The sequence below is a fragment of the Saccopteryx bilineata genome, chromosome 3 (genome assembly GCF_036850765.1).
Source record: "Saccopteryx bilineata isolate mSacBil1 chromosome 3, mSacBil1_pri_phased_curated, whole genome shotgun sequence".
Lineage (NCBI taxonomy): Eukaryota > Metazoa > Chordata > Mammalia > Chiroptera > Emballonuridae > Saccopteryx > Saccopteryx bilineata.
The window spans coordinates 160501937-160759532 of record NC_089492.1 but is presented as its reverse complement, the minus strand read 5'-3'; the positions used below and the strand labels follow the sequence as shown (position 1 = coordinate 160759532).

The following is a 257596-nucleotide window of genomic DNA, read 5'->3' as shown; positions in this document are numbered from 1 at the left end:
CATTTCCCTATTAAACTGTTGGTTTACTACTTTTCATAGGGTGGGGAGGAGGGAGGAAGTGATTTCCACCCCCTCCCCCTTCCCTCAGCAGAAACGGCTGGAGGAGGTGGAGCCTGGTCTGGCTCTAGGCAGAACTGGATGTCCTGCCAAAGACATTCTTCTGAAATGTCTCACCCTAGTCTTCTCCCTTCTGCTTCCCCCGCCCATTTCATCTCTCAAGGTAAATAGCTTGCTGGAGGTGGAGTGAGAGCAGACAGCCTTTTCCGAAACACACACTCTCTCCCTGACCCCAACCAATCTAAGAGCTGAGTCCAGGTCTCCAATCCTGGAAGCCAGGCTTCCCAGGAGTCGCTGTGCTTAGGAATGGGTAACTGCTACCAAATCAGACTGCTCTGCCCATTGGAAGCATCCCTCCCTGCCTACACACCCCTCTGCAGCTCTACAAGTCTGGCCAAGGAATACCATTAATAAAGGCCTGCAGAAACAATTGAGCTCAGTGACTACTATTTTCTGGGCACACCCAGACCCTGTGAAGGACAAGGACTTGTCTACTTTAGCTGCTCCTCATCATACTGTTGCCTTGGGACTTGGGCTCTCCCTGGGCTGGAAATGACTCAGAAGTAAGACTTTGGACTATATCTTGAGAGTGGGTGAGGAAGGAGGCAAAGGGCAATGGAGGAAAAGGGAAATGGAACTGACTTTAGCCCAGGGCGAGGAATGAGTGAGGAAAGGGGGTCTGAGGAAAACCCAGTCTAGATGGTTCTGCTCAGCCTAAACAGGAACACTAGTCATGTTCCTGTCTCTGTTGAACCTGTAAGGAGATCAAAGATGTGAGGAACCCAGGAAGTGAGACATGAGCCAGCCCTGCAGATACTGAGGGAGGCGGTATGCTTAGATGAGGGAGGAGTGGTGGTGAGTAGCTGGGGCCTCCCAGCGATTCCTGGAAGCTGTGGGCTGGGCCATGGGCGATGGCTCCAACTCAGCTGACTTCCCTGAAGTTCCTCTCCCTCCTAGGGCCTCTCAAGGCTGTTGCTGGGCAGGTTTAGAGTTTGGCCTGAGTGTGAGAACCAATCACAGGTGGGTAAGGCAGCCACAGTCTATCTTAAGGCTCCCCTACCAGCTTGAGCACCTCCTCTCAGCAGCTTCCTCATGGCCTCCAGTCCCTGACTTCTCAGGAGTAGGCTTTCATCTGGGATTGCCCCCTTCCCCCTCTCATTTCAAAACTAGGATTCTGTGAGGTTCCTAAGGAATATATATACATATATATATATATATATATATATATATATATATATATATGTATATATATAAATTTTTTTTTTTTTTTTTTTTACGGGGACAGAGAAAGAGAGAGGATAGGCAGGGACAGACAGACAGGAACAGAGATGAGAAGTATCAATCATTAGTTTTTCGTTGTGACACCTTAGTTGTTCATTGATGCTTTCTCATGTGCCTTGACTGCGGGCCTTCAACAGATGGAGTAACCCCTTGCTCGAGCCAGCGACCTTGGGTCCAAACTAGTGAGCTTTTGCTCAAACCAGACGAGCCCGCGCTCGAGCTGGCGACCTCGGGGTCTCGAACCTGGGTCCTCTGCATCCCAGTCCGACGCTCTACCCACTGCGCCACCGCCTGGTCAGACCTAAGGAGTCTTTCCTCTGGTCAGAGATAAGTATGGATCAGTGTAGAAGGTTTTAGTAAGGGGAATCTGACCCCATAGAGGGGAGTAGTGTGGGCAGACACCATGGTGTTGACCTCTGAAGCCCTTTGGAAGGACTTGGGAGAGAGGAAGCTACAACCCAAAGCTAGGGAGGTGTGGTGGAGGAGCCAGAGGTCTGGTGCTCTGGGGGGAATTTAGGAAAGGACTCAGAGGAAGTACACCCCTGAGAACTGAGGTGGGGGTGGGGTGGTGATAGGAACAACATTGATATGCACAGTAGAGATGAAGCATGTAGAAGGCTAGCAAAGTGCTGAGGGCTCCTCCTTTCTGAGTATCTGCAAGGGGGCTGTGGTTCTGTGTTCAGCTAGGTCAGAATTATCCTCCCCTCCCCCTCCCAGCTTCCCCAGGGTGACTACCCACTCCATTTAAGCTGTGGCTTTCAGAGTAAATTTAGCTCCTAGACTTCCCCAACCCTGGGGCCTTTCTGCAAGCAGGTGCTCACAGCTGCATGGTTGGGTTTGTAGAGACCATTTTTTATCACCGTCACCTCCATAGTCCAGATTCAACCCCTCTGATAACCAGGAGTGAAGAAGAGCCCAGGAACTCAGTTGTTGGCCCAGGAATGAGTGTCTGTGCCGTAAGGCACCTCTTTCAGGAGCTCGTTGGAGAACTGTGGTTGAAGAATCTAGTAGACCTTGAGGGTTGTGTGAGGGCAAAGGGATCGAGAATGAAAGACCAAGTGAAGCACTCCAGATTCTCTCCATTTTAACTTAACAGCCCCCACTGGAATAAAACAATCAGGGAGATTTCTCCTCTCCTTGAACCGTGGAGAATCATGCTAGACTAGATTGAGATTGTAGTTTGGGCTGTGTGGATGGGAGCAGGGGTTCCCACCCTCTCTCCAATAAACATGCCTCAATTCCACCATCTCCAGTGCTGGGGGTCTGTCGGTACGGACTAGAGCAGAGGGGGCTTATTTGTCACAAGCAAATGATAAAGAGGTATCAGCTTTAAAGGGTGGGAGGCACCTTTTACAGGAAGTAGAAAGCCTCAGGAAAGTACCTAAGTTTGTCAACAAGATTGGTATTTGTGTTAACCTCAAACTAGACAGCACACATCATATATCTGATTTTGAGCTGATAGACCCAGGAGACCGGGTAAAACTCTAGAGTAGGTGTTTCAGGGCTGAGGTCTGAAGTTAGAGAGAGAAATGTACAAGACTAGTCCAAACAAGGTATGCATGAGCCATGGCCATCAGATTTTAGGGAACCAATCAGCCACATCAGCTGAAGAGGAAGTGCAGCAATGACTAGGAACAAGACAAACAGGGCATTTTCTCAGGGAGTACCAGTGAACTATGAGTGGCCTGGGAAAGAACCTCAAATTACAGAAAGGATGGGTTCCATTTCAGGAAGGTCCCGGGTTGGGGTTAGAATGCATGTGTTGGACTTTCTGAGCCTTACATGAATCTCTTGACAACACAACTCCACAGAACTCTGAGAAGAAAAAGAACTAGTTAAAGAGTGTGGTGTTACTTATAAAAAGGAGCAAACTGTCCCTGGGACCCCTAGGCTAAACAGCAAGGGGCCAAAGCCCTGCCCTTGATGGGGGGGGAGGGGGCAGAGTTTATCTGCCCCTGAAACCAGAACACCCTTTCTTTCTTTCATTCCACCCCCATTGATTCTTGGTTGCCTGCCTGTATTTTATCACATTGTAAGGCTCCTTTTTAGCTCTAGTAGAGAACTGGGCAGCCTTTCTCTCTAAAGGACCAGTAAGTAAATATTTTTGGCTTTGCAGGCCACAAAATTTGTGCTGCCAACTCCTCACCTCTCCTGTTGCAGCACAAAAACAGCCATGAATTAAAAAACAAAAAAGAACCCCAGTCGCAGACAAAATGTAAACAAACAGGTGTGGTAGCTGAGTTCCAATCAATACTTTAATTTTTATTTATTTATTTATTTGGTGACAGAGACAGAGAGAGGGGCAGAGAGGGACAGACAGGAAGGGAGAGAGATGAGAAACATCAATTCTTTACTGCAGCACCTTAGTTGTTCATTGATTGCTTTCTCATATGTGCCTTGACTGGGGGGCTACAGCAGACCGAGTGACCCCTTGCTCAAGCCAGCGACCTTGTGCTCAAGCTGGTGAGCCTTGCTCAAACCAGGTGAGCCCGCGCTCAAGCCGGTGACCTTGGGGTCTCGAACCTGGATCCTCCACATCCCAGTACAATGCTCTATCCACTGCGCCACTGCCTGGTCAGGCCCAATCAATATTTTTACAATGAAATTTTAGTTTCACATAATTTTAACCTGTCTCAAAATATTGATTTTTCAGCTATTTAAATATGCAAAACCTTTCTTAGCTTTCAGGCTGGACAAAGATGAATGATAGGGCCAATTTGGCAGGCAGGTACTATACTGACCTCTGGGGTTTTTTCCATCTGGCTGAACTGCTCTCTCCAGCCACAGAAAGTCTTGTTTGTGTCCTCTCTGGGTTCCAAAATCACTGAGTAAACCCTTAAGGAATATTTCCTGAAATTTCTTACGTTTGTGTAGTGCTTTAAGGTAAAATGTATATATTATCTTTAAATCTTTGTAATAATAAAACTAGCCTGACCTGTGGTGGCCTTGACCTGAAATGCTGATGTTGGGGTTTGAAGTTCCAGGCTTGCCTGGTCAAGGCACACAAAAGAAGCAAGTTGATGCTTCCTGCAACCCCCTTCCCCTTTCTCTAAAATCAATCAATACATTTTTTTTTAAAAAAAAAAAAAAGAAGAAAGACTGTTAAATCCACTTTACAAGGGAGAAAATTAAGGCCTGAGACCTAGTCTAGTCTTTTTACTTTTTAAATTGGGAAAACTTTCCCTGTACTCTTTAGCTCTTCTGGCTGGGTGAATGATTCAAATGACATACAGCAGATTAACAGGAGAAAATCAAATTGAATAACATGCAAGGTGAATTCACATAAGCATAAATATTCCAAAGACACTGAGCAAAATGAGGTATGTCATTCTGGACTAAGGAGAGGGAGATTGGAGGGGGGAACCAATTGTTACCACCCCATAATATGCCTTTTGGGATATTGACTTTAAGCTGGTTTTTAAGAAACAAAAGACTTGAGAAAAACCTTTGACCTTTCAATATCTGTAATTTTGGACATTTTCTCTTGTTAATCTGTTAACTGGATTATTAACCTAGCCAGAATAATTTAGAAGGATGGAAGGAAAATTATTTTTCGCTCCCCTATATAGGCAATTCACAGGTAGATGATAAAAGAGCAAACATTTGGTAAACAAATCCTTGCCAGGCCGCCCAGAAGCAATGGGACACAGGGGAAACCTAGCACACAGATTTTTGCTGGGACCTTCCCAGTCTGCCACACTTAATTCATAATTCATCTGGAATAAAGTGATTTATGCTAAGGTTCCCTTCCTGAAGGATTTTCTATCTTAATCTCTTTAGGCAAGTAAGGGAGAGGTAAAAAACTCTTCCTGAGTTTGTTAGGCTTTGTTTACAGCTCAAAATAATCTGCATCCAGGGTAGCACATTCTGGGGAGACTTGCTTCAGAACCCCCCAAATTCTACCTAATTCCTTTATTCTGTTTTCACTTAGATATAGCATCCTTTATCAAAACATTTAGTAATTTGAGCCACAGTAGTCCAGAACCTGAGTGGTTTTAAGTGTTTTTGTTGTTTTCAAGTATCTTTCATGACTTTTCAGAATCTTAGAAAAATTCTATCTAAATTATTTTTCTTTTAAATTTTTTTATTTTAGAGAGACCGAAAGGAGAGAGAAGAAAACATCAATTTGTTGTTCTACTTGGTATACATTTATTGCATGATTCTTTTTTTTTTTTTTTTACAGAGACAGAAAGAGAGTCAGAGAGAGGGATAGACAGGGACAGAGAGATGAGAAGCATCAATCATTAGTTTTTCCTTGCACAAAGCTTAGTTGTTCATTGATTGCTTCTCATATGTGCCTCGACCGCGGGCCTTCAGCAGACCGAGTAACCCCTTGCTCGAGCCACCAACCTTGGGTCCAAGCTGGTGAGCTTTTGCTCAAACCAGATGAGCCTGCGCTCAAGCTGGTGACCTCGGGGTCTCGAACCTCGGTCCTCGGAATCCCAGTCCCATACTCTATCCACTGCGCCAATGCCTGGTTGGCAAACCTTGAGTGTGGCTCTTCCACAAAATACCACGTGTGGGTGCTTCCTCGATGAGGAATATACCTCCTTATAGTTTAAGTTTTAAAAATTTGGCTCTCAAAAGAAATTTCAATCGTTGCACTGTTGATACTTGGCTCTGTTGACTAATGAGTTTACCAACCACTGGTAGGAGGACAATGCTTTAACCAATTGAGCTACCCAACTGGGCTAAATTTTATTTTTTCAACCCAAGGTTGCAAAGAACTGAAAATCCTTTCAAATGTATTCAGTATTTGGGTCCCAAGAAATAACTAAAACAAATACACTTGGTCTTGATAAAGATCCACTGTCATGCAAACACACACAGGGTTATGTACTACTAATTGAGTCACAGTGTTTCTTCCCCTCTGACACACTTTATCACTCAGTGTTGTTCTAATATTTTCAGTACTTAAAAGCATTTTTTTTTTGTATTTTTCTGAGGTTGGAAACGGGGAGGCAGTCAGACTCCCTCATGTGCCCAACCGGGATCCACCCGGCATGCCCACCAGGGGGCAATGCTCTGCCCATCCAGGGCGTCGCTCTGTTGCAACCAGAGTCATTCAAACGCCTGAGGCAGAGGCCACAGAGCCATCTTCAGCGCCCCGGCCAACTTTGCTCCAGTGGAGCCTTGGCTGTGGGAGGGGAAGAGAGAGACAGAGAGGAAGGAGAGGGGGAGGGGTGGAGAAGCAGATGGTTGCTTCTCCCGTGTGCCCTGGCCGGGAATTGAACCCGGGACTCTTGCATGCCAGGCCGACGCTCTGATACTGAGCCAACCAGCCAGGGCAAAAGCACTTCTTTTAAAAATAACTTCTATCAGGGTTTGCTTCCAAATCCTTCTATTCGAAGTATTTCTTTCATTCACTAGCATTGATAATATCCCTGGTTCACAGGGAAAAGGAAGACTCAAATGTCCCTCTCGGATCTCACCTGACTACCAAACTTGGAAATAAGGGGAAGGGGCAAGGAAGCAGGTAACCAACCCACCACTCTTCCCCACCAATACCAAGCTCCAAAAACAAGACCATATTTCAAAACACAAAAACGCAGAAAAACCTCATTTCATTTCAACACGAAGTTGTTTCCCTCTTTCTGTTTCTCTACTTGCCTCATGAGGGATTTCTGAGAAATGAAAAATGTTACCTCCCACAGCCTCAGTCAAGTATTTTTTTTAAATGATGAAAAGGAAATGGTTGGTGGAAAGAAGCTGCTTAAGCATATATTATTAATCTAAAACTTAAAAGTAAGAGAAATGCCCTCCCCATCAGTGGATGTGGGTCCCACCTTCTCTTAGATCTGGGCTTTCAGGGTCTTAAGGAAATAAACAACCTATCCTCCCAGGAAATTTTAGTAACAAGCAGTGAAACCTAACAGCTGCTGCTTGCAGGAGCCCAGCTGTCTCTCCTTCCCCCACCTCACCCCTTTACCAGTGAGGACAAGGAGAGGGGTAGGAACTGCTGGCCAACCTTAGTAATGGAGGTGTGAGCTGAGCATGGAATGCATGAGATCTGAGCATGCAGACTGAGGAATAAAATGTATAAGCAAGTTCTGCTTCCTAAGGAAAATCCCTATCTCCCCCCAAAATCTGGACACCTGACAGTTGTAGCAGTCTGGTAAGAGACTATGAAATGTGTAGGAAAATTTTGGAAATCAGCTCCTTTAAAAATTTTACTTTTTTTAGGGTCACAGAGTTGAGGCATTTCTAAGTGGCACATCTAAGACAGGATGATACCCAACAGTTAAAACCTTTTTTTCCGTGTCCTTGGCTCTTTCCCAGCACACCTTGTCCCAGGCTAACTTGAATAAACGTACACATGTGACCACATGAGGGCAGGATGAAAACCAAGTGGGGGTGGTGAAATTCTGAATGGAATGCAGCCCCAGCTAGTTAGGGACCCGGCTGAGACCTCTGGCACTGGCTGTGGATTTATACTGGCAGAGAAGCCAAAACAATGAGCTCATGGGCAAGAATGCAGCCTGTGGGGAAGTCTGGGCAGTTAGAGCAAACTGGTTTTTGAACCAGGATGGGAATAGCTGTGAGAGAGACTCCCACGGGAACAAGATTAGGGAGTATAGAGTCACCATTCAGTATCTGGGGGGGTCTGGTTAAATAACTGTGTGTGTGTGTGGGGGGGGCTGTTCCTTATTAAAATACTGTTCTGCAGAGCATAGCACTCTCAGTCCTATAGTAAAAAACTTGGTTCCTTTCTATGGTTCTATCATCAAAAACCTGGGTGAGAGATGACCCCTACCTGGGGAGATGTGAGTGAGCGATCATAGGCGATGCTCTTAAGACAACTCTATTCAAAGCAGGTACGCCAGTGCCAACTCCTGCACTCATGATCCAGTGATGGCTGTGATTCTGAAATTGTGTCCGGGGCCACCATTTTAACATGATAGAGAAAACAATGAAGTCTATAGTTACTTCTCAAATAAACATAATGCACCCAAGCTGTGTAATTTACAACAAATTCAGACCTCTAAAACCAAAAAGACATCTTTTTTCTTCTACCAGTGTTTTCCAGTATTTTTAAATATAAGGCCCCAAATGGAAGACACTGAAGAGATTATATTAATAAATATATATTCACTTGGTCATGCATGGTGAAGGGGAAGGGAGGCAGAGAGGAAAGATAATAGAAGAAAATTATCTATAAATCTCCCTTCCCCCTTTGGCCACAGAGGTTCTTTTCCAACTCCATGTTTTTGCACATTTTCTATTCGTTCTTTAAGGCACAACCTTAAATGTTTCTTCTGAAGCTTTCTTAACCACCGTCTGCTTCCAAAAGTTGTCATCCCATCTTATTCTTTTTTTTTTTGTATTTCTTTTTTCTGAAGCTGGAAACGGGGAGGCAGTCAGACTCCCGCATGCGCCCGACCGGGATCCACCCGGCACGCCCACCAGGGGGCGATGCTCTGCCCATACTGGGTGTAGCTCTGTCGCGACCAGAGCCACTCTAGCGCCTGGGGCAGAGGCCAAGGAGCCATCCCCAGCGCCCGGGCCATCTTTTGCTCCAATGGAGCCTCGGCTATGGGAGGGGAAGAGAGAGGCAGAGAGGAAGGAGAGGGGGCAGGGTGGAGAAGCAGATGGGCGCCTCTCCTGTATGCCCTGGCCGGGAATTGAACCCGGGTCTTCCGCACGCCAGGCCAACGCTCTACCACTGAGCCAACCGGCCAGGGCCCCATCTTATTCTTATAATACCTATACTACAGCATTTTGTGCACTGTACTCTTTAATTATTTTTGTCCATGGCTATCCTACTAGATTATGTTTTAATATTCTGCCAGTTGCTTTCTCATTCTATGAATTCATTATGCACAAATTCTTCAGGATGTATCTCCTAAGAACAGGACATTTTCTTACATAACCCCAATATAGTATACTCCAAAAACTTAACACTTATACAGTACTAACACATTGCCCATATTATAATTTCCACAACTGCCTCAATGTCCTTTATAGCTTTTTTCTCATTCAGGGTCCAGAGATCACCCTGCACTGTTGTCATGTTTCTTTTGATTGTCCCCTAGTCTGTTTTGACTTTTTTTTTTTTTTTTAATGTTTATTGTATTGATTTGAGAGAGGTAGAGACTGGAACATTGATCTGCTCCTGTATGTGCCCTGACCGGGGATCAAACCAGCAACCTCTATACTTTGCGATGATGCTCTAACCCACTGAGCTATCCAGTCAGGGCTGTTTCTTTTTTTTAGATTTTTAAAATTGATTTTAGAGGAGAGAGAGAAAGGTGTGTGTGTGGGGGGGGCTTCTCAGAAAGCATCACCTTCTAGTTGCTTCTGTAAGTTCCTTGACTAAGCAAGCTTAGGGGTCCAATCTGGTGACCTCAGAATTCCAGGTCGATGCTTTAACCACTGAGCCACCACAGGTCAGGCATTGAGTCTCTTTTTATTTATTTGAGAGAGAGAGAGAGAGATAGGGACAGATGGATGGAGATGAGAAGCATCAATCATTAGTTTTTCATTGTGACACCTTAATTGTTCATTGATTGCTTTCTCATATGTGCCTTGACCACGGGCCTTCAGCAGACCAAGTGACCCCTTGCTCTAGCCAGTGACCTTGGGTCCAAGCTGGTGAGCTTTTTTTTCTTTTTTTAAAATTTATTTATTTATTTATTCATTTTTTAGAAAGGAGAGAGAGAGGGGGAGAGAGAAAGAGAGAAGAGGAGGAGGAGCAGGAAGCATCAACTCCCAAATGTGCCTTGACCAGGCAAGCCTAGGGTTTTGAACCGGCAACCTCAGCATTTCCAGGTCGACGCTTTATCCACTGCACCACCACAGGTCAGGCCCAAGCTGGTGAGCTTTTACTCAAACCAGATGAGCCCGCCCTCAAGCTGGCGACCTCAGGGTCTCGAACCTTGGCCCTCTGCATCCCAGTCCGACGCTCTATCCACTGCACCACCGCCTGGTCAGGCTTGACGGAGTCTCTTGAGGGGAAGAATTATTCCCTTTATAATTCCTGCATCCAACAGTGTATACATGGTACATGGTACCTAGTAAGCAGTTCCCTGCCAAGTAATGGATTGAGTCAACATCTGGCTGCCTAGAGCTCATTAAATGTCCCAGCTTATTGCAAAGTTGAAGAATTACTAAAGTAATCCTTGAACAGAAGATGAGGAGAAAAGGCAAAGTAAGAATACAAAAACCAGTGGCAGAAACACGCTATGGAAATGGTTATTGGAAACGGGTAATATCCAGAGTAGTATTCTCAGCCCTAATACACTTCCTTCCTAATATTCAAAAAATCACTCTTCTGTGCAGGTAAGGCCTGAATTGTAACAGAAACCAGGTATAGTGTGGGAACAAAGCTTGCTACTTTTTTTTGTTTTAAACTTCACAAGAACCGAATTCTCAGAAAGGTCTGTTACATCTGCTTGGAGGCAGATCTCAACCCTCAGTTTTCCCACATGCTTCACATAACTAACACTGTAACTTTGAATCAAAAGGACAGGTTTTCAAATCTTGAAATCCAAAAGCCTTTGAACAGTACAGAAGGGTTCAAGAAGTACCCCAGGAATTAATGGCCCATGCTCTGGGAGTCTGGTGGGAGCCATGCAGCACACCAGCTGTACAAGTTAGTCCACATTAATTTTTGTAAAATTCTCCAGCTGTCACAATTTCTTTTAAAGGTTTTTTGAAACTGTGAGGGCAAGAGCTGATGGCCTGACCTGTGGTGGTGCAGTAGATAAAGTGTTGACCTGAAATGCTGAGGTTACTGGTTCAAAACCCTGGGCTTGCCTGGTCAAGGCACATATGGGAGTTGATGCTTCCTGCTTCTCCTCCCCTTCTCTCTCTCTCTCTCTCCTCTCTCTAGAATGAATAAATTAAAAAAAAAGAGCTGACTCTAAAGTTGCAAAACAGGAACTGAGTCTGGTTGTGTCAAATGAAGGGAAGTATTGATTTGACTCGTTACCTGGTTACCCAAGTTTTTGAGGTGTGCCACTAAATATTACCACAGAAACAACTTCACATCAGAATTTATCAGTGGGAGCAATAGTATCACTTAGAACTTGGGCCAAGGTTTGGGGCCTTGTGTCCTGTTACCCTCCCTTCAACTCTGCTTGGGTATATACACTTGTACAAAACCCCTTTCTTTGTAATAAAATGTTGCTGTCTGGTAGTTATGGGGCAAAGCACAGAACCTTATTTGCAGATTAGCTTTTGGTGCTCAGGGCTTGAAACAAATATGCAAATCTTGCATTTGCATGTTCCATGGTGATTCTAAGGTAGCAGAAAATACAGGGTATGTTTCTGAAATTGCCTTTATTCTCACCACCTTTTTGGCAAAGGAAAGGGGAAAAGTACTGAAACATTAGTACCAAGGACCTTATTGAACCTTTAACTTCAGGTGTTAATTCTAGCTCTTTCAACTCAAAAAGCTGATGGGGAAGATTGAATCCTCTGAAGTCAAAATTATATCAACACTTGATAACTAAAAGAAAAATCAGGACAGATTTTGGTTTCTGCATTAAAATGTACAGGAACGCCTGACCAGGCAGTGGCGCAGTGGAAAGAGCGTTGGACTGGGATGTGGAGGACACAGGTTCAAGACCCCGAGGTTGCCAGCTTGAGCTCAGACTCATCTGGTCTGAGCAAGGCTCACCGGCTTGGACTCAAGGTCTCTGGCTCGAGCAAGGGGTTCCTCACTATGCTGTAGCCCCTGGGTCAAGGCACATATGAGAAAGCAATCAATAAACAACTAAGAAGCCACAACGATGTTTCTCATCTCCCTCCCTGTCTGTCCCTCTCTGACTCTGCCACAAAAAAAAAAAAAAAAAAAAAAAAAAAGGTACAGTTACTACTCTAAAGTATAGCAGTAAGACATTTAATTAAAAACTCAACAACTCAGCCCTGGCCGGTTGGCTCAGTGGTAGAGCATAGGCCTGGCGTGCAGGGGTCCCAGGTTCGAATCCCGGCCAGGGCACACAGGAGAAGCGCCCATCTGCTTCTCCACCCCTCCCCCTCTCCTTCCTCTCTGTCTCTCTCTTCCCCTCCGGCAGCCGAGGCTCCATTGGAGCAAGGATGGCCCGGACGCTGGGGATGGCTCCTTGGCCTCTGCCCCAGGCGCTAGAGTGGCTCTGGTCACAAAAGAGCAACGCCCCTGCTAGGCAGAACATCGCCCCCCTGGTGGCCGTGCCGGGTGGATCCCGGTCGGGCACATGCGGGAGTCTGTCTGACTGTCTCTCCCCATTTCCAGCTTCAGAAAAATACAAAAAAAACACAAAAACAAAAAAAACCCTCAGCAACTCTACTTTAAATGACGTTCTTCTGAAGGAAACTATCCTTTGCTCTAAGGCAAATCAACTTTATGGAGCTGCTTTTACTTGTAAATTAACCTATACTTATTTGCTCAGCTGACTTCCCTAAAAGGCTTGCCTAAGACAGAGGAGGGAAGACAGGCAACAATTAGAAAACACCCATACCACACCTTGTATTTGAATAAAAGATTTATTATTTTCTTCTCAGGAAAAACAGAAAGTTAGGGAAACACACTACATTTTACAACCCACATTAATCCGTAGTTGGTCCTAACCCTAACTGGTACAACTGTCAACAGTATTAGCTGTTTAACCAGAACCAAGGTGTTCACCCCCGACAGAATGGATAGAATGTTACACGGACACTAGAGGACTGAAGATTTTTCCCTGAGAGAAGCCTAAGACAGAAGTTGCTGAGATAGCCATCTTCCCCAAGTCCCTCCTTTTCTATTTAGGAGAATTTCCCTGATGCAGCTAGTCAGCACTTAGAACAAGTGCCTCCTCTCCCTATAAAACCACCCACCCACCCTTTCCAAAAACACCTGGGATCCCTAAGCCCTCAAAGCCCCTGACCCAAAATATTAACTAAGATCCTATCACTTCACAGCAGTCACATCTAGTATATTGGGAAGCGGGGGCCCAAAACACCACCAACTTATATCTATGCATTTATTTCCACAACTGGATATGGGGAGACAGGCCTTTAAGTCACCTTAACCAAATCTTATGATTAAAAACTATATAAAGTGCTTTTAGATCCTTAGAGATAAACATGATATAAATAAGTGGTTTATGATCAAAGAACGATAAATACATAAGGTAAAAATAGCTCTAGCTATATGACCTTAAGGCTCGGAGGTGGGTAGGCAGGGCATTCTTCCCTATTAGATTCTTAGTCATTTAATTCATGACTATTTTTCTCTGGAGTCCACAGACTAAAGGTCATGTTCTGAGGCTGAAGCTTTCAAATGACCCTTGTTCCAAAACAGCTTTCTTCAGTTTAACCAGTAGCCTTTATAGCATTTTGTACCTAGCTCTATCATTTTTAAGTGACCATATTCAAATACAAAGGAACCTAGAGAGTCATGTAAGATCTTCTTCCCTCCTCTGAATATTCTTTTTTAACTTTTTTTTTAATTTTAATTTTTATTTATTTTTTAATTCATTTTAGAGAAGAGAGAGAAAGGGAGAGAGAGACAGAGAGGGAGAGGAGAGAGAGAGAGAGAGAGAAGGTGGGGAGGAGCTGGAAGCATCAACTCCCATATGTGCCTTGACCAGGCAAGCCCAGGGTTTCGAACCGGCGACCTCAGCATTTCCAGGTCGACGCTTTATCCACTGCGCCACCACAGGTCAGGCCTCCTCTGAATATTCTTAAGGGGACTTTTGCAACTTTCCCCCCAAAAGGTAGGGAAGGCATCAAAAAAAAAGGTACCAGTGCAAGGAAAAGGGACTCCTCCCATCTCATGACTATGACTGTTACTGTCATAGAACCCATTGTGCTACCAAGGATAAAATTCATTAAAGGTGAAGGTCTGTGGAATCCTACAGGGTGGGGTGGTTACTTAGGTTTCTAGGGCCCAACACTAAAACGGGCTAGAGTTCAGGGATGGCAAAGTAAAGATGTAGGAATTGATCTAAATATCTGTAGAGAAAGCAGATCAAGCAGCATATATTTCAAAGGAAAAATAGGAAACAAATGGTAAGTTCAATAGACGTCTGAAATCAAAGAAATGCCAATGCAAAAATTTAAAACAAGTTTGGGAATCATTAATAGAAACAATTAAGTATTTCTTTTATTAACATACTAGGCTTAGACCTGCCTTTCACAAGCTAGCCTAAAATAGCACCATGGTTAGACTCTATAGCCTGCTTTTCCAAGCCATCATTTTACAACTTTTTAAGCAAACGAGATTAAATGTCTCTCACCCACCCGATGTGATCTTTTTATATACATACTTCTAGTAAGTCCCATTTGGAACAGCTGAAAATCTTTTTAAAAGCTTTACAGATGAGCTTGGAAACAGAAATTTCACCAGTTAAGTTAGGTCTAACTGAAGGAACTCAAGGTGTTGCACGATCAGAGCTCATTATTTATCAATCATTGGCCTGCCCCCCCCCCCAACTCTTACAAGGACACCTTGACTCAGTTTTTGAAAATCTACATATATTGAAGTGAAAGGATTTTCATTTGTCAATTTCTCAATGCAGGTTAAAATGTTTTTAAAAAGTCCTATAAAGAATACTTACCAAAATCAGATAGAATTAAAGCTTTTATAGTTATGAATCAGAATTGTTCCACTACAACCAGGATGCACACAATTACATCAACTGGTTCTGTAATACAATCTAGAATTGACCAGGACAAAGTTTAGAATAGAAAAGCTGTAAGAAATAGGCTTCTAACTACAGAAGTTGTAAATTTCAAGAATATGAAAAAACTAATGAAATTCGAGACTCCTCCCTTTCCATTTCAAATAGACTTTCTGTAAAAATATATACAATTTTTACAGACAAATACATTTACAAGTTGTTTTTATCTTAAAAAACTGAGGACATTCCATACTTGTAACTGTAATTACTAAGCCTTAAGTCAAGTATTCTTGGCCATTACAAGGCTTATAAACTAAATCCCTCAAACCAAGCCAAAGCAGAACAGGCATAAAAGTCCTGAGCACTTGGACTTCCTATTCAAGAAGCATACTTGGGAAAGCTAATTATTCAGAAGAAAAGGCTTCCCTTCACACTCTGTTATACAATACTGAGGCTTCTTCGTCATAGTTCTATTGTAGCTTAAATCCACTTTACACAGTTCACTGGCATTGTTAGTGCTTCTTAACACTACAGGAAGTTAATAAATTCAGTGGGCACTGTTTAATGAACTCTGTATGACTGGCCTGGCTACTGGCCACTCTCCTGTTCTAGACAACGATATCACATCTCTCCATCCTCCCATCTTCACTAAATCTAAAAGTCCCTCTTCATGGCCTCCCAAAGTTTGCCTCTTGCTGAAACCAAATTTTGCTTCACATTCAGACAGTGACTCTTCAAGGGGGACTACTTTTCCCATGTTATTTATTTCTGTTAGCCACAATCCTCTTGCCACTTGCTTTTTCTACGTTGCTTGGGAGGTTACAGGCTGGACAGCTTGAAGTCCACTGATTTCACAGCAGATGGATGTGGATTTGGTGCCTGGAGTTGGTTAAGAGTCAGTTATTTCACTTAAAAGGCTATCTTATTAGGTATGCCAAACCAGCTCCTACTCCAGCAACACCCGCAAAAGCCAGCAGCACATTTCTGATGCCGCCTTCTAGGTCCTCTACATGGAAGAACTCCACAAACCCATCCTAGAAAACAAAACAGAAAAGCACATTTTCAAGTAGAGGATTCCCACTGACTTACAAAGAAAGGATAAACCGAAATACCTAAGCCCCGCCTCCATGCAACGATGAACCAATTATTTACCCCCGCTGCAAAAAAGACATATTGTACTCCCTTAGAATAGGGGGTGGGAGATCTGCGCTGAAGAATGTATATTTAACTACTATTCCCAGGTAATTCTTACTGCTTCATAATTTGAATCCACTGGTGTGAAGAGTATCCAGCTAAATAAATTACAATTAAGTACCAAAAGCAAAAAACTCAACCAGTAAAATAGCCTACAGAAAACCAGGACTTTGATGCAATAAATCAAGACAATCATAACACTACCTCTATGGACTCACTACTTACATCAACATCAAGCAACCAGAGGTCCGTAAGTAAGAGCTTGAAAACTGAATTGTGCATCGTAAAAACCTTCAGGTATCCCCACTTCCTCTACAAAATCCTCCATTTCATTTCCACTCAAGCCCCTCTTCGACCTTAAAACAAACTTACCCAGCCTCTTTGTTTGACTAGCCAGTCTCGTTTTGTCCTTACGAGAACATCTGTGATGCTTTCTGCTAAGGGTTCAATGCAGCTTTCTTGGTTTATATTCTTCAAGTGTTTGGCCACAAAGGCACCAAAAGAAATAAGGGTCACAATCCTGCCCCAGTTTGTTACGCCGTCACTAAAAACATGAACCATCACTCGGGACAAAGATTTGACGTCATCTTCGTTTTTGATATCCAGTTTCCGAAGCATACCTGAGAGGAAGAAAAGCATGCAGGTTCTCACGACCTCCTTTGTCTAAGCCGGGAGCGACCGCCTGCCCACCCACGGCGGGGGAAGTCGCTCTGTGGGCTCCATAGACTCAGGCCGACCCCACTTGAACATTGACATCCCACCCTTTCCGGCCTTTGAACAGAGCTATTTCCAAAAGAATCGAGTGACAGAAACAATGACTCATGGCCAGAACATTCTGGTTTCAGAAATAGGATCAGAGTCGTTTTAATAACCTGAATCGTTTCGGTTTCCACCAACCCTGAGCCAAGCGAGGGATGACAAAAGAGCGCGGCCTCCGTGCTCAGCCCTCACCTTGGAACGCCGTCTCGTGGTTGCGCTGCACGCCGTCCCCGACCCGCCGGAGGGTCTCTAGCGCCTTCCGGCTGGGGGCCGCGGGCTTCGCGTCCTTGGCGCCGGTCGCCTGCTCCCTAAGGTATCGAGAGATGATCTCCAGCGACTGCCGGTACAGCTCGTCGTCCTCCTCCTCCTCCGCCGGGGGCGGCGTCGAGGGCAGCGAGCCGCCCGTGCCGGGGCCGCTACTGGCCTCCCCGAGCAACTCCCGCAAGGGCAGGACCGCCGGCCGCTTCCCGAGAGGCTCCGGCTCATACCCATCCAGCTCCTCCTCGGGCGACATGATGGCGTCGGCGGCCGGGGCGTCCATCTCTTCAGGGGGAGCCGCACAGCGTGCGGCCGTGAACAGCCGCCTGACGGGGGTCGCGGTGACGTCGGGGCCCTCGGCGCCAATGGGCGAGGGCCGCGCGACCCTCCGGGCGTCCGGCGCCAGAGCGGCCGGGGAGACGGCGCCAGCGACCCCGCCAATCGCCGCGCCCGGCTCCCCTCCCCCCGCCTCCAGCCGGGCCGCGGCCTCCTTCCCCGCAGCCGGGGCCCGCTCTACCGGAGGGGAGGCGCCGGCGCCGCCAGCCCCCAGCCTGGCCCCCCCACAGTAGAGGTTCAGTCCGATGACTGCGTTTCGTTTCAGGCCAAACATCTCAAGCCTACGCCGCCGTCGCCTGGTTGAAAAAGATGGAGGCACGGACTCCTCACTTGAAGGAAACGGAAGTAAGGAGTGAAAGAGGAGCTTCCACTTCAAGGTTTTAGGACCGCTGTTAGCTGTGCGGTCAACTTAAAAAAAAAAAAAAAAAAAAAAAACAAAAAAAACCCTTCCTATAAAAGGCGAAAGGGGCGGAAGCTTCCGGAGCGTTGTGCGCCAAGTAACTGGCCGGTTGAGAGGGGTGGGGCCTGGGGCGGGGCCTTCCGGCTCGCGACCAGTTACGTAACAGCGCCTGGGGCTCGGGTCTTGCGCACTTTAGTGAACCTAGCCATACAGCTGCCGGGGCTCCCCGAGTCGTGCTTTGCTACCCACTGTCGTTATTTTGTGCAGGAGTTTTCCCCCCATACCAAAGTCTTAAACACAGAATCACTTAGATTCAGGAAAGGCCACAAGGCAGTTCTGCCTTGGATAGGGCACAACGGTCTTAGATAATATGGATAATTGAGGGCACTGTGGGACACCTGTAGTTATTTTGCGTATCAGCAGCTCTCTACTCTCATCCCAACAATGTTTGGAAATGGGGAAGCTACAAGGACTGCTTTATAGAATCATTTACATGTAAGTTGCCTAAATGAAATTGTCTGCCCTAGCTAAATTTTATTCATCTCCCTACTAACTTTTGCCCATCCCCCACCCTACACAGTATTTGGTGCTATTTACATATAGACCTTACTCTATTAGCACCACTTCTGAAACTTTGATGCCATTTTTTTTTATTGATAATAAGGCACATTTGACTCTAGGGGTAATACTCTTGAGGACAAGTGTACAGTTATATACCATATATGGGAGTTAACATTAATTGAAGCAATATCTTTGTTAATATGTCTGTAAAAATAACAGTTAAAATTCAAGAGCAAAGTATTTGAGGGACATAAGCAGGAAAGATGAGCAAGTTTCCTATTACCCAAAATATCAGTTTAATAAGGAGATGGGGCCCTCACACCACACAATTATGTATTTGGGCAAGACCTAGAGTAGGAGTCGGGAACCTATGGCTCACGAACAAATCTTTAATAAAAAGAATAATAACGTTAAAAATATAAAACATTTTCATGTATTACAATCCATTCATTTCCTACCGCTCATGTTCATGGTTGCGGGTGGCTGAAGTCAATCACAGCTGTCCTCCGGGACAACACCAAATTTTTTTTTTTTTTTTTTTGCATTTTTCTGAAGCTGGAAACAGGGAGAGACAGTCAGACAGACTCCCGCATGCGCCCGACCGGAATCCACCCGGCACGCCCACCAGGGGGGACGCTCTGCCCACCAGGGGGCGATGCTCTGCCCATCCAGGGCGTCGCCATGTTGTGACCAGAGCCACTCTAGCGCCTGGGGCAGAGGCCAAGGAGCCATCCCCAGCGCCCGGGCCATCCTTGCTCCAATGGAGCCTTGGCTGCGGGAGGGGAAGAGAGAGACAGAGAGGAAGGCTCGGCGGAGGGGTGGAGAAGCAAATGGGCGCTTCTCCTGTGTGCCCTGGCCGGGAATCGAACCCGGGTCCTCCGCACGCTAGGCCAACGCTCTACCGCTGAGCCAACCGGCCAGGGCAACACCAAATTTTTATTGGGTAATGTGTAACGTACATGGGTCCTTGTATGGCTCTCACGGAATTACATTTTAAAATATGTGGTGTTCATAGCTCTCTCAGCCAAAAAGGTTCCCAACCCCTGACCTAGAGACATGGTGATTTATATATAATATGTGACTGAGAGGATGGAGAGAAACACCCCGTAGTTGTGGTAAATAAGAAATGGTTTCTCTATTTAAGGAACTTGTAATCTTGCGCAAACTAACCATAATGTGAAATGGAATATATGCACTGTAGGAGGCAATAAAAAGTTAATGTTGGAGTTAAGAGACTGAAAAATTCACTTTGGACTAGAAGAGCTACAAGAAGACCTTGTGGAAGAAGTAGCTTTTCTGCTGGGCTTTCTAGAATACAGCCTTTATCAGACAGTGAAGGGGAGAGAGATTGAGGAAATACCAAATGCAAAAGCTTTTTTCCTTTTCAGAGGCTGAAAAAGGAACTGCACTGCAAATTTCACTTGAAATTCATGGCTTAAATGCTCAGCAATCCCATTGCATTTTCTTAATCAATTCACTCTTCTGTGGTCCAAGAAGACTACTGCAACACCATCTTTGTCCTTAAACCTCCAGTTTTCCCTCCACCCTTCCTCAATCTCAGCTGTTAATTTCTTTTATTGAAAAAAATTGAAGCAATAGAGAAAAACATAATTTCTCACCACCAAATCTAATAATTTACTCCTATCCCATTCTGTCTGCCTTTCCTATGGTCCTATGGTTAGAATGAACGAGCCTTCCCTGCTATTTCAGATCAACCTCTTGTGCATTGGATCCCATTTCCTTTGCCTATGCAAGTACTTGCAGTTATCCTTTTCTTTTTTTTTTTTTTTTTTGCAAGAGAGACAGAGACAGACAGGAAGAGAGAGAGATGAGAAGCATCAACTCGTAGTTGCATCACTTTAGTTGTTCATTGCTTCTCATATGTGCCTTGATGGGGGTTGGGGGTGGGCTCCAGCCAAGCCAGTGACTTCTTGCTCAAGGCAGCGACCTTTGGGCTCAACCCAGTGACCATGGGATCATGATCCTATGCTTAAGCCAGCAACCTGCGCTCAAGCTAGTGAGCCTGCGCTCAAGCTAAATAAACCTGTGGTCAAGCCGGCAACCTCAGGGTTTAGAACCTGGGTCCTCAGTGTTCCAGGTTGCCATTCTATCCACTGAGCCACCACTGGTCAAGCTAAAGATTATTATTATTATTATTTTTTTTTTTTGTATTTTTCTGAAGCTGGAAACGGGGAGAGACAGTCAGACAGACCCCCGCATGCGCCCGACCGGGATCCACCCGGCAAGCCCACTAGGGGGCGACGCTCTGCCCACCAGGGGGCGATGCTCTGCCCCTCCGGGGCGTCACTCTGTTGCGACCAGAGCCACTCCAGCTCCTGGGGCAGAGGCCAAGGAGCCATCCCCAGCGCTCGGGGAAGAAAGAGAGAGGAAGGAGAGGGGGAGAGGTGGAGAAGCAGATGGGTGCTTCTCCTGTGTGCCCTGGCCGGAAATCGAACCCGGGACTTCCGCACGCCAGGCCGACGCTCTACCACTGAGCCAACCGGCCAGGGCCCTAAAGATTATTCTTGATGACATACTGAAAAGGTTGACTTCATGTTTTTGTGTCAAAATCATTAATTGAACTTCTTGCAGTTTGCCATTTTCTACACTTCTCACTGCATGCCATATTCTTTCACACTGTGCCTCCACCATTAGTATCTTCCTGCCCTACTATCACAACACTATAATTATCGTCTTGGTTTACAAGATCATAATTTCAGGCCCTAATCTCTATAAGTAACACTAGCATATAACTAGGGTTCAGTAACCTCTCAAGGTGTTGACAGACATTGCTACCTGCTTTATCCAATATTGCTTCTTCTTCCCTTCTGACAAAACCCAAACTTGGCATGGTAGTTCCATAATGATTAGGAACTCATATTCCTTCTGTTATGTTGTTCTGCTATACTCACTCATACTACATGCTTTTCTACCTTTTGTCCAAGATGGCTAGCTTCACCCATGTTATCTGTGTTCCAACCAGCAAGGAGAAAAGGAAAGGGAAAAGGAACCTTACTTTTTTTAAAAAATTTTAATTTATTCATTTTACAGAGAGAGAAGGGGGGAGGAGCAGGAAACATCAACTCCCATATGTGCCTTGACCAGGGAAGTCAGGGTTTCGAACTGGCAACCTCAGTGTTACAGGTCAACGCTTTATCCTCTGCGCCACCACAGGTCAAGCTACCTAACTTCCTTTAATGACACTTTCCATAAGTTGTATACCTTTTTTTTTTTTTTTCTGAATTGAGAACTGAGGAGGCAGTAGGACAGACTCCTGCACGCGCCAACCAGGATCCACCTGGCATACCCACCAGGGGGCGATGCTGCCCATCTGAGTCGTTGCTCTGCTGCAAACAGAGCCATTCTAGCGCCTGAGGCAGAGGCCATGGAGCCGTCCTCAGCACCCCGGCCAACTTTACTCCAATGGAGTCTTGCCTGTGGGAGGGGAAGAGAAAGAGAGGAAGGAGAGGGGGAAGGGTGGAGAAGCAGATGGGTGCTTCTCCTGTGTGCCCTGGCTGGGAACTGAACCCGGACTTCCATACGCTGGGCCGACACTCTACCGCTGAGCCAACCAGCCAGGGCCTGTATTGTTTTTTTTTGTTGTTGTTTTTTAATTTATGATTTTAATTTGTGTTTACATAGATTCAAGTGTCCCACCAAATATATCTCCCCCCTGTATTTTTTTTTTTACAGAGAGTCAGAGAGAGGGATAGATAAGGACAGACAGGAACGAAGAGAGATGAGAAGCATCAATCATCAGTTTTTGTTGCGACACTTTAGTTGTTCATTGATTGCTTTCTCATATGTGCCTTGACCGTGGGCCTTCAGCAGACTGAGTAACCCCTTGCTTGAGCCAGCGACCTTGAGTCCAAGGTGGTGAGCTTTTGCTCAAACCAGATGAGCCCGCGCTCAAATTGGCGACCTCGGGGTCTCGAACCTGGGTCCTCCGCATCCCAGTCTGATGCTCTATCCACTGCGCCAGCGCCTGGTCGGGCCCCCCTGTATTGTTTTCTAACATTTAAAAAATAGGACAGTAATAGCTATTCTGTGAGATAGAGCAGAGGTGAAAGTGCAAGGTGCATGTTTTCTTCTTTTTCCTCATTGTGCTGGAAGGCACTGAGATCTCCTGCAGGAACATAGCTCTACACTAAATTCTAGCTGAAGAAGAGAAATCTTACCTATTTCCAGGGGTTGAACTACCTGTTCTCTAGTATTAGAAGAAACCATCTTTTGTTTATATTTCCCAAAAAAGTCAACAGACATCACGCATATAATCTATACTGGTCAGTGGGAAGTGGCATCTGGTAGCAGGCAAGAGAAGAAAATCCAGACAATAGAAGAGGTAGGGTAATAGGAAATTAAGAAGAAAAATGCATGTCCTTGCAAGAACTACCTACCATTCATCCCTACCACTCAGCCTGGGCCATGCCCTAGGAAGAAGCCCAGCCTGTTAACATGGACACAAGTCAAATGCCCAGAGAGCATTCTGCCTCCTTTGTACTCTTCCATTTTAGCCAGGCAGGGATGATTTTATGTCTTATGTCTTCTCTTCCTGTGCTTATCATTTTAAGTTGCAGAAAGAGATCATATGCCCAGACTTTTACCTCAAAACAGCTTTTCAGCTGAGTATAACAAAGACAAAAAAAATCAAGCAACCTCCCTCCTCCCACAATTCTGTTCTCTGTCACTCCACAGGACAAGGGACACTCCCATTATAGCTTTTTCCTACTATCAGAGAGGAAGCACAAGATTTCCAAAGGAACTAGTGTTTGGTTCTCAGGTGACCCAGGGCAAGATTTCATTTTAGCATAAGAACAAATTACATTTATTGAGCATCTACTTTCCAGCCTTGATACGAGTTTCTTGACAGATCTTTAATTCTAACAAAAGCCATATAATGTTTGTTTTATAATTATTCTCAATAGTACAGGTGAACAGACTGAGGCTCAAAAAAGTTAAGTAATTCAGTTCATAAACTGTAACTTTCTGAAGCAAAAGAACTGTTTAGGAGCAATACTGTTCAGTGGGAAGTGGCATCTGGCAGGAGGTAAGAGAATCAAGAAAATGAAGACCATGGAAGAGGTAGGGTAATAGAAAATTAAGAAGAAAAATGCATGTCCCAGCAAGAACTGCCATTAACCCTACCACTCAGCCTGAGCCATGCCCTAGGGCAGCGGTTCTCAACCTGTGGGACGCAACCGGGTGGAGGGTTGAACGACCAAAACACAGGGGTCGCCTAAAGCCATCAGAGATACATACTTTATTTAAAAATGTATTGTATAATAAATATACAGGTTGAGAACCGCTGCCCTAGGGTGTATGTGCGTATGTGTGTGTTTAAACAAATCTCCATAGTAACCATCTGGTTTCTGTCTATGACAACACAACCTTGTGGTGTCTAAATATGGGCACTGGAGAGAATGAGTGCGGACTGGGAGGGGAAATGGGGAAACTATGCAGACGAGGCAGACTGCTTTAGTATATCCTCAATTATCCCTCCCAGTCCATCCTCAAGGTAGGAAAGGGGCTTAAGGCCCTGATCTCTTCTGGTTTCACAGCAGTCACAGTTCAAAGCTGAGCTCTGCATACCATTTGTCTTATTTTAACTAATTATGTAAATTCCTATCCAGTTAGGGGGATCCCCCTGAGGCAAGAGGGGAGAGATAGAAACTTTTGCTTCCCATTTTCACCCCAGGTGCCACTTTCAGTAAGAGAGGTCAGAGGATCCCCTTTAAGGAAGACATGGTAGCCCCAGATGGAAATAAACCAGTACCAGGATGTAGGAGTAAGGATAAATACTGCGAGACTAAATGGTTCCAGGCCAGAGTATGAGAGCCCCTTCAGATAGTGGTTCTCTACCTGGGAACCCCAGGGGAAATTTGGTAATGTCCAAGGACTTTCTGATTATCCTGAGTATCTAATGGGTAGAGGACAGAGATGAATTAACACCCTAAAAAACACAGGACAAAAACAAACAAACAAACAAAAAACACAGGACAGCCCCACAACAAAGATGTATCTGGTCCAAAATGTCAATAGTCCTAAGGTTGAAACCCCGAGTTAGAAGATGAGGATCTTGGTCTACTTGCAGGAGCAACAATGATAGGTCAAATTATTTGAGGGGATACCATGGATGCCAACTTGTTCCCTGAGTTCCTTTCAAACTTCCAACCCAAGTATTTATTGTTTACTTCTAACAATAATAAATCCAAACGAAGTGCCAAATTTGCTGTGAAATGAGCTCCTTCTAGAGAGGAGGGCCTTGGGTATAACAGGACAGAGGCTGTGTAACTGGGCAAAAGGCACAATCCCTTGACCTCAGTTTCACCATTTGTAAGACGAGTATAGCGAATTCAGTGATCTCTAATGTCCCTTTAGTTCCAAAACTTTTTGTACTTTAGGATATTCCCAGTCTGAGTCAATGGAAAAGGAAATGAGTCAGAAATGTAATGGAGGAAAGTCTGAGGGCGACTCAGACTTAAGACACTTCAGACATGTACCTAATATCAAAGCAGAACTCATGACCACTGAATGATGCCAGGACTTTCCTTTGTATAGTTCTCGTCTTCTTCTTCTTTTTTTTTTTTTTTAGAGAGAGAGAGAGACAGGGAGACAGAAAGGGAGAGAGGGAGAGAGGGGGGAGAGAGATGAGAAGTACCAACTCATAGTTGCTTCATTTAGTTCTTCATTGATTGCTTCTCCTACATGACTTGATGGGGAAAAGGACTCAAGCCTAGTGAACCTGAGTTCAAGCCAGCAACCTTGGAATCATGTCGATGATCCCATGCTATAGCCAGTGACCCTGTGCTCAGGCTGATAAGCCCGTGGTTCAAGCAGGCAAACTCACGGTTTCAAACCAAGGACCTCAGTGTCCCAGGCTGATGCTTTATCCACTGCACCACCACCAGTTAAGCTCTGTGTATTGAAGGAGATGGTATCTACATGGGGTGATTTTATCAACAGTAAGTTGCTTATACCAAAACAATAAATAAATTCCTCATAGGTCTTGAGTGTTTGAATTACTACCAAGAAAGTTTTCTCTCCAGTGAAAAATATACATCTTCTAGCATAGATATCAGTTTGATGTTAGTAATTGAGTTTGGAACTCTAAGGTAAGGAGGTGGCACTAAATCAAGAATGATACTTGTTGGTGGGTTTGTAGACTTAGCTGCTAATATAATGAGAAAAGTTCATGTACTGTGTAAATTCTATTCAACCTTTTCTTTTTTTCTTTTTGTATTTTTTCTAAAGTTGGAAACAGGGAGGCAGTCAGACAGACTCCCACATGCGCCCGACAGGGATCCACCCGGCTTGCCCACCAGGGGCGATGCCCCACCCATCTGGGGCACCGCTCTGCCGCAATCAGAGCCACTCCAGTGCCTGAGGCAGAGGCCACAGAGCCATCCTCAGCGCCCCGGCAAACTTTTGCTCCAATGGAGCCTTGGCTGCGGGAGGGGAAGAGAGAGACAGAGAGCAAGGAGAGGGGGAGGGGTGGAGAAACAAATGGGCGCTTCTCCTGTGTGCCCTGGCCGGGAATCGAACCCGGGACTCCTGCACGCCAGGCCGATGCTCTGCCACTGAACTAACCGGCCAGGGCCCTATTCAACCTTTTCAATCTAAATATATTACTGATGAAACACTCTAAGCCAATAATTCTTTGTTGTTTCCTAAGCTAGACACTTTTATTTTCCTTTTATATAAGAAAACACATTTGGGTTTAACAAGAGATAACAGAAGAAAACCCCAAGTACATGAGCTCCCTAAATCAACACTGGATATGTGAACTCCCTGTTCCTCAACACGCCAATGACCTTTATCTTCACTCCACTTTGAATATCCATTTCTAAGGCCTTTGTCATTACATGGAAGAGTAATGTAAAATCTTGAACTCTAAACTCTTAAACTCGAACATCATTTTAACGACCAAGCTGAATTTACAGCTTAATCATCTACTCTTTGACCTTATCAAAACTTTTTATTTTTTTAAATTTATTGATTTTAGCGTGAGAGAGAAATAGGAACATCAACCCGTTCCTGTATGTGCCCTGACCAGGGATCGAACTGGCAACCTCGGTGCTTCCGGATGACGCTCTAACCAACAGAGCTATCTGGCCAGGGCTATCAAAACTTTTTAAAACTTTTTTTATTTTTTAGAGAGAAGGGGGAGAGAGAAATGTCAGTTTGTTGCTCCACTTATTTGTGCATTCATTGGTTGATTCTTGTATGTACCCTGACTGAAGATGACGCTCTAACCAACTAAGCTCCCCAGCCAGGGCTCAAAACTTCTCTTGACCAGGGTTTATCATGCCTTTCTCAGCCAGTATGAATCAGTCAGAATCCTTGAGCTCTTTTACCAGCACCTTCCATCCCTTTGCTCCCTTGTGTCCACTTCATGTCTACAAATTATAGTCCAGGATCTACACAGTAATCTATCTTCTCTGCTCCTGTACAGCTGGTGTGGCTGGGGGGGGGGGGGGAATGAATATATACATTTCAATCCAGAAATATATGGATTGAATCTAAAGCCATACCACCAGAAATATATGGATTGGTACCATGCCAGTGGATCTCATATTCCAAGGATTACGGATTCATGGTTCCCAATCTGTTAGGCCCTCAACACTGTTCCTTAACCTTTTACTTACTGTTTTTTGTCAGCCCTCTTCCATTCCCTTCCCTTTCATCCCTTTAAACTATGACCACTCTTCTTAAGTCTCCTGTCTAAATTCCCACCTCCCTAAGTCTCAACTAGCAACATTACATCCTATTCCACAAAGAACAATGAAGCTGTTGAAAGACTCCCAACAATTACCTACCCCAGTCACAAATAGCTGAGTTTACCTACTAATACATCTTTACCTTGAGTTTTAAGCGGGATGAATTATGCATCCTCTTGGTTGCAATCCGTTTCTCACTCAAGTGACTTCCCAACTATATTTACCCCATTACCTCACCTTGTACAGTGGCTGGCACATAGTAAGTGCTCAATAAATGTTTATTAAACTGTTGTTTAAATAACCACATCAACCTGAGCTTTTTCTATCCCCTCTTTCATCAGAAGAACTGTTTTTGGTTATCATCATTCTCTACTGAGCTTCAACTTTTATCTATTGCTTTCACTCAATGAATAAATGTGCCTAAATCATGCCTATTCTAAGCAACAAAACCTTCCCCTACCACTCAGTTCTACAAGCGAGATTTTAATTTTTTTTTCTTTACAGAGACAGAGTCAGAGAGAGGGATAGACAGGGACAGACAGACAGGAACAGAGAGATAAGAAGCATCAATCATTAGTTTTTCGTTGCGCATTGCAACACCTTAATTGTTCATTGATTGCTTTCTCATATGTGCCTTGACCGCGGGCCTACAGCAGACAGAGTAACCCTTTGCTTGAGCGAGCGACCTTGGGTCCAAGCTGGTGAGCTTTTGCTTAAACCAGATGAGCCCACACTCAAGCTGGCGACCTCAGGGTCTCGAACCTGGGTCCTCTGCATCCCAGTCCGATGCTCTATCTACTGCACCACTGCCTGGTCAGGCTAAAAGCGAGATTTTAGCTCTACCAACCCATTGAAACTTGTCTCAAAAATGTAACTAATTGCTGAATCATGTGGACACCCTTTAGTCCATTTTAAAAAACACTGTAATTTTATTATTCAAAATTAAAATTACCTCTAATTATCAAGTACATATTCATTGCCAAAACTTGAAAAGTACAAAAAAGTAGATATACACACACCCTAAATCATAATTCTGACAAATAGAGTTATCCACTATTTTGCCATGGTTCTTTCCTGAAAGCTTTGGGTACTTTTTACCACATACATGAGATAGTCTCATTTCTTACTTCATATAACCTCCAATAGCACTTTACACTTAGGACTGATTCAGTTCCTCCATCTTCCTGATGCTCCTATTTTGTGGGGCTCTTATCTCTGTACCCTTCAGATGTTAGCTTTTATCAAGGTCAGCTCTCCAATTTTTCTGTTCTAAATGCTTTTTCATGGCTTTATGGATATATCTTGAAGGCCACAGAATCTACCTTTTCTTCTCCTCCATCCTTGACTTATAAATACAGTAACTTATCAGTTACCTCCTCCTGCATGTCATATAGGCACCTCAAATTAACCCTTTTGCAAAACTTGCCTTCCTTGCTAAATTTCTTCTATTTGCATTCTCAGTCTCAGTTATGGAATCATCATTTACCCAGAAACCAGGGAATTTAAACAATAAATCCCATATCCCAGACCTTGCCAAATAGTCCCATGCTTAGAGCATCATCCCGAAATGCAGTGGTTGCTGGTTCTATTCCCTGGCCAGGGAACATACAGGAACAGACCTATGTTTCTCTCTCTTTCTCTCTCTCCCTTCCTCTTTCTCTAGAATCAATAAACATTTTTTTTTAAATTCCATATCCCACATCAATTTCTGTTGATTGTACTTCCATGTACTCTTACATCTGCACACTCTTCTTCATCCCCACTGTCATTGCCTTCCTTAGGTCCTAATCTATCTAACCTACAGTACTGCAGCAACACGACTCTTGTTCATAACTCTACCCCATAGTAAGAATTTATAAGCAGAGCATAGTACAGAATTCTTCACTTAGGTGTTTCATTGTTACTTCCAACTTACTATGCCACAGTTCATCATTTTCCTCTTCACAATAGCCAGACCCCTTCTCAACCTTCCCATCCCATTAAAAGCAACTCTAATACATCAAGTTTACCCTCTCCAATATCTTCCCCACACTGCAGTCAGATTTTTGTAAAGAGCCAATTTGATCATGTTATTCCCTTGGTCAGTTGCTTCCAGAATAAAATCCAAAGGGCCCTTTCTGATCTGGCTCTCACTTCTCTGCCAATCTCTGGCTGCATCCCTTGCAATTACTTTTAAGTTTCCAGATTGTAGTAACTCTGAATCCTTTTACCTACTGTTCTTTCCCCTTGAACAACTCCTTTTTTCTTATTTTTTAAATGTTTATTTTATTGATTTTAGAGAGAAGGGTGAGAGCAGGAAAAGAGACAGGAATATCTGTTCCTGTCTGCGCCCTGACTGGGATTGAACTGGCAACCTCTGTGCGCTTCAGGAGGATGCTCTAACCAGTGGTTGGCAAACTCATTAGTCAACAGATCCAAATATCAACAGTACAATGATTGAAATTTCTTTTGAGAGCCAAATATTTTAAACTATACAGGTAGGTACATTCCTTATCGAGGTAGCGCCCGCACGTGGTATTTTGTGGAAGAGCCACACTCAAGGGGCCAAAGAGCCCCATATGGCTCGCAAGCCGCGGTTTGCCAACCACTGCTCAAACCAACTGAGCTATCTGGCCAGGGCAACTCCTTTTTTCAACTTAACCTTTTTACATAAGTCCTAGAAGCTATTTTCTGTGAAAGGGTTTTCCTGACCTTCTCCTACCTCCCTAAGTTAGGTGAATGCCCCTATTCTGCGCTTCCAGAGCATTTTGTGCTGATCCCCATCTTAGTACTGATCCCTGTATTTTAATTGTTTATCCATCTTTATTATACTCGCCTGTAGTATGTAAGCTCCTCGAGGGCAAGAACTGTATCTTATGCACTTATCCTGTGTAATCATCACAACCCTTATGGTAGGTACCATCTCATTCCTATTTTACAAATAAGTAAACTGAAACGAAGTTTAAGAAACTTGTTCTGAATTATCAATATATATCAAAATCAGGACTTAAAACCAGGAAGCTTGACACTACAACCAGTCCATCACTAAATCCATTTCCTCTAAACCCCTTCTGCACATGACTTGGCAGTGGCCTATCTAAAACACAGATCTGCCAGGTCTCCTCTTTGTAATCCCTTCAGTAGTTCCTAGGCCTGCCTGCAGGCCACATCCTCACTCTGGCTCCTGCCTACCTTTCTGGCCTGGTCTCCAGCCACTGCCCAGGACCCACTTGACACTGGTACTGCAGAAACACCAGATTCCACACTGTCCCACCCTTTTCTAAATGTTGGTCCCCTTACCAACATGCCCCTTGTTCGCTTACCTTTCTGGAGAAATCCTGTTTATCCTTCAGAACTTACTTCATGAAACCTTTCCTGATCACTCTTTCCCAAAACCCTTTGCAGGTAGTGGAGTGAATCCTGCCTGGCTTCACTCTCAGAAGCTGACTGACGTGGGCAAGTTACTGTTTTAGTTTGCTCATTTGTTATAATGCAATAGTAAGACTACTTCATAGAATTGTTGAGGGGATTAAATTAGATGATGTAAATTAAATCCTTAGCACAGGGCTAGACACTTGGTAAGCACTCAAAACATTTAGCAATTACTAATTCCATATCCCTTTGCTCTATGTAGCTAGGTCTTTACTGCTGCAAGTTAAACACTGCAATATGATTTCTTCGTGTGCAGTTTCTCCACCAGAGTATAATCGCCTCGAAAGAAGCACCCACATATCACATACCTTATATTTTAGCCCAGTACCTGGCATATCGTGGGGTCTTATTCAATGATAATTGAACTGGACTATTTAAATACTACCTGTCTTTCAAGGCCCGGATCAATGTCCATTTCCATTTTCTCCACTAATATTTACCTAATGATTCCAGCCCTCAGGGTTTCCCCTTTTCAGAAATATTTGACCACTGCTTGAATAATCATATGCTATCGGTTTATATGTAGAAGTGCTATCTCAATGAGGCTTCCATTTCCTCCAGGGCAGACCCATCCATTACACTGTTTACTGCTCAATGACAGCTAGTGTTTCCAATCGCAGAATGAGTGTTCAACAATAACTCGGCCTGACCAGGTGGTGGCACAGTGGATAGGGTATCAGACTGGGATGCAGAGGACCCAGGTTTGGGACACTTGGTCTGCTATAGCCCCAGTCAAGGCACATATGAGAAATCAATGAACAACTAAGATGCTGCAACGAAAAATTGATGCTTCTCATCTCTCTCCCTTCCTGTCTATCCCTCTCTCTGACTCTGTCACAAAAACAAACAAACAAAAAAAACCTCATGAATTAAAATATTCTACTCAAGCATGGGAGGCCTCACTGTATCTTTATTAGTAAGTCACCTACCTCTAAGAAAATTCAGCTAACAACCCATCTCCTGACTCTCCTTCCTTTAGATCTTGAATTTCTGCTTGGAACTAAATTAATCTGCTTTATTTGTATGCCATTGTCATGTCTTAGCTTCCCAAGGAAAAAAAATCTTCCTTTTCCTCCTGCTATTTTTCTTTTGCTCACATTTTCTGGGCCCAGGCCACACAAGCTTAAACTAAATGCTGCTGGACAGTCATGCCTTTATCTCTGACACCCTGCATATCAGATGGCTGAGAGGTTTGTCAGCACAACCATCACTCAACCAAATTGGAGGAGTGGAAGAACCCTTGATCCACAATTTGGAATAAAGATTTTAGAAGGTGTCTACCTAAGACATCGGCAGGAATAGCTATCTGAAGCACTGCAGAATTGGTCTGTTCTGGCTACCTAGCCCTACAGTCAGGGAGTGAAAATGAAGAAATGGCAAGTTTTAAACTAAAATAGAGATGGCCACAAACATTTATTGGCACTCCAGGATTCCTAAGGCTACGGCTTAAAACTAAGGACCAGGGAAGCCAGGAATAATGGAAAAATCATACAGAAGCCTAAATACTAACTTGAGCTCTTCAGTAAACTAGCTTTGCCACCTTATAAGTAACTTATTTCTTTAACTGTATTAAAATGAAATTGCACTAACTGAATGATCCTACAGTTAACCTCCTGATCTCATTCCCCAGCTGTATCCACCAAGTTAACATAAACCAGGGACATGCTCAGAGATGTGTTGGGAGTGGTTTAGGATATATGTATGCTGGCTTTGATATTTGAGTTTACACTTTTTGCAGTGTGTGAACTTTTTCATATATTTTCTTCCAGTTAGACAATAATCCCCACAAAGGTAGAGAATGCCTCCTCTCTTTAATATATCTCCCTACCACATGGCTCATTCAGTGTCTAGCGTGCTGTTCAGAAAGGCTAACGGTTAGGAAGCAACAGTCCCCTGGCTAAAGCTGGAAAGAGCAAGTCAGGAACACCGTGAGTAGCTGAAAACATAGTATTTAGGAAGCAACTGATTAAGAACAATGAGTTAGATACCAAGAACAACATTTCTTCTTCAGTTTACAAGTACCCCTCTCTGTCAATAAGATGAAGATTTCTCTAAAATATCTGTCTCCTGGATTGTTTGTATTTCCTGATACTCATTTGAAAGCCAATCACATTTGGGAAAATACAACTCTCCTTCCTAATCAAACTTGGCCAAATGGGCAAGTAGTTTCAGTTTACCACACGTGAATGTTGGTGGGGCCAGGGAAAGACAGGTTTGAATTTGTTTCTCTGGTGGTAAGGTTTCTTCTGTATAATATATTCACAAGTCTTTTCAACTTCTTTAAGTGTTAGGATTCCAGATATGAATGAAGAAGTCACTCTGCCTCCTGCTGGCCACAGCCAGAAAGGCTTGAGTTCCTTTTGGTTTATTATTAGAGAACTTGTGAGGGAATGCAAGACTGAAAGGGAAAAGAGTGGGCTTCCTTTTTTGCTTAGTCTGAACAACACGTTAAGTGTCAATAAATCATTTAGATTAAACACCCTCAAATCCCTCATTCTGTGAGCCAAAATCTGAGGTTGATAGATCTACATTAGCTACAGGAACAAAGGGATAGACAAGAGTCAGGAAAAGAAAGCCCTGGCCCGTGTGCTAAACATCCTTGCTCCCTCTGCCTGAGGGACGAAGTGGAGAGCCTAGCCACATGCCATATTAAGGGCCCATGTTCCTTAAAAACTTAGGGCCCTACACCAGCTTCTCCTCTGAATGGTGTCTTCAGTATTTTCTTCCTTTCCCCAAACCCCAATAAAACACACCAACTGCTTCAGAGTATTTCTGGGTTGGGTTTCATCTTGGATCTTTTTTTTTCTCTTTTATTTCAAATACTGAAAAAGCCCCCTGGGCTCTGTGGGGCTCCCATGCTCATGACCCCTTTTCCCATACTCACTGCCCTCCTCCCCACAGTAAATCTGTTAAGAGGACAATTTTTTTTTTATGAACAATTAACATTAATTGCATTCTCAGCTTGCTCTGCGAAACAGAGGAGCTATTTGCATCTATCACATTTAGATGGAGTTTCTTTTATCTGACACCAGGTCCCTAGCTACATCTAAGCAAACATGGCATTTTTCTACAGAGCTAAATTGGAGCCCTACATCTTTAGTTTACTCCACTTCCTTCCCCCCTCACACCCACCTCACACCAGCCACATAGTTAATAAGGTCAAGAATGTTATCGACTCCAAGCCCTAATTCAAATTCCCCATATCTCCCACCCACCCTTTTAAACAACCCTCCCAGCTCCCGCCCCTATCCCCCAAGATTTCACTGAGATTTCTTCCAACAATTATTCAGAAAAAAGGTAAAACAAAAAAGGTTCAAGGTCTTGGTGCTCAGCCCAAGGGGCTCCATGCACTCACTGGGACACCGAGGGGCAGGGGCTTCTGCCTCTCCAGCCCGCCCCGAGCCACCTCCTGACCCCTGGCTGTAAAAGCAGGGAGGGGCAGGAGCCAGCACAGGACCTAGGGGGGGGGGCAGCGTCTCAGGATCTGGCGGAGCCCCAGGCAGCATCATTCAACATGGCCACTGCAGACGAACACAGAAAAAAACACTGTCAAGTCATAAGGGAAAACCCCTTATATTTCATACCAGTCTCTATCCCACGACTCTTCTACACTTAACAATCATTAGGCTACCTAGCATATACCTCAATTCTATTCATAGAAAATTATTTAAATAAAAGAGACAGAATTTCAGTCTAATCCATAAAACAAAATGTTCTTTGCCTTTTTGGAGATATCCATTAAAACAAAGAGAAAAATAATTTGTTAGACAAGATCAAAATAACTGGAGGCCTGCAGGGGTGTAAGCTGTCTCCTAGCTGGGTCATACACATAGCCAAACCTCGTGAAGCAGCGAAGACTTACAGTGGGTGACCGGATGGAGGCCAGGGCTAGACACACACATGTTGTTTTAAATGGACTTAATAATCCAGGTTTAATCAAAGCAGTTGGGATTTTGATTTTGATATGACCCTCCTTTGCCATGGGAGTTATGTACTTCATGCTGTGGAAACACATGGCAAATAGAGAATGTAGTCTGATTCTTTGTTTTCTTAGCCAGTTAGAGAGTGAGACCAAGAGTTTTCTGATTTCCCTATTTCTTCTATTCTTTCTTAAAACCAGACTCATTGTGACCTCAGTTTTGAGTATTCAAACTGACCAATACAGAAAGTGGATCAGACAGAAACAAAAAAGTACAAAATTCGAGAAAATCGGAGATGAAGAAAATGTACAAAATTATATATATATTTATATATATAAGAACACAACATATCTATGTACAACATGGCTGGGACAATAGAGGAAACTATACAAGGATGTTTGGCATTTCCCCCTTCCCACACAGACTTTAGACTAAGAAAGACAGCATGAGGAAAAATGGAGCAAGAAACACAAAAATTATATACAATTACAAGTGATAGTCAAGGGGTCTAGGGGCCAAAGAATCCAGGGATCCTTCTCTCTTCATTCCTTCCTCACCATTTTTTTCCTATTCAATCAGAACGACAGCCTGAAAAGTGACTGGCTGGTCAGGAGAGAAGTACTATATACACACCCCATCCCCCATATGCACATCAAGTTCATCAGTCATTTTCATTTGGCCAAATGTTTGGCCAATCAGAATTTGTGAGGGGGCAAGAAAGGATTATAGAACCTTCCTCTCTTGAACAGTTCTCACCCTGATCCTCTCTCTCATAGCTAGCAGGTTGTATTCAGTAAGATTCAAGCCAAGCTAGTGATAACCAGATTACAGCCACTGCTGGCCACCTGCAACCCCTTTCCTCCACCTGTCCACGAGTCATCACTGCTTCTTCCCATCACACAGGAGCTGAGTTACTGAGCTTGAGGAAGGTAGAGATTTCTGTGTTCCTTCTCTCTCTCCTTAACCACCTTCCCCAGCTTTCTCCAAATGTGATTATTTCCTCAGAACCTGCTACTCCAGCCCTGCCAAAGTACTAAGTCCAGTACTAAGTCCCAGGAGGTAGCTCAAGTTCATCCCTTTTTTTTCTCGCCTCCCTAACAATACCCGGCATCTGATGACATCGGAAACGTGGGACTCCACGTGTGCATGACTGAGCATGTTTCCTCAGGCCCACAGCTCAGCTGCCAGAACAGCCACTTCAGCAGTGAAGGCGCAGACTGTAGGCCAGGAAAGCAGGGTGAAGCAGAAGCAAGAGCTTTTATGGCTAGCTTCTTAGCATTTGACCCTAAGACCATGATACTTATGAGGCTCTCTTGCCTGAGTTCATAAACCCACAAATCTCCACTTCTTCTCTCCCCACGTCTTCAAATTGTTGCCCTGTGCAGAATATGGGCCTTTCTCACTTATAGTTTCACAAATAGCAGAGTTTTTCAGCTGGAAGTTACAGAATTTTAAAAACAGAATCAATCTTACCTATATTCAACTCTATTTTACAGATGAGGAAGTAAGAAATCCAGAGAGGTTAAATGACTCAAGCAAAGTTACATCTCACTTCTGCTGAGACCACGTGGAGCTAGATCTAAACCCAGATATCTTGACTCCCAAACCAATGCTCCTTCCACTATCCCATGATACTTTCAAAAGCTACATACTGAGAGAGAGAGAAGGCAACCATTTTATGTGAAGAATGTTTTCCAATCTTTACATGAAGAGCCAGGGCAAACTGTAAGAGACACTGACTAAAGGAGGTTAAGAGCGCATTATAGTTTTAGGCAAGTAAATCAGTTTTTCTTTTTGAGGATTCTCTAAACCTGCCATAATGGAAACATGAAGCAATAGCAGCCTAAGGGACAAAACACTGAGAAGCAAAGAAAACAGGTCTCATTCAATCTACCTTTCCCAACAATGTCAGGTTAGCCTTGGATGTTAACTCTGCCACATTATTCCAAGGCTTAGCCTAACCAATTTTCATTCAAAAGGAGAAATCACGTCTCCCCAGTTTCTCACACAGAATAAAAAGAGTTTGCAATATTATCCAATCCTAGTCTCCTACTTCTGGGCCCCTATCTGGGCTACAGTAAGGGTATGGAAATCTCAATTTAACCCAAGAAATGAACTCGGAGCCCCTCTTCAACACACATTACATTCTCAGCAGCTCCCAGCTAAATCAGTCATCACTGGCTAGCAAGCTAAGTTCTCTAACTAAGTGCCCATTCCATCCCTGCCTAAAATATATAAAAGTCCAGAAGGTGAGGAAGGGGAGAAGAATGGGGGGACAGATTACCCCGCAAGCTTGCTGGTGACGAGCGAGGACTTTCTCTGGGGCAGATCCTGTGGGGTGGGGATGTGGTCACCAGTCACCAGGTTCTTGTCTGGTCCTGCACTTGGCAGCTGCTTATTCTTCATCTTGGCTTTGGCCATGTTGTAGTCTCCTGAGTCAAAGTATTTTTGCTAAGAGACAAGAGGGAGGTTTGGGTGAGTGAGGAGTGCTGGCCGCCCTTAAAAGCAAGGAGACCCATATTTATTACAAACCCTCATCCACTTTTCAAGTCTTCCATGATTAACCTCAGGCATATATAGCTTAGCATTAGTTATATGAACTTACATTTTCTCCCTAAATGTGTTCTGACTTTTTCAGGCATGGAAGCAGTTTCCCAGCTAAAGTATAGATTTTTGGAGTTAAAAGATAGCCCCTACATCATTTATAGCCTCATCAGTACAGGACAATTAACAAAATTTGATTTTATATATGAGGCTTACCGAGGGCCTGTTAGTCACCAATGCATCTGGTGCTGGGCAAACAGAAAGGAACAAGACATCTAGAAGGGTCAGCCTGGGGCTACCCTAGCAACCAGCAGGAAGTCAACCTCTAGCCAACAACCTCAAAATTGAAAAGTGTTCTCTCAGACCATGAATAGAAACTGGTCTTGTTCATGGGGATAATATACTTTCCCTCTGACTCCCATTCCCACACATGCACTGTGGCTGTGATAGCTTGCCCACGCCTGCCTTGCCTACAGCAAGGTAAAATGCAAATCAGCATCACATCATCATCTGTGACTAAGACTCAACAACTAGGATTCTCCATAGGGTCTGTTTCATCCATTTCAGCCACACAGAGGAATACACTCTGGCATAATGACTTTATAATGCCTTAGTCAGCATCAGGTGCCTCTGGAGACTAAGAAACCTGATCAGGAGCTAGATGGCCATGAAGGCAGACTCTCCCTTGGTGAGGAAATAAAAGTCTCTTGAAGGAGTAAATGGTTAGTGCTAACTTCAAGGGTCTGAGGAAATCTATTCAAGTTGAGGAAATCTATTAATTTCAAGTTGAGGAAATCTATAGGACAGACGGTTTGATCTTTTTCTAAAATGATGCACCCCTAAAATTTAGCTCTAATTCTAAAAAGTACAATCCTAAAATTCCCACCACCCAAAAAAGCAAATGCCTAGAGCAGTCAGTGTTCTAGTCTCTAACATCCTTCCCTCATCCCCCCTCCCCCTACTCAAATGCCCTACATTAAGCCTTAATATCCTGTATGGGAAGTCAGAAGATAACTGACACCATATCAGAGATTTACAACACTGTCATTTGCCTTGCTCATTACAAGTTTTTAATCCCTCTCCACTGCACCCAACTACAAAGCTTCCAGGTTGGCATCTGGCAGAACCTGTGCAGACCTCACCCCTTTGGCTACACAGGAAGAATGTAAGAAACTGAGGCCCATACCCCTTTCTGCAGTCTCTTCATGAGGAAGTCGGAGCCTCCAGGCTTTTGTCCTAGGCTTGGATATTTGGCCTTTAGCTTTGCCTCCTCAGCTCTCTCTGGGAGAATACCTTCTTTCTCCTGCGTGTCCTAGAAGGAACAAATGGGCCAAGAAAAAGAATTAAAGCAACTGCTTCTAATATCTGATTACCTTTATACTATTTTTCCTGCAGATCCATCTACTTGTAAAGATGCTATTTGCATTCTACTCTTAAATAAAGCTAGACTTTCATTCAAATTCCTAAAGCTCAAGGAGACCATATTGTGAGAGAAAAAAAGAAAAGGTACTTCTCACACTGCGCCCAGGGAACCACCCCAATGACCTTTGACTATTGGGGTTAAAGGTAATACCTAAACACAATCCTTCAGTCACAGAGCAAGCCACAGCTCACTCAGCACAGAAGCCAGGAAAGACAAAGAGAGAAAAGAGCCAGCCAAGGTTGTTAGTGATGCATGATGAGTAGCAAAGTACCCTGGCTGTTCTTAACACACAGTGCAGGTCAAATGAGAATGCAAAGGGGATAGATAATTTTGCTGCAGTATTCCCTCCTTATTCAGAGTCTAAGATAGTCATCTGAGAAGTCTCTCTTTATGGAGGAGGCTAGAGCTATGTAGCCTTCTCCAAAGATCTCTACCTTAGTAAATGGGATGACATTGCTTCAGCATTTCCATAAACACGTCGTAGGAAGGTCGTAGATAAACAGAGATGAAAACAACACTATTTTTAATCTCAAGAAAACTAACATACAGTAGGTTCACTGTACTTATCCAATTTTTGCCAAAACGTCAATATCATCCCTACTGGGGCAAGTGATGACAGTTTGGGGAACGTGCCAAGAGTTCAACTGGTTTGCAACAGCTCTCACTGTTGTTAATCTCTTCTTGCTTTTTGTGGGCCCTCTGCCCTTTTCTTTAGTGATTTTTTTAAAAGAATCTAAGCCAATCTGTGGCTCCCCCCCTCAAATTTACTTACTGATTTTAGAGAGAAAAGGAGGATGCGGGTGAGAGGAGTGAGAAGGGGAGGGAGAGTGTGAGAGAGGGTGAAAGGGGGGGGAGAGAGAGTAAGGAAGGGAGGAAAAAGGAAGAGGGAAGAAGGCAGGGAGAGAGAAACATCAATTGGCTGTTCTGCTTATTTATGCATTCATTGGTTGATTCTTGTATGTGCTCTGACCAGGGATGGAAATCACAACCTTGCTGTATCAGTATGATACCCAGCCTGGGCTATGGCTCTTTTCAGTGGCATTATTTTCCCTTCCCTTGGAAATCCCACACAGATATAACAACAGGTGTACTTCATGAATCCTCGAACTCAGTACTAAATGTTGTAAGTCAAATACAACCCCCCAAGAAAAGGTTTATTTGGCGTGTTTCATCACAGAATTGCAGGGGTACTACTAAGTCCTCTGCCTTGTAAATCTGGGGGGAATAGGGTGGCATCTTTCTGGTCACGACTCTCTTGGTGTCTTTTCTAAGTTAAACCTCTACTATTCTGTACGTAACTCTAGTCTTCTTCAATCTTGGTCCGTCCTCATTGAAGGTGGGCAACAGACGAGTCTCAATCGTCAAAATAGGTCTCGAGAAAGTTGCCGCCTTAAACTAGCCATGATAATAATTATTCTTCTCCCTTCCCCCAATGCTGGTTCTTTTTAAACGTTTTTACCTCGACCTATATCGTTCGGAGAATTTAGGATACAGGTACCAGGGCGGTTGTTGGGTTATTTATCCCTAATAACTAACAAATCACATTACATCCAGTAATATGATTCAGTCAGTCTTTCCAAACACCCGCCCCGCGCCCAAGCTCGGCCAATTAAAGCACAATTTAAACGAGTTGAGCGGCAGGTTTGTTGGCCAATCAAAAAGAGTACGGAACTGACTGACAGTCGACCCAACCAACTAACACCAAAGCAGCAAGCCGCGTTGAAGCTCACCCTGTAGGACGCCAATAAATGGCCAACCTCTGAAGAGTCCAGGACTATGACGACCAATCCGCACTAGTGAGAGACCGTCTCCCGCCTCATCACGGTCGTCCCTGACTCGTCCACCCACACCCCCTCATTTCACCTGCTTCTCCTCGCCGGTTTCCTCCGCAGGGTTCTCCTCTTCTTGTTTCTGGGACATGGTGGGACTGGGACTGTGGAGTGTAGGGGGCCCGGGAAGTCAACCGGAGAAGGGAAGGGGGAGGGGAAATGGGGACAACCTTCGCTGCTCCTTCGGCTCCTGTCACTAGGGTTGCTCACTCAAAATGGCGGCCCTGCCCGTGACGTTATGGCCGCCCCTTCTTATGGGAACCAATAGAAGTGAGGTAGATGGGTCAGTGACGTAAGGATCTACCAATAGTCCTTGGCTAAAGGTGGATTCTGTGGAGGCGAAGGGCAAGCTGGAACACCAATCTGGAAAGAGAATGAGCCACAAGGACCAATTGGAAGCTCGTGGAGGATGTTAGGGGGCAGTGCTGCTAGCCTTGGTATATTTGCTCTTTTGGTGGGATCTGACATCCTTTTTTTTTTTAATAAATTTTTTTATTTATTCATTTTAGAGAGGAGAGGGAGAGACAGAGAGAGAGAGAGAAGGAGGAGGAGCTAGAAGCATCAACTTCCATATGTGCCTTGACCAGGCAAGCCCAGGGTTTTGAACTGGCCACCTCAGCATTTCCAGGTTGACGCTTTATCCACTGCGCCACCACAGGTCAGGCCGGGATCTGACATCCTTAACCTTTGACATCCTTAACCTTCGGTGCTCCGCGCCCGGAAGCTATTGCTGAACTTAATTTAAACTTGGAGAGCGAAAGGATGCAAACCTTTAATTTACAAGTGGAGAGGATTAAGCTTTGTGCGGTGTTGGCAGGAAATTATCGAGCCCCAGAAAGTAATTTATAGGTCAGTGGATATTAAAGTGGTAACATGATTCCCATGTGTCTGTGTGTGGAACGGAGAGTCTGAGTGAGTCCCCAGCCTCGAGTCTTTTGCAGAACACAAATGGCTTAGGTTTGATGATTTAACTTTTATGTACAGTTTTATACTTGTTTAAGGCCATCTCAAAGACTATGCTCTTGAAACAGTACTGTTGACCGAGGACGCACCGACAGAATTCTAGACTCAGGGTAAAACAAAGGAAAAGTTTATTACACTTGCGAGCAGGCCCAAGGCAAGGAGATGGCCAAGAGCCCTGAGCAACTTCAGCAGGCAAGTTTTATACTTAATTTCAGGGAGGGGAGTTGTAACAGTTCTCAGGGTGATTGATTGCCTCAGATGCTTGCGGCCTTGCCTTTCCGATAAGCCCCTAATCAAACACCGGATGCCTGCGGCTTCTTCAAGGAGCCTGGGCAAACATCTAGGGGCCAGGTGGGCCAGTTATTGTTTTACAAGCCAAGATGAGTTAAGCAAAGATCAGACGGAATCCACTGTTACTCAGATGGAATCCACTGTTACATTCCCCCCTTTCTTTGTTACATATCTCTAATCCTAGAGATCTGAGTTCTGTTCTAACTTCTCATAATGTTGTCTCATAATCATGAGTTTTACTGCTCCTATTTGCCCCTGCAGGAAGGTGGTGAGTCTATTCAGGACACACGGTCCAATGGTGATAACTAGCAATAGCACTATAAGGGGTCCTGCTAAGGTGGAGATGAGGGTAGTCAACCAGGGTGATTTGGCATACCACCCTTCAAACCATCCCTGCTGATCTTGTAGTCTTTTTTCCCTAGCCTTTAGCCTTTCTTTCAGCTTATTCATGGAGTCCCTAACTATTCCAGTGTGGTCGGCATAGAAACAGCATTCTTCTTTTAAAGCAGCACATAAACCACCCTCTTTTAAAAATAACAAGTCTAAGCCTCGTCGGTTTTGCAACACGACCTCAGAGAGGGAGGTCAGTGACTTTTCTAAAGCTTCTATTGATTGCTCTACGGCCCTTAAATCCTGGGTAATAGCAGACTCTAGCGAGGCCATTTGTCTGGGTCCTTCAACTAGGGCAGCAGCTCCTGTTCCTACTCCTGCCAATACCCTGGCTCCCAGCAGTACTGCTAGGGTGAGTGTGACAGGCTCTTTTCTATACCTGGTCCGCCCTTCAATCGCTTCTTCAAAGTCCTCAATTCCATGATATATAAGGCGGGGGAAAACCCTAACCATTACACAAAAATCTTGAGAGTTGTTAAAGGCCTGAGTGGACACACAGGGAGTCAGGCCCGTTCTGCATGCCCACCGAGTTCCTTTCTCAGGGATCAAATAGGAACTGTTAGGGGAAATTGAAATAGTCTGCAGGCATCGGGCCTTGTCTGAGGCAGACGGGGTCCCCAGGCATATCCCCTGTCCAGTCACTTCTGGGAGGGTAAGCATGTGACGCCTGCCCCAATTACACTGGGAAGGGCTTTTGTTCTCATAGTAGCTCCCATTGACTGCGACCCCTTCGTAATAGGGAGGCCCTGCCTGCAAGCATATCCAGCAGGAGTCAGTAAGGTTGGGATGGGTGCTATTTAAAGCTTCAAAACCTCCTTTTATTAGATCTAATAATCGCTGCCCCGTGGTTGGACCCGACGGGGTTTGTGACAGGGGTGTACTGCTGGCACTGGCTGGGCTGCTAGCTGTATCTCTCGGGGATGGAGTAGCTTGCACCGGGGCTGAAAGGGGCTTGCTAGGCCTTGGGGCCCCTTGGTCAGCCAGTACTTTGTTAGGTCCTAATGGGCTGCCTCCAGCGGTGCCTATCTGGAGTTTAATTTTAAACGTTAATCCAGCATCAGATCCTGACGCATACATTCTTAAGCCCCACTGCCTGCCCTTTAGCCATGTATTATCTTGCCTTTTTCCATAGTGGGTAAAGGTAATATTCAGTGTGTTACAGGTGAAATTGGTACATAGTCCTTCACCAACCCAAACTCCCGATCGCCTATGGCTTATTCCCGGTCTTTGACTAGGAATTCCTCTTCCTAGACACCGGGAGTTTTTAGTCCCTGCTTCTTTTTTTGAGTTACTCGCGCAACCCTGATCCAGTCCCAGGAGGATGTGGGCTTCCAGTGAGTCGTCCTGGTAGTCTCACAACCCCAAGCCTTACAGTAGAAGACTTCCAGTCCTCCGCATCTCCAAGCTGTGTCCCTATCACGACCGTCCCGGGGACAGACATAAAAGTCAGTCGTTCTGAGAGTCGAGCTGAATTCTGGGTTAAAGCACCCAAAGCCTACAGTCCCTATACCACTAGTTGGACATTCACATTTCCTGGACTCACAAGGAGGAGGGTTACCCGGGTCTGTGGTCGGGATATCCCAAGTTTCTAGCCCCGCTGCGAGCTGACAAAGGTCTGGATACAGGGACGGCCACCAAGTCCAGGGGGGATGGTCATTGGAAGTCACTTCCCATACTATGTCACTGGTCCCCGATATCACCTGCCATGTCTGTCGCGTTGGTTGGTAGGGATTTGTTGCGGTGGCGGACACGCAGCTTGAGGGGATTATCTGTTTTCTCCACTGTCCACTGGTCATCAGGAGCAGGAGCAGGCTTGAGGTGTGAAATATGGATCCAAGCAGCGATGCCATTGACCTTTACAGCAGTGGGTGTGATGAGGAGGACTTGGTAGGGTCCTTTCCAGCGGGGTTCGAGGGTCCGGTGTTGGTGTCTCCGGATGTAGACGAAGTCCCCGACTTGGTAGTGGTGTGGGGTCCCGTCTCCTGCCGGCTGGTAAAGGTCAGACAACTGCTTCCATAGGCAATGTTGTACTCTGGTCAGGGCCTGTAACCTAATGGACAAAGGGGTATTTGGGATATTTAAGTCAGAGGGGGATAAATCCCGAATAGGCGGAGGGGTTCCAAAAAGTATTTCAAAGGGGGTTAGGTTAGTTTTAGCGGAAGGGGTATTCTGAGCCCAGAAAAGAGCATATGGTAGGAGCATTACCCAATCTCTATGGCCAGTCTCTATGACTAATTTAGTTAAGGTCTCTTTAATTGTTCTATTCATTCTCTCTACTTGTCCTGAACTTTGGGGTCTATAAGCACAATGTAGTTTCCAATCAATCCCCAATATTTTGGCTACCCCCTGGCTTACCTGGGCTACAAACGCCGGTCCGTTATCAGACCCTATTACCTTTGGAAGGCCAAATCTAGGAAAGATTTCTTCCATAATTTTCTTAATTACTACCGCTGCCGTCTCATGTTTGGTAGGGAAGGCTTCTACCCATCCTGAAAAAGTGTCTACAAAAACTAAGAGATACCTTAGTCCATACTTGGCAGGTTTTACCTCAGTGAAGTCTACTTCCCAATATTGGCCTGGTCTGGTGCCTCGGAGACGGGTTCCACTGGTTCCTTTGGCTGGGTAGGCATTTACCATCTGGCAGGCCTTACAAGCTTTGACTATTTCCTTTGCTATTTGCCTCTTCTCGGGGGTGGTCAATGTTTTATCATCCTGAAGCAGTTGTACCAGTTTGTCAGTCCCAAGGTGGGTGAGATGGTGGGCCATCTGGAGGAACGTCCGAGCATCCTCAGGTTCCTTTAAGTGGGTCAGGGTGGGGGATGGCTCTGCTTCTATAGTGAGGATGTTGGAGGCAGTCCTCATGGCTACTGCTCGAGCCTCTTCATCCGCCTTCCTGTTGCCTTTGGCTACTGGGTCTTGCCCTTTCTGGTGCCCAGGGCAATGGACAATGGCTAGCTCCCGTGGGAGCATGATAGCATCTAAGAGGGCTAGGATTTCTTGTTTGTGTTTAATGTCTTTACCTGCTGATGTAAGCAGGCCCCTTTCTTTGTAAATTGCCCCATGCACATGTGCAGTAGCAAATGCGTACCTGCTGTCCGTGTAGACGGTGGCCCGTTTACCACTAGCTAGTTCCAAGGCCTTTGTTAGAGCTATTAGTTCTGCCTTTTGAGCTGAGGTTCCTGGGGCAAGTCTCTCTGACCAGATTACTTTTTCCTTGTCTACCACCGCAGCCCCAGCTCGGCGTTCTCCTTCATACAGAAAACTGCTTCCATCAGTATACCAAATTAAGTCAGATTGTGGCAATGGTGTGTCCCGCAAGTCTTGCCGGATCCCAGCTTCCTCGGCTAGGATATCCCTGCACTGATGGTGGACAGTTCCCCCCTCCTCCCTGGGTAGCAGGGTGGCTGGGTTCAAAACAGTTGGAGAGCCAAAGGTGATCCTGTCTTTATCTAACAGGAGGCTTTGGTAATGAGTAATGCGGGCATTGGTTAGCCAGCGGTCTGGAGGTTGTCTTATTATGCTTTCCAGGGCATGGGGGGCGACAACAGTCAATTTCTGGCCCAGAGTCAGTTTGTCAGCGTCTTTGACTAGGAGGGCCACAGCGGCAATCACCCGTAGGCACCCCGGCCACCCTTTTGCGACTGCATCTAACCTCTTAGAAAGATAGGCTACTGGCCGTTTCCAGGGTCCCAGAGACTGAGTCAATACTCCTTTAGCTATCCCTTCCTTCTCGTCTACATAGAGAGTGAAAGGCTTCTCTATGTTGGGGAGTGCCAAGGCCGGGGCTGACAACAGTGCCCTCTTGATTTGGTCAAAGGCCTTTTGCTGTTCATCTCCCCAGGTATATTCAGTTCCATCCTTTAACAAGGGGTATAGAGGGGCGGCTAGTGCGGCAAAGCCAGGTATCCATAGTCTGCAAAAACCTGCTGTGCCTAAGAATTCCCTGAGGCCCTTCCGATTTTTCGGAGGCGGGATTTGAGTAACAGTCTTTTTCCTGGCCTCAGTTAGCCATCTCTTACCGTCTCGGAGAGAGTAGCCCAGGAAGGTGACTTCGGGTTGGCAGATCTGGGCCTTTTTGGCGGATGCCCGATATCCCAGTTTGGCCAGTTCGGCAAGCAGTTTTTCAGTTCCCTGTTTGCACTGCTCTCTGGTGGCGGCTGCAAGTAACAGATCATCAACATACTGCAACAGAGTTACCTCAGGGGTGGAGGCTTGGTAGGCACTCAAGTCCTGGTGCAGCGCTTCGTCAAAGATGGTGGGAGAGTTCTTGAAGCCCTGGGGTAGCCACGTCCAGGTGAGCTGTCCACTGAGTCCATTCTCAGGGTCCGTCCATTCGAAAGCAAACAGGGGTTGGCTGTCCTCATGCAGGCTCAAGCAGAAGAAGGCATCTTTCAGGTCCAGTACTGTATACCACTTCCTGTCAGGACTGAGGGTACTGAGGAGGTTGTAAGGGTTTGGGACCGTTGGATGTATGTCCATTACTTGACTGTTAACCTCTCTCAAATCCTGCACTGGTCTATAGTCCCCTGTCCCTGGTTTCTTTACTGGTAGCAGGGGGGTGTTCCATTCTGATTGACAAGGCCTCAGGATCCCCTGTCCTAGTAGCCTCTGGATGTGAGGCCTAATGCCTTCTCGGGCCTCTTTACTCATGTAGTATTGTTTGACCCTTATGGGGGTGGCGGAGGGCTTTAGGTATACTACCACCGGAGGCCTTTGTACTGCTAATCCTGGCCCTGCCGTTTCTGCCCAGGCCTCTGGGAAGCTCTGAAGCCACCTGTCTTCTGTTGAATGGGGTCTGGGGGCAGGGGTCTCATACAGTTTATACTCATCTTCAGCAGACAAGGTCAGCATGGTCACAATAGGCTGACTGACAAGAGGGTTACTGAATCTTACTTCTGGTCCCTGGGGCTTGAAGTCAATACTCGCCCCCAACTTGGTAAGCAAATCCCTCCTCAGCAGCGGGGCAGGGCATTCTGGTATGACCAGAAAGGAGTGCTGTACTTTTCCCCTCCCCAGGTCCATTGCCCTTTTAGTTGTCCATGACCTATGCTGGCATCCATTTGCCCCCTGAACCAAGGATTTTTTGTTTGAGAGGGGGCCCAGCGGGTTCTGCAAGGCGGAGTAAACCACTCCTGTATCCACCTCAAAGTCGATTGGTGTCCCCTCCACATTGAATGTTACCCTGAGTTCGGGGAGGGGGTCCGAACTCCGACGCCCCTAATCTCCTAGGGCAAGGATTTCCTCAGTCTTCTTATTCTTCTTCTTAGGGCAATCCCTGACCCAGTGTCCTTCTTCTTTACAGTAGGCACACTGGTTAGGTCCTAATTTTGGTTTTTGGTTTGGGCCCAAGGTACTATGCTTTCCTCTTCTATCTTGTTTCTCTACTACGGTAGCCAAAATCTTTGTTAACTCTTTATTTCTCCATTTATCTCGCTTATTTTCCTATTCCTCACGTTCTTTTTCTAATCTTTGCTCCTTTTCCTCTGCTGTCTCTCTTTTATAGTATACTTTATCAGCTTCTTTGACTAAATCTCTCAGAGCCATGTCCTGTAACCCATCCATCCTCTGGAGTTTCCTCCGAATATCAGTAGCTGACTGTCCTATAAAAGCCATAGCCAGTGCCCCTCTCTGTTCTTCAGACTCAGGGTCGAAAGGGGTATACCTCCTATAGGCTTCTATTAGTCTCTCTAGGAATCTGGATGGGGATTCCTCTGACCCTTGAATTACTTCTCTTACCTTAGCCAAATTAGTGGGGTGTCTCGCCGCCACTCGGAGACCCATCATCAGAGTCTGGCGAAAGAGTAAGAGTCGCGGCCTACCTTCAGGTGTATTAGGGTCCCAGTTAGGCCGCCTCAGGGGAAAAGCCTCATCTATAAGGTTGGGGAGTTGAGTAGGACGACCATCAGGTCCAGGAACCAATTTCCTGGCCTCAAGGAGAATTCGGTCTCTTTCTTCGGAGGTGAAGAGGATACCTAAGAGCTGCTGGCAGTCATCCCAAGTGGGCTGATGGGAAAACATAAGAGACTCGAGAAGGTCAGTAAGTTTGACAGGGTCCTCTGAAAAAGGTGGATTATTGTTTTTCCAATTATATAGGTCTGAGGAGGAGAAGGGCCAATACTGAAGCGCCAGCATGTTTCCCCCTTGACCGTCAGGGACAGGGGGTCCGAAAGGCCGAAGGGGCAGGGTGACGGCCACGTCATCTGGGGTTTGTGCTCTCCGGCTCCAGGTACCTTGGGCTGGACCCTCTCCTGATGGTCCCCGTTCATTCTGATGTGGGGCCCCAAGCTGGGAACCAGCAGCACCGGCAGGGACATCCCTGGGATAGGGAGGCGGGAGTCCCGAATCAAAAAGAATAAGGTCAGTTTGAGATTCAGGGAGAACAGAGGAGGGAAGGGGAGGATACAGGGATGAAGTAGGCACACGGTTGGCTCCGAAGGTTTGAGTGGAAGCATAGAGCAGAGGTCTGGATGAGTTGGAGCAGGTCTGGGAGTGCCCGGAGTGGTGGAGAGGGTTGTTGGGAGGGAGGGTGCAGGGGGAGGAAGGAAAGGTTGGATCCAAGGAGGAGGATCGTCGGCCAGGTCTTCCCAAACCCAAATATAAGGCTGTTGATCCGGACGGCCATGAGGTCCTGGACTGAAGACAACTGCTTTAACCGCCTTTATGGTGTCTTTGTGGAAGGTTCCAGTGGTCGGCCAACCTACTCCAAAGGTGGGCCACTCGGAGGTACAGAAAGTTTGCCACTTGCGCTTCTTAACAAGAAGAGACAGATTATGAGCTCGGGCATTAACCTCAGACCAATGAGACAGAGTCAGGGACAGTGGGGTGGAAGCTCCTTGTCCCATTTTAATTTCAAAGAGATAAAAAGACAGAAAGAAGGCAACAAATAAGACACTGACAAAAACAAACAGACAAAGCCGGCTGTGCTGCGAACGGCAAAATAATACTAAAAATAAATCTAACGGTCCGGACCTACGAGCTCGATTGGAAACTGGCAACAAATTTACAGATTCTGTCTGAGACAGCAGATGGACTTCCAAGCGTCCTTGGTTGCCCTCACACTCCAGGGCGTCCCCCAGAGTCGTGGCCTGCGACCCCCTGACACGTCTGTCGGTCGCAGCCAGGAGGGACTCACGTCCCGTCCTGACAGCCACCACCAGTTTCACTCACCAGACGTCAGGCGTCCCGTGGTCTATGAAGATACTGAATCTCGGTGGAACCTCCAAATGTTGACCGAGGACGCACCGACAGAATTCTAGACTCAGGGTAAAACAAAGGAAAAGTTTATTACACTCGCGAGCGGGCCCAAGGCAAGGAGATGGCCAAGAGCCCTGAGCAACTTCAGCAGGCAAGTTTTATACTTGATTTCAGGGAGGGGAGTTGTAACGGTTCTCAGGGTGATTGATTGCCTCCGATGCTTGCGGCCTTGCCTTTCCGACAAGCCCCTAATCAAACACCGGATGCCTGCGGCTTCTTCAGGGAGCCTGGGCAAACATCTAGGGGCCAGGTGGGCCAGTTATTGTTTTACAAGCCAAGATGAGTTAAGCAAAGATCAGACGGAAAAGATCAGACGGAATCCACTGTTACAGTACAGTCCTAGGTACATGGTAAACATTTAGTAAGTATAGTTAACAGTAGTTAGTCTATAGTGAGTCACAGTTCAACAGTATTTCTTTTTTTTTTTTTTCTTTACAGAGAGAGAGAGTCAGAGAGAGGGATAGACAGGGACAGACAGACAGGAATGGAGAGATGAGAAGCATCAATCATTAGTTTTTTTTTTAATTTATTCATTTTTTTTAGAGAGGAGAGGAAGAGACAGAGAGAGAGAGAGAGAGAGAGAGAGAGAAGGGGGGGAGGAGCTGGAAGCATCAACTCCCATATGTGCCTTGACCAGGCAAGCCCAGGGTTACGAACCGGCGACCTCAGCATTTCCAGGTCGACGCTTTATCCACTGCGCCATCACAGGTCAGGCCAATCAGTTTTTTGTTGCGTGTTACAACACCTTAGTTGTTCATTGATTGCTTTCTCATAGGTGCCTTAACCGTGGGCCTTCAGCAGGCTGAGTTACCCCTTGCTTGAGCCAGCAACCTTGGGCTCAAGCTGGTGAGCTTTTTGCTCAAACCAGATGAGCCCGCACTCAAGCTGGCGACCTTGGGGTCTCGAACCTGGGTCTTCCACATCCCAGTCCAATGCTCTATCCACTGCGCCACTGCCTGGTCAAGCTCAACAGTATTTCTTGAGCATTTGTAGATGGTAGTATTAGTTTTACAAGGATTTTATATATAATTATGCGTTTGCTGTCCTCGGTTTAGTGGGCATGTGGGGAGAGGGTTTTCACAGTATGTCAGGTGTACCCTGAATCCCCCCAATTACATTGATCATCCCGGAGTGTTAGTCACATCATTTTTGTTTTATTTATTTTTTTATTATGTATGTATTGATTTTAGAAAGGAAGGGAGAGAGAGAGAGAAAAATAATATTCATTTGTTGGTCCACTTAGTTGTGCATTCATTGGTTGCTTCCGGTATATGCCCGCCAGAGATGGAACATGCAACCTTGGCATTTTCTGACGGTGCTCTAACCAACTGAGCTAATGGCCAGGGCCAGTCACGTCCTTTTTATACTAAAAACAAACAGTCTAATACTAATACGACTGCAAAATTTATTTAAAATTTAATTTTCATGGCAGCTTTTTGTGACACATAGTCTAGGCTATCTGTTCATTTTTCTGTATAATCAGGTGCACTTCTAATGGAAAAGTTTATGAAGCACTGGAATACACAAATTATCATACAAGGCAAAATTGGTAACCATTAAAATAAAACATTTAGCCTGACCAGGTGGTGGCGCAGTGGATAGAGCATCGGACTGGGATGCAGACGACCCAGGTTCGAGACCCTGAGATTGCCAGCTTGAGCGCGGGCTCATCTGGTTTGAGCAAAAGCTCACTAGCTTGGACCCAAGGTCGGTGGCTCCAGCAAGGTGTTACTTGGTCTGCTGCAGCCCCATGGTCAAGGCACATATGAGAAAGCAATCAATGAACAACTAAGGTGTCGCAACAAAAAACTAATGATTGATGCTTCTCATCTCTCTCTGTTCCTGTCTCTCTCTGTCACTGTTAAAATAAATAAGTAGCCTGACCTGTGGTGGCGCAGTGGATAAAACGTAGACCTGGAAATGCTGAGGTCGCCGGTTCGAAACCCTGGGCTTGCCTGGTCAAGGCACATATGGGAGTTGATGCTTCCAGCTCCTCCCCCCTTCTCTCTCTCTCTGTCTCTCTCTCTCTCCCTCTCTCTGTCCTCTCTAAAAATGAATTAAAAAAAATTAAAAAAAAATAAATAAGTAAATAAAACTTTTAGTAATGTGATATGGGGTTCAAGGGAAGGCTCACAGTGGCGGGTAAAAAATAAGACTGTGATGGAAGTGGTATTTATTTCAAATACCTTTATTTCAAATAGCTTTAAAGAATTTAGGAGTTTGCCAGGTGAAGATAAAGGAAGGATGAATATTTCCGGTGATGGGCACAGCATGAAGGTTGGAAAAATAGAATTGAGTTCAGAACATGGAGGACTTTGAATGCTAAGATAAGAAACTTGTGAATAATTTAGTAATCTATGAGAGACATCTAAGGTTTTTAGGCCATAGAGTGGCAGGTCAGACTGCTCTTTAGGAAGATTAATTTGGTAGTAATGACCAAAAATAATTCAGAATTCATAGTAGAAAGATACTAGACTAGAGATGGGTAGACTAGAGATGGGTGAGTGTAATTGAGAGTCTGTGGCAATGGAATCTACTAGAATAGTAGCTGACTGAATACAGGGAATAAGGAGGCTGTGTGCCTCAAGATGACTATTGTAGAAACAATAATTTGTTGTTGTTGTTGTTGCGCAGTGGATAGAGCAAGAGGAGGAGAGATAGCAAGGCAGACTCTCACATGCGCCCTAACCAGGATCCAGCTGGCAACCTCATCTTGGGTTGATGCTTGAGTGCTGAGCTATTTTTAGCACCTGAGGCTGGTGTGCTTAGACCAACTGAGCTATCCTCAGTACCCAGGGCCAAGCTTGAACCAATCGAGCCACTGGCTGCAAGAGGGGAAGAGGAAGAGAAGGGGGAGAGGGAGTAAGAGAGAAGAAGCAGATGGTCGTTTCTCTTGTGTGCTCTGACTGGGAGTTGAACCTGGGATGTACATATACTGGGCAGGTGCTCTACCCATTGAGCAATTGGCCAGGGAAAAACAATAAATTCAAGAAGAGGAGTTGTGCCTGACCTGTGGTGGCACAGTGGATAAAGCATTGACCTGGAATGCTGAGGTCGCTGGCGCCAAACCCCGGGCTTGCCCGTCAAAGCACATACAAGAAACAACTATGAAATCATGCTTCCTGATTCTTCCCCTCGCCTTTCTCTCTCTCTCTCAAAATAAATAAAAATCTTTTTTAAAAAAGAAGGAGAGTTTTAGGAACGGAATTGGAAGCAGACAGAAAAGGAGATGTTCAATTTTGGTAATGCTGCCTATTTAAAAGTTAGTGAGTCATTTGGTAGAGATACCCAGACAATGAAGACTTTGATTAAATGACCTCTGAGGACTCCTCCATATCTAAAATTTTAGTGTTCTAGAAAATGTTGACCCTGGCTGGTTGCCTCGGTGGATAGGGCATCAGCCCATAGTGTGGACATCCCAGGCTCAATCCCTGGTTAGGGCACACAGGAGAAGCGACCATCTGCTTCTCTTTCCCTCCCTCTCCCTCTCCCCTTTCTCTCTCTCTCTTTCCCTCTTGCAGCCAGTGGCTTGGTTGGTCCAAGCATTGGCATCAGGATACCTTGATTGATTAGAGCATCAGCCCCTGATGGGGTTGCTGGGTGGATACCGGTTGGGGCACATGTCTCACTAAATCCCCTCCTCTCACTAAAAAAATGTAAATCTACAGTTTGGGAGAAAAGTAGAAGCTAAATATGAATAAAATTTGGACCTTTTCATATAAATATTAGTAAAGTTGTGGAAGGAGAGGGAATCATCAAAGGAGAAAGTAGATAAAGAGGTCCAAAAACAGAAACTTGGAGAAACATTGACAAGGGACACAAACAAATAGAGCGGTAAGGAGAAGAACCCAGAGAGAAGTGAGAAGTGACAGAGAAGTTAAAGATGGAGGGGACAGAATCTAACTGCAAGTAGTTAAGAGTGCATAGGTGGTAGCAATATTTAACAGTAAAGCAAATAAACTGGGGCAATGAAGAGGAAACAGCTGGGGATTTAGGCAACACAAGCTTATTTTCAGAAAAGGGGAAGAGGCTAATTGATAGAGAAACTAAAATGTAATTATTTACTTTGAAGTGATGAAAGAAAGTCTCAGAGGAAATATTAGATCAAGAGGTAGACATACAGCCCTGGCTTGCTCAGTGGTTGAGTGTTGGTCTGGCATATGGAAGTCCCAGGAACCTGGCCAGGGCACACAGGAGAAGCGCCCATCTGCTTCTCCACCCTTCCCCCTCTCCTTTCTCTCTCTCTCTCTCTCCCTTCCTGCAGCCAGGGCTCCATTGGAGCAGAGTTGGCCCGGGCACTGAGGATGGCTCCATGGCCTCCGCCTCAGGCGCTAGAATGGCTCCGGTTGTAACGGAGCATCGCCCCCTGGTGGGCATGCTGGGTGGATCCCAGTCGGACGTATGTGGGACTCTGTCTCTCTCTGCCTCCCTGCTTCTCACTTCAAAAATATACAAAAAAAAAGAAAAGAAAAGAAAAAGAAAAAGAGGTAGGCATAGAAGTTGCTTTGGCAACCGGAAAGGTAGAATTGGGAGGGAAATGTACAGAGATTTAAAATGGCTAAACATTTAAGGAAGTCACATTAAATGCCCTTGTGGTCTACCTTTCTTTATGTGTGTGAATTTTTTTTAAGTGAGAGTAGGGGTGCAGACTCCTGCACACCCAACCGAGATCCACCCAGCACCCCTTCTGTGATTCTCTGCCCATCTGGGCTTCTCGCAACTAAGCCATTTCTAGCAGCAGAGGCTCCAGGAAGCCATCTTCAGTGCCTGGGGCCAAAGCACTTGAATCAATCAAGCCATGGCTGCAGGAGGAGGAAGAAGAGAAAGAGAGAGAGAGAGATGGAGGAGGGAGAGGGGTGGAGAAGTAGATGGTCACCTCTCCTTTGTTCCTTGATCAGGAATCAAACCCAGGCCTTCCACATGGCAAATTGATGCTCTACTGCTGAGTCATTGGCCAGGGCATGAGTTGTTGTTTTTTTTCCATGATTTTATTTATTGATTTTTAGAGAGAGGAGAGAGAGAGAGAAAGGGGAGGTGGAGGAACAGGAAGCATCAATCATTGTAGTTGCTTCTTGTATGTGCCTTGACTGAGCAAGCCCAGGGATTTGAACCGGCAACAACATTCCAGGTCGATGCTTTATCCACTTCACCATCACAGGTTAGGTGTGGTCTACCTTTTGCGAATATAAAGGATAACTGGGTGGATAGAAGATCTAGGAGAAATGGGGGGTAGAAACAGCACTACAGAAAATAGCAATGATTCAAGACAGCAAGAAAGATCTACCTGATTAGATAAGTATTAGTTTGTGGTAAGAAGCCCCAACCAGCATGACTTTGTGATTTCAGTCAATAATTCTTGGCTGCCTTGGAATGAAGAAAACAGACAGCCAGAGTTAACTGGGACAAAAGGACTGGTAAAGAAGGAACAGAGGAGAGAGGACAATGAGGAAGTCTGGATTGGTTTGCTGGTTTGTTGAAATAGCTGACCTCTTTAGGAAAGACACAGTAAGATTGGGGAAGTGATAGGAATGACTTAGAGAGGCAGAAAAGCAGGAGGTTGCAGTGAGAGGCAGATTTGAGTTTGTGTCTAGGAAGGTGAGGAAATTATAGGTTATCATGAGCTCTAGCCTATGATAGTAGTAATTGGTGGCAAATATGACATCACTATAATAGCCACTGACTATGTAATCAAGTAAATGTGAAGTCAAATGCTGAGGTCTCAGAGCATAATGATAGGGAAGGAGGTTAGGACTGGATGACTGTCCTATATATGTATTAGGAATGAGCTGTAGGTCTCACCGATGTATTTAAGTATGTAAGGCGCCACACTGTGTGCCTTAGTTTTGTAGGAACAACTATAATACTAGGTAACGTATGACACCAAATGAGTTGTATGTATGTGTTTAAAAGATCATTTCTGGCTGAGTTGGTAGAGGCATGTTTCAGACTAGGTAGTACTTAAGGTGAGACTAGGAGGATAAATAGGAAGGTTAGAGATTGGCTTTGGGAAGGAGGAAAGGAAGTCAATTTAGAGGACCATACTATCTTATAAAACGTTAGAGGGTGGCTGACACATGACTGGAGACATGAAAAAGGGAAAGAGAAATTATAGCAAGAGTGACAAGTGCCCAGAGGGAGTGAGACCCTGCTAGCCTAGCAAGACTCCTCTTTCATCCAGCAAATTTAATTAAGTAGCCATTATATGCTAGGTCAGGGGTCCCCAAACTACGGATGTGGGCCCGCATGCGGCCCCCTGAGGCCATTTATCCAGCCCCCGCTGCACTTCCGGAAGGGGCACCTCTTTCATTGGTGGTCAGCGAGAGGAGCACATTGACCATCTCATTAGCCAAAAGCAGGCCCATAGTTCCCATTGAAATACTGGTCAGTTTGTTGATTTAAATTTACTCGTTCTTTACTTTAAATATTGTATTTGTTCCTGTTTTGTTTTTTTACTTTAAAATAAGATATGTGCAGTGTACATAGGAAATTGTTCATAGTTTTTTTATAGTCCAGCCCTCCAACGGTCTGAGGTTACAGTGAACTGGCCCCCTGTGTAAAAAGTTTGGGGACCCCTGTGCTAGGTAGTGTGCTAGGCACTGTGGAAGCAAAGATAAAGACAGCCTTTGTTTTCAAGTTTTCAGAGATGAGTGAAGAGTTAAGAGATAAAGACAGTTTACACTGGAGCATGGTATTAAAGGCAGCTTCCTGGAGGAAATGATATTTGAAGGAACTGTAGGAATATCCAAGGGGGAAGTCCCGGGTTCGATTTCCGGCAAGGGCACACAGGAGAAGCACCCATCTGCTTCTCCACCTCCCCCTTCTCTCTCTTCCCCTCCCACAGCCAAAGCTCCATTGGAGCAAAGTTGGCCAGGGTGCTGATGGCTCCATGGCTTCCGCCTCAGGCACTAGAGTGGCTCTGGTTGCAACAGAGCAACGCCCCACATGGGCAGAGCATCACCCCCTTGTGGGCTTGCTGGATAGATTCTGGTCGGGCGCATGCAGGAGTCTGTCTCTCTGCCTCCTCGCTTCTCACTTCAGAAAAATACAAAAAAAAGTTGGAGAAGCCCTTTTCAGGGAGCCTCATGTTAAAAGACACGGAACCTCAAACTCTATGAAATAAATCCTTGGTTCTCAAATTTACGTGATTAGAACAGAAGTTCCCAGGAAACTTTATAGAAATACAGATTTACTTAGCCCTATTTCACCCCAGTTGAATCAGTATATCTGGTTGCAGTATGGAAATTAAAAAAAAATATTTTTACTTTTTTTTTTTTTTTTTTGTATTTTTCTGAAGCTAGAAACCGGGAGAGACAGTCAGACAGACTCCCTCATGCGCCCGACTGGGATCCACCCGGCACGCCCACCAGGGGGCGATGCTCTGCCCTTCCGGGGCGTCACTCCGTTGCAACCAGAGCCACTCCAGCGCCTGGGGCAGAGGCCAAGGAGCCATCCCCAGCGCTCGGGCCATTTTTGCTCCAATGGAGCCTCAGCTGCGGGAGGGGAAGAGAGAGACAGAGAGGAAGGAGAGAGGGAGGGGTGGAGAAGCAGATGGGCGGGCGCTTCTCCTGTGTGCCCTGGTCGGGAATCGAACCTGGGACTTCTGCACGCCAGGCTGATGCTGTACCACTGAGCCAACCGGCCAGGGCCTACTTTTTTTTTTTAAGTGAGAAAAGGGGAGATAGTGAGACGGACTCCTACATGCACCCCAAGGATCTACCTGGAAGCCCCCATCAAGGACTGATGCTCGATGCTGAGCTATTTTTAGCACCTGAGGTAGATGCTCAGAGCAACTGAGCTATCCTCAGTGCCTGGGGCCTGTGTTGACACCAGTCGAGCCACTGGCTGCAAGAGGAAAGAGAGAGAGAAGGGGGAGAGGGAGCGAAGCAGATAGTCACTTCTTCTGTGTTTCCTGACTGGGGATCGAACCTGGCATGTTTATATGCCAGGTTGACACTCTATTCACTGAGCCAACCAGCCAGGGCCTGGAAATCTATTTTTGAAAACTTTCTAAGTAAAGACTGAAATAAGGCTGATTGAGGAACCTGTGTGGAGGTGCAACACATGACACTGTTCAGGTTGCCGGGGTCTTGAGGAGACTTGTAAGTCTTGCTAAAGCACTGGGGTTTAATAAAGATGAATGGGAACCTCTGATTTCAAGCAGGAAAATGGTATTGTTAGGGTTGGTGTTTGGAAAGATTTTCCTGTGGTAGCCACGTAGAGATAGAACTGGAGTGGGTAGGGAGGCCAGCCAGATCTGTGTGATTGTGAGAATCTAGGCAGAGGTCATCTGAATGGAGAAGAGACGAATGATACTGATGTGGTGAACAAAGTTGAGGGGAGAACCAAGGATGAATCCCAAATTCCTGAGTGAAGGGTGGTGCCATTTGCAGAAAAGCAAGGAGAAGAGCAGATTGCTGGATAAAGTAAGGCGAGAAGAGGACCTGAACTTTTCATATGTTTATTTTCTGTCTTTTGGTCTTTTCTCTTGATTATGTCTGAATTTTGGGGGCAGGACCTAACTCTTTTGAGTATGAGACAAAATATCTGGAAATAACAATGTATAATTCGTCAGGGTTTAAGTAACATTTTACAGATGGATGGCCATAAAAAAAAAGTGAGACTGGAGAAATATGTGGGTTTAAGACACAGGCCATTAGCACCCTCTGATGGACCAGAATGAGAATACCAGGAAATTAAACTCTCTGCCTCCATTACAAATTTATACTCTTAGGACTGGTCTTAAGTGTAGCCCAGGGAAAGTAGTATTAAGTGACGGTGACAGTGTTCAGAAGAATTCTCAAAAAAGTAAAATCATGCCCTGGCCGGTTGGCTCAGTGGTAGAGCGTTGGCCTGGTGTGCAGAAGTCCGGGTTCGATTCCCGGCCAGGGCACACAGGAGAAGCGCCCATCTGCTTCTCCACCCCTCCCCCTCTCCTTCCTCTCTGTCTCTTCCCCTCCTGCAGCCGAGGCTCCATTGGAGCAAAGATGGCCCGGGCGCTGGGGATGGCTCCTTGGCCTCTGCTCCAGGCGCTAGAGTGGCTCTGGTCGCGACAGAGTGACACCCCGGAGGGGCAGAGCGTGGCTCCTGGTGGGCGTGCCGGGTGGATCCCGGTCGGGCGCATGTGGGAGTCTGACTGTCTCTACCCGTTTCCAGCTTCAGAAAAATACCAAAAAAAAAAGAAAAAAAAAAAAAAAAAAAAGGAAAATCATAACTCATACAAATGAGGGAACTAGAAGACGTTAAAGGTAGAGCGTCGGCCTGGCGTGCGGAAGTCCTGGGTTCGATTCCTGGCCAGAGCACACAGGAGAGCCACCCGTCTGCTTCTCCACCACTCCCCCTCTCCTTTCTCTCTGTCTCTCTCTTCCCCTCCCGCAGCCAAGGCTCCATTGGAGCAGAGATGGCCTGGGCACTGAGGATGGCTCCATGGCCTCTGCCTCAGGCGCTAGACTGGCTCTGGTTGCAACAGAGCAACGCCCCCTGGTGGGTGTGCCGGGTGGATCCTGGTCAGGAGCATGCGGGAGTCTGACTGCCTCCCTGTTTCCAACTTCAGAAAAGAAAGAAAGAAAAAAAAAAACAGAGAATCTGAAGACAGACACATATATGAGCATTTACAACTGCTGAAATGGATTTGCTAATAGATGTAAAGTTGATCAATATCTATAGGGCCTAAAATACATTTAGAAGTATTTTTTTCTTTAAAAATTAAAAAAAAATTAATTGATTTTAGAGAGTGAAAAAGGGAGCTAGAGAGACAGGAATTGATCTGTTCCTCTATGTATCTTCACTGAGGATTGAACTGGCCACCTCTGATCTTCGGGTCAAAGCTCTAACCAACTGAGCTATCTTGCCAGGGCTGAATTATTTTTTTCACAGGGTGGGAATCAATTGTATCTCGCTGGACAAAATTTATTTATTTATTTATTTATTTATTTATTTATTTTTTATTTTTATTTTTTTCTGAAGCTGGAAACAGGGAGAGACAGTCAGACAGACTCCCGCATGCGCCCGACCGGGATCCACCGGCACGCCCACCAGGGGCGATGCTCTGCCCACCAGGGGGCGATGCTCTGCCCCTCTGGGGCGTCGCCATGTTGTGACCAGAGCCACTCTAGAGCCTGGGGCAGAGGCCACAGAGCCATCCCCAGCGCCCGGGCCATCTTTGCTCCAATGGAGCCTTGGCTGCGGGAGGGGAAGAGAGAGACAGAGAGGAAAGCGCGGCGGAGGGGTGGAGAAGCAGATGGTTGCTTCTCCTGTGTGCCCTGGCCGGGAATCGAACCCGGGTCCTCCGCACGCTAGGCCGACGCTCTACCGCTGAGCCAACCGGCCAGGGCCTATTTATTTTTTTATGTGTAAGAATCATTTGCAAGGCCATCAGTTTTCTCAACTTACAAATTGTAAAATAGTTCAAAGACGATGAAAGGCATTGGTCAGATTAACTTCAAAGACTCCCCAGTCATGTTTTTGCCTATTGTAAAGTCTTTTATAATTTCCCCCCTGAGAGTAGGGGGAGAGCCTTTCCATACATATCTCACCTCTGCCTTCTGTTGCGTTGAGGTTTTGGTTAAAGTGCAAATATATTACCCCGTGGATACCAAATCAACATTATCAGTTACCATTTTAAACTTGGATTAAATTGATCAGGTTAAGTTTAACAGCTATACTGTGAAATATTGGCTTAGGGAAGGTCTTGGAGAAAATGACACAAAGAAAATTTACATAGTATCTATTATGTCTCAGTCATTGATTAGCAGTTTACTCCTTGGTGTAGTATTTTTATTTTAAAGTTTGTATTTTAAAAGATTTCAGCAAAAGGGAGCAATTTTAACTGAAAAGAATGGGTTACTAATGAAATTTAATGTGCCACCTAAAGACTTGTGAGAGAGAATTGAGGCAGAGCGCTTTCTTTGTGTGTGTGTGTGTGTGTGTGTGTGTGTGTGTGGCAAAAACAGAGAGAGCCAGAGAGAGGGACAGATAGGGACAGACAGACAGAAACGAAAAGAGATGAGAAGCATCAATCATCAGTTTTTCGTTGCGACACCTTAGTTGTTCATTGATTGCTTTCTCATATGTGCCTTGACTGTGGGGCTGCAGCAGACTGAGTGACCCCTTGCTCAAGCCAGCGACCTTGGGCTCAAGCTGGTGAGCTTTGTTCAAACCAGATGAGCCCGCGCTCGAGCTGGCTACCTCTGGGTCGCGAACCTGGGTCCTCCACATCCCAGTCCAACGCTCTATCCACTGCGCCACCACCTAGTCAGGTGAGGCTGAGTGCTTTCAATCTTAAAATCAGGTCAATGGGGTGGGGGGAAGAGTGGGAGGCTGAAACAAGGGGAAAACAAGAAGACAAGCTTAAGAAGAGTATCACAGGCCCTGGCCTGTTGGCTCAGTGCTAGAGCATTGGCCCAGGTTCGATTCCCAGTCAGGGCACACAGGAGAAGTGAACACCTGCTTCTCCACCCCTCCCTTTCCTCATTCTCTCTCTCTCTTTCTTTCTCTTTCTTCCTCTCCCACAGTCATGGCTCAATTGGTTCGAGCACATTGGCCCCAGGCACTAAGGATGGCTCTGTGGAGCTTCTGCCTCGGGTACTAAAAATATTGAATAATTTAATTGCGAGAATCAGCCCCAGACAGGGGTAGCCAGGTGGATCCCAGCCAGGGCTCATGTGGGATCTATCTCCCCGCCTCTCACTTGGAAAAAGAATAAGAAGAGTATCACAGTTGGGTTTCTCTGGTAGCCAACCAGGTAGCACAATTCTCTCCAAACTTCTACTTTCTCCCCCTAGTTCCCTCTTCCTTCCTCTTGCTCCTTTCTCCTCCTTTCTTCTCTTTTTGTTTTTGTATTGTCTTTTTTTTAATTTAAATTTTATTTATTCACTTTTAGAGAGGAGAGAGAGAGAGGGAGAGAGAAAGACAGAGAGGGAGAGAGAGGAGAGACAGAGAGAGGGAAGGGGGAGGAGCTGGAAGCATCAACTCCCATATATGCCAAACCGGCGACCTCAGCATTTCCAGGTCCACGCTTTATTCACTGTGCCACCACAGGTCAGGCCAGGAATGTTCTCTTTCTTAATCTTGGTGCTGGTTACATGGGTGTGTTCAGTTTGTGAAATCAGAGCTGTGCACTTTTCTATATGTATATTATATTTGAATAAAAGGCTTAAGCTAAAACAAACAAAAACTGAAATAAGTTAAAACAAACAAACCCCCTTCTGTTTAAGTTTCACCTCCTTCAGGGAAATGAGTAGACGATTAAAAGGGGGCATAAAGGAGTGTAGAAAGTGGTCTTCGTATTTTTGCCCAGAATCATGGATCACTGCTAATTTTCCAATGTCTCATGACTCCAGTTTGGGTTGACTGACAAAGGGCAATAGGAATGGAAGGATACAGAAGAATGAAACATTAAAAACTTAGACTGACAACCCTGGCCGGTTGGCTCAGTGGTAGAGCGTTGGCCTGGCATGCAGGAGTCCCGGGTTCAATTCCCGGCCAGGGCACACAGGAGAAGCAACCATCTGCTTCTCCACCCCTCCCCCTCTCCTTCCTCTCTGTCTCTCTCTTCCCCTTCCGCAGCCAAGGCTCCACTGGAGCAAAGTTGGCCCAGGCACTGAGGATGGCTCCATGGCCTCTGCCTCAGGTGCTAGAATGGCCCTGGTCGCAACAGAGCAACACCCCGGATGGGCAGAGCATCACCCCCTGGCGGGCATGCTGGGTGGATCCCGGTTGGGGGCATGAGGGAGTCTGTCTGACTGCCTCCCCGTTTCCAACTTCAGAAAAATACAAAAAAACACCCCCCCCAAAAAAAAAAAAAACTTTGACAAAACTTAGTAATCAGTTGAATGTATGGCTCAATTGAATAGAGGAAAGGAATAAAAGAAGGTAGGCTAAGTTTAAACCAGATTATGTGGGGAAACAAAATGGAAACTATTAGTCAAATCAGGTTTGAGCAATTATGGTAGCAATATATTATGAATGTGTTTAGGAGATTAAATATCTAAAACATTAAGAAATTCTTTTGGGCCTGACCGGGTGGTGGTGCAGTGGACAGAGCATCAGACTGGGATGCGGAAAACCCAGGTTCGAGGCTCCAAGTTTGCCAGCTTGAGCGAGGGCTCATCTGGTTTGAGCAAAAAGCTCACCAGCTTGAGCTTAAGCTCACTGGCTCCAGCAAGGGGTTACTCGGTCTGCTGAAGGCCCGCGGTCAAGGCATGTTTGAGAAAGCCATCAATGAACAATTAAGATGTTGCAATGTGCAACGAAAAACTAATGATTGATGCTCTCATCTCTCCGTTCCTGTCTATCCCTGTCTATCCCTCTCTCTGACTCTCTCTGTAAAAAAAAAAAAAAGAAAAAGAAAAAGAAATTCTTTTGGTAAACACTTTCTGATACAAGCTAAGATTGTTCTAAGCCTAAACTCTGCTTAAGAGTAATGTATAAAAATGATAATTGCTAAGGGAATGATTTAATTTACACTTTCATCCTTGACATGCTAAATTGTTGAGCAGCAGGAATGAAAGTAAAGCAAAAAAAAAACAACCAAAAACAAAACCCACAAAAATAAAACCAAATAAAAAAGTGGAATTTCACTAAAACTAGCACAATGTCTGGGGTCTAGGATGTGCTCAGTAGTTATTCTACTTGTGACTGAGTGGGGGGAGATGATACTTTAGATTGAGTGTCTGGGAAGGACCTGAGACATGTGAGCAGAGAGCTGAAGGAGGTGGGAAGTGAGCCAAGCAGATGTCTGGAGGAAAACTGACACAGGCCGAGGGAGGAACACGTGCAAAACTGCCAAAGCAGAAACGTGTTTTTAGTGTATTTGAGAAACAGCAAGAAGTCAGTGTAGCTAGAGTCAAAGAGATCAGATTGCCATTGGCTTTTAAGACCATAGTAAATAGACTTTGGATTTTGCCAGACCACGTGGTAGTACAGTGGAAGGAGCATCAATCTGGGACTCTGAGGATCCACTTTTGAAACCCTGAGGTCGCTGGCTTGTGCTGCAGCTATGAGTTAATGCTTCCCATTTCTTTCCCTTCCTGTCTGTCTCTCCCCTCTTTCTCTCACTAAAAAACAAAAATAACACTTCAGATTTTTTTTGGTGTGTGTGATGGGCATTAGATCATTAGATCATGTTGAGCAGGGAAGGCAGTATAGATTTTGTTTTGGACACATTATATTCTATGTAGATATCATTTAAAATAGTTACCAAGTCCATCGACCGGTGGATAAGAAAATGTGGTAAATCCATTCAGTGGAATCATTCTTTGGCACTAAAAATAAACGAAGCACTGATACATACAACATGATGAACCTTGAAAACATCATGCTAAGTGTAAGAAGGAGCCACAAAAGACATGTATTGTTTGATTCCATTTATATGAAATGTCCAGAATAGGAAAAGCTATAGAGACTGAAATGAGGAAGATAGTGACTGGGAGAGAGTATAAAGAGAGCTTTGGGGAGCTGGTAATGTTCTGTTTCTTGACCTGGATGCTGGTTACCTGGGAAGGCCCAGTATTCATTATTGAGTTGTACATTTTAATTCATTTTTGATTCATGTACTTTCTCTAGTTATGGTATGGTTCCATAAAAACTTTAAAAGGAATCTAATTTGAAGAATAAGATGAAGCAGAGAAGTAAAAGATTGAATGAAAAGGAATCAAGGAATCATCTAATTATTATTATTTTTTAGCTAGAGAAAGGGGTGGGGAGGGAGGGACAAGACAGGAAGGGAGAAGGCCCTGGCTGGCTGGCTCAGTGGTAGAGCGTTGGCCCGGGGTGTGGAAGTCCCGGGTTCAGTTCTTGGCCAGGGCACACAGGAGAAGCACCCATCTGCTTCTCCACCCTTCCCCCTCTCCTTTCTCTCTATCTCTCTCTTCCTCTCCTGCAGCCAAGGCACCACTGGAGCAAAGTCGGCCCAGGCGCTGAGGACGGCTCCATGGCCTCCACCTCAGGCACTAGAATGGCTCTGGTTGCAACAGAGCGACACCCCAGATGGGCAGAGCATTGCCCCCGGTGGGCATGCTGGGTGAATCCCAGTCGGGCACACGTGGGAGTCTGTCTCTCTGCCTCCCTGCTTCTCACTTCAGAAAAATAACAACAACAACAACAAAAAAAGACAGGAAGGGAGAGAGAAGCATCAACTTATTAACTTATAGCTGTGTGTTATGATTTCTTTTACAGTTTGGACTTGCAAGGAATAAGACACATCAGATGAAAGTAGTATAAGCAGAGACTGAAACTCAGAAGCAGAATCAGCCCAGAGAAACTGTGCCACTGCTTATTTATTGAGTTCCAAAAGCCACAGCTCAGGAGATAAAACTAGAAAGCTATAAAAGCCTTTATTCCCGACCATCCCATCCCCAATCCTGCACGTCTACTGTTTCCTTTGTGATCAAGGACTCAAGAAGAGTCATAGTCTCAGTTTATCCATCATAAAGGACATCTGATTCTTGGAGGCATTCCTTCAAGAATCCTGTGTACTTGCATTCAAGTAACCCAGGCCAGTCTCCTGGTATGGCTAATACACTCCAAGATCTCTTGTCTCCAAGTAACCCCTGCTCTGCAGTTAACTGCCGTTTATATTTGTGCAGGGTCTTTCCCTTCAGCTGTGGCCGTTAGTTGTTCATTGATTGCCTTCTCATACATGCCTTGACCAAGAGGTTCCAGCTGAGCCAGTGACCCCTTGCTCAAGCCAGTGACCTTGGGCACAAGCCAGAGACCATGGGTCATATCTATGACCCCACACTCAAGCTGGCGACCCTGCGCCCAAGCTGGTGATGCCGCGCTCAAGCTGTTGACCTTGGAGTTTAGAACCTGGGTCCTCAGCTCTATCCACTGCACCACCACCTGGTCAGCCTCCCAACCCCAAGAAATCTTTAAAGAACTTATTAAGGAAGAAGGAAAATGATGCTAGAAACTTGGTTTTATTTTTTATTTTATTTATTTTTAATCATTTTAGAGGGGGGAGAGAGGGGGGGGAGAGAGAGAGAGAGAGAGAAGGGGGGAGGGGCAGGAAGCTTCAACTCCTATAAGTGCCTTGCCCGGGCAAGCCCAGAGTTTTGAACCAGCAACCTCAGCATTCCAGGTCGACGCTTTATTCACTGTGCCACCACAGGTCAGGCCAGAAACTTGGTTTTATATAAAGACAATCATCAGAAGGAATAAATCAAAAGGTTAAAAAAAAAGAGAATTTGCCTGGCCTGTGGTGACAATGTTGATAGAATGTCAAACCCAGAATGCTGAGGTCGCTGGTTCAAAACCCTGGGCTTGCCTGGTCAAAGCACATACAAGAAACAATCAATGAACAACGAAATTGTCGCAACTACCAGTTGATACTTCTCCCTCAGCCCTGCCCCTTTCCTCTCTGTAAAATCGATTATCTTTTTGTCAAAAAAGATTTTATTTATTGATCTTAGTTAGAGTGAGGAGAAAGAGAGGGAGGGAGGGATAGACAGGGACAGACAGGATGGGAGATAAGCATCAACTTGTAGTTGTGGCACTTTAGTTGTCCATTTATTGCTTTCTCATATGTGCCTTGATGAGGGGCTCCAGCTGAGCCAATGAACCCTTGCTCAAGCCAGCGATCTTGGGCTTCAAGCCAGCGATCTTGGGCTTCAAGCCAAAGACCATGAGGCTATGTCTATGATCCTATGCTCAAGCCGGTGACCCTGCGCTTAAGCTGGTGAACTCATTCTCAGGTGAGCTGGGGGTTTCAACCCTGGGTCCTCAGTGTTCCAGGCCAACTCTCTATCCATTTCTTTTTTTAGGTGAGAGGGGGACAGGTAGTGAGGCAGACTCCTGCATGCGCCCTGACTAGGATCCACTCGTCAACCCTGTCTGGGGCTGATGCTCAAGTACCAAGCTATATTTAGCACCTGAGGCTGAACTGCTCAGACCAACTAAGCCATCCTTAGCACTCAGAGCCACACTCGAACCAACTGAGCTGGCTGCAGAAGGGGAAGAGGGAGAGAAGGGGGGTGGGGGTGAGAAGCAGCAGATAGTCGCTTCTTCCGTGTGCCCTGACCGGGAATTGAACCCGGGACATCCATACGCCAGGCTGACACTCTATCCAATGAGCCATTGGCCAAGGCCTTAATATTTTTTTTTTTTGTATTTTTCTGAAGCTGGAAACGGGGAGGCAGTCAGACTCCCACATGTGCCCGACCGGGATCCACCCGGCACGCCCAGCAGGGCGTGATGCTCTGCCCATCCGGGGCGTTGCTCTGTCACGACCAGAGCCACTCTAGCGCCTGGGGCAGAGGCCAAGGAGCCATCCCCAGCGCCCGGGCCATCTTTTGCTCCAATGGAGCCTCCACTGTGGGAGGGGAAGAGAGAGACAGAGAGGAAGAAGGGGAAGGGTGGAGAAGCAGATGGGTGCCTCTCCTGTGTGCCCTGGCTGGGAATCGAACCCGGGACTTCCGCACACCAGGCCGATGCTCTACCACTGAGCCAACCGGCCAGGGCCCCTTAATATTTTTTTGATGAATTATAGGCAATAAAATGTTTAGCGGCATTTTATCAAGGTACCCATTCTTTTCCCACCACCCTCAAGGTTATTTTGATGCAATGATCCTTGCACTTTTTTTTTCCCCTGTATTTTTCTGAAGCCGGAAACGGGGAGAGACAGTCAGACAGATTCCCACATGCGCCCGACCGGGATCCTCCCGGCACGCCCACCAGGGGGCGATGCTCTGCCCCTCCGGGGCATCACTCTGTTGCGACCAGAGCCACTCTTGCACCTGGGGCAGAGGCCAAGGAGCCATCCCCAGCGCCCGGGCCATCTTTGCTCCAATGAAGCCTCGCTGCGGGAGGGGAAGAGAGAGACAGAGAGGAAGGAGAGGGGGAGGAGTGGAGAAGCAGCTGGGCGCTTCTCCTGTGTGCCCTGGCCAGAAATCGAACCCGGGACTTCTGCACGCCAGGCCGACGCTTTACCACTGAGCCAACCGGCCAGAGCCTGATCCTTGCACTTTTTAAAGAAACATTTTATAAAGAATTATGGGCCTGACTAGGTGATGGCATAGTGGGTAGAGCGTGGACCTGGGATGCTGAGGACCCAGGTTCAAAACCCGGAGGTTGCCAGCTTGAGTGCAGGCTCACCAGCTTGAGCACTGGGTTATTGGCTTGAGCGTGGGATCATAGACATGACCCCATGGTTGCTGGCTTGAACCCAAAGGTTACTGGCTTGAAGTCTAAGGTCACTTGGCTTGAGCCCAAAATCACTGGCTTGAGCAAAGGGTCACTAGCTCAATTGGAGTCCCCTGGTCAAGGCATGTATGAGAAGCAACCAATGAATAACTAAAGTGCTGCAAATGAGTTGATGCTTCTCATCTCTCTCCCTTCCTGTCTGTCTCTTTCCTTCTCTCACTAAAAAAGGGAAAAAGGTATGAACTATGGGAATAATGTTCTATCTGAAGTAAAAATAACAAGGAAGTATAAACAATCCTAGGAAATACATTTCTTATTGTCCCTGATCCTGCAGACTTATAAAGGAAAGAATAACCTAATTAGAAGCACGTTAATTCTATCATACTTATATATGTTATCTACATTTGGAACTTAAGACTTCCAGCTCTTAAGATAAATTCAGGTGTCATTTACAAGTAGATATTAATAGGAGAACATACACATTTTCTTCATAGTAATAATGGTATATAATGGGGTAACTTATTTTGGTAACTTATTTTGATTAGGATGGAGACATTATATGGATTTTATAACATTGGTCAGTATTCAGGTTAGCCTTGATATGCCCTGACCCCCAGTCTATGTTACAATTATAATATTTGTGTATTCCAATTTTTTACACAGAGTAAAATAGTGTAAAGGCCTTGTGTGCAAAGTTCTTATTTCCAGTTAAAATAACTGAACTTGTGGCCCTGGCTGGTTGGCTCAGTGGACAGAGTATTGGCCTGGTGTGTGGAAGTCCCAGGTTCAATCCCCAGTAAGGGCAAACATGAGAAGTGACCATCTGCTTATCTTCCTGTCCCTCTCCCCCTCCTCCTTCTCTTCCCCTCCCATAGCCACTGGCTCCATTGATTTGAGGGTCGCCCCGGGTGCTGAGGATAGCTTGGTTGATTGGAGCATCAACCCAGATGGGGATTGCTGAGTGGATCCTGGTTGAGGCCCATGTCTGTCTGTCACCCCTCCTCTCACTTAAAAAAATAAGTAGATAACTGAAGTTGTAAAACTGCACAGAGAGACCAGAGAGCCTATACTTATCTTTATATGAAACTATATGTTTTAAATAAGGTGTTTTGCAGTGAACATTCTGCAGCTTCAAAATGAAGACATCCTCATGTTATTGAGATACAATATAAAAATAAACATGACCAAGAGTTGCAAGAAAGAACTCAACTTCCACATCCCCCAATCAAGCTGAAACTTTCCACTGGAAAACCTGGTTTCAATTCATGCCGAATTGTTCAAATGCAAAGAAAAACTAAGTCAGGTAGAGACAAACACATGGACTGATTTTTGATTTTTTTTTTTTTGTATTTTTCTGAAGCCGGAAACGGGGAGAGACAGTCAGACAGACTCCCGCATGTGCCTGACCAGGATCCACCCAGCACACCCACCAGGGGCAACACTCTGCCCACCAGGGGGCGATGCTCTGCCCCTCTGGGGCATCGCTCTGCCGCGACCAGAGCCACTCTAGCGCCTGGGGCAGAGGCCAAGGAGCTGTCCCCAGCGCCCGGGCCATCTTTGCTCCAATGGAGCCTTGGCTGCGGGAGGGGAAGAGAGAGACAGAGAGGAAGGAGGGGGGGGGATGGAGAAGCAAATGGGCGCTTCTCCTATGTGCCCTGGCCGGGAATCGAACCTGGGTCCCCTGCACGCCAGGCCGACGCTCTACTGCTGAGCCAACCGGCCAGGGCTAGAATTTTTCTTAATAAGCTTCTCTTTGCACTCACTACTAAACTGAACAACATTTTAGAGACTTGGCTACAAATATGGTTGTATCGAGACAAGACTAACGACTAGGACAGTATCTGTGGGTTAAATATAGACAAAATTACTTCCAGAACACTTAACTATAGATAGAATCTATTACATTTATGTAGGAAGCCAAAAATAGGGAACAAGACCTGGAGTTTAGATATATTATCTGATTCAGGAAGCTGTTATTCAGCAACTGAAATTTATAACATTCAATGCAATCAGAGTAGAAAGGTTTAAAGTTGTCTGGAGGAATCAGGATAGTCACGTGCTAAAGGGTGGACATTCTGGTACCACCTCGTTCTCTTACAAACTAACGCTGACTGTATAAAGGAGGTGGTTGGGAGATATATATCTTTTTCATTTAGACTTCTGTCCTAATGATGGAGTAGGATAATGCTAAGAAAGAGGATGAGCATGACTAGGCGGTGGCGCAGTGGATAGAGCGTCGGACTGGGACGCGGAGGACCCATGTTCGAGACCCCGAGGTCGCCAGCTTGAGCACGGGCTTATCGAGTTTGAGCAAAGCTCACCAACTTGGACCCAAGGTTGCTGGCTCGCGCAAGAGGTCACTCGGTCTGCTGTACCCTCCCCCCCCCGACAAGGCACATATGAGAAAGCAATCAATGAACTAAGGAACCGCAACAAAGAATTGATGTTTCTCATCTCTCTCCTTTCCTGTCTGTCTGTTTCTAACTGTCCCTCTCTCTGACTCTCTCTGTCTCTGCCACAACAACAACATTAAAAAAAAAAAAAAAAAAAAAAAAAGAAAGAGGATAAAATGTATTTCTGGTTCCAGGGTAATCAAATTTGGAATATTTTCATTAGGTTAGAACAGACAGGAAAGTGAGAAAATCATTAGTGGGACATACATCCCCAGAGACTACCTGATCCAAAAATTAGTTTCCATTGACCCTTTTTCAAAGAGGCAGTTATTTCAGTAAGCTACATCACCTAGGAGAGTCTGAGAAAGACTGAAAATGTGTATTTAAGATAGAAAAAAATAGACTTTAAAAAATGTAATTAAATGGTTTGCTCTACGTTTCATTCACATTCTGTGGCTGAAACAGCAAATCTCACTTAGATAATCCTACTTATCCAAAAGCATACTACACAGAAGTAAACTAAGAGACAAGAGAAATGTTTTTTGGGTGTGTGTGGGCTCACTCAGTTTATTCCCTCTGGAAGGGAAGTAGAGAGAGAAATAAAGTCTGCTTATAAAGGTCAACGTTTCTGGAGAAGCCCTGAAGTTGCTTTCCCCAAATCGCAAGTCTGATTCAAGAGAAGGAAAAGAAAATGATGAAAAATATTTCATCACACAAAACTCAGTGATAGTGTCTCTGAAGGTCACCAGGCCAGCAGGAGGAAAGGAGAAATCCACCTGCTGGCTTTAGGATTTATTGAAGGCTGCCAACACAGCCCAAATCATCTCTGTGGCACTGTGCTTCGTCCCTTCCACTTCAGGGTCAAGTTCTAGTAGGTCCTTGGCTCGATTCATTGCCACATCGTACTTGTCATCTGTCAGAGAGGAGAAAACATTCTCTAGCACATCGGAGGAGTGCGCTAGCACCAGGAGTGCTAATGTTCGCTTGTCCATGCGTTGAGGATCATTTACCCACCGCTCTAGGACACTATCTTGAAGTTTTTTCACTAGTCGCTGTTTCTCTGTTGTATTGGTCACCGGATGAGTAGTCATGTCAAATAGAAGGAAATTCTGTTTCTCAGTTGTTAGAATGCCCTTCTCTACTAGGTTCTTTGCAATTCGCTCTCTTACATTTCTCAGCTGGTACTGTAATTTGAAGGGGTTCCAGGTTTCACCTATGGGGAAAAGAAACAGAAAACTTGGACCAACACCATAAACTCACCACACCCAACAAGACAACTTAAAGAACATTCCACCACCCTATAATAGCTTCTCAAGTGCACATGGAACATTCTCCAGGAGAAACCATATGCTAGGCCTTAATAAAAATTTTAAAAACCTTAAGAAATTAAAAAGGATCAGAAACATATATACTATGCTATCTAATCACAATGGAATTAAATAAAAATTAGTGGCCCTGGCTGGGTAGCTCAGTTAGTTTGAGCACCATCCCCACATGCCAAGGTTGTGGGTTCAATCCCCAGTCAAAGCACATAAAAGAATCAACCAATGATGCATTAGTAAGTAAGTGGAACAACAAATCGATCTCTCTCTCTCAAATAAAAAAATAATATTATTAACAGAAGGAAATTTGGAAAATTCAAAAATATATGGAAATTAAACAACATACTCAATGGGTCAAAGAAGAAATCACAAGGGGAATTCAGAAAATACTTTGAGTTAAATGAAAACGAAAACACAACATATCAAAACATGGAATGCAGTTTAAAGTAGTGTCCAGAGGAGATTTACAACTCTAAGTGCTAGTCTAGAAAAGATGTCCAATCAAAAAACTAATCTACTTTTAAAAACTAGAAAAAAAAAAAAAAAACAGCACACCAAACCCAAAGCAAGCAGAAGAAATAAAATAATAAAGATTAGAGTGGAAATAAATAGGGAAAATCAATATATCAAAAGTTGGACCTCAGTAGGTGGTGGTGCAGTGGATAGAACACTGGCCTGGAACATAGAGGACTGAGGTTCAAAACCCTGAGGTTGCTGGCTTGAGCAAAGGCTCATCCAGTTTGAGCATGGGCTCACCAGCTCGAGTGTGGGATTATAGACATGTCCCAAAGGTTGCTGGCTTGAGCAAGGGGTCATTGGCTCAGCTGGAGCCTCCTGGTCAAGTCACATATGAGAACACAATCAATGAACAGCTAAGGTGTCATAACTATGAGTTGATGTTTCTCATCTCTCTCCCTTCCTGTCTCTCTCACTCTCTCTCTTTCCCTCCCCCCTTCTCTCTCTCTAAAAAAAAAAAAAGGTTGGTTCATTGAAAGGATAAATAAAACTGACAAGTCTAGACTGACCCAGGAAAAAAGAGAGAAGACTCAAATTACTAAAATTAGGAATGAAAAGAAGAGTTATCACTACTGACATTTAGAAAGTAAAAGGGGTAATAAGGGGATACTATAGAGAACAGTACACCAACAAATTAGACTAAAGAAAATGGAGAAATTCCTTAAAACACACAAATTACCTAAACTGACTCAAGAAGAAAGAGAAAATCTGAATAGATCTACAAGTAAATAGATTAAATAAGTAATTTTAAAACTTCCCACAGGCCCTGGCCAGTTGGCTCAGAGGTAGAGTGTCAGCCTGGCATATGGAAGTACTGAATTTGATCCCTGGTCAGGGCACACAGGAGAAGTGACCATCTGCTTCTCTATCCCCTCATCTCTCTCTCTCTCTCTCTCTCTCTCTCTCTCCCTCCCTCCCTCCCTACTGCCGCCATGGAGAATGATTCAAGCAAAGTTGGCTGAGGATGGTTCCATGGCCTTGGCCTCAGGCACTGAAATAGCTCAGCTGCCAAGCAACGCAGCTATAGCCCAGCTGGGAAGAACATCACCTGGTGGGAGCTTGCCAGGCAGATCTTGGTTGGGGCGTATGCAGGAGTCTGTCTCTGCCTCCCCACCTCTGTTACTTTTTCTAAAAGATTTTATTTTATTCATTTTAGAGAGGAGTGAGAGAAGGGGGTAGGAGCAGGAAGCATCAACTCCCATATTTGCCTTGACCAGGCAAGCCCAAGGTTTCGAACCGGAGATGTCAGCATTCCAGGTCGATGCTTTATGCACTGCACCACCACAGGTCAGGCCTCTGTTACTTCCATCCCCAGCGCCCGGGCCATCTTTGCTCCAGTGGAGCCTCGGCTGCGGGAGGGGAAGAGAGAGACAGAGAGGAAGGAGAGGGGGAGGGGTGGAGAAGCAGATGGGCGCTTCTCCTGTGTGCCCTGGCCGGGAATCGAACCCGGGACCTCTGCACGCCCGGCCGACGCTCTACCACTGAGCCAACCGGCCAGGGCCTCTCTGTTACTTTTTAAGAAAACAAAAACTTCCCATAGAGAAAAGTGTGGTCAAGGTGGCTTTACTGGTAATTCTATTAAACATTTAAAGAAGAATTAGTACCAATCCTTCACAAACCCTTTCAAAGAAACAGAAGAGGCTGGGACACTTCCTTAATCTATATATTCTGATACCAAAACCAGACAAAGACATCAGTAGAAGGCTATATACCAATATCACTTATGAATATAGGTTTAAAATACTCAACAAAATACTAGCAAAGCAAATCCAGCAACATATAATAAAGACTATATAATATGACCAGTTAAGACTTATACCAGAAATGCAAGGTTGTTTAACATCTAAAAATCCAATTATGTAAAATCAATAGCATAAAAAGTAAAAAACAAATGATCAACTCAATATATACAGAAAAACATTTGACGAAATCCAATATTCTTAAGTGATAATAACACTCAATAAACTATGAATAGGTGGGAACTTCCTCAGCCTGATAGAAGGCATTTATGAAAAACCCACAGCTCATACTTAATGGTAAAAGACTGAATGAATGTTGTTCTGCTAAGATCAGGAACAAGACAAGCATGTCCATTCTCATCATTTCCGTTCAGAACTATTCTGGAGGCTCTAACCAGAGCAGTCAGGAAAGAATAAGTTACAAAGATAACGAGATTAGACAGGAAAAAGTTAAACTATTTTTAGTTTTAGATGACATGATCTTGTACATAGAAAAATCTAAAGAATACACTTAAAAACTGTTACAACTAATACAGAAGTTCAACAAGATTACAGGATACAAAATTAATATATAAAAATCAATTGAGGCTGGACCCGTGGTGGCACAGTGAATAGAGCATTGGTTGCAGGTTCAATCCCTCATCAGGGCACAAGCAGGAAGGAACCAATGAATGTGCAAGGCAGAGGAACAACAAATGGATGACTCTCTCTCTCTCTCTCCCTTCCTCTATCCTTCTAAAATCAATCAATAAAAAAACCCAATGCAATACAAAATAAAGGAAAAAAAAAACATATAAGCATCTGGACTCAGAAAAGACATTTTACAAAAATGAGCATGCTTTCATGATGAAAACTCCCAGAAAACTAGGATTAAAAAGAAAATTCCTCAACATGACATAGGGTATTTATGAAAAACCCATAGCTAACATCATATTTATAAAACATTACTGAAAGAAATTAAAAGACTACCTAAATGAAAAGACATTACATTAAAAAATTTATTGATTGATTTTAGAGAGAAAGACAAACATCAATTTGTTGTTTCACTAATTTATGCATTCACTTTTTTTTTCTTGTGACAGAAACAGAGAGAGACAGAGAGAGGAACAGACAGACTGAAAGGGAAAGAGATGAGAAACATCAATTCTTTGTTGCGGCACCTTAGTTTCTCAGTGACTGCTTTCTCATATGTGCCTTGATGGGGGGAAGGGGGGCTACAGCAGACCGAGTGATCCCTTGCTCAAGCTAGCGACCTTGAGTTTAAGCTGGTTAGCCTTGCTCAAACCTGAGCCCGTGTTCAAACTGGCAACCTCGAGGTCTCGAACCTGGGTCCTCCGTGTCCCAGTCCGACGCTCTATCCACTGCGCCACAACCTGGTCAGCCTGTTGTTTTTTTAAGTGAGAGAGAGAGAGAAAGAGAGAGCGATCCAGGGACAGACAGACAGGAAGGGAGAGAGATAAGCATCAAGTTGTAGTTGTACACTTTAGTTGTTCATTGATTGCTTTCTCATACATGACTTGACAGGGGCGGGGTGCTCCAGCTGAGCCAGTGACCCCTTGGTGAAGCCAGCGACCTTGGGCTTCTAGCCAATGCCATTTGGGTTCAAGCTAGTGACCATGGGTCATGTCTATGATCTCACACTCAAGCCACAACTCTACAGTTCAAGCTGGTGAGCCCACACCCAAGCTGGATGAGACCATGCTCTAGCTGGTGACCTCAGGGTTTTGAACCTGGGTCCTCAGTGTCCCAGGTTGACACTATCCACTGTGCCACCACCTGGTCAGGCATTGGTTGATTCTTATTTTTTATCTTTATTTGTATTTTTCTGAAGAGAATAGTGGGAAGGCAGAGAGACAGACAGCCTCCTACATGTGCCTGACCAGGATCCACCTGGCATGCCCACTAGGGGGCGATGCTCTGCCCATCTGGGGCATTGCTCTGTTGCAACTGTAGCCATTCTAGCGCCTGAGGCAGCCATGGAGCCATCCTCAGCGCCCAGGCCAACTTTGCTCCAATGGAGCCTTGGCTGCGGGAGGGGAAGAGAGAGGTAGAGAGAAAGGAGAGGGAGAAGGGTGGAGAAGCAGATGGGTGCTTCTCCTGTGTACCCTGGCCAGGAATTGAACCTGGGATTTACACACACCCAGCTGACGCTCTACCATTAAAACAACTGACCAGGGTGGTTGATTCTTGTTTGTGCCATGATTGGGGACTGAACTTACAACTTTGCCATATTGGGTCAACATTCTAACCAACTGAACTATCCAGTTAGGTTAGACATTCCATTTTAAAAAAAAATAAATTTTTATTAATTTTAATGGGGTGACATCAATAAATCAGGTTACATATATTCAAAGAAAACATGTCCAGGTTATCTTGTTGTTCAATTATATTGCATACCCATCACCTAAAGTCAGATTGTCCTCCGTCACCTTCTATCTAGTTTACTTTGTGCCCCTCCCCCCCATTTCTCCCCCCCCATAGACATTCCATTTTAATGGACATGAAGACTTAACACTATCAAAATGCCCATACCACCTAAGACAGTGGTCAGTAAACTGAGGCTCGCGACCCACATGCGGCTCTTTGGCCCCTTGGGTGTGGCTCTTCCACAAAATACCACATGCGGGCGCTACCTCAATGAGGAATATACTTCCCTATATAGTTTAAGTTTTAAAAATTTGTCTCTCAAAAGAAATTTCATCTTTGAATATATGTACCCTGATTTATTGATGTCACCCCATTAACATTAATAAAAATTTATTTATAAAAAAAAAAGAAATTTCAATCATTGTACTGTTGATAATTGGCTCTGTTGACTAATGAGTTTGCCGACCACTGACCTAAGAGATCATCAGGTTCAACACAATCCCTATTAAAATTCCAACAGCCTTTGTCACATAAAGTCTTTGCTTCAAAATCATATGAAATTGTGAGGGACCCAGAATTGCCAAAACAATCTTGGAAGATTGCGATTCACCAGCTTGAACTGTAGAGTTGCGGCTTGAGTGTGAGATCATAGACATGACCCATGGTCACTAGCTTGAACCCAAACAGCATTAGGCCCTGGCCAGTTGGCTTAAGTGGTAGAGTGTTGCCCCCGCGTGTGGATGTCCTGGGTTCAATTCCTGGTCAGGGCATATACAGTAGAGGCAACCATCTGCTTCTCAACCCTTTCCCCCTTCACTTCCTATAGACACAGCTCAATTGGTTTGAACGAGTTGGCCTCAGGCACTGAGGATGGCTCCTTAGCCTCCACCTCAGACACTAAATAAAGAATGGCTCGGTTGCTGAGCAATGGAGCGAAGGCTCAAGATGGGCAGAGCATTGCTCCCTAGTGGGCTTGCCAGGCAGATCCTGGTCGGGTAAATGTAGGAGTCTATCTCTCCCTACCCTCCTCTCAATTAAAAAAAAAATGTTACAGAAGTGATACTGTTTGTGATTTCAAAGTGCCTTACTGAAGATTCTCCTAAAATTTTATGCTATAGGTTTCTAGTTAAAGTTTTTTAACTTGCCCTTAAAAAATAAAAAGGCATGAAATATTGCTTCATGCCCCATGACATGGATGAACCTGGAATACATTATCTTAAGAGGCTAGTCACAAAAAACCCCCTTAAAGTTATATGATTCCATTTATATGAAATATATGGAATAAACAAATCTATAGAGATAAAATGTAGATTAGTAGATGCCTAGAGTTGGGCAGGGGAACTGGGGAAAATGTGGAAAAAATTGATAATGAGTATGGGGTTTATTTTGGGGATCAAGAAAATGTACTAAGGCCCTGGCCAGTTGGCTCAGCGGTAGAGCGTCAGCCTGGCGTGCGGGGGACCCGGGTTCGATTCCCGGCCAGGACACATAGGAGAAGCGCCCATTTCCTTCTCCACCCCCCCTCCTTCCTCTCTGTCTCTCTCTTCCCCTCCCGCAGCCAAGGCTCCATTGGAGCAAAGATGGCCCGGGCGCTGGGGATGGCTCCTTGGCCTCTGCCCCAGGTGCTAAAGTGGTTCTGGTCGTGGCAGAGTGACACCCCGGAGGGGCAGAGCATCGCCCCCTGGTGGGCAGAGCGTCGCCCACGGGCGTGCCGGGTGGATCCTGATCGGGTGCATGCGGGAGTCTGTCTGACTGTCTCTCCCCGTTTCCAGCTTCAGAAAAATACAAAAAAAAAAAAAAAAAGAAAAAAAAAAGAAAATGTACTAAACTTAAGATTGTAATAGTTTCACAATTGTGTGAATATACTAAAATCCATTTAATTTTATATTGTAAATAGGTCAACTGTATGGAATGTGAATTATATATCAATAGAGATGTTAAAATTTTCTTGTGAAGAATATTGTTAAAGAGTTTGCGGACGAGGGTGGCAAAAGGTAGGGTGAAGCTTTGGAAAACTTTCTGTGTTGATTAATCATGCACTCTCTGTCCCTCATTGTATAATTAAACAGTGAACCATATGTACCTTATCTAACCCCTTGAATTTCTCTACTTTTCTTTCTTTTTTTGGTATTTTCCCAAAGTCGGAAGCGGGGAGGCAGTCAGACAGACTCCTGCATGCACCCAACCTGGAATGCCCACCAGACAGACTCCTGCATCACCACCTGGAATGCCCACCAGGGGGTGATGTTCTGCCCATCTGGGGTGTTGCTCAGTTATGGCCGAAGCTGTTCTAGTGCCTGAGATGGAGGCCATGGAGCCGTCCTCAGCACCCAGGCTGATTTTGCTCCAATGGAGCCTTGGCTGCGGGAGGGGAAGAGAGAGACAGAGAGGAAGGAGAGGGGGAGGGGTGGAGAAGCAGATGGGCTCTTCTCCTGTGTGCCCTGACCGAGAATCAAACCCGGGACTCCCACACGCCAGGCCATGAAACGAATTTTCAACGCTCTACAGCTGAGCCAACCAGCCAGGGCCTGTGCACTGATATAAACTTGGAGCAGGAGTTATTGGAGGGCGTGAGAAACTGAAGGAGTCTTAAAAATAACAAGACATTTATTGGCCTGTGTTGTTCTGCACGCAGACACAAAGGAATCTTGGAGGCATGCCACATTAAATAGATTTCCTATTTATGATTGGGACTACCTAAAGCATTTGTCCTGTCCTTCACCTAGTGTTCCGGGAGAAATGGAGAAGTGCATGATTTAAAGATTACAGTAAATATTTAGAAAAGAAAAATAATATAGTTAGACTGGTGCACTCCCATTGTATGTTAACCAATAAATACAGAGAGTGAACGATGTTCAAGGCTTATTCTGCCTTACGAGTTTCAGTCCTCTGCTTTCTTTCATCTGTCTCTTTTTCTTTGGTCTGTGTTTATAAAAAACAATAGGCCTGGCCTGACCAGGTGGTGGCGCAGTGAATAGAGCATCGGACTAGAACCCAGAAGACCCAGGTTCGAGACCTGGAGGTCGCCAGCTTGAGTGCAGGCTCATCTGGTTTGAGCAAGGCTCACTAGCTTGAGCCCAATGTTGCTGGTTGGAGCAAGGGGTCACTCACTCTGCTGCAGCCCACTGGTCAAGGCACATATGAGAAAAAAAACAATCAATGAACAACTAAGGTGCCACAACGAAGAACTTATGCTTCTCATCTCTCTCCCTTTCTGTCTGTCTGTCCCTATCTGTCCCTCTGTCTGACTCTGTCACCCCCCCCCCCCAAACAAACAAAACAAAAAACAACAGGCCTGTACTTCTTTTCTTGAGCTTAAGGGCAGGATAAAGATTACAAAGTGTGGGATTTCTGAATCATTTTGAGCTGTCTTACCAGTGAGTAGCTCTATCCATGTCTGGACAGTTTCTGTGGGTTCAGTGACTTTGATGTGTTTGAGAGTTTCATCCAGTAAAATGTCACCTGTTGGGCTGTCTGACTTCAGCAGTACCTTTCAGAAAAAAACAAATAAGGGACCCTGGTTCATTTACTTCATTCAAATTAAAATCTTTCAATATATTATATATCCATTATTGGTTAAGTGTTGTAGAAAATGCAAAGCAGCATAATATACTGTCCCTGTTTTTGAAGTTGAAAAATCTAGTATGGGGTAATCATGGGGAGACAAAAACATTTAAGTGGGCCCTAGTGACAAAGTGGATATAAATGATAACAGAGAAAATATTCAATAGTAACTCTTTGAGTATGGAAAACTTACTTGGAAAACAATTAATAAAGGTAGGAAAATCAGAAAAAGCAGCCAGTTTGGGGGAAAAGTTAAGTTTGCTTTTAACTGATAGGGGCTAGCCAAGTTGAAATGCCTAGCCGATAATTATATTCCTGGGGGTGGAAAAAGAAGATAGATCTAGGATTTAGTACTTAGTATTATGGAAGTAATAGATGAAGCTTTAAAAATAATTTTATTTTTTAAAAGATTTTATTTATTTATTTTATTTATTTATTTTTTTTTTGTATTTTTCTGAAGCTGGAAATGGGGAGAGACAGTCAGACAGACTCCCGCATGTGCCCGACCGGGATCCACCCTGCACGCCCACCAGGGGGCGATGCTCTGCCCCTCCGGGGCGTCACTCTGCCGCGACCAGAGCCACTCTAGCGCCTGGGGCAGAGGCCAAGGAGCCATCCCCAGCGCCCGGGCCATCTTTGCTCCAATGGAACCTTGGCTGCAGGAGGGGAAGAGAGAGACAGAGAGGAAGGAGGGGGGGGGTGGAGAAGCAAATGGGCGCTTCTCCTATGTGCCCTGGCCGGGAATCGAACCCGGGTCCCCTGCACACCAGGCCGACGCTACCGCTGAGCCAACTGGCCAGGGCTTATTTATTGATTTTAAAGCGTGGGGGTTGGGGGTGCGAGAAGTATATAGTTGCTTCACTTTAGTTTTTCATTGCTTGCTTGTTGTTTGTAGTATGTGCCTTGATGGGACAAGCCCAGAGTTTTGAACTGGCGACCTCAGTGTTCCAGATTGATGCTCTGTCCACTGCACCACCACAGGCCAGGCTACTTTCAGTTTCTTAACATCTAAGTCTTAGTTTGTATACCTTTGCATAACTTCTATATCCTTTGAAAGATATTCACCTTTGCCTGGCACAGTGGACAGAGCATCAATCTGGAACACTGCGGTCGCCAGTTTGAAACTCTGGGCTTGCTCCATCAAGGCACATACTACTAGCAACAAGCAAGCAATGAACAACTAAAGTGAAGCAACTATACTTCTCACACCCCCAACTCCCACCCTTTAAAATCAATAAATAAAATCTTAAAAAAAAAAGAATGTAAAGGAAATAGGGTACAGCCAGAGAAGCAAGAGAATGTAAGATAACATAGGCCAAGAGTGAAGAAAGTTTCAAGTAGGAGGAAGTAGTCAAAAGTGTCAAATGCAAAAAAAAAAAGTGTCAAATGCCACATACAGGTTAATAGAGAAAAATAAAGACTGAAAAGAAGCTGGTGATACATTAAGAATGTGGTTTCAGTGCTAAGAGTGCTAAGTATGACATGAAGTTGTGAGTGGAAAAAAGGGAAGAAAATGAAGGCAGGAGTACGGTTCACATGCTGGAGAGGATTTGTAGTAAATGGAGAGAAAATGAGTGGTTATCTGACAATGACCAGAGCTCAGCAAAGATTGCACCTGACCCACGTGTTTGCACCCTCCTATATAATATTCTATTTCAGTTTATAGCTATAGCTACAGAGGGAGAAATAACAGCATCCTGTGATTTTCCTGCATAAAAAAGACAAAAGCATGAACTTCTTTTAACTCTTCTTTTTTAAATTTTTCTTAAGTGAGAAGTGGGGAGGCAGAGAGAAAGACTCCCACATGCACTCCGACCAGGATCCACCCAGCAAGCCCCCTACAGGGTGACTGATGCTCGCCTATCTGGGGCCATTGTTCCACTGCTCAGCAACCGAGCTAATTTAATGCCTGAGGCGAGGCTATGGAGCCATTCTCAGTGCCCAGGGACAACCTGCTCCAACTGAGCCATGGCTGCAGGAGGGGAAGAGAGAGAAAAGGGAAAGGGGGAGGGGTGGAGAAGCAGATGGTTCCTTCTCTCATGTGCCCTGCCTGGGAATCAAATCTGAGACATCCTCATGCCAGGTGGACACTCTACCGCTGAGCCAACCAGCCAGGGTCTCTTTTAACTCCTTAGACCAAAGATTTTTGGATTTCTCCCTCTGATATAGAATAATTAAAACTATTAGGTAATAAGGGCAACTAAATCAGTGATATTTATCTTGTCTCACTACTCTAATATACTGCTCACAAACATTAGGGGATATTCAATGCTTCATATTCATTTTGAAATATCCCCTAATGTTTGTGAGCAGTGTATTTCTATTCTTCCAAAATGGACCATTGACACCCACCCTCTCATAAACTCAGAGAATGTTCACAGAGGATGTTGTACCTTTCTGTCCAGTAGTCGTTTCTTACGCATGGTGGGGGGTTCCAGATAGATTCGACCCCGCATAGCCAGCTCTATCAGGATGCCCCCTCGCAGGCCAGATGATATGCAGTCATTCCAGAATGATGTGTAACCCTAGAAAAGGAGAAAAGAGAAGAGAAAGAATATTCTGAAAGAAATAAAGGCTTGTAGCAAGCACCCTAAGAATAGTATACGCTGTTGTGATTTGTTTCACAGCATACTATATGAACTCAGAGAAAAGTATAGAATAAAAGAATCTCTCCTTAATTGCCTTAATCTAACCCTGCCCAATATGATTTTCTGCCTGACTTTTAAGTTCTTTCTGTATTTGGCTGTTAGTTAAAGACTGGCATGTCAAGTTTTACTTTTAGAGAAGAGTTTTGGTTTCTTTGAAATATGTTTTCATGACACTCAATTTCACAGTAGGATACAAATGAGTCGAGTAGAAAAATGTAAACTATATGAACCTTTTAATCTTTCAAGATATGTATTAATAATACAAGCTATTTTGATGGGTGGTGTGGTTGGAACCCAGTTTTGCCACTGACTTGCTTATGTGACTTAATCTTTCTCAAGTGCAATGTTTTCATCTTTAAAATGGGGACACTAATATCTATCTTCATAAGTTTGCTGTGAGTCTGACCTGTGCTGGCGCAGTGTAAAGCACTGACCTGGAATGCTGAGGTCACTGGTTTGAAACCCAGTCATGGCACATATGAGAAGCAACTATTCCAAGTTGATGCTTCCTGCTCCTTTCACCCCCACTTTCTCTTTCTCTCTCTTTCTCTACAATAAGTAAGTTTGCTGTGAGGAATAAATTAGATGTTATATTCAAGAGAGCATTTATTACAGGGAGTGGAATACAGTTGGCAGTTAAGTGTTAGTTCTCCTTCTCTAGGTGCTATAAAAGATACAACGGCATATAAGAAATAGCTACTGTCTTAAGAGCTGAAAATCTAGCTGGAAAGACCATGCAAGCTTCAAGAGAGTCCTGCAATAGAATAAAATTTAAATAAAAGCTCAGTTATAAAAGCAGAAGAGACAGGCATTAATGACTCTTGTAAGTTTGGTTTAGATCAGGGGTCCCCAAACTTTTTACACAGGGGGCCAGTTCACTGTCCCTCAGACCGTTGGAGGACCGGACTATAAAAAAAAACTATGAACAAATTCCTATGCACACTGCACATATCTTATTTTAAAGTAAAAAAACAAAACGGGAACAAATACAATATTTAAAATAAAGAACAAGTAAATTTAAATCAACAAACTGACCAATATTTCAATGGGAACTATGCTCCTCTCACTGACCACCAATAAAAGAGGTGCCCTTCCAGAAGTGCGGCGGGGGCCAGATAAATGGCCTCAGGGGGCCATAGTTTGGGGACCCCTGGTTTAGATGATAGCTTTTCAAATTTTAAGTCACCTTGGGCTAGAGTAGTCAGGAATGCTACGGGATCTGAGCTGGGGTTTGAGGAAGAGTTTGAATTTGGCAGAGAGGAAGTGTTTTTCTGGAAAACCCTCTAAATTCCACCTATTCTTCAAAAGGGCATTTTTTGTTTTGTATTTTTCCAAAGTTAGAAGTGGGGAGGCTGTCAGACTCCCAGATGTGCCCTACCAGAATCCACCAGGCATGCCTACCAGGGGGCGATGCTCTGCCCATCTGGGGCATTGCTCCTCTGCAATTGGAGCCATTCTAGTGCCTGAGGCAGAGGCCATGGAGCCGTCCTCAGAGCTCAGGCCAACTTTGCTCCAATGGAGCCTTGGCTGCGGGAGGTGAAGAGAGAGATAGAGAGAAAGGAGAGGGGGAAGGATGGAGAAGCAGATGGGAATTGAGCCCAGGACTTCCACATGCTGGGCCAAACGGCCAGGGCCAAGGGCATTTTAAACTACAGTGTCTAGAAAGGAGGCCTCAAATGTTTACAGATCTAACTCAAGGATTTAAAGAGACATCATAAGATCAAGTTTATTGGGACCAGTTGTTTGGAAAGCCTAATGCTTTGAACTTGCTACTGAAAGGCAGTATGGAATCTTGAAGGTTCTGTGCAAGGAGTTATGATTAACACAAGTAACACTCATCAGAGCTGTTCAATAATATTTAGCTGTCTTTGGGTATAGCATTCCCTCTCACTGGAGAGAAGCTGGGTGAGATGTCGGCAGGGATGGTTTCGCATGGCTTTAAAGCAACCTCCAAACTAAATCACTAGTTAACAGTAGTCTAGAATTTTTTATTAAACTTTTAAAAAAATTCTATTTTTCCTCTTTATTGCTTTGGAAATTATATACTCACTTTTATTTAGGAAAGTTATCCTTGGTATTTTAATACGCATGACAATTAATTTAAAATTAATACAAGATCTGATTTAAGTGAATCAATATAGTAACTACTTTCCTAGTTGACCAATATTTTATCCTTTTGTTTAACCTCACAAATTAGACATTATTAGTAGCATCATTATTTTATGTAGGTAGCACTGTTTAGATTTACTCAGATGCTTACCAATTTCCTTGCTCACCATTCCTTCTTGCATTTCAGACCTCCTTTCTGGTACCATTTTCCTTCTTCCTAAAGTAGAATTTCCTTAAGTGAAAGTCTGTTGAAGGCAAACTCTATTTTGTTTATCTGAAATGTCTTTATTTTACCACAATTCTTGAAAGATAGTTTCTCTGGACATAAAATTCTAGCTTGATAGTTTTCTCTATCACATTACAGATACTATGTCTCCTTCTCTAGCTTCCATTGTGCAAGTGAGAAATCTATCATTTCTATTGCCTGTGGTTTCTTTGTGGGTGATTTACCTTTTTTCTTTAGTCCTTCAAGATCTCTTGGTGTTTTGCAGTTTGGCACACAATATGATTGTGTCTGAATTTACTTATCCTATTTGGGATACGCTTCCTATGTCTGTAGATTTAGTTCTTAGTTCTTAAAAATTTTCACTTCTTACCCCTGGCCAGATGGCTAGGTTGGTTAGAGCATCATCTTGAATACACAAAGGTTGCGGGTTCAACCCCCGATCAGGGTACATACAGGAACAGATTGATCTTTCTGTTTGTCTCCCTTCCTCTCTCTCTAAAAGCAATAAATGTGTTTTTTTTTTTCTGTATTTTTCCGAAGCTGGAAACGGGGAGAGACAGTCAGACAGACTCCCGCATGCGCCCGACCGGGATCCACCCGGCACGCCCACCAGGGGGCGACGCTCTGCCCACCAGGGGGTGATGCTCTGCCCCTCCAGGGCTTCGCTCTGTTGCGACCAGAGCCACTCCAGCACCTGGGGCAGAGGCCGAGGAGCCATCCCCAGCGCCCGGGCCATCCTTGCTCCAGTGGAGCCTCGGCTGTGGGAGGGGAAGAGAGAGACAGAGAGGAAGGAGAGGGGGAGGGGTGGAGAAGCAGATGGGCGCTTCTCCTGGGTACCCTGGCCGGGAATTGAACCCGGGACTTCCACACGCCAGGCCGACGCTCTACCACTGAGCCAACCGGCCAGGGCCAATAAATATGTTTTAAAAATATTCTGAGTCCTTATCTCTAAGAATTTTGGCTTTCCTCCATTTTTTTAAGAGAAAGAAGAGAGAGAGAGAGAGAGAGAGAGAGAGAGAGAGAGAGAGAGAGAAAGAGAAAACAGGGAGGGGAAGACAGAGAGGGAAGCATCAGGTCTCAGTAGCTGCTTCTTATATGTGCCTTGACTAGGCAAGGCTGGGGTTTCAAACCAGTGACCTCAGCATTCCAAGTCAACACTTTATCCACTGTGCCACCACAGGTCAGCCTCCCTCCTTCCTCCCCTTTTACCTTCCTTCATTTATTTTGCATGCACAAGGGAGAGAAACAGAGAGAGACACACACATACACACAGACAGACAAGAACAGATGGGAAGTGAGAGAGATGAAAAGTATCAACTACTGAGGAACAGAATAGAGGCAGAGGTGGGATCAAAGGGGCCAGAAGGAAAGCCGACAGAGGGAAAGGGGATGATAGGATGGGATCAGAGAAGGGAAAGAGATTGGTGAAATTATATATACATAACACAGCATTATAGAGAGCAGGAAACCAAATCCTGGAGGGAAGGGGGGCAAAGGGGGTGTTGAGGTGAACATGGGGGAGGGGAGATGCATTTGGGGGGACACTAGAATCTATGTAAACATAATAAATTAAAATCAATTTAAAAAAGTATCAACTCATAGTTGCAGCACCTTAGTTGTTTATTTCATTCTCATCATTGCTTTGATGGGGGCAGGGTGGGGGACTCCAGCCAAGCCAACGACCATGGGGTCATGTCTATGATCCCACACTCAAGCCAGCAACCCTGCACTCAAGCTCGTGAGTCCACACTCAAGCCAGTGACCTCAGGGTTTCGAACCTGGGTCCTCAGCATTCCAGGATGATGCTCTATCCACTGTGCCACCACCTGGTCAAGCCAGGCTCCTCTGTTTTTTATATTCCTTCCTTCTGGGACTTCAATCTTTCTTACTCAAGCCCCCCATATCTTTTAACCTCTTATATTTTTATTTCCTTTGTCTCTATATTGCTTTTTTTTTGGGGGGGGTAATTTTCTGAAGTGAGAAGCAGGGAGGCAGAGAGACAGACTCCCACATGTGCCTGACCGGGACCTACCTGGCATACCCACCAGGGGGCAATGCTCTGCCCAACTTGGGCGTTGCTCCATTGCAACAAGTCATTCTAGCGCCTGAGGTGGAGACCATGGAGCCATCCTCAGTGCCCAGGTCCAACTTTGCTCCAATGGAGCCTTGGCTGCAGGAGGGAAAGAGAGAGACAAAGAAAAAGTAGAGGGGGAATGGTGGAGAAGCAAATGGGCGCTTCTCCTGTGTGCTCTGGCCAGGAATCAAACCTGGGACCTCCACATGCCAGGCTGACACTCTACCACTGAGCTAGCCAGCCAGGGCCTCTATATTGCTTTCTGAGGAGTCATTTCATATCTGGCTTGCAATTACTTTCACCATCTATATCTAATATGTTTAATTAACTGAGATTTTGAGTTCAACTATTTTTATTTTATTTTTATTTTTTTAAAGTTTTGTTTCTAAAGTCTTTTTTTTAATTATTTTATTTTATTTTATTTACTTTTTTTTAGATTTTATTTATTCATTTTTATTAGAGAGAGAGGGGAGAGAGAGAGAGAGGAAGAGATAGAGAGAGAACAGGGGGAGGAGCAGGAAGCATCAACTCCCATATGTGCCTTGACCAGGCAAGCCCAGGGTTTTGTACCAGCGACCTCAGCATTTCCAGGTCGAAGCTTTATCCACTGCGCCACCACAGGTCAGGCCAACTATTTTTATTTCTTATCCTATTTAGTTATTTTCCACATTTGCCTGGTCATTTGTGATGATTTGTTTCGAGGTACATTTGATTCTTTTATTTCTTTAAAAAATGTCAAAGATATTTTATATTGTCTGATCTAAGGTCCTTGAATGACTTCTTATTTGTTATTTCTCCTGATTCTTTCTCATGGGTGTTTAATTCTTTGTATGCCTTATTATATCTGAGTAACAGGTCCATATTTAATTTTTTGTAAATCTGTGAGTCTGTGGAGACCTATATATTTCTGACCACTAAATTCCTGAATATCTGGACTGATTTGGCAATTTCCCCCAGGGAGAATTAGTTTGTTTATTGCTCATCTCTAGGTTTTTAATTTTGGTATTTTTTGGGGGGCCCTGACAATTTCCTTTACTCTTCAAAGACCCAATAATACATTAAAAATTAAGTTTAGGCCCTGGCCGGTTGGCTCAGTGGTAGAGTGTCAGCCTGGCATGCAGAAGTCCCGGTTTGATTCCTGGCCAGGGCACACAGGAGAAGCGCCCATCTCCTTCTCCACCCCTCCCCCTCTCCGTCTCTCTCTTCCCCTCCCGCAGCCGAGGCTCCATTGGAGCAAAGATGGCCCCGGAGCTGGGGATGGCTCCTTGGCCTCTGCTCCAGGCGCTAGAGTGGCTCTGATAGGGACAGAGTGATGCCCCAGAGGGGCAGAGCATCGCCCCCTGGTGGGCAGAGCTTCGCCCCTGGTGGGCGTGCCGGGTGGATCCCAGTCGGGTGCATGCGAGAGTCTGTCTGACTGTCTCTCCCCATTTCCAGCTTCAGAAAAATACAAAAAAAAAAAAAAAAAATTAAGTTTACGCACCTGACCAAGGTGGTGGCACAATGGATAGAACATTGGACTGGGATGCGGATGACCAGGTTAGAGACCCCGAGGTCGCCAGCTTGAGCATGGGCTCATCTGGTTTGAGCAAAGCTTACCCGCTTGGACCCAAAGTTGCTGGCTGGAGCAAGGGGTTACTCGGTCTGCTGCAGCCCCACGGTCAAGGCACATATGAGAAAGCAATCAATGAACAACTAAGGTGTCCCAACAAAAAACTAATGATTGGTGCTTCTCATCTCTTTCCCTCCTGTCTGTCTGTCCCTATCTATCCTTCTATCTGACTCTGTCTCTGTAAAAAAAAAAAATTAAAAAAAAAATTAAGTTTACGCAAGACTTTTTTTTTTTTTTTACGGAGACAGTCAGAGAGAGGAACAGATAGGGACAGACAGATAGGAGGGAGAGAGATGAGAAGCATCAATTCTTTGCTGTGGCACTTTAGTTGTTCATTGATTGTGTTCTCATATGTGCCTTGACCAGGGGGCTAGAGCAGAGTGATTGACCCCTCACTCAAGCCAGAGACCTTGGGCTCAAGCCAGCAACTTTTTTGGGCTCAAGCCAGCAATCATGGGGTCATGTCTATGATCCCACACTCAAGCCAGTGACCCCTTGCTCAAGCTGGTGAGCCCAGCTCAAGCCGGAGCCTGTATTCAAGCCGGCGACCTCGGGTTTTGAACATGGGTCCTCTGCGTCCCAGTCTGACACTCTATCCACTGTGCCACCGCTGGGTCAGGCTCCAAAACTATTTTAAGTACTTAAAAAAATTTTTTTTTCCCATTTATTTGAGATAGAGAAAAAAATGGAAAGAGAGAGAGAGAGAGAAGCATCAACTCATTATTCCCCTTTAGTTGTTCCATTTAGTTGTGCACTCATTGACTGCTTCTCATATGTGCCCTGACTAGGGATTAAACCTGTGACCTCAGTGCACTTGGACAATGCTCTATCCACTAAGCCACCCGCCAGGGCCTTAAGTACTCTTTTTTTTAAATTTTTTGTTTTATTTTTATTAGATTTCTCTTTTTTTATTCATTTGAGAGAGAGAGAGAGAGGAGACAGAGAGGGAGAGAAAAGGAGGGTGGAGCAGGAAGCATCAACTCCCACATGTGCCTTCACCAGGCAAGCCCAGGGTTTCAAACTGGCAATCTCAGTGTTTCAGGTTGACACTTTATCCACTGTGCCACCACAGGTCAGGCAAAGTACTCTTAATGCCTTATTTTTGCATACTGGCCTTTGCACACAAAATTCTTTCTGTCTAGAAGAACCAACTGCTCTTCTTTCTCCAACTCCTCCTTGTTCTTAAGGATTGAGTACAGGGCTCACATCTTCCTCGTAACCTTTCTAACACTGTCCTTCCCTCCACTCCACCCTCTAGGTTAGGTACCTTACCTGGGAGTGCCTGTGTATATATACTTCTCCCCACCATTTATTATATTACATTGGAAGCAACTATTTGTCCTCATTAGACTATAAATTCCTTAAGGAGAGAGTATGACTGATACATAGTATTTCTCAATTTGTTTCTTGAAAGCATAAATTTATGATTGAAATATATTAACTTGGTCAAAGCTCTGCTCGAACCATGAACATCCCTAGACACATCCAAATTCCAACTTAAATTTTTAGACTCAAAACTGGGATTACTTCCCTCCCCACTGCCTGTCTCATTGTTATTTCAAGAGTTGTATTTGAAACTCCTCTTTAAGGATAAAATAAGCTTATCTTTTTTAGATTAATACAGCTAGTGCTCGATGTACGACCACGATTGGTTCCGACAGACTGGTCGTAACACGATTTGGTCGTAAGTTGAGTAGGCTATATGTACAGTACTGTGAAATGATGTTATAAAAATCTTTAAGTCATATTTTATCATAATTTTCTTTCATTATTGTTATATATCATAATTTTCTTTGTTCATTTTATGCCATTTGTATCATCTCTACACCATTTTGTTTCTTATTTTTACATTTGTCAGGTTTAAGTAAAACACTGCATTACCAGTACAACTGGTTTAGTATTTGCAAAGACAATTTCCTCTTGGTAGTCATCTTGGGAGGGGTCTGATGAAAAATAGCCAAGACACGAAACACAAATTGCTGTCCCGAGTCTGGGATAACAGTTGAAATGCTGCACGCAGAGATGGTAGTGCTGCCGGAAGCTGTTCCACACTGTTGTACGCCCAGCTGGACAACGCTTGCGCTGCCAGACGCAGAGCAGTTGTGGCTAGCGATTGTGGTCGTAAAATCGAATGGTCGTAAGTCGATCAATATTTGTACTTGGTTTTAAACAACTTACCTGTATAATTAGTGTTAAATCATAATTTATGTCAGAATATATAATTTAGTTAGGCCATAACCTTTATATAATTCTGGTGCTATAAATTTCAGGTGTGTAAACATTTTAGCCACTATTAAAGCAATTGTAGAAAACTTTTCCTTTGTTTTCTTATTTCTTTCTAGCTTCTGTTTCAGTGACAGTGATATCAGATTGTCAAAAGAATATGAGAAGCATTATAAATAAAGAAACAATGGAGCCTGACCAGGAGGTGGCGAAGTGGATGGAGTGTCGAACTGGGATGTGGAGGACCCAGGTTCGAGACCCCAAGGTCGCAAGCTTGAGTGTGGGCTCATCTGGTTCGAGCAAAGCTCACCAGCTTCGACCCAAGATCACTGGCTTGAGCAAGGGATCACTCACTCTGCTGTAGCCTCACGGTCAAGGCACATATGAGAAAGCAATCAATGAACAACTAAGGTGTCGCAACGAAAAACTGATGATTGATGCTTCTCATCTCTCTTCATTCCTGTCTCTCTATCCCTCTCTCTGTCTCTGTAAAAAAAAAAAAAAAAGAAAGAAACAATGAAGACCAGGGTGTAGAAATGGATATAGTGCCTTTTCTGGATTTCTTAATATAAACATATTTTACTTTAAAAATAATAAAAAGTAGCCCTGGCCAGTTGGCTCAGTGGTAGAGCGTCGGCCTGGCATGCAGAAGTCCCAGGTTCGATTCCCGGCCAGGGCACACAGGAGAAGCGCCCATCTGCTTCTCCACCCCTCCCCCTCTCCTTCCTCTCTGTCTCTCTCTTCCCCTCCCACAGCTGAGGCTCCATTGGAGCAAAGATGGCCCGGGCGCTGGGGATGGCTCCTTGGCCTCTGCCCCAGGCGCTAGAGTGGCTCTGGTCACAACAGAGTGACGCCCCGGAGGGGCAGAGCGTCGCCCCCTGGTGGGCATGCCGGGTGGATCCCGGTCGGGCCCATGCGGGAGTCTGTCTGACTGTCTCTCCCTGTTTCTAGCTTCAGAAAAATACAAAAAAAAAAAAAAAAAGTAATAGAGCTATTTTTATATCTTAAACACAGTTTTAAAAATAAGTCAATATCCAACAAGGTTGAGCACATGGAAACCTCAAAACCCTTGATTCAGTATTTTCTTCTGTTCGCCATTCCTACCTTAAACCTTTGGATACTATGAATAGGTGAGGGCAGACAGAGAAAATCAGTGTAACTTCCAAAGAATTTCCGTTTCTTCCATATTCTTATAGCATTTTGTACCTTTCTATGTCTAGTAGCATGTTTATTATATTACACTTCTTTTCTCCCACATTGGATTCATATGCTCCTTGAGGGAAGACAAACACACCTTAGTTACTTCTGTGTTTTCCTTATTTTTCTCAGTGCCTTGCATAGAACAGGTGCTCAATAAACGTTGGCTGACTTGGCTAACCAGGTGGTGACACAGTGGATAGAGCAGGCATGGCCAACATATAGCCTGCAGGCCGGATCAGGCCTGCGTAATGAATTTATGCGGCCCGCAATTAAATTTGTAATATTCTCCACTACTTTAAAACCTTAGCTACTCAGAAGCGGAAGTGTTTTTGCTTATTGGAAATCAAGATATTTAAGAAGATATTGATATGTGAAAAAGAATTCTGCATGTTCCTAATCTAGGGTTAACTTCCAATAATTGTTCAAATGGATTCGTGATACTTTATTTTTTAAAAGAACTCCATTATAAAGATTTACAACTTTTGTACTAGTCTGTACTTGATATGAACTGTTTGACGTTTAGTGGCAATGTGAAACCCACATTCTTTTAGGCGGAGTTTGCCAGTGCACACCCAAGGTCAAACAATTCGTTATTTTTGTGGTCAAGTGTCATTGTAGCATAGACAATAGCTGTAGTTGGTAACTTGAAAACGTGTCCAGGCTGTTTGTAAAACAAAAAAAATGTTTTATTTGCGATATAACTCCTTCAAACTCATTCTATTAATTAAATATTGTTTCGACTGCAATACGGTTTGGATATTTATACGGTATGTGATTGTATTTTCATTAAAAAATAATTTTATTGGAGAAGATGGCACTGGAGTAGGTGGACGTACCAACTTCCACCTCCCAGAACCAAAGTGGATTACAAACTAATTTTAAGAACTATCATCTGGAAAAACCAACTTTGGACTAAACTAAGAGGACTCTTCAACCAAGGAACACTGAAGAAGCCACACCGAGACTGGTAGGAAAAGCGGAAATGCGGAGAGGACTGCCCAGCTCCCCGGAGCGAATGGCAGCCGAGAGAGACTCGCAAGGCGGGAAGTGAGTTTAGCAGAGAGGGAAGGGTCCTGAATCCCAGGAACAAAGCCCCAGCCTGCAGCCCCAGAGCCCAGAAGAGGCGTAAGGACAGTATTTAGTTGGAAACAAGTCAGGACACTGTGAGAAAGAGTCTGATTTCTCAGACCCAGGATTCTTCTTAAAGGGACCGCGCAGAACACCTCTCTCATAACCACTCACCCAGGGCTCCGGGGGACGGGGAGTGAGGAGAGTACCGGAGTAGCAGGAAGAGAGTGTAATCTAGGAGGTACAGGGAGAAACATTTGAGAGACAGCCACTCTAACCCCTGGGACAGTCACTCCCCAAATCTGAAGTGAATATTTCCCCTGGAAACAGCAATACCAGCAAAGGGAAGCAGGACACCAGCCAAACAAGCTCTCCCACGGCACTCAGAGCAGAGTTGCTTAGAAGGAGGGAGCTTTCGAGGCTACAGTAGTGAGTGTTAGGATCTGAGCTGCAGCGCCCGCACCCCACACGGCTAAGGGCTCACCAGAGGGCGGGCAGCGGCGGGACACAGAAGCACGGTTCTGTTGGCAAGAGCGGAAGTCTGCTGGCCGCCACTGGGCTCACGTGTGAGCTCAGTCTTGCCTGGCTGGGGAGGCGTAGGCGTGCAAAAGCGGTCAAGCCCAGCTGCAGGCAGACTGTAATCCAGCCTGCGGGAGAAGGGCGGGAACCCTGGGAGGGGTGGAGACCAGCCCTTGAGCAAGGGCACAGGAGCACAGCCTTGCCCTGCCCGTGAAACCAAGGCTTGTGGCCTGACTTGGGAGCCAGCTCCTCCCGCAGGGGTGGAGCCAAAAGCCCAGAACAGGCAGAGTTCCGCTACTGGCCAGTAGAGCCAAGGCTAGCAGTTGTTCCACGAGCAGACTCCTCCTGCAAGGGCAGGCAAAAGCCTGGAAACAGGCAGAGACCCGCAGGTGAGCAAAGGTGCTCGCCAGAGCCCTCAGGGCCGAGCATAATGCCACCCATGGAGGCGGGGCAAAGGCCAAGGCCACCAAGGCTTGTGCACCTGAGCACATGATCACAGCCACTCCCGTGAAGGAGAGGTGGAAACCTAAGCAACAGCCCCAGTGGGCAGGCACCGGCAACGCCCAAACACAAAAGCCCTAGGCAGCAACAGAAGAAGGGGTGGTGGGTCTGCAGACAGACCATACCTAGGGAATAGAGGCCATACCCAGTGGACGCCAGTGGCCAAAACCTTCCTTTACACAGAGAAAATGCAAAGGCAGAGAAATGCAACACAAATGAACCAAGAGAAATCCCCAGAAAAGGACCTAAATGAATCAGATATAACCAAGTTACCAGATGCAGAGTTTAAAATAACGATTGTTAGGATGCTCAAAGATATTAGAACAACAATAGATGGTCATTACAAACACCTAAATAAAGAGATAGCAAATATAAAAAAGGACATTGAAATAATAAAAAAGAATCAGTCAGAAATGACAAATACAATATCTGAAATAAGGAACACAATGGAAAGAATTAAAAGCAGGATGGATGAAGCGGAGAATCGAATCAGTGAGTTAGAAGACAAGGTAAATAAAGGCACAGAAGCAGAGCAGAAAAAAAGAAAAGAGACTCAAAAGTCTGAGGAAACTCTAAGAGAGCTCTGTGACAACATGAAGAGAAATAACATCCGTATCATAGGGGTTCCTGAAGAAGAAGAGAAAGAATAAGGTATGGAGACTTTGTTCAAGCATATCATAGCTGAAAACTTCCCTCAATTAAGGCAGGAAAACATCTCACATGTTCAGAAAGCACAGAGAACTCCACTAAGGAGAAACCCAAAGAAATCTACACCAAGACAACATCATAATTAAAATACCAAAGCTAAATGATAAAGAGAAAATATTAAAAGCTGCTAGAGAAAAAAAGACTATCACCTACAAAGGAGCCCCCATAAGGATGACTTCTGACTTCTCAACAGAAACACTTGAGGCCAGAAGGGAATGGCAAGAAATATTTAAAGTAATACAGAACAAGAGCCTACAACCAAGACTACTTTATCCAGCAAGGCTATCATTTAAAATTGAAGGAGAAATAAAAAGCTTTCCCAACAAAAAAAACCCCTCAAGGAATTCAGTACAACCAAACCAAGGCTGCAAGAAATGCTAAGGGACCTGTTGTAAACAGATCAAAGGAAAAAAAGAATATAGCAAAAGAGGAATACAGTTTTAAAGAATAAAATGGCAATAAACAATTAAATATTAATAACCTTAAATGTAAATGGATTAAATGATCCGATCAAAAGACATAGGGTAGCTACGTAGATAAGAAAACAGGACCCATACATATGCTGTCTACAAGAGACACACCTTAAATCAAAAGACGCACATAGACTGAAGATAAAAGGATGGAAAAAAATATTTCCCGCAAATGGAAATGAAAAAAAAGTGGGGTAGCAATACTTATATCAGACAAAATGGACTTTAAAACAAAGACTACAGTTAGAGATAAAGAAGGTCACTACATAATGATAAAGGGAGCAATCCAACAGGAAGATATAACCGTTATAAATATCTATGCACGTAATATAGGAGCACCTAAATATATAAAGCAGACTTTAATGGATTTAAAGGGCGAGATCAACAGCAATACTATAATAGTAGGGGATTTCAATACCCCATTAACATCATTAGATAGATCCTCAAGAAAGAAAATTAACAAAGAATCAGCACACTTAAAGGTCATATTAGATCAACTTGATTTAATAAATATCTTCAGAACTTTTCACCCTAAAACAGCAGAAAAATAAACATTCTTTTCAAGCGCTCATGGTACATTCTCTAGAATAGACCACATGTTAGGGCACAAAAGTGGTCTCAACAAATTTAAGATTGAAATCATATCGAGCACTTTCTCTGATCACAAAGGCATGAAACTAGAAATTAACCACAACAGAAAAACTGAAAACTACTCAAACACTTGGAAACTAAATAGCATGTTATTAAATAACGAATGGGTAAACAATGAGATCAAAGAAGAAATTAAAAAATTCCTAGAAACAGACGATAATGAGCATACATCAACTCAAAATTTATGGGACACAGCAAAAGTAGTCCTGAGAGGGAAGTTAATAGCAATACAGGCATACCCCAAGAAGCTAGAAAAAGCTGAAATAAACAATTTGACCCTACATCTAAAAGAACTAGAAAAAGAACAGCAAGTAAAGCCCAGAGCTAGTAGAAGGAAGGAAATAATAAAGATCAGAGCAGAAATAAATGACATAGAGAGTAAAGAAACAATACAGAAGATCAATGAAACCAGGAGCTGGTTCTTTGAAAAGGTAAACAAGATCGATGAACCTTTAACCAGACTCACCAAGAAAAAAAGAGAGAAATGAGAGTGGAGAAATAACAACTGACACAACAGAAATACAAAATATTGTAAGAAAATACTATGAAGAACTGTACGCCAAAAAACTAGACAACCTAGATGAAATGGACAAATTCCTTGAAACATATAATCTTCCAAAAATTAATCTGGAAGAATCAGAAAATCTAAACAGACCAATTATAACAAATGAGATTGAAACAGTTATCAAAAAACTCCCAAAAAAGAAAAATCCTGGGCCTGATGGCTTCACAAATGAATTCTACCACATACTCAAAGAAGAACTAACTCCTATACTTCTCAAGCTATTTCAAAAAGTTCAAGAGGAAGGAAGACTTCCAAGCTCCTTTTATGAGGTGAGCATAATTCTGATTCCAAAACCAGGCAAAGACAACACAAAGAAAGAAAATTATAGGCCAATATCCCTGATCAATTTAGATGCTAAAATCCTCAACAAAATATTAGCGAACTGGATCCAGCAATATATAAAAAAAATCATACATCATGATCAAGTGGGATTTATTCTGGGGAGGCAAGGCTGGTACAATATTCGCAAATCAATCAATGTGATTCATCACATAAACAAAAGGAAGGAGGAAAACCACATGATAATTTCAATAGATGCAGAAAAAGCATTTGATAAAATCCAGCACCCATTCATGATCAAAACTCTCAGCAAAGTGGGGATACAGGGAACATACCTCAACATGATAAAAGCCATCTATGACAAACCCACAGCCAATATCATACTCAATGGGCAAAATTAAAAGCAATCCCCTTAAAATCAGGAACAAGGCAGGGGTGCCCCTTTCACCACTCTTATTCAACATAGTTCTGGAAGAGCATCAGCCTGGGATGCTGAGAACCTAGGTTTGAAATTCCGAGTTGTCAGCTTGAGTACAAGCTCATCCAGCTGGGACATGGGCTCATCTGGCTTGAGCATGGGCTCACCAGCTTGAGTGTGGGATCGCTAGCTTGAGAATGGGATCAGAGACATGACATGACCCCTTGGTCACTGACTTGAGCCCAAAGGTTGCTGGCTTGAAACTCAAGGTTGCCGGCTTGAGCAAGGGGTCACTTGCTCTGCTGGAGCCCCCCAGTCATGGCACATGTGAAAAACCAATCAATGAACAACTAAGGTGCTACAAAGAAGAATTGATGCTTCTCATCTCTTTCCCTTCCTGTCTGTCCCTTCTCTCTCTCATTCTCTCTCTCTCTCTCTCTCTCTCTCTCTCTCTCTCTCTCGTATGCTGGCTAAAAAGAAAAAGGCTGGCTGACTTGCATTGAAGGAAAAATCATATTATTATACAATTTTTAAAAGGTTTTATTTATTGAATTTAGAGAGAGAAATAAAGGGGAGGGGAGGAGTGGGAAGCATTAACTCAACAGTTGCTTCTTGTATATGCCTTGACCAGGCAAGCCTAGGGTTTTAAACCCGTGACCCCACCATTCCAAGTCAATGCTTTCTCCATTGTATCATTACAGGTCAGTTCTATTATATAATTTTAATGATACTTCCTGAGGTTGAACTGTACTCTGGGTGAACATAGGTAAATTATTACACAATTATCTCTATTTCCTCCAAATCTTTCTATTTCCTTAAATATTCCTATTTCCTCCAAAACCCTTCTAAATCATTCTTATAGGCTAAATTGTGTCCCTCCAAAATTTATATCTTGTATCTTGAAGCTCCAACCCCCTAGTACCTCAGATTGTAGTTGTATTTAGAGATAGGGCTTTCAAAGATATGACTAAGTTAACATGAGGATAAGGTGGCCCTAATCCACTTGATTAGTTGGAGACACACAGTGACACTAAGGATATAAGCACACACACGAAAAACCACGTAAGGACATAGTGAGAAGATGGCCATCTGTACATTAAGGAGAGAGGCCTCAGAAGAAACTAAATCTTGGACTTTTGACCTCCAAAAGTGTGAGAAAATAAATTTCTGCTGTTTTAGCTACCCAGTCTGTATTTTATTATAGCAGCTCTAGAAAACTTAATACAATCATACTCCCACAGAAAAATTTAGAAACCTTGTCCATTCATTTGATCCTAAGTTTTAAGATTCAAGAAAAGAGAATACTACCTACTCATATTTATCTCTTTTTGGTGTAGTAGTCTCATCCTCCTCCTAAGGCGGATATGTGACATTGGTTCTGACCTACAGCTGTCAGAGTGAACTGAAGAGAAAAATATAATGTCTATTTATTTATATACCAGGCTCTGAAGATATGGTTATAAGTTAAATATTATTTACTTCCTCTTCAAACATTTTTTGTTTTACAAATTGGGTTATTTAAACTTATTTACTTGGACTTTTGTTCCTTATGACCACAATATCTTCTTTGAGGGAAGAAAGAGAATAAAATGTATAGAATTTTCATATTTCCTCCTTAAAATCTAAGATAATAGCATAAAAAATTAAAACTAACAAAATTATATCATTCAGAATTGTACAACGGTACTTTCCCTTACTCTGACATTATTGATATCAAGTTACTATTTTTTATGGTATCTCCAAAGCTTTTTTTTTTCTTTTTCCAAGTGAGAGAAGAGATAGTGAGGCAGATTCCCGCATTCTCCCTGACTGGGATCCACCTGCCAATCCCCGTCTTGGGCTGATGCTCGAATCAGCCGAGCTATCCTCAGGGCCTGAGGCTGACACTCAGACCAACCAAGCTATACTCAAAGCCGGAGGCCAACGCTTGAATCAACTGAGCCACTGACTGCGGGAGGGGAAGAGGAAGAACGAGGAGCTGGAGAGGGAGAGAAGCAGATGGTCGCTTCCCCTGTGTTCCCTGACCAAGAATCAAACCCAAGACATCCATACACTGGGCTGGTGCTCTATCCACTGAGCCAGACAACCAGGGCTGGGATCCCAAAATCTTTAGGAGTGAGCTTTGCCAGGGTATTAGACATCAGAATAAGAAAGTCATGGATAAGACTCAAAGAAAATGACTTGTGCCAAATATAACTGCAAAATGTAATAATCTTTTATTTTAATAGGCATTTTAGTTAAACTCCTGACAGGGGTCATCAAACTTTTTATAAAAACCGCCCACTTTTGCAGTGCTGGTCAACCTGGTCCCTACCGTGCAACCAAACAGCGCGGCGATTGGCTCACCATGAAAGCTGGAACGCCCACTAGTAGGGACCAGGTCTACCAGCACTGCAAAAGTGGGCGGTTTTTATAAAAAGTTTGAGGATCCCTGCTTGGGGTCACACTAAGTAATTAATAATCCTGAATGATTCTCTTTGCTTAGCAAGAAATGTGATACCCGTTTTGCAAGCATGTCCTTTTTTTACTTCAGAGTCAGTATGAATTAAAATTTCACAATTTATTGGCCATTTAATCATTTAACTTTGACTCACTTAAAGAGAGGACAATATATGCCTAGCACGATCAGGAAGAGAAGGTGCAAAATGTTTTAAAAACTCTAAGTTACAAACACAACATATTGAAGGAGCCAAAAGAAATAAAATGGCTCATGTCAAGTTTACAGGCTCAGTGGTTACAGTTATAAGTCTAAATTTAAGCTAGTTGTTTTTGACATAATATCAATTCCAGATTATTTCATAATAGAACAATGTGCAATAGGGGGTTGGAAGGTATAAAGAAAGGCTCTCAATGAAACAGTTACGATGTTTTCCTATTGTTAAAATAGGACTTTGGCCTTTCAGGTTATTTCCATTTTACCAATGGTAAATAATTCTTTGGTGTTATATGACTGGATATAATAAAAAACAAAAGTTATTTTTTAACAGTCTATGTTAATAAAAACCACAAAACCCAACAAGCAAGTCCTTCTGATTCACACTTGGCAGCAATAACTACTGACAAGAGATATATTGCTCATTTTGTTAAAAAAAACCCAAAAACCTGAAAGGTCAGGTGGTGATCTAAATCAAACTTTCAATCTTTTAGGAAAATGTTTTATTTTAGAACTGAGCAACTTTCAAAGAGTAGCATTTTTTCCATCTATAGCCATTCACTGAAAAGTGTACTAACTTACTGACTGATTTTTAAAAATTTATTAATTAGGCCCTAGCCAGGTGGCTCAGTCAATAAAGTGTCATCCTGGTGCACTTAGGTCATGGGTTTGATCCCTGGTTGCAGCACAAGAAGGAATCAATGCGTGCACAACTAAATGGAACTAAGTGGAACAAGTTGATGTGTCTCATTCTTCCTGTGCTCTCCCCTTCCTCTTTCTCTCTCTCAATCAATGGAAAAAAATGTATTAATTAGTTTGCAGCAATTTTTTTTTTTTGTATTTTTCTGAAGCTGGAAACGGGGAGAGACAGCCAGACAGACTCCTGCATGCGCCTGACCGGGATCCACCCGGCACGCTCACCAGGGGCTATGCTCTGCCCACCAGGGGGTGATGCTCTGCCCTTCCGGGGCGTCGCTCTGCCATGACCAGAGCCACTCTAGAGCCTGGGGCAGAGGCCAAGGAGCCATCCCCAGCACCCGGGCCATCTTTGCTCCAATGGAGCCTTGGCTGCGGGAGGGGAAAAGAGAGACAGAGAGGAAGGAGGGGGGGGTGGAGAAGCAAATGGGCACTTTTCCTATGTGCCCTGGCCGGGAATCGAACCCGGGTCCCCTGCACGCCAGGCCGACGCTCTACCGCTGAGCCAACTGGCCAGGGCCTGCTGTAATTTTTTTTACCAGCCTTGAAAAGCTTGCATTACCAATTTCCCATTACTAAACAATTCCAATGAGTGAATTATAACCAATGGAAAATCATTAGAAGCTTGAAAAAGCTTAGCATTAACATACTTTATAATTTTTTAAAAAATTATTTGATTTTTAGAGAAAGAATACAGTGAAAGACATTGATTGGTGGTTCTCCTTATTTATGCATTCATTGGTTGATTCTTTTTTTTTTTTTTACAGAGTCAGAGAGAGGGATAGATAGAGACAGACAGGAACGAAGAGAGATGAGAAGCATCAATCATCAGTTTTTTGTTGTGACACCTTAGTTGTTCATTGATTGCTTTCTCATATGTGCCTTGATCGTGGGCCTTCAGCAGACCAAGTAACCCCTTGCTCGAGCTAGCGACCTTGGGTCCAAGCTGGTGAGCCTTGCTCAAGCCAGATGAGCCTGTGCTCAAGCTGGTGACCTCGAGGTCTCAAACCTGGGTCCTTGGCATCCCAGTCCGCCGCTCTATCCATTACGCCACCGCCTGATCAGGCCATTAGTTGATTCTTGTATATACTCTGACCAGGGATAAAACCTGCAATCTTGGTGTATTGAGAAAACACTAACCAACTAAGCTCCCTACCCAGCCAGACCACATACTTTATAATTTAAGATAAATGTTTTATCCAGTCTGCTTTCTATTTTTCTATACATATGAATAGTGGCATTGTTTGAGAGAACATAACCGATACTAGAATATTCTTAGCGGCACTGTTGATATGGGCTCCTGAATGTCCATTAGCAAGTAGAATGAATTATATTCAGATAATGAAATACTATATTGCAGTGAACTGAATTGAATTCTATGCAACATGGAAGAATCTCAAACATCATACTGAACAAAAAGATATACAACAGTATTAACCCAACAACAAAGTTTTTTTTCTTTTTTTCCAAGTGAGAGGAGGGGAGATAGAGACAGATTCCTGCATGCCCCTGACCGGGATCCACCTGGCAACCCCTGTCTGGGTCCAATGCTCTGCCCTTCTGGGGCTATGCTTGCAACCGAGCTATTTTTAGTGCCTGAGGTGGAGGCTCCATGGAGCCAGCCTCAGCACCCACAGCCAATGCACTCAAACCATGGCTATGTGAGGGGAAGAGGGAGGGGGGAGGAGGAGGGAGAGGGAGGGGGAGAGGGAGGGGGAGAGGGAGGGGAGGGGGAGGGGGAGGGGGAGGGGAAGAGGGAGAGGGGAAGGGGTGGAAAAACACATGTCGCTTCTCCTGCGTGCCCTGACCGGGAATCAAACCTGGGACATCCACATGCTGGGCTGACGCTCTACAAATGAGCCAACTGGCCAGGGCCTCTATTAACATAAAGTTTAAAAACAGGCAAAACTAAATAAAATACCTTGTTCAGGAATATATACACATGTAAAACTACAGAAAGGTAGGGCAGCATATGATTAGAAAAGGGCATGAGAGGATGCCTCTAGGATGCTGATTATGCTCCATTGGTGGTGGTTACATGAATATTTGCTTTAAATTTACTAGTTAGATTGTACATAAGTGTTTTACATACTTTCTAGATATGTTATACTTCATAATTTTAGAAAAGTTAAACAAGAAAACCCATACTTGGATGTCCCACTTTGTTTGGTACTTAAATTTCAAAACATCTGAGTTTATTTAAGAGATAGAATGCTTTCAAATATTTGTAGTTATTCCCATTGCAAATCACTAAAATTATCACAAACATCAATGTTCTTTTTTCCCTAGAACCTGTCTCTCTTCACAGACTAACTCTTGCTCATCATCAGAATTTAGGTTAAGATTTACTACTTCCCAGAAGTCTTTTCCAGTATGTCTTCTTCTTCCCTCTTTTACTACCACTTTCCACCACACACCCGAGTTAGGTGTCTTTCTTCTTTGTTTCTTCAGGACCCAGAACAGAACATATATCACAGCATACTGCAATGGTCAGCTGACTCTGCCAATCCCCCTTTTACCTCTCCAGCCACTGCACGCCAATAAACTATAAATGGTATCAAAATCAGGACTATTGTCTTTATTCTCTTTCAAAATCCAGCAGTTGACATATATGAGACAGTCAATAAATTTTTGGTGACCAAATGAATGAAAATATATTTCTATAATTCCAATGAATAATACTTTTTGTCAATTTTTACTCCAGTGACATGAAAAATATGATGAAGAGCTTTTATGTCCCAATGCATAGTAAGTATTCAATAAATGACCTTACTAGGAGAAAGCTTTGCAAGAAAGAAAGGGTTAAAAAACATTACCATAAACTAAAATGATTACTGTCAAGTCAGAAGCATTAATAATCTCACTTCATTTACAGGTAATTTAATAATAAAGATTCTCATAAAGGGGAAAATTAAAATACACTAGCAATTCAATTAAAGCATTAATTGTCTAGGGGTCAATAATATCTATAGCAAAATTCTTACTACAGGCAATAATGACAAATAAATCTATTTTATTTTGGTCGGGGGGGGCGCTCAAATTTAATTTTCTCTGTTGAGATCAGTTATTGAACTGTGATAACATCGGTATAAAGGGGTGTTTCCCAACGTGGGGCCCACGCCCCACAGGGGAGCAATTCGATAGTTAAGGGGGGCAATTTGAAAATGGACTCAACACGACTTTAACTCTTTCGCCCCGGGCCATTTAAATGCAATGCTAGATATTGGTGCCAAATTTAACAAAAAATGCAATTCTTAAATAATTGCGGTAAATAATTATTAAGTATAATTTCGTTTGACGAGACCAAAATATCAACTGGGTGATTGGCGTCGTCAAGTAAACTTCGTCCTGGGTTCACCGCGGAGCGTGCTGTCTGCCGCGGGGAACCCCGGACATTTTAAAAACTCGCTAAACAATGCAGTTATTCTCACCTAATTGGCCCATCGCAACTTCTGTAGTGTTTCACATCATTCAGTTGGTGTTAATTTGAAAGAAGTGTCAGTCAAAACTGTTGTAAAAGCTTGTTGATTTAATAAATATACATATATATATTGTATAGATATAATTGGTAAGTATTTGATTTTATTTTGATCAATATTAAACTCTTTATTAAGTACTTCTTGCATCAGGGCTAGAAAGCACTAATATTTTATAAATATTATTGGGGCTATAATAGTGCATGCACAACAATTTTAATTTTAGAAGCATAACTTGCCAGAAAATTTTGTCAAATGGAAAAAATATAGATACCTTTTGATTTGCTGTGGTAGTGTAGTAAATGTGTTATATACATTTAAATAAATATGAATTTTTAGTATACGTTTACTCTATGTCACATTGAATATATTTTAACACATATTTTAATATTAGTTTTTAATTGATCTTATTTTTATTATAGCCCATAGTAAAATGAGTGGTGCAAGCAAGAAAAAAACTCGTCAATATTCGGAGGAATATTTAAAATTTGGGTTCATACCCACTGTTCACGATGAGCGGATTCCTTTTTGTCTTTTATGCCAGCAATGCTTGACCAACGAATCAATGAAACAAGGTCGTCTTGAGACACATTTAAAGGCGAATAGTGCTCATATTAATTCAGATTTGAGTTACTTTAAAACTTTAAAGAAAATTTTTGAAAAAAGAATAAAGTCTCTATTTACTGCTCATACTTCAACTAATAATCGTGTTCTTGAGGATAGTTATCAAATTTCTTTATTCATCGCTAAAACTGGAGAAAATCACACTATAGGAGAGAATTTAATAAAACCGTCAATATCAGCATTTCTTAAAACGGTTCTTGAAAAAGATGACAACGATGTAAAAGCCATGCCACTCAGTAACAATTCTGTTAGCAGAAGAATAGACGAAATGAGTGAGGATATTGAAAAACAACTTATTGAAAAGCTGAAAACAAGAAAATTCTCTTTGCAAATGGATGAATCAACTTTGAGAGACAGTGAGGCAGTATTGATAACTTACGTTAAGATATATTGATAAAGGACATTTTGTTGAAGAAATGTTGTTCTGTAAAAGATTAGAAAGCACCACTACCTCCAAAGATATATATAATAAGCTAAAAAACTACTTAGATGTCAATGATATACCAATGAAAAATATAACATCTTGTGCTGCAGATGGTGCTCCCAATATGATGGGCAAGAAAAATGGCTGCTTAAAATTGATGAAAGATGCGAATCCAGAAATGATTCTTGTGCATTGTGTTATTCATAGGGAAAACTTGGTAGCTAAAAACATCTCGCCTGTTCTGAATGAAGTATTACATACAGTAATAAAGTGTGTTAATGCTATTAAAGCTAGTGCCAAATGTGAGCGTCTTTTCAAGCTATTTTGTGAAGAACAAAATGAAGATCATGTGAGACTTTTACTTCATACTGAAGTAAGATGGCTATCTAAAGGAAACTGTTTGAAAAGATTTATGGAACTGTTTGATACTCTTAGTGATTTTTTAAGCGACAAACCTGAAATGAAGTATCTGTTAACAATAGATGGTAAAAGCATTTGTGAGTTATTTAGCCGATATCTTTGAAAAATTAAATATATTAAATAAGCAACTTCAAGGAACAAATAAAACTCTTGTCGATGCAAAAGCAAAGATATTTGGTTTCATTACCAATATTGAGTTATGTCAGAAACATATTAACAACAAAAACTTTAAACAGTTTCATTGGCTCCAAAAATGTGAAGTAACTGATATCGCTTTACTTGTTATTGTCAATCATTTGAATATTCTATCAGCTGATTTAAAAGAAAGATTTTCTGATTTAAAACAAATTGATTTCCCAACATGGATGATGCAGCCAATGTTAGTGGATTTGTCTGATATATCAAATATGCAGTATCAAGAAGAACTCGCAGAATTGCAAAATGATGAGTCAGTTAAAGCTTTACTTAATATCAAAGGAGCGATGGCATGGCTTTGTGAGGAAACAGAAATCAAATACCCAAATTCAACCAAATGTGCAAGAAAACTATTGCTACCGTTTCCATCTTCATTTTTAGCTGAATGCGGATTTAGTGCTGTAAATGATTTACTGGTAAAAAAAAGAAATCGGCTGGATATAACACAACGTGGAGACTTGAGACTAAAGCTAACCAAATTGGAACCTAATATAAAATCTCTGTGCAGCAAGCATCAAGCGCAAGGATCACACTAAATTAAAATAATAAATTAATATAGAAAAATCTGTATTAAAATTATTTGGAATTTAAATTTCTGTTTTTCATTATATGTTTTGAAATTTTACTTACTGTGTTTTGTTAACAATTTCATAGTGATTTCTTCCTAGAACCTATCATTTATGTTTATTAAGTGAACAAATAAATTTTTTTTTTTTTTTTTTTTGCATTTCTCTGAAGCTGGAAACAGGGAGAGACAGTCAGACAGACTCCTGCATGCGCCCAACCGGGATCCACCCGGCACGCCCACCATGGGGCGATGCTCTGCCCAACAGGGGGCGATGCTCTACCCATCCTGGGCGTCACCATGCTGCGACCAGAGCCACTCCAGCGCCTGAGGCAGAGGCCACAGAGCCATCCCCAGCGCCCGGGCCATCTTTGCTCCAATGGAACCTTGGCTGCGGGAGGGGAAGAGAGAGACAGAGAGAGAGGAAGGTGCAGCGGAGGGGTGGAGAAGCAAATGGACGCTTCTCCTGTGTGCCCTGGCCGGGAATCCAACCCGGGTCCTCCGCACACTAGGCTGACGCTCTACCGCTGAGCCAACCGGCCAGGGCAAATCAATTTTTTAATGTTAAAAATTATGTATGTAGGCCCTGGCCAGTTGGCTCAGTGGTAGAGCATCGGCCTGGTGTGCGGGGGACCTGGGTTTGATTCCTGGCCAGGGCACACAGGAGAAGCGCCCATTTGCTTCTCCACCCCCCTCCTTCCTCTCTGTCTCTCTCTTCCCCTCCCGCAACCAAGGCTCCATTGGAGCAAAGATGGCCCGGGCGCTGGGGATGGCTTCTTGGCCTCTGCCCCAGGCGCTAGAGTGGCTCTGGTTGCGGCAGAGCGACGCCCCGGAGGGGCAGAGCATCGCCCCCTGGTGGGCGTGCCGGGTGGATCCCGGTTGGGTGCATGTGGGAGTCTGTCTGACTGTCTCTCCCCGTTTCCAGCTTCAGAAAAATACAAAAAAAAATTATGTATGTTACATAGGGGGGGACATAAAATTTTAGAAAGGTTAAAGTGGGGCATGGCACAAAAACGGTTGGGAAACACTGGTATAAAGTGTACTTGAAAGGTTACTTTCTTCAAAATGTATTTAAACTTCTTGGTTATGTTCACAAGAAAATGAAGGTTAGAAGGAGACAAGATGGTGATGGAGTAGGTAGATGTACCAACTTCTACCTCCCAGAACCAAAGTGGATTACAAACTAATTTTAAGAACCATCATCTGGAAAAACCAACTTTGGACTAAACTAAGAGGACTCTTAAACCAAGAAACACTGAAGAAGCCACACCGAGACTGGTAGGAAAAGCAGAAATGCAGAAAGGGCTGCCTAGTTCCCCAGAGCGAATGGCAGCTGGGAGAGACTCGTGTGGCGGGAAGTGAGTTTAGCAGAGAGCAGAGTGTCCTGAGTCCCAGGAACAAAGCCCCAGCCTGCAGCCCCAGAGCCTAGAAGAGGCGTAAGGACAGTATTTAGCTGGAAACAAGACAGGATACTGTTTGTGAGAAAGAGACTGATTTCTCAGACCCAGGATTCTTCTTAAAGGGACCACGCAGAAAACCTCTCTCACAACCACTCACCCGGGCCTCCGGGAGAGAGAGTAGAGGAATGGAGTAGCAGGAAGAGAGTGTAATCTGGGAGGCACAGGGAGAAACACTTTGAGGGACAGCCATCCTAACCTCTGGGACGAGTCACTCCCCAAATCTGAAGTGAATATTTCCCCTGGAAACAGCAATACTAGCAAAGGGAAGCAGGACACCAGCCAAACAAGCTCTCCTGTGGCGCTCAGAGCAGAGTCGCTTAGAAGGAGGGAGCTGTTGGGACTATAGTAGTGAGTCTTAGGGTCTGAGCTGCAGCGCCCCCATCTACACGGCTGAGGGTTCGTTGGAGGGTGGGCAGCAGCGGGAGGCGGAAGCACGATTCTGTTGGCAAGGGCAGAAGCCGGCTGGCCACCACTGGGCCCAGGTGTGAGCTCAGTCTTGCCCGGCTGGGGAGGAGGGGATGTGCAAAAGTGGTCAAGCCCAGCTACAGGCCGCTTGCAATCCAGCTTGTGTGTGGGGGGGAAGCAGAGACCCGTCCTTGAGCAAGCGCACGCAGGAGCACAGCCCTGCCCCGCCCGCAGAACCCAGGCTTGTGGCCTGACTTGGGAGCCAGCTCCTCCCACAGGTGTGGAGCCAAAAGCCCAGAACAGGCGGAGTCCTGCTACTGAGTATGGGTATGCAGTCCTGCCAGGCCTGTGGAGCCAAGGCTTGCAGCCGTCCCATGAGCAGGCTCCTCTTGCAAGGGCCGGGCGAAAGCTCAGAATCAGGTGGAGACCCGCAGCTGAGCAAAGGTGCTAACCCCTGCCCTCAGGGCCGAGCATAACACCACCCGTGGGGGTGGAGCGAAGGCCAAGGCCACGGAGGCTTGTATACCCGAGCACATGATCACAGCCACTCCTGTGAAGGAGAGGCGGAAACCACAGCAACAGCCCCAGTGGGCAGGCACCAGCAACGCCCATACCTGAAAGCCCTAGGCAGCAACAGCAGAGGGGGTGGCGGGAGTGCAGACAGACCACACCTAGGGAACACAGAGGCCACACCCAGTGGACTCCAGTGGCCAAAACCTTCTTTTACACAGACAAAATGAGAAGGCAGAGAAATGCAATATAAATGAATCAACATAAATCCCCAAAAAGGACCTGAATGAGTCAGATAAAACCAAATTACAAGATGCAGAGTTTAAAATAACGATTGTTAGGATGCTCAAAGATATTAGAACAACAATAGATGGTCTTTACGAACACCTAAATAAAGAGATAGCAAATATAAAAAAGGACATTGAAATAATAAAAAAGAATCAGTCAGAAATGACAAATACAATATCAGAAATGAAGAACACAATGGAAGGAATTAAAAGCAGGATGGATGAAGCGGAGAATTGAATCAGCGAGTTAGAAGACAAGATAAATAAAGGCACAGAAGCAGAGCAGAAAAAAGAAAAGAGATTCAAAAAGTCTGAGGAAACTCTAAGAGAGCTCTGTGATACGAAGAGAAATAACATCTGCATCATAGGGGTTCCTGAAGAAGAAGAGAAAGTACAAGGGATAGAGACTTTGTTTAAGCATATCATAGCTGAAAACTTCCCTCAGTTAAGGCAGGAAAACATCTCACAAGTTCAAGAAGCACAGAGAACTCCATTAAAGAGAAACCCAAAGAAATCTACACCAAGACAACATAATTAAAATAGCAAAGCTAAGTAATAAAGAAAAAATATTAAAAGCTGCTAGAGGAAAAAAAAAGACTATCACCTACAAAGGAGCCCCCATAAGGATGACTTCCAACTTCTCGATAGAAACACTTGAGGCCAGAAGGGAATGGCAAGAAATATTTAAAGTAATGCAGAACAAGAGCCTAAAACCAAGATTACTTTATCCAGCAAGGCTATCATTTAAAATTGAAGGAGAAATAAAAAGCTTTCCAAACAAACAAAAAAAAAACCCTTAAGGAATTCACTACAACCAAACCAAGGCTGCAAAATGCTAAGGGGTCTGTTGTAAACAGATTGAAGGAGAAAAAGAATATAGCAAAAGAAGAATACAGTTTTAAAGAATAAAATGGCAGCCTGACCTGTGGTGGTGCAGTGGATAAAGCGCCAACCTGGAAACGCTGAGGTTGCCGGTTCAAAACCCTGGGTTTGCCTGGTCAAGGCACATATGGGAGTTGATGCTTCCTGCTCCCCCCCCTTCTCTCTCTCTCTCTCTCTCTCCTCTCTATAATGAATAAATAAAATCTTAAAAAAAAAAATAAAATGGCAATAAACAATTACATATCAATAATAACCTTAAATGTAAATGGATTAAATGATCTGATCAAAAGACATAGGGTCTGTGTGGATATGAAAACAGGACCCATACATATGGTGTCTAGAAGAGACACACCTTAAAACAAAAGATGGCCTGATCTGTGGTGGCGCAGTGGGATAAAGCGTCGACCTGGAACACTGAGGTCGCCGGTTCGAAACCTTGGGCTTGCCTGGTCAAGGCACATATGGGAGTTGATGCTTCCTGCTCCTCCCCCTTCTCTCTCTCTCTGTCTCTCTCTCTCACTCCTCTCTCTCTAAAAAAATCAATAAATAAAATATTAAAAAAAAAACAAAACACAAAAGATGCACATAGACTGAAGACAAAAGGATGGAAAAAAGTATTTCATGCAAATGGAAATGAAAAAAATGCTGGGGTAGCAATACTTATATCAGACAAAATGGACTTTAAAACAAAGACTATAGTAAGAGATAAAGAAGGTCATTACATAATGATAAAGGGAGCAATTCAACAGGAAGATATAACCGTTATAAATATCTACGCACGTAATATAGGAGCACCTAAATATATAAAGCAGACTTTGATGGATATAAAGGGTGAGATCAACAGCAATACTATAATAGGGGATTTCAATACCCCATTAACATCACTAGATAGATCCTCAAGAAAGAAAATTAACAAAGAAATAGCAGACTTAAAGGACATACTAGATAAACTCAATTTAATAGATATCTTCAGAACCTTTCACCCTAAAGCAGCAGAATATACATTCTTCTCAAGTACTCATGGTACATTCTCTAGAATAGACCACATGTTAGGGCACAAAAGTGGTCTCAACAAATTTAAGATTGAAATCATATCGAGCACTTTCTCTGATCACAATGGCATGAAACTAGAAATTAACCACAATGGAAAAACTGAAAAATACTCAAACACTTGGAAACTAAATAGCATGTTATTAAATAACATATGGGTTAACAATGAGATCAAAGAAGAAATTAAAAAATTCCTAGAAACAAACGATAAGGAGTATACATCAACTCAAAATTTATGGGACACAGCAAAAGCAGTCCTGAGAGGGATGTTTATAGCATTACAGGCATACGTCAAGAAGCTAGAAAAAGCTCAAATAAACAACTTGACCCTGCATCTAAAAGAACTAGAAAAAGAACAGCAAGTAAAGCCCAGAGCTAGTAGAAGGAAGGAAATAATAAAGATCAGAGCAGAAATAAATGACATAGAGGCTAAAGAAACAAAAAGGAAAAGTCCTGGGCCTGATGGCTTCACAAGTGAATTCTACCAAATATTCAATGAAACAGAGGATCAATGAAACCAGGAGCTGGTTCTTTGAAAAGGTAAACAAGATCGATGAACCTTTAACCAGACTCATCAAGAAAAAAAGAGAGAGGACTCAAATAAATAAAATTAGAAATGAGAGTGGAGAAATAACAACTGACACAACAGAAATACAAAATATTGTAAGAAAATACTATGAAGAACTGTACGCCAAAAAAACTACACATCCTAGATGAAATGGACAAATTCCTTGAAACATATAATCTTCTAAAAATTAACCTGGAAAAATCAGAAAACCTAACCAGACCGATCACAAGAAATGAGATTGAAACAGTTATCAAACAACTTCCAGCCTGACTGAGCGGTGGCACAGTGGATAGAGCATCGGACTGGGATGCGAAAGACCCAGGTTCAAGACCCTGAGGTCGCCAGCTTGAGTGAGGGCTCATCTGGTTTGAGCAAAAGCTCACCAGCTTGAGCCCAAGGTCTCTGGCTCCAGCAAGTGGTTACTCAGTTTGCTGAAGGCCCGCGATTAAGGCACGTATGAGAAAGCAATCAATGAACAATTAAGGTGTTGCAATGCGCAAAGAAAAACTAATGATTGATGCTTCTCATCTCTCCGTTTCCTGTCTGTCTGTCCCTGTCTATCCCTCTCTCTGACTCTCTCTCTGTCTCTGTAAAAAAACAAACAAAAAAAAAACTCCCAAAAAGGAAAAGTCCTGGGCCTGATGGCTTCACAAGTGAATTCTACCAAATATTCAAAGAACTAACTCCTATCCTTCTCAAGCTATTTCAAAAAATTCAAGAGGAAGGAAGACTTCCAAGCTCCTTTTATGAGGCGAGTATAATTCTGATTCCTAAACCAGGCAAAGACAACACAAAGAAAGAAAATTATAGGCCAATATCCCTGATCAATTTAGATGCTAAAATCCCCAACAAAATATTAGCAAACCGGATCCAGCAATATATGAAAAAAATCATACACCATGATCAAGTGGGATTTATTCTGGGGAGGCAAGGCTGGTACAATATTCGCAAATCAATCAATGTGATTCATCACATAAACAAAAGGAAGGAGAAAAACCACATGATGATTTCAATAGATGCAGAAAAAGCATTTGATAAAATCCAGCAACCATTCATGATCAAAACTCTCAGCAAAGTGGGGATACATACCTCAACATGATAAAGGCCATCTATGACAAACCCACAGCCAACATCATATTCAATGGGCTAAAATTAAAAGCAATCCCCTTAAGATCAGGAACAAGGCAGGGGTATCCCCTTTCACCACTCTTATTCAACATAGTTCTGGAATTATGTTCCATTAACCACAGCAATCAGACAAGAAAAAGAAATAAAAGGCATCTAAGTTGGAAAAGAAGAAGTAAAACTATCATTATTTGCAGATGATACGATATTGTATATAGAAAACCCTAAAGTCTCAGTCAAAAAACTACTGGACCTGATAAATGAATTCAGCAAGGTGGCAGGATATAAAATTAATACTCAGAAATCAGAGGCATTTTTATACACTAACAATGAACTGTCAGAAAGAAAAATTAAGGAAGCAATCCCCTTTATCATTGCAACCAAAAAATAAAGTACCTAGGAATAAATTTAACCAGGGAGATTAAAGACTTGTACTTGGAAAATTATAAAACATTGATAACAGAAATCAAGGAAGATACAAACAAGTGGAAACATATACCATGCTCATGGTTAGGAAGAATAAACATCATTAAAATGTTTATATCACCCCAAGCAATCTATAAATTCAATGCAATACCAATGAAAATACCAGTGACATACTTCAAGGATATAGAACACATATTCCAAAACTTTATATGGAACCAAAAGAGAACACGAATAGCCTCAGCAATCTTGAAAAGGAAGAATAAAGTGGGAGGTATCAAACTTCCGGATATCAAGTTATACTACAGGGCCATTGTACTCAAAACAGCCTGGTACTGGCGTAAGAACAGGCATATAGATCAATGGAACAGAACAGAGAACCCAGAAATAAACCCACAGCTCTATGGACAACTGATATTTGACGAAGGAGGTAAGGGCATACAATGGAGTAAAGACAGCCTCTTTAATAAATGGTGTTGGGAAAATTGGACAGCTACCTGCAAAAAAATGAAACTAGACCACCAACTTACACCATTCAGAAAAATAAACTCAAAATGGATAAAATACTTAAATGTAAGCCGTGAAACCATAAGCATCTTAGAACATAGGCAGTAAGCTCTCTAATATCTCTCACAGCAATATATAATATTTGCCTATTTATCTCCACAGGCAAGTGAAATAAAAGACAGGATAAACAAATGGGACTATATCAAACTAAAAAGCTTCTGCACAGCTCAAGACAATAAGAACAGAATAAAAAGACAAACTACACAATGGGAGAACATATTTGACAATACATCTGATAAGGGGTTAATAACCAAAATTTATAAAGAACTTGTAAAACTCAATACCAGGAAGATACACAATCCAATCAAAAATGGGCGAAAGAAACGAATAGACATTTCTCCAAAGAGGACATACAGATGGCCAATAGGCATATGAAAAAATGCTCAACATCACTAATCATTAGAGAAATGCAAATTAAAACCACAATGAGATATCACCTCACACCAGTCAGAATGGCACTCATCAACAAAACAACACAGAATAAGTGCTGGCAAGGATGTGGAGAAAAGGGAATCCTCCTGCACTGCTGGTGGGAATGCAGACTGGTGCAGCCACTGTGGAAAACAGTATGGAGATTCCTCAAGAAATTAAAAGTCGAACTGCCTTTTGATCCAGCTATCCCACTTTTACAAATATACCCCAAGAACACCATAGCACTGTTTGAAAAGAAGAAATGCATCCCCATGTTTATGGCAGCATTGTTCACAATAGTGAAGATCTGGAAACAGCCCAAGTGTCCCTCAGTGGACGAGTGGATTAAAAAGCTTTCGTACCGGGTTCGATTCCTGGCCAGGGCACACAGGAGAAGCGCCCATTTGCTTCTCCACCCCTCCGCCACGCCTTCCTCTCTGTCTCTCTCTTCCCCTCCCGCAGCCAAGGCTCCATTGGAGCAAAAATGGCCCGGGCGCTGGGGATGGCTCTGTGGCCTCTGCCTCAGGCGCTAGAGTGGCTCTGGTCGCAACATGGCGACGCCCAGGATGGGCAGAGCATTGCCCCATGGTGGGCGTGCCGGGTGGATCCCGGTCGGGCGCATGCGGGAATCTGTCTGACTGTCTCTCCCTGTTTCTAGCTTCAGAAAAATGCAAAAGAAAATGCAAAAAAAAAAAAAAAAAAAAAAAAAGAAGCTTTCGTACATATATACTATGGAATACTACTCAGCCATAAGAAATGATGACATCAGATCATTTACAACAACATGGATGGACTTTGATAACATTATACTGAGCGAAATAAGTAAATCAGAAAAAACTAAGAACTATATGATTCCATACATAGGTGGGACATAAAAATGAGACTCAGAGACATGGACAAGAGTGGGGGTTACGGGGTAGGGGGGAGAGGGAGGGTGTTGGGGGAGGAGAGGGGCACAAAGAAAGTCAGTTAGAAGGTGATGGAAGACAACTGGACTTTACGTGATAGGAATGCAGCACAATCTAATGTTAAAATAACCTAGAGATGTTTTCTCTGAACATATGTACCCTGATTTATCAATGTCACCCCTTTAAAATAAAAAAAAAACACCACACACACACACACACACACACACACAAAAGAAAATGAAGCTTAGCATTTTAAAACCAGCCTGTAACAGTAACTCCTCAAAAGAATTTTGTGTGTGTGTGTGTGTGTGTGTGTGTGTGTGTCAGGGACAGACAGGAGGGCGAAAGATGAGAACCTTAGTTGTTCACTGATTGCTTTCTCATATGTGCTCATAGTAGAGCGAGTGACCCCTTGTTCAAGCCAGCGACCTTGGGCTTCAAGCTAGCAACCATGGGGTCATGTCTATGATCCCACGCTCAAGCCAGCAAACCCATGCTCATGCTGGTGAGCCCGTGCTCAAGCCGGCAACATCGGGGTTTCGAACCTGGGTCCTCCCCAAGGCTCTATCTACTGTGCCACTGCCTGATCAGGCCAAATTAACAATTTTTAAAATATAAAGTAACATTTTAATTAAAAAAGTTTTCAAAACTGAAGCCAATATTAAATACAACTTTACATATTTATTTATTTATTATTTTTTTTTTTTTTGCATTTTTCTAAAGCTGGAAACAGGGAAACAGTCAGACAGACTCCCGCATGCGCCCGACCGGGATCCACCCGGCACGCCCACCAGGGGGCGACGCTCTGCCTACCAGGGGGCGATGCTCTGCCCATCCTGGGCGTCGCCATGTTGCGACCCTCCTGGGTGTCGCCATGTTGCGACCAGAGCCACTCTAGCGCCTGGGACAGAGGCCACAGAGCCATCCCCAGCGCCCGGGCCATCTTTGCTCCAATGGAGCCTTGGCTGCGGGAGGGGAAGAGAGAGACAGAGAGGAAGGCGCGGCGGAGGGGTGGAGAAGCAAATGGGCGCTTCTCCTATGTGCCCTGGCCGGGAATCGAACCCGGGTCCTCCGCACGCTAGGCCGACGCTCTACCGCTGAGCCAACCGGCCAGGGCCTACATATTTATTTTTGTATTTACTAAATAAAGACTTTTTTGGAAAGGAAGTACATTGTTTAAAATACTATTACATTTATATAGCTTCCTAACCTCTTCAAGACGGAAGAAAGTGATAGGAAAACACAATAAAAAGTTAAATTAGAAAAGCTAAGAAAAATGAGGCTATATCACAAGACTTGCTATTTCAAGACTAATTCTATTATAAATGTTCTATTAATAGGGGAAAACTTAGAGAAAACTGAAATAAATAAAAGAATTTCTAAAAATAACCCTCATCAATTGTTGACATTTTACTTCTAAAGATCCATGGAATAAAAAAGTTATTTCTTTTTGTCATAACAAACATACCCACCCTTTATGTTTGTAAGGCAGCTAATCATTACATGTTCTGTATCTTAACATTTAAGACTTTCTCCCCAAAGTTCAAGAAGACTTCAATGTGTAGGCCCTCTTTCTTAATTTAATAAGAGGTTATTCAGCATCAATCTCACTTGGGGAACTAAGTTTACACTGTGTTATATCCTCTCCTGTATCCCCTAAAATTGTGGAGTAATTTTGTAATAAATTACACTTATGGATTTTACCCTCTATGTATCAGCCAAAACTCTGCATTCCCCACCCAGATGGCTACAACATAATTCTAAGGCCAACTTAACATTTAATAAAATATTCTATTATACAGTATTACTTCCTAAAAATATTCCAGTATTTAAGTCTTTGAGATGGCCTAGCTGGCCCAACTACATTACCTCTTTATCTTTTAGTCCCAGGAGCAATACTTCTTCCATAAGAGTGAGGCGGATATCCTTAGAGTCTCCAGAGTCTTCATTGTCTGAACTCCTGTCTTGATTAGTGTCTTCCTCACTTTCTACCTTCTTTTCAGAATTCTTGCCTACTTCAGTGCGACGGGTGCGATGAGTTAAAGTGGTCATTCTGAACTGTTTCTGAAAGGGCAATGGACATATATATATGTGAGCTTATGTAAATAAACACATAAATACTCATACTTGCAAACTAAAAATGTCCATGAATTAGAAATATTTATGAACTTAAATAGAGAAAGAAAGGAAGGAGTAATGACCAGAAAAATGAGGTGGGTAATACAGTAACTTTCCTAAGTACATAGTTTAAATACATAGCAGGCACTGACAAGAAATCAAATCAGTAATTTTAACGACCAATAGAAATGATCATCTTTTACACCTGTTGATTTCTTGTGCATAATCTGTAACCCAGGAATGACTATCATTGTGACTTCTCTTTTACAAAATGGATCCTCCCCCAAGTTAAATAATGTGACAGCAAAAAATTGTGAGCATTCAACCCAAATATGCATATAATAATTTCCATAGAACTTCTATGAATATTTAGTGGTACATTATAAAACATACAAAAAATTATAAAGTAAAAATGTTTTAACAAAATAAATAGAAATACATGTTCTAATATTTTCTTCCCAAACCCTAATGACCCAGGTCATGCACTCACTTAGGAGATCACTAGTCTTCAGTAACACTCAGAAGATCATGTGTAGTAAGTAGTTCCACACAACCAGAAAACTTTCATCTCTATACCTAGCTAGACATCTTTCAAACAAAACAGCTGCCAACAAAAAATACTGGCAAGAGAATGTTAAAAGATTGGCAAATTCGCCCTGGCCGGTTGGCTCAGCGGTAGAGCGTCGGCCTAGCATGCGGAGGACCCGGGTTCGATTCCCGGCCAGGGCACACAGGAGAAGCACCCATTTGCTTCTCCACCCCTCCGCCGCGCTTTCCTCTCTGTCTCTCTCTTCCCCTCCCGCAGCCAAGGCTCCATTGGAGCAAAGATGGCCCGGGCGCTGGGGATGGCTCTGTGGCCTCTGCCCCAGGCGCTAGAGTGGCTCTGGTCGCAACATGGCGACGCCCAGGATGGGCAGAGCATCGCCCCCTGGTGGGCAGAACATCGCCCCTGGTGGGCGTGCCGGGTGGATCCCGGTCGGGCGCATGCGGGAGTCTGTCTGACTGTCTCTCCCTGTTTCCAGCTTCAGAAAAATGAGAAAAAAAAAAAAAAAAAAGATTGGCAAATTCTTTCTTAATTAAAAAGCAACAAAGCACATACCCTTTTATATCAAAGCACTACAGTTGTTCTAAAAATCTAGTCAAGAGAAATCACACTGTCACCTGTGATAGTTTGTTAGCTTAGAGATAAACCTAAATGCCAATTTTTAAAATGGTGAGTAAATATTTTAAATCAGCAATTACTTAAAAGAATGTATTTTGCAACATCAAAAGAATGTATTCAAGAACTTCTGTGACTGGATCCCATTCTACCTTGTAGCAATTATTTCCCACTACTTCTTATCATGTACTGTGAACAAACCATTTCTCACACAGGTGCCATGCCTTTCATGTCTGCTCCTCTGTGCAGGCTGGAGTTCTCTCCCTTTCCCCTACTCTTTAAATTCTACCTATTCTTCAAAGGCCTGTTGAGGAACCCTGTGTCAAGGCTTAAGGGAAATCTCCTCCATTGCCCATGTCCCAGAGTCAGAATTGGTCTCTCCCTCAGCTGTACTTTCACAAAACTTGATACTTACTTTACTTAGTACTTATTATAGTTTTTCTTTTAGTATGGTTGTCTCTCAACTGTAAACTTCTTGAGGGCAAGGATATTGTCTTCTTGGTTTTTTTTATTCCCATAGCAACTAGCACAATGTCTTTTAACGTTGTAACTGCTCGATAAATATATACTGATTAAAATGAATCCTCAGAAATGCATGTGAATATTTAAAATTAAATTATAAATTAAGTGACTTACAAAAGACTTTGTACAGGGTTATATTTCAAATATAATTCTTGGTAGGAGGTGTAAAGAAGAGCGAAGAACGAGGAGAACCATGAAATAAAAATGCTTAAGGGCATTAACCATATCTGGCACTGTGAATAGGGCTTATTTCCTAACACATTCCAAGAAACTTTAAATCTTCGGGGGAAAAAAAATAAAACGGGAATTTTCTTTGAGAAATGAATCCCTCTCCGCAGGCATTTACTAGTTAAAAATCCTATTTTAAAAAAGGGGGGGCAAAAATTAAATTAAAAAAACCCTGCCTCTCCCTATAAAATAAAAATTTTGGAGGATTTTTTTTCTTTTTATGGACGAGAGGAAATCTCTTTCTCCGGTTGCTTACCTGACGTTACTCCTGGGTTACGACCGGCCCAAGGCTGCAGCTTGCGCTCTACTTTATCAGAACACCTGTCCCCTACCCGGTCCCCCACCCCCGTCCTAGTAGGTGAGAAACTTCTCTGCCACGGAGACAGCAAAAACTTCCTGATCCTTCGCTGCAGAGAAGAAATAACACATCAGCTTCCTCAGGATCACTTGGCAACCTACCTTGGTGTTTCTTCATTGGACCAATCAGAAACCGCTATGATTGAGTCCCTCCAATCGGAGCTTACGAGGGGAGGCTCTCCCCAGGCTATTGTGTTGCGAACCAGACAAACACCACCAAAAAGAGGCAGGTTTGGGTTTAACCTGACAGCTGGTCGATCCAATGAAGGAACCTTGGTAGAAGAGAATTAAGAGGACTTCGCTCCCAATCTTGCCATCAAACCCGCCAATCTAAGCGTTCAGCAAGCTAGCTCCAGGGGCCGATATACAGACGTTTCTGTTGGTCAATCTAAGAGTAGCAGGTATGTTTCTGTACAAGGTTACACTGGGACAATTCAGTGAGATGTATTGGGATAATAAAGCTACTAATAAACATTTAAAAGTTGGTTGTTTTCGACCTGTTCCAGAAAAACCTGATGTGGGGTCTGTTTGTGGACGTTTATTTGGTTTACATTAAACAGGATGAGTGCATTTTTACCATTGCACACATACCAATATTCACTATTAGTGCTTGTTACTAGCAAACCTATGAATAATGTGTTTTTAGAATCTGTAAGAGGCTGGAGCCTCTGAATGCTGAAACTGTAAGAGGTAAGCAGACCAAGTTTTAAGTCTTACTTTCCTAAAGCTAAGGAAATGGTCGAGGCTGGAGCCAGGTCCCAGGTTTCTCACTAAAGGTACAGTATCTTCCACACCACCAATCAAAATTTCTATGAAGTGTGTTCAATTCTTGCAAAGTAACATCTACCGAAAGGATCTCAAAACATTTTCTGCTAATTGTATAAAATTGGAAGCCAGGAAAGAGTTGATACTGAACAATATTTTATTTATGCTCCACAAAATGCCAGATTTTAAAAGTCAGTCATCATTTTGTCCTGTGGTACAAAATATTTTAAAAGAAGATAAAGCATCAGTGTTTAATTGTACAGTATATATTATCATGCTAATACACTATATCAAAGTACTGAAGAACAATGTTTTAATAACACGATTGCAAACACAGCCAGTTAAATGGTATAGTTTTAACATAAAGAGTGAATTCTTTCCAAAATATAATACCAAAATAAACGTTTCCAAAAGGGCTTTAGAGGACCTTAAAAATTCACGTATGCTTAAAGGAAGTGTCCATCGAAATGGAAGATAGATCAATATTGAGTAGATAATAAACAATTAATTATGGCATTAGTACTTTTGGTTTTATTCAAAATTTCTCTTGGATTTGTCTTCGGTTTAAGAATCACAATATGATAGCTAAGAATTCATTCTAGTGTACTAGCTGCTTAAGACTACATATAAATTTTCAGAGGTAAGACAAACCTTATAATAGTAATATAGTGTACTTTAAATGTTGAGATGAACTTTGCAAGCATGCAGAAGAAAAATTATCTTTATATATGCTCCTTTGGTTCACTAAACTTTCTTCTTTTTGGCACTGACCCTTCACTAGCAGAATCAAAGTGATGAAGAACCTGTCAAAAGAAAAGAGCTACTAAGAATAGGTATTTTCCAGTTTAAATGTCTTATATCTTTTCATGTCTCTGAGGTTTCTCTCTTCTTTTTAAAAAATTATACCTAGTAGGCCCTGGCCGGTTGGCTCAGTGGTAGAGCGTTGGCCTGGCGTGCAGAAGTCCCGGGTTCGATTCCCGGCCAGGGCACACAGGAGAAGCGCCCATCTGCTCTCCACCCCTCCCCCTCTTCTTCCTCTCTGTCTCTCTCTTCCCCTCCTGCAGCTGAGGCTTCACTGGAGCAAAGATGACCAGGGCGCTGGGGATGGCTCCTCGGCCTCTGCCCCAGGCGCTAGAGTGGCTCTGGTCGCAACAGAGCGATGCCCCAGAGAGGCAGAGCATCGCCCCCTGGTGGGCAGAGCGTTGCCCCCTGGTGGGCGTGCCGGGTGGATCCCGGTCGGGCGCATGCGGGAGTCTGTCTGTCTCTCCCCGTTTCTAGCTTCAGAAAAATACAAAAAAAAAAAAAATTATACCTAGTATAACTATTTTCTACTAACATAGGTTACCTTAGTTCTTTAAAGGTAGGGTAAATTTTATTATTGACACATTTAAATCTTCTGATAGCTGCTGACAGTATATACTTGCAAGCATCAAGTCTTCACTAGGGTTGTTGGAGTACAGTTAACATTATGCCCTCAAAATAGTAAAATATTTTGGGGGAATTGGTGGGGTAAAAAGATTATAAAATGTGCTGCACATAGAGAAACATTCTATCTCAGCACAATGTAAGATTTAAATCATGTTTTATTTTTGTATTCCTAGTACTTAGCAATGCCCAATAGATAGTAGATATTCAATGCACACTTCTGAAAGAATGAGAGGATAAATTAGGAAAATTCCTAAGAAGATTCCCTTAGGCCCTGGCTGGTTGGCTCAATGGTAGAGTGCTGGCCTGGCATGTGGATGTCCTTGGTTCGATTCCTGGTCAGGGCACACAGGAAAAGTGCCCATCTGCTTCTCTACCCCTCCCCTCTCACTTCATCTCTCTTCCCATCTCCCTCCTTCAGCCATGGTTTGATTGGAGCAAGTTGGCCCTGGGTCCTGAGGATGGCTCCATGGCCTCCACCTCAGGCGCTAAGAAAAGCTTGGTTGCTGAGCAACAGAGCAAAGCCCCAGCAGGGCAGAGCATAGCCCCCTAATAGGCTTGCCATATGGACCCTGTTGGGGCACAGTGGGAGTCTGTTTTTCTGCCTCCCCTCCTCTCACTGAATAATAAAAAAAAAGATTCCCTTAACTATTGAACTTCTACTTTTCTGGAAGAAACTTACTAAGGATACAAATTAAATTATGATTTTGCAGGAAAAAAAGCTAGGCTTCTTTTATTGGGAAAAATTAAAGAGTCTAAAGTCAACTTATTCCATCCCTTTCTTAAGATATGTAATTTATAGTAATATTAGCCATCTATCTATATTTATTTAAAATAATTCCCCAGATTTTATTTATTTTAGCAAGAGAGACAAAGACAGAGAGAGAGAGAGAGAGAAAGAGACAGGAAGGGAGAGAGATGAGAAGTATTAATTCTTTGTTGTAGCACCTTAAGTTGTTCATTGATTGCTTTCTCCTATGTGCCTTGACCTGGGTGGCTCCAGCTGAGCCAGTGACCCCTTGCTCAAGCCAGGGACCTTGGACTCAAGCCAGAGACCTTTGGGCTCAAGCCAGCAACCATGGGGTCATGTCCATGATCCCATGCTCAAGCCAGGGACCCTGTGCTCAAGCAGATGAGCCCGTGCTCAAGCTGGATGAGCCTGCACTCAAGACAGTGACCTCAGGGTTTCGAACCTGGGTCCTCTGAGCCCCAAGCCGGTGTTCTATCCACTGCACCACCACCTGGTCAGGCTCTCTCTCTCTCTCTCTCTTTATAAAGGGCTTATTTTATTGATTTTAGATAGAGGAAGGGAGAGAGGGAGAGAGCGAGAGACAGGAACATCAATCTGTTCTTGTCTGTGCCCTGACCGGGAATTGAACTGGCAACCTCTGCACTTTGGGATGATGCTCTAACCAATAGAGCTATCCAGCCAGGGCTCTTCCTTTTTTTTAAATTGACTTTAGAGAGAGAGGAAGGAGAAGAGAAAAAGAGAGAGAGAGAGAGACATTGATTTGTCTCACCTATCTATGCATTCATTGGTTGATTCCTGAATGAGCCCTGACCAAGGGATTGAACCCACAACCTTGGCATATTGGAATGATGTTCTAACCAACTGAGCTACCTGATGAGAACAACCAACTATATTTTTTGAGATTACCTGTTTAACATTTGATTTTTAAAAATAGTTTTAAGTTATCTAATTTTAATCTACTACTAATAAAAATCCTAGTTGAAAAGTATATTTATCTCAGAAATGACAAATACATTATCTGATTTAGTAAAATCAGATTGCAGATATAGAATAGCTATTATAGGTTTTAGGGTAAGAAAGATTTTTTTCTCCTTAGTAGTAAAAGGAAATGCTATAATTTTTAGAAATGTGGATTTGGTAACTCATCTATTTCTACTTTAGTTTTCTTTTTAATTTTTATTTTATTGACTTTAGAGAGAAGAAAGCAGAAGAGATAGGAACATCTGTTCCTGTATGTGCCCTGACTGGGGATCAAACTGGCAACCTCTGTACTTCAGGACGATGCTCTAATCAACTGAGCTATCCAGCCAGGGCCCTACTTTAGTTTTGATCTCTAGAAAGCTCAGATCAAATTTGTGGCCCAATTTTACTTCTTTAATAAATAAAATGGCCTGAATATTCTTGTACTCTCATTTTCTCATTCCACTGATATTTTCCTGATACTGACTTTTATTTTATAAATTTCTCCAACTACTTTAAATCATTCATGTAATCCTACATTAAATATAAGGTCTACCAGAAAGTTCTGTCTGTTTCTATCACAAGTTTCGACACGTAAGCACATTTATTTGGCGCATGTGTGCCTCTCTATTTTAATCACTTAATGCAGGGGTCCCCAAACTACGGCCCGCCGGCCGTATGCGGCCCCCTGAGGCCATTTACCCGGCCCGCCGCACTTCCAGAAGGGGCACCTCTTTCACTGGTGGTCAGTGAGAGGAGCACATTGACCATCTCATTAGCCAGAAGCAGGCCTCTAGTTCCCATTGAAATACTGGTCAGTTTGTTGATTTAAATTTACTTGTTCTTTATTTTAAATATTGTATTTGTTCCCGTTTTGTTTTTTTACTTTAAAATAAGGTATGTGCAATGTGCATAGGGATTTGTTCATAGTTTTTTTTATAGTCCGGCCCTCCAACAGTCTGAGGGACAGTGAACTGGCCCCCTGTGTAAAAAGTTTGGGGACCCCTGACTTAATGTATACATACTGACGTAGCAAATTAACTAAAACAAAGTTGATTCACGTTAGTCTTATGTGTGAAGCGATAGTGTGTACCCATGGCTACTGATAAAGTTCATTTACACCACTGTAATTTTTATGAATTTCAACAAGGAAGAAATGCTACAGAAGCATGTAGAAATTTATTGAAAGTGTTTGGTGAAGGGATAATACCGACTATCACTTGTTTTTGTCCTTACAAAATTTTTTGAAGGGCAAAAAATTCAAAAATGAAGAAGATAGCAAACAAGCACTGGTTCAATTTTTCGGATCAAAAGATAAAACATTTTTCGCCTGACCAGGCGGTGGCGCAGTGGATAGAGCGTCGGACTGGGATGCGGAAGTACCCAGGTTCGAGACTCCGAGGTCACGCGCGGGCTCATCTGGCTTGAGCAAAGAGCTCGCCAGCTTGGACCCAAGGTCGCTGGCTCCAGCAAGGGGTTACTCAGTCTGCTGAAGGCCCACGGTCAAGGCACATGTGAGAAAGCAATCAATGAACAACTAAGAAGTCGCAACGCGCAACGAGAAACTGATGATTGATGCTTCTCATCTCTCTCTGTTCCTGTCTGTCTGTCCCTGTCTATCTCTGCCTCTGTAAAAAAAAAAAAAGATAAAACATTTTTCAAAAATGGGATATACGGATATACAAATTGCCCTCACGCTGGCAAGAAATCATTAATAATAATGGCAATTATATTATTTAATAAAGTTTATTGACGGTAAGAAAAATTTGTATTTTGTTTTATTCCAAAAACGAACAGAACTTTCCGGTAGACCTTATATTTACATGAAAAAAAATTAATAGCCTGCCCGGTGGTGGCTCAGTGGATAGAGTGTAGGACTGGGACATGGAGGACCCAGGTTTGAAATCCTGAGGTCACCAGCCTGAGCCTAAGGTCACTAGCCTGAGCAAGGGGTCACTTGCACTGCTGGAGCCCCCTGGCTGCACATATGAGAAAACTGTCTATGAGCAACTAAGGTGCCATAACGAAGAATTTATGCTTCTCATCTCTCTCCCTTCCTGTCTGTCTGTCCCTATCTGTCCCTTTCTGTCACACACAAAAATAATAATAAACCAACAGTGAATCTTATTTTTAAATCACATTTTTAGAACCAAATATAAATATATTTAAAACAGAGCTCTGAGGCCCTGAAAGTTAGTTCAGCAGTAGTGTCAGCCCAGTGTGTAGAAGTCCTGGGTTTGATTTCTGGTCAGGGCACACAGGAGAAGTGGTCATCTGCTTCTCCATGCCACCTGCTTCTCTCTCTCTCTCTTCTCCTCCCGCAGCCATGGCTCAATTGGTTCGAGCAAGTTGGCTCCAGGCAGTGAGAATGGCTCCATATCCTTGCATCAGGCGCTAAAACAGCTTGGTTGCCAAACGACAAAGCCATGGCCCCAGATGGGCAGAGAGCACTGCCAGGTAGGGGGCTTGCCGAATGGATCCTGGTTGGGGCACATGCAGGAGTCCATCTTCCTCCCTGCCTCTCCCTTATTAAAGAAACAAACAGCCTGACCAGGCGGTGGCGCAGTGGATAGAGCATCGGACTGCGATGCGGAAGGACCCACGTTCGAGACCGCGGGGTTGCCAGCTTGAGCGCAGGCTCATCTGGCTTGAGCAAAAAGCTCACTAGCATGGACCCAAGGTCACTGGCTCGAGCAGGGGGTTACTCAGTCTGCTGAAGGCCCGCGGTCATGGCACATATGAGAAAGCAATCAATGAACTACAGTGTTGCAACGAAAAACTGATGATTGATGCTTCTCATCTCTCTCCGTTCCTGTCTGTCTGTCCCTATCTATCCCTCTCTCTGACTCTCTCTCTGTCCCTGTAAAAAAATTAAAAAAAAAAAAAAAAAAGGATCTGTAAAGAAACAAACAAACAAAAAACAGAGTTCTGAGGTAAATCCAGGGACAATTTTTATTTATTTATTTATTTATTTATTTATTTATTTATTTATTGTCAGAGAGACAGACAGAAAGGGAGAGATGTGAAGCATCAACTGTAGTTGTGGCACTTTAGTTGTCCATTGATTGTTTTCTCATATGTGCCTTGACTGGGAGGCTCCAGCCAAGCTAGTGACCCCTTGCTCAAGCCAGTGATCATTGGCTCAAACCAGTAACCTTGAGCTTCAAGCCAGTGACCTTTGGGCTCAAGCCAGTGACCACTAGATCATGTCATGATCCCATGCTTAAGCCAGCAAGCTGGTAAATCCATGTTCAAGCTGGATGAACCGTTGTCAATCTGACAACTTTGGGTTTGGAATTTGGGTCCTCAGCCTCTCAGGTCGATGCTCTATCCACTGTGTGTCTATCCACTTGGTCAGGCTATTTATATTTTAATTTATTGATTAATTTTAGAGAGAGGAAAGTAGAGAGAAAGAGAAGCAGAAACATTTATCTGTTCCTGTATGTGCCCTGAGGATCAAATCCACAATCTTTGCATTTCGGGATGACGCACTAACCAATGAAGCTATCTAGCCAGGGCCAGGGTCACTATACTTATGATCTTAGAGAGAGGAGAGAAAGGAGCGGGAGAAAGTGGGGGTGGAGGAGGTATGAGAAGTATCAACTTGTAGTAGTTGCTTCCTGGATGTGCCTTGACCAAGTATGCCTGGGTCTTCGAATCAGTGACCCCAGGACTCCAAGTGAGCTGTCATCTAAATTTAATCCATAATAATGATATTTTGATACTTGCCATTTTATTCAACCTATATATTATACTAAGACTTACTGTTTTCCCATATTCGAGCTGACATCTCTTTTGATTTTCTTTAGCAGATTTTACTGGTTGATTTCCATTAGCCTCCAAAAAGAGAATAATTACTAATTGGTTATTTATGAAAGAACAACCAACACTTGATTTTTAACCACAAATAACTATATGACGTTTTTAAAAAATAGTTTTACTGGGATGTAGTTTAGATACCATGCAATTCACCTACTTAAAAAGTGTACAATTCAATGATTTTTCTTTTCTTTTTTAATTAAAAAGTTTTTTTTCATTGATTTGAGAAAGGGGGATGGAGGGAAAGAGAGAAGCATCAACTCAATGTTCCATTTAGTTGTACCCTCATTGGTTGCTTCTCCTATGTGCCCTGATTGGGTATCAAACCCAAGACCTAGGTGTGCCAGATGACACTCTATCCACTGAACTACCTGGCCAGGGCTATAATTCAGAGATTTTAAAGTAATATTCACAGAGCTGTACAACCATCATCACAGTCAATTTTAGAACATTTTCATCACTCTAAAAAGAAGTCTCTATAGAAATATCTATTCTGAACCTTCATGTGAAGGGACTCATATAATATGCGGTCTTTTGTGACTGGCTTCTTTTACTTAGCATAATGTTTTCAAGGTTCATTCAAGTTGTAGCATGTACTGATACTTCATTCGTTTTTATAGCTGAATAATATTCTTTTGTATAGATATACCACATTTTGTTTATTCATTCACCTGTTGATAGACATTTAGGTTTTTTCCACCTTTTGGCTATTGTGAATAATGCCATATATTGTTTTGTTTCTTTTAGATTTTACTTAGAGAATTTTTTTTTTTTACAGAGAGAAGGGGGGACAGGAAACGAGAAGTTTCAACTCATAATTGCTTCATTTTAGTTGTTCGTTGACTGCTTCTCATGTGCCTTTACCAGGCAAGCCCAGGGTTTCAAACTGGCAACCTCAGTGTTCTAGGTCAATGCTCTATCCACTGCGCCACCAAAGGCCAGTCATATATTCAGTTTTTAAAATGAATATTGAATGATGACAAATTATTAGCTATCATACTATTCTCTAAAAGGACATACAAATTTTCTGATGCTTGAAATGTACTTTTCAATGATAACTTCCTTAGTGTATATATATATTTATACTATTACAAAATTATAACATATATAGTATGTCAATTATTATTGAGAAATAAAAAATGATTTAAAAAAATTTAGTGAGAGGAGAGGAGGCAGAGACAGACTCCTATGTACCTAGTGACTAGGGGGTGATGCCTCTGCACATCTGGGGCCCTTTTTCCACTGCAATTGGAGCCATTTTTTAGCGTCTGAGGCAGAGGCCATGGAGCCATCCTTTCAGCACCCAGGGTCAATTCGCTCCAATTGAGCCATGGTTGCAGGAGAGGAGGAGGAGAAGGAGGAGAAGAAGGAGGGGGGGAGAAGTAAGAGGGGGGACAGGTGTAGAAGCAGGTGGGTATTTCTCCTGTGTGCCCTGACCAGGAATCAAACCTGGGACTTCCACATGCCAGGCCAGTGCTCTGCCACTAAGCCAACTGGCCAGGGCTGAGAAATAAAAAATGATTTTTAAAAAAACTGAAAAAAGAAATATAGTACAAATTTCTATTTAGTATAATTCACACCAAAAACTAAAATAAAGCAATGTTTGTGGGGTTTTTTTGTTGTTTTTGAGAGAGGCAAGGAGAGACAGGAACATGAAGCTGCTCTTCTATGTACCCTGATTGGGGAATCAAACTGGTAACCTCCATACTCCAGGGCGATGCTCCAACCAAGTTATTTGGCCAGGGACTAATTTTCTCTTTTATTTTCAGAGAGATAGAGAGAAAAAGGGAGAGAGAGGGGAAGGGGAAAGGAAGCATTCATTTGTTGTTCCACTCAGTTGTACACTCACATGTTGCTTCCTGTATATGCCCTGACCGGGGATTGAACCTGAAACCTTGTTGTTTCAGGATAACGTTCTTAACTGAGCTAACTGGCCAGGGCCAGTGTTTGGTATTTTGCTTAATAACATGAGATTCATTTTATGCAAGATATATACAAAACATTTATTTTTAATGTCTTATTAACAAGATAATCTATTTTCAAGTGGTCTAGATAATGGTGCTACATCTCAAAGCCTTTCCTGGATTTCCCTCTCTAATGTATCTTCAATAAAATTAACCATTCTTTCCTTTGTGCCTCTACACTGCCTATTCAGACTGCTATCATGGCCCTCTATCACTGCTTCTTCACCTACAATTACTAAAATTTTAGCTAAAAACAAGAACTGTGTATTACTTATGTTATATTCCCAGCACCTAGTAAAGTACCCGACACATAATAGGTGCCTACTAAATACTGGTCCAATAAATAGTGTTCATTAGCAAAATAAAGTCACAATGGGAAAACATTATAAGGATAAAATAGAAAGTAAATCTAAAAAGACACTTACCATTTTATTCTGAAAGATTTTGCCACTTCTTGTTTTGCTTTCAGACATATCAAGTTCAGATGTTTTACTGACTAACTGCTCAACCTAGAAAATAATTACATAAAAACAACATAATTAAAGTTTCTCATAACATAATAATAGGGTTTAAAATTCAATCACATAAAATTTAGGGTTTTGTGTATTGAGGTAATGAAACCAGTAATTTAGAGTTGGTTCTTACTGCAGGAAAAAGCACAAAAATAAAGACAGTAAAACTGACACTGTCTACAACTGACCATTCACTTAGCTAAGATAGTCTCAAATAATCATTACCAGGCACTACTCTTCTAGAAGATAAAAACTTTAGTCCACTCCTCTTGGCGAAAAGGGCTGCACAAAAGAGGACTATCATTAGTACCATCTTCAAGTACATTTTATCTAAATATTGCTTCTAGATATTACTGTAAATGGAAAACAAAATTAAACATGTCCTGTTCAAAGGCAACAAAAATTTATTATATATTCCATTTGTTTTTGTTTTTGTTTTTTTTTAAATATTTTATTTATTGATTTTTTTTTAGAGAGAGAGGAGTGAGAGAGAGAGACAGAGAGAGAGAGAGAAGGGGGAGGAGCAGGAAGCATCAACTCCCATATGTGCCTTGACCAGGCAAGCCCAAGGTTTCGAACCGGCGACCTCAGTGTTCCAGGTCGACGCTTTATCCCACTGCGCCACCACAGGTCAGGCCTATTATATATTCCATTTGTAAATACAAAGGGTAGTGGATAATAATTGCTTAAGAATCTAGCTTTAAAATATTGAGAATCTATGGATAGTATTTAGATTCCTAAACAAATCCACCAAAAATACACTTACAACTTTCAACATATAATTCCCAGACTTTGTTAATGAGCATCCTTAATACTTAATTTTTAGGAAAATCTGAGCAATAACTAAAGAGCATCTAAGCAACAGTCTTTTGAAAAAACAACTTCACAAGTTAAAAGTGAGAGGGAACTATCAAGTTTATACCTGAGAATGAGAAATTGAAAGATCTGGACTTTCTTTTGATCTCATAATTTCATCTTCCTGACAATCTAAACTTGGTTCTGAAAAAAAAAAAAAAGTTAAAATAGGACAAAATTGAATCGGAAGTGCATTAATCTACATTTTCATTAACTTCATACCTCCAAGTTCAGAAAATCCAAGGTCTTTTTTTTGCTCTTCCATTTTCATTTCAATGTCAAAATCATCCTACATAATTACATAAAGAAAAAGGACACATTTCAAAAAGAAACTAAAACAACTTAGTAGAAGTATTTGTGTACAAATTTGTTTTCTTATGTAAACCTTACACTTGCTAGAAATAAAGTGGTCTTATAATTACTATATCAAGGCAATTTATTTATCTAGACAAAGTATAAAACACTATTTTGCAGGGTTGCTTTAAGGACAAATGATAAAAACATACAACTTTTGCCTGACCAAGCAGTGATGCAGTGGATAGAACATCGGACTGGGATGCAGAGGACCCAGGTTTGAAACCCGAGGTCACCGGCTTGAGTGCAGGCTCATCCGGCTTGAGCACTGGGTCGCTGACTTGAACATGAGATCATAGACATGACCCTATGGTCGCTGGCTTGAGCAAGGGGTCACTCGCTCTCCTGCAGCCCCCCATCCCCCTGTCAAGGCACATATGAGAAAGCAATCAATGAACTAAGATGCTGCAACAAAGAATTGATGCTTCTCATCTCTCTCCCTTCCTGCCTGTCAGTCCCTGTCTGTCTCTTCCCCCACCGCCCACACTCTGTCACACACACAAAAAAACATGCAACTTTCTCAAAATGTTTGGTTCTATGAACTCTTAGATCTTACTGTTGTTTGAGGGCACTAAATTAGACATGTTCACATACAGAAGTGCTGCTGCTTCTATAGCTCTGGAATTTCCACACAGATGTTATTTAGCATATACTCTGAATATGCCCCCAAACTCTTCAGAGATTACTTATGGTAGAAATAGCAACAGGATTAATGTCTATAATTATTATTCCTTTTGTGACATACATCAAAGAGCTTTAAATATTTTAAAGAATACTACATAAATCCCAGACATACTTGTTTATAAAGCAAGACTGGGATTTTAGAGTTTTAGGAAAAATATTTCTTCTTTGACTGTAATGGTCAAAAATAAAATTTTCTATACTTAAGAATGTGGTGCCTCACCAGGTGGTGGCCCAGTGAATAGATCACTGGACTAGGACGTGGAGGACCCAGGTTCGAAACCCCGAGGTCGCCAGCTTGAGTGTGGGCTCATCTGGTTTGAGCAAGGCTCACCAGCTTGAGGCCAAGGTAGTTGGCTTGAGCAAGGGATCACTCAGTCTGCTGTAGCTAGCCCCCAACCCCTGGTCAAGGCACATATGAGAAAGCAATAAATGAACAACTAAGGTGCCTCAATGAAGAATTGATGCTTCTCATCTCTCTCCCTTCCTGTCTATCCCTATCTGTCCCTCTCTCTGTCTCTCTCTGTCTCTGTCACACACACACACACACAAAAAATCAGAATAGTCAGTCTCTATATGTAAGTATTGTGGTTGTGATTTAGAATAAAATGAGACAAGAGGAAACAACAAAGATGACATTAAAGAACAATCATGTTAATGATGAAAGATTTTCTAGGAGTGATGCAACAACAAAAGCTTTTTTTTCCCCCCTTTGGGCCTTGATCAGAAGGACTTGGGCCCCCAACAAAAGCTTTTTTATACTTATATTCATCCATTCATTCAACTAATACTGAGAACGTACACTTGTAATTCTAAGTGCAGAGGTACAGGAGGGCAACAATAAGATAGTTTTTCTTCCTTCTGGGAACTCCAGGCTGCTTCAGTGACTTTCCAGGCCCTGAAGAAATTCAAGCAGAGCTTGTAGGGGTGTTGTAAAATGGGTTCCAGAGGTAAGTGTTTTCAAGCTATTCTCCAGACCAAAGGTTTTTCTCAGAGGACTACATTATGAGGGGAGGTCAGATGGTGAGTGGTGGGGCTCTAGGATCATTCCCTGCTTCATTCAAAATAGTTGCACTTTTAAATTTCTGAGAATAATGTTGTTTGCATGAAGATAAAAAATTTTAAAACTTTTTGAAGTTTTAAACTGAGTTGGGCTTGATCAGGTGCTGGTGCAATGGATAGTGCGTTGGCTTGCAATGCTGAGGACCCAGATTCAAAACCCCAAGGTTGCTGGCTTGAGTGTGAGCTCACCAGCTAGACCATGGGGTCGCCAGCTCGAGCATGGGATCATAAATATGACCCCATGGTCGCTGGCTTAAGCCTAAGGTCGCTGACTTGAATCCAAGGTCACTGGCTAAAGCAAGGAGTCACTGGCTCAGCTAGAGCCCCTCCCCCTCCCATCAAGGCACATATGAGAAAGCAATCAATGAACAACTAAGGAGCTACAATAAAGAATTGATGCTTCTCATCTCTCTACCTTCCTGTCTGTCCTCTGCCCTGCTAAAAAATAAATAAATAAATAAACTGTGTTGGGAGATATTCAGAGTATATGAAAACATCTGTATGAAAATTCAAGAGCTATAAAAATGGCAGCTTATTGTGTGAATGTCTCATTCAGTGTCCTCAAACAATAAGATATAAGAATTCTTAGAACTATCACACATTTTGAGGAAGTTGGTATTTTTATAATTTATCCTTTAAAACAAGCCTATACCTTCTTTAAGGTCTCTTCCAATCTTGAGTTTATGATTCTGATACAGTATTTATACAAATATTAACAAGAGCTATTAAAGTCCCCACTGAGACAAACATTTATTACTACTGTATTTTATGTTTCTTTAAATATACTTACAGATATATAATGTTCCTGTTCATCCTCTGGATCATCTTTGTCCATAAGAATTTTTTGGAATGGTGTTTTTAATTGTTTTGGAAATAATATACTTGAATCAATATTTTCAATTCGTTCTTTCTCAGTAGTTACTTTTACTTTCAAGGTGTGAAAGGGTGTTGGGACTTCTCCCACGTTTAAGTACATAGGCTCCCCTTCAAATATCACTCCTTCACAATCACCTTCCTTAAAACCAGGAGGCTGGTAATCTGAGGGTGTAACTGCAAAAGAGTAAGTATAAACTGTACTGTTCATGAAATTGAAGTAAACTATTATTATAATAAAGATATATGCAGACTGAAGAAATTTCAAATAACGGGCATATAATAAAAGTAAAAATCACTCTATTATCTCCAAGTTCTTATTTTATTCCCTAAAGATAACTTTTTTTTCTTCACTTGACTGTCTGTGTGACCTTGAGGAAATTATTTATCATCTTGGATTTGGTTTCCTTATCTGTCTATAAGGAAAATAACAGTACCTACCTCATAGAGTAATTGTGGGTGTTAAATGAATAAGAGTGTGCAAAATACTCAGAACAGAACTGGCACATAGTAATTATTCAATAAATGTTAGTTGTTATGTTGTTTTAGAAGAAATCATGCATATAAAATTTATAATATTCCATATATCCTTAAAAACACAAATGAGATCATACTATTCTGTGCTTAGCTGTTCTTTTTTTTTTTTATAGCCAACATCTACTTAGCATTTATTAAATGAAAGTTATTAAATAAGCATTATAATGCAATTTTGTCTCATCGTAATTTTATAGCTAACAAAACAGATAACAGTTAAGTAACTTGCCCAAGGCTAGGATGCAACCTGGGCTATATCTGGCACCAAAGCTTATACAGGTACTTTTTTTTTTTTTTCAGAGACAGAATCAGAGAGAGGGATAGATAGGGACAGACAGACAGGAAGGGAGAAAGATGAGAAGCATCAATTCTTCCTTGCGGCACCTGGTTGTTCATTGATTTCTCATATGTGTCTTGACCGGGGAGCTACAGCAGACCGAGCAAGCAGACCGAGTAACCCCTTGCTCAAGCCAACCTTGGGCCCAAGCTGGTTAGCTGTTCTTAACATCTTTTTAGTCTGTTTTAATATTTATTCAGTAACTTAATTTATCAGCACATGCTTTTTATTTATTTATTTTTTCTTTTTTTGTACTTCTCGGAAGCTGGAAACGGGGAGAGACAGTGAGACAGACTCCCGCATGCGCCCTACCGGGATCCACCCGGCACGCCCACCAGGGGGCGGATGCTCTGCCCCTGGGGGGGGGGCCGCTCTGCCGAGACCAGAGCCACTCTAGCGCCTGGGGCAGAGGCCAAGGAACCATCCCCAGCGCCCGGGCCATCCCTGCTCCAATGGAGCCTTTGCTGCGGGAGGGGAAGAGAGAGACAGAGAGGAAGGAAGGGGGTGGGGGTGGAGAAGCAAATGGGCGCTTCTCCTATGTGCCCTGGCCGGGAATCGAACCCGGGTCCCCCGCACGCCAGGCTGACGCTCCACCGCTGAGCCAACCGGCCAGGGCAGCACATGCTTTTTAATAGCTTGCACAATACTCTATTATACAGATGCACCATAATTTACTTACTTAATTCTCCAATGAAGGACCACTCAAGGTTGTTTTGTTTGTTCCTGTTTTAACCAATACTATAATAAAAATCTTCATATACATATAACCTTGCATAATTGTGTAAATATATTCCCAAGATATTTTTCGAGCTGTAATATTTATGGATTAAATACAAGGTGCATTAAAAATTTTAATACTGCCAAATTGTCATCTAAAAATGTTGTACATATATACATTCTCCCAAGAGTGTCTAAAAAGCCTGCTTCCCCACACCCTTGCTAATGGGTTTACAAGTTTACTGATCTGTTAAGTGAAAAATGGTTTCTCACTTTCGTTTTTTAATTATGAGTAAGACTCAACCTCTCATAGATATGTTACCACTGAAGAAATTTGTGTATATTTTAAAGCCTATTTTATTCCAATCTTTCTTTAAAAATTTTTTATTGAGCCTGACCAGGGGGTGGCGCAGTGGATAAAGCATCGAACTGGGATGCGGAGGACCCAGATTTGAAACCGCAAAGTCACTAACTTGAGAGCAGGCTCATCTGGTTTGAGCAAGGCTCACCAGCTTGGGCCCAAGCTTGCTGGCTTAAGCAAGGGGTTACTCAGTCCTGCTGTAGCCCCCTGGTCAAGGCACATATGAGAAAGCAATCAATGAACAACTAAAGTGCCACAACGAAATTTGATGCTTCTCATCTCTCTCTCCCTTCCTATCTGTCCCTATCTATTCCTCTGTCAGACTCTCTGTCTCTGTCAAAAACAATTTTTTAATTGAATTTATTGGGGTGACATTGGTTAATAAAAATATACAGGTTTCAGTTGTATAATTCTACACTACGTCATTTGTATACTGCATTGTGTTCACCACCCAAGTCACGTCTTTTTTTTTAAATATTTTATTTATTGATTTTTAGAGGGGGGGGGAGAGAGAGAGAGAGAGAGAGAGAGAGAGAAAGGGGAGAAGCAGGAAGCATCAACTCCCATATGTGCCTTGACCAGGCAAGCCCAAGGTTTCGAACCGGCAACCTCAGTGTTCCAGGTTGACGCTTTATCCCACTGTGCCACCAGAGGTCAGGCAAGTCTCCTTTTATCACCTTCTATCCCCCCTCTAACCTCCTCATAGATGTTATTATCACTGGAGAAGTTTGTGTATATTTTGAATCCCATTTTTTCAAATCTTTCTTTTTTAAACATTGATACAGTGTATTAATGTAAAATTTCTAATTTCAAAAAATATATATAGCAATTTAGGTCCTTAAAAATGTTTGGAATGAAAACCAATAGTTTAATAATAAAACAAGTACCAACTAAAACAGCATGTATTGTAAATAGTACCTTCATCATAGTAAAAAAGTTTCATAGTCAAACAAACGTCATTAGGTAAAGGTTCCAAGTTTTGCATCAGAACATAAATCTTGCGAATGAGGAGAATACTTGCTTTCTTGGTGTCAGCAGATGACATACTAGATTCAGTGCTTTGGTTTTTACTAGAAGAGAATTACACATTATTTTATGATACCTGTAACATCTAGTAATATAGATATACATTTTACTATTTGTGATTCTTATTTCTACTATAGCATTAAGTTGTTAAGTTGAAACGTACCATAAAATGTGTTTTAATGCCATTGTTATAAAAAATGTATCACTGTTAATATCATTATTATAAACTAGTGACTTAATTTTATATAAATTAAATTAATATGCATTTTATATAAGATGTTTAAAGGAAATAAATTGTTGATTTTAATTATATCTATACTCACTCAAGCATATAATAGCTGTGCTATTCCTTGGCTCTGTTTCACAATTAAAATAACATATAATTAGCCACAGAATCTGGGCTTGTAGCTACTCTAAGAATATTTGGTACCGCCAAACCTTGATAGTTAATTGGGGATGTTTGAAGAGTCTCAAAATTAATCCTGAAGTTTAGTATTAAAATTAAATAAATGGTAATCTATCATAAAAAAAATGAAAACTATAGAATAATACCTTATGAAGTCCATGGTCGGTCCATTCTTGGTGTACTTGAATTTAAATTGGTAACATTCTGAAATTGTCTGAAACAGAAATCACTACAGTTATGCATCTAATAAACAGTACTGGCTATCCACTGTTTTTGTATAACTCTTAACATTTACTTAGTAATTTTTCTGCCATATTAATCCCTACAGGTCCACTGAAATATTAAAGTTCCAACAGTTGATTCCCATGGTTTGGGATTTAGGTAGGGTTTTAATCTTGAAAAGAAATTTATTCTTTTACTTATTGCAGTGTAAGATATATGAGAAGGAACTCCTCAGGCAGGTAGTGAGGCACTGTATTGCTTACTTTTAGCACAGTGATAGTCAACCTGGTCCCTATCGCCCACTAGTGGGCGTTCCAGCTTTCATGGTGGGCAGCAGTAGAGCAACCAAAGTATAAATAAAAAGATATATTTAACTATAGTAAGTTGTTTCATAAAGATTTATTCTGCCAAACCTAGTGAAAATCTGACATAAAGTACTTGGTAAGTGCCTGACCAGGCGGTGGCGCAGTGGATAGAGCGACGGACTGGGATGCAGAGGACCCAGGTTCGAGACCCTGAGGTCGCCAGCTTGAGCGTGGGCTCATCTGGTTTGAGCAAGAGCCCACCAGCTTGAACCCAAGGTCACTGGCTCTAGCAAGGGGTTACTCGGTCTGCTGAAGGCCCACGGTCAAGGCACATATGAGAGCAATCAATGAACAACTAAGGTGTTGCAAGGCGCAATGAAAGACTGATGATTGATGCTTCTCATCTCTCTCCGTTCCTGTCTGTCCCTGTCTATCCCTCTCTCTGACTCATTCTGTCTCTGTAAAAAATAAAAAAATTAAAAAAAAAGTACTTGGTAAGTAATTATTATTATATGCTTTAACTTGCTGTAACTCTGCTTTATAAATTTTATAAAGTAAAGTTACTTCCCTACTTTATAAATCACCATTACTGTGAAATCAGTGGGTGGTTAGAAAATTTTACTACTAACAGAGATACAAAAGTGGGTGGTAGGTATAAAAAGGTTGACTACCCCTGCTTTAGCAGAATGACAAAATACAGGGCTTAAATCCTTGCCATACTGTAACCACAAGCAAGTCTCAGTTTCCCCAGCTAATGAAGGGGGGGTGTGTTGAAAATAGTACCTATCTCATTGGTGGTTTTGAATATTTATCATATGAAATAATTTACACAGAGCCCTTAATAAAGTGTCTGGCACACCAAGCATTCAATATTAGTTCATCAGCAGTTTCTCTTTTATTGAAATAAAAAACATGCTACCATAAAATACCTTAAAATAAATGAACATTTTTCTGAAGTTAGTTTCTGAACAATCAACTAATTCATAGCTATTGCCCATCTGATTTTTTTGTTACCATGAACATATATTAAGCATTAATTTGCTACCATAGATATATATTAAGGCATGAGCATCATAGAAAAGACACATTCCCAGTACTCTTGAAGCTCTAATACTTTTACTCTGTTCTTTGCATTTCAGTGCTCCATAAGGATAGGGATCAGTTCTTTCTTTTTAAAAATCTGCGTCTTTATGACTGAATGAAACACTGTATTATAACAGCTAGAATGTAATGTACCCAGATCATAAACTGAACTTCTCAGGTTCAAATTCTGGTTCTGCCATTGTGAACACAGGCAAGATGATAGTTTCCTCACAAAGATTGTGATGAATCAATGAGACAACAGGTAGAAAGCCCCAAAGAACAGAACCTAATAATACTAAGCACTCAATAGATTTCTCCCCCTTAGTTTCCTGTCTTCTGGTTTTTCTTTTCTTATAATCTCTGTTTGAATTGTCAGATGAACTGATGGATATGACTGGACTGGGATGTATATTTAAAGTTTAAGGAGGAATTCTTTTTCTTTTTAAGAAGGGGGGGGCAGGGTAGGGAAGACAACGGGAAGCACCAACTCATAGTAATTGCTTCTCCTATGTGCCTTGACCAGGCAAGCCCATGTTTTCAAACCATGCAACCTCAGCATTCCAGCTCAATGCTTTATCCACTGCGCACCACAGGTTAGGGCTCTTTATTTTTCTCAAATTCAACCCCTTTTGTAATCTTATAAAAATAATATTGTAAAGAACCAGAAGTCAAGAGATTGAGGTTATTTTTAACAGTCTGTGGCTTTCTGGCCTACTATCAATCACATAATCTGTCTTGCAGTAAGTGTATTAATTTATTTAAAGAGAACAATACAAACCCTGTCTTACCTAAAAAATGTCTTTGAGGTTCAAAAGTGAAAAAATGTGAAAATGCACGAATTAAAGCACAATTTAAAGCATGAGATATTATATTATAAATTATTTTTAAGTTTTTAATTGATTTTAGAGAGGGGGGAAAGGAAACGGAGAGGGAGAGAGAGAGAAAGAAAGAAAGGTTAAGTTATTCTTAGATACTAGAGGCATTGTTACTTTACTAACTTAAGCATACTTACCTGAGGGTCTTCTGGGTTGGTGTATACCTATTTAAAAATAATTTACAATTAAATTATACAAGGGTTAAGTATTCAAGGAGAACTAAATTAGTTGTTTAGACTAAACTATTATATGAACTCATCAAAATAAAATATAAAACAATCCCCAAAATATTAGCTGCTGGTACCTTTTTCCAGTTATTAGTTTTTTTTTTCAGTTATTTGAATAAACAAACATAATAAATTGACGGTTTTAGTATTATTTAATTAAGCAAGGCTGAATTTGAGAGTCTTTTAAAAAGAACATATAATTTAAATATACTTACAGCTAGAACAACCATCCTTAGCTGAAATAAAGCAAAGAACAAAAATATTACTTTTATTGTTAAAATATTTTTTCTTGATGGTACATAAGAATTCTGTCTTATTTCAACATTTACTCCTAATAAGAAATAATCACGCAGCCTGTCCAGGAGGTGGCAAAGTGGATAGAGCGTCGGACTGGGATGCAGGGGACCCAGGTTCAAAGCCCCGAAGTCGCCAGCTCGAGCGCGGACTCATCTGGTTTGAGCAAAGCTCACCAGCTTTGGACCCAAGGTCGCTGGCTCAAGCAAGGGATTACTTGGTCTGCTGTAGCCCCTGGTCAAGGCACATATGAGAAAGCAAATAATGAACAACTAAGGTATCGCAACAAAAAACTGATGATTAATGCTTCTCATCTCTCTCTGTTCCTGTCTGTCCCTATCTATCCCCTCTCTCTGACTCTCTCTCTGTCTCTGAAAAAGAAAAAAAAAAGAAAAAAATAATCATGCAGAAAACAGACTTCATATGATGCATATAAAGCAATATATACCTTAGATATCTTTTTCTATACCCCAAAATATCTATTTCTAATTGACTTAGTGAAGGTTGAAATTCATTATTTGTTTAAGCAAACAGGGGCAGTACTGCCAACTATACGGAAGATATATATTGTGAAAGAACACATTAAACTCTACCAACATAAAAACTGATTTTGAAAGGAGAAAAAGTAGAGTTCAGAGCCCTGCTCATTTAATAAAGGAAAGAACCTTTGGAGACCACAGAAGAATCGCAGGAAATCATTCACTCAACTAACCTGTCAAAGAATACAAGTCATCTTGATTTGGATCTTTTGCTTATATTCCAGAACCAGTCGTGGGATTCAGTCAGTCTGTACTGGTTCAGCAGAACTGATACCTAATTTTTTGAGTTTGGCAAACCAGTTGTTAAAATGGCACTTGTAATCAGAATTCTCTCTAAGGTGAGTGCTTGGGCAGCTGCCCAATGTGGAAATCACAAATTTACATTCCTTACTCTTTTACAATGTTCACCTGCACCAATAGCGTATTTATTCTAAGCGCCCATAGTAACGTTCATTCCTCCATAAGTGAAAAAATTGCAAGTGAGGATGCCAATCAAGAAGCAATATGGAAATATTTTAATAACAGTTTTATTGTTTTTTGTCAGGTATTTTTTTAATGTTTTTTTAATTAATATTTTCAAACTCTTATCTAGTTTTGTGTACCTCTTTTACTGTTATTATTTAAGTATTAAATTCATGAAATAATAAACTACCTTTTGGTATATCTTTCTTTATACTACTTAAAACGGTCATTAGGGCAGAGAACCTGTTGTTAAATTATTTGAATCCCACCACTGTCTAGAACCAATCCACCAATAAGTCCAATCAGTTCTTTTTCTCTTCCTCTGCCATCCTGGTCTAAGACACCAGTTTTTGCTGTTGTTTTCTTAAGTGAGAGGAGGGGAGATAGAGAGGAGGGGAGATTCCTGCATGTGCCCAACTGGATCCACCTGGGAAACCCCATCTGGGGCCAATGCTCGAATCAACTGAGCTATCCTCAGCGCCTGAGGCCAACATTCAAATCAGTTGAGCACTGGCTGCAAGATAGAAAAAGAGACAGAAGGGGGTTAGAAGGAGGAGAGAAACACTATCTGTGCCCTGACCAGGACTGAACCCTGGACATCCAAATGCTGGGCCAATACTCTTTCTACTGAGCAAACTGGCCAAAGCCAGTTTTGTTTTGTTTTTAACAGGACTGCTGTAATAAAATGCTATTCTCCTTAATCCAATCTAGTTCTTCCTCTATAGTATATTCTCTAAACAGCAGCCAGAGTAATCTTTCTTTTAATTCAAAATATAAATCTAATAACATTACATTTCTACTCAAAACCTTCAAATGACTTGTATTTGCTTCTAAAGTAAAATCCAAACTCCTTACCTGCACAGCCATGAATGCTCTGGCCCTGCCTATCTCCCCAGACCTATCTTATGCCCCTCTCCCTTACTGTTCATTGCACTCTAGTCATACCGGCTTTTGCCTCTTGAACTCTCCAAAATTCCCCTCCAACTGCATTTGCTGCTCTGCTAGAAATATTCTCTACTCAAAATCAATGCCTGGTTTATTTACATTCAAGTCTCAGCTTAAATGTTACCTCCTCATAGTAGCTCCCCATCTAAAGTTAACCACCTTTCCATTACCACATACTTTTTCTAAATATTTTAATGGCATTTAACACTATTGTAAATTATCTGACTGGCTTGTTTTATTGACTGTCTCCTCCCTAAGAGGAGAGACACTCTTTATCTTTTTTTAAAAAAAATCTTTAAAGATTTTTTTATTGATTGACTTTATATAGAAGACAGAGAAAGAGAGAGAAAGGATGGAGAGGGGCAGGAAGCATCAACTTGCTTCTTGTATGTGCCTTGACCAGGTAAGCCCAGGGGTTCAAACTGGTGACCTTAGCATTCCAGGTCGATGCTTTCTCCACTGCACCATCACAAGTCAGGCCCTCTTTATCTTTTTTGACCACTGTTAGTTTACCCAGCTCCTACCTAGAATATGTGCCTAGCACATAGCAGGAAATCAATATTTAATCAACATAAAATATTTAATGCATTGAGGGAGAGGGAGGTTAGTGACCATACATAAAGTTTTATCTTTTTCACAACTTCATTTGACTTCTTTATATAAATATCGATATAAACATAGGATAAATATACAAAATGGCTTATGGTCTGTAGTAAAACCTTAATTAAAATTTCACTAATTCAGAATTTGTGATTATATAACTTAGGCTACATGGAAATTTATTTATTTATTTATTTATTTATTTATTTATTTATTTTACAGAGACAGAGAGTGAGTCATAGAGAGGGATAGACAGGGACAGACAGACAGGAATGGAGAGAGATGAGAAGCATCAATCATTAGTTTTTCATTGCACGTTGCTACACCTTAGTTGTTCATTGATTGCTTTCTCATATGTGCCTTGACCGCGGGCCTTCAGCAGACTGAGTAGCCCCTTGCTGGAGCCAGCGACCTTGGGTTCAAGCTGGTGAGTTTTTGCTCAAACCAGATGAGCCCACGCTCAAGCTGGTGACCTCGGGGTCTCGAACCTGGGTCCTCCGCATCCCAGTCCGACGCTCTATCCACTGCGCCACCACCTGGTCAGGCGGAAATTTATTTTTGAAAGTTCATGAAGAAACAGTTTATTGAACTTAAATTAATAGTATAAATAAGATTATAGAAAGCATGTGAAATAATGAAGACTATTTAAAGACTTTAATTTATTGTTTTTGTAAATTAATGTGTTACTAATACTAATGAGTGTTAACAATTAACCAAAATTGTCTTGGCTAAATCTGTTAAGTATTAATTCTATTAGCTTTAAATAAATTGAATATTAGTCTTCAAAATATTCAAATGTTTAGATTGTCAGTAATTTGAACTGGTCTATGCCCAAGTCAGTTTAAATTAATGTTTTACTACATGGTAATTGCTATTACATTTGTAAAATAAACTGTGGGGAAAAAAGGATAAAGAGATACTGACTTACATATTTTTTCTGTAAAGCATCATAGCATCCTAGCATCCTAAAAAATAATCAAGGATTGATTTTTAGATTGGGTGCATTTCCAGAAACTCCATATTATCTCATGACTAACTAATAAAAAATTTTCTTGTTAAAGGTCCCTTCTTAACTAGTGTAAAATAATAAAATAAAACAATGTGGCAGAAATATAAAATGTTGATATGGATGGAAGGGAAGACATAAAATATCTGACAGCGAGTTTTTGCAAGGAACAACAATAGGAAAATAAAGCCAACTCACATGGAGCATAAAATAAAGGAAAATATTAATGCAAAAATCCAAAGACTTGCAAAAATGGTATCCATAAAGGAGGAATCACTAAAACTGGGTTAAACACTGAAAGGCATCCAAGGTACAAAAAATATGACTTAATAAAAAATATTATTCTATAGTTAGGCATTTTACTTACCACTTCACTAACTGTGTAGATCCTGGACAATTTTTATCTTCTCTTAGAATTTTGACACAAAGATCTAAACAAAAAATTATAAATATAGAGCCACTAAGATTAGTAAACAATGAGAAATTTGAAATGAAGATAATGTCTTCATCTGTGTACACTATTAATGTCAATGAACTTCTAGATGATCAATCAGTATTGATATAACTAAAGAAATATTATATGAAAACAAATAATATTTTTATACTTATTATAAAATGGCATTATAATGATTAGGGTGCATATTGATAGGTAGAAAAAAATCTTTCTTTTTCTAAGTGAGAGGAGGGGAGATAAAGACTCCCACATGCGCCCCAAAGGGGATCCACCCAGCAACTCCTGTCTGGGCCCAATGCTTTGCCCATCTGGGATCATGTTTGCAACCAAGTTATTTTTAGCACCTAAAATGGAGGCTCCACTGAGCCATACTCAGTGCTCAAGTCGATGCACTCTCACCAATTGAGCCATGGCTGTGGGCAGATGGAGGCGGGGAAGAGGTGGAGAAGCAGATGGTCATTTGTTCTGTGTGCCCTGACCGGGAAACAAACTCGGGACATCCACATACCAGGCTGATGCTCTACTACTGAGCCAAACAGCCAGGGTGAAAATTTCCATTTTTAAAAGCAATGGAGGCCCTGGCTGGCTGGCTCAGTGGTAGGGCATCGGCCTGGCGTGCAGGGGTCCCGGGTTCGATTCCCGGCCAGGGCACACAGGAGAAGCACCCATCTGCTTCTCCACCCCGCCCCCTCTCCTTCCTCTCTGTCTCTCTCTTCTCCTCCTGCAGCAAGGCTCCATTGGAGCAGAGATGGCCTGGGCGCTGGGGATGGCTCCTTGGCCTCTGCCCCAGGTGCTAGAGTGGCTCTGGTCGCGACAGAGCGACGCCCCGGAGGGGCAGAGCATCGTCCCCTGGTGGGCAGAGCATCGCCTCTGGTGGGCGTGCTGGGTGGATCCCGGTCGGGCGCATGCGGGAGTCTGTCTGACTGTCTCTCCCATTTCCAGCTTCGGAAAAATACAAAAAATAAATAAATAAATAAATAAAAGCACAATGGAATACTTGGACATGTTTTTATGTCATTGTTGACCAAGAGTCTTAGAAAATTTGCTATGGATCCTTATCCCAGTAAAATACTTGTAAAAGCCAAGAAGCTGGTTAGAGCCCTGCAAAGAAGCAACATGCAACACAGTGGAAAGGACTGAGAAGATTGCTCAGTCTTAGGTTCTTATCAGAAAAACAGGGATAATATCTAACTCATAGGCCTGTAAAGTAAGTGACAAGATATCATACACAATATTAGGCACAATATTATGTACATATTATGTGCTGGGCAGTAAGTTATTAATATAGTATAAACTGGCTGTATTATTTTTACACAAGAACATACACTCCCACTGTACAAAGCTATAAAGTTTGTTTGGTTTTTTTGAGTGAGGCAGGGAGAGAGACAGGAACATTGGGCTGCTCCTGTACGTGGCCTGACCGGGAATGGAACTGGTAACCTCCGCGCTCCAGGAGGCACTCCAACTAACAAAGTTATCCGGCCAGAGCTAAATTTTTATTGATTTTTAGAGAGAGAGGAAGGGGGGGGAGGGAAGCATTTGTTGTTTCATTTAGTCATGCATTTTTTGGTTGCTTCCCATGTGTGCCCTGACAGGGGATCGAACCCACAACCTTATTTTGGGTTGGCGCTCTAAACCGACTAAGCTAACCGGCCAGGGCTTAAATACAGTATTTCTATCTATTTACTTCATTGTAAGAGTAATACCAGGTGAAATTATACTTGAGAAACAGAAAAAAATTATGATTAAGTGCTTTCAAAGATATTGCATATGTTTTTTAAAAACCATTTAGATGTCCACACAAAAATTTGTGCACAAATGTGGCATTATTTATAATAGTCCCAAAGTGGAAGCAACCCAAATGTTCATCAATTGATGAATGGATGAATATACTGCTCACAAAAATTAGGGGATACTTCAAAATGAATATGAAGTGATAAAAAAATTTGATTTTTTTAAATTAAACAAGGACATCAGAAAAGCAAATGACAAGTCAAAGAAAGATGATTATGCAAATGAGATGCAAAACCAACTTTTACTTCACTGGTGAAAATGCATTATACAAAAGGCTGAAAGTACTTGAGTATGTGCATGTTCCTCGATCCTCTAATTTTTGTGAGCAGGGTAACTGTGATATGTCCATAGAATATTCAGCAATAAGAAAAGAATAAAGTACTAATCCATGCTACAATATGGAGGAACCCTGAAAACATTATGTTAAGAGAAATAAGCTATTCACAAAGGGCCACATATTGTATGATTACATTTATATGAAAAGTCCAGAATAGAAAAATCCCTAGAGACAGAAAACAGATTGGTGGTTGCTTAGGCCTGGGGAGGTTGAGGGAAGTGAGAGTGATTTAATGGATATGGAGTTTCTTTTACAGGGATGAAAATATTCTAAAATTGACAGTAGTGATAATTGTATAACTCTCCAAATAAACTAAAAATCACTAAATTATAAAATTTAAATAAGTGAATTGTCAGATATTTAAATTATATTCAATACAGTTGTGTCTGACCAAGCGGTGGCACAGTGGATAGAGCGTCGGACTGGGATTGGAGGACCCAGGTTCGAGACCCCGAGGTTGCCAGCTTGAGCGTGGGCTCATCTGGTTTGAGCAAAGCTCACCAGCTTGGACCCAAGGTCGCTGGCTCGAGAAGGGGTTACTCAGTCTGCTGTAGCCCCATGGTCAAGGCACATATGAGAAAGCAATGAACTAAAGTGCCACAACGAAAAAACTGATGATTGATGCTTCTCATCTCTCTCCGTTCCTGTCTGTCTGTCCCTATCTATCCCTCTCTCTGATTCTCTGTCTCTGTAAAAAAAAAAAGGAAAAAAAATAAAAAAATTCAAGTCGTAATTTAATCCCCCCCAAAATCTCTAAGTCAAAAATTACAGTATTAGAGCAAGCCAATATAAAAATAACTATGTTTAAAGAAAGTTTTAAAATTAACATTATATTACCATCTAGATATCTTGATCCATAAGCACATTCTGGAAATATTCCTCTCAAATATGTTATGCAGGATACTGAAACTGCTAGGAGCCTCTTCACTAACAGCAAAGACTGATGCTCAGTTGATATCTTACTAGGAAATATCAATGCACTCTAAATTGAAGGGAAATTAAAACATTTTATTTAGATTTATTAAAAACAAAGTCTTCCTGAACTTGTAGTAGACCTAATTTTGCAAAATCACAGTACTCTCCCAAAGAATTCCTAACCATAGAGGTTGGTAATCCCCAGGAAGTCAGTGTGGCTCCTAAAATGTGAGGGTGTTTCCAGGGTAGCAGCCTCAAGGTAATATGTAGAAAGTGCTTAACAATCACGTTAAAAATCCCTTTGCAGGTTAACTGTCTCTAAATGCATAATAACTAGATAGACAACACAGTGTAATGCAAGATCTGTGCAAATGTGACAATTTTATCTTTGTCTTTGGAGTAGAGTGTAACATTCACTTTCTAGGAGTGAACTGCTATGAATGATAATTTCATCAAAGCAACAGAACATCATTTACTAATAACTAATGTAAATTGAACCTGAACCAGCCATTAAAGGCAATACATCAAACATCCCATAGAATTCTCCATTAATTCAAAATAGTTTAGCAAAAGTTAAGAGTCACACAGTTTCAAATAAAAAAATCATTGAGACTTCAAGAAACAATAAAATTAGCTAAATTAAAATATATTCAAATATAAGAAATCATACCACTGAACTTTTCTGCAATTGAGTGGTGGCCATCTTCTGATGAAGTATTTTCTTTCATTCAACCTTGTGATACAAATATGAGCTTTAACAACAGACCTTATTTTTATCCCTGATATTCTAGTTTACTACATGTAAAGGCAGAAACAATCATACATGATTAAATGAGAGGATTCCTTTACTTAAAGTGGAATCTTCAAAAACATTCATTTTGCCATATAATTCTTTTGAACAAGGTCCTAATTTTAGGTCCTTTCTAGCAAGCCTCAGATAAACAGGTATGAAGAAAGCTCTTGAAAACACTTTTTCTAAAAAAACCCATGATATTCTATTTTTCTTCACTTCACAGTATTCAAGCATTGATAACATTGTACATGTAGGTATTAGGTAATAAAAAAACTGCCCATCTAACCCTTTAAAATAATCTAATTTTTGTTTTAAATTTGTAGATTCAAAATAACTGCATTAGGTAACTTCACTGAACTTTGGCATGGCTCTGGACAGAACATATTGCCCTACTCTGTGGAACGACCATAAAAAGTATATCTATTCTAGACTTTCTTTTTTTACTGATTCTGATTGCTCAATTATGACTTTGTTATTTTGATGTTCCCAATTTTTTGGTCCCCATTTTATTTTTCTTTCTTTTAATTGATTTATTGATTTTAGAGAGACAGGAAGGACGACAGCGAGAAGGACAGAAGCATCGTTTGTCCAGTCTGCGCCATAACTGGAATCGAACCCGCCACCTCTGTGCGTCCGGCCGCTCCGACCATCGGAGCTAGCCTGCCGGGGCTCAGACTTCATCTTTCTTAATCAGACAATCCAACTACAAGAGTGCACAGAAGAACCTATTTACTATAAATATTTAAATTTATCTTTTAGAAGCCTAGACAAGACACCAGAGTTAACGTACTTTCAAAACCTCTCTTGAAAATAAGTAGGCATACATTTCCCCCCAAATGTCTCGCCATTCAGACTCTAAGAAACTTAAAAGTAGGTGGAAGGTGACAGACAAGTAGATTTAAAAGCAAATAGTTATAATAATGAAATTAAGAAAGACAAAAAGGCAAAAACATAATTACAGAACACCTGACGGCCAGGCGCGAGCGACCTGTAGAGCTGCGCCAGTAAGCACGCGCTTTGTCCAATGCGCATGCGCCTTCTTTCAACGGTTTCCCGGGGAAGTGCGACAGTACCACTTTGACCCTGAGTTGAGGTCAGCTTTCCCGCCAAGAGCAGCGCAAAGCACGCTGGGAACCCCAGGAACCCGGTGCCACACTCAACTAGAAAAGCCGGAGAAAGTAAGTAATTGCATGTGCAAAGTTTTGCCGTTATGCATAGATTTCATATAGTGACCAAAGTATCCTCAACCAACATTTAATTAATCATATTAATTTTGGATTGTTTTCTAACTCTGATTTTGTTAATAGCTCTACCATATAGTGCATTATTACCACCTTACAGTCTCCTGTGTTTTCAGGAAACCAGTTACTCCAGCGTCCTACTTGGATATTTCTACTGTGCTATATCTCTGGGGATAGCAGCTAGCTTTGAATGTAATTAATGTCTCATTTAGAAAAATAAAATAAAATTAGAGCTGGTAGATAATTGGATATTCTCTAGCAGTACAAATTTCTTAGTTTACAGATTGTTATATATTCAAATAAATTGTGTTAGTAGTATAAACATATCATAATTATTCATAAACTGATATGTCCACATTACCAATTAGTAAAGGCACCCCATAAATGAAAAGATTTGCCTTGAGTCAATTAGGAGAGTAATGAAGACTAGAACCCTGTTTTTAGGGTCAAAAATAGTGGAAATTCCCTGGTGTAATAATTATTTTGCTTTATTTTTCTTTCACACTTAAAGATTATAAATGGCTTTCACATTTACTCTCATATTCTTTCTTAAAAACGTTTTACTGAGCCTGGCCAGTGGTGGCACAGTGGATAGAACTTTGACCTGGGACACTGAGGTCCCATTTCGGAAACCCTGAGGTCGCAGGCTTGAGTGCAGGCTCGTCAACGTGTCCCCAAGGTCACTCACTGGCTTGAGCAGAGGATGACTGGCTTGCCTTGAGCCGCCTTCCTCCCCCTGTCAAGGCATCTATGAGAAGCAATCAACGGACAACTAAAGTGACACAGCTATGAGTTGATGCTTCTCATCTCTTTCTCTCTCAAATTTTTTAAATTGAATTTTTGGGGTGACATTGGTTAATAAATTATACAGGTTTCAGGTGTACAATTCTGTAATACATCTTCTTTATCATATTCTTTTACTCTTTTTTTTTGTATGTGAGACAGAGAGAGATACAGAGAGAGGGACAGATAGGGACAGACAGACAGGAAGGGAGAGAGATGAGAAGCATCAATTCTTCGTGGCAGCTCCTTAGTTGTTCATTGATTGCTTTCTCATGTGCCTGAACCGGGGGGGCTACAACAGAGTGAGTGACTCCTTGCTCAAGCCAGCAACCTTGGGCTCAAGCTAGTAACCATGGGATCATATCTATGATCCCACACTCAAGCCATTGACCCTGTGCTCCAGGTGGCAACCTTGAGGTTTTGAACCTGGGTCCTCTGAGTCCCAGTCCAGTGCTCTATCCACTGTGCCATGCCTGGTCAAGCTCTTTTATCTTAATCTTACTATATTTCTTCCAAGCATCGTGTGAGGGAGACACAAATATTACCCGTTTTAGACATGAGAAAACTGATTTGAGTAAAATTGATTTGCCCCAATCACAACTAATTTCAGTGTGTAATGATGACATGTTAAGTTTCTGGTATGGTGCTTCCTATTAAATTTATTTTGAGTCATTAGTAACTGTAGAAAAAAATTTAAAAATATGAAAAAATATATAGCCCAGCTGTGAATCATAGAATCAGAATAATGCTTGACTATAGGGAAGGAATAATTTCTCCTCTTAGCCAAAGACTTAGGGTCTTTGGCTATGATTTAAACTGACAGAGACAGATTAATGGGAGAAATGCATATAAGTTTTAATTTTATATATATTTACATGTATGTGGGAGTCTTCACAAGAAAAATGAAAATCCAAAGAAGCAGAGTTGAATGCTTACATGTGGAATTGGACAAAGAACAATACATTGTGAAAATGTGTTTAGGCAAAAGGGTTTTGGCTGGGGTAATAAATAGGAAGATAAAGTTAGTTACTGTATTTTCCCATGTATAAGATGCACCATTTTCCTAAAAATTTGGAGTCTAAAAACTGGGTGTGTCTTATACAGTGGTTGTAGATTTTTTTTTACTTGCATTTCCTGCTTTTTCGTGTGGATGAGAAGTTGTATGAATTTTATGATGAATAAAATGAGTTCAATAATTTATGTAATACACGTTTTTTCAAATTTCGAGACCTATAGTTAAGGTGCATCTTATAAATGGGAGCGTCTTATACATGGGGAAATATGGTAAATAAATTTTGTGCAGATTTATCTTGGCCTTGACTTCATGTCCTTGGTGATAAGGATGTCTCCTTCTGATATAGGGAGGACATCTTTCATATGGGAATTTCATCTCCTTTTTTTTTTTTTTAAAGGAAAACCAGAACGTCCTTATTATAGCTGCTATTTTTCAAGTGTCTTTAACTCAAAATAGTCAATATGTCAAAGCAGCATATTTTGGGCTAGTGTGTTCTGAACTCTTCAAATGCAATCACTAACTGCTGATTTGATCAGTTGTAACACTGACTATATTTTGAAGATGAGAGGGGAGAAATGGGTGGTGCTGGCGCAAGAGATCTTAAACATCAACTACCATGATAGTAGTGTATAGATAACTATTTAAAATTGAGAAGTCATAAAATAGGGGGGCTGGGTGAAGAAGGATTAAGAAAAAAAAAACACCTCACAGACACAGCATTGCAAGAGGGAAAGGTGAGAAGGTGAGCCTGGGAAGGTCGGGGAGGGTAAGCTGGGGGTGGATGGTGATGGAAGGAAGCTTGACTTGATGTGGTGAATGCACAGTGCAATATGCAAATGATATATTGTAGAATTATACACTTGAAACTTAAGTAGTTTTTTTTTTCTTTCAAAAACTTAGTATGATTATTAAACACAGGTATATCATTTTCTCCCCAAGTAACAGGCTTAACTAATGGTGGATTTGGAATATAAGCCCAATAAGATTTGTTTTGTCCAATAGCTTCAACATTAAGTACCTGAATTGAAAGTACAGCTAGCATAGCAATAAACATATTAGCAGGGTTACGATGTATGTTTTGTCGATGACAAATTAAATCAGCCCTCACAGTCAATGCCTTCAACTGGTTCCAGGTTGGTGGGTTGACAGTTCCAGTAAAGCGAGCCTTCCATTGGCCACGATAGGGAGGTCGTTTAGCTTCCTGTAGTGACAATCGCTGCATCACTCGAGTAACAGGATTATACAGAGAGTTCCTTGATGGCCTTTGCTGGAAAGTCACTGGTGATGCGGGTGGCACAGGAGTCTCCTTCTGGCTGGGAGGGGGCAGCAGATTTCTAGAAGTCTTAGTGGGATAAATTACTGATTGTCTTTTTAGAAATTGCAGCAGTGGGCGAGCAGGAAGATGAAATAAAACCTGCCCTGTAAAATTACTAAAAGCAATTTGAATTTAGATTCACAAATTTTTGACAAAGCATGGGACTGTTTTTCATTCCCTGGGGCAATACCTTCCACTGATATTTCTCATAAGGTTGTTTAAAATTTTCTGATGGCAGACTAAATGCAAACCTTCGACAATCCTGTGTAGCTAATGGTATAGTAAAAAAGCAGTCCTGTAAATCTATAACAATTACACTGTAGCCATGAGGCACCGCAACTGGTGAGGGGTTTAAGGGTTCTTATTCACCTATATAAATCATTTTCGTATATCTGGAGCTATTTAGAAAAAGACAAAACAGCGTTATTAGCTGGATTAAACAAAAGAGGGTAAAAGTTTGCAGGAGAAACAGGTTCAGCATTTCCTGTAGGACTCCAGCATCTCTCAGCTGTTGAATAATCCTGTATATAAGCATTTAAAAGAAATTTTTTAAAGTAAGAAGCATGATAAAGAAGATTTCCAGGAGTTCCAGTATATGAGTTTTTTTATATTCATAAATACATTTCATTAATTAACAGGCAATTTAAAGAACACATTAAAGCTGGAAAACTCTAGTGACTTTTATTATTTTTCTATATTAAAAAATCTACACCTTTGTTAGGCAAATCTACTCTGCTTCATGCTCTGCAGCGGCAGCAAGCAGCCTGAAGCTTGAAGCAGTTTAGTCAAAATTAACAAGTCTTTAGGATTTATATTTCATTCTATTTAAATTTAAATTTAAATGAGCGCGCTTTGCTTGTTTCAATTAAAATTATAAATTTGTAGGGATGATATTTTTATAATATTAGAGCCGGCATATTCAATTTTTGCATGCAAGAACTTAAAAAATCACATTTAGACAACATTAAACAAAGACCAAACACAAGAATCAGACAAAGTAGACAAACCAGACAAATTAGAGAGAAACCCGGGATTTTAGAGATTAGAATATGGCCTGCTTGATTTTTACACAGGGCAGTTTTGATTGGAACATATTGAATAGAAACTAAACAGAACTCTCTCTTGAAAAGTTTCAAGAACGGCCATTTATGAGATTTTGTTTAGTCATATTCAAACAGATGTTCCCTTTGCCCTCTTTTCAGGCATAGAACAGGAAAGAAATAAAATGAGTTGAGAGAAAGAGGAGAACAGAAAAAACTGTAATTTTTCCAAACTCTTAAGTCCTTCTATTTACTAAAGAAAATCAGATAATAACACAACTTTAAAACTCATCTCAGTCTCTAATTATTCTTAAATTCTAATAGCTGCTACAACTGGCAGCCAAAATCCCTCCATTTCAACCCCCACAAGAGGCTTGTTTCTCATATTTTGCATGGAGGCATGGGTGGCTCAGCGGTAGAATTCTCGCCTGCCACGCGGGAGGCCCGGTTGAGATCTGAGACAGACCTGAGTTGACAAATGGATTCAGGCTGGCCCCAACCTGAGGCTGGCCCCCTTGCCAGTTTCCCTGATTACTACTTGGATTGCTTGCTAGATTTTGATTTTGTGGGGGCTGCCATTTTATTTCTAAATTTGGTCCTAATGGCTGTCCGTTTTTGTGAAATTTAGAACGGCACAGCTTTGCCCAATGATATCCTTTCTGACAGCGTGGACACAAAGTCTTAGGCAATGGGACATTATTATTAGCATTATTAATTATGGGAGCTGTCCCTTGCACTCCTGGGCCCGCTCGCCCACTCTTGCCAGGGCATCGTCGGCTAAAGTGGCCTGTTTGGCTACAAGTAAAGCAAGCAAGACTTCCCTCAGAGGAAGCCTCATTAACAGAAGGCATTTTTTCTTGATACATAGTCTTAATAAATTGAGGATACGTTTCTCCTTTCAAAGCTGCAGCAATAGTTACTCCCTGAACAAAAGCAGGACTTACATCCTGACAGGCTTTGATGAAATCCCCCATTGTTTCTTCTCTCCTCACTGACCGCAACATGGCCTGGCAAGTGGAATCAGCATCTTCATAAGCCAACTGTTTAATTATAATATCTCCTGCCGCCTCATCCGAAACAACTCCTCTCACTGCTTGAATCAACCGAGCAACAAACTCCTCACAAGGTTCATCACCTCTCTGTTTTACTCCTACCACAGTAACATTTCCACCAGACGAAGCCGGCTACTTTCTCCAAGCTGATACAGCACAACCATTCCCCTGCACCAAAGCCGGTTTAGAAAGTTTTAACTGTTCACTAACATCAGCAAACTCTCCCTCTCCCGCAATCATTCCTCCAATCACAGGATCATGAGTCCTCCGATTCCCAACTGCCTGCTGTTTAGCTTGCTCCTCATATTCAGCTCTCCAAAGGAGACAATTTCCTCCAGACAAACAAGCCTTAGCCACCTGTTCCCAATTATAAGGAGTCATCCAATTATGAGAAACTGTTTCCACCAAAGACATAGTATAAGGAGAGGTGGGTCCATATTGACTGCAAGCCATTTTCAACTCTTTCAATAATTTATAAGGAAGCGGCTCCCATGTAGGATCCTCCTCATCATCAAATTCACCAGCCACAGCCACAGGAAAACATAATGCCAAATCAGTTTCCCCTTGGTCGCAAGAAGCTTGAATTGCCTTCTGCAACCCTGTTAATTCTGATGATTTTTTCTTTTCATTAACATCTGGTGATTGTACTGGTAGAGGCAAAGACATTTTAATAGCCTTATTTTTATCCTTTTTGTCAGTCTTGGAGGGATATAATATGGGCAAGACTGTTTTTGACTTCCAATCCTCATTATCCCTATTATTTTTAGCTGCCTCATCTTCTAATTCAGCCTCATCTGTTGGAGATAAATGATTTTCACTATCATCCTGATGTTTACTTAATTTTAAAGAGGCCATAGCATGATTTGTACTATCTTGAGACTGCCTTTTACTTCTAATTAACGGAGTCTCTTCTTTTGGAGGAGCAGTTGCCTTAGAGAATTTATGCATCTCATGTTCTGGATTTAAGGCATCTTTAATCAAGCTCCATAAAGCAAATGCATCAACTGGGACCTTTTCTGGTCCGTGTAGCTCATAATAAAGTTTTAAATCTTCTCCAACTTTAACCCATTTCTCGAAACTAAGCGTTCCCTCATCTGGAAACCATGGAGAACATTTTTGTACGAATTTCATAAAACGAGCTACTTGTCGAGAGGAGACATTAACTCCTTTTTGGGAAAGTGTATACTTAATGACTTTCATAAAGAGTCTTCTTTCTTTAGACTCAGTATGGCCCATGACTTCTCAAAATCATAAGTTCTGAAATTCTCCACCTATCCTCACCCTGTCTTTCTTACAGGGGGGTCTGCAGCACCCTGAGTGGAGTCCTAGCCGTCCCGAGACAACGAGGGGGGATTACCTGTGAGTCCCTGTTCGGGCGCCAAATGCCGGGGTCCAGCCCCGGGGGGGAGATCCAGGGGTCGCACAGGAGGAGACGGCGTCGGCGAAAATGGAGTGAGAGAGCCGAATTCTTTTCTTTCTCTTTATTCTCCGGTTAGCATTTACTGCCAGGCATCTCTCCTTAAGTAGTTTTATTGACAGATGTCATCAAGAGATTCAATAAAAAGTTTTTTTAAAAAGCAATAGAAATATACTAGAACTTGAAGACAAATACTAGAAGAAACAGCTAAAAAATTATCATTGATTCAAAATCATTGATTTAAAAATATTAGTAAAGAGAATGGCATATTGAGCTTTTACAGATAAAATAAACAACCTTCAGTTATAGTACCTTTTTTATTTTTCCAAGTGAGAGGAGAAGAAATAGACAAACTCCTGCATGTGCCCTGATGGGGATCCACCCAGCATCTATCCATTCGAGCTGATGCTCAAATCAGCCGAGCTGTCCAGCTATGAAAGGAGAAGAGAGAAAGAAGGGGAAGAGGGAGAGGAAGCAGATGTTTGCTTCTCATGTGCCCTGACTGGGGATTGAACTGACAACATCTGCACGTGGAGCTAACTCTATCCATTGGGCTAACCGGCCAGGGCTAATAGTACCATTTTGAATGTGCCCCTGAATTGTTTAATAACAGCTGCTAGATATTGTAGCGAATATAACATTTTTACTTGTTAGAAAATGATAAATTCTGGCCCTGGCTGGTTGGCTCAGCGGTAGAGCGTCGGCCTAGCGCGCGGAGGACCCGGGTTCGATTCCCGGCCAGGGCACACAGGAGAAGCGCCCATTTGCTTCTCCACCCCTCCGCCGCACCTTCCTCTCTGTCTCTCTCTTCCCCTCCCGCAGCCAAGGCTCCATTGGAGCAAAAATGGCCCGGGCGCTGGGGTTGGCTCTGTGGCCTCTGCCTCAGGCGCTAGAGTGGCTCTGGTCGCAACATGGCGACGCCCAGGATGGGCAGAGCATCGCCCCCTGGTGGGCAGAGCATCGCCCCTGGTGGGCGTGCCGGGTGGATCCTGGTCGGGCGCATGTGGGAGTCTGTCTGACTGTCTCTCCCTGTTTCCAGCTTCAGAAAAATGAAAAAAAAAAAAAAAAAGAAAGAAAAAAAAAAAGAAAATGATAAATTCTTGGTTAAATTACACAAACACTGCTATGTGTGTTGTGTGTGTGTGTGTGTGTACTATAAGTCAGTTTTTATGCAATTTATCATTTACTATTTGAAACTGTTGAAGAGGAAAAACTTTTTTTCTCTACCCTTTTAGTTTTACTACCTGGAGGCCTGCAAATTAAACTGACAACACACAAAGATTAACAAGAGAATAAAAACATTTAATTATGTACATATGCACAGGAGTTCAGAAAGAAATGTGACTCACGGATATCATTAGAATTTGCAGTTTGTAGGGGATAGGAAGGGGCAGAGGGGCATTTACGGGAGAAAAAATGACTTAGGAAAAAATAGGCCCTTAGGAGAATAAATGGGATATATGATATTTTTGTGACAATGCTGAGGTGATTTCACATTCACATGTTGACTTGTGCTAACTTCTCATAATTAGTGATAAAAGTCAATTTTCCCTTGTGAAACTCCATGGGGGGTGCTTCATGACAGTTGGATTCTTCTAGAAGACTGCTTCTAGGAAAGGAAGAAGAACTGAGAAAAAGCTTCATCCAACCTGACCAGGTGGTGGCACAGTGGGTAGAGCATCGGCTTGGGACACTGGAGGACTCAGGTTCAAAACCCCTACATTGCCAGCTTGACAGAGAACTCATCAGCTTGAGTGCAGGGTCACCAGCTTGAGTGCAAGCTTCCCAGCTTGAGCACAGGGTCACTGTCTTGAGTGTGGGAACACAGACATGACCCCAGGGTTGCTGGCTTGAGCCCCAGGGTCGCTGGCTTGTGCAGGGGGTCACTGGTTCCGCTGTAGCCCCCCAGTCAATGCAACATATGAGAAAGTAATCAATGAACAACTAGGGTACTGCAACAATGAGTTGATGCTTCTCATCTCTCTCCTTTCCTGTCTGTCTCTAAAAAAAAAGCTCCTTCCAGCCAACCTTGATTCTCTAAAGGTCTTTAGCTTAAAATAATGTTTGTCATTGTGGCATATTCTGGACCCCTTCACAAATAATGATAAAATAACATATATGTATGTTTAAGTTGCCTGTATATGCATAATGAATTCTAGAAAGATATACAAAAAACTAAAAATAGTGATTCTAAGGAAGAGGAATCTGAGGCTCTAGGGGAAAGAAGTGAAATAGAGATTTTTCACTGTATATATAGTCAATCTTTATATTCATGGACTTCATAAATCTGAATTTGCTAGTTACTAAAATTTATTTGTAACCCCCAATTTAATAATCAATTCAATACAGCATATTCTTGCAATAATTTGCAGACATGTTCAGAGTCTCCCTCCACGTGCGTTCCCAGCTGAGGTTAAGCAAACTGATGCTTGGCCTTCTTGTTTCAGCTCTCACATTGTAAATAAGTGTCCCATTTGTGTTTTATTTAGTACCATGTTTTTTGCATTTTTTTATTTTTTGTGTGTTTGGTTTTGCTGTTTACAGATAGTGCTAGCCTGACCTGTGGTGGCGCAGTGGGATAAAGCGTCGATCTGGAACACTGAGGTTGCCAGTTCGAAACCCTGGGCTCCTGGTCAAGGCATATATGGGAAGTTGATGCTTCCTGTTCCTCCTCCTTCTCTCTCTCTCCCTCTCTCTCCTCTCTGAAAATTGAATAAATAAAGTCTATAAAAAAAACAAACAAAAAACAGGCCCTGGCCGGTTGGCTCAGCGGTAGAGCGTTGGCCTGGCTTGCGGGGGGACCCGGGTTCGATTCCCAGCCAGGGCACATAGGAGAAGCGCCCATTTGCTTCTCCACCCCCAGCCCCCCTCCTTCCTCTCTGTCTCTCTCTTCCCCTCCCGCAGCCAAGGCTCCATTGGAGCAAAGATGGCCCGGGCGCTGGGGATGGCTCCTTGGCCTCTGCCCCAGGCGCTAGAGTGGCTCTGGTCACAGCAGAGCGACGCCCCGGAGGGGCAGAGCATTGCCCCCTGGTGGGCAGAGCGTCGCCCCTGGTGGGCGTGCCGGGTGGATCCCGGTCGGGCGCATGTGGGAGTCTGTCTGACTGTCTCTCCCCGTTTCCAGTTTCAGAAAAATACAAAAACAAACAAACAAACAAACAACCAAAAAACAGATAGTGCTAAAGTGCTGTCTAGTGTTTTTAAACATAAAGTTGGAGTGTAATTGGCAGTTAAAAATAGACATGGGCATGTAAAGTACAGCGGAATATAGTCAACAATATTACAATAACTGTGTATGGTGTCAGGTGGCTACTAGACTTATTGGGGGATCACTTTGTAAATTATAGCAATGTCTACCCATTATGCTGTAAACCTGAAACTAATATAATATTGAATCTCAACTATAACTTTTTTTTTAATTAAAAAAAGTTATGATGTGCCTTACAGAGAAAATACATGTTAATAAGCTTTGTTCAGACATAGTAATGTTGGCTGTGAGTTCAATGTTAATGAATCAACAAAGTATATTAAATACTGTCTTTTTTCCTTTATTAATTTTAAGGGGGTGACATTGATCAATCAGGGTATATAGGTTTAGAGAAAACATCTCCAGGTTATTTTGACATTTGATTATGTTGCTTACCCATCAACCAAAGTCAAATTGTCTTCCATCACCTTCTATCTGGTTTTCTTTGTGCCCCTCCTCCTCCCCCCTAACCCCCTCACCTCCTCTCTACCTCCCCTCCCCTAACCACACTCTTGTCCATGTCCTTGAGTCTCATTTTTATGTCCACCTATGTATGGAATCATATAGTTCTTAGTTTTTACTTTAAATAATGTCTTTAAACAAAAACATATATAAAACAAGGTTATATATTATCAGTTGATGAAAATGCAGTGATCAAGGACTCACAAGAATCTAACCCTGTATTTCCCCTAGAAGCAATTGTTCAGTATTCTATAATTCAGAGTTGATGGTCTTACTTGCCAATACCTACTGCAAATAATGAGAATTGACTGTTATATACTGACAGAATTTAGAACATGCTACCCCAAAATATGGCACTTTGGCATATTGAATATTTCAAGCTGAAAGTGTAGCATCCACCGGGTACGAGAACAAACGTGGGAGACTTTCAGGAGTTAAGATGTTACTTTATTTGGAGACTTTCAGGAGTTAAGATGTTACTTTATTGGCCAGTTTAACCTGCACAGGGGCGAACTCCCAAGATGTCCGGAGACACCGTGCTCACGAGGAGTTGCAAACGGAAGCCGCGCCTGGCGCTTACAGCCAGGTCTTATATATCTTAAGTGAGCAAGCGTAATACAGAAGCAAATGTAGCAGTTTAGCTATTGGCTAGGGAGGTCACACGCAGCATAGCAACAGGGGCCCGCATAGCAACGGGCTGGTTTTAGCTTAGTGGCGAATTTCAAACATAAACTTCTGATAAGGGTCTCTGACCTTCTTTGTTCTCAGCCTCACGGGCCATATCAGTACTCTCTGTTCCTTTAATAGTTACACTCTTTGGCAGCCCCAGTATATCAGTACTCCCTGAATCTAACAAAGGAATTTGAGAAACTGCAGGAACAGAAAGGGCTCTCTTTCTATTTTTTTGTGAGAGAGAAAGAGGGAGAGAGATGAGCATTAAATCATAGTTGCAGCACTTCCCTTAAGTGCCTTGACCTGAGGGCTCAAGTCATCAAAGTGACCCCTTGCTCAAGCCAGTGACCTTGGGATCATGATGATCCCACACTCAAGCCAGGGACCCCACGCTCAAGCCTGTGCTCAAGCCAGTGACCTCTGGGTTTCAAACCTGGGACCTCAGCATCCCAGGTCAATGTTCCATTGTGCCACCACAGGTCAGGTGAAAGGGCTCTCTTTTATCTGCCCTTTTCCCCCTGAAGCAATTTATAGGAACAGCAGGTCATAAGACTATCATGTGAGAAGTGCCTTCCTCCCACCTGGAAGAAAGGAGCATCCTTTTCTCCAGAGACAAATAGATACTGACAGGAATCCCAGGAAGCAGGTGTGTACAAATATCCTCCTGTTTACTACCCTTAGCTCATACCCTTTGTCATATCACATTTTTCTAGGACTTTCCACTCTTCATCAAACATATGAAGTTTAACTTTTTTCCAGCTTTTATTTCCTTATGAAAGCTTTTGTGTAATGTAAAACATATTAAATTTTTATGCTTCTCTCTTGTTAATCTGCCTTTATTTCTTGTGACAGAGACAGAGAGTCAGAGAGGGACAGATAGGGACAGACAGGAAGGGAGAGAGATGAGAAACATCAATTCTTCGTTGTGGCTCTGTAGGTGTTCATTGATTGCTTTCTCATATGTGCCTTGACCCGGGGGCTACAGCAGACCAAATGACCCCTTACTCAAGCCAACGACCTTGGGCTCAAGCCAGCGACCATGGGTCATGTCTATGATCCCACGCTCAAGCCGGCGACCTTGGAGTTTTTTCAAGTTTTTTATGAGTCCTCTGCATACCAGTTCAACGCTCTGTCCACTGTGCCACTGCCTGGTCAGGCATTGTTAATTTGCTTTTTGTCAGCACAATTTACAGGGCTCCAGCTGAAGAACCTAGCAAGGAGTAGGAAAAGACTTATTTTTTTGTTCCCTACACTACTTTTTGATTTTTGAGCCATATGAATATATTAATTCTACAAAAATTAAATAAGTTAAGAAAATAACCTCAGGAAATGATAGCTACCTATTACAAATTTTAACTTATTGTTTTTTAAAACAATATCATTAGTTATCTTTATCTTAGTGAAGCAGTAAGTAAAAAGGATCAAAATCCTTTCAAAATATAGGCCAGGGAAGGATAGGAAAGACAAACAGGAAGAGAAAGTGCCGTGGACCAGCGTGGCTCCTAAACTCTGGGTTTTGAGTGAGAATGGTGCGGAATTAAGAAAACAGACTCAGGCCCTGGCCGGTTGGCTCAGCGGTAGAGCGTTGGCCTAGTGTGTGGAGGACCCGGGTTCGATTACCGGCCAGGGCACACAGGAGAAGCGCCCATTTGCTTCTCCACCCCTCCGCCTCGCTTTCCTCTCTGTCTCTCTCTTCCCCTCCCGCAGCCGAGGCTCCATTGGAGCAAAGATGGCCCGGGCGCTGGGGATGGCTCTGTGGCCTCTGCCTCAGGCGCTAGAGTGGCTCTGGTCGCAACATGGCGACGCCCAGGATGGGCAGAGCACCGCCCCATGGTGGGCGTGCCGGGTGGATTCCGGTCGGGCGCATGCGGGAGTCTGTCTGACTGTCTCTCCCTGTTACCAGCTTCAGAAAAAAGAAAAAAAAAAAAAAAACAGATTCATTAAGAGAAAAGGATGGGATCGGGAGGCCTCATCAATGCTGATGGCAATATCCGAGTGCCCCATAGCCCCAGTTTGCTTTATTATATAGCCATATGCAAATCAAGGAAGTCCTTGTTACAAAGTTACACATCTGAGGCTAAAACAAGAACTCTCCCAAGACATGAACAGGAATCCCTCCACCAAGCATAAGGGAAATCAGCCAACATCTGAACAAACAAAGAGTAAGAGGAAGGGCATGTAAAATGCTTACAGCAACTTAAGCAAGAGTGAAGTGGGTGCAGCATCATAGCCAATATGGAGGTGGAGGGGGGAGAACTTAGCCTTTTGCTAAGCCTCGAATCTATGAAGGCTTTTTGCCATTTACAGTCCACAACAAGAAAGTTTTGACTATGGATTCCTTTAAGTTTTAACAGAAGTTTCAAAACAGTTTCTTAAAAGTGTTAGATTTCCATTATTGTGAACAAACTAAATTGCTTCAGGGGCACTATTAGGATATGTTTTTACTTTTTTTTTTTTTTTTTTTCGGAGCCCCTGGCACCCCCTGCACAACTTGGGCGGGATCGGCCGCCACTTCCGGGGCGGGGCCTGTTTTTACTTTTTTTTTTTTTTTTTAAGTGAGAGGAGGGGAGATAGACTCCCACATGTGCTCCAACTGGGATCCACCTGCCTACCCCCTCTTCTGGGGTCAATACTCTGCCCATCTGGGCCATGCTCACAACTGAACTAGCGCCTGAGGTGGAGGCTCCACAGAGCCATCCTCAGCGCCTAGGACCAACAGGCTCAAATCAATCGAGCCATGGCTGTGGGAAGGTAGGAGTGAGAGAGAAGGAGAAGGGGAATAGACGGTCACTTCTCCTGTGTGCCCTGACCAGGAATCAAACCTGGGACTTCCACACGCCAGGTCAATACTCTACCGTTGAACCAACTAGCCAGGGCCATGTTTTTACTTCTAATACTTATAACATGCTGGTCATTCATTTGCATTTATTCATCATTCAGTCATTCTTTTCTTCAACAAATAATTACTGATTAAGGCAGGGCACTGTGTTGTGTTCTAGGTACAATGTGGTAAATGGGTCATGATTTCTGCCTTCACTGAGCTTATAGTCTAAGGAGAGACAAAACTATACTTTCAGGGATCATTTCTTTAGTTTGTTACTAAGGAGAGAGATGTTATACAAACAAGTATATAAACTACAATTTAATATGTGTTATGAAAGAAAAGCACTAGATTCAATGAGAAACTGAAAAGTGGAAAAACTTAATTTAGATGAGAAGGTAGGTCATGGAAAGCTCTCTGAAGAAATCACATTTGAGTTTCAACTAGAAGGATGTGTAGAAGCTACTAGAAGAAGAGTTGGCATTGGAGGAAGTATTCTGGGCAAAGAACACACTTGCAAAGGCCCTCAAGTAAGAAGTGCTTAGAAAATGGAAGGAAGGCCAGCATGGCCACAGCAGAGCAATGTGGAAAACTGGCTCCAGATGAAATAGGAAATCTAGTATATGCAGAACTTAATGTTTACCAACTGATACTTCATTTCAGATGTATTAGGTGCTATTGAATGGTTATAATTGGAAAAGATACCTAATTTATATTTAAAAGATCACTCTGCCTGTTAGAGAATGACTTGAACATTTGGGGAGGCATCAACAAAGATACATTGATTCATCTTAAGTAGTTATATCAGGGGTCCCCAAACTACGGCCCGTGCGGCGCATGTGGCCCCCTGAGGCCATTTATCCGGCCCCCACCGCACTTCCAGAAGAGGCATCTCTTTCATTGGTGGTCAGTGAGAGGAGCATAGTTCCCATTGAAATACTGGTCAGTTTGTTGATTTAAATTTACTTGTTCTTTATTTTAAATATTGTATTTGTTCCTGTTTTGTTTTTTTACTTTAAAATAAGATATGTGCAGTGTGCATAGGGATTTGTTCATAGTTTTTTTTTATAGTCTGGCCCTCCAACGGTCTGAGGGACAGTGAACTGACCCCCTGTGTAAAAAGTTTGAGGACCCCTGAGTTATATCCTATGAGGGCTGCTTTTATTCTAGTTTTTTTTTTTTTTTTTTGTATTTTTCTGAAGCTGGAAATGGGGAGGCAGTCAGACAGACTCCCGCATGCGCCCGACCGGGATCCACCCTGCACGCCCACCAGGGGGCGATGCTCTGCCCATCCGGGCATTGCTTTGTTGCAACCAGAGCCACTCTAGCGCCTGGGGCAGAGGCCACAGAGCCATCCCCCGCGCCGGGGCAAACTTTGCTCCAATGGAGCCTCGGCTGCGGGAGGGGAAGAGAGAGACAGAGAGGAAGGAGAGGGGGAGGGGTGGAGAAGTAGATGGGCGCCTCTCCTGTGTGCCCTGGCCAGGAATTGAACCTGGGACTTCCGCACTCCAGGCTGACGCTCTACCACTGAGCCAACTGGCCAGGGCCTATTCTAGTTTTTAAAGATAAACATGTTCTGATTAATACAGGTCTCTGGTAACTCAGTATGCATATTTGAATCATTATTAAGATTCTCATTCAGGCCCTGGCCGGTTGGCTCAGTGGTAGAGTGTCGGCCTGGAGTGCGGAAGTCCTGGGTTCGATTTCCGGCCAGGGCACACAGGAGAGGCGCCCATCTGCTTCTCCACCCCTCCCCCTCTCCTTCCTCTCTGTCTCTCTCTTCCCCTCCCGCAGCCGAGGCTCCATTGGAGCAAAGTTTGCCCCGGCGCGGGGGATGGCTCTGTGGCCTCTGCCCCAGGCGCTAGAGTGGCTCTGGTTGCAACAGAGCAACGCCCGGATGGGCAGAGCATCGCCCCCTGGTGGGCAGAGCTTCGCCCCTGGTGGGCATGCCGGGTGGATCCCTGTCGGGCGCATGCGGGAGTCTGTCTGACTGTCTCTCCCCGTTTCCAGCTTCGGAAAAATACAACAACAACAACAAAAAGATTCTCATTCAGAGAAGAGTAAGAAAAGAGTAATTTTATTCAAAGAAATAGTAAGTCCCTGTCTTCATATTTTTCCTATACATTATTAATGGTAGTCTAGTGGACTTGTATTATGGAATGTTTAAATCCTCTTTATTCTTTATCTTTGTTATCCAGTTAAAATTTTTGTCAACTTTTGCTCTAGGATGACTCCCAGATTTTCTGTGTATTTGTTTAAAAAAATTTTTTTTTCTCACAGCTGCTAAATTTGTCCATAGTTTTATCACCTCATATATATGCTTACTATGCTATCTTCTAGCTAGTATTCTTTTAATTTTATTTAAATTATACTATATACAGATTATAGAATAAGTTTTTCCTTAAATTTCTTTTGTTTTAAATATTTTATTTTTTATTTTTTTTAAGTGAGAGGAGGAGAGATAGACAAATTCCCGCATCTGCCCTGACTGGGATCCACCCAGCAACACCTGTATAGGACTGATGCTCAAATTACCAAGCTATTCTATTAGTGCCTAAAGCTGACGCTCAGACCAAACAAGCTATCCTCAGCACCTGAGGCCAATGCTCAAACCAATCGAGCCACTGGTTGCAGGAGGGAAAGAGATAGAGAAAGGGAAGAGGGGAGGGGAGAGAAGCAGATGGTTGCTTCTCATATATGCTCTGACTGGGGATCAAACCCAGGATGTCCATACACAGAGCCAATGCTCTATCCATTGAGCCTAAACTTTCATTTAAAAAATATTTTTGTTTTTATAAGTTTGAAATTATTTATTGCTAAAATTTCCCTTTATGTTAGACAATAAAGATTTTTGTTAAATATTTAATTCCTAAAGAATCCATGAATAGAATTCAGAGAATTTGTAATTTTTTTTTTTTTTTTTTGTGAGAGAGACAGAGAGGGACAGATAGGGACAGACAGACAGGAAGGGAGATAGATGAGAAGCATCAATTTTCCATTGCAGCACCTTAGTTGTTCATTGCTTTCTCATATGTGCCTTGACCTGGGGACTACAGTGGAGCAAGTAACCCCTTGCTAGAGCCATTGATTTTGGCCTCAAGCCAGCAACCACAGGACCATGTTTGTGATCCTAAGCTCAAACCTGTAACCCTGTGCTCAAGCTGGTAAGCCTGCGCTCAAGCTGGATGAGCCTGAGCTCAAGCCAGTGACCTCAGAGTTTCGAACCTGAGTTCTGTGTTTTCCAGGCTAATGCTCTATCCCAGGGGTCCCCAAACTACGGCCCGTGGGCCACATGTGGCCCCCTGAGGCCATTTATCCGCCCCCCGCCGCACTTCCGGAAGGGGCACCTCTTTCATTGGTGGTCAGTGAGAGGAGCATAGTTCCCATTGAAATACTGGTCAGTTTGTTGATTTAAATTTACTTGTTCTTTATTTTAAATATTGTATTTGTTCCCGTTTTGTTTTTTTACTTTAAAATAAGATATGTACAGTATGCATAGGGATTTGTTCATAGTTTTTTTTTATAGTCCGGCCCTCCAACGGTCTGAGGGACAGTGAACTGGCCCCCTGTGTAAAAAGTTTGGGGACCCCTGCTCTATCCATTGTGTCACCGCCTGGTCAGGCAAAAATTTGTAAATTTGTAGGGGAAAATATTGCATCTTTATTTTCACTAAGCTCTAACTGAAAGTTAGCATTTCCCTTTATGTAGTCCATAAACCACAATTATACTAGCAATGCTTAGAACTGTATAACCAAAAGAAAACTCAGATATTTTTATATCACATTACAGTTTTTGCAGATATCTTCAAATATTATTTATGCTCACCACTTCAAATTTAAGATAGTTATTAACTTTTGTTATTTAATGCATTTATAAAGAAGCATGTGCAGCACATTTATATTTTAACATTTTAATAACTATTTCAGCATAATCAGCTTCCTTTGTAATCCTATGTATTTTATTTTATGCACTTCAAACATTATTTTGAGGTGTCCATAGGCTTCATCAGACTGACAAAGATAAAGAATCCATATTTTTGTTCCATTTACAGTGCTTGAATAATTGTGGGCAAAATAAAAACTAAAGAGTAAACAAGTAAATTCTTTATAACTATAATGTTTCTCTATACTTTTGATTATAGTCATACACTATAACCATGTGTTTTTTTTTTACAGAGACAGAGAGAATCAGAGAGAGGGATAGACAGGAATGGAGAGATGAGAAGCATCAATCATTAGTTTTTCATTGTGCGTTGCAACACCTTAATTGTTCATTGATTGCTTCCTCATATGTGCTTTGACCGTGGGCCTTCAGCAGACTGAGTAACCCCTTGCTCGAGCCAGCAACCTTGGGCTCAAGCTGGTGAGCTTTTTTTTTTTTGCTCAAACCAGATGAGCCCTCCTCAAGCTGGCGACCTCGGGGTCTCGAACCTGGGTCTTCTGCATCCCAGTCCGATGCTCTATCCTCTGCGCCACCACCTGGTCAGGCTATAACCATGTTTTTATAGTTAGCAATTCTTGGCTCTGGCCGGTTGGCTCAGTGGTAGAGCGTCGGCCTGGCGTGCAGGAGTCCCGGGTTCGATTCCTGGCCAGGGCACATAGGAGAAGCGCCCATCTGCTTCTCCACCCCTCCCCCTCTCCTTCCTCTCTGTCTCTCTCTTCCCCTCCTGCAGTCAAGGCTCCATTGGAGCAAAGTTGGCCCAGGCACTGAGGATGGCTTTGTGGCCTCTGCTCAGGCCTAGAATGGCTCTGATTGCGGCAGAGCGACGCCCCAAGATGGGCAGAGCATTTCCCCCTGGTGGGCGTGCCGGGTGGATCCTGGTTGGGCGCATGCAGGAGTCTGTCTGACTGCCTTCCTGTTTCCAGCTTTGGAAAAATACAAAAAAAAAAAAATATATATATACACACACACACACACACACACACACACACACACACACACACACATATTTAGCAATTCTTGTTCTTTAAAATGTACTTTATGGAGAGGGAATAAGAGATAGTGAAATTTGTTTAAGTTCAGGTTAAGATATACTAGTGACATCATCTACACAAGTTTTATGTCATAGGCATGAACTTATAAAACATAAAGTTCTTGCCTGCCTGATGTTGCATAGTGGATAGAGCATTAGCTTGGAACGCTGAGGTTGCCAGTTTGAAACCCAAGGTCGCTGGCTTGTGCAAAGGGTCGCTGGCCTGGTTTGAGCCCCAGGTCACCAGTCCAACCGCTGGTCAAGGCACATATGAGAAACAATGCACAACAAAGTGAAATAACAAGTTGATGCTTATCTCTCCCTTCCTAACTCTTTCTCTCTTTAAAAAAAAAAAAGCTAAAAAAACTAAAATGAAAAGAACCTTAAAGTTCCTGCTCCTTTTTAGAATCCATCTACAAATCTACAGCAGTTGTGAAGAAGAAGAATCTGAATTAGTGAAAAATGAGTAATGGAGCCTGACCTGTGGTGGCACAGTGGATAAAGCGTCAACTTGGAACACTGAGGTCGCCAGTTCGAAACCCTGGGCTTGCCTGGTCAAGGCACATATGGGAGTTGATGCTTCCTGCTCCTTCCCCCTTTTCTCTCTCTCTCTCTCTCTCTCTCTCTCTCCCTCTCAAAAAAATGAATAAATAAAAAATATTTTTAAAAATAAGTAATGGAATATTAAATATTAAAAGAAATGCAGTTTGGTTATTTTATTCAGGTTGATGTAATTATTTTCCCCAAAGAGGTCCTGGCCAAATTGCTAATGACTAGGTAAAAATAATTGAATTGGTATATTAATTGTTGGTCATTAAAATAATTCTTATTGTGTGAAAACATTGTCTCAAGCATTTGTCTATTTTAACTTCATTCATTTAAAAATTTTACTGAATCTTGTTATGTGCAAAGATACAATTTGAGCCACATCAATATACGTAACTTAATAGTTTCTTCCACTGAAGTTGCCATAGCCCAGCGGTAGTCAACCTTTTTATACCTACCACCCACTTTTGTATCTCTGTTAGTAGTAAAATTTTGTAACAGCCCACTGGTTCCACAGTAATGGTGATTTATAAAGTAGGGAAGTAACTTTACTTTATAAAATTTATAAAGCAGAGTTACAGCAAGTTAAAGCATATAATAATAATTACTTACCAAGTACTTTATGTCAGATTTTTGCTAAGTTTGGTAGAATAAATCTTTATAAAACAACTTACTATAGTTAAATCTATCTTTTTATTTATATAATACATTGGTTGCTGGTTGCTCCGCTACTGCCCACCATGAAAGCTGGAACGCCCACTAGTGGGCGGTAGGGAGCAGGTTGACTACCACTGCATAGCCCATCACCAGCATGCCACAGTTTACATTTTTAGGTGAAAGGAGGGGTGACAGTGAGGCAGATTCCCACACATGCCCAACCAGGATTTAACCAGCAACCCTGTCTGGGGACGATGCTAGAGTACATAGTTATTTTTAGCTCCTGAGGCCAGTGAGCTCCAACAGAGCTATCCTCAGCGCCCGGGCTTCTCTCAAACCAATCAAGCCTCTGGCTGCAGGAAGGGAAGAGAGAGAAAAGGGAGAGTGGAGGAGAAGCAGATGGTCACTCCTCCTGTGTGCCCTGATTGGGGATCAAACCCAGACTTCCACAGGCCAGGCCAATGCTCTCCTGCTGAGCCACCAGCCAGGGCCACAGTTAACATTTTAATGATTGATTATAATATTACCTAAGAATAGGAAAAGAATGGTATGTGGTAATGATACAAAGTTGAAAAGAGATTTTTTTTAAAGGAATGTAGTCTTTTTTTTAGATATTTTTATGCAGTTTTAGAGAAAGAAGAGAGAGAGATAGAGAAAAGGGGGGAGGAGCAGGAATCATCAACTCCCATATGTGCCTTGACAAGGCAAGCCCAGGGTTTCGAACTGGCAACCTCAGAATTTCCAGATTGATGCTTTTTCCACTGTGCCACCACAGGTAGGCAAGACATATTTTTAAAGCATATCAAGGGACATAAAAATACAAAGGTAAAATAAGACAATGGCAAATTTTATTAGGTTAGTTGAGTCTCATACAGTTATATCTATAGCAAAGAAAAAACTTTTTTAATCAAGTGAGAGGCAGGGAGGCAGAGAGACAGAATCCCACATTGCCCGGACCGGGATCCACCTGGCAGCCCGTCTGGAGCTGATGTTCTGCTCATCTGGGGCTGTGGCTCCATTGCTTGGCAACTGAATTATTTCAGCTCATGAGGCCAGGCCTTGGAGCCATCCTCAGCCCCTGGGGCCAACTTGCTCATTCCGGCCATGGCTGCTGGAGGAGATGAGGGGGTGAGGGGTAGAGAAGCAGATGGTTGCTTCTCCTGTATGCCCTTACTGGGACTGAACCCGGGACTTCCACATGCCAGGCCAATGCTCTACCCCTGAGCCAACCAGCCAGGGCTAGCAAATTTTTTCAAGATCTTCAAAGTAAAAAATAATAGACAAGCCAAACTACATATTCTGTTAGTACAGTAAATATACATTGATCATAGCACACTTATTTTAAATATACATTGATCATAGCACACTTAAAGCAGGTGAAATTAAGTGAAGAAAAAGTGTTTTATTCTTCTTGACTGTTACAAAATGAAAAGGTTCTCTAGATTTCTGGATAAGAGGCATAACTAGCAATCCCACAATGATTTCCACTGTTTCTTGCCATACGAATATATCCTTGATCACCAAAGTAGCGGCCCCAGCTTTAAAAAAACAAATAACATAAAATTACAAATTAATACCACATTATCAAACTTTTACCTCTTAGATTGTCTTTCTCATAAAGCAACTAAAAAAAAAGCTGTAAAACAAAATTAGAACAAAATAATAAAATAATTTCTCCAGGCTTTTAGGCACTTTTCAAAGGAAGTTTGGAAGGCTTTAGTGCTATATATATTAAGACGTATAAAAAACAATATAAGGTCCATTCCAAAACTTTAATCCTCCTACTTTATAAATATATCTTATGCCAGTGGTTCTCAAACTTTTTGAAGTCAGGGTGCATTTAAAATCCTACAAATAATTGTAGGTGCACTATATACAAATTTCTGAGAAATATGTTATAATAATTAAGTCAAATATTAAAGAAAAATATAAAGTCCAAGCGTGCTTTTATGGTAATTAAATGAAATAAATACAGCAAAATTAAATTTATTCTGACATTAAAAAACATTTTTATGTTACATTTTTTGAGTTATGCTTTTTAGAATTTGTAAAAAAAAGAGGGGTTAAAAAATTTAAAAAACGACAGAAAAGTTATCTTTTTATATATATAGATACATTCTTAGTAAGATTTAGTAAATTCGGCAGGACCCAGCATGAATGTGCTAAGTTTTTCATTCTCGTGTTTATGAGAAACATGGGCCTGATGTGTCCTAGCGATTTCTTCAGTGTTTGCAAATATATTTGAAAGGCAAACTCTCATTTCCTTGTCAATACATTGAAGAATTCCTCTCTTTTTACTCTTAATTGTGTTGAGTGCAGAAAACGCCCACCATACATATCATCTTAACTTTACACCAAACAAAGGATAGAAGAAACTTACCTCCAGTCTTTCCCGGGAACATGGGGGGTAGTGTAAACAATCCAACACCACAGCTTAACAGCCTTTTGCAACCTAATCAGGCAAGTGAGGTGGGAGGTTGGGCAGACTGTCAGCTTACAGCCAATTTTCCACACCTCTGTCCCCCAAAAATCTAAACTCCAAAAACCCTGTTGGTTTTTTGTTTCCCAACAGGCACATATTTCTCTGGAATACTATAGGGTGCACCTGAAAATCTTCTAGGGTGCACCAGTGCGCCCTGGCGCACACTTTGAGAACCATTGCTTTATGCAGAGAAAGAGTATTATCCTTTCCAAGGCGTCATTTCTAAATGTTTTTATATAATAGAATAATAGATTAGTCTTTCTCTATCAAACTTGAATTCCTTTAGAGAATGTCAATTAAATATTTTTGAGCAACTATAGAAAAGGCATAGGGCAGATAATTCTAAAGCAAGCCATAAAAAGTGCACCTTTCAAACAGCTTTGATCTAGAAGTGTTGCTGAGCTCAAACTTTCTCAAAGTTAAAGCTGTCAAAAATTGAATGTGCTACCTTGAGTGGAGATTAGCTCTCTGGCACTGGAAGTTCTCTGTCAGAGGTTTGCCTAACTTGTCAGAGATCTTGGAAAGGGAATTTATGGGTCAGATAAAGGTTAGAAGGGATCAGTGGTTCTCTCACTTTTTTATTTCATGGACTTTGAGAATTTTTTTAAAAACTGAAGATTGACATAAAGTTACCAATTTTTAAATTAGTAAGTACTGACAAAAAACCCAACATACTCCTTAGTGAAAGTAGACTTGACTTGGGGTGGTGAATACACAATACAATATACAGATGATGTATTATAGGATCGTACCCCTGAAACCTATATAATTTTATTAACCCATGTCATCCTAATAAATTCAATTAAAAACATACTCCTTAATATCACCATCATTAAAAAATCACTATCATGTTGTAAAATAAAGGACTTTTAAAAAAAAATATTTTATTTATTGATTTTTAGGGGGGGAGAGAGAGAGAGAGAGAAGGGGGAGGAGCAGGAAGCATCAACTCCCATATGTGCCTTGACCAGGCAAGCCCAAGGTTTCGAACCGGCAACCTCAGTGTTCCAGGTTGATGCTTTATCCCACTGCGCCACCACAGGTCAGGCAAAATAAAGGACATTTTAACAGCAAAAACAAAACTTAAGAGGACATTTCTACTTTATGAATAGTTCTTTGAGTCAAATAAATTTAGATTTATAAAAGATTCAACAAAATATTCTTTTCTTTTTTTTTTACTTTGCCACAGACCAGTGGGAAAAAAAACAGACAAAATCCTTGTAAGAGAAATTATTTCTAAAATTCTTTATGATTCTGAGATTTTGTAATTGTTGGTATACAAATTATATGAAGCAGAATTCATTGAGTGCTATAACTAGAATAAAAAATGCATGAGATTGAGAAGATGCCTTTGTATTTGTATGTGGAGAGCAACAAAAAATTTGTTTGAAATTCGTGTTGTATTGGGGAAGGGGAGTAGTGGTAAAAGAGCATAAGAAAAGTGATTTGGGGCCAACAGCAGGCTGGGGAATCTTTAGTTTGATTCCATAGGCAAAGGGCAGCTGTTGCAAATTTTTGCTCAGGATGTAGAGAAAGGCTGTGTTTTGCATGCAGTGGATAAATTAAGAAATGCTGGTTTATTGTAAGAAGGCATGTGGCATAATTTAAAATGGCTGTGCTTTAATAAGCCTTAAATGTCCTTTGTATTAGCCATTCACTGGAGACTTTTCAGGTTGTAGTTTTCTCTCCAGTATTTAAAATGGTTTTCTACTCTCACCTCACTTCTCTTGGCTTTGTGATACTACTGTCCTGATTTTCTCTTCATTCAGTCTTAAACACTTTCATAGGCTCCTTTTTAAATTTTTTAAAAATTTTAATTTATTTATTGATTTTAAATAAACCATTCGGGGACCGGTTTAATCCCCGGTCAGGGCACACATGGTGCTTCTCTACCTCTCCCTCTTCCCCTTCTCTCTCTCTTCCTCTCTCAAAGCCAGTGGCCCTGTTGGTTTGAGCATCGACCCCAGGCACTGAGGATAGCTCAGTTGATTTAAGCATCAGTCCCAGACAGGGGTTGCCAGGTGGATCCCGTTCAGGGTGCATACAGGAATCTGTCTCTCTATGTCCTTTCCTCTCACACACACACAAAAAAAGGTAAAAATATTTTAGATACTCTCAGTTTGAACCTAAGTTCTGATAGTGAAAGTTGAATTGAGGCTCTCATTACTAGTAGCATGAATTCGGTCAGTGAGAGCTTGGAACCCCAGGTCCATTCAGTATTTGCACAACTTATTTTTCCCAGCTTTATAAACCAAGAGCAACTGCCCAAACTTTATAGAAGATCCCAGATGTCTTCCTTTTATTTTATTATTATTATTTTTTATTTATTCATTTTAGAGAGGAGAGAGAGAGAGAGAGGAGAGACAGAGAGAGAGAAGGGGGGAGGAGCTGGAAGCATCAACTCCCATATGTGCCTTGACCAGGCAAGCCCAAGGTTTTGAACTGGCGACCTCAGCATTTCCAGGTCGACACTTTATCCACTGCGCCACCACAGGTCAGGCCCAGATGTCTTTCTAAGTGCTGTTACTCTCCCTTAAGGAATTCAGCTGGTTTAAAAATCTCAAGCTAAATAAATATCTGAGGACAAATACTTGCCTTCAGAACTATACAAGGTCAGCTCCAAATGTTCATTCCAGTCCTTACCAAGTTGTTTATTTTTATGAACTCTGCAGCCCTTTCACTCAGACTGTTTCACTTTGGGCAGGTTTCTTAACTCTTGGCATCACGAGTTCTTATTCTGTATTATAGGGATAAAATACCTATCTCATAGATTACTTTTATAATTAAATGAGAAATGTATTTAAAGTATCTGAACAGTGTCTGTATATAGTAAATGCTCAATAAGAAGAAGCTTGTGTTATTACCTAAGTACAGGATGAGTCTGTTTGATTGGACTCAAATAGTATCTACCTCCCTTTTTAAAAATGTAGCCTTTTTTGGGGGGGTGACCAACAGTCCCTGTTTGCCTAGGACTGTCCTGGTTTTAAAAATAAAATTTTATGGCCCAGGAAACCCCTTAGACTTAGACAAAGCAGGGTGATTGATCACACTGTCTTCTTCCTGACTGCTATAGTCTACGAATTCATTAGACATTCCTTCTAAAATATATGCCAGTTTCCTTTGTAAAATTTGAAGTCCTGAACTTCTTAGGCTGTGCTAGGCACTATTCTAAGCATTAGAATTATGGAGGTTAACAAGATAGAGTCTTTTTAAAGCCTACAATCTATTGGGAAACATACAAAGCAAAGATAAATCATATGATATAAGTATTATAAAGACAAATAAAGCAGGGTAATGGGATAGGATACAATCTTGGGAGTCAGGGACACAATTAAGACAGAATAGTCAGGGAATTATTCTTTGGGGAAATATCTGAGCAAAGACCTAAGTAAAGGGAAAGAGCAAGTGATGAAAAGATCTGGGCAAAGAGCTGGGAAAAATTTGGTGTGTCTGAGAAATAGCTACAAGGCTAGGGTACCTAGCATTGAGTGAGAGAGGGGAAGTCATTGGAAAGACAAGTTAATGCCAGATATTGTCATGTTTTTGAATCAATGTATGAATGGAAATGTAAAAGAGAACAAGAGACTATTCCATTACCTTTAAGAAATTTATATTCTAGTGAATAGCTATTTATAGAAATAGCTGTAACACAAAGTACAATATATTAACTACTATAATAGAATTTATAAAGCATTGCTAAAGTTTAGAAGTTAGATAAAAAATTCTAAGTAAATGAATAGGATGTAAAGTAGATAGCATTTGAGGTAGGTTTTGAAGACTGAATAGGAATTTTAAAGAGTTTTTTTAATTTAAAAAGTAGGCCTGACCAGGCGGTGGTGCAGTGGATAGAGTGTCGGACTGGGATGCGGAGGACCCGGGTTCAAGACCCCGAGGTCGCCAGCTTGAGCGAGGGCTCATCTGGTTTGAGCAAAAGCTCACCAGCTTGGACCCAAGGTCTCTGGCTCAAGCAGGGGGTTACTCAGTCTGCTGAAGGCACACGGTCAAGGCACATAGGAGAAAGCAATCAATGAACAACTGAGGTATCACAATGAAAAACTGATGATTGATGCTTCTCATCTCTCTCCGTTCCTGTCTGTCTATACCTCTCTGACTCTCTGTCTCTGTAAAAAAATAAAATAAAATAAAAAAATAAATAAAAAGTAGTAAGTGCTTGTTAAAGACAATTTTGGGAATAAAGGTAAATAGACAAAGATAACTATTATTAACATTTGGTATAATTACCTCTGGTCCTTTAGAATAATATATATCAGGAAAATAGAGCATACTATTTTTAACTTAATACTTATGCTGTATATAAATTTTGTATTTTTATGGGTTTTTTTGTTTGTTTTTTACAGAGACAGAGTGAGTCAGAGAGAGGGATAGACAGGGACAGACAGACAGGAATGGAGAGAGATAAGAAGCATCAATCATTAGTTTTTCATTGCATGTTGCAACACCTTAGTTGTTCATTGATTGCTTTCTCATATGTGCCTTGACCGCGGGCCTTCAGCAGACAGAGTAACCCCTTGCTGGAGCCAGCGACCTTGGGTTCAAACTGGTGGGCTTTTGCTCAAACCAGATGAGCCCTCGCTCAAGCTGGCGACCTCGGGGTCTTGAACCTGGGTCCTCTGTATCCTAGTCCAACGCTCTATCCACTGCGCCACCGCCTGGTCAGGCATTTTTATGTATTTTTACATTTAAGCATTATCCAGATATTTTATTAGTCTATTAATAATAGCTTGAATAAAGATAATGTCTAATACATGGTTGTAATTACTTAATAGTTTAATATTATCCCTTTGTTAGGCATTTTTGGTTGCTTACTAGATTTTTTAGTAAGAGATAGACAGGGACAGACAGACAGGAAAGGAGAGAGATGAGAAACATCAACTCATAGTTGCAGCACCTTAGTTGCTTATTGATGCTTTCTCATATGTGCCTTGACTGGGGAACTCCAGCCGAGCCAGTGACCTTGGGCTCAAGCCAGCGACCATGTGGTCATGTCTGTGATTCCTACGCTCAAGCCAGCGATCCCACACTCAAGCTGGACGAGCCCGCGCTCAAGCTGGCAACAGCAGGGTTTTGAACCCTGGATCCCCAGAATCCCAGGCTGATACTCTATCCACTGCGCACTGCCCGGTCAGGCTTATTAGTGTTCACAATTAAAAAAGAATAATACGCCTGACCTGTGGTGGCGCAGTGGATATAACATTGACCTGGAAATGCTAAGGTCGCCGGTTCGAAACCCTGGGCTTGCCTGCTCAAGGCACATATGGGAGTTGATGCTTCCAGCTCCTCCCCCCTATCTCTCTCTCCTCTCTCTGTCTCTCTCTCCCTCTCTCTCCTCTCTAAAATGAATAAAAAAAAAAAAAAAAAAAGAATAATACTACAATTTACATAAATTGGGTATGAAGTTTTTCCCATATTTAGAATTATTTTTATCACTTAGAGTCCAAGAAATGGAAGTAATTGGACAATGAATATGAACATTTAAAAAGTTCTTGATTTAGCCTAACCAGGTGGTGGCACAGTGGATAAGAGCGTTGTTGAGTAAAAGAGTATGTGCGTGTGTATATATAGTGAGTGGCAGTAGGGTGGACAGGTGGGGAATTTGGATTTCTCAAGCAGAGCTGTCAAATTGGAAGCTGGACATGAAAATCTGCTGCCTAGTATAAAGGCCCTTTTTAGAGATTATGGACTGGGTATACGTACATTATGACAATAGTTGAAACTCAAGGAGCAGATGAGTTTGCTCTAATATAGCTACAGCTAGATCATGAGGTACAGATGGAAGAAAATAATCTAAGAAATGAGACTAAAGCAGTGGTCTCCAACCTTTTTTGGGCCACAGACCTGTTTAATGTCAGAAAATATTTTCACGGACCGGCCTTTAGGGTGGGACGGATAAATGTATCACGTGACCGAGACAAGCTTCAAGAGTGAGTCTTAGACGAATGTAACAGAGGGAATCTGGTTATTTTTAAAAAATAAAACATCATTCAGACTTAAATATAAATAAAACGGAAATAATGTAAGTTATTTATTCTTTCTCTGTGGACTGGTGCCAAATGGCCCACGGACTGGTACCGGTCTGTGGCCCGGGGGTTGGGGACCACTGGACTAAAGCTTATATAGCAAAATGAGTCAGGATAGTGCTTTGTCATAGATGCCATAGAAATAAATGCAGCAGAGAGTTGTTAAAGCAGAGAAATCTTTCACATTTCTTTTTCTTTTTTTTTAACAGATTTTCTTCATTTTTTATTTTTATTCATTTTTAGAGAGGACAGAGAGAGGGAGAGAGAGAGACAGAGAGAGAGAGAAGGGGGGGGGAGGAGCTGGAAGCATCAACTCCCATATGTGCCTTGACCAGGTAAGCCCAGGGTTTCAAACCGGCGACCTCAGCATTTCCAGGTCGATGTTTTATCCACTGCGCCACCACAGGTCAGGCCTCTTTCACATTTCTGTGCCATAATATTTCTGGGTCCCTGGGCAACTATATGTCCCTGGGTCCTCAAACACGAGCAATTCCACTTATCTAAACACTCAATGAAAATAATGCCATCACTGTGGAGGCAGTTAGGCAGCTCTTCTTCTGTGGTCCCATAGTCATTGAGAAATATGTCATTATAGCATGATGTGTTATATTTTGTTCTTTGAAAATATATCTAATTTCCCATTAGATGATGAGCTCCTTCAGGAAAGAATGATTTCTTGTTAATTTTTTTTTCTCTTTTTTAATGAGAGGAGGGGAGGCAGAGACTCCCACAGGCACCCCAACCGGGATCCATCTGGCAAGCCCACTAGGGGGCGATGCTCTGCCCATCTGGAGCCCTTGCTCCATTGCAACCAGAGCCATTATTTTAGTGCCTGAGGCAGAGGCCATGGAGCCATCCTCAGTGTCCAGGGCCAACTCACTCCAATCGAGTTAAGGCTGCAGGAGGGAAGGAGAAGAGAGAGATAGAGAGAGAGGAGTGAGAGGGGGAGGGTGGAGAAGCAGATGGGTGCTTCTCCTGTGTGCCCTGGCTGGGAATTGAATCCAGGACATCCACACGCCAGACCGACAATCCACCACTGAGCTAATTGGCCAGGGTCTCTTAATAATTTTTGTATCTCCATAGCCTAGATAATGCTCATGTTATAAATGCCTAATAAATGCTTGTTGAATAAATAAGTGCTGAAAAGAGGTTTTAGATTTAAACACTAAAAGAAATAGATAATCTTCAAGAAGAGCAGTTTCAATAGAGAAGGAAATTTAGAATACCTACTGTAAAGAGTCAACAAGAGGAAAGTGAAAATATTGCTTCATTTCAAAGAGCTATCATTGGTCTAGACGTAAGCTGACAAGTACTGTGAATGGGTTACAAGTGAACTAAGGTATTGTTCCCTTCATCAACTTTCCCAGTGGGCCACACAAATACTACATCTTCTCTGTGTGAGATGAGGTGGAAAAGGTAGGGAAACACTTTTTGTTTATGATTTGTAAAATATTTACTTCCAGTAAAGAATTGAGTGGTGCTATGGGTTGAATGTGTCCCCCCCAAAATTTATATGTTGTAATCCTAACCACCAGTACCTTAGAATGTACCCTTATTTGGAAATAGTGTCATTGCAGATGTAATTCATTAAGTTAAAATGAGGTCATTAGCATGAATCTTAATCCAGTATGACTGATGAATCTTATAAAAAGGGTAAATTGGACAGAGACAGACATGTGCACAATGAGGAAATGAAGGCAGAGACCAGGTTGATGCTTACACAAGCTAAGAAAAGCCAGGGATGGCCAGCAAACCTTCAGAAGCTAGAGAAAAGGCACTGAAAATGTCCTTTCTCACAACCCTCAGAAGGAACGTATTCTGCCAACACCTTGATTTCTGATTTCTAGCTTCTAGAAAGGGAGACAATAATTTTTGTTGTTTAAGCTGCTGTGTTATGGGAGCCCTGGAAAACTAATACAAGGAGAAACTTCAAACATGTTTTAAGTCCCAACTCTTCATACCTCTCCTTCTCCCCTCTAGAAGCTACATTTCTTTTGTTTGTGGATTATATAGGTGTCAAAACATAATCTTTATTCCCTAGGCACATACAGAACATTGGAGTGATAGGTATACATATAATTTAATTAGAGTGTATAAAATACTTCAGGGTGTACAGGACATTTTGGGAGCATAGAAAAAGGACATTTAACCCAGCCCAAGTATTTAGGGAGAATTTTCTGGTATAGATAAGGCCTGAGTTGGTTTTAAAGGAAAATGAGAAATAAAACAAGTGAGAAGAAAGAATGTTCCAAGCAGTGAGAACAGCATAACTAAGATGTGAAAATATTAAAGATAAAATTACATGGATGGGAACTATAACTGTATATACCGGTAGCAAAATATAACTAGAGTGAGAAGTGTGAGACAGTGTCAGGAGTTGAGGCTGGCAAGGCAGGTAGGGACCACAGCATAGACAATTGTTTTCTCTACCAGGGAACATTATTTTATACTGAAGGGTACTAAGCAGAAGAGTTATAAGCCCAGAATCATATTTTAGACAAACCAGTTTGGAAGCAGTATAAAGGATGAATTAGAGATTTAAAGGAGACCAGTGAGAAGGCTACAGGAATACTCAGGGAAGAGATCTCTGAACTGGAACAATAATAGAAGAAATGGAGAGGGAACAGAAGCAACAACAGATAAGAGATAAAATTTATTTGACTTGTTGCTTGATTGGATCTGGAGGGGTACAAGATGTACCCATGGTATCTAATTGGGTAACTGTGTTGTATGGTGTGGCCATTTAGTAAGATGGGAAGTTCTGGGGGAGGACAATATGGTGGAGAGGGTACTGGATTCCTTGGACTTACTGAGTTTGGAGAAACAAAGATATACAGAAGTGGATATGTCCAGATAAATAAGTCTAAAGTTCAGGGAAGAGGTCAAAGCTAGAGCTAGAGATTTGAAAGAATATAGTATATAGCTAAAATCCTAAGAAAGGAAGGATGGTACCAAGAAAAGTGTAGAATAAGAAGAGTAGTGCACAAAGCATGGAGCCCTGAAGAAAAGACCAACATTGGCAAGCTAAACAAAGGAGTAGGTATTCATAAAGAAGATCAACAAGGAATGATCAGAGAAATATTATAGAAGATCAATCATGAAAACAAACTGCTGAAGGCACAATAGGAAGTGAAGAAATGGGAGCACTGAGTAATTTAGAATGTCACTTTGTAAGATGATATCTTTATCAATATCATGATCATGATTGTAATCACAAGAAAGCATTTGTTGAGGCTCCCTCTAATTCCTGATTTTATTTGAATATACATCAAATTACAAATATATTACCTGTTTTTCACAAGCCAGTAGTCTTTCCCATTAAGGTTACCATAACCAATCACCAATACAGCATGATTCACTTTCAGAGTACAGTCTGGGTCATAGTAGACACCTGAGAATAAAATATGGGTGGCAAAACAGAGTGAGTGGTATGCGACAATGAAAGACGTTTGAAAATGCTATGACTTTTTTTTTTTTTTTTTTTTTTTTTTTTTACAGAGACAAAGAGAGAGAGAGGGATAAACAGGGACAGACAGACAGGAAGGGAGAGATGAGAAGCATCAATCATTAGTTTTTCGTTGTGCATTGCGACACCTTAGTTGTTCATTGATTGCTTTCTCATATGTGCCCTGACTGTGGGGCTACAGCAGACCGAGTAACTCCTTGCTCAAGCCAGCGACCTTGGGTCCAAGCTGGTGAGCTTTTGCTCAAATCAGATGAGCCCGTGCTCAAGCTGGAAACCTTGGGGTCTTGAACCTGAGTCCTTCCGCATCCCAGTCTGACGCTCTATCTACTGCACCACCACCTGGTCAGGCGAAAATGCTATGACTTTTATTACACTGTCTTTCTTGCACATATGCCTAGGTTAATTAAAATTTTAGAAATATATACTCTAATGTTTAAACAATTTAGATTTCATAATTCTTTGCCATCAATGCTGTATTTGTCAATTTTCTTTCTAAGTTTGGCATCAATCCAATCTAGTTCCCTCAGACATTTTCTTTGATAAACTACCACCCTGTTCTAATTATTTTTTAACTCATACACAGTTACTGTGTTTCTTCTTAAATTGTTTGTATTCCTAAATTGTTTCTTCCATACATTTTCAATTTTTACTAGCTCTAATGATTTTTAAGGTGAGGTTTAGAACACAATATTGCCATCTCCTTTGAAGTCGGGGCACATTTAAAATCTTACAATAAGGGGGAGGGGGAGGGGCACAAAGAAAACTAGATAGAAGGTGACGGAGGACAATCTGACTTTGGGTGAGGGGTATGCAACATAATTGAATGACAAGATAACCTGGACATGTTTTCTTTGAATATATGTACCCTGATTTATTGATGTCACCCCATTAAAATTAATAAAAATTTATTTATAAAAAATAATAAAAATAAAATCTTATAATAATTGTAGGCGCACTATATACAAATTTCTGAGAAATATGTTATAATAATTAAGTCAAATATTAAAGAAAAAATATAGTCCAAGTGTGCTTTTATGGTAATTAAACAAAATGAATACAGCAAAATTAAATTTATTCTGACATTAAAAAACATTTATATGTTACATTTTTTGATTTATGCTTTTTAGAATTTGTAAAAAAAGAGGGGTTAAAAAATAAAAAAACGACAAAAAAGTGTTTGTTTGTTTTTTTTTGCATTTTTCTGAAGCTGGAAACAGGGAGAGACAGTCAGACTCCCGCATGCGCCCGACCGGGATCCACCCGGCACGCCCACCAGGGGGAGACGCTCTGCCCACCAGGGGGAGATGCTCTGCCCATCCTGGGCATCACCATGTTGCGACCAGAGCCACTCTAGCGCCTGAGGCAGAGGCCACAGAGCCATCCCCAGTGCCCGGGCCATCTTTGCTCCAATGGAGCCTTGGCTGCGGGAGGGGAAGAGAGAGACAGAGAGGAAGGTGTGGCAGAGGGGTGGAGAAGCAAATGGGCGCTTCTCCTGTGTGCCCTGGCCAGGAATCGAACCCGGGTCCTCCACACGCTAGGCCGACGCTCTACCACTGAGCCAACCGGCCAGGGCAAAAGTTATCTTTTTATATATATAGATACATTCTTAATAAGATTTAGTAAATTTGGCAGGTCCTGGCGTGAATGTGTTAAGTTTTTTCACTTCTGTGTTTATGAGAAACATGAGCCTGATGTGTCCTAGCGATTTCTTCAATGTTTGGGCATATATTTGAAAGGCAAACTCTTATTTCCTCGTCAATACATTGAAGAATTCCTTTCTTTTTACTCTTAATTGTGTTGAGGGTAGAAAATCCTAATTCACATAAATAGGATGTTGAAAATTGTAGTAAAATGTTCAAAGCTTTTTTTAGAAATTGCCACATATTATTCTTTTATAGAAATCCAAAAGGCTTCAAGAGACAATTCCTTACGTTTAATCATCAATCCAGGGCCCTGGCCGGTTGGCTCAGTGGTAGAGCGTCGGTCTGGTGTGCAGAAGTCCCAGGTTCGATTCCCGGCCAGGGCACACAGGAGAAGCGCCCATCTGCTTCTCCACCCCTCCCCCTCTCCTTCCTCTCTGTCTCTCCCTTCCCCTCCCGCAGCCGAGGCTCCATTGGAGCAAAGATGGCCCGGGCGCTGGGGATGGCTCCTTGGCCTCTGCCCCAGGCGCTAGAGTGGCTCTGGTCGTGGCAGAGTGATGCCCCAGAGGGGCAGAGCATCGCCCCCTGGTGGGCAGAGCATCGCCCCCTGGTGGGCGTGCCGGGTGGATCCCGGTTGGGCACATGCGGGAGTCTGTCTGACTGTCTCTTCCCATTTCTAGCTTCAGAAAAATACAAAAAAAAAAAAAAAATAATAATCATCATCATCAATCCAAAACCCCCACCATACATATCATTTTAACTTTACACCAAACAAAGGATAGAAGAAACTTGCCTCCAGTCTTTCCCGGGAACATGGGGGGTAGTGTAAACAATCCAGCACTTCAGCTTAACAGCCTTTTGCAACCTAATCAGGCAAGTAAGGTGGAGGGTTGGGCAGACTGTCAGCTTACAGCCAATGCCCCACACCTCCATCTCCCAAAAATCTAAACTCTAAAAACCCTGTTGGTTTTTGGTCTCCAACAGGCACATATTTCTCTAGAGTACCATAGGGTGCACACTTTGAGAACCACTGTACAAGTGAGTGTGCCCCTTGCACATGGCCTTGCTGTACTTATGGTGCGCTGCACTGTGGCTGCAGTGGCTAGGAGCACGGGATCTGGAGTCAAGTAACAGAGTTTCTTATCCCAGCTGACCACGTTCAGACTGTGTGACTTCAGACAAGTTAACCTGTCTAAGACTTAGTGTTTTCATCTATAAAATAGGGTTATTGTGAGGATGAAATGAGATAGTGCACAGAAAGAATTCATCCTTGTACTTGGCATGTGTTAGTAAATTTTGGTATTACTCGCCTAATTAGAACTGGATATAAAATGGATCTATGAAATGGGATTCTGTTTATCCTAATGAAAGCATTCACAGGTGGAGTGACGGGGAAGGATAGTATAAGGTCTACCGGAAAGTTCTGTCCGTTTTTGGAATAAAACAAAATACAAATTTTTCTTACCATCAATAAACTTTATTAAATAATATAATTGCCATTATTATTAATGATTTCTTGCCAGCATGAGGGCAATTTGTATATTCCATTTTTGAAAAATGTTTTATCTTTTGATGCGAAAAATTGAACCAGTGCTTGTTTGATATCTTCTTCATTTTTGAATTTTTTGCCCTTCAAAGAATTTTGTAAGAACAAAATCAAGTGAGAGTCGGAGGGTGCTAAGTCCGGGGAATATGGCGGATGTGACAGACATGCTTCTGTAGCATTTCTTCCTTGTTGAAATTTGTAAAAATTACAGTGGCATAAATGAACTTTATCAGTAGCCATGAGTACACTATTGCTTCATCACACATAAGACTAACGTGAATCAACTTTGTTTTAGTTAATTTGCTACATCAGTATGTATATATTAAGTGATAAAAATAGAGAGGCACACATGCGCCAAATAAACATGTGCTTACGTATCAAAAGTTGTGATAGAAACGGACAGAACTTTCTGGTAGACCTTATATTTTCTTATAGTGGAAAGGCAGCATATAACAAGAGGCTAACAGAGCTGAATTTTTACCACTTTTGTAGAGGAAGAAAGAAGGATGGCTCGCATCTACAGCAACAGACACAGGTCCTTTAAGGGCCACAGCTTCTTTCAAGGCATCTTCACGGCCATAAGGAAGCTCAGTGTACTTGGAACACGTGGCAGCTCGGTGTTTTGAGTCATATTGGCACTTTCCATCCTGAAAAAAAAAAAAAAAGTATAAATCAGATAATGAAGTATACTACAAAAAAGAAGACATATACTTCAGCCTCCTTTATAAATCAACAAAATCCTAAGTTTGGATTTCAAATGTATTTTCTTTCCTTATTTAGCCTTTTCAAATGTCTAAGGGGCCTTCCTGTTTGTTTTTTTTCTTTAAAAGCTGCATGTGGCTCGGAAGCCACGGTTTGCCAACCACTGGCTTAAGGCTTAGTGGTTTTTTTTAAATTTAATTTAATTATTTATTTATTTATTCATTTTTTAGAGAGGAGAGGGAGAGACAGAGAGAGAGAGAGAGAGAAGGGGGGGGGGAGCTGGAAGCATCAACTCCCGTATGTGCCTTGACTAGGCAAGCCCAGGGTTTTGAAATGGCGACCTCAGCATTTCCGGGTCGACACTTTATCCACTGCGCCACCACAGGTCAAGCGCCTTCCTGTTTTTAAAGAAAGAAAAATCAAATCTTCCAAATCTTAACGGCTTCATGTTTCTTCAATAGCAGAAGAAATACTCTATTTTTAAATTGTAGACATCTTCATACATGCCAAAGTTGCCAGGATAATGTCCCTCAGACTTTGAGGGGTGTACTACATAAAGATCATAAACTCTAGACTAGAGCTTTAAAATCTCTCTGGTGTTTGAATGCCTGCAAGATGATCTGCAGTTTAAACAATGGTTTATAAAGACTATATAATATGGAAAACGCTTAAAGTATATTTCATGTCAAAGAGAGGAAGTCACAATTCTTGTTTGTTGTTTATACAATTATGCCTTTAAAATGTTAAATAAGGGCCCTGGCCGGTTGGCTCAGTGGTAGAGTGTTGGCCTGGCGTGCAGAAGTCCCAGGTTCAATTCCCGGCCAGGGCACACAAGAGAAGCGCCCATCTGCTTCTCCACCCCTCCCCCTCTCCTTCCTCTCTGTCTCTCTCTTCCCCTCCCGCAGCCGAGGCTCCGCTGGAGCAAAGATGACCCGGGCGCTGGGGATGGCTCCTTGGCCTCTGCCCCAGGTGCTAGAGTGGCTCTGGTCGCAACAGAGCGACGCCCCCTGGTGGGCGTACTGGGTGGATCCCAGTCGGGCGCATGTGGGAGTCTGACTGTCTCTCCCCATTTCTGGCTTCAGAAAAATACAGGAAAAAAATAAATAAAATAAAATGTTAAATAAGAAAAAGAATGGCCCTGGCCAGTTTGCTCAGTGGAGAGAGTGTTTGGCTTGGTATGTAGATGTCCTGGGTTTGATTCCTAGTCAGGGCACACATGAGAAGTGACCATCTGCTTCTCTTTCCCTTCCTCTCTCCTTCTCTCTCTCTTTTCCCCCCTTCTTGCAACTAGGGGTTCAACTGGTTTGAATGTCAGCCTCGGGTACTGAGGATAGCTTAGTTGATATGAGCATCGGCCTCAGACAGGGGTTGCCAGGTGGATCCTGGTCCGTGCACATTTGAGAGTTGGTCTCACTATCTCCCATTGTCCCTCTTCTCACTTAAAAAAAAAAAAGAAAAAGAACTTGAAAGAAATAAACCAAAATAATAGTGGATAAAGTAGGAGGTTTTTGTTTGTTTGTTTTTTATAGAGACAGAGGCAGAGAGAGGAACAGATAGGGACAGACAGACAGACAGGAACAAAGAGAGATGAGAAGCATCAATCATTAGTTTTTCGTTGTGACAACTTAGTTGTTCATTGATTGCCTTCTCATATGTGCCTTGACCGTGGGCCTTCAGCAGACCGAGTAACCCCTTGCTCAAGCCAGCGACCTTGGGTCCAAGCTGGTGAGCTTTTGCTCCAACCAGATGAGCCCGTTCTCAAGCCGGCGACCTTGGGGTCTCGAACCTGGGTCTTCCACGTCCCAGTCCGACGCTCTATCCACTGCGCCATTGCCTGGTCAGGCCTTGTGGTTTTTTGTTTTGTTTTTTTATAGAAAGTAGGAGGTTTTTGAGTGATTTTTCTTATCTTTCCTCAATTTTCTGTAACATGGATATATTACTTATATTATTTAATAAAATCTATAATGAACTTGCAAGGAAGAAGAGACCATTACTTAGCTTTTCAGTGGGTAGAAGAATGTTGTAGTTGATGCTCTAAGAAAAAGAGTGAGCATAGGAGGCTAGAAGGCAAAAAGTGTAAATAGCAGGCAGATATATAGAAAGGATTTTAAGAAAGGTTTGCTGAAAATCCATTTTTAAGCATGAATTATATTTGCACTGATAAATTAAGAAATCTGCTTAAGAAAGAGAAATCTTGAGAATTTAGAATTGCTGATCAAGGTTCTCACACACACAACACTTTCTCAAGCATTTGGCTTGGCAGTGAGTTTAGTACAGTCCGTCAAGGGATATAAGATCATGGGGCAGCACAAAATGTTTGCTTGTAACACACCATGGCTTTGTAGGGATAGGAAGCATCTGAATCAATGCCATTGTTATCAATGATATATTGGTAAGCTGATGTCATGAATCCGCCATTGCAGCCTTTATTGCTATATTTTTCAGTTGAGCAATCCACCAGGTTCTGTGCACTCAGAGATACCAGCTTTCCGGTCTTCAGCTTCAGCTGTGCTTCCAGGGACCCCACAGCACTGAAAGCCCAACAAGAACCACAGGAACCCTAAAACAAAGACAGAGTCACAAAGGCAATCACAGAAAGTCAGTAAGGATGACTTCATAACACAAACTAGGTAACACCCAACAGGTCAGCCCTGTCAGTACTTACTGGAAGAGCTTCCTCACTATAATTTCCTCTTCTCTTAAGTGAGCAATTTTCTACCAGCTACAAGCATTTTTAAAATATGCAGTATCTATTTAGTCAGGGACACTGACCTCTTCTCCTTTAAATTGCCAAATTAAAAATAAAATGACAACAGCCAACATCACAATAGCTGTTCAGTGTGAATGAATCAAAATTATACCTATTTTTTTGTCAGATTGGCAAAAAATGTATTTTTTTGGTGTGCCACAGCATTTTAGTAATTAGTTCATGTGTTGAATTAAGCTTCTGAATCAATGCCATTGTTGTCAATGAGATGAAAAAGGTTGAAAATTGCTATCTTAGACAATGAGAATGAAGACTAAATGCTTGTTTATTTTATGGACAAGATTCAGTGTTGATAAAGATTTGCATTTCTCTGATGATTAGTGATGTTGAACATTTTTTCATATGCTTATTGGCCATCTGTATGTCCTCTTTGGAGAAGTGTCTATTCAGTTCTTTTGCCCATTTTTTGATTGGATTGTTTACCTTCCTGTTTTTGAGTTTTACAAGTTCTTTATAAATTTTGGTTAACTCCTTATCAGACATATTGTTGAATATGTTCTTCCATTGTGTGGGTTGTCTTTATATTTTCTTAATAGTGTCTATTGCTGTGCAAAAGCTTTTTAGTTTGAAACAGTCCCATTTGTTCATCCTGTTCTTTATTTCACTTGCCTGTGGAGATAAATTGGCAAAAATATTGCTACAAGAGATATCGAAGAGTTTACTGCCTATGTTTTCTTCCAAGATGTTTATGGTTTCATGACTTATATTTAAGTCTTTTATCCATCTGAGTTTATTTTTGTGAAAGGTGTAAGTTGGTGGTCTAGTTTCATTTTTTTTAAAGATTTTATTTATTCATTATAGAGAGGGGGGAGAGAGAGAGATAGAAGGGGGGAGGAGCAGGAAGCATCAACTCCCATATGTTCCTTGACCAGGCAAGCCCAGGGTTTTGAACCGGCAACCTCAGCGTTTCCGGGTTGACGCTTTATCCACTGCGCCACCACAGGTCAGGCCTCTAGTTTCATTTTTTTGCATGTACCTGTCCAGTTTTCCCAACACCATTTATTAAAAAGACTGTCTTTACTCCATTGTATGTTCTGTGTGTGTGTGTGTGTGTGTGTGTGTGACAGTGATAGAGAGAGAGATGAGAAGCATCAATTCTTTGTTGTGGTTCCTTAGTCTCCTTAGTTGTTCATTGATTGCTTTCTCAATGTGCCTTGATCCGAGGGACTACAGCAGAGCGAGTGATCCCTTGCTCAAGCCAGCGACCTTGAGCTTCAGGCCAGCGACCTTGGGCTCAAGCCAGTGACCATGGGGTCATGTCTGTGATCCCACACTCAAGTCAGTGACCCCACGCTCAAGCTGGTGAGCCCACACTCAAGCCAGCAACCTCGGGGTTTCAAACCTGGGTCCTCCGCATCCCAATCCGACGCTCTGTCCACTGCACCCCCACCTAGTCAGGCTCCATTGTACCTGATATTAGTTATATATGGAATCTAATGAACAAAGTGAACTGAGGAACGGAATAGAGGCAGAGGCAGGGTCACAGAGAGCAGAGGGACAGCTTTCAGAGGGAAGGGGGAGAGGGGATGGGATGAGAGAAGGAGAAGAGATTAGTGAAAGTATATATACATAACACAGAGATAAAGATAACAGGACAGCAAATCCCAAAGGGAAAGGGGGAGGGAGTTAGGGGGAGGAGGGCAAAGGGTATATAAATAGGGACACGGGGTTAGGGGGTAAGGGTGTTATTATATTCAGTAGGACACCTGGATCCATGTAAACACAATAAATTAAAATTAATTTAAATAAAAAGAGTTGCAGATGGCTGAGCTCACAGCATAATTGCCATGTTCAAATACATTAAGAAACAGCACTTATTAAGCATGTACTAAACCCCAGTTATCTTTACCCATAAGTAAAGGAGAGAGATGCCAACAGTAGCATGATTTTGAGAGGAGCTGGGGTGACTCTCTTGACCTGAAATACCCTTCCTCCTGCCCAATGAAACCTGAAACATAAAGTTAAAATTTCTTTTAGCTTCAGATTTTGTAAATCAAAAGATATTTTACAAACAGAAAACCACAATCTGCTTTACTTAGAAAAGCAAAGGGTGCAGGGCCTTATCATAATTGCTCTCAGCCCACCCTGCTCTCGGCCCAAAGGAGGCCAATTGAATTTGCTTTTGCTTAAAGCAAAATCACTTATTAAAATGAAAACACATAGGGAAAGAAGCTCATTAAATTATCTATAGTCAAATCTTCCCAAACTGTTCTTTTAGAGACACTTCAGTAAGAAACTCAAAACTAGCTGAAAGAAAAATAGCTAGGTAGGAAAAAAGATTAGCAGTTCCATTCAATTCTTTTTTTTTTTTTTTTTTTTCATTTTTCTGAAGCTGGAAACAGGGAGAGACAGTCAGACAGATTCCCGCATGCGCCCGACCGGGATCCACCCGGCACGCCCACCAGGGGCGACGCTCTGCCCACCAGGGGGCGATGCTCTGCCCATCCTGGGCGTCGCCATGTTGCGACCAGAGCCACTCTAGCGCCTGAGGCAGAGGCCACAGAGCCATGCCCAGCGCCGGGGCCATCTTTGCTCCAATGGAGCCTTGGCTGCGGGAGGGGAAGAGAGAGACAGAGAGGAAAGCACGGCGGAGGGGTGGAGAAGCAAATGGGCGCTTCTCCTGTGTGCCCTGGCCGGGAATCGAACCCGGGTCCTCCACACGCTAGGCCGACGCTCTACCGCTGACCCAACCGGCCAGGGCCTCCATTCAATTCTTAATTTTTATGTTCTTTGGTCACAAACTGAGGCAGGTGCTTAGAATACTCTGATCCTTCCCTACCTAGATAGACCTCTAAGGTGTTACATGTGTTTTATTTAACACTAACTTAGAATTTTTGTATCTTATTACTTTTTTACAAGCAAACTAAAGGAAGTATAAAAAGATAGAGACAAATTTTTAAAGCCCATATTTCTTTTATTTTTTACAAATAATTTCAATTTATTATATCATTGCATTGTCAGATATTATAGTAGGTGTTGGCAGGCATATGTATCTTTTTCTTTTAATATTGTTTAGAAAATTAAATTTAAAGGGGTGACATAGATCAATAAGAGTACATAGGTTCCGCCTGACCTGTGGTGGCGCAGTGGATAACGCATCGACCTGGAAATGCTGAGGTCGCCGGTTCAAAACCCTGGGCTTGCCTGGTCAAGGCACATATAGGAGTTGATGCTTCCAGCTCCTCCCGCCTTCTCTCTCTCTCTCTCTCCCTCTCTCTCTCCTCTTTAAAAATGAATAAAGAAAAAAAAGAAGAAGAGTACATAGGTTCCAGGCAAACATTTCTATGACATTTGAACTGTTCCATCACCTTATATTTGTCCCTCTTTATTCCTTTTCTCCTACCCCTCGCCCATATCCTCCTCCCCCTGGTAACCACTTCACTTTTATCTATGTCAATAAGTCTCAGTTTTATATCCCACTATGTTTGAAACCATATAGTTCTTAGCTTTTTTTGATTTACTTACTTCATTCAGCATAATGTTCTCAAAGTCCATTCATGTTGTTGTCAGTGGCAATATGCAAGCCTAGTCATGAATTAATTTGGTACAATTTATAAACCACTACAAACTCTAGTTCCTTCCTCTCTTTCAAACCTGAATTTCATAAGTGAGATGGAGAGAGAAATTTCCTGTTATTCTCTCATACAATACTGTTTCTCAAGCAGCTGGCTTGGTGGAGGGTCCAGTGCAGTTGATAGCTTGAGCACTGAAAGTCTGCCTTTTCCTATTTGCTCAGTTCACAGATTTTTGTATAATGTGGCTCTAATCACTGGTGTTCTAAGCTGAGTTGAGAATACAAATAAAGTAAGATATGGAGTTTTTGCCCTCAAGGAACTTACAACTGAGTTGAAAAGACAGAATAACAAAAATACTTAGAAAGTAACATATGGGAGATTCACTGCCAAATTTTGTAGCTAGACTAAGTATTTAAAAAGGAGAGAACACTTCTTGGGGTACAGGGGACTGGGATGATAATACTCACCTGGTATTTCACTTCAGTAACACACCCCTTGTCTCTCCAGTCCAGAGAATCGGGTAATTTCTGATTAGGTTTTGACTTGTAAGTGACATTTCTCTGCCATTGGCTGGGAAGTCTCAGGGCACTCATCAAAGATATCACTTCTTTGCTGGTCTACAAGGCAAATACATATATACCCTTTCACTTATATCCTGATTTTTAATATCATAAATAACTCTAATTGCAAATATATTTAACAACTGAGAAAAACTAGTAGTAGTTGTGACCAACATAGATACTGCTAACTACCTTGTTTGTGAATTATCTTATCTGGGTCTCTACTCTTACACTTTGCATTAGTATCCCATTTGGACATTGAGAAGAAGAAGAAAATTGTAAACACTGAAAGTTACAGGGAGGCAGATTTTTGTTTTAAAGCAATGCATAATTTTATAAAAGGCCTGTCTAAAATGTGGACTGAACTGATTTTCCTAGTGAGAAAGAATTACAAAGGAGATTGCTACATTTAAGTGGGAATTTAATCTACTTGGGGTGTTCCTTTCCAAGGGGTACTATTATTCTCCTTTTCTTTCCTTTTTTAAAATAAAATTTTATTTGAGGAGTAAAAAAATAAATAAATAAAGTAAAATTTAATTTGAGCCAAACTGAAGACAAATGTGAAGAAGCAAGATCTTAAATGCTCCTGTGATTCTTAATTTTGGCCACAGTGGTACCATTTTTCAAAGTAGAACAGAATAAAAACTAATGGGGCCCTGGCCGGTTGGCTCAGTGGTAGAGCATCGGCCTGGTGTGCAGAAGTCCCGGGTTCGATTCCTGGCCAGGGCACACAGGAGAAGTGCCCATCTGCTTCTCCACCCCTCCCCCTCTCCTTCCTCTCTGTCTCTCTCTTCCCCTCCCACAGCCGAGGCTCCATTGGAGCAAAGATGGCCCAGGCGCTGGGGATGGCTCCTTGGCCTCTGCCCCAGGCATTAGAACGGCTCTGGTCGCAACAGAGCGACGCCCCGGAGGGGCAGAGCATCACCCCCTGGTGGGCAGAGTGTCGCCCCTGGTGGGCGTGCCGGGTGGATCCCGGTCAGGCGCATGCAGGAGTCTGTCTGACTGTCTCTCAGCTTCAGAAAAATACAAAAAAAAAAAAAAAAAGAAAAACTAATGGGAGATTATTTGTGATATTAAATATTCACATTCCCCAGTTAAGAAAGCAGGTAGAACATATTCGATTGTCAGTTTAGACTTACATAAGTATGGTAGCTATTCTAAAAGATTGTGAGTAGCCTTTGGGCATTGCTTTCTAGAATTAAGAAAAATAAAAGCAGATTCCAAGATGGCCATGGAATAGGCAGACGTTACAACAGCCACCTCCCAGGACCAGATTGGATTACAACTTAATTTAAGAACAACCATTGTGAAAAATCAACTTTGGACGAAACAAAGAGGACTCTACTATACCCAAGGATTACACAAGAGGCGACACTAAGTCTGGTAGGAAATGCGGAGACACGATGGGGGCTGCCCCGCTCCTAGAAGTGAGGGGTGGCCGAGTGCCCAGAAGGACTCTCACTGCAGGAGAGGGACCCTGAGAGGTGGGAGGCCTTAGCTCCTGGCCTAGTGCCCCAGTGACTGGAAGAGGCAACTAGACAGAACTGAGTGGTGAAAAAAGCAGGGTTTCCGTCTAAGCTGTGGGGGAGACAGCTTTCGGAGTGGCAGATTCAGCCTTAAAGGGCCCACACAGAAAATCTTGCTTATGGGCCACTTGCCTAGGGCTCTGGGGGCAGGAGAGCTGAGAGGACTGGAGTTGCATGAGGAAAGTGTAAAGTTGGAGGTACAGGGAGAGGCACGTTGACAGTGACCAGAACACCTGTGCTGAATCATTCTTTAGGGCTAAAGTGGACATATACAGGGGAGGAGTGATCCCTTTGTCCAGCACCAGTCTGGGAAAAGGCAGCTGCCCCACCCCTGAAATCTCTCCATATCCAGCCAGGGGAAAGGCTCGTTGGGAAAGGCAAAGAAGTAGGGGTGGGTCAGTGACTCAGGTTTCCTGTGAGACCTGAGCAACACCTCCCCCCTCCACTGCTGAGAATGCGCCCCACCCCCTGAGAACCATAGGGCAGGCCACACCTCTGGAACACAGAGGCCACACCTACTGCAATCCTTTGGCAACACCCTATTGAGATATGTAAAAAAAAAAAAAAAAAGGTCTGGATAGAGTGACAACTGGGACCAAAGAGCAAGCCATGCCCACTGCCCCTTCACTAATCCCTGGAGTTTCCTGCTGGACCCAGAGAGTAGCTAGCAGTTAGAGGCAGCAGAAAGAGAAAATCAGATGGAATTCAGACTTTCCTGCAGCTCACCTTGTTGGGGAAAAAGAAAACTTGGTTATTTAGCAGAGGCTGAAGAATTAGGCCCTGGAGTAGAGCCCACATTCCCTGTACTGAGCTATAGCCCAAGACCCCTGAAGTAGAGAGGTTCCACAAATGTCATAGACCCAACCTCAGCTGCCCTAACCCAACATGTTTGCAATCTGTACAGGGGTAGATTAGGTGAGGCCAGTTGGGCCCACACTATATATAGTTTTTCAACAGAGGACTCTGGAGAAAAGAGGTAGCTGCAAGAGGAGCTGGAACAGCTGAAAAGCAGAGCCAAATCTTTCAGAGTTTGCAGGTTGTATGGAGCTGCTGACAGCTCTAAGCAGGAGGAAGCTGATTCTTATAGACAGGTTGGCCCCTCACACACTACCCAGGCACAGAAACCACCCACACAAACAGCAAAAAAGAGCAGTAGCTGATGACAAGTAGCCCACAGCGATTACAAACAACAGATGATGCCAATCCAAGAAGATCTAGAATCAACACAACTGATAGCTGGAAGCAGAAAACTTAAACCCTAGACTCAGCTAGCTATTCAAACAGCACACCCAAAGGAGGAATCTATACACAGAAAAAAATGGGAAGACAGAGAAATGCAACCCAAATCAATCAACAAGAGAAATCCCCAGAAAAAGAACTGAATGAGATGGAAGTAATCAAATTACCAGATGCAGTTTAAAGTAATAATTGTTAGGATGCTCAAAGATCTTAGAGCAACAATGGATGGACATAATGAGCTCCTAAATAAAGAGATAGCAAGCATCATAAAGGACATTGAAATAATAAAAAAGAACCAGTCAGAAATGACAAATACAATATCAGAAATGAAGACTACACTAGAAGGAATTAAAAGCAGGCTGGATGAAGCAGAGGATCGAATCAGCAATTTAGAGGACAAGATAAATGAAAGCACGGAAGCAGAGCAGCAAAAAGAAAGGAGGCTCAAAAAGCCTGAGGAAACTCTAAGAGAGCTCCGTGACAACATGAAGAGAAACAACATCCGCATCATAGGGGTTCCTGAAGGAGTAGAAAAATAAGGGATAGAGAACATGATTGAAGAAATCATAGCTGAAAACTTCCCTAAATTGATAAAGGAAAGTCACACAAGTTCAAGAAGCATAGAGTCCCATTAAAGAGGAACCCGAAGAGGCCTACACCAAGACACATCATAATTAAAATACCAAAATTAAGAGATAAAGAAAGAATACTAAAAGCAAGAGAAAAGCAGTCAATTACCTACAGAGGAGCCCCCATAAGGATGACTTCCAATTTTTCAACAGTAACACTAGAAGCCAGAAGGGAATTTCCAGAAATATTCAAAGTAATGCCAAACAAGAGCCTACAACCAAGACTTCTTTATCCAGCAAGGTTATTTAAAATTGAAGGAGAAATAAAAAGCTTCCCAGACAAAACAAAACAAAAAACTAAAGGAATTCATTACAACTAAACCAATGCTGCAAGAAATGTTAAGGGGCTTGCTGTAAACAGCAAAGGAAAGAAAAAAATCTAGAAAAAGAGGACTATAGATTTAAAGAATAAAATGGCAATAAACAACCACATATCAGTAATAACCTTAAATATAAATGGATTAAATGCTCCAATCAAAAGACATAGGGCTGCTGAATGGATAAGAAAACAGGACCCGTTCGTATGCTGCCTAAAAGAGACTCACCTCAGAACAACAGATACACATAGACTGAGAGTGAAGGGATGGAAAAAAGTATTTCACACAAACAGAAAGGAAAAAAAATCTGGAGTAGCAATACTTATATCTGACAAAATAGACTTTAAAACAATGGCTATAGTAAGGGATAAAGAAGGTCAAGACATAATGATAAAGGAAGCAATCCAACAAGAAGATATAACCATTATAAATATATCTATGCACCTAATATAGGAGCACCTAAATATATGAAGCAGATTTTGATCAACATAAAGGGCGAGATCAACAGCAATACTGTAATAACAAGGGATTTTAATACCCCACTAACATCAATGGATAGATCCTCAAGACAAAAAAATTAACAAACAGCAGCAGCCTTAAATGACACATTAGATCAACTCGATTTAAGAGATATCTTCAGAACCTTTCATCCTAAAGCAGCAGAATATACATTCTTTTCAAGTACTCATGGTACATTCTCTAGGATAGACCACATGTTGGACACAAAATAAGTCTCAATAAATTTAAGAAGATTGAAATCATACCAAGCATCTTCTCTGATCACATGGCATGAAATTAGAAATTAACTACAATAGAGTGACATCAGAGAAATGGTGCCATGAGGTGTGCTCCCAATATCTCCCCTTGAAATTTCAACAAATTCAACAACTAGAGACAGAAAAACAATCTCAGGAGCATCTGAAATATACACACACACCAGACAAAGGTATGATTGGGCAAAAAGGTGGCTGAATATATAATCTACTCTGAAGGAAAGAAGATGGAGAACAGAGTATTCCGCTTTCCTCACTGATCTGAGGAAGGGCCGCTTTCACCTGGAACTGAGAGAAACAGAGGATTTGGGGCAGAGGGAAGAAGCTGGGCTAGGGTAGATGATCATGCAGAGGTGAGAGCATGGAGGCTCAGCCTGAGATTGAGGATGCGGAGCTAGGGCGGGCAGCAGATTCTGACAGAGGTTGCCAGAGCAGCTATGGGCATTGTGTGCTCTTGGTCTGATTGTGGGCAGTGTTCAAGTGGCTTCACCTGGTGCCTCTGGCGCGGGCACGTGCATTCGCGGGCAGAGGGGCTAGGCCCAAGATTGTCAGCAGTGGACTTCTGCATGGGCTGTAGCCAGCATTTGTGTGTGGTCTCAGCTCCTTGACCAACAGCATGGGAAGTGCACAAGGGCTGGGATTTCTAGGCCTGGGCCTGTCTGGGCAGGGCACTTCCGTGAGCTGATACAGGTCACAAAGCTCATTCCTACGGAACAGACCTCCAAGTGCACTGCAGAAGTTGTGGGGGCTGTGCTGCAGGCTTCCAAACAGGGCACAAGGGAGAAAAGCCTGTGGAGATTAGACCCGCGGAGCGCTGAAGTATGTATACTAGACATGCCTGGGGACCCTTAGAAAGGTGCCTGATCAGCAATTGGCTCCCCGCCCTGCCTGCTTTTGCTGGTGGCTCAGGTTGGCATAGCCTTACTCAGAACTGTGCTTTGAGTGGTGCTGGAGGAAGGACTTGGCAGCTCTTAGAGCCTCTTGCTGTGCAAGCAGTGGCTGGGGCAACTTCACAACTAAGTTCCCAGGCTGCTAGCTCAGGAGGGAGAGACGTGAGGATAGGCACTTGGAAAACTAACTGACTCATTGTCAGAGCTTGCAAACCCTAACAAGCCCCGCCTACCAACAGGACTGAGGTCCAGCCTACATCATTGCCATAGCGACACATCAGCAAATCTCTACTCAAGAGTGCCACAGGGGCAAACCCTGTAGTACAGTGCCACCCGCTGAAAAGAAAAAGGAAAAGAAGAAGCTAACTCTCAAAACTAGGAAAAAATTACATTTTTTATAACATTTAAAATTTTTTTTCTTGTTTTTTATATATATTTTTTCCACTCTGGTCATTTTATCTTCTTTCCATATTATTCTTTCCCTTTGCTTTTGAACTTCATTATCCATAGGTGTTACATTTTTCTTTTTTTTTTCTTGTATTTTTCTGAAGTTGGAAACAGGGAGGTAGTCAGACCGACTCCCGCATGCACCTGACCAGGATCCACCCGGCATGCCCACCAGGGGGCGATGGAGCCCTGGCTGCAGGAGGGGAAGAGAGAGACAGAGAGGAAGGAGAGGGGGAGGGGTGGAGAAGCAGATGGGTGCTTCTCCTGTGTGCCCTGGCCAAGAATCGAAGCCAGGACTCCTGCATGCCAGGCCGACGCTCTACCACTGAACCAACCATCCAGGGCCTAGGTGTTACATTTTTCATTCTTGTTTTTTTTTTATATAAGGGTTACATTTCAAAAACTTTAACCTTGTTTTCTTTTCTTATTTTCTCTTTTTCTTTTTCTCTCATTCAGTTGTCTTTTATCAACAAATTATTTTATTCTGGATTCATATTTTTCTTTGTGGCATTTTGTGTGCTTTTTATTTCATTTTTTAATTCTTTGTCATTTTCCCCCAGCTCTGGCTCCCCATTCTATGTAGTTTTTGTTCCACTTATCATAATAGAATTTTTATTTTTTCATTGTATTTTTTCAATTTTATTTTATTTTTTAAATCATCTCCTATTAGTGTTATTAACAATACCACTCTCAAATGCCATTAAGGTAAAAGAAATCAAATATCATGGATACAAAAGACAGAGATGTAGCTCAGACAGATGATGAAAAATCTTTAGAAAACAAATTTCAATTGCTTGGAAACCTTGGAGTTAAATGACAGTGAATTAAAAGTTGAAGTCCTAAAAATACTCAGAGAAATACAAGAAAGCACGGAAAGGCAATTTAGAGAGCTCAAAACACAATTCAATGAACAAAAAGAATACATCACCAAGGAAATTGAAACTATGAAAAGGAGTCAAACAGGGATAAAAAACTCAATACATGAACTAAAAAATGAGGTAACAAGCTTAGCTAATAGAAAAGGCCAGATAGAGGACAGAATCAGTGATATAGAAGACAGGCAGCTAGAGACACTACAGAGAGAAGAGGAGAGAGACTCATGAATTTTAAAAAATGAGAAAGCCCTACAGGAATTGTCTGATTCCATCAGAAAAAGCAACATAAGAATAATGGGTATGTCAGAAGAAGAGAGAGAAAACGGAATGGAGAACATATTCAAACAAATAATAGATGAGAACTTCCCAAGCCTGTGGAAAGAATTAGAGCCTCGAATCCAAGATGCAAACAGAACACCAAGTTACCTGAACCCAAACAGATCTACTCCAAAACACATTGTAATGAAATTATCACAAACCAATGACAAAGAAAATATCCTCAAGGCAGCCAGAGAAAAGAAGAATATAATGTATAAAAGAAGGCCTATTAGGTTATCATCAGATATCTCAGCAGAAACTCTACAAGCCAGAAGAGAGTGGACCCCAATATTTGAAGTACTGAAAGAGAGGAACTTCCAGCCAAGAACACTACATAAATCAAAGCTATCCTTCAAATATGAAGGGGAAATAAAAACATTCACAGATATAGAAAAGATGAGGGCATTTATCACCAGAAAACCCCCAATACAGGAAATACTAAAGGGGGTTTTCTGGCCAGATACAAAGAACAAAACAAAACAAAATTACAAGTAAAATCTCCATCAATATCACAATAAAAACAAGATTAAACTGTGACAACAAAAACATAAAAGGGGAGAGGACAAAGATTAACAGTAGCAAAGGAGGATGGAGTACAGAAGCACTTATGAGATAATGTACTACAGTGAATATGATATATATCCTTTTTATTGCTCAATGGTAACCACCCCTGAAAAAACCACGACAGAGGCCCTGACCGGTTGTCTCAGTGGTAGAGTGTCGGCCTGGCGTGCAGGAGTCCCAAGTTCGATTCCTGGCCAGGGCACACAGGAGAAGCGCCCATCTGCTTCTCCACCCCTCCCCCTCCCTTCCTCTCTGTCTCTCTCTTCCCCTCCTGCAGCCAAGGCTCCACTGGAGCAAAGTTGGCCTGGGTGCTGAGGATGGCCCCATGGCCTCTGCCTCAGGCGCTAGAATGGCTCTGGTTGCAACAGAGCAATGCCCCACATGGGCAGAGCATTGCCCCCTGGTGGGTATGCCGGTGGATCCCGGTCGGGCACATGCGGGAGTCTGTCTGACTGCCTCCCCATTTCCAGCTTCAGAAAAAAAAAAAAAACCACTACAGAAACACATGGCTTAAAAAAAGAAACAGAGGCAAGAAGTATGAAATACAAACAAAAACAAGTGACAGAAAAACAAAAGAGAAGAAACAAACAAGATACAGAGCTAAGGGGAGGGGCACAAAGAAAACCAGGTAGAAGGTGATGGAAGAAAATTTGACTTTGGGTGATTGGTATGCAACATAATCAAATGTCAAAATAACCTGGAGATGTTTTCTCTGAACATATGTACCCTGATTTATCAATGTCACCCCATTAAAATAAAATAAAAGATACAGAGCTATCAGAAAGCAATATATAAAATGGCAATAGGAAACCCTCAAGTGTAAATAATTACACTAAATGTAAATGGATTGAACTCACCAATAAAAAGAGTAGCAGAATGGATCAAAAAAGAAAATCCAACTGTATGCTGCCTTCAGGAAACACATCTAAGCTACAAGGATAAAAACAAATTCAAAGTGAAAGGTTGGGAAACAATTCTCCAAGCAAATAACATTTAAAGAAAAGCAGGTATAGCCATACTCATATCTAACAATGGTGACTACAAGACAGCAAAGGTAGAGACAAAGATGGTCATTTCATAATGATAAAGGGAACATTGAATCAAGAAGATATAACAGTTCTTAATATATATGCACCAAACCAAAGAGCACCAAAGCATATAAGACATCTACTGACAGATCTAAAAATAAAAACCAACAAAAATGCAATCATACTTGGAGACTTCAGTACACAGCTGATGGCTCTAGATCGTTCATCCAAACAGAAAATCAATAAAGAAATATGGGCCTTAAATAGAACACTAGAACAATTGGATATGATAGACATCAACAGGATATTTCATCCCAAAATTCCAGAGTATACATTTTTCTCCAGTGTACATGGAACATTCTCAAGAATTGACCATATGATGGGCCACAAAACTAACATCAACAAATTCAGAAAGACTGAAATTATACCAAGCATATTCTCTGACCATAAGGCTTTGAAACTAGAATTCAACTGCAAAAAAGAAGTAAACAAACCCACAAAAATGTGGAAATTAAACAACATACTTCTAAAAAATGAGTGGGTCAAAGAAGAAATAAAAGCAGAGATCAAAAGATACATAACAGACAAACAAAAATGGCAATATGACATATCAGAATCTCTGGGATGCAGCAAAAAGCAGTAATTAGAGGGAAGTTCATATCACTTCAGGCCTATATGAACAAACAAGAGAGAGCCCAATTAAACAACATCACATCTTAAGGAACTAGAAAAAGAAGAACAAAGGCAACCCAAAACCAGAAAAAGAAAGGAAATAATAAAAATCAGAGCATAAATAAATGAAATAGAGACCAGAAAAACTATAGAAAAAATCAATAAAACAAGGAGCTGGTTCTTTGAAAAGGTCAACAAAATTGACAAACCCTTGGCAAGACTCACTAAGGAAAAAAAAGAAAGGACTCATATAAACAAAATCCAAAATGAAAGAGGAGAAATAACCACAGATATCATAGATATACAAAGAATTATTGTAGAATACTATGAAAAACTATATGCCACCAAATTAAAAAATCTAGAAGAAATGGATAAATTCCTAGGACAATATAATCTTCTTAGATTGAGTCATGAAGAAGTAGATAGCCTAAACAGACCCATAAGCAGGGAGGAAATAAAAACAAATATCAAAATCCTCCCAAAAAATAAACGTCCAGGCCCAGACGGCTATACTAGTGAATTCTATCAAACATTCAAAGAAGACTTGGTTCCTATTCTACTTAAAGTCTTCCAAAAAATTTAAGAAGCAGTATTTCCAAACACCTTTTATGAGGACAATATAACCCTCATACCAAAACCTGGCAAGGACAACACAAGAAAAGAAAACTACAAACCAATATCTCTAATGAATACAGGTGCTAAAATCCTAAACAAAATACTAGCAAATCGAATACTACACACATTAAAAAAATTATTCATAATGACCAAGTGGAATTCATCCTGGAATCACAAGGATGGTTCAACATATGTAAAACAGTTAATGTAATACACCATCTCAACAAAATAAAGAACAAAACCCACATGATCCTATCAATAGATGCAGAAAAGGCATTTGATAAAATATCATTTTATGTTTAAAACACTCAACAAAATGGGTATAGAAGGAAAATACTTCAACATAGTAAAGGCCATGTATGACAAACCATCAGCTAACATCATATTAAAGGGCATAAAACTGAGGACTTTTCCTCTAAAATCAGGAACAAGACAAGGTTGCCCACTTTCTTCACTCTTATGCAACCCATAGTGCATAAGTTCTAGCCAGAGCAATCAGACAAGAGAAGGAAATAAAAGGCATTCATATTGGGGAGGAAGAAGTAAAGGTTTCACTTTTTGCAGATGATATGATCCTGTACATCGAAAACCCCAAAGACTCCACAAAAAGATTATTAGAAACAATAAACCAATACAGTAAGGTCGCAGGGTACAAAATTAATATACAGAAGTTTATTGCCTTCCTGTATGCCAACAATGAAACATCAGAAAACGAACTCAAAAAAACAATCACTTTTATGGTTGCAACAACAACAAAAAATACCTAGGAATAAACATATGATGAAAACTACAAAGCACTGTTCAGGGAAATCGAAAAAGATACAATGAAATGGAAAAATATTCCTTGTTCTTGGATAGGATGAATACATAAAGTCAAAATGACCAAATTACCCAAAGCGATACACAAATTTAATACAATTCCCATCAAAATTCCAATGTCATTTTTTAAAGAAATGGAACAAAAAATCATCAGGTTTATATGGAACTATATAAAACCCTGAATAGCCAAAGTAATCCTAAGGAAAAAGAATGAATCTGGGGGCATTACAATACCTGACTTCAAATTATATTATAGAGCCACAATAATCAAAATAGCAGAGTATTGGCAGAAAAATAGAGACTCAGACCAATGGAACAGAACAGAGATCCCAGAAATGAAACCACATATATATGGTTAAATAATCTTTGATAAAGGAGCCAAAAACACACAATGGAGAAAAGAAAGTCTCTTCAATAAATGGTGCTGGAAAAACTGGAGAGCCACATGCAAAAGAATGAAATGACTAGTTTGTCCCCTTGTACCAAAATTAATTCAGAATGGATCAAAGACTTAAATATAAGACCTGAAATAATAAACTACATAGAAGAAAACATAGGTACTAAACTCATGGACCTTGGCCATAAAGAGCATTTTATGAATTTGACTCCAAAGGCAAGGGAAGTGAAGGCAAAGATAAATGAATGGACTACATCAGACTAAGAAGCTTTTGCTCAGCAAGAGAAACTGACAACTAAACAAAAAGACAGCCAACTAAATGGGAGATGATATTTTTCAAACAACAGCACAGATAAGGTCCTAATGTCCAAAATATACAAAGAACTCACAAAACTCAACAACAAACAAGCAAACAATCCAATTAAAAAAATGGGAAGAGGGCATGAACAGACACTTCTCCCAGGAAGAAATACAAATGGCCAACAGATATATGAAAAGATGCTCATCTTCATTAGCTATTAGGGAAATGCAAATCAAAACTACAATGAGATACCATCTCACGCCTTTTAGATTAGATATTATCAACAAGACAGGTAATAACAAGTGTTGGAGAGGCTGTGGAGAAAAAGGAACCCTCATTCACTGTTGGTGGGAATGTAAAGTAGTGCAACCATTATGGAAGAAAGTATGATGGTTCCTCAAAATATTAAGAATAGAACTACCATATGACCCAGCAATCCCTCTACTGGGTATATACCCCCCCAAACTCAAAAACATTGGTATGTAAAGACATATGCAGCCCCATGTTCATTGCAGCATTGTTCACAGTGGCCAAGACATGGAAACAACCAAAAAGCCTTTCAATAGATGATTGGATAAAGAAGATGTGGTACATATGTACTATGGAATACTACTCAGCCATAAGAAATGATGACATCGGATCATTTACAACAACATGGATGGACCTTGATAACATTATACGGACTGAAATAAGTAAATCAAGCCCTGGCCGGTTGGCTCAGCGGTAGAGCGTCGGCCTAGCGTGCGGAGGACCCGGGTTCGATTCCCGGCCAGGGCACACAGGAGAAGCGCCCATTTGCTTCTCCACCCCTCCGCCACGCTTTCCTCTCTGTCTCTCTCTTCCCCTCCCGCAGCCAAGGCTCCATTGGAGCAAAGATGGCCCTGGCGCTGGGGATGGCTCTGTGGCCTCTGCCTCAGGCGCTAGAGTGGCTCTGGTCGCAACATGGCGACGCCCAGGATGGGCAGAGCATTGCCCCCTGGTGGGCAGAGCGTCGCCCCTGGTGGGCATGCCGGGTGGATCCCGGTCGGGCGCATGCGGGAGTCTGTCTGACTGTCTCTCCCTGTTTCCAGCTTCAGGAAAAAAAAAAAAAAAAAGGAAAAAAAAAATGAAATAAGTAAATCAGAAGAAACTAAGAACTGTATGCTTTTATACATAGGTGGACACGAAATTGAGACTCATGAACATGGACAAGAGTATGGTGGTTACCAGGGGTAGAGGAAGGAAAGAGAGGGACTGGATGGGGGGAGGAGAGGGGCATAAAAGAAATAAATAGAAGGTGATGAAAGACAATTCGACTTTGGGTGATGGGTATACAGCATAATCAAATGTCAAAATGAACTGGAGATGTTTTCTCTGAATCTGTGTACTTTGATTGATCAGTGTCATCCCGTTAAAATTAATTGTCTAAATAAAAATTTCAAAAAAGAAATTAACTACAATAGAAAAATTGAAAAACATGCAAACACTTGGAGACTAAATAGCATGTTATTAAATAATGAATGGGTTAACAATGAGATCAAGGAAGAAATAAAGTGTCCTTGAAACAAATGAAAATGAACATACAACAACTCAAAATTTATGGGACACAGCAAAAGCAGTCCTGAGAGGGAAGTTCATAGCATTACTAGTATACCTTAAGAAGCAAGAAAAAGCTCAAATAAACAACTTAATCCTGCATCTAAAAGAACTAGAAAAAGAACAGCAAGTAAAGCCCAGAGGAAGTAGAAGGAAGGAAATAGCAAAGATCAGACTGGAAATAAATGACATAGAGGTATAAAAAACAATACAGAAGATTAATGAAACGAAGAGCTGGTTTTTTGAAAAGATAAACAAGATTGATGAACCTTTAACCAGACTCACCAAGAAAAAAGAGAGAGGACTCAAATAAATAAAATTAGAAATGAAAGTGAATGGAGAAGTAACAACAGACACAGCAGAAATACAAAGGATTGTAAAAAATACTATGAAGAACTGTATGCCAAAAAATTAGACAACCTAGATGAAATTTCTTGAAACGTAATCTCTCAAAAATTAATTTGGAAGAATCAGAAAACCTAAACAGACCGACTACAACAAATGAGATTGAAACAGTTATCAAAAAACTCCCAACAAACAAAAGTCCTGGGCCAGATGGCTTCTCACGCGAATTTTGCCAAATATTCAAAGAAGAACTAACTCCTATCCTTCTCAAGCTATTTCAAAAAATTCAAGCGGAGGGAAGACTTCCAAGCTCCTTTTATGAGGCAAGCATAATCCTCATTCCAAAACCAGGCAAAGACACAACAAAGAAAGAAAATTATAGGCCAGTATCCGTGATGTAATTTAGATGCTAAAATTCTCAACAAAATATTAGCGAACCAAATCCAGCAATACATGAAAAAAATCATACATTATGATCAAGTGCGATTTATTCTGGAGAGGCAAGGCTGGTACAATATTTGCAAATCAATCGATGTGATTCATCACATAAACAAAAAGAAGGAGAAAAATCACATGATAATATCAGTAGATGCAGAAAAAGCATTTGATAAAATCCAGCATCCATTCATGATCAAAACTCTCAGCAAACTGGGAATACAGGGAACATACCTCAACATGATAAAGGCCACCTATGACAAACCCACAGCCAGCATCATACTCAATGGGCAAAAATGAAAAGCAATCCCGTTAAGATCAGGAACAAGGCAGGGGTGTCCCCTTTTACCACTCTTATTCAACAGGATTCTGGAAGTCCTAGCCACAGCAATCAGACAAGAAGAAATAAAAGGTATCGAAATTGGAAAAGTAAAACTGTCATTTGCCAATGACATGATACTGTACATAGAAAACCCTAACGTCTCAGTGAAAAAAATTACTGGACCGCCTGACCTGTGGTGTCACAGTGGATAAAGCATCGACCTGGAATGCTGAGGTCGCTGGTTCAAAACCCTGCACTTGTCTGGTCAAGTCACATATGGGAGTTGATGCTTCCTGCTTCTCCCTCTTCTCTCTCTCTCTCTCTCTCTCTCTCTCTCTCTCTCTCTCTCTCCTCTCTAAAATGAATGAATAAATAAATAAAAATGAAAACAACAAAAAACTACTGGACCTGATAAATGAATTCAGCAAGGTGGCAGGATATAAAATCAATATTCAGAAATCAGTGGCATTTTTATATATCAACAATGAACTGTCTGAAAGAGAAAATTAAGGAAACAATCCCCTTCACTATTGCAACAACAACAACAAAAATAAAGTACCTAGGAGTAAATTTAACCAAGGAGGTTAAAGACTTGTACTTGGAAAATTATAAAACAATGATAAAAGAAGTCAAGGAAGATACAAAGAAGTGGAAGCATATACTGTGTTCATGGATAAGAAGAATAAACATTATTAAAATTTCTATACTACCCACAGCAGTCTATAAATTCAATGCAATTCCTATTAAAATACCAATGGCATACCTCAAAGATATAGAACAAATATTCCAAAAATTTATACGGAACCAAAAAAGGATACGAATAGCCTCAGGAATCTTGAAAAAGAAAAATAAAGTGGGGCGTATTACACTCCCTGATATTAAGTTATACTACAAGGCCATTGTACTCAAAAGAGCATTGTACTCATAAGGACAGGCATATATTGATAGATCAATGAAACAGAACAGAGAACCCAGAAATAAACCCACACCTTTATGCACAACTGATATTTGACAAAGAGGTGAGAGTATACAATGGGGTAAAGACAGTCTCTTTAACAAATGGTGTTGGGAAAATTGGACAGATTACATGCAAAAAAGTGAAACTAGACAACCACCTTACACCATTCACAAAAGTAAACTCAAAATGGGTAAAAGACTTAAATGTAAGTCGTGAAACCATAACCGTGTTGGAAGCAAACATAAGGCAGTAGGCTCTCCGACATCTCTCGCAGCAATATATTTGCTGATTTATCTCCCAAGAGCAAGTGAAATAAAGGACAGGATTAACAAATGGGTCTGTTTCAAACTAAAAAGCTTTTGCACAGCTAAACACACTATGAACAAAATAAAAAGACAAACTACACATGGGAGAAAATATTTGACAATACATCTGATAAGGGGTTAATAACCAAAATTTATAAAGAACTTTTAAAACTGAACACCAGGAAGGTAAACCACCCAATCAAGAAATGGACAAAAGAACTGAATAGACACTTCTTCAAAAGGACATATAGATGGCCAATAGGCATATATATGAAAAAATGTTCAACATCACTAATCATTAGAGAAATGCAAATTAAACCCCAATGAGATACCACCTCACACCTGTCAGAATGGCGCTCATTAACAAAACAACATACGCCTGACCTGTGGTGGCGCAGTGGATAAAACGTCGACCTGGAAATGCTGAGGTCGCCGGTTCGAAACCCTGGGCTTGCCTGGTCAAGGCACATATGGGAGTTGATGCTTCCAGCTCCTCTCTCCCCCTCTCTCTGTCTCTCTCTCTCCCTCTCCCTCTCTCTCCTCTCTAAAATGAATAAATAAAAAACAAAACAAAACAACATACAACAAGTGCTGGCGAAGGTGTGGAGAAAAGGGAACCCTCCTGCACTGCTGGTGGGAATGCAGACTGGTGCAGCCACTGTGGAAGACAGTATGGAGTTTCCTCAAAAAATTAAAAATGGAGTCTGACCTGTGGTGGCGCAGTGGATAAAGCGTTGACCTGGAATGCTGAGGTTACTGGTTCAAAACCCTGGGCTTGCCTGGTCAAGGCATATATGGAGTTGATGCTTCCTGCTCCTCCCCCCTTTCTCTCTCTCTCTCTCTCTCTCTCTCTCTCTCTCTCTCTCTCACTCTAACTCTCTCTCCTCTCTAAAATGAATAAATAAATAAATAAAATAAAATAAAATAAAAAACACTAAGTTTTAAAAAATTAAAAATGGATCTGCCATTTGGCCCAGCTATCCCATTTTTAGGAATGTATCCTAAGAATACCAAATCACTGATTCAAAAGAAGACATGCATATCCATGTTTATTGCAGCATTGTTTACAATAGCCAAGATCTGGAAACAGCCCAAGTGTCCATCAGTGGATGAGTGGATTAAAAAGCAGTGGTACATATACACAATGGAATACTATGTGGCCATGAAAAAAGGAAATCTTACCTTTTGCAACAACATGGGTGGACCTGGAGACTATTATGCTAAGTGAAATAAGCCAGGCAGAGAAAGAAAAACATCATATGACCCCACTCAGATGAGGAGTCTAATGAACAAGTTGAACTAAGGAACGGAATAGAAGCAGAGACAGGGTCAAAGGGACCAGAGGGAAAGGGGAAGAGAGAATGGGATCAGAGACGGACAAGGATTAGTGACATTATGTATACACAACACAGAAACAAAGAGAGCAGGACAGCAAATCCTGGAGGGAAGGGGGGAGGGCATTGGGGAGAGGGGACAAAGGGGATATCAATGGGAACACAGGGGTGGGGGGAGAGGGAGATATATTTGATGGGACACTTGAATCTATGTAAACACAATAAATTAAAATAAAAGAAAAAAGAAAAAAGAAAAATAAAAGCAATAATAGTCTGTGAGTTTAAAATACAAAAGATTTGTTAAAGAAAGTGGTCACAGTAGGATTAAAGGCATCTATGCACATTCTTGTCTTTAAATTCTAAATTATTCTAACTTTGTTCACATGTAGATAATTCACCTTTGTTGTTTACTTTCAAAATGCTTTCAGAGAGACAGAAGTAATGCTTACCAAGAGATAAATGGATTATTTGTGTTTACCTACCATGTCTCCCAGGTGGTTCATGCCTAAATTGTATGAATGCATTCCCATTGAATGCTCCAGGTTGTGAAGCATCACAAATTTTAGATTCTTTTCCCAGATGAGACGTCGTGTTACTTCCTCATTCTAAAATATACAGAAAAAGAATGTAGTTATACTGAATCCTGCACAAATAAGTATTCAGTTATGACAATAAACATATTGCTAAGCATTCTACCAAATGTGGATCTGTTGGGGAGCATGAAAATAATTGAATTTATTCAATATATCTGGTAAAAGTGCATATTAATCTTAATTTTTGCTCTTAATTGCATGATGGTGATTATTATTTTATGATATATATAATGAACTTCCTCAATCTGCTAAAAATATATTCTTTTAGAAATTAAATTAAATGGGGTGACATTGGTCAATAAGAATACATAGGTTGCCTGACCTGTGGTGGCGCAGTGGATAAAGCGTCAACCTGGAAACGCTGAGGTCGCAGGTTCAAAACCCTGGGCTTGCCTGGTCAAGGCACATATGGGAGTTGATGCTTCCAGCTCCTCCCCCTTTCTCTCTCTCTCTCTCCCCTCTCTATAATCTATAAATAAAATCTTTAAAAAAAATACATAGGTTTCAGGTAAACATCTCTATAGCATTTGAATTGTTGTGTGCCCATCACCCAAAATTTTATTACAAACTGCTGTTGGCTGAAGTATATCCTTTGTAGGTGGTAAACTTTACAGATCTTTTTTAAATGTATTTTTTTTACCCTCACTCTAGAAAAATAGTTTAACTGATTCTAAATTTCTGCCTGTTTTTCTTTAATTATTTGAAGATATTTCTCCATTGTCTTCTGTATTTATTATTGCAGATGTCAGTATGTTTGTTGTACTTCTGTTTTTTTTTTTTTGTTTTTTTTTTTTGTTTTAATTTTTATTTTATTTATTCATTTTTAAAGAGGAAAGAGAGACAGAGAGAGAGAGAGAGGAGAGAGAGACAGAGAGAGAGAAGGGGGGAGGAGCTGGAAGCATCAACTCCCATATGTGCCTTGACCAGGCAAGCCCAGGGTTTCGAACCAGTGACCTCAGCATTTCCTGGTCGACACTTTATCCACTGCGCCACCACAGGTCAGGCTGTTGTACTTCTGTTTTTAACTTTGGTAACTTGTGATTCCCTTCCTCTGTGACATTTTGCAGCTTCATTACATGTGTCTGAGAGTGGGTTTCTTTATTTCCTCGTGTGTGTGTGGGTGTGTGTGTGTGGGTGTGTGTGTGTGTGTGACAGAGAGAGGGACAGATAGGGACAGACAGGAAGGGTGAGAGATGAGAAGCATCAATTTTTTTTTTAATAAATTTTTATTAATGGTAATGGGATGACATTAATAAATCAGGGTACATATATTCAAAGAAAACATGTCTAGGTTATTTTGTCATTAAATTATGTTGCATACCCCTTGCCCAAAGTCAGATTGTCCTCCGCCACCCTCTATCTAGTTCTTTGTGCCCCTCCCCCTCCCCCTAATTCTCTCCCTCCCTCCCTCCCATGTCCTCCCTCCCCCCACCCCTGGTAACCACCACACTCTTGTCCATGTCTCTTAGTCTCGTTTTTATGTTCCACCAATGTATGGAATCATGTAGTTCTTGTTTTTTTCTGATTTACTTATTTCACTCCTTATAATGTTATCAAGATCCCACCATTTTGCTGTAAATGATCTGATGTCATCATTTCTTATGGCTGAGTAGTATTCCATAGTGTATATGTGCCACATCTTCTTTATCCAGTCTTCTATTGAAGGGCTTTTTGGTTGTTTCCATGTCTTGGCCACTGTGAACAGTGCTGCAATGAACATGGGGCTACATGTGTCTTTACGTATCAATGTTTCTGAGGTTTTGGGGTATATACCCAGTAGAGGGATTGCTGGGTCATAAGGTAGTTCTATTTGCAGTTTTTTGAGGAACCACCATACTTTCCTCCATAATGGTTGTACTACTTTACAGTCCCACCAACAGTGAATGAGGGTCCTTTTTTCTCCACAGCCTCTCCAACATTTGCTATTACCCGTCTTGTTGATAATAGCTAATCTAACAGGGGTGAGGTGGTATCTCATTGTAGTTTTGATTTGCATGAGAAGCATCAATTCTTTAAAGCAGTACCTTAGCTGTTCATTGATTGCTTTCTCATATGTGCTTGATTGGGGGGGGGAGCTACAGCAGACCAAGTGACCCCTTGCTCAAGCCAGCGACCTTGGGCTCAAGCTGGTGAGCCTTGCTCAAACCAGATGAGCCTATAGTCATTTTGGTGACCTCGAGGTTTCGAACCTGGGTCTTCTGCATCCTAGTCAGATGCTCTATTTCACTGCGCCACTGCCTGGTCAGGCTCTCTCTTGTGCACTTTTGATTGAAGGACACAGGACTTTTTTTTCATATCTAGAAAATTCTCAACCAGTATTTCTTCAAATATTGCTTGTCTACCATCCCATTGGATTCTTTTCTTCAGAAATTTCTATTAGATATATTTTGAAGCTTCAAACTCTCTTTCATCTCTTTTACCTGCATTTTCATAGCTTTTTCTATTTTTTTCCATTTTTCTTATTTTTCTTTTGCCTTGTGGGCTTCAGTACTGTCTTACAGATTGCTGATTCTATCCAGCTCTTTCCAATCTGAAGTTTATATCCCTCTATTGACTTCTTATTTAAATTACTACATTTTTTATTTTCAAGAATTCTAATTGGATTTCTAATTTATTTTACAATTTCTTGTTCATTTGTGTAGATGTTATTTTGTTATATATATTTTTATCTTAAAATCATTTTTGGTTCTTTTAATTTTATCCAGTATGAATCCCTATTTGGACTGTTGATGTTCTTGCCCTCCAGGAGCTTTATTCATATAGGGCCAGCACACACGGAATACAGTGCACACGGAGTACAGTGTACACAGTGTACACAGAATACAGTGCACATGGAATACAGTGCACGCGGAACACAGTGCACACGGAACACAGTGCACATGGAACACTGTACACCAGGGGTCCCCAAACTATGGCCCGTGGGCCGCATGCGGCCCCCTGAGGCCATTTATCTGGCTCCCGCTGCACTTCGGAAGGGGCACCTCTTTCATTGGTGGTCAGCGAGAGGAGCATAGTTCCCATTGAAATACTGGTCAGTTTGTTGATTTAAATTTACTTGTTCTTTATTTTAAATATTGTATTTGTTCCCGTTTTGTTTTTTTACTTTAAAATAAGATATGTGCAGTGTGCATAGGGATTTGTTCATAGTTTTTTTTACAGTCTGGCCCTCCAACGGTCTGAGGGACAGTGAACTGGCCCCCTGTGAAAAAAGTTTGGGGACCCCTGCTGTACACGGAACACAGTGCACACAGAACACAGTGTACATGGAATACAGTGCACATAGAATATAGTGTACACGGAATACAGTGTACATGGAACACAGTGCACCTGGTGCTTCCTAAAGATACTGCCTTCATCCTCACCTCCAGGGCTATGGTTTCCAGTACCCTAATGATAGGCTAGCAACATCTCTTTGCTGCCTCATTTCATTGAATGTTAGAGCCCAAAGTCTGACTCCAGGTAGCAAGCCTAAATACAGCCCTGTCTCCTTTGGAGCAAGATTTTACTTTTACCCCAGTTAGTGGACATATACAGATATACTTCTAAGCCACTAGAGGGGAAAATATGGAATAAAGAAAAATAAATATAATAAAGTACAGGAAAGGAAAAAAGAAATGAACTTTGAGAAGGGAAGATAAATAAGGTAAGATACTAATAATGGAAAGTAATTTTTATTCCTTCTTAGGGAGTGAAATCATTAAAAACAGAGATAGCTTTCACTTCACCAGATAGTGGTGCTACCTGCACATTTAACTCAAGCTGACTTTGAAATTAGAGGCCTGGTCTAAAATGGAGTGGGTGCAGGTGAAGTTCACCATCAGGAAAACAACTCAAAGTGACCTGACCTGTGTTGGCACAGTGAATGGAGTGTCCACCTGGAATACTGAGGTCACCCTCCCAGTTTCTGTAGGATGATGTGGCAGCATGTGCGCATGTGCAGATGATGACATAACACCGTGTATACAGCGGAGCAGCCCACAAAGATGCCAGTAGAGATGTGGACGGTACAGAGGAAAGTTCAGTGTGTTCTGTGGCTCACTAAATTAGAATCTGTGACCAAAGTGCATTGTGAATATCGGTGCGTTTATAACGAAACACCACCACATAAGAATAACATTACTTGGTGGGATAAGCAGTTGAAGGAAACCGGCAGTTTGGTGGAGAAACCCCGTTCTGGTAGGCCATCAGTCAGTGACGAGTCTGTAGAGCAGGGGTCCCCAAACTTTTTACACAGGGGGCCAGTTCACTGTCACTCAGACCATTGGAGGGCCGGACTATAAAAAAACCTATGAACAGGCCCTGGCCAGTTGGCTCAGCGGTAGAGCGTCGGCCTGGCGTGCGGGGGACCCAGGTTCGATTCCCGGCCAGGGCACAGAGGAGAAGCGCCCATTTGCTTCTCCACCCCCCTCCTTCCTCTCTGTCTCTCTCTTCCCCTCCCGCAGCCAAGGCTCCATTGGAGCAAAGATGGCCCGGGCACTGGGGATGGCTCCTTGGCCTCTGCCCCAGGCGCTAGAGTGGCTCTGGTTGCGGCAGAGCGACGCCCCAGAGGAGCAGAGCATCGCCCCCTGGTGGGCGTGCCGGGTGGATCCCGGTCGGGCGCATGCGGGAGTCTGTCTGACTGTCTCTCCCCCTTTCCAGCTTCAGAAAAATACAAAAAAAAAAAAAAAAACGCAACAAAAAACTATGAACAAATCCCTATGCACACTGCACATATCTTATTTTAGAGTAAAAAAACAAAATGGGAACAAATACAATATTTAAAATAAAGAACAAGTAAATTTAAATCAACAAACTGACCAGTATTTCAATAGGGACTATGCTCCTCTCGCTGACCACCAATGAAAGAGGTGCCCCTTCCGGAAGTGCAGTGGGGGCCGGATAAATGGCCTCAGGGGGCCGCATGCGGCCCGCGGGCCGTAATTTGGGGACCCCTGCTGTAGAGGCTATACAGGTTAGCCACCTAAGGAACCCTAAAAAATCTGTGCGTGAGCCCACATTGAACTGCACTGAATAGGTATGAAATTGGGAGAGATTGCCTCTTATTTGGTGCAGATTTCACATTTCTGTCGTCTTTTGTTGCTTTCCTGTGACCAGTCAAAAGTGCACTGACTTTACAGACATACTATATAAGTTGATGCTTCTTGCTCCTCCCTCACTCCTCCCTCCCCCATCCCATCTTTCTTTCTCTCCTCTCTCTGAAATCAATAAAATCTTTTTTTTTTTAATTAAGTGAGAGCAGGGGAGGAAGAGAGACAGACTCCTGCATGTGCCCTGACCAGGGTCCACCCAGCAATCCCCCTTTTTGGGGCTGATGCTCTGTCCATCTGGGGCATTGCTCTGTTGGTTGCTCAACCAAGCTATTTTTAGCACCTAAGGTAGAGTCCACAGAGCCATCCTCAGCTCCCTGGGCCAACTCCTTTGAAACAATTAAGCTATGGCTGCAGGGGAGGAGGGGTAGAGAAGGGAGAGAGGGAGGGATAGAGAAGCACATGGTTGCTTCTCGTGTACTCTTTTTTTTTTTTTTTTTTTTTTTCATTTTTCTGAAGCTGGAAACAGGGAGAGACAGTCAGACAGACTCCCGCATGCGCCCTACCGGGATCTACCCGCACGCCCACCAGGGGCGAGGCTCTGCCCACCAGGGGGCGATGCTCTGCCCATCCTGGGCGTCGCCATGTTGCGACCAGAGCCACTCTAGCGCCTGAGGCAGAGGCCACAGAGCCATCCCCAGTGCCCGGGCCATCTTTGCTCCAGTGGAGCCTTGGCTGCAGGAGGGGAAGAGAGAGACAGAGAGGAAAGCGCGGCAGAGGGGTGGAGAAGCAAATGGATGCTTCTCCTGTGTACCCTGGCCGGGAATCGAACCCGGGTCCTCCGCACGCTAGGCCGACGCTCTACCGCTGAGCCAACCAGCCAGGGCTTCTCGTGTACTCTTGACTGGAAATCCAACCCAGGACTTCCACACGCTGGGCGGACACTCTACCAATGAGCCAGCTGGCCAGGGCCATAGAATCTTAAAAGAAACAACAAAAAACCTCAGGGTGTATGTCCTACTCAAAGTATGTTTTGTTTAATATAAAAATAACACATCAAATAAGTAAATATATAATATTTGCCTACAAACTCAGAAATATAGGACTTTGGAACACTAGGGTTCAAGTCTTAAAAATCAGTCGATAAGTATGCTTTGAAATAAAAAAAAAAATACAAAGTGGGAAGTGAGAGTCAAGAAACAATATCCACTAGCACTTCTATGTGCCAGGGACTGAAATAAGCACCTTTTATTCCCCAAACATGCACTCTTCCCCTCTTGGCCTGTCATCTACTTTGCTTGCTCCCTGGCTTCTATCAATTCTCTGCTCGAATGTCACCTTATATGTGAGGCCTTTGCTTACCATTCTATAGAATCATCACTCCCAGGGCCCTTCCTACCCTCCAGGCTTTGCTTTATTTTTCTCTACTGCACTGAGCACCATCTGACATACTATATACTTGCTTATTTATTGACTTATTTCCTGTCTCCCCTACAAGGATATAAACTCCATAAAAATAGGAACTTTGTTGTTTCCTGTTGTATTTTTAGTACCAAGAACGGAATCTGGCAAGAAATGTGAGCATAACACTGCCTGTTTGAGTGTAATTTGAGAGGAAGAAAGCACAGAGTAGTGGAGTAAAAGCAAATCACTTGGTGCCAATCCCATCTACCTTTTCTTTGTATTGTTTGCCATAGGTTTTCTTCCAAAGATCCCAGTGCTGATCCAATGTGGGATCTTTGTGCAGCTGTGCCATTGTGGAGAAGCAGCCCAGGAGCACCCAAATGAGCCGTTTCATTCTGTTAAGGGAAAGGTCACATAGGAAGAGTAGCCATTAACTGCATATATTGTGACCCTATTTTTTACAACAAAAAATAGCAATGCAAAATCTGTCAAAGGGACAGAATATTACAAATCAGAATTATACAGGAAACTTTTAGGGATATATAGGGTGGGGGCAAAAGTAGGTTTACAGTTGATTGTATGGAAAATAATACAATAATAAATAATAAGACAATAATAAACTGTTGTATACTCACAACTGTAAACCTACTTTTGCCCTACCCTGTATCGGCACAGGAAATAACTGCAAAGGTATTTCTAAGGTACCACTTTGTGTGCTTAGTAACTCTTTAAAAAGTGATTTTCAAAAATGTCCTAATATCTGGCAAACCAAACTTACATCCAAGGTTGGGGGTTGTTGCAGGAAACAGGTACTTTCCAGGATTTGACCATAAATCTAATCAAGGGAAATGTTCCTCCTTAAGAAGGCAAACCTTCGAAAAATCATTTATCTTCATAGTTTTGAATGCATAAATTCTTCTCAACTGGCCTATTTAAACATCCACAACATTTAGAGGCGGTTAAAAGACAACTCCTGGTATTATTTTTACATCCAAGGGCATTTTTTTTTTTTTACTTTTTTCTCTAACAATCAAAATAACTATTTCAATTGACTACTTTTGAAAACAACACATATATTTAATACAAAAAAGACTTTAACAGAAATTCAGTGCCTATCTCTTACTCAAATTGGATTCTATTTTCTCTTTTGTTTCTTTTTAACTCAAAATAACTGGAATTATAACCATGTAAGTGTTCAAATTATATTCCAAAGAAATCTACGTTTCAGCCTCAGGCTTAGATAGCCAAGCACATATTAACTTTTCAAAAATGAATTCTTTTTACTTAAGAAAAGTAGAGGCCAATTGAGTGACATGATTTTTTTAGTTTACTTCCTGAAACCAAAGATTTGAAACAGCACACAAAGCAAGCTATAAACACAAAGGGTTTAAAGATCAAACAGGAGAAAAAGACAGTACATACACAATGGAACCAGCAGGTGCTCCAATTCTAAGCATGCTTGATGGTGGGCTCTCTCCAAAGCTTTCAAAGACAGCAAAGAGACTTCAGCTAAACTGTACTTTAAAATGAAATTGGAACTTGTCACATGAGGTATCCGTGAAGAGGAAGTGAACTTTCATTTCAGTTTCATTTAAAATGTGAATACATCAGCTTCCTCCAGCCCTCTCCCTATGGTTTTGGAGACGGAGTGGGTACACTAAGCTACAAAAAGAACACCCCCGCCCCAGGAGATCAGGAGAACCTACTCAGCAAAATAAGAGCAGCACAAGTTTACCCTTTAATCCATCATCATTTTGATAATTAATTTTACCTAAAATTACCAATTTTCAGATGGAAAAATTTATTTATGAAGAGATTATGATTAAGCTCCTGAAATCCCAGCTTCCTTCATGATTTCCTAGGAAAACACGTCTTTTTTCTTTTTTCTTTTTTTTTTTGTATATTTCTGAAGCTGGAAACGGGGAGAGACAGTCAGACAGACTCCCGCAGGCGCCCGATCGGGATCCACCCGGCACGCCCACCAGGGGCGATGCTCTGCCCCTCCGGGGTGTCCTTCTGCTGCGACCAGAGCCACTCTAGCGCCTGGGGCAGAGGCCAAGGAGCCATCCCCAGCGCCCGGGCCATCCTTGCTCCAATGGAGCATTGGCTGCGGGAGGGGAAGAGAGAGATAGAGAGGAAGGAGAGGGGGAGCGGTGGAGAAGCAGATGGGCGCTTCTCCTGTGTGCCCTGGCCAGAAATCGAACCCGGGACCCCTGCACTCCAGGCCTACGCTCTACCACTGAGCCAACCAGCCAGGGCCACGTCTTATTTCTTTTAATGTAACTCATTGTGATCTACTATTGTCTAATTTTCACTCAGCTTTTGAATTGATTTATCTGTACATTGTGTGTTTACTACTCCATTTCATTTAATTCTCATGAATTTACAGTGTGTATGATTTTTTCTTATTTAGAGTTGTTGCTATTTAGGTCTTTATTTCCTCTGGAATTTAATTTAGTGTATAGTATGAGGTAGGGAGCTTATTTTTTTTATCAATTCAGAGTATCTTTACTGATAGTAATATGTGTTAGTATGTTCATGGAGGGGAAAAAAGACACTTGTTTAAATCTTAACTGCTGAGTGGTTACCTGGGTGGAGGCGTGGCCTGGGTGGTGATAGGGCCAAAATGAACAATCATTTTTTACAACTTGCATTTTTGTAATCACTAATGAGGTTGAGCATCTTTTATTTATTTATTTATTATTATTATTATTTTTTTTGTATTTCTCTGAAGCTGGAAATGGGGAGAGACAGTCAGACAGACTCCCGCATGCGCCCAACCGGGATCCACCCGGCACGCCCACCAGGGGCGAAGCTCTGCCCACCAGGGGGCGATGCTCTGCCCCTCTGTGGGGTCGCTCTGCAGCGACCAGAGCCACTCTAGCGCCTGGGGCAGAGGCCAAGGAGCCATCCCCAGCGCCCGGGCCATCCTTGCTCCAATGGAGCCTCGGCTGCGGGAGGGGAAGAGAGAGACAGAGAGGAAGGAGTGGGGAGTAGAGAAGCAAATGGGTGCTTCTCCCATGTGCCCTGGCCAGGAATCGAACCCGGGTCCCCCGCACGCCAGGCCGATGCTCTACCACTGAGCCAACCGGCAAGGGCCGAGCATCTTTTTTTAAAATTTATTTATTAAATTTAATGCAGTGACATTGATAAATCAGGGTACATATGTTGAGAGAAAATATCTCCAGATTATTTTGACATTTGATTGTGGTGTATACCCCTCCCCCAAAGTCAAATTGTCTTCTGTTACCTTCTATCTGGTTTTCTTTGTGCCCCTCCCCTCTCCCAACCCCTCTCTCCTTCCTCACCCTATCCCCCCTCCCTCACCCCTCCATCCCTTTTGCCATCACATTCTTGTTCATGTCTCTGAGTCTCATTTTTATGTCCCATCTATGTATGGATTCATATAGTTCTTAGTTTTTTTCTGATTAACTTATTTCACTCCGTATAATGTTATCAAGGTCCATCCATGTTATTGTAAATGATTCGATGTCATCATTTCTTATGGCTGAGTAGTATTCCATAGTATATATGTACCAAAGCTTTTTAATCCACTCGTCCTCTGACGGACACTTGGGCTGTTTCCAGATCTTTGCTATTGTGAACAATGCTGCCATAAACATGGGGGTGCATTTCTTATTTTCATACAGTGCTATGGTGTTCTTGGGGTATATTCCTAACAGTGGGATAGCTGGGTCAAAAGGCAGTTCAATTTTTTCATTTTTTGAGGAAACTCCATACTGTTTTCCACAGTGGCTGCACCAGTCTGCATTCCCACCAGCAGTGCAGGAGGGTTCCCTTTTCTCCACATCCTCGCTAGCACTTATTCTATGTTGTTTTGTTGATGAGTGCCATAATGACTGGTGTGAGGTGATATCTCATTGTGGTTTTAATTTGCATTTCTCTAATGATTAGTGATGTTGAGCATTTTTTCATATGCCTATTGGCCATCTGTATGTCCTCTTTGAAGAAGTGTCTATTCATTTCTTTTGCCCATTTTTGATTGGATTGTTTGTCTTCCTGGTATTAAGTTTTACAAGTTCTTTATAAATTTTGGTTATTAACCCCTTATCAGACGTATTGTCAAATATGTTCTCCCATTGTGTAGTTTGTCTTTTTATTCTGTTCTTGTTGTCTTTAGCTGTGCAAAAGCTTTTTAGTTTGATATAGTCCCATATGTTTATCCTGTCTTTTATTTCACTTCCCTGTGGAGATAAATCAGCAAATATATTGCTGTGAGAGATGTCAGAGAGCTTACTGCCTATGTTTTCTTCTAATATGCCTATAGTTTTAAGGCTTACATTTAAGTCTTTTATCCATTTTGAGTTTAGTTTTGTGAGTGGTGTAAGCTGGTGATCTAGTTTCATTTTTTGCAGGTAGCTATCCAATTTTCCCAACACCATTTGTTAAAGAGGCTGTTTTTACTCCATTGTATTTCCGTACCTCCTTTGTCAAATATCAGTTGTCCATAGAACTGTGGGTTTATTTCTGGGTTCTCTGTTCTGTTCCATTGATCTATATGCCTGTTCTTATGCCAGTACCAGGCTGTTTTGAGTACAATGGGCTTGTAGTATAACTTGATATCAGGAAGTGTGATACCTCCCACTTTATTCTTTTTTAAGATTGCTGAGGCTATTCGTGTTCTTTTTTGGTTATATATACATTTTTGGAATATGTGATCTATATCTTTGAAGTATGTCATTGGTATTTTAATTGGTATTGCATTGAATTTATAGATTGCTTTGGGTAATATAGACATTTTAATGATATTTATTCTTCCTAACCATGAGCACGGTTTGTATCTTCCTTGATTTCTTTTATCAATGTTTTATAATTTTCCACAGAACCATCCTCAGCGCCTGGGCCAACTCACTCGAGCAAATCAAGCCATAACTGCAGAACGGGGAAGAGAGAGATAGAAAAAGAGGGGGGAGGAGGAAGAAGCAGATGGTCACTTCTGTGTGCCCTGATGGGGATTCGAACCCAGAACATCCACATGCTGGGTGGATGCTCTACCACTGAGCTAACTGGTCAGGGCCTCTGTGTGGTTTAAGTAATATTCCGATTACTTAATCTCTAAGCTTAGTTGACTTTCTGGCCTTTCCAGAGACTTTGTGAGCTTCCTACATTTTTTTAAAGATTTTATTTATTCATTTAGGGGGTGGGGGGAGAGAGAGAGAGAAGGAAGGGAGGATCAGGAAGCATCAACTCCCATATGTGCCTTGACCAGGCAAGCCTGGGTGTCGGGAGCCGATCAACAACTGCTGGCTGACAAGGTCACAGCAGGAGAAGACCCACAACTGCTGGCTGACAAGGTCACAGCAGAAGTAGATCAAAAACTGCTGATTGACAAAGTCACAGCAGAGAAGACCAACGGCTGCTGGTTGACAAAGTCACCGCAGTGAAGACCAATGGCTGCGGGTTGACAAAGTCACCGCAAAGGAAAGGCACAACGATAATTCCCCCTTTGACTTTTTGAATTAATCTGGCCTTATATCCCCCCTTTTTCTGGGTGTGTGCTATTATTTGTGGCACAGGGATAATAGTACCGTGCTTTCCCTGTAGATTTGTAGTAATTTCTTTGGAAATGAGACAGAAGGTATAAGTTCCACAGAAAAGCCTATAAGCCCCTTGAACTGGGCTCATAAACATAAGAGGCTGGCTATGATATCCCTCGTAAAGGGTTAAGTTTGTAGGAGAATTTCTTTCTTTTTTTTTTTTTTAAATTATCCTAGAGGTTCTAAATTTATTTATTTATTTATTTTGTGACAGAGACAGAGACAGATAGGGACCGAAAGGCAGGAAGGGAGAGAACTCTTTTTTTTTTTTTTTTTTTTTTTTTTTACAGAGGCAGAGATAGACAGGGACAGACAGACAGGAATGGAGAGAGATGAGAAGCATCAATCATCAGTTTCTCTTTGCACGTTGCGACTTCTTAGTTGTCCATTGATTGCTGTCTCACATGTGCCTTGACCATGGGCCTTTAGCAGACCAAGCAACCCCCTGCTGGAGCCAGCGACCTTGGGTCCAAGCTGGTGAGCTCTTTGCTCATGCCAGATGAGCCCGCACTCAAGCTGGCGACCTCGGGGTCTCGAACCTGGGTCCTTCCGCATCCCAGTCCGATGCTTTATCCACTGCGCCACCACCTGGTCAGGCTGTAGGAGAATTTCTTATTAATCATGTTAGAAAGAATATAGTTAGAACTTAACTAGTGTATGAATATAGTAAATGAATAAAGTTTAACTAGACATTAGAATCTTAGGAAAGGAGTAATGGAATGGCCCATTGCGTGGCCTGGGATGGGAACGCAGTCAGCAAGAAAAGAATGTTTTGCTAAGAGAATTGTTTTATGACTGAAGGCAGTTGCTGGGCTTTCTCAGTGAGACACTCTCATGAGATTTATATACTTTCCCAAAATTCTTTCTTCAGATAATGAGAGGTATGGGGGGGCATCCATAGAAGCAATAGCAATTAATGTCTTCTGAAATTATGTTGCTACTAAGCTATCTTGCCAGTGCACTCTATATATCTTTAAGTAAAAGTTACTCTTAATGTTATGTCAATTTCTTAATGGGCAAGCCTTTTGTTATCTTGTGAGAAAAGTTAGGACACTGCATAAACTCAAGGCCATTTGCCTGAGCAAGCGGTGGTCCTTTGCTAATCCTTAATGATTTTGTCTGTTAATCTCTCTCTGCCCCTTGACTCACAACAACAGTAAAGTTGAGTTATTAGTTAGTACTAACCCTTTAAAAGCTTTTACCAATGTTGTTATTGCTATTCAAGTTATTTTTTAGTTGTACTTTGAATGATTTGCCACCTGATTTGTAGTTTATAGATATAAATTAACTGTTATCTGGAAACATGTAAACATAGTGAAACAGAAGCAATGATTAATACCATGTAATTGTAACTTGGTGTGTGTGTATAAAAAAGGAGCTGTACTAGCATTTGGCAGAGATGCCTGGCAGTAAATGCTAACTAGAGAATAAGAATAAAGAAAAGAATTCGGCTCTCTCACTCGATTTTCGCCGACGCCGTCTCCTCCTGTGGGACCCCTGGATCCCCCCCGGGGCTGGACCCTGGCACCTGGGGTTTCGAACCAGCGACCTCAGCATTCCAGGTCAATGCTTTATCCACTGTGCCACCACAGGTCAGGCTGAGCTTCCTACATTTTAAAGTAAATTGTAGTACCCAGATAGATGAATCTAATAATTACATCCACAGGAGTGGAGAGTTTAGAGAAAAGGGGCTGGGTCTCACAGGTAGATCAGAAAGATGTTTTTCCCAGATTGTGACCAGAAGAAGCTCAAGATGAAAGCTATTATGGGACTCTCAACTACTTCAGATTGTCTTTTTCTCTGTCCTTCTTTTACACAGCTGATATTACATGTGTTTGCACACTACACATATAGAGTTCAGACTCCTTAATGAGGAGATGTGCATAAAAACAAATCTCTCTCAGCGAGATGGAAAGTGTATGTGACTGTTTGAGAAGGGCCCATGTTTTTCTTCAGTCATTACTTCTTTGCCAACAGGGTCTATAAACCACACTCAGCACATAGCATGAACATGGTAATTGGGCAACAGATAAACATTTTCTGCATTTGTTCCTGGATATTGCCTAAATGGGACTTAGAGAGGCTTGTCCAGATTATTGTGGAAGTAGGTGGTAGAATTGGAACTCAAAGTTTACACTTTTCCAACACCCCATGCTGCCTAGACTAGATACTGTACCTCACACTAATTGAAGCAGTGGTGTTCTGGACCTGGAACCTGCCAGTATTGGTTCAAAAGAACCAGTTACGCCCATTTCTTCCTAACTCTACCTTCAGTAGCATTGCATTGGTAGCTTGAAATAGAAAATTATTTTTTACTAAAGGAAAAATAGGTAAACTCTACAAATTAGTGCTTTCCCACTTTTTTTGAAGAACCAGTTAAATACCAGCATACAACTGGACATTGACTCAGAAGGCATTAAATATACTTCATTTGGGTTCCTTTCTCTCTGAATATTTCTTATTTTGTTCAACACTTGCATTATAAGAAGTTGTGAGCCTGACTGGTGGCGGGCACAGTGGATAGAGCATCGACCTGGGACACTGAGGTCCTTGGTTTTGAAACCCTGAGGTTTCTGGGTTGAGTGTGGGCTGGTGGTGTCTGACCAGGCGGTGGCGCAGTGGATAGAGCGTCGGACTGGGATGCGGGAGTGTGGGCTGGTGGGCCTGAGTGCAGGCTTGTCGCCATGATTCCAAGGTCACTGGCTTGAGCACAAGCAAGTGATCACTGAGCCCACTCCCCCCATCAAGGTACATACGAGAAGCAGTCAATAAACAACTAAAGTGATGCAACTACAAGATGATGCTTCTCATTTCTCTCCTCCCTTACACTCTCCCTTCCTCTCTCCCTCTCAAATCAATTTAAAAAAATAATAAAAATCAATAAAAAATATTAGAAGTCTTACTCTGAGTTGCTGTCTTTTTCTTTTTCAGAGACAGAGAGTCAGAGAGAGGGATAGATAGGGACAGACAGACAGGAACGGAGAGAGATCAGAAGCATCAATTATCAGTTTTTTGTTGCAACACCTTAGTTGTTCATTGATTGCTTTCTCATATGTGCCTTGACTGCGGGCCTTCAGTCGACCGAATAACTCCTTGCTTAAGCCAGCAAAAGAGGTGGAATGTTGGTCAAATAAGTTTTTAAATATGATATATGTTTGCTCACTTATAGTTTGCATTGAGTGTGGGGGACAGGCTGTAAGCAGGCTGGGTCGTTATAGCCTGAGGCTTAGTTTTAAGACTAAGCTTTTCCCCACACCCTTGACTGATTGCATGATGTGGGGTGGTGCACTCTCATGAGGAATCCCATTATGCTTCAGATAAGTGGCTTTGTATCAGAGACTTCCTTATTTGTATATTGGATTAAAGGTTTTGATTTCTATAAAGTCCCTGTCTGCAACAACATCAGGCCATAACTTTTTCCATGCTGAGTTCAAGGTTCTTCTTGTAACCTCTTGCCATGCCAAGTCAATAATGCGTAAACATATCACGATGTTGTAGTGATCTTTCCAAAACTTTCAAAGGGTTAGAATTGTATTCTCAGTCACCTCAAAGCAGTGGAACAAGTGCTTTGTGTAAAGCTTTTTAAAGTTGGAAATGACCTGCTGATCGATAGGTTGCAAGATTGAAGTCATGTTGGGTGGGAGGTAGAGGACTTTCACGAATTTGAACTCATTGAGAATGTCATCTTCAAGACCAGGTGGGTGGGCTGGAGCATTTTGAAGGATTAGTAATGCTTTCATTGGAAGTTTATTTTCTTGAAGATATTTCTTCACTGCAGGACCAAAGACAAGATTTACCCATTCAATAAAAAACTGCCGTGTAACCCATGCCCTAGCATTGGTGCGCCACATAACCTGCAGTTTTTCTTTAAGAATCTTGTGTGTCTTAAAGGCTTAAGGATTTTCGGAATGATACACTAGCAATGGCTTTACTTTACAGTCACCACTAGTATTTGAACACAATGCAAGGGTCAGATGGTCCTTCATGGGCTTATGGCCTGGCAGCTTCTTCTCCTCTGCACTGATGAAAGTCCTCCAGGGCATTTTTTTCCAAAACAATCCTGTTTCGTCACACTTGTGTTCGTTGAACACTTGTGGGGGATGTAGCCTTCCTTTGCGATAAGCACAGCAAAACGTGCGATGTACTCCTCAGCTGCCTTAACGTCAGCACTCGCAGCTTCACCATGCCTCACCACCGAGTGGATGCCAGATCTCTTCTTGAAATTTTCAAACCAGCCATGACTTGCCTTCAGTGTATCTTTTGCTGCCTCTTTTGAGTTGATGGTTCTTTCTTCTTTAAGTCGCTGTAAATAATACGTGCCTTTTCACATATTGCAGTCTTCATCACTGTATCTCCTGCCAGCTCTTTCTCTTTCACCCACAGTAGCAGAAGCTTCACCATTTCTTTATGGATATTTGCCCTTAATTTGGACAAAATTGTAGTTCCTTTCACTGGATTTGCGCTTTTGATGGCATCCTTTTGTTTAAGGATGGTACAAATTGTAGAAGTATTGTGGTCGTACAGCCTTGCCAGTTCAATCACTCCTACACCATGCTCATGTTTTTCTATTATTTCTTGCTTTACTTCAATCAACATCATTCTCTTCTTCTCACCACTGTCCTTTTACACTCACTTTCTTCGGCCCCATGATAGCACACAAAAAAAGTTAGCAAAAAATGCAAAAATGATACAAGAACGAGTACAGTGCATGAGTACATCAACTTGATTCTGTGGGTAACACGAGAGAAAGAACAAGATGCTGGTGTTTTGCTGCCGATACTGGACCCGTGCACCAACGCGCCAACTAGCGGCAGCTTCCCGAATCACAACTCATATCTCGGAATTTCGCTCGGATCTCGAACAAAAATACAGACTGAGTCGCAGCTCATATCTTAAAAAAACTGTATGTTGGTCTGCTCATATCTCAAGGTACCACTGTATTTCCAAATTCTTTAAAAAAAATTTTTTTAACAGAGAATCCACAATTCAGTGTTATTCAGAGAAAAGAAAAAAGAAACTTTTGATCATACTGGAAGAAACTCAGCCATAGGTTTGGAATCTGTATCCAGACTACATATGCAATGAAGAGAGTATTCTCCTAATACAATTGACTTGCTGCTGCATTGTCTACTGTTGTCTAATACTAACAGTTATAACAGGCAGTGCAACTAGTATTTGGAATAATCCTTACAGTGTTACAGTGTCAAGCACAACATTTTACTTCTCTTCACACCACTGCTTCCCTGTGCGTACCTGTACCTGGGCTTCCCTCTTCAGTAAAGTCTTTTTTTTTTTTTTTCTGAAGCTGGAAATGGGGAGAGACAGTCAGACAGACTCCCGCATGCGCCCAACCGGGATCCACCCAGCACGCCCACCAGGGGCGAAGCTCTGCCCACCAGGGGGCGATGCTCTGCCCCTCCGGGGCGTCGCTCTGTTGCTACCAGAGCCACTCTAGCGCCTGGGGCAGAGGCCAAGGAGCCATCCCCAGCGCCCGGGCCATCCTTGCTCCAATGGAGCTTCGGCTGCGGGAGGGGAAGAGAGAGACAGAGAGGAAGGAGAGGAGGTGGAGAAACAAATGGGCGCTTCTCCTATGTGCCCTGGCCGGGAATCGAACCCGGGTCCCCCGCACGCCAGGCTGACGCTCTACCGCTGAGCCAACCGGCTCGGGCCATCATTTTTATATTAAAGGTCTTGCAAATCTCTTCAGGAATTATCCCCTTGATTATATTGGCACCAGTCTTGGATGTAACATCAAGCAAACCTTTGATATCTCAATAGTATGTGTTGGAATCCATGGGAGTCCCAAAGACCAGAGTAACAGGCTTTATTGAAAAGAAGAAAGGAACCTTGCCAGGCACTTCTCCGGGAGAAGTGCACTGAAACAGACTCTGAGGCAAAAATTTATTAAGGTGGGGAGAGCTTTTTTTTTTTTTTTTTTTTTTTTTTTTTTTATACAGGAGTGTCTTTAATTCAGAAATACTGATACCCTGGAAGGCAGGGAAGTCCTGTCCATAAAGCTGCTTTTTTTATTTTTTTTTTATTTTTTATTTTTTTAATAAATTTTTATTAATGGTAATGGGATGACATTAATAAATCAGGGTACATATATTCAAAGAAAACATGTCTAGGTTATTTTGTCATCAAATTATGTTGCAAACCCCTTGCCCAAAGTCAGATTGTCCTCCGTCACCCTCCATCTAGTTCTCTGTGCCCCTCCCCCTCCCCCTAACTCTCTCCCTCCCTCCCTCCCATGTCCTCCCTCCCCCCCCACACTTGGTAACCACCACACTCTTGTCCATGTCTCTTAGTCTCATTTTTATGTTTAGGTGGGGAGAGCTTTGAGCAAGTGTGCGTTGAGTCAGCAATTCTGGTGTGCTCCCTTCTGCAATCCTAAGATTTTGGCTCCCTGGAACGCTTCTCCTTGGGGCGGTCGACCAGCTTCCTAGAACTGTTTGTTCTGCTTCAGGGGTGATAGTAAGGGTGGGGTCAGATAGACAAGCTGAACAGCAAAAGGGCAGTTGGAAGTTCTGGTGAATTCATGTATCTATCAATTTGCAGCCAAAATAAATTCAAAAAGTATTTCTTATCAACTTTCAGGAATTCTTGGTCCTGTTCAGGGATACTATCTGTTCACTTTTCTTTGTTCTCATTGATAGATACGTGAATTCCAAATTGCCCTTTTGCTGTTCTGCTTGGCTGCCTGACCCCACCCTTAATTACTGGACAATTGCCCCTGGGACAAAGGAATTCCCAGAAGCTGATCAATCACCCCAAAGAGGAGTATTCCAGAAAGCCAAACATACCAGCACACCCTTGCTCGAGGCTATCCTCAACCCTATAAAGTTTTACCTCAGTCTGTTTTGGGGGCCCTTCTTTTGGAGAAGTGCCCCGGCAGGTCTTTCTCCTCTGATAAAGCCTGCACACCTGGAGTTCGAGTGCCGACTCATTCTTACATCTGGTGCTGAAACCCAGGACGGGGCACGGGCTGCCTGGACGATCTTCTTGCCAGCCAAACTTCTGTTCAGCTGTGTGAGCCTGGTTGAGTGACTGGCAGTCTGACCCTGTCCTGAACCCTGCCAGACCAGGATGGTAAGGAGTTTCTCCCTCCCCTTCCCTGGTTGGCCTCTACATTTCTCTAAAAACACCTCTTCTCACCTCCCTAGTGTCTCAGTGTAAAGCCAGAAGCCACGGCCAGGGCTACTATCACAGCAGCCTCCTGGCCCATGCAGGTTCGCATAGGATTCAGACAGTCGGTAAAGAAACAATGGAGCCAAAAAATGATAGGCCATTTTCTTTAATTCTAGCTTGCACCCGGCAGGCAAGTAAAAATACACACTGGGCTCCAAAACCCAGTCACATTCAGTGCTCACAAAGCCACTGACTTATCCGAGTTTCCTAAAATCAAAGGTTTCTAGCTCACCAGCCTTATTCTCCTCAGTTCCCCATCTCCTTCCTTCTCCCTGCATAAACTGCACACAAACTGGCATCTCACTCAGCACTCCGCCATCTTGGCTGCTTCTCCTGGCCACATGGCCTCTTTCTGCTCTCTGCTCTGCTCCCTCTGCTCTCTCATGCTAATCATCCCAGGAACCAAGAGAGCAAGCTCCCGTTCTGCCCCCATTTTATAGTGTAGATTCAAAACCTTTAATCCGATATACAAAATAGGGAAGTCTCTAATACAAAGTCACTTCTCTGAGTCATGATTAGATTGTACCACCCCACATCAAAAAGGGTGGGAAAGGCTTAATCCCAAAACCAAGCCCCAGGCTACAAAGTTCCTCAACACACATTAATATCACCTGAGCGATGGCCTCACGTGGGCAGCGCTATTTTTAACAAAGTGAGCATAATATATTTTATCTGCCCAACACTCGGTAATAGTGGTGCCACAACTAACATATTATGGAGAGGAAGAATTTTCCAACCACCTAAGAACAAGCAGGAATAAACGGGCTGCCTTCTGGTCCTCCTTGTCCTTACCCCTGCCACCTCAATAGCAGCTATAGGGATAGGCGGGGCTGGCTTAGGCCATAGTATATGGACTACTAACCAACTAAAGCAGCAGTTCTCAACCTGTGGGTCACGACCCCGGCAGGGGTCGAACAACCAAAACACAGGGGTCGCCTAAAGCCATCGGAAAATACATATTTATTATACAATACATTTTTAAATAAAATATGTATTTCTGATGGCTTTAGGCGACCCCTGTGTTTTGGTCGTATGACCTCCGCCAGGGTCGTGACCCACAGGTTGAGAACCGCTGAACTAAAGGCAGACCTGGAACAGGCCCTTGATAATTCAGCCACCTCTCTAGACTCTCTCCAAAGACAACTGACTTCCCGAGCTCAAGTCGCCCTACAAAACCGGAGGGCTTTAGATACTAACAGCAGAGAAGGGCAGTACTTGCCTCTTTTTACAGGAACAGTGTTGCTACTTGTAAGGCCAGGAGCCGTCATCGTGACCATTCACATGCAGGTTCCCATTGGATTCGGGCAGACGATAAAGAAATGGCGGAGTCAGAGGATGGGGGGCCATCCTATTTATTGGTGTCTCACCAAGACAGGCAAACCACAAAAGAAGACAAGGGAAAAGCAGAAAACCAGCTCTTCCCATGAAGGGCAAGGGATCAGGGAAGCCCCTGCAATTGTGATAGCAGGAACTGTGTGTCTGAGCTCCTGGTCTGTCCCACTTTATAGTGTAGAAAACCAAAATCCCTTAATCCAATATACAAACAAGGAAGTCTCCGATACAAAGTCACTTATCCAAGGCATAATTGGATTTCTCATGATAGTGCACCACCCAGATCATACAATCAGTCAAGGGTGTGGGGAAAAGCTTAGTCCCAAAACCAAACCTTAGGCTACAACAACCTGGCCTGCTTACAGCCTGTCCCCCACACCCATTATAAGTCACAAGTGAGCAAACATATATATCATGTTTACAAACTTATTTGACCAACACTACTACATTAACGAGTCTGGCCTGGTCGAGGAGAATATCGACTCTCTCCCAAAACTTGAAGAACAAATCCGCAATGGCCAGGCCTGTACTGACCCCTACTCCAAACAATGATGGAAAAACCCCTTGTTCTCCATGCTAGCACCAATTATAGGACCAATCCTAATTCTGTGCCTAATTTTAATGCTTGCACCATGCTTTATGAAGTTCCTATAGGCCCGGATGAGAGAAATCTCTAGGATTACCCACAATCAAATGCTCCTACACTCCTATTCCCCAATACCCCAAGGAGAACTTCACGAGGGAAATATCAAGTAGGTAGGGATGACAGCAGGAAGAAGCCGCCCCTCAGCCTGAGAAGTTCCCTCCTGAGTGTTCTCCAAACCCCCTTCCTTTTAAACCACACATATTCAGTCCTTCTAAAAACTTACACCAACAGGTTCCCTGTCTCTCAAAATCTCCATATATCCTCCCATTCGATAGGAACCCGACCAGCACATCTCATGAGGCTCATCCAGGAGGCCATGTATCACCATGTCACTCTGTCCACTCGGCACTTGCAGCAAGCAATTCACAATTTTTTTTTTAAATCAATTTTTTTTTTAAATTTTTCTTTTATTAATTTTTAGGAGAGAGAGAGAGAGAGAGAGAGAAGGGGGAGGGAGGAGCAGGAAGCATCAACTCCCATATGTGCCTTGACCAGGCAAGCCCAGGGTTTCGAACCGGCGACCTCAGCGTTCCAGGTCGACGCTTTATCCACTGCGCCACCACAGGTCAGGCAAGCAATTCACAATTATTACCTTGCAAAATTTTTTTACTTCCTCACTCAGGTTTTCGAAGATATTGCATTGTTCAGGCCTCACAGCACGGATATTGACGACCTTAACTGGATGGGGGACTTGGCTTGGCAAGGTTCTTTTCTTTTTTTTTGCATTTTTTTTTTCTTTTGCATTTTTCTGAAGCTGGAAACAGGGAGAGACAGTCAGACAGACTCCCGCATGCGCCCGACCGGGATCCACCCGGCACGCCCACCAGGGGCGACGCTCTGCCCACCAGGGGGCGATGCTCTGCCCCTCTGGGGCGTTGCTCTGCCGTGACCAGAGCCACTCTAGCGCCTGAGGCAGAGGCCACAGAGCCATCCCCAGCGTCCGGGCCATTTTTGCTCCAATGGAGCCTTGGCTGCGGGAGGGGAGGAGAGAGACAGAGAGGAAGGTGCAGCGGAGGGGTGGAGAAGCAAATGGGCGCTTCTCCTGTGTGCCCTGGCCAGGAATCGAACCCGGGTCCTCCGCACGCTAGGCCGACGCTCTACCGCTGAGCCAACTGGCCAGGGCCAGGTTCTTTTCTTGAGTTCTCTCCAGAAAAAGCAATAATTTTCCAATTTTTTCTTGTCACCCCCCCACCGTATATTATAAAGTTAATAACTCCCTTTCTTTTATATGTAACCAGAATTGAGAAATAATAGATACGTGAATTCCAAATTGCCCTTTTGCTGTTCTGCTTGGCTGCCTGACCCCACCCTTAATTACTGGACAATTGCCCCTGGGACAAAGGAATTCCCAGAAGCTGATCAATAACCTAAAGAGGAGTATTCCAGAAAGCCAAACATACCAGCACACCCTTGCTCGAGGCTATCCTCAACCCTATAAAGTTTTACCTCAGTCTGTTTTGGGGGCCCTTCTTTTGGAGAAGTGCCCCAGCAGGTCTTTCTCCTCTAATAAAGCCTGCACACCTGGAGTTCGAGTGCCCTCTCATTCTTAACACTCATCATCTTCAGGAGGAGAATGGTCATTTTGTGCTGGGTTCACCACTAAATGACTTTCTTTAATATTGCTGCATTAACATTTGGTAGAAAAACTGGATAATCATTGCCTCCATCATCCATTCAAACATGATGTTGTTTTTGTTTTTGTGGCAGAGACAGAGAGAGTCAGAGTGAGGGACAGAAAGGGACAGACAGACAGGAAGGGAGAGAGATGAGAAGCATCAATTCTTCGTTGCAGCTCCTTAGTTGTTTATTGATTGATTTCTCATATGTGCCTTTACCAGGGGGCTACAGCAGACCGAGTGTTGGTCAAATAAGTTTGTAAATATGATATATATGTTTGCTCGCTTGTGACTTATATTGGTTGTGGGGGACAGGCTATAAGCAGGCCAGGTCGTTGTAGCCTAAGGTTTGGTTTTGGGACTAAGCTTTTCCCCACACCCTTGACTGATTGTATGATCTGGGTGGTGCACTCTCATGAGGAATCCAATTATGCCTTGGATAAGTGACTTTGTATCAGAGACTTCCTTGTTTGTATATTGGATTAAGGGATTTTGGTTTTCTACACTATAAAGTGGGACAGATCAGGAGCTTGGACACACAGTTCCTGCTATCACAATTGCAGGGGCTTCCCTGATCCCTTGCCCTTCATGGGAAAAGCTGGTTTTCTGCTTTTCCCTTGTCTTCTTTTGTGGTTTGCCTGTCTTGGTGAGACACCAATAAATAGGATGGCCCCCCATCCTCTGACTCCACCATTTCTTTATCGTCTGCCCGAATCCAATGGGAACCTGCATGTGAATGGCCACGATGGCGGCTCCTGGCCTTACAACTGGCGTAGTTTCCGGCAGGATTCAGAGATTGGTATGGAGCCACCACCCTTGATGGGTGGGATAGAGTACTGGTTGCTGCTCTGGCTCCCCATGGCTGTCCTTTTAGGGGCCGTGGGCTACATGTTTTTTACTCAAGAGGAAACTGCCCGAGGTCAAAAGCTTCAGTATGAATTGCAACTAGAACGGCAGAAAAGGCTGGAATTGGAGCGAGCACTGGAGAAGGAATTACGGGTTCGCGAGTTGCAGTTTACCCTGGAAGCTGAACGTTTTCACCGGCAGTTGTTGGAGAAACAACTGCGGATTCTAGAGCTCGAGTCTCAGCTTCTGGCCAAAAGCCAGCAGCCACAGGAGCCTAAACGGTCACGAAAGGAGCAGCAGCATCCGTGCCGGTGGATTGGCTTTGAGTCAGCGGGAACAGGCGCTTGCGACTCCTCTTCTGAGGATGAGAAGGCTCAGGCTGAAGCTGCCATACGCACACTGAGAGCCCGACCAGTTGTCGCCAAGAAGGTAAAAACCCAGCAACAAAGAGTCCCTCAGGGGCAGCCACAGCCTCCTGCCCAGGTAATGGAACACTCTGTGGTCCGGCCCTATACCCAGGCAGAGCTGATGGAGTTGGGGGCACAATTTAGGCAGAAACCTACTGAATCCCTGGTAGCCTGGTTACTACGATTATGGGATATAGAGGTGGATGGCATCATGCTCTCCAGAACAGAGATGGAGAAATTGGCCGCCATTACCACACACTCTTCCTTGAGGCAGCGTCTTCAGAACTGCCATGGCAACCCAGGAGACTAGACCCTATTAGAATGGGTGATGGCTGCCATTCGTATGGTCTGGTAGAATGCTGGAGAACTGCCGGGGGCAATGAGTCGGTGGCAGTGCTACAGTGAGTTAGTAAAGGTCCTTCAAGAACTAGGTATGAAGAATGCTGTTTTGAACCCTGGGTCTCGTGGGCCAGACGAGGAAGTGTTTATGGCCAAAATGAGGGAATTTGTCCTTGCTAGCGCCCCGTCAGCCCTTTTTGGGTCACTTGTGGCTATCTTGGGCCCCTATGTGGGGCAGCCCTTCAATGCAGTTACACAGATGGTAGCAGATTTGGGAGAGCTGGAGGCCGCTCGGGATCATAAAGCAGTGAGGGCTGCTGCCTATGTTTTCCCCCCAACTAACCAGGGAAACGGGCCTGTAAAGGTTACCCGAACGCAGATGTGGGTAGACTTGATTGCGGCTGGAGCAGATAAGGGGAAATTGGATGGCCAGTCTAATAAATTCTTTTGGAGCTTTGGCGGCAGCTTAAACCAGAACAGAAGTTCCAGCCACTGAGACGAAAGGCCCCAGCAGCTACCAATAAAACGTTTGGTGCGCGCACAGCTCGGTTACAAGATTATATGATAGAGACGGCCGAGGGAGAGGGGAACTCCCAAGACCCATTGTACTAGTTTGAATAGGAAAAAGGCCGAGGGACCCGTCTAACGGAGATGGGCGGGGACCGGAGGCCACATGTGGAACTGGCTATCCACTGGTCCCCTTCCAATGTACAACGGGTGTTGGCCTTGGTGGATACAGGTGCAGAATGTTCCCTTCTCTATGGAAACCCAGAGCGGTTTGCTGGGACCCCAGTGGCCATTGACGGTTATGGGGGCCAAACTGTTCAAGTGAAGCCAATAACTATTCCATTGGGGATAGGGAGACTGCCTCCTAAGCCATATAAGGTGTATGTATCTCCTATTCCTGAATATATTTTGGGGGTAGATGTCTTGCAAGGACTGTGGTTGGAAACTACAGCTGGGGAGTTCCAGCTGCGGATCAGGGTTGTGAAGGCAGTATTGCGGGGACATGCATCACATTCCCCTTTGCAATTACCCGTCCCTCGGCGTGTGATTAACACCAAGCAGTACCGACTGCTAGGTGGTTATGAAGAAGTCACAGGGACAATCCTTGAACTAGAAAAGATGGGGATCATCCGGCCAGCACACAGTCCTTACAACTCCCCAGTATGGCCTGTGCGCAAAGCAGATGGAACCTGGAGAATGACAGTAGATTACAGGGAACTTAATAAAGTTGTTCCCCCTTTGCAATCTGCTGTTCCCTCGATAGCTAACATGATGGATCGGCTAAGCCATGAGTTGGGGACATACCACTTTGTGGCAGACTTGGCCAATGCTTTTTTCTCTATTGATATAGCCGCAGAGAGTCAAGACCTATTTGCCTTCAGTTGGGAAGGGAGACAATGGACCTTTACAGTGTTACCCCAGGGCTATTTGCATAGCCCCACCTTGTGCCATGGGCTGGTGGCTGCTGACCTGGCTAAATGGAAACAGCCAGAGGTAGTCCGCATGTACCATTATATTGATGATATTATGCTAACTAGTGATTCTCTTTCAGAATTGGAGCAAGCAGTCCCTACCCTGCTATCCCATTTGAAAGCATGTGGCTGGGCAGTTAACGAGAACAAATTACAAGGACCTGGGTTATCTGTTAAATTCTTGGGAGTTGTCTGGTCGGGTAAGACAAAAGTTATCCCTGACGCAGTTATAGATAAGATTCAAGCATACCCCGTGCCCACTATGGTAAAACAGTTACAGGAATTCTTAGGTTTGTTGGGGTATTGGCGAGCATTTATACCGCATTTGGCTCAGTTACTACGCCCCTTGTACAACCTTATTCGAAAGGGGGTTCGCTGGGATTGGACTGAGCAGGCGCAAGGTTCATTTGCAGCTGCTAAGAGAGCTGTCAAGGTGGCACAGGCCTTGAATGTGTTTGATCCTGCCAGGCCCTGTGAGCTGGATGTTCATGTAACCTCGGAGGGGTTTGGATGGGGCTTGTGGCAGTGGACAGACTGCCTACGGCAACCTATTGGATTTTGGTCCCAATTGTGGAAAGGTGCTGAAGTTCGTTACTCATTAGTAGAGAAGCAGCTGGCAGCTGTGTATGCTGCCCTCCTGGCAACTGAGAGTATTACAACCACAACACCAGTTACAGTCAAGACAACATACCCTATTGCTGGATGGGTGAGAGATTGGGCAACTAAACCATGCAGTGGTATGGCCCAAATGTCCACCCTGGCCAAGTGGGGTGCCTACCTGCAGCAACGCTGTGCTCTTAGCACCAGCCCATTGAGGGCAGAACTGCAGGAAGTCTTGGGTCCAGTCACCTATGCGACCTTAGAGTCAGGTGCAACTGGGGCTCAGGAGGCAGAACCTGAAGTCAGTCCCTACCAGGAGGGGCGGGTGCCCATCCCCGAGGATGCCTGGTATACTGATGGTTCCAGCAGGGGCCAACCTGCCAAATGGACGGCTATCGCCTTCCATCCGGCCACTGAAACTATTTGGATGGACACGGGTACAGGCCAAAGCAGGCAATGGGTAGAATTAAGAGCTGTTTGGCTAGTTGCCCATAATGAACCTTCACCTCTGGTGATCTGTACTGACAGTTGGGCTATCGTGGACTGACGCTTTGGATTGCTACTTGGCACATTAACCAGTGGATGGTAATGCACCGTCCATTATGGGGTCAGGCCATGTGGCAGGACTTATGGGAAATAGGACACCAGAAGCAGGTGACAGTATATCATGTCACAGGGCATGCCCCTCTAGCCCATCCTGGGAATGATGAGGCAGATACGTTGGCAAGGGTGCGATGGTTGGAGACTGCACCTGCAGGTGATGTGGCACAGTGGCTCCACCGGCGCCTGCTCCATGCAGGACAGAAAACTATGTGGGCTACGGTTAAGGCTTGGAACTTGCCTGTGACCTATGCAGAGGTACTTGCAGCCTGTGAGCAATGTGTAGTATGTTCCAAGGAACACCCTCGGAGACCACTGATGTCACCTAGACAGATCCAGAGGGGTCATGTCCCACTGACACGATGGCAGATAGACATCATTGGACCCTTACCAAAGTCAGAAGGGTACCAGTATGCAGTCACTTGTGTAGATACTGCCACCGGGCTGCTTGCTGCTTACCCTGCTCGTAACCCTGACCAGAGGGCAGTCATACAGGCTCTGGACCGCCTGAGTGCTGCATATGGGCGACCGCTGGTCCTTGAAAGTGACAATGGTACCCACTTCACTGGTTCAACGGTGAGGCAATGGGCTCAAAAGCTGGGGGTGGACTGGAAGTACCATGTTCCCTACCACCCCCAGGCTGCTGGTATCATTGAGCGTTATAATGGACTCTTAAAGCAGGGACTGTGACAGGAGGGGTGCACCGGCTCTCTTATTGGATGGATACGCCGCTTATGGACAGTACTTCGGATTTTGAATGAGCGACCTCGACGGGGAAGCCCAGCTCCAGTAGAGGCCCTCCTGCATCAGGCAGCTGTCCCCCATTCAGTTGCAGATACGCACCAAGGACATTTTACTCAAGCCAGGTTTCGGACAGCAGGGCAACGTGCTCTTACCTGCTCCAACAGCCCTTCTTAAAGGACAACGACTTCAATGGACTTGGCCCTGGACTGTACAGGCCCCCCATCTGAGATGGGTGGCCTTGTTGGCACCATGGGGAAAGGGGTTAGAGGTGGACCTCCAGTTAACTCCTTGGGCAACCAGCACCTGGCCACCTAAGGTAGAAGTGTATTATCCCTTGAGTGCTCAAGGGGACAGCATTTTGAAGGGCACCTTTGTAATTTCTTTATGGCCAATAATGAGTTCCCCTATTTTACTACACATAGAACCATGTGTATTATGGTGTATTCTTGGTGTATTGGCCAATAAGGTTTGGTATGCCCGCTCAGGGCGGCCTCTGGTGCCAGCTACGGTGCTGTCTGCAGACAAAACTCTGGCCTGTATTCTGCCAGAGGGAAAAGATTTGCCTCTCTTGGTGCCACTGACAGCTCTCTCATTTCGCCCATAGTTTTTGATCTGTTAATCCTATTGCTGTAGTTGGTACTATTTCTGTTTATGCAATGTATCCTACTCCTTGCACAGTGACCATCATGGAAGATGCCTGTGGTTTAGATTGTAAAGCGAGCAAAAGGGGTGGAATGTTGGTCAAATAAGTTTGTAAATATGATATATATGTTTGCTCGCTTGTGACTTATATTGGTTATGGGGGACAGGCTATAAGCAGGCCAGGTTGTTGTAGCCTAAGGTTTGGTTTTGGGACTAAGCTTTTCCCCACACCCTTGACTGATTGTATGATCTGGTTGGTGCACTCTCATGAGGAATCCAATTATGCCTTGGATAAGTGACTTTGTATCAGAGACTTCCTTGTTTGTATATTGGATTAAGGGATTTTGGTTTTCTACACTATAAAGTGGGACAGACCAGGAGCTTGGACACACAGTTCCTGCTATCACAATTGCAGGGGCTTCCCTGATCTCTTGCCCTTCATGGGAAGAGCTGGTTTTCTGCTTTTCCCTTGTCTTCTTTTGTGGTTTGCCTGTCTTGGTGAGACACCAATAAATAGGATGGCCCCCCATCCTCTGACTCCGCCATTTCTTTATCCCGAATCCAATGGGAACCTGCATGTGAATGGCCACGATGGCGGCTCCTGGCCTTACACCGAGTGACCCTTTACTTGAGCCAGCGACCTTGGGGTCTTGAACCTGGGTCCTTCACATCCCAGTCCGATGCTCTATCCACTGCGCCACTGCCTGGTCAGGCCTAACATGATGTTGATAGTCACAGATTGTTTGGCAATTTCAAAATCAGCTTCAAGTATTTCTCCATCAGAACTCTGAATCTTAATTGAAGGCTGTTAGCTTAAAGCTGTGGGTGGCTGGTCCACTGGGGAAGGGGAAAGCCTCCTTTCAGCTTCTCTTGGCAACTGGCAGGTGGTATAAACTCCCGACGAGGTCTAACCTGGAGAGAACCCCAGTGGACTGTCTTATCCTGCATGTGATAGCTGACAGGCTAAGCCCCTTCCTGGGTCAATGGGTGGGCACTGGGGAAAGCCAAACTGAAACCACAAGGCTGGTGGATTCCAAAAGGAAAATTTATAAACGCCTGGATGCAAGCATACAAGCGGGCTGAGACCAACAAGTGTCAGCCCTGAACTATTAGAAGGGGTATCAGATATAGGAGATTTGCTGGCATGGGGTCCATGCACCTGGGTAAGCTTAGATTAGCATATCGGGGGTTTTGTGGCCTTAGTTACTGTAAAGCCAGAAGCCAAGGCCAGGGCCACTATCACAGCAGCCACCTGGCCCATGCAGGTTCGCATTGGATTCGGACAGTCGGTAAAGAAACAACGGAGCCAAGAACTGATGGGCCATAGTCTTTAATTCTAGCTTGCACCCGGCGGGCAAGCAAAAAATACACACTGGGCTCCAAAACCCAGTCACATTCAGTGCTCACAAAGCCACTGACTTATCCGAGTTTCCTAGAATCAAAGGTTTCTAGCTCACCAGACTTATTCACCTCTGTTCCCCATCTCCTTCCTTATCCCAATACAAACTCTACACAAACTGGCATCTCACTCAGCACTCCACCATCTTGGCTGCTTCTCCTGGCCTCCTCCACGTGGCCTTTTTTCTGCTCTCCTCTGCTCTCTCTTCTAATGATAATCTCAGGAACCAAGAGGGCAAACTCCCGTTTTGCCCCCACTTTATACTGTAGCTTCACAACCTCTAATCCAATATACAAAGTAGGGAAGTCTCTAATACAAAGTCACTTCTCTGAGGCATGATTGGATTGTACCACCCTACATCAAAAAAGGGTGGGAAAGGCTTAATCCCAAAACCAAGCCCCAGGCTACAAGGATTCTAACTGCCCACAAAGACACACATTAATATCACCTGGGCAACGGCCTCCTCGTGGGCAGTGCCGTCTTTAACAAAGTGAGCATAATATATTTTATCTGCCCAACAGTTACTGATTTAATGAGGGGAATTTTGCTGCAGAGACACAAGTTCTTTGATGTAGCACAGACTTGGTGTCCTTGGTAAATCTTGAAGACAGCCTAAAGATCAGTCTCCCAGAAACAGCTGGGGGCCTCAGTCTGTGAGCCTGCTTTCACAAACAGCTATTGTGATTTAAAGCTCCCCTAATGATCAGGTTCCTTCCCCATGCAAACCTTTTTCCACATTTTGTGAAGGTAAGCTTTTGCTACATTTCAAAGTGAAGGCCAAACAACTGTTAGGAGAGAGAACAGCAAGCAAATTAACCCTGTCTTTACAAAATATTTGGGTGAGGAGAATGTGAGTTTTATAAGGGCTAGTTTAACCCTAACAAAGGCATGGTGCTTGGTGTCAGACAGAGAGTAGGTCAGAGGCCGATGACACCAGAGAAAAAAGAGAACCAAGCCACTTTCTCCATATTTTTAATTCTATTCCATTGGTTTACTTGCCTATCTTTATGCCAGTAATACACTGTTTTGATTACTGTTGGTTTGTAAATGTGAGGTCGGTGGGCAATGGGGAAAGGTCACGTGAGGAACAAGACCTGGGAACTTTGGCTAGAACCGCCCACACCCAGGTGCACCAAAAGAAACTTCCCAGGAGTCCTTTGGTAAAGAGCAACCGTCTGCCAGCCAGTGAAATTTCACCACGTCATATTACCTTGATCACCTTAAACGATCCCTTTAAATTTCCCCCACGCAGATTCCCCCATGTGACTTCTCTGGCCCCTGCCCCCCAGACCAGAGAACATCATCCAGGAAGCACTGTACTAAATAAAGCTTTTGCTATTCCACACTTAGTGTCTATGCCCTTCCTTCTTCCTTGGTGGGGAAAAATACCTTACATGTAGTACGTTTTGAAATTGCAAAATGTGAGTGTAAGGTATTTTTCCCCGCCGAGAAGGAAGGAACAAGTCTCGGAGCCACCAAGTGTGGAATAACAAAAAGGCTTTATAAGGTTCCCTGGCCCCGAGGTAAGATGGAGGCCAGGGAAGTTGCACGGATTAAACCGCGTGGGAGATATTCAAAGGGGTCCCTCTAGGGGAGTGGAGCTAACATGATGTGGTGAAATCCCACTGGCTGGTAGATGGTTGCTTTTTTCCAAACAGTTCCTAGGAAGTTTCTTTTGGCGTGCTTGGCTGTGGTCGGTCCTAGCCAAAGTTCGCGGGTCTGAGTTCCCCACATGACCATCCCCCATTATCCACCGACCTTACAGTGAGCTTTCCAACTTTTTCAACATTGTTTTGGCTATTCTGGGTCCCTGTGTAAGGTATTTTTCCCCGCCAAGAAGGAAGGAAGGGGCTTAGCCACCAAGTGTGGAATAGTAAAGGCTTTATTCAGTACAGAGCGTTTCTCGGATGAGATTCACTGGCCTGGAAGATGGAGGTCAGGAAAATCACGCATGGAGAGACCGTGTGGGCAAATTTAAAGGGGTCCTCTAAGGAAGTCGGGCTAATATGATGTAGCAAAATCTCACTGACTGTCAGTCGCTTTTTTCCCAAGGACTCCTGGGAAGTTTCCTTTGGCACACTTGGTTGTGGGAGGTCCTAGCCAAAGTTCCCGGGTTCCTCTCGTGACCTTCCCCCATTATCCACCGACTTTACATTCTGATCTTTTTGTGTTAAATAGAATAGGGGCACCGCTTATTCATCTGGCTACTTCCTGCTGATTAGGGCAGTCGTGGGGAGGGGAGATTGGAAAGTGGTGGTTTTAAGGGGTGTCAGGAGGAACATCTGTTTGGCCGTGAATTGAGAAACTTCGCTGGTGTGGTTCTGTAAGAATTTTAAAAAGAGGGGCAAATATGAGTTATACGCTGACAATTAGAAGAAGATTTAGGATAGGGGCAGCCCAGGTAAAAATGGGTGGCTGCCAGTAGGAGTTAAGCAGGTTGTAGGAGGAGAGATTTTTGCTTAATTTTTCTTGCAGACAGTTGAGGAGATTGAAGCTTCTTTCATCAGGCCAGTCTTACTGAACAGCATTGCTCCCTGCTTCAGCTCACCCTGGTGGTAGGTTCCTGGTGGGAGGCTACAGGAGCAACAGGAGGGTCTACATGGCCCAATTTTTTTGTGAGCCGGAGACGAGTAGGGCCCAGTGGTTCTGACTCCCAGCAGTCCTGTATGAGAGCAAGTTTGAGACGAGACATGATACCAAGGTGTTTGCCCTAGGAGTTTAGCTGCAGTAGGAGTAGTCATTATTACCGTATGGGGTCCCGTCCACCTGTGCTGTAGGGAGCTGGGCTGGAGCTCCCTTAGAAGAACCCTGTCTCCTGGCTGGAGAGGGACCGTTGGATGTGCTTCATCTGGACCCCCTATGGGAGGAAGGGTCCGGTCCACATGTTCCCTGAGAAGATGGCAAAGTAAAGACAGGAAGGGGAGGTATGTGGCAGGAGGAGGGGGGTTGACAGGTAAGGAATGGTCTACTGTAAACCAGCTCAAAGGGGCTGAGTCCAGTGGGGTTTCGCGGGGTTGTTCTGATTCTAGTTGAGTGCCAGGGGGAGGAGGTTTGGCCAGGAGAGTCTGGTCTCGATGGAAAGTTTGGTTAGTTGACTCTTCAGGATGACATGGGCCCTCTCCACCTTACCCGATGATTGAGGGTGATAGGGTATGTGGAGTCTCCAGGTAATGTTGAGAGATGTGGTAACCTGCTGGACTATTTGGGCAGTGAAGGCCGGGCCGTTGTCTGACTGGATGGTAGTCGGCAGTCTGAACCCTGGGATGATGTTTTCAACGAGAATGGAGGCCATGATGTCTGCCATCTCTTGAGAGGTGGGAAAGGCTTCTATGCATCCTGAAAAGGTGTCAACAAAAGTTAAGAGATAATGGAGTTTTTTGTGAGGGGGCATATGAGTGAAGTCAATCTGCCAATCCTGGCCTGGCACGTGCCCCCTCAGCTGATGAGTAGGGAAATGGGGGCGGAGTCTCCCTTGTGTAGAGGCTTTGGAACAGATAGTGCATGCTGCATGTACCTTTTCAATAGTCTGCTGGAGGCCTGGGAAGAAAAAGAGTAGTTGCAAGAACCCATAGAGAGCTTTTGGTCCTTTGTGTAAGGAACAGTGGATATCAGAAAGGAGAGTTTCAGCCTGTTCTTTTGGTAAGGCAATTCTATCTCCGAGAAATATCCATCCCTGGTTGCACACGTCTCCACCTTTTCTGAGGAGGGTCTGTTCTTCCTCAGGAGTGTAGGAAGGTTTCAAGGAGGTGGAGAGAAACATGAGAGGAGTGAGGGAGGTCCCTGTGGTAAGGTTTCCAGCCGCCGCGTCAGCCCGAGCATTTCCCAAGGCCACCGGGTCCTGAGAGGTTTGATGGCCCTTACAATGTACCACAGCCACCTCAGCAAGCGCTGTAATGCCTGCAAAAGTTTAGAAATGAGGGTAGCATTGATTATAGGGGAGCCCTTGGTAGTGAGGAAGCCCCTTTTCTTCCAGAGGGCAGAGTGGCTGTGGGGGATAAGAAAAGCATATTTAGAGTCAGTATATATAGTCACACGTTTTCCCTGGGCCAGAGTGAGTGCCAGCTTGAGGGCAATCAGCTCTGCTTTCTGGGAGGTGGTGCCCTCTGGCAGCTGTTGAGCTTCTAGGGTGGAGGAGGTGGTGACCACCACGTAGGCTGCCCGTCGTCGTCCGTTGGGTCCCTGTACAGAGCTCCCATCTACAAAGGTAAAAGATCTGGATCTTTTAAAGGAGAATCTGATAATCCATCTCGAGGTCTGTTGAGGAAATCTATTAGCTCTGTACAAGAGTGGGTGGGTTCTGGAAGTGTCTTTGGAGCTGGCAGTAGAGTGGTTGGGTTGAGTCGGGGAGAGGATAAAAGAATGACTGAAGGGTTTTCAATGAACAGGAGGTGAAATTCTTCTTTTTTTTTTTTTTTTTGTATTTTTCTGAAGCTGGAAATGGGGAGAGACAGACTCCCGCATGTGCCCCACCGGGATCCACCCGGCACGCCCACCAGGGCCGATGCTCTGCTCACCAGGGGGCGATGCTCTGCCCCTCCGGGGCGTCGCTCTGCCGCGACCAGAGCCACTCTAGCGCCTGGGGCAGAGGCCAAGGAGCCATCCCCAGCGCCTGGGCCATCTTTGCTCCAATGGAGCCTTGGCTGCGGGAGGGGAAGAGAGAGACAGAGAGGAAGGAGGGGGGTGTGGAGAAGCAAATGGGCGTTTCTCCTATGTGCCCAGGCCGGAAATCGAACCCGGGTCCCCCGCACGCCAGGCTGACGCTCTACCGCTGAGCCAACCAGCCAGGGCCAGGAGGTGAAATTCTTGTAGGCGGGAAGGACTTAATAGAGAAAGAGATTTGTGCGAAAGGAGGTCTGAGCCTGTAGGAGCAGAAGACAAGGATGGGTTGGGAAAGGGAGAGCTTAGTAGCCTCCTTGGTGAGTTCAGCTGCTGCGCCCAGTGCCCAGAGGCAGGGCTGCCAGCCTTTGACGGTGGTGTCCAGTTGTTTAGAGAGGTACACTATGGGAAGGTATGTAGGCCCCACAGGTTGAGTTAACACGCCAACAGCATTACTGTGCTTTTCATCAGTGAAAAGATGGAAGGGGTGTCTGGGGTCAGGTAAAGTGAGAGGGGGAGAGGAGATGAGGGCATTTTGAAGGGAAGAGAAAGCCCTTTTGACGGTGTTGGGGGATGTGAGAGGTCCCGTGGGAGTCTCTATTGCAGCCTTGTAGAGTGGTTTGTCTAAAAGAGCAAAATTGGGAATCCAGTGCCTAAAGAAGCCTGTTAGACCGAGGAAAGAAAGAAGCTGATCAGCAGTGGTAGGTGGTTGGAGACTGTGGAGGGTCTGAGTTTGATCTAGGGTGAGACCTCGGGTAGTGGGAGTCAAGGCGTTGCCCAGATAGACTACAGACTGAGAGTGAAGTTGAGCCTTAGTAGGGGAGACATGATATTCCTTCATGGCAAGAAAGTTAAGAAGGGTGGCGGTATGTCTCCTTGAGGCAGGGAGGGAGGGGCTGCAGAGGAGTAGGTTATTTACATATTGTAAGAGAGTACTAGTCTCGAGATCGCATGTAGCTAAATCCCAGCCAGCACCTGTCCAAATAAGTGTGGGCTGTTTCTGAACCCCTGGGGTAAGACAGTCCACGTAAGCTGCTGGGCTGCATTAGTGTCTGGGTCAGTCCAAGCAAAGGCAAACAGAAAGTAAGAGTCAAGGTGTAGAGCAGGGGTCCCCAAACTACGGCCCGCGGGCCTCATGTGGCCCCCTGAGGCCATTTATCTGGCCCCTGCTGCACTTCCGGAAGGGGCACCTCTTTCATTGGTGGTCAGTGAGAGGAGCATAGTTCCCATTGAAATACTGGTCAGTTTGTTGATTTAAGAATATCTGTGTGAAGGCTCCATCCTCACCAGGTATGAAGCCACAATCATTGCAGAGGAATAGTGAGTCCCATAGTGGTAGGCTGGAGTTTCCCCTGTTCAAAAAATTATAGCATAATTGAAAACAAAAGAAGATAAAAGAAAAAGTTGATATTAATAGGCTTGACATGCCCTGGATGGTTGGCTCAGTGGTAGTGTCAACCCAGCAAATGGACTTCCTGGTTTCGATTTTGGTCAGGGCACACAGGAGAAGCACCCATCTGCTTCTATACCCCTCCCCCTTTCACTCTCCCTCTCTCTCTCTTCCCCTCCTTGTTCTTTATTTTAAATATTGTATTTGTTCCCGTTTTGTTTTTTTACTTTAAAATAAGATATGTGCAGTGTGCATAGGGATTTGTTCATGGTTTTTTTTATAGTCCGGCCCTCCAACGGTCTGAGTGACAGTGAACTGGCCCCCTGTGTAAAAAGTTTGGGGATCCCTGTTGTAGAGGAAAGAAGGCATCCTTGAAATCTACGACCGTGAAGTGAGTGGTGTCTAATGGAATGTGTGACAGTAATGTGTAAGGATTAGGGACTACTGGATGGAGGGGAACTACCACCTCATTGATTAGGCATAAGTCTTGTACGAAGTGATAAGCCCCTGAAGGTTTTCTTTTTTTTTTTTTTTGCATTTTTCTGAAGCTGGAAACAGGGAGAGACAGTCAGACAGACTCCCGCATGCGCCCGACCGGGATCCACCCGGCACGCCCACCATGGGGCGACGCTCTGTCCACCAGGGGGCGATGCTCTGCCCATCCTGGGCGTCGCCATGTTGCGACCATCCTGGGGGTCGCCATGTTGCGAACAGAGCCACTCTAGCGCCTGGGGCAGAGGCCACAGAGCCATCCCCAGCGCCCGGGCCATCTTTGCTCCAATGGAGCCTTGGCTGCCGGAGGGGAAGAGAGAGACAGAGAGGAAAGCGCGGCGGAGGGGTGGAGAAGCAAATGGGCGCTTCTCCTATGTGCCCTGGCCGGGAATCGAACCCGGGTCCTCCGCACGCTAGGCCGACGCTCTACCGCTGAGCCAACCGGCCAGGGCTCCCTGAAGGTTTTCGAACAGGAAGAATGGGGGTATTGCAGGGAGAGTCCATGGGGATGAGTAAGCCTTGGTTTAAGTGGCGGGTAATTGTTGGTTTAAGGTCCTGGTGGTGATTTGCTGAAATAGGGAATTGGGGCCTAGATGGAAATTGGGAGGGATTCTTTAAGCGGATGTGTACAGGTGGGTGGTGGTTTGCTACCACAGGGGTAGAAGTGTCCCAGGCCTGAGGGTTGACAACATCTGGTGGAATAGGAGGTATGACTGGGTTGGGTGATCTGTGGTAGTGGGAGAGTCTTTAATCAGGAGTGGTAGGAGTAGGTGGGAAGACGCTGTCAGCTGGATAGTGGCTCCGAGACTGTGTAGAATGTCCTGACCCAGGAGGGGTACAGGGCACAATGGCATGACTAAGAACGAGTGTGAAAAGGGGATTCCGTCCAAACTGCATGTCAGGGGTGATGTAAGAAGAGAAGAAAGGGTCCTACCCACTCCCATAACCTAGACCTGTGAGGGAACTAGAAGTCCAGAGTATGAAGGCAAAACAGAGAAGGTAGCCCCCGTGTCCACAAGAAATGATATGGACTTACCCGCTACCTGTAGCATCACCCTTGGCTCAGAGAGAGTAATGGGGGTCTCTGAGTCTGGGCCGCATCAGTCGTCAGCGAGGCCTGGGAATTCAAATGATGGGCCCGCCTGGCTGGCTTGGCCTCCCATCTGAGCAGCCTGTCCTCCATGTAGAGACGTCAAGGATGAGCCTGCTGCCAAAAGGGGACAATCGCTCTGCCAGTGACCAGACTGCTTGCACTTAGGGCAGGGCTTAGTGGGCGGCCTCAGGCAGGGGCACTGCCGGGACCAATGACGCTCCTTGCCACACTTAAAGCAAGCTCCTGGTGGGGGTCCTCTTGGCGGCCCAGACTTGGGTCAAGCACCCTCTGTGCCTTGCCCTTGTTGTTCTGCCGGCCTTAGGGCTTCCACGAGAGCCTGGGTTTGGAGTAATACCTTCTGCTGCATGCAGGCCCGGTGATCAGCCTCGGCCTGTTCCTCTCGACTGTTAAAAACCTTAAATCCCATGTTCATCAGGTCTCGGATAGGGGACTGGGGGCCCTCTTCCGCCTTTTTAAGTTTCCTCCGAATGTCCGGGGCTGATTGGGAAATAAAGTGAGTAGCTAGTACAGTAGCCTCGGCATTGGAGGTAGGGTCTAAATGAGTGTGGAGGACCATAGTGTCAGTGAGGCAATTTAAGAAGAGAGCCGGATTTTCCTTAGGTCCTTGAGTAATTTCCCTTAATTTGTCATAGTTAACTACCTTTTGTGCTGCATCCTGCATGCCAGCTATGAGGCATTCAATCATTTGGTCTCAATGTCTCATACCTTTTTGTTCCGCCTGGTAATTCCAGTTGGGGTCCGTGTCAGGGACCGCCTCTGGGCCCACTGGCATTTGAGGGTTTGAGGCATGGACCTTATCTGCATGAGCTCGCTCCGCCATTCAGATTTGGTCCCATTCGTCGGGGGTAAGGGTAGAAGACATAATAATATAGAGACAATGCCAAGTAAAGTCATATGCCTGAGTGAGATACTGGAATTCCTTGGTATAGTTGGTAGGATTAGAAGAGTAAGAGCCCAAGTGCTTTTCGATTGCAGACAGATCAGAGCGGGAGAAAGGCACACGAACCCGAACAACTCCCTCTGCTCCAGCCACCTCGCAGAGAGGGCATAGGAGGTTGGCTTCCTCTTGTGGCCTAGAGTGAGATTGGGTGTGAGCGCTGACTGGAGAGGAGAGAGAGAGCATCATCTGCAGGTGGGGAAGCAGGATCTAGCGAAGAGGGGGGAGGAGTCCGATGGGACCGAGGGAGCCGAGGAAGTCTTGCAGGAGGGGAAGAGAGTTCCTCGGGGGAGTCGGCAAAGGAGGAGGAATCTGGAGCGGAGGGTTTAGCTGAGGTTTCTCTAGCCAAGAGGACATGCATTGTAGAGCAGCCGGCACAGAGTTTAGGATGAGAATGCAGATGCCAAAACCCCTGAATATAAGGGATCTCTGACCACTTTCCAGCCTCCTGGAAATAGTTCCGTAAATCAGTAAGGATGTTAAAATGGAAAGTCCCTTCCTGAGGCCACCTAGTCTGGTTATCCAGTGGGTATTGTGCCCAGGCTATGCTGCAGAAGAAGATTAGTTTCTTTTTTTTTTTTTAGGGAAAGATCAATGTTTGAGAGATTCCAGATAAGGCACCCCAGGGGTGTTTTAGATTCAGGTTTGGATCCCTTTGCCCCCATGGTCACCCTCTGTTCTCGGAGTGGTCAGAGATGAGTATCAGCATCCCAAAACTCAAGTTCTAGCTACAGACAGATAAGGTAAAGTGGGTGTGCTCAGGACATCTCCACGGGCACACACACACTCGGAATGGAAAGAAGTCCCTGACGCAGCTGCGGTTTTGGACAGGGAGTCTCAGAGGAAAGAACTGAGGCGGGGGTGGGGGGAGGTTGGAGGTGGGGAACTTATTGCACCGTGAGCCAAAGTAGTAGAAGGTCGGAGATTCTTTCTCAGAGGGGAAGAGGAGAAGAGCAGTCCTTGTGGACTTCAAACTCCTCCCAGGTTTTGGCACCAAAATGTAAGGTATTTTTCCCCACCAAGAAGGAAGGGGCATAGCCACCAAGTGTGGAATAGTAAAGGCTTTATTCAGTACAGAGCGTTTCTTGGACGAGTTTCACTGGCCTGGAAGATGGAGGTCAGGAAAATTGCACATGGAGAGACCGCGTGGGCAAATTTAAAGGGGTCCTCTAGGTTTCTGAACTTTGTGTGCTGTGTTCCCATTTCACTCAGTATGAACTGTGCAATGGGCCAAGTCCTGGCCACTTTGTGAGTTCTTTGGTTTTTAAGGCATTTCAGTCTGTTCTACTAACACTCCATTTACAAACAAAACTGGAACTAATGTCATCTTCTCCATTCATCTGCCCCCCCCCCCAAAGTTCTGTGGAGAAGCTGAATGGCGAGACAGACAAAGGTATACTCTTCCTGCCTCATTAGTGGTGGCCCAGGGATCGATAGCACTCGGCCTTCCCCTCCCCATCTCAGCTGAGCTCTCAGACCACTTGCCTCTCACACAACAATGTCACTTCCATTCCCAGGTCACGTCCTTACATCAGGAGCAGAATATGCTGCAAACATTTCTACATCCTTGCCCCCCTTTTCTCCCCTTAAAGAGAAAAAAGGACCGAGAAGGGAAGTGGTGTGTTCAGGCTTTCCCCTGATCATTGGATGTGCTTGCTGGAAACAGTGAGGCCTGCTGGGCCTCCTGGCTCTGCAGGGACAGTCGTTACTGATGCTCAGTGACGGGCTCAGAGAGGATTTTGCTTGGCAGGCTCAGCTTTGCCAGGAAGCTCCTTTAATCTCCAGTTGAAAACCTAGGAGAATTTTGAGTGAAAACCCCAAAGTGGAACCCTGCACCAGGCAGCGGAGCTCTCTGGAAAGGGTGCAGGGGCAAAGCCCTTCACTTGCCAAGCAGGGAGGAGAGATGGACGCAGGCTGCGTGGCTGCCCACCACCCCCTGCCCTGGCTTATGGCACCACTACGAAATACTTTGCAGAATGGTACTCATACGTTGATTTAAAATGACATGTGCATCATTGACTCTGTGCAGGATGTCACTCAATCAGTTTGGGTTTGCTATATATATATATATCCTGTATATATATATATAATGTATCCTGTACATTGCAGTGGGTGTGAAGATAGTATTTTAATATTTGTACAAAGTTTAATTTAATTTTAATTGTTCTATGTATATAACTGCATTTCTAAATAATAAAAAAAATTCTTATGAAAAAAAAAAAAAAAAAAAAAAAAAGGGGGGTCCTCTAGGGAAGTCGGGCTAATATGACGTAGTGAAATCTCACTGACTGACAGTCGCTTTTTTCCCAAGGACTCCTGGAAAGTTTCCTTTGGCGTGCTTGGTTGTGGGCAGTCCTAGCCAAAGTTCCTGGATTCCTCACGTGACCTTCCCCCATTATCCACCGATCTTACACCTTGAATGCCCATATGAATTTTAGGGTTAGCTTGTCAATTTTTACAAAGAAGCCAGCTGGGATTTTGGTAGAGATTGTTCTGAATTGATAAATGCATTTGGGGAATATTGCCATCTTAATATTACCTTCCAATCCATGACCATGGGATGTCCTTCCACTTATTTAGGTCTTCTGAGTTTCAACAGTATCTTATAGTTTTCAGAGTACAAGTTTTGTACTTCTTTAGTTAAATTTGTTCCTTAGTATTTTATTCTTTTTGATGTTATTATAAATGGAATTGTTTTCTTAATTTTCATTTTGTTCACTGCTCTGTATAGAAATAAAAATGACTTGTGTATTGGTCTTACACCCTGAAACTTTGCTGAGCTCATTTATTAGTTCTAATAGTTTTTCAGTAAATTCCTTAGAATTTTTTTATGTATTTGAACTGTAATCTGCAAAAGCATATTATTTTTACCGTCAAATCTACACATATAGTCTTAGGAAATCAAGCCTTTGGGCTATAAATGCCTGAAGGTGAAGAACTAGGTTCCTGAAGTCCTTGGACAAACCTAGCTTATAAAATATTATGAAGCCTGTCAATGACTCATAAAGGCTTTTCTAGGGCAGAAGAGTCTCAAAGTTCAGCCAAAAGGATATGTAAACTGGAATAAAACTGTTCAGGATTTCTATACCTATATGCAGGGCCAGTAGTCGCCACCGTCACAGCCATGCATATGCAGGTTCTCATTGAATTCAGGCATATGGTAGAAAAACAGCGGAACCAAGAAATGGTGGGCCATTTCTTTTATTCTAGCCTCACACCCGGCAGGCAAGTAAAAACACACAGGGCACCAAAACCCACTCATTCAGCACTCATAAAGCTACTGACACATCCAGGTTTTCCTAGAATCAAAGGCCCCCACCAGCTCAGTCCCCTCTGGTTCCCCATCTCTGCACAAACTGGCTTCTCCTTCAGCACCCCGCCATCTTGGCTGCTTCTTTCTCTGAAAAAATGTGGCCTCCTCCTACTTCCTTCTTTTCCTTAAAACTTTTTGGTGCGAAACTCCTCCTCCAGCACACATTAGCATAACAAAGCCCCTTCCCAAGCAGGAAGGTAATTGGTAGTATCACCTGGGCAATGCAATTCATGCACGTGGGCAATGCCATTTTTAACAGTGAGCATAAAAATCACATTTTACAAACTCATTTGCCCAATACTGTACCACTGAAAGTTTAATGGACTGTCACTTGTAAGTTTTATTTCCTTCTCATAACATGTATGAAGGATGGTGTGAAACAGAGTACAGTGTATATTGCAGTTAAGAACACTAGGACTTTGGATTCAGAAAGAACAAGCAGTTGGCCATATCTAGAGTATGAGATATTCTACTGGACAAATGACCTCACTTTTCCTTGAAATGCACCAGAAGAAAAAAAGAATGTATGCTTGGAGGGAGTACAGGTAGGGAAGTGACTATGAAAGACAACAGGAGACTTAATAACAACCAAATGCAATGTGTAAAACTATTTGGATACTGATTTGAGTCAACTAACAGGAAAAAGATACTTTTAAATAAATGGAGAAATTTAAAATGGACTAAATATTGAATGGTATTAAGAAACAGTTGTTCTCCGGCCAGGTAGTTCAATTGGTTAGAGATGCACAAGGGTGTAGGTTCGATCCCTGGTTGGGGCACATACAAGAGTCAACCAATGAATGCATGGAACAACAAATACACGTCTCCCTCTTTCTCTCCCCCCTTCTCCCCACTTCCTTTCTCTCTAAAATCAATCAATAATTTTTTAGGTATGCTAATGTAAAGATAAATTCTTTATTCAGAGAGGTATGATGAGTATTTATGAGTGAAACAATATCAGGGATTTGCTCTAAAAATAAAAAAAAAAAGTAGGGGAAGATGAAACAAGATTGGTAATTAGAGATAAAAAAAGAGGCCCTGGCCGGTTGGCTCAGTGGTAGAGCGTCGGCCTGGCGTGCAAGGGGTCCCGGGTTCGATTTCCAGCCAGGGCACACAGGAGAAGCACCCATCTGCTTCTCCACCCCTCCCCCTCTCCTTCCTCTCTCTCTCTCTCTTCCCCTCCCGCAGCCAAGGCTCCATTGGAGCAAAGATGGCCCGGGCACTGGGGATGGCTCCTCGGCCTCTGCCCCAGGCGCTGGAGTGGCTCTGGTCACAACAGAGCGATGCCCCGGAGGGGCGGAGCATTGCCCCCTGGTGGGCAAGCCGGGTGGATCCCGGTCGGGCGCATGCAGGAGTCTGTCTGACTGTCTCTCCCCGTTTCCAGCTTTGGAAAAATACAAAAAAAAAAAAAAAAAAAAAAGAGGTCTGAATCCTGGCTCTGCCACTTACTAGGTTGGTGAACTTGGCCAAACTACCTGATGTCTATAATACAGCAATAATATGGGTATCATGTGTAAGGCATTTAACATGGTAGGGTCTGCACAGTAAAGCTAAACTGTTAGATAATATTGTCATTATTTTTTTTTTAATTTATTCATTTTAGAGAGGAGAGGGAGAGACAGAGAGATAGAGAGAGAGAGAGAGGAGAGACAGAGAGAGAAGGGGGGGAGGAGCTGGAAGCATCAACTCCCATATGTGCCTTGACCAGGCAAGTCCAGGGTTTTGAACCGGCAACCTCAGCATTTCCAGGTCGACGCTTTATCCACTGCGCCACCACAGGTCAGGCTATTGTCATTATTAAAGAAATAAAAGTAGCCCAGCCAGTGGCTCAGTTGATGGGGCACTGTCCTGATACGTCTGCTGGTTGATCCCTAGTCAACATGAGGAAGGAGAGGCAGGCTCCCCTTCCCTGAGAAGGAAGAGAAGAATGCAAGGGAAAGGAACCTGGAGGGGTAACTGAGTCAGCCAGTTATAGATTAACTACAGTTCTCTGAAAGGGTGCCTGGAGCTGGCTATAAAACAAAGCAAGAAGAACAGGACTTGTACGTAGCTGAGACCAGTGGTCTGGAAACCCCTTCCCCCATCAAAACTTACCCTTCCCTCCTGAAATCATAAGAGTGACGTATATCTCTAGACAAAGGGATCACAAGCCCCTTGCATGAACATATGTATTCTGTAAAAGGTATATAAGATGTAAGAAATTTAACTTCGGGGAATTCGTGGTTTATTGCTTCTTTTGGGGTCACGCTGCTCTGCCTGCTATGAAAATGTTACTTCCTTCATCAGCTCATCTGGGCGTCTCTGTACCCCCTTGATTCCTGCTACACACAGGTGGGAATCAGCTGGTAAAACCATGAATTAAGTGAAACAACAAATCTCTGTCTATCCATCTTCCTTCCTCTCTCTATAAAAAAATAATTTTAAAAATGTAATAAAAATATATAATGACACTTGATTATATGATTATTTACAAACGTGTCAGAATATCAATCATGAATAGTTTCTTAGAACACTGGAAACAATATAAATGTTGATTTATTGGGGCTTAGTTAAATTATGTACATCTTTACAGTGGAATTTTATGTATCTATAAAAATTATATTTCTAGGCCAGGATATATCATGCTTAGCATCATTTTGAAGGTAGCAACTGATGCAAACAGACAAGAAACAAATTAGAGGTACAAATCAGAAAGGAAGGGGTATGAGAAAACAGTCAACAAACAACTAAGGAGCCACAATAAAGAATTGATGCTTCTCATCTCTCTCTCTTCCTGTCTGTCTGTCCCTATCTGTCCCCCTCTCTGTCTCTGTTAAAAAAAAAAAAGCTTGGAAAAAAAAAAGAAAGGAAGGGGTAGATGATACACTTATATATCCAAAAGCATCCAGGAGAATCAACTGAAAAACATATAAACAAAGAGAATTCAAGGTAAGGTAGCTGAGTACAAAAACCAGTCTAACAAAAAATCAATAGCTTTCAATATATGTCTAATCAGAAATTATATCAGAAAAGACTCCATTTAAATTTCAAAAATAATAAAAGAAACTCCCAGAAAAAATAGTAAGAACTGTGCTGTATCTATAAGAATGGCACAACAGACTACTTGAAAAAATGAGGAAGCATCTCTTATTCTTAGATGGGAAGATTCAGAAGTATCAAGAGGTCAGTTTTCCCTAATTTAAAGATATATATTTAATTTGATCCAAATAAAAATACTGGCAGGGATTTTGATGACAAGTTGATTCTAAAGATCACATGGAAAAAATAAAAAGCAAGAATATTCAGGGAAAAATCTAGAAGAGGATTTTTTAATACTTAAAGTATTAAGGGGATGACTAATACTATTAGATATTTATTTATTTTTTTACAGAGATAGAGTGAGAGAAAGGGATAGACAGGGACAGACAGACAGGTACGGAGAGAGATGAGAAGCATCATTAGTTTTTCATTGCGCGTTGCAACACCTTAGTTGTTCATTGATTGCTTTTTCATTTGTGTCTTGGCCACGGGCCTTCAGCAGACTGAGTAACCCCTTGCTGGAGCCAGCGACCTTGGGTTCAAGCCGGTGGGCTTTTGCTCAAACCAGATGAGCCCGCACTCAAGCTGGCAACCTCAGGGTCTCAAACCTGGGTCCTCTGCATCCCAGTCCGACGCTTTATCCACTGCAACACTGCCTGGTCAGGCAATCCTATTAGATATTAAAACACATTATAAAAGTGTGATTTCAGTCAAATATAGATATACATATTAATGTACCAGAATAGAAAATCTAGAAATAAACCCATATACATATAGGAATGGAGTAAGTTTATTGACCATATATCCATACAAAAGGAAATTCTAAAGGATGTTCTTTAGCAGAAGGGAAACATTCTAAATCACAATAACAGAACTGTGTAGATTTGCCTAGCAGGGAATCTGATATCTCTCAAGTTTGTCTTTGGTTCTTTCAAAGCTCAAGAAAATCTACTTCCAGATCACTGAACATGCTCTCTCCTGCCTACATATTTGAGTATGTTCTTCTTTGGATCTACAATGCCTTTTCCTAACATCCTATCTGTCAAACTTATACTCAAGCTTCAAAAAAGTTTAAGAGTTATTCTGATAGGGGAGCCCAAAACTGAGAAATTTGTCTTTGGTAATAATAGTAGCTTTTTAGCTATAATGAATAGGAGATATGTAAAGGTTAGGAAATTAGTTAATCTGTTTACTACAGTGTGTCCGTAAAGTCATGGTGCACTTTTGACCAGTCACAGGAAAGCAACAAAAGACGATAGAGCCTGACCAGACATTAACGTGTGACTGTAAGAATTTTATTTTGAAAACTGTTATATTGGTTTGAACTTTGTTTTTGTTTAATAATCTAGTATGCTGCCTGACCAGGCAGTGGCACAGTGGATAGAGCGTCGAACTGGGATGCAGAGGACCCAGGTTTGAGACCCCAAGGTTGCCAGCTTGAGTGCGGGCTCATTTGGTTTGAGGAAAAAGCCCACCAGCTTGAACCCAAGGTCGCTGGCTCCAGCAAGGGGTTACTCAGTCTGCTGAAGGCCCGTGGTCAAGGCACATATGAGAAAGCAATCAATGAACAACTAAGGCAGGGGTCCCCAAACTACGGCCCGCGGGCCACATGCGGCCCCCTGAGGCCATTTATCTGGCCCCCGCCGCACTTCTGGAAGGGGCACCTCTTTCATAGGTGGTCAGTGGAGGAGCATAGTTCCCATTGAAATACTAGTCAGTTTGTTGATTTAAATTTACTTGTTTGTTATTTTAAATATTGTATTTCTTCCATTTTGTTTTTTTACTTTAAAATAAGATATGTGCAGTGTGCATAGGGATTTGTTCATAGTTTTTTTGTAGTCTGGCCCTCCAACGGTCTGAGGGACGGTGAACTGGCCCCCTGTGTAAAAAGTTTGGGGACCTCTGAACTAAGGTGTTGCAACGCGCAATGAAAAACTAATGATTGATGCTTCTCATCTCTCTGTTCCTGTCTGTCCCTGTCTATCCCTCTCTCTGATTCACTCTGTCTCTGTAAAAAATAAATTAAATTTAAAAAAAAGATGATAGAAATGTGAAATCTGCACCAAATAAAAGGAAAACTCTCCCAGTTTCATACCTATTCAGTGCAGTTCGATGTGGGCTCCCTTTGTTGCCCTACACACATCCAAATGTTAGTGAAGTTCTTGCCACACACGGGTAAGAACGTCTGGTGTGACAGAGTGAATACGTCTGTGATTCTGTTTTTTTTTTTTTTTTTTTTTCTTTTTCTTGAAGCTGGAAACAGGGAGAGACAGTCAGACAGACTCCCGCATGCGCCCGACCGGGATCCACCCGGCACGCCCACCAGGGGCGATGCTCTGCCCCTCTGGGGCGTCGCTCTGCCGTGACCAGAGCCACTCCAGCGCCTGGGGCAGAGGCCAAGGAGCCATCCCAGCGCCTGGGCCATCCCTGCTCCAATGGAGCCCTGGCTGTGGGAGGGGAAGAGAGAGACAGGGAGGAAGGGGGGCGTGGAGAAGCAAATGGGCACCTCTCCTATGTGCCCTGGCCGGGAATCGAACCCGGGTCCCCCGCACGCCAGGCCAATGCTCTACCGCTGAGCCAACCGGCCAGAGCCTTTGATTGTTTTAAGTGATTAATGTCATGGCGCTTTGTTATAAACGCGCAGATATTCACGTTGCACTTTGGTCACGGATTCGAATTTAGCGAGCCACAGAACACACTGAACTTTCCTCTATACCAGGGGTCTCAAACTTGCGGCCCGCCGAACAATTCTGTGCGGCCCGCAGACTAATCCACGAAGTTCAAAATATTTTGGATAAAATTAAGCCCGTGGATTAGTCTGCGGGTCGCACAAAATTGTTTGGCGGGCCGCGAGTTTGAGACCCCTGTTCTATACTGTCCACATTTCGACTGGCATGGCCGTGGGCTGCTCTGCTGTATACACGGTGTTACATCATCATCATCTGTGCATGCGCACAAACTGCCACATCATCCTACAAAAACTGGGAGGGTTTTTCCTTTTATTTGGTGCAGATTTCACATTTCTGTCATCTTTTGTTGCTTTCGTGTGACTGGTCAAAAGTGCACCATGACTTTACGGACACACTGTATTCTCTTAATGTCTCCCTAGCCTTTCTTTACTTAGAAATCCAATGAATCCTGACCTGTGGTGGCGCAGTCGATAAAGCGTCGACCTGGAAATGCTGAGGTTGCCGGTTTGAAACCCTGGGCTTGCCTGGTCAAGGCACATATGGGAGTTGATGCTTCCAGCTCCTCCCCCCTTCTCTCTCTCTCTCTGTCTCTCTTTCTCTAAATGAATAAATAAAATAATAAAAAAATTTAAAATGTCATTTCATAAAAAAAATTAATTAAAAAAAAGTTTAGTTTACAAATCTTAATTTATTTTGTTGCCTAAGAAAATAGCAAGTTCTCTTGCAGAAAGTTCCCAGAAGTGCCAGACCCTGAGCATTCTGGAGCAACATCAAGGATACCAGACAGAACTGTGCCAGTGTCAGGACATTTTGGGGAGGCATTCCTGCAAACCAGACTCCCGCCTCCCACACACTGCTATATGACTAACTGCATGCTCTATAATGAGTTACTAACCTCCCAAAAGACTGGCCAGTAAACCAAGACTGTTAAGGCAGTTCTTTTGGACAGGAATCCTCTGCCTTCTCAAGTTGCTGCAATTTGAATTAAAGATGCTCTTATACCTACTTGATTGCTGTCTCTTGAAACTGGCAAAAAAAAAAAAAAAAAGGCGACTGACAACACGAATCTCAAGCCTGTGCCAGTAACAATAATTCTTGAAGTATCCTTCTTTGCAAAGAAATAGAGTATGTGCAAGTGTCTCCCCCATGTTGCTTTCCCTTCAGTTTCTTGCATCTTTATTTTCTTCTTCATCTGTTATTGGTTCTTTACACCACTGCCAGAGGAATATCCCTAAATATAGATCTGATCATGTCTCTCTCCTGCTCAAAAATACCTGATGCCTTCTAAATGCCTGTGTCTATAAATAAAAGTATGATATATACTTCCTGAAACAGGAGGCATTCAAGGCCTCTTCCACGGCTCTCCTCCAACCTGCTTGCCTCACCTCAACACTATCACATATGCCTTTGCACCCCATACTTGAGCCATCCTGCCCTCAACGTTCACACACACAGCTCTCTTGGTGCCTTTGTTCACCCAGAACCTTTGGCCTGATAATGCCTTATCTCCTCTCCCCCCACTTCCTCCCTATCTTCTCTGCCCTTTCAGATCTTTCAAAACTCTGTTCTCAATGAAGCCTCATCTAAAATCCCATATTTCATACCTTGTATTTATTTTGTTATAGTTGGTATTATTCGTTGTTTGTATGTCTGTCACAAGTCTGTGCTATATCTTACTAATTTATTTTATCATATCTTTAAATACACTGCATACTACATGGTAATAAATATTAACATACAAAAACAAATAATCTTGCGTAGAATAAAATTAAATAGTGCCTGATACACGGCTGGCATTTAATAAATGTGAATTTTCTAGTGGTAATAAGCATTTTGTGAAAAATGATAAAACCAGTTATGCAAATATATTATTAGGCAGTTAAATATTTTTAGAATATTGTTTGGAAACCATTATAAAGAGTTTCAGTTTCCTCTTATGGCAACAGCATAAGTTTAGGCTCTAGAACAGGGGTCTCAAACTTGCGGCCCGTAAACAATTTTGTGCGGCCCGCAAACTAATCCACGAAGTTCAAAATATTTTGGATAAAATTAAGTAAGCCTAGGGGCCTACTTGTATTTTTCATTTCTCTAGCATCCTAGCTAGATATTAGCTTAGTTAACAGCAGTTGTGATGCGAACTACAGTTTCTGGTCGTTTTGTGACACTGAGTAAACTGCATGTACGATTGTGCTTGTTGTACTGATTTTTTGTTTTCAACTGCAG

At 42.8% G+C, this 257596-nt stretch overlaps 6 protein-coding genes and 1 long non-coding RNA gene across 12 annotated transcripts; 1 reads left to right on the top strand and 6 right to left on the bottom strand.

Moving 5' to 3' along the window:
* Window positions 1-12785: 12785 nt before the first annotated feature.
* Window positions 12786-17889, bottom strand: MCL1 (MCL1 apoptosis regulator, BCL2 family member). 3 transcript variants are annotated; one of them, XR_010730367.1, is made up of 4 exons: window positions 17070-17880; window positions 16491-16738; window positions 13971-15958; window positions 12786-13716 (listed from the first exon to the last, which is right to left on the bottom strand). XR_010730367.1 is itself a non-coding variant. In XM_066268033.1 (3 exons), the coding sequence occupies exons 1-3, from the start codon at window positions 17743-17745 to the stop codon at window positions 15842-15844; spliced, it is 1041 nt and encodes a 346-aa protein (XP_066124130.1). In that variant the 5' UTR covers window positions 17746-17880; the 3' UTR covers window positions 12786-15841. The 3 variants fall into 3 exon arrangements, 2 of the variants coding, with proteins under 2 accessions (XP_066124130.1, XP_066124131.1); XM_066268033.1 differs by having other exon boundaries at window positions 12786-15958; XM_066268034.1 differs by lacking the exon at window positions 16491-16738 and having other exon boundaries at window positions 12786-15958; window positions 17070-17889.
* A 2930-nt stretch (window positions 17890-20819) lies between these two features.
* ENSA (endosulfine alpha) lies at window positions 20820-40505 on the bottom strand. 3 transcript variants are annotated; one of them, XM_066268030.1, is made up of 4 exons: window positions 40311-40505; window positions 38211-38336; window positions 36765-36931; window positions 20820-21867 (listed from the first exon to the last, which is right to left on the bottom strand). In XM_066268030.1, exons 1-4 carry the CDS (start codon window positions 40365-40367, stop codon window positions 21627-21629), a joined length of 591 nt encoding a protein of 196 aa, XP_066124127.1. In that variant the 5' UTR covers window positions 40368-40505; the 3' UTR covers window positions 20820-21626. The 3 variants fall into 3 exon arrangements, with proteins under 3 accessions (XP_066124127.1, XP_066124129.1, XP_066124128.1); XM_066268032.1 differs by lacking the exon at window positions 20820-21867 and adding an exon at window positions 33325-34081; XM_066268031.1 differs by lacking the exon at window positions 20820-21867 and adding an exon at window positions 34127-34561.
* Window positions 40506-43669: 3164 nt separating this feature from the next.
* Window positions 43670-48762, bottom strand: LOC136328899 (uncharacterized). The gene is given in 3 exon segments (XM_066264879.1): window positions 43670-43970; window positions 45940-48387; window positions 48441-48762. Coding segments are annotated over 3 exon segments (2784 nt in total). The 3' UTR covers window positions 43670-43956.
* A 15301-nt stretch (window positions 48763-64063) lies between these two features.
* On the bottom strand, window positions 64064-118588 carry GOLPH3L (golgi phosphoprotein 3 like). Its single transcript, XM_066268029.1, has 5 exons — window positions 118414-118588; window positions 116000-116194; window positions 81607-81738; window positions 79025-79139; window positions 64064-70918 (listed from the first exon to the last, which is right to left on the bottom strand). The coding sequence occupies exons 2-5, from the start codon at window positions 116180-116182 to the stop codon at window positions 70491-70493; spliced, it is 858 nt and encodes a 285-aa protein (XP_066124126.1). The 5' UTR covers window positions 116183-116194; window positions 118414-118588; the 3' UTR covers window positions 64064-70490.
* A 143-nt stretch (window positions 118589-118731) lies between these two features.
* On the top strand, window positions 118732-122843 carry LOC136328898 (uncharacterized). The gene is made up of 3 exons (XR_010730106.1): window positions 118732-118915; window positions 120061-120112; window positions 122650-122843. It is a non-coding gene; the product is annotated as an uncharacterized lncRNA (long non-coding RNA).
* HORMAD1 (HORMA domain containing 1) lies at window positions 120002-154972 on the bottom strand. The gene is made up of 15 exons (XM_066264878.1): window positions 154943-154972; window positions 146645-146707; window positions 145897-146041; window positions 142842-142905; window positions 142397-142433; window positions 138844-138864; window positions 138539-138565; window positions 136063-136130; window positions 135403-135554; window positions 132453-132712; window positions 129788-129854; window positions 129633-129709; window positions 128624-128707; window positions 126181-126252; window positions 120002-120082 (listed from the first exon to the last, which is right to left on the bottom strand). Exons 2-15 carry the CDS (start codon window positions 146675-146677, stop codon window positions 120002-120004), a joined length of 1188 nt encoding a protein of 395 aa, XP_066120975.1. The 5' UTR covers window positions 146678-146707; window positions 154943-154972.
* A 13858-nt stretch (window positions 154973-168830) lies between these two features.
* CTSS (cathepsin S) lies at window positions 168831-216008 on the bottom strand. 2 transcript variants are annotated; one of them, XM_066268024.1, is made up of 9 exons: window positions 215851-216008; window positions 214697-214823; window positions 207887-208009; window positions 190628-190777; window positions 186211-186438; window positions 183658-183823; window positions 179813-179915; window positions 170385-170456; window positions 168831-169542 (listed from the first exon to the last, which is right to left on the bottom strand). In XM_066268024.1, exons 1-9 carry the CDS (start codon window positions 215883-215885, stop codon window positions 169443-169445), a joined length of 1104 nt encoding a protein of 367 aa, XP_066124121.1. In that variant the 5' UTR covers window positions 215886-216008; the 3' UTR covers window positions 168831-169442. The 2 variants fall into 2 exon arrangements, with proteins under 2 accessions (XP_066124121.1, XP_066124122.1); XM_066268025.1 differs by lacking the exon at window positions 170385-170456.
* Between the last annotated feature and the right edge of the window lie 41588 nt (window positions 216009-257596).

Coding starts and splice junctions, on each gene's coding strand:
- MCL1 (XM_066268033.1), bottom strand. CDS start 17,745: ATGTTTGGCCTGAAACGAAACGCAGTCATCGGACTGAACCTCTACTGT. Junction 16,739..17,069: donor CCACGAGACGGCGTTCCAAG/GTGAGGGCTGAG, acceptor TCTTCCTCTCAG/GTATGCTTCGGAAACTGGAT. Junction 15,959..16,490: donor TAGTCAAACAAAGAGGCTGG/GTAAGTTTGTTT, acceptor TTTGTTTTCTAG/GATGGGTTTGTGGAGTTCTT.
- ENSA (XM_066268030.1), bottom strand. CDS start 40,367: ATGTCCCAGAAACAAGAAGAGGAGAACCCTGCGGAGGAAACCGGCGAG. Junction 36,932..38,210: donor TGAAGAGACTGCAGAAAGGG/GTATGGGCCTCA, acceptor CTTGTCTCTTAG/CAAAAATACTTTGACTCAGG. Junction 21,868..36,764: donor GTCACCAGCAAGCTTGCGGG/GTAATCTGTCCC, acceptor CCCCTCCCACAG/GCAAGACTCCATTGGAGTAA.
- GOLPH3L (XM_066268029.1), bottom strand. CDS start 116,182: ATGACCACTTTAACTCATCGCACCCGTCGCACTGAAGTAGGCAAGAAT. Junction 81,739..115,999: donor TGGGACTAAAAGATAAAGAG/GTAATGTAGTTG, acceptor CTCCTTTTCTAG/GGTTACACATCATTCTGGAA. Junction 70,919..79,024: donor ATGGATAGAGCTACTCACTG/GTAAGACAGCTC, acceptor TTTTCCCCATAG/GTGAAACCTGGAACCCCTTC.
- HORMAD1 (XM_066264878.1), bottom strand. CDS start 146,677: ATGGCCACCACTCAATTGCAGAAAAGTTCAGTG. Junction 146,042..146,644: donor AATTGCAGAAAAGTTCAGTG/GTATGATTTCTT, acceptor CCTTCAATTTAG/AGTGCATTGATATTTCCTAG. Junction 138,865..142,396: donor ATGCTTTACAGAAAAAATAT/GTAAGTCAGTAT, acceptor GCTTTATTTCAG/CTAAGGATGGTTGTTCTAGC.
- CTSS (XM_066268024.1), bottom strand. CDS start 215,885: ATGCTTAGAATTGGAGCACCTGCTGGTTCCATTGT. Junction 183,824..186,210: donor CCTATCCCTACAAAGCCATG/GTGTGTTACAAG, acceptor TTTTTTTTTCAG/GATGGAAAGTGCCAATATGA. Junction 179,916..183,657: donor TTTCTTCCTCTACAAAAGTG/GTAAAAATTCAG, acceptor TTTTATTCTCAG/GTGTCTACTATGACCCAGAC.